The sequence below is a fragment of the Mixophyes fleayi genome, chromosome 3 (assembly GCF_038048845.1).
Source record: "Mixophyes fleayi isolate aMixFle1 chromosome 3, aMixFle1.hap1, whole genome shotgun sequence".
Lineage (NCBI taxonomy): Eukaryota > Metazoa > Chordata > Amphibia > Anura > Limnodynastidae > Mixophyes > Mixophyes fleayi.
Window position 1 is genome coordinate 96,226,708 of NC_134404.1, and position 288,358 is coordinate 96,515,065.

The following is a 288,358-nucleotide window of genomic DNA, read 5'->3' on the forward strand; positions in this document are numbered from 1 at the left end:
TGGGTAGCGTCTCCTCACAATAGGAGGCCAGTGAGAGCTCTGTAGATTAAGGAATGTGTGCGCTGCTGTGAACAGACATGGCCATGAATTTTTATTTTTCAGCAGTCAAACTATACTGTTGTCAAAACTTCTAAATTGCTAAAGCTTTCTGCAAGTGGTCTACCAAAGAAAACTATACATAGATGTATGTATTGGTTTAATAAACAGGATTGACATAAGCAACGTCACAGAAACCTGGTACAAAGGAGAGATGTATGGCTGCAACGCAGTTTGCGTCTGCCACATTATGATTGCTGCTCTGAGATTATGCCCACATGTATGTCATATTACTGAACACTAATAATAACAGCAAAACTAAGATGTGGAAAATAAAAACAAACTATTCATATGTGGTCTTTCCCCAATTTTAAGTTTTTTTTTATGTATTTTAAATTTGGATAAAAGGATATTACCTAAAGTGGAAATGCCTTAAAAGGGACAGAAAAATTGTTTATTGTTAAAGTATATGAAAGGTAGAAAGGGCTAAGCTAAAGATCTGAACAAGTTGTTACGAGCCGTGGCGGTGCCCAGCCACTGCGACCCTCTCACCTGCGTCCCGGCCGTCGCTATGACGACTGGGACGTCACTTCCGGGTATCGTCCCGGCCGTTGCCTAGGTAACGGCCGAGACGCTCTTGTAGTTAACACCGCGTCTCGGAACAAGGGTTAGCCGGGCGCGTGCGCAAATCAGGTTAGGGGTCACTAATTACAGCCTCCTGTGGCTGATTCCCACTGCCTCTTCTCATTGGTCCTATACCCATATATAAGGCAGGGAGGGCTTAGCCTCCCTGCCGGTTATAGTTCAGTGTTCCTGTGCCTTAACCTGCTCTTGTGCCTTTGTTGGTGAAAACCCTTGGATTTGACTACCTGTGTATGACCCTTTGCCTGTTTCCCGATTCTGAACCATTGCCTGTTTCCCGATTCTGAACCATTGCCTGTGATCCTGATCGATTGCCTGTCCCTGGATTCCGAACCATTGCCTGTGACCCTGACCGTGCTGATACCCGACACCCCCTCCGGTGCTCGTCCAGTCTGCAGATCGCTGGTCCGCCGCTGTTCCATGTGTTATCTCCTGTACCTGTACGCAGCTGTGTGAGTATAAACTTATACTACTTTGAGTTTAAGACCTGGGGGCATCTGAGTACCTGGGAGCATAACCAGTCTCTACGGGAAAGGCGGCTGCTAAAGGTGAAGACCTCTTCTACATGTTCTATAAGTTTATGTCGCACTGGTTGTCGTAACACAAGTGAGCTCTTCTCAGTCTCCTGTACTATGCTGTGGGAGCAGGGCACAAATAAAACAGTTGTTCCAATGGAGTTCTGCCAGTGCCCACCCTGAAGAGGGTGGGGTAGAATGAACCAGGCAGCCTGGCAATTGGCTGGTAAAATGAGGGGTGCTCCTAGCCTACCCTAGTACTAGGGAAATATAAAACCCAGAGGTAGGAAGCAATGGAACCTCAGAGATTCTTTCTATCCCCCACACTGTCAGGGGATTGTGTGCATTGGGAAGTATAATGGTAAAACGGTCAGATCAGTTCTGCTACTATATACTTCTTTTTATTGCAGCAATTCCAGTTCCTTGTAATTTACCAAATCCTGGCAGCAGCTTCTAGTGTGATGATCAGCTGGCGAGTCAGAGGTGCTTGATCTGAGCACAAATAAAGAGAACACAAGAGATAGGACACAGAATAAGAATAGTAGCCATTGAAAATGTGTACAATTTTCTGTATAATTTTTCTATATAAATGAGGGACGGAGTAGGGACATAATTTATCTAATTGTTGAGGTTGAGGTGAGCCTGGTAATATTGTCCATAGTTCTGTCTAGGTCAGCCGGAAGCCAACCGGATGAGTGTCAGGGAGAGTATCCACCAAAACACATGGAACCCAACAGAACAGACGAATTTTCCGTTAAAGAGTATCTCAACCCAAAAAGTCTATTTTATAACTTTTTGTGTGGGGCAGCTGTGTAAGGATGAACATGTACCCATTTCCCACGCTCTTGTCCAACCTTCTTTTCACTAAGGTAAGCCTGCCATGTCTAATAGACAATGTACCTACCAACTGGATAAAAAAAAAAAAAAAAAAAAAAAAAAACTCTCCTGCAACCTGTTCCATCTGTGACGGCTTTAGATTGCTATAGCCATAGTGAATTATCCTGCATAGAAACCACAGCATCTGACAGGTTTAGCACGGTGAAGAGATGGGGGGATGCTCTGAGAAACAGCAATATGGTAGGTAAGATTTATTGATTTATTTTTTAAGATACTACTATCCCACTCACTCACTAATAATCAAATATATATTTGGAGGAATTAGAGATGGACGGGCTCGGTTCCCCGAGAACCAAACCCACCCGGACTTAGCCTATCCGAGTACCGAGCGCTCGGTACTCTCCCGCCCGCTCGGAATCCAAATCGAGGCCGAACGTCATTGTGACGTTGTCGGATCTCAGGGCTTGGTTCTCGCGATACTTGAAAATTATAAATACCTGCCTCCACAGCAATCCATCGCCATTTGACAGAGGGAGAGAGCAGGGTGTAGTCACAGGCTGATTAGAGCAGGGACAGAGAATACAATTCTGATTCCAATTCTGATAACATTTGATAGAGAAGAGAGGAGGATAGAAGAGTCTTTTTTTTCAATATTTGGCACTATTTTTTGGGGTGTCCCCCATTCTTTTGCATTAATATTTCTGGCTGTCAAAAGTCATATTTGTCAGCAGTAATTAAAACAATTTGTAGCATTACAAGTGCATTGGGCTCATAATGGATTCTAAGCAGTCCACATATGAGCAGAATCAGCAACCAGGTTCTGTCACCAGTCCTGATGGTAGTGTTCCCAGTACGTCATCTGGGAAAGGCGATGTCAAACTACACAGTCTTTTGAAAGCAGTCAAAAAAACACACACACCCCAAAAATATTTACCATGTTGAAGCGAAAACGAAGTGTAACTGAGGAAAAGTTAAGAGTCGATAAAATTTTTTTTTGCCAACATGCCATTCTATACACGCAGTGGCAAAGAGAGAGCATTCTCTTAGTGTACCCATAAAGAGGGACCCTTTCAGCAGTTCTGCTGATGTGTGCCTGAACAGCCCGAGTGTAGCCGGTGATACACAAATTGAGGATGCCACTTTGGAAATAGAAGAGGATGAGGGAGAGATTTGTGGAGGTGACAAGGGCGCTAATGAGGATGTTGATGAGGATGAGGTGGTTTGTGTCAGTCCTGCACCAGTTCTGGCACGTGACAAGAAAAAGGCCATTGTCATGCCAGGCCATAAAACCAAAAAATCCACTTCTTATGTGTGGAATTATTTCTACCCCAATCCAGACAACAAATGTATAGCCATTTGCAGTGTATGTCAAGCCACAGTCAGTCAAGGAAGGGACCTTAACCATCTTGGAACCTCGTCTATGTTACGCCATTTGACGAGAGTACATGGCAAAGTGTTGGGAAAAGCTGAAAGTTCTTCCAAAAAAATTACAAGCACTCCATCATCAGCTAGGACCCTCCGCTCACAGACATCCCGACGGCTACAAAACACACCCACCAAACCATCCTCATCAATATCCTCAGTAGCGCTCGGAGTTAGCCCTGCATCCCAATTATTAAGGCTGGATGACTCCTGCACTAATTTTGATTCCTCTGAAGAAAGCGTTAGTCCCACTGCTGCTGCTGTTGCTGGGGGTGAATCGTCAGCCCAGAGAAAGGCCAAGAAAAAGAGCAGTCTTACATTTCAATAATTAACTGTGAAACAATCATTTGCTAGGGGAAGCAAATATGACAGCAGTCACCCAGTCGCCAAGCGAATCACAGACGCCATGGCTGCCATGATAGTGTTAGATCTGCGTCCAATATCCACAATAAACACAGCTGGTTTTTCCCAGTTAATTGAGGTTTTGTGTTCGCGTTACAGAATTCCATCGCAACACCATTTTTCCCGTAAAGTTATTCCACAACTATACCAAAAAGTGTGTACAAATGTAGAGAATGCGCTGAAAAATGCCATTCTGCCCACTGTCCACTTAGCCACAGATATGTGGACAAGTGGAAGTGGTCAAACCAAAGACTATATGACTGTGACAGCCCACTGGGTTGGTCATTCATCTTCACCAGCAGGAACAGCAGCAGCATGTACACCACTACGTAACATTTGTCACAGGCAGGCCACTCTTTGTATCACCGGTTTCACTAACAGGCATACAGCTGACAATTTGTTACGCAAACTAAGAGATGTGATTGATACATGGCTTATACCACTTGGACTCTCCCCAGGATATGACATTTCTGATAACGCCAACAATATAGTGGGAGCATTACAGCTGGGTGATTTCCAGCACATTCCCTGTTTTGCTCACACCATCAACTTGGTGGTGCAGAGCTTCCTACGAAATAACCATGAGGTGCAGGAGATGCTTTCGGTGGCCCGTAAGATTTCAGGCCATTTCAGGCATTCGGCCACAGCATGTAGGAGATTGCAGCAGCTCCAAGAGCCCTGTCACCAACTTAAACAGGAGGTGGTAACTAGGTGGAATACCACCCTGTACATGCTTCAGAGGATGGAGGAACAGCGCAAAGCCATCCAAGCGTATTGCACAAGCCATGACATTGGGAAAGGAGGGGGCATGTATTTCACTCTTGCACAGTGGGGAATCCTTTCAGTGTTGTGCAAGGTGCCAAAAACCATTTGAAGTTGTGACGTGTGAAGTGAGTGCAGACTCTGCTAGTTTGAGCCATTTCATTCCTTTAATTAGACTATTGGAAAAGCAGCTTGAGAAACTGAAGGAGGAGATGAGAGCAAGCAATTCAGCAAAGTATGTTGGCCTTGTCGATTAAGTATTTAATTCGCTTCACAATGATCCTCGAGTTATTAAGATCTTGAGCTCGGATCAGTACGTTTTGGCCACTGTGCTTGATCCAAGGTTTAAGACCTACATTGAGTCTTTGCTTCAAAATGAACGAGATGTGAACTTTTGCAAGGAGCTATTGCTCAGCAAGTTGTCTGCTGAACTAAGCCTTGGCTTGACGACATGTCCTCCTTCAGTTTCTCAAGCAGCTGTTGCTCGTAAAAAATTGAATTTTCCCAAAAAAAAGCAGGGAGGCGCAGAGGGCAGACCAGAACAGTTTAACATCTCGGCTGGTTTGAAGGATTTTTCCAAAAAATGTGTGACCTTGCCCATAACTGCATCCAATATGAGTATTAACATGCAAAGGATGGTGGAGGATTACTTTCAAGAGGTAATTGATATGGAAATGTCAGACAGTCCCTTTCCTTACTGGGAAGAAAAGCAGGCCATTTGGAAACCCATGTACAAACTTGCTTTGCAATACTTAAGCTGCCCACCCTCCAGTGTGTACTCTGAACGAGTGTTCAGCACAGCCATGAACTTAGTCAGTGATCGCCGTAGAAGGTTACTTCCCAAAAATGTGGAGAAAATTATGTTTATAAAAATGAACTACATTTTCCACGAGGAAGGCCTTCACCATCCAAGACATCCAAGCACTGACTGTTCTCTAATGGCGGATTCAAGCAACGATCAATTGATAGTCTGTGATGATGACGTATACACTGATGAGGGTGAGGATGAAGCTGAAGATGATGACGATAACATCTTTTTAAAACTTTCTATGTAAGTGTAGGGTGCAATCTACCCCCAAAGAGGAAAGGGACTTGGGGCATTTCCATATCACGTACTGTCTTGAAAGGCTGCTGTTTGGGCAATTTCTCCTTAAGGGTAGGGTGTCATACACAGAGTGACCCCAAACTGTCTTTGTCCATTTCTCTTAATATTGTACAGTCTATAACGGCTGAATTTTTGGGTATTTTATACAAGTGGAGGGGGGCCTATAGAGACAGAATCCAAACTGCCTTTGTCCATTTCTATTAATATTGTACAGTCTATAACGGCTGAATTTTTTTGTATTTACAACAACTGGAGGGGGGCCTAGAGAGACAGAAACCAAACTGCCTTTGTCCATTTCTTTACATATTTAACTAAAAGTGTAGGGTGTAATATACATCCAAAGACGATGGCTGCATTGCCAATATTCATAGATGGAGAGGAAGACAATCTGGTTTGTGTGTAGAATTAATGAAGGCCTACCTACCAGGAATGAAACTGTTTTTTGGATAATTTATTAGCTTTACAATTACCTTACTTATCCAAGAAACAGGTGGAGCACTAAATTTGGTTATTTTAGGCCCAAAAACATAGATTTTACCCTTAAAGGATACAGAATCGATGTCCCCACAAATAATCCATACTGCTTCACCTACAAATGAATGTATATGCACAGCCGCTGTATCGCGGGTCAAAATGCCGTTCCGCGCATGCGCGATGACGTCACCGATGACGCGGGCACAAAATGGCGCCGCGCATCGCATATATTAGATCCAAATTTTCCCATAAGTTATCTTATTACTCCTGATGAAGTTCATTGACTGAACGAAACGCGTTGAGCCCCTATACTATATCTGGAAGACTACTGGCTATACTGCTACACCCTGAGACATATACCATTAGAATATCCTGCACCGAGCTTCTGTGTGGAGCCTGCTGAGAGATTTCTACTAAGGGGATGAGACTGCAGACCAGTCACTTACAGATAAGCCTATTTAAAGCATATATATTGTGAGTTTGCACTCTAAATGCTATACCTGAATAAAATGTTTATATAAAATACTACACCATATGGCTTCTTATATATTTCCTTTTTATGATGAGCGGATAAGTTTGGTGTCGCGGTTGTTTTAGAACATACATTTTATTCATCGTTAAGGAGAATTGGTTGCAGATCATACTCCGGGATATCTAAGGAGCTACTATACAGATAAGCGGTTTGATTTTATATATCTGGTACGCACACCACCTATTATTATTCTGCACGATCAATTACAGATCAACTTTATCCTGCACTTCAGTATTTATGAGTCACTTGCGGTGCATTTATTCAGACACCGTCCTGTTTTAACTCCTCTGGACTATTTTGTGTACATCTGTGCTTATATGTTTATATACATTGTATACACATGAAGGCGCCGCCCTTCACCATATATATCTTATATATTATATTATTATTATTATATATATATATATATATATATATAAAACTAACTGCACTGTAAAATACTAGTTACACAACTTTCTATATCATGCAGATCTGTTGGAAGTGTTAGACAAGGGATATAGAACTCTCTCCTATCATATATGTACTGGACATTGAAATTAGGTTCAATATATTCTGGGCAGTGTGCTGAAAAGGCACAACTACACTGCAATTGGGGGAACACGATGGTCTGTGATAACATAGAATGAACTATTTGGAGAAAGAAGGGTGAAAAGTGGTATTCGTAATTAGTAATTCTATGGATAGATTTAATAGCACATAAGCAATGCTTTTGCCACTGCAATATAAGAGGAATTACTGAACAATTGGCCAACAATAAGCAAGGTGATCCAGTTTTCAGCACCAATTTTGTGCAATGGTAAGTAATTGCACTGTGGACAAGAAAAGACCAAGCCCTAAGGATAAGCACTTGAGGAGCGTATCCTTTCCCACCTGAGATAGCGCGCACCGGTCAAGATTCCATCTTTGGCAAATGACAGTATTCTGGACTAAAAAATCTAAACGCAGAAGAGGGGCTTTTAGTAGACAAGTAGGAAGCACAAGTCAGCCTGTGCCAGGAGAAAATGGGCATGTAACTGGCACAAAATATCAAACTGGTTAAAACATATGTTCTTAAAATCAGTAAATGCACAGGAAAAAAACTATGCTAGAAAAAAGTTATTAAATGTAAAATTCCCCTAGCAATCTAGCAAAGATTTCTATATTTACGAATCATGTAAATTTGAAAGATGAAGTTGTATTCTTATGTACATAGGAATCTCCAATAAAGCTACTGTTAATTACATATTTTCCAAATAATATAAACAAACATCAGATGAGCATTGAAAATGGATGATCTGTAAAAGAGGTTAGCCTGAAATTAGATGTATAAAAATGCATTTAAAAAGTGATAAGTCGAAGCACAAATGACTGTGTCATGAAATATTGATGTTCTATGAATATTAATCAATAATTCTTTTCAATTTAAGTTTGCCTCGAGCTACTAGTCTCTGTATTGGTGTTTTTCCAGTAGATGCAGCATATATGTTCCAGTTCCTGTGTTTTATCTTCTGAACCGTCCTGCTCTGACGTAATACTTGCACTTAGGGAATCAGGTCATGCAAGTAAATCATAGTGCTGAAATTACATGGAGTCTGCTACAAATGAATTAATCTTTTACAGTTAGGCCGAGAATCTTGTTCTTTCGCCGGCAGCTCAGTAGGCTGCAGAATAGATGCAAATGAAATCTTAGTGGTTACAATAAAATAAAACAGTAATAATTTAGAGAGACTGATTAGTAAAATTAATCTGTTTGCAATGAGTCAAATCAGACACTAATCCAGTGGGGTGAAATAAAACGCATGTATTGCATGCTGTACTCAGTGCTGTTAACACCACACTAGTAATTTCACAGACACTGGCTAATTAAAATATAGAAATGTGTACATTGAACACCTATATAGCCATATGTCCTCAAAATGCCCTTCTTGGTGTAGAATGAGAAATATCACACAATTATACATCATAAAAAGAGCTCAGAGATTCTACACCATCATCATTATCATTTTGTATAAGGCACCACAAAATTACTCAGAAGCGGAAAGTCAGTATAACATATACAAAAAAAAAAACAGAATTCATACATAGAGATGACATACACGGGTGATGACAAATATACAACATAAGTCAGAGAAGGCCTATACATTTGTAAGGAGCCGTCACACACATACTACTGTACCTGTTTCTTGTGCAGATGGGCTCATTTACCAACTTTACATGTAGGTGCAAAATTTGCACTCAACTACAGCACCCATTAGCAGTTGTACCATCCACACCTGCCTGCTTTTCAGGAAGTCCTTCCAGAGTGCCAAGAGAGATGGGCAGCCTGCTAGATCCCGCTTCTCTTTCTTGTGAAGTGGATGGGGCCATCCTAGCGGGAACTGCTATAAAGGCAATGCCTCAGCTGTGCAAAGACAATTCATCACAGCCCTGCCAGATGGTGATGCAAATCACGTCACTGTGTCGCAGTGGGTGGGCTCGTGATGATCCGAATAGCGTCATCACACTCATACACTTTCCCTCTGGCACCCCCCTCCAGACCTCCTGGATGGGAGATCCAGACATGTTTTTATCAGACTACAGCAAGGCAAACAATGAAAACAAGTGTACGATTGGTTGCTGTGGTTTAGTGTCAATTTTGTACCTTTAATGATATATATATATATATATATATATATATATATATATATATATATATACACACAAGTTAACCCGTGCATGATACTCATGCATTCTAGTCAAATCAAGCTACTTAAGGTGTTAAAAAGGTTCTTGTCATGCATTTGGGCCATAGCCCAGGCCTCAACCACCAACCACTCCCCACTGTCACCCCCGGCAACCACCAACCACTCCCAACTGTCACTTCTCCTTCAAGAAATATATATATATTTTTTTTAAATCTTTATAAACACTTTTAACAATTAACAAATTAAATTAACAAATTAAAAACATCTTAGTATACCAAATTTCAGCCCTTTCTGAATTTTTTTTCCCACACACACTAAGAATTTAATAGGTCAGTGTATAACTCTGCCCAGCAGGTGGCGCTGCAGCTTGGTTTTATTTTTTCCACACACACACACACACACACAGACAGACAGACTAACACACGCCACTAGACATTTATATATTAGATAATATTAGTAAATGAGCCCTAGAGGCTTGTGGCACACCAACAAGTTCTAGAGGCCTAATTGCACAGGATACACTGCTGTCGATAATGAATTTATTTATAACAGAAATGTGAGGCCCCTCCAATGAGGTGCATTTTATCTGAATTAAAAAGCTGGAAACATACTTTTAAATTACATGAAGTGTTTGAAGCCCAATGAATTATAATTGTTGCATTCATAATTATGAATGCAAAAATGAAAGGTCTGGATTTACCACCAGGCAAGATAGGCCAATGCCTTGTGCCTGGGCTCAGTCAGCAGCAGTCCCTTCCAGGAAATGGCTAATTGAGCATGAAAACCAGTGGGTGCCCTAGCTCACCACCCACCTCTTGTTGCAGGAACAATTAATTAGACGGTTGCTACATCAGTCTATTTCCTTCCACATCCTTTGGCAGATTTACATATTGTTAGAGCATTTTATGAATTTAATACAACCTTCCTGTTTTAGAAGGTTAAAAAACTGTATAGTCTAATGCTGATTGCTCATTAAGTCTGAGAATGAATATGTTGCAGGCTGTGAAGAGAAAGCCACTGACTCTGCACACAGGTCTGGCTGTTTCATCTCTCTCACACTGAACAAAATGAGGCAGTGCTCCTTTACTGTTTAAATCCACTCCCCTGCACCCTATCTCCTACCCCAACTGTGACTATGAAAGCCAGCCCTCCTCCTAGCCCCCTCCCGCCCACCACAATGTACATGAGTCCATGCAGCAAACAATGTTTAAGCCCCTCCCAAATATTCCCTTAGTGTATATGTCATAGTTGCTTACTATTGGCAAGTTGTGTCTAGAGGGCAGGAGGCGGTGAATTGCGTCATTTTGTCCCCGCCCCCGCGACAAATATGCAGTTTTGTCGTGGAGGGCGGGGCCAAAATGACGCAATTAACCGCAAATCGTGTCATTTTAGCACTGCAATTGTGGGATGCGGGAGATTTGCCAGCTCTCCCGGGAGTCCGTGAGACCGACCCAAATTTCAGGAGTCTCCCGGACATTCCGGGAGAGTTGGCAAGTATGGTTATATGTCCCTAACTAGTCCCTTATGTATACCTCCATAACGTCACACACACACACTGACTTTTATTATTATATGAACTTGGTTTAATGGTCACTTAAAAATAATAAATCCTTCAACAAAAAAGAGAGGGCAATCTAAGAACCTTAATGCAGCAAATGCTTCGTTTTTACATATATATTTGCAGTAAATACACACATCACACACACACTATAAACATGAAATGTAATAGACAAAAAAAAAATTCATTTATATTTGATCAATTAAAATAGGAACAAATACAAAAACAAAAAACAAAACAAGCTAAATTCAATAAAATCAAACAGTTTCAAACATCTTTGATCCTGTTTACATACGTGTAAACTGGCTCAAACAAGCTTAAATGTATACCAAATAGTTGAATGGTGAACAGTGTACCTCAAATAAATAAAACACTATTTAAAATGCTTATTTAAAAATAAAAATAATGGGGGAAAAACAAACACCCATTTTAATGTCAATGGCAAACCTCCACACAAGTCACAAATTTTGAAATCACAAATTTGAATCAGGGTCAACAGGTGATTGTATTGTGAATATGTTCGTGGTCATTAAAACAGTAATTTTTAAACTAGTTTGAAATTCTGGAGCATCTCTACTTCTAACTGTTATGAGCCGCAGCGATCCATGGCAACTGTGGGCAGCCGGGTGCGTGCGCATTATTTGTAAATTAATCACATCCTGCGTCTAATTCACTAGAGCAATGGCTCCCAATTTGTCAGTATAACTATTTAAGGCAGGGAGGGCTCAGCCTCCCTGCCGGTTATAGCGTCTGTGTGCTGCACAATTGCTGACCAGCTCTGTCCTGTTCTATACTGTCGATATGCTGCATTTGACCCAACTCCTGTTGTGACCTTTGGCTTTGAACCTGCCTGAACACTGATTGCCCCTGACCTCTGCCTGTTTACTGAATTACCCCTGTTTGCTGCCTGCCCTGAACTCTGGCCTGCTTTCTGGTTATCCAACACTCTACAGACCCACAATCATTGGACTGTCTTTGGTACCTGCACTCCTAGAGTCTAGAGTCAAGTCCTGGGTGCATCCAAGTACCTCCGAACAAGTTCAGTTCTACAGGAAAGGCAGCTGCTATAGGTGAAGACCTCTTTTAGCCTGGTTGTAAAAGCTTATCAAGTAGCTGTTAGCCTAACACTAACCAAGAGTCTGGGGTCTATATGCCATGGTTCAGAGGTAAAATTTGCTTATCCAACCAGGTGTTTCGACTTTTAAATTTGCTAATTGTATCTTATAAATGGTTGGTTTCATTTTTACTTAAGCTAAATATGAACTTCATCTATACTTTTGTTTAAATGAGACCATGATCAACATTTGAAAGATGAAAGCCATTTGATAGAAAAGAAACAACATCAACAATCACAGTGAACAAAGAGGGAACCCCCAAGAAAAGTCACAAGTTGCTGCTCCACATTCTTAATATATTTGGATATAATCTCTGTTTAATTCTGATCACCCATAATTCTGCTGCACTCATACTATCACAATGAGGGTGGAAAGAGATGCAAACATTCATGCATAATCATCCATCAAGCATGGTGTGGGAATGCCAGATCAGTGAGATGACATTACCAGTGTATGCAGACTGACAGCTGGACACCTGAAGAAGGGGTGGGATCAGCACTATGATTGACAGTGGCTTTCAGCCTCCTGACACTCATTCTCACTCAGTGTTCAATGCTCACGTTCATCTGTGGCTCATACTGTGTACTAGAGAATATGAAAAAGGGAAAACTAAATAAAAAATTGAACCTTGGTTTTATTTTATACACAGATATTCAGACATTACATTCAGTATCTTAGGAAATCAGAAAAAAAATTAGATTTGGCCCTGACAGTCTTGTTCAATATAAGCAGCAGAAGCATGGGAATGGGACCTAGGCAAACCCCTTGATTAGAAGGACTGGAATGAAATCTGGGACAATGCCGCTTCCAGCTCAATTTGTGTACAAGTAAAAGAAAATATCTATAAGCTTCTGTTTTGCTGGTACTATGTCCCTACCCATCTACACAAGATATAACCCGACTCCTCGGACAGACAGCGTTCATGCTCTGACGCAGGTACATTCCTACATATATGGTGGTCTTGTCCAAAACTATTCCCTTTCTGGCGCGAGGTCAAGTCCCTGATAGAATCAGTAATTCAAATTTTTCTCCCCTTTGAACCCAAATTTTTCCTCCTGCCCCTTGGAATCCTTTCCGCCACTAAACATCAAAACAAACTGGCACGCCACATCCTCTCTGCTGCCACATGCCAAACTGCCTCCGACTTCTCCCTCCCCAATATCTACAGTGGTCGCTAGAATGTGGCAGGTTTACCGAATGGAATTTATGACCAGTATCTTACGCAACACTTCCATAAGGTTTTGGAACCCTGAATGTCCTATTTTCAATACCAATCCCCCCTTACATAGACTGTGCTTCCCCTCCCCCGCCTCCTTCCTTCTCCCTAAATAGTGGTTTCTGCCATACCACCCCTCTTCCCCCTTTATTTTTTTCCCTTCTTTCTTCATTGTCTTCTTCACTCTCCTCCTTTTTCATTCTCTATCTTCTCTCTATTCCCTGCATTTCACATCTTTCACTCGCTTCCTTTCTCGCCCCTTTCTACCCTCTTCCTCTGGGACTTTTTTAACTATACGAAAATATTACGGTCACTCTATCCTCGCTTTTATATGGACTCAGAGTATGGTTCCTTTCATTGACTGATGCAACCATTCAATTTTTGTTTTCTTTTTTTATTATGCTATATCGTTTGCAAATGCCTGTGATTTCTGTTATTTTGTACTCTTGACCGTTAATAAAAAATTGTTTAAAAAAAAACAACACATCAGACAGTGAAATGTACACAAAAAAATCCAATATATTAAAAGTGTAAATATAAACCAGAACAATTTGCACTATTCCAGAATGTAGAGTTCCTCCTTACAAACTGTAACATACGTGTACATGGATGCACAGACATGCTTAATCTGAGAGTAAACAAATGTATGCATGAACATGTAAACGTATACATCATTGCACATATATGTCTTACTCGTCCCTATGTTCTATATCGCTACTGAAGGCTTATGTACCCATCCACATCCCTGATTGAAACATTATATATATCTAAGCATGTGTGTGTGTGTGTGTGTAAGTAAAGAACTAAAAAGTGTGTATGTAAGTAACAATTTGGGATTTTCAAAAGCAAATGACCAGCATGATATACCAATATATCTGTAAAAGATTAAATGATAAAACTGTTCACTTAACTGCTCTACTTAAAAATAACATAAGCATTAAATAAGCATTTGCATTATTTCAACAGCTCTTTGGAAACACATTTTAAAGCAACTAATTTGTGGTCTTACTTTTCTTAAGAAGTTTAGTCATGTTTACCTGCGGAGGTGTGATGGATGGCTGCCTGGACACCTGTTTTCTTCTACACTAACACAAAAGACATTTAAGGAAAGGATTCCCATTTTTCATACAACAATGTTTGCCTGTCAAAGCAAATCTGGCACATAAATATCTCATGACTACTTGCCAGATTGTCATTACCAGAGGACTGAATTACACTGCTATGAGTCTATCAGATCCTCCATTTGCCCTCCAGGTCTACAGAAGAATAATCTGTGAAATGTGACCTTTTCTCCAGTGTCTAGAGTCATCAATATGCTATTGGTAATTCTCGTAGTGTTCTAATTTATTGTGTGACCATTTTCACAAACAGCTTCTGTCCTCTTCTCTTCTAGACTGTAGTCAGGTACGACTGTGTCCCAGACACTGTTTGACAACTCACTGACCTGAAAAATCTTCAATATTTTTTTTTTATTCTTTATTTATTATGGACAGCACAGATGTAAGAGACATACAGAAATATGATGGGTCCTTGCTTTTACATGATCACAGCACATATAGCAAGGTTCAAGAAATACGTGAACCAGTAACAGTATAGAGTATATTGCTGGGGAGTGGAAGATTGGTTAAGAGGATAAAAGGTAGGAATATGACAAAGGTCACCAAGGGGAGGTAATCTAATTATCCTGGTTCTGTGTGTGAGCGCAATAAAGGCAAAGGGGTTGAGCCTTAATTATTCATAAAGCTGCCTGAGGATGGAGCTCTTCTTGTTATTAGGAAATCTTTTGTTTACATCTTGGAAGTGTGATGGGCATTCTCGTCCTTCTTTCAGAGACCAAAAGTATCCAGATTAACAACCATTTATTATATTTTTCCATGCATGCAACGTGCCATATGAATTTTTAAGAGGGGGGTTCAGACTACTTCCAGTTCTTAGCAACCAGACATTTTGCAGCAGATCTTCCAGATACTTAAAAAAAAACGGAAATATGTGGAGGGACAGAAGACGCCGGAGCCGGTGCCCGTGAAGAGGGCGAAGATGTCCGGCAGCGCTGTGTCCCTGGAGGGGCTGAAGAGGTCCCCGATGGTGCCCAGCAGGAAGAAGGAAGAGAAGAAGTACTTACCCGTCCATCGATCCAGCGGCGGTGAGTATAACTTTCTTTCTGCAGGTCCCGTGCGCGGGGGAAGGATGAGCCAATCAGGGCTCATCTTTCCCCGCTGGCCAATCAGCGGCCGGATGCGCGAGCCAATCGCGGCTCGCGCCCGGCCATTCAAAAGATTGGCGCCGACGCGAGCCAATCAGCGCTCGCGCCGGCTAATGACGTCACGCCGGCGACTATATAAGTCGCCGGGTGGCGCCATTTTGCGAGAAGTCCGTCGGCGGAGAAGAGAGAGGACGTCTCTGCAAGACGTCCAGCAAGAAGACCAGCGGCAGCGGCGGCAGGGGGCCCTTGTAAGGGCCGTGAGCTACCCTGCCGCCAGAAGACTTCAAGCAAGCCGCCGGAGCGGAGATCGCCGGCGGGGAGCCCTTGTCAGGGCTGAGAGCGCCCCCGCCAAGCAGCCCTCAACAGCGCCGAAGAGGAGAAGAGGCGCCGCCGGCTGGAGGGTCTGGAAGACCCGGAGAAAGAAACAGAAGACGGCGTGTCAAGTTGAGTATCCTGCGCAGAGCAGGTAAGTAGACTCAACAATAACGTCGGGCACTAGGCTCGTGGCACAGTCGGGCACAAGGCCCGTGGCACTGTAAAGTAGGGGCACAAGGCCCAGGGACCTGGGCACTAGGCCCCAACGAAGTTTAGTGGGCCAGTAGGCCATTAGTATCTATATAAAGGGGACAAGCCCCTGTTAGTTAGAGAGGGGGACTCAGAGCCCCAGGTGTACAAGGGCACAAGGCCCTTAGGTAGTTAGTGGCCTAGAGGCCATAGGAAGGCCAGAGGGCCTGGTTAGAGGCTGGTAGCCTGTAGGCTATTAAGGGCACAAGGCCCTCAGTTAGTTAGGGAGGCCACAGGCCTCGGTAGGCGGGGGCTAGGACCCCTAGGTAGTAGGGCATAAGGCCCTAGTGAGTGGGCTCAGAGCCCTGAGGTAGAGAGGGGGCTGAGGCCCAGGAAACAGAGCAGAAGGCTCTGTGTGTAGCTGGGCAGAGACCCATGGTGTGTAGGGCATAAGGCCCTGGTGGTGTGAGGTAGAGGCGTGGGAGCCTCGTGAGAGTAGGCGCGGTCCTGTGTGAGGTGAGCACACGTGGTTAGGAGGTACGGTCGAGCGTAGGCTCCTGTGGTGCTGTAGCAACCTGCTGGTTGGCTAGCAGCGGTGTGTTCGGGTAAGTAGCGGGCAAGGTACTGTATACTGTATCTATTTATTCTGTCTGTGTGGCGAGTGTAGTTTACATTACAGTATTTTGGTGTGCTTTCTAACTGTGTCCAGGGGCAAGACGTCAGGCCCCCATTAAAGGTAGGCTCTTGTTTCCTGTGGTTTTCCTGTGCTAACCCGTGCTGTGGGGGACAAGTGTAAGTACCAGCATACACATAGTCAGGGGAGAACACATGTAGTTTCCCTGTCCCTTAGGTCCCCGGGGTCACACTGGTACCCAGAGGGGGGTGGCTGAGTGAGTTGGTGGCAGTACAGCACACCTTGAGGCAGTTCCAGGGGCGGCCGTGGTTCTGATCAAGGGTCCTTAAGGCCGGTTCCGTGCAGGTGGACCTGTGGTTCCGGACGTAGGGACACGTGTGAGATACCCGAGTACAGGCAGTCGGGCGGTTCAGTTCGATCGGCTGTTCCGTGCGGCAGTCGGCCCGCGGGTTAGTGTGCTGTTTTACTGAGCCTCAGCCGGGCTTAAAGAACCCGTACTTAGGGCCTGTGTGTGACTCCATAGCAAGAAGGCAGCTTCTTGGTACGACCTGGGTGAGGGGGTTAGGAACCGCCCTCCGGTTTAGGCTGTGAACACCGGCTGGTGTTCCCCGTAGCGTGTAACTGAGTAGTTCCGTTAGTGCACCACACTTAGTTAGTCCTAGCGTTTTGACGTAGTTGCGTTGCCGACCATTAGAACGTTGTTAGGGTCGGGTCGCCGTTGTAGTCAGTTCAGTTTTGTGGGTGCCATCTTAGTTTCACGGAGAGCGTAGAGGGAGGCTGTGTGTTCTTGTCATCCGCAGGAGTCGGGAAGGTGCAGGAGAACCGGATCGGAAGTGGGAGTGTCCCGGTGAGTATCACGCTCGATTCCTCCTTTCGGTTAGGCCCTCACCGGCAGGTGTGTGAGGCACTTGAGGCGGGATTAGTCCTCGGATTAGTCTTGGCCTTCAGTGCCTGTAGTCCCCCGCGTCTTGGCAAGAACAAAGTGAGGAGGCGGCAAGGAGCTTGGACGGACCGTGTCCTTGTCCTTTGCCGTAGTCTCGGACAGCCCTTACCTGGTAGGCACGGCCGTAATCCCTGTCTCTATCTTAGAGGGACGTGATTGGAGGTGACTGCGGCTGCGGATCTGCTGGGATTAGATCGCAGCTGGGAAATCGGAAGCGGACTGGAGGTGACCATCGTTTACAAGGTGAGTTCTTTTCTGTTGCGTCTGTCCCTGTCTTTCCCCGCAGGGGGCGTTACATTTTGGCGTAGTCGGCAGCATCAACGATGGCTCATCGGGGGATCATTCCGCTGTACGAGGGATACAGCTGTGTCATCTCTCGTGACGAAGTGGCAGCGTTCACGAAGCAAATCCTGGAACGTTGTGAGACAAGGAAGAAGAAGAACAAAGGTACTAAACGGCAACCGGTGGAAGAAATGCTGTGCTGGAAGTGTGGGTTGCCTGGACACTTCGCATACCAGTGCCCAGTTGCCGAGGAGCTCTTTGATGAATGGGAGGACGAAGAAGTCTCCGATGAATGGGAAGACGTAGAAGTCTTCGAGTGGAAGGACGAGGAAGCCTTCCATCCATGGTCTCAAGAGAAGTCGGAATCCGGAGGGAAGGATCGGCAGAGCCTGCTGACTGTTGGATCGCAGGTGATCGTCCCGTCCAAGCAAGATTCGCGACAGGAATACCCGCGTCAGCCGGATGCTGGAGCCGGGGTATTGGAGACGTCGGATACGTCAGACGACTTGTCCGTGGCTGTGGAAGAGTTGGTCCCTGAGGACGAAGGCAGAACTGAGCAGACCCTCCACGGGGCAACGTTGTGTCCGGAGACATGTGAAGATGTCTGCCCGGTGGTACCTGAGAGGATGGAAGCCATCAGTACCCCGGAAGAGAGAGCTGCTGAAGAAGTACTGCCTGACGAAGACTGTACTTTAGAGAGCGCAGCTGGAGAGTGGTGGATGTTGTCACCTTCTGAAGAAGCTTCCCGCACAACCGAGGAGGTATCGGACGGATGGGAGGTTCCGGCATGCGCCGAGGAAGAGACTCCCTGGATACCGACTTCGGGCGAGGAAGTTGCCAGGATGGTGTGGATCCTGCGCGAGAGGGCTTTACCGCGAAGGACCCGGTGGACGCAAGTCAGGGATGCCGGTAAGCGACCCTTGGAGGTGGACGTAGAGGAGAAGACGTTGATTGTGGGGACCACAATGGAAAAAGGCGGCGGAAATGTGGAGGGACAGAAGACGCCGGAGCCGGTGCCCGTGAAGAGGGCGAAGATGTCCGGCAGCGCTGTGCCCCTGGAGGGGCTGAAGAGGTCCCCGATGGTGCCCAGCAGGAAGAAGGAAGAGAAGAAGAAGTACTTACCCGTCCATCGATCCAGCGGCGGTGAGTATAACTTTCTTTCTGCAGGTCCCGTGCGCGGGGGAAGGATGAGCCAATCAGGGCTCATCTTTCCCCGCTGGCCAATCAGCGGCCGGATGCGCGAGCCAATCGCGGCTCGCGCCCGGCCATTCAAAAGATTGGCGCCGACGCGAGCCAATCAGCGCTCGCGCCGGCTAATGACGTCACGCCGGCGACTATATAAGTCGCCGGGTGGCGCCATTTTGCGAGAAGTCCGTCGGCGGAGAAGAGAGAGGACGTCTCTGCAAGACGTCCAGCAAGAAGACCAGCGGCAGCGGCGGCAGGGGGCCCTTGTAAGGGCCGTGAGCTACCCTGCCGCCAGAAGACTTCAAGCAAGCCGCCGGAGCGGAGATCGCCGGCGGGGAGCCCTTGTCAGGGCTGAGAGCGCCCCCGCCAAGCAGCCCTCAACAGCGCCGAAGAGGAGAAGAGGCGCCGCCGGCTGGAGGGTCTGGAAGACCCGGAGAAAGAAACAGAAGACGGCGTGTCAAGTTGAGTATCCTGCGCAGAGCAGGTAAGTAGACTCAACAATAACGTCGGGCACTAGGCTCGTGGCACAGTCGGGCACAAGGCCCGTGGCACTGTAAAGTAGGGGCACAAGGCCCAGGGACCTGGGCACTAGGCCCCAACGAAGTTTAGTGGGCCAGTAGGCCATTAGTATCTATATAAAGGGGACAAGCCCCTGTTAGTTAGAGAGGGGGACTCAGAGCCCCAGGTGTACAAGGGCACAAGGCCCTTAGGTAGTTAGTGGCCTAGAGGCCATAGGAAGGCCAGAGGGCCTGGTTAGAGGCTGGTAGCCTGTAGGCTATTAAGGGCACAAGGCCCTCAGTTAGTTAGGGAGGCCACAGGCCTCGGTAGGCGGGGGCTAGGACCCCTAGGTAGTAGGGCATAAGGCCCTAGTGAGTGGGCTCAGAGCCCTGAGGTAGAGAGGGGGCTGAGGCCCAGGAAACAGAGCAGAAGGCTCTGTGTGTAGCTGGGCAGAGACCCATGGTGTGTAGGGCATAAGGCCCTGGTGGTGTGAGGTAGAGGCGTGGGAGCCTCGTGAGAGTAGGCGCGGTCCTGTGTGAGGTGAGCACACGTGGTTAGGAGGTACGGTCGAGCGTAGGCTCCTGTGGTGCTGTAGCAACCTGCTGGTTGGCTAGCAGCGGTGTGTTCGGGTAAGTAGCGGGCAAGGTACTGTATACTGTATCTATTTATTCTGTCTGTGTGGCGAGTGTAGTTTACATTACAGTATTTTGGTGTGCTTTCTAACTGTGTCCAGGGGCAAGACGTCAGGCCCCCATTAAAGGTAGGCTCTTGTTTCCTGTGGTTTTCCTGTGCTAACCCGTGCTGTGGGGGACAAGTGTAAGTACCAGCATACACATAGTCAGGGGAGAACACATGTAGTTTCCCTGTCCCTTAGGTCCCCGGGGTCACACTGGTACCCAGAGGGGGGTGGCTGAGTGAGTTGGTGGCAGTACAGCACACCTTGAGGCAGTTCCAGGGGCGGCCGTGGTTCTGATCAAGGGTCCTCAAGGCCGGTTCCGTGCAGGTGGACCTGTGGTTCCGGACGTAGGGACACGTGTGAGATACCCGAGTACAGGCAGTCGGGCGGTTCAGTTCGATCGGCTGTTCCGTGCGGCAGTCGGCCCGCGGGTTAGTGTGCTGTTTTACTGAGCCTCAGCCGGGCTTAAAGAACCCGTACTTAGGGCCTGTGTGTGACTCCATAGCAAGAAGGCAGCTTCTTGGTACGACCTGGGTGAGGGGGTTAGGAACCGCCCTCCGGTTTAGGCTGTGAACACCGGCTGGTGTTCCCCGTAGCGTGTAACTGAGTAGTTCCGTTAGTGCACCACACTTAGTTAGTCCTAGCGTTTTGACGTAGTTGCGTTGCCGACCATTAGAACGTTGTTAGGGTCGGGTCGCCGTTGTAGTCAGTTCAGTTTTGTGGGTGCCATCTTAGTTTCACGGAGAGCGTAGAGGGAGGCTGTGTGTTCTTGTCATCCGCAGGAGTCGGGAAGGTGCAGGAGAACCGGATCGGAAGTGGGAGTGTCCCGGTGAGTATCACGCTCGATTCCTCCTTTCGGTTAGGCCCTCACCGGCAGGTGTGTGAGGCACTTGAGGCGGGATTAGTCCTCGGATTAGTCTTGGCCTTCAGTGCCTGTAGTCCCCCGCGTCTTGGCAAGAACAAAGTGAGGAGGCGGCAAGGAGCTTGGACGGACCGTGTCCTTGTCCTTTGCCGTAGTCTCGGACAGCCCTTACCTGGTAGGCACGGCCGTAATCCCTGTCTCTATCTTAGAGGGACGTGATTGGAGGTGACTGCGGCTGCGGATCTGCTGGGATTAGATCGCAGCTGGGAAATCGGAAGCGGACTGGAGGTGACCATCGTTTACAAGGTGAGTTCTTTTCTGTTGCGTCTGTCCCTGTCTTTCCCCGCAGGGGGCGTTACATTTTGGCGTAGTCGGCAGCATCAACGATGGCTCATCGGGGGATCATTCCGCTGTACGAGGGATACAGCTGTGTCATCTCTCGTGACGAAGTGGCAGCGTTCACGAAGCAAATCCTGGAACGTTGTGAGACAAGGAAGAAGAAGAACAAAGGTACTAAACGGCAACCGGTGGAAGAAATGCTGTGCTGGAAGTGTGGGTTGCCTGGACACTTCGCATACCAGTGCCCAGTTGCCGAGGAGCTCTTTGATGAATGGGAGGACGAAGAAGTCTCCGATGAATGGGAAGACGTAGAAGTCTTCGAGTGGAAGGACGAGGAAGCCTTCCATCCATGGTCTCAAGAGAAGTCGGAATCCGGAGGGAAGGATCGGCAGAGCCTGCTGACTGTTGGATCGCAGGTGATCGTCCCGTCCAAGCAAGATTCGCGACAGGAATACCCGCGTCAGCCGGATGCTGGAGCCGGGGTATTGGAGACGTCGGATACGTCAGACGACTTGTCCGTGGCTGTGGAAGAGTTGGTCCCTGAGGACGAAGGCAGAACTGAGCAGACCCTCCACGGGGCAACGTTGTGTCCGGAGACATGTGAAGATGTCTGCCCGGTGGTACCTGAGAGGATGGAAGCCATCAGTACCCCGGAAGAGAGAGCTGCTGAAGAAGTACTGCCTGACGAAGACTGTACTTTAGAGAGCGCAGCTGGAGAGTGGTGGATGTTGTCACCTTCTGAAGAAGCTTCCCGCACAACCGAGGAGGTATCGGACGGATGGGAGGTTCCGGCATGCGCCGAGGAAGAGACTCCCTGGATACCGACTTCGGGCGAGGAAGTTGCCAGGATGGTGTGGATCCTGCGCGAGAGGGCTTTACCGCGAAGGACCCGGTGGACGCAAGTCAGGGATGCCGGTAAGCGACCCTTGGAGGTGGACGTAGAGGAGAAGACGTTGATTGTGGGGACCACAATGGAAAAAGGCGGCGGAAATGTGGAGGGACAGAAGACGCCGGAGCCGGTGCCCGTGAAGAGGGCGAAGATGTCCGGCAGCGCTGTGCCCCTGGAGGGGCTGAAGAGGTCCCCGATGGTGCCCAGCAGGAAGAAGGAAGAGAAGAAGTACTTACCCGTCCATCGATCCAGCGGCGGTGAGTATAACTTTCTTTCTGCAGGTCCCGTGCGCGGGGGAAGGATGAGCCAATCAGGGCTCATCTTTCCCCGCTGGCCAATCAGCGGCCGGATGCGCGAGCCAATCGCGGCTCGCGCCCGGCCATTCAAAAGATTGGCGCCGACGCGAGCCAATCAGCGCTCGCGCCGGCTAATGACGTCACGCCGGCGACTATATAAGTCGCCGGGTGGCGCCATTTTGCGAGAAGTCCGTCGGCGGAGAAGAGAGAGGACGTCTATGCAAGACGTCCAGCAAGAAGACCAGCGGCAGCGGCGGCAGGGGGCCCTTGTAAGGGCCGTGAGCTACCCTGCCGCCAGAAGACTTCAAGCAAGCCGCCGGAGCGGAGATCGCCGGCGGGGAGCCCTTGTCAGGGCTGAGAGCGCCCCCGCCAAGCAGCCCTCAACAGCGCCGAAGAGGAGAAGAGGCGCCGCCGGCTGGAGGGTCTGGAAGACCCGGAGAAAGAAACAGAAGACGGCGTGTCAAGTTGAGTATCCTGCGCAGAGCAGGTAAGTAGACTCAACAATAACGTCGGGCACTAGGCTCGTGGCACAGTCGGGCACAAGGCCCGTGGCACTGTAAAGTAGGGGCACAAGGCCCAGGGACCTGGGCACTAGGCCCCAACGAAGTTTAGTGGGCCAGTAGGCCATTAGTATCTATATAAAGGGGACAAGCCCCTGTTAGTTAGAGAGGGGGACTCAGAGCCCCAGGTGTACAAGGGCACAAGGCCCTTAGGTAGTTAGTGGCCTAGAGGCCATAGGAAGGCCAGAGGGCCTGGTTAGAGGCTGGTAGCCTGTAGGCTATTAAGGGCACAAGGCCCTCAGTTAGTTAGGGAGGCCACAGGCCTCGGTAGGCGGGGGCTAGGACCCCTAGGTAGTAGGGCATAAGGCCCTAGTGAGTGGGCTCAGAGCCCTGAGGTAGAGAGGGGGCTGAGGCCCAGGAAACAGAGCAGAAGGCTCTGTGTGTAGCTGGGCAGAGACCCATGGTGTGTAGGGCATAAGGCCCTGGTGGTGTGAGGTAGAGGCGTGGGAGCCTCGTGAGAGTAGGCGCGGTCCTGTGTGAGGTGAGCACACGTGGTTAGGAGGTACGGTCGAGCGTAGGCTCCTGTGGTGCTGTAGCAACCTGCTGGTTGGCTAGCAGCGGTGTGTTCGGGTAAGTAGCGGGCAAGGTACTGTATACTGTATCTATTTATTCTGTCTGTGTGGCGAGTGTAGTTTACATTACAGTATTTTGGTGTGCTTTCTAACTGTGTCCAGGGGCAAGACGTCAGGCCCCCATTAAAGGTAGGCTCTTGTTTCCTGTGGTTTTCCTGTGCTAACCCGTGCTGTGGGGGACAAGTGTAAGTACCAGCATACACATAGTCAGGGGAGAACACATGTAGTTTCCCTGTCCCTTAGGTCCCCGGGGTCACACTGGTACCCAGAGGGGGGTGGCTGAGTGAGTTGGTGGCAGTACAGCACACCTTGAGGCAGTTCCAGGGGCGGCCGTGGTTCTGATCAAGGGTCCTCAAGGCCGGTTCCGTGCAGGTGGACCTGTGGTTCCGGACGTAGGGACACGTGTGAGATACCCGAGTACAGGCAGTCGGGCGGTTCAGTTCGATCGGCTGTTCCGTGCGGCAGTCGGCCCGCGGGTTAGTGTGCTGTTTTACTGAGCCTCAGCCGGGCTTAAAGAACCCGTACTTAGGGCCTGTGTGTGACTCCATAGCAAGAAGGCAGCTTCTTGGTACGACCTGGGTGAGGGGGTTAGGAACCGCCCTCCGGTTTAGGCTGTGAACACCGGCTGGTGTTCCCCGTAGCGTGTAACTGAGTAGTTCCGTTAGTGCACCACACTTAGTTAGTCCTAGCGTTTTGACGTAGTTGCGTTGCCGACCATTAGAACGTTGTTAGGGTCGGGTCGCCGTTGTAGTCAGTTCAGTTTTGTGGGTGCCATCTTAGTTTCACGGAGAGCGTAGAGGGAGACTGTGTGTTCTTGTCATCCGCAGGAGTCGGGAAGGTGCAGGAGAACCGGATCGGAAGTGGGAGTGTCCCGGTGAGTATCACGCTCGATTCCTCCTTTCGGTTAGGCCCTCACCGGCAGGTGTGTGAGGCACTTGAGGCGGGATTAGTCCTCGGATTAGTCTTGGCCTTCAGTGCCTGTAGTCCCCCGCGTCTTGGCAAGAACAAAGTGAGGAGGCGGCAAGGAGCTTGGACTGACCGTGTCCTTGTCCTTTGCCGTAGTCTCGGACAGCCCTTACCTGGTAGGCACGGCCGTAATCCCTGTCTCTATCTTAGAGGGACGTGATTGGAGGTGACTGCGGCTGCGGATCTGCTGGGATTAGATCGCAGCTGGGAAATCGGAAGCGGACTGGAGGTGACCATCGTTTACAAGGTGAGTTCTTTTCTGTTGCGTCTGTCCCTGTCTTTCCCCGCAGGGGGCGTTACAAATAGAAAATATGCAAAGTAGAAAATATTTTCTATTCTGATGAGACCTACAACTAATGTGCCCATCAAATAATAACTCTTATATCATATGGGCATTGGGATAGTCAGAAAGGTAAAGAAGACTATTATAAACACTTGGCATTTCAAATATTTATCTATAATATAAATGTCTAGTAGCGTGTGTTAGTCTGTGTGTGTAAAATATAAAACCAAGCTGCAGCGCCACCTACTGGGCGGAGTTATACACTGACCTACTAAATTCTTAGTGTGTGTGGGGAAAAAATTCAGAAAGGGCTGAAATTTGGTATACTAAGATGTTTTTAATTTGTTAATTGTTAAAAGTGTTTATAAAGTTTTAAAAAATATATATATATATTTCTTGAAGGAGAAGTGACAGTTGGGAGTGATTGGTGGTTGCCGGGGGTGACAGTGGGGAGTGGTTGAGCCTGGGCTATGGCCCAAATGCATGACAAGAACCTTTTTAACACCTTAAGTAGCTTGATTTGACTAGAATGCATGAGTATCATGCACGGGTTAACTTGTGTATATATATATATATATATATATATATATATATATATATAAATATATATTTATATATATATATATATATATATATATATAAATATATATTATATGTACATATATACATACACACACACACACAACTATATTGACAAAAGTATTCTGACATTTGACCATTACACCAACAGGGACTGGAATGACATTGTATTCAAATACAGTTTCATAAGGAGTTGGTACCACCTTTGCAGCGATAACAGCTTCCACTCTTCTTGGAAAGCTTTTCGCATGATGTTGGAGTGTTTCTGTGGGAATTTGTGCCTATTCATTCTGTAGAGCATTTATGAGGTCAGGCACCGATGATAGACGAGAAAGCCTGGCCTGCAATCTCCGTTCCGGTTCATCCCAAAGGTGTTCGATGGGGTTGAGGTCAGGGGTCCATGCGGGTCAGTCAAGTTCTTCTACACCAAACTCATCAAACTATGTCTGTAGTCCTTGCTTTGTGCAGTGGGGCACAGTCATGTTGGAATAGAAAATGGCCTTCCCCAAACTGTTGCCACAAAGTTGGCATCATAGCATTGTCCAAAATAACTTGGTATGTTGAAGCATTAAGATTGCCCTTTACTGGACATAAGGGGCCTAGCCCAAACCCTGTTATACAGCCCCATACTATTATCCCTCCTTCACCAAACTTCACAGTTGGCATAATGCAGTCAGGATGTATCATTCTCCCAGAATCCGCCAAACCCAGACTCGCCCATCCAACTGCCAAACAGAGAAGCGCAATTCCTTACGCCACACAACACTTTTCCACTGCTCCACAGTCCAGTGTCTGTGTGCTTCACACCACTCCATACAATGCTTGGCATTGGTCATGGTGATGTGAGGCTTGCATGCATCTGCTCAGCCATGGAAACCTATTCCATTAAACTCCCGCCACACATCTTAGCAACATTATGGGCCTCCGGGCAAAGCAGTGCACCGGGGCCCATATTATTTATTTACACACTATATATATATCTTTTTTTTCAGATCCCCCTCAACTTACCTTACAATCACCCTGTTCTTCGAGTCGAATCCTCTTCTGTTCTTCGTCGCTATTCTGCGCTCCTCCACGCTGTGCTCGCAGTGAATATCAGGCGTGATGACATCATCACGCCCGACAATCACTGCGAGCGCATCACAGAAGAGGGGACCATGGAGGGAGCGGGATCGTCACCTGACCTGAACGGTCAGGTGACCACAAAAGGTAAGTTTTTTCTTTTGTTTTTTTTATAGGAGTCCTGTCTCGGGCACCCGGGCACCTATCCATCGTTCCCAGTTGGAAAGACGGCATGTTATGCTTACATTAATGCCTGTGGAAGTTTGGAACTCTTCAGCTATGGAATCAGTAGGGTGTTGGTGACTTTTATGCACCATGCGCCTTACAAGTCGCTGACCCCGCTCTGTGATTTTATGTGGGCTTCCTCTTCGTGGCTGAGTTGCTTTTGTTCATAAATGGTTCCACTTTCTAATAATATCACTTACAGTTGACCATGGAATATCCAGCAGGGATGAAATTTCACGAACCACCTTATCTGCAAAGGTGGCATCCTATCATAGTACCACGCTTGAAGTCACTGAGCTCTTCAGAACGACCCATTTTGTATCACAATGGAGACTGCATGACTAGGTGCTTGATTTTATACACCTCCAGCAATGGGTCTGATTGAAACACCACAATTCAATAACAGGTGTGGCTAAATACATTTGTCCATATAGTAATATATACACACATACATATACATATATACATACATACACACACACACGTAAATATTAGTTTGGAATGAATAATCCACACAAAGTAACAAACAAGCAGACCATGATAACATAGTCAGGTTAGGACTGGCAGTGAGAATATCTGGGGCTCCTTTTCCTCAGTATTTGATGATCACATCCTCTCAATGGTATAATTATTAGGCCCCCAAACCAAGCACTGAGAAAACATATTTGAAACCATTGAGGGATGAAGGTTGTCAATTTTTTCCTGAAAAAGATGGATAGCTCATCTGGGATTCAGCACCATCTGCTGCTGATAAAAGATAGAACCCTCCTTTGTACTGAAAAAACAAAGAATAATAAAAACAAAATGATAGTCTCTAGCCACACAGGTGAGAGATCCAGTACAATAAGGTTAGTAAATACTATGCTTCAAAGTCTCCCAGCCGTATACTTGGGTGAAACAAAGACCAACATACCAAAGAAAAAATATCATGCTGCGATATATGCTAAGCTGATGTGGAGACTTCAAAACATGCCTCCAACTGGATAAAGATGAAAGTGATGCAGCTTTATGGAAGAAACCAGCTGTACAGGTCCAAGATTCACCTGTCAGATCAGAGGATATAAGACAGGAATACGTTTAATGAAATAAAATCTTCCAACTCTTAAGAGGTAACCCCCCGTTAAAGTTATTTTAGTCCCCCCCCCCACACATATATCTTTTGTTCACCTATATATACTGTGCATCATTATATCTCTGCCTGCAGTTACATGCTACCAATATTCAGTGCTGACCACGATGTTAGCCAACATGTGATTATAAGAATGTATCTTGAAAAACAAATAAAGGTAGGAACTTTAATATGCAAATATACTCAAAGTTTGTTTGTTTTTAGATATTAAAGTTTAATTAAATTTAAAAGTAAATACATTTGTTTTAGTGTAAATATTTATGCAGATTGTGTCTGGATGTTGCAAGAAACTTAAATGAAAAGAATTATAAAAGTTCAAATTTCCGCCATCTGCGTGGTTTAAATTTCAGGTGCATTTACTATATGAAATCTTAGCAAACGGTAGAGAATACCTGTGCGCTCACTGACTATTGATATTTGTTATTAGGCAGCGTGTATGTTGATATACAGGAGGCAATACAGCAATAATAAACGTATTGCCTCCTGTATATCAACATACACGCTGCTACACACGAGATTTTTTTATCCATGTTTGTTCTTTTTACAAAATTCATTTTTATAGCATATATTGTAACCCATATACATGGGTCCACTTTATGCCTAATAGGAATTGCTTTTATGTATAGTAATTTGACGTATTTAGTTTTATAGGCCTAATAACAAGCCATCATATTGCATTTTATCCCTTTGTGATTATTTGTTTATTTATGTGCACCAGATATACAATAAATGTTGTCAATTTTGGCATTTAACCTTTAACCTATCCATTGATAGTTTCCCTCAATTGAAACTAGACACACATACTAGTACATATCAATAGTCAGTGAGCGCACAGGTATTCTCTACCGTTTGTCTGTACAACTAGGGAGGGATCCCTAGCCCTGATAGCAGCTCCTGCACTCATCGGGAGGTGAGCGCTTAGTCCCTATTTTTTTGCCGTTACTATATGAAATCTTACAAGTACATAGTCTCCACGTAGAACAGACCAATTTAATATCTTACACCATCAAACAAAATCTTGTTTTTGCAGCTGGCAGGGGGATTGATGGGGGTTTTCTTGCCCCAAAATAAGCTTCTATGAACCTCCTAGTAGGTGTCTGCATATAACATTCTGTCTGCAGTCTAAGGGGTAAATGTATCAACCTGCAAGTTTCCGACAGGTTTGAAAAGTGGAGATGTTGTCTATAGCAACCAGACTCTAGTACAATGTACTAAATAAATGTACAATGTACTAAATAAATATTGACTAGAATCTAATTGGTTGCTATAGGCAACATCTCCAATTTTCAAACCCGCTATAAACTGGTAGTTTGATACATTTACCCCCAAGACAACATTTTTGTAGAGATATGCCTATATTTTCATGTACTTTGCCATTATTGTTGTTGGCTCTAGTGTTTTTGGTGAGAAAAGAAAGCATAAAATAAGTTACTTGTGTTCCTCTGCAGTTTTTGGGCTGCCGAGAGTGATGTGAAGCACTGATTAATTAGAATGCCATTCTGCCGCACATATCCACATACTACTGTTAGAAATAGGCATTTCAATTTAAAGAACGATGGCCTTACACACCAGCCGAGCCCAGAAGACAGACAGATTGCTGGGTGGCCTTTATTGATTGAGCAACTTCCACTTCTTTATTTGTCCGAGAGGCATGTTGGTGTCAGTAGCTGAGGGGGAGTGCTGACATTGGATTGCTATTTGGAGGCTTCTGGGGTACCTCTTTGGTAAGTTAGCTCTCAATTTAAAAACACATATGTAGACCCAAATATATGGGACTCTCATTGTTTAAAGTTAGGACAACCCTATTAGCAAAAGCGCTTTGCCCCTTTTTAAAGCACCTTTCCAACCATGGTGAATTCTTTGCCTTACCATACACTACTAGTAGTGGAATCCTCAAGGAACAGGCGGTTTTATTCTGAAAAAATAACATCCACTACAATTGATGTCAGGTGGTGGTCTATTCGCCTGTTGTGTGATCTGGAAGATCAATGGTTTTACCGGAGCAAGCTTTTAATGGTATGATCACTTATCCAAATCCGGTATTTTAGTAATTAAATTATATTAATTTTGAAGAATTTTTGTATGTAAAGATTTTACCCAGTAATACAAAAAAGATGTATACCTGCTAAATTGCTTTGAAGTGTGACAATAAATTATTAAGCATGTTTGTGAGGCCCCTATTAAAAGTTTTTAATAGGTTTATTGTGCAGCCCAAACCCATGGTCATCCTCAAACTCACCCATGTCTACACTTACTGAAACCTTCAAACCCTGAAACTCTTACTGCAGTATACACGGTCACAAGCCAGCACAGTAGGCTACTGCAAAACATTCACACTATAGGTTAGACACCAACATAAAAATACATGTTTATAGTGCTACCTATATTAGGTAAACGCTAGTTCTATGCAAAACAAAATATTTTAACAGTTTAAAACTATAAAGTAAATGTTAATGTACCATGCCAGTGATCCAACTAACAATTTGACTATTTGTGCATGTCTACATTATTAAGCACACCCTTAGCGCCACCTTGTGGTAAATGAACAACGGTTTCAAAAGATTTATTTACATTTATCAATTACAGAAAAAGAGTCAACATCTACAACAATAATAGACAAAACACCTGTTAACTTTCCATTCCACAATATTCACACCCCATTAAAAGAAACCACACATAATGCTCCTGCACTAATCTAAAACTACAGAATGATGCTGTACTAGTATTTAAAGATAGATGACAGTAAATAGAAGTGTAGTAACAATACTTATGCTGGAAAGTGATCATTTTTCCATGAAAGTAAGAGAGAGAACCCAGAGATTTGCATCTTATAGCCAATTATTTGTGGCATAAGAGTAAAAAGTTTAAACCCGACCTTATGTCAACCTATAGGCCAGATACAACGGGAGTTGAAAACACTTGCAGAACAAAGGCTTGGTGAGTATATTATTAGGCACTTCCAAAACACAAATCTCTAGGTAAATATACAATGACACCAGCAACTTGAAATCACAAGTCCATTTCTGATAACAATTGCTCAGCGTCCTTAAAGAAACTATGGAATAGTATAGTCAAGAGAGCGGTTTACCCAATTCAGGCAACTGTGGTTTTACGTGGACATGGCAGTTCCACTTTAAAGGAATAGCTTTATTTGTATGATGAATTTATTTATATAATGTCCCTGCAGCGTTCTGTGTTTGGAATGACCCTGTCCATGATAAATATAAATGCTGTAAATACTGTCACCTATTGGCTGAACAGTGGAAGTTCAATAACTGCATTTTGCAGTCAGCATGCCTTTCTTGATTAAAGAGTCTGGTATCTAGCACTCATGTAGTAGTTGTGCCCATGACACACAATGTCACTTGGTACAAGGAAGCCTTTAGAACTGGGCAATAGGTATAATAGATATTGTACTGGTACTCCTAGAGATATATGAAACCTATGCAAATTCTTTGTTAATGTATTGGACGGCACAGTAGTACAGTGGTTAGCATTGTAGCCTCACAGTGCAGGGGCCAAGGGCTCTATTCCGACCAGGGCACTATCGCTAAGCTCCACTTGAGCAGGTACTGATGGAAATGATTGAATACAATCATGTAAAGCACTGCACCTCCTAGCAGTTCTACCTACTACCGAGATTTCTATCATCTGTGAAAAGTGACCTTATACAACATATCAAACATTACTATGCTATTTATTTTTTCCCAAGTAGCTCTACGGGTACTTTATAGATAGATTTTTCTTAAAATAGCAAGTTACATACTGTTCAAACATGTATCTGGTCACTTTTACAAGTTGTTTACAGGGCTGCATTCCATAGTAGAAATAAAACAAAAAGATATCCAGAAGAAGGTTGCAAAAGTGCAAATATACAATATCCTATAGCAACCAGTTTGCATTCGGCGTTCCAGTACAAGTTAGGTTAAAAGCATATTTCTGCATGAGCTCCAGGTTAATAAAGCACAACCCCTGTTTACATGAAAATAAACTGTAAATACTGTTATCATCAGAAGCTTTGCCAGCTAATAGTAGCACCAAAAATTCAAGAGCTGGTATACTCATTTATATATTTGTATTCCTGTTTTCCACAATTGAAGCATTGTATGGTAAGTGTTTTGGACACAGAGCTTCAACATTTAAATTGTCTGTTGCTGGCGTTTTTTCACATGCCTATATTACATGCTAATACATACAAATAGTTATCTGGGTGTTCAATATGAACAACAAATATTACCAAGAAAAATCTGAAAACGTAAAAGAAAAGGTCAGCTTTTTTAGCTACAAAATAGATTCCCCTGCCCAGTTTGCTAGATACACTGTCTAGCAGTGTGTATCTAGTGGTAGATAAAAAAAAAATATCCTCTTTTTGACTCCTCTAGTGGAGACAAAAAATCCTCTTGCTTCCCTGGGCAAGCTTCCATGTACTCTGTGTACTTGCATCTCACAGCACAACATCTGGAGCACAGTATAGCAGAGGAAGTAGCAACGGAGGCAGACATGAATGAAGAGCATACTTGCCTACTTCGGGCAAGTTCTTTACGGGAGAGGGGCGTGGCAGGAAGGGCAGGGCGCGGCCAAACGCGTCATTTTGGCCCCGCAACATAAAATGATGTTTTCTCGCGGGGGTGGGGCCTAAATGACACGATTCACCACTAATCGTGCCCGGGAGACTCCCAAAATTCGGGTCAGTCTCACGGATTCCCGGGAGAGTTCGCCAATCTCCCGTTTCCCGCTACTGCCATCCCAAAATGACGCGATTTTGGGGTGAATCGCGTCATTTAGGCTCCCAAGACAAACAGACATTTCCGTCGTGGGGGGTGGGGTCAAAATGACGCGTTTGGCCGCTCCACGCCCCTCTCCCTGAAAGAACTTGCCCAAAGTAGGCAAGTATGCCCACTGGGTCAATACAAGTGCAATGTACATCAGTCTGCCTGGTGATATTTCTTTCTCCATTCAGTTAAGGAGCCTGCTGCAGTATCTTAAACCATCAACAAACTGGCCTTATATTAGTGACATTACCTAGGCAATTATCCAACCAATAAAATGAATTGGATTATTACTAGGCAGGTTGGTAAATACGGTCTGCCAATGGTTACGATTTGCCTGCGTGTGTAGTTATTTGCAAACTACAGTAACACACAATGTGATCCAGACACTTGGCCCAAGCAATGAAGAGTCAGAACCCATCCAGTGTGACCACAAACTGGAAAGTGATCCTTCCTTTCGGTTCCCGAGCCAGGAGGCAAGATTGGCTTCCTGTGGCCTAAAATTCTTAGACTTTGCTGTCAGCTGATTAGAGATAATACAATTCATTGTTGCTTGTAACACAATAAAATATGCCAAAATAAAGGGAGAAAAAGGGACATATATTATAACTGCAGCTATAGAGGACCCGGAAGGGACCAACACTTTTCCACAGACAGCAACATTTTAATAAGAAAAATTGTGCAAAACTGCAACTATAGAATGTAAACCTCGTCCTCCTTAAATCTAAGTTTAAACAAAATGTGCATAGTCTTGATCACTGTCTGTCTAACAGTTTAGTGACTTTATAAAGGGTGCTAGTTTGAGGAAATATTCTGTGTCTCTTAGTATGGTGCTTACATTTTAGTAACTTCTATATTTATCCTAGAAGTTAATGTTTAAACATTACTAGATCATGTGAGCCATCAATAAATCTAGTACAATAATGCCCTGTGGTGTCTACTCACATATTGATTATTGCATCTGGTACAGCCTGTGTTATCTTCCTAGCAATAAATCAGGTTTTAGTGTGACAGAGATTTACGAGTTCAATGTGTCAGCTCCCAGACAATGTTATGACCGTATTTAATCCTGTCGCAAAGGTTTGGTTGTGTGTATAATCAGGTTTTTCCACTCTCAATGATGACATCACACATTTTGCTTAAACACCCCAGAGGTGGTAAACTTCATTATCATATCCACTCCAAATTACATGCACTGACCTTTGCTGATGGTGTAGTAAGATTGTAGTGTTTATGTCAAAATAAATAAAGGGCTGACATCCCTAAAACATTAAAATTAGTCATGACTGTGATCTTCCTCGGGTACTGAGAGACTAAAGAGTAAAGTAAGCCTACAGATCAAGAGGAAGGCTCCAGAACCCAGTGAATGTTGAGTGAGCCGACAGTTGAGGGTAAAGTGAGTCTCCATTCCAAGAGCGACGCTATGGAACCCTGCGAACATCGCAGAGTCTGAGAGATGCTGAGTGCATGAGAGCTCTATATAGCAGGCTGGTGCTAAGTGTAGTAAACCTGACCTATCAGGGAACTGAGTTGTGAGAAACATGACATGGGTGATAGCCCAAATCTACCCTGAAAATCCCCTGGGTGACCGCTAGCAGAGACCTGGTGCTGAGTGAGAGAAAGGGAGTATGTACAAAGGCTGGCAGTGTAGAGGGGAGAGGCATAGAAGCAGTAAGATAATGTCCGCTCTTAAGACCACCTGTGTGAGCCAATAAGCTGTGTATTTATACAAGCTTAGAGATGGTCTGGCATCCAATCTTCTTAACGAATGTTTGTACTGCACTTCTACATCTGTATCAACTGATCACCAGCTCCCTTGTTAATAGGGCCAGCTGTTCACTTTCAGCTCACCAGGATGAACAGAACTGTGTTAGCCTGATCCAGAGGTAGGTGCAAAGGAGGTACACCTACACCACACTGCCAGTGAACAGGGCTCTACATATTTGTATACAGACTATATGAGGAGTTTCTTGCAAGCTCCTTGTTGTTGGCAGGTGATACAATCTAATTAAAATCCATCAGATGCATACAGTTCCTTCGATAATTATTTTTCTAACCCCTGAGGATTTGATAAACATGCTAAATGAAAGATTCGAACTGGTAAAAACTAGAACTGTAAGACACCAATGGGCAGGAGGCCTTAAATAAACAACCATTGTGTTGTCTTACTCCAGTTCTGTAAAACCACAACTAGGCAACAAAGTGTTTGCAGGACGATAAGCTGGATGCACTGTAGACCCTGCAATATAAGGTGCGGTTCCTGAGTACAACGCTTACTACATGGAAGGAGAGGTCCACGTCACAATGTGGAAACAACAAACGCACCATGCACACACTGATTTACTACAAAGGAACAGCAGGGATAGTATTTACTGCTAGTATTTACTGATGGCATTGTCATATAGTGGATTCATCTATATCTTAATATACAATTTTTCTTGAAATAACAATTCCTGTCCATTTTTCCAAACTCGTCGGATTTACGTTGGAGGTCTTGTGGACACAGAGGTACTCTGCTGTACATCTGGCGGTCATGTCCTAAAACAAGAGATTATTGGGAGGAGGTTCATGATCTGACTAAATCAATACTAGATATCCAACTTCCGAACACACCTTTGTACTCCCTTCTCCCAGGCCAAACCCAGATTCCTCTCGCCGTTCCCAAAACTAAATCAGGCATATCCTCAATGCAGCTGTCAAATATCAAACTGCCTCCCAGTGGAAGAACACCAACCCACCCTCTTTACCTGCCACAAGCAACAGTATATGGAGGATATACTGCATGGAACGTATCACCACCACCATTCACAATACTCCTTACATGGTTCCCCTGGACAGAGTTCTATGGAGGCCGTACCACCCCCAAGCATACATAGAGATACAACACCGACATGCTGGTCAGCGCCCAGTCAGGCACAGAACAACAGAAAACAAAGCATTTGATGAATAGTGTTTACCATGAAATGTTCCATTGTCTGCCAAGAAGTGTCTACAGTACTGCAAGGGCCTCCTCTTCTCAAACTTCTGGAAGCTCATTTTTCTTTTCTGTTGTATTTACATGCAGATAGCTCTCCTGAGTAATAAGAAGACAAATATACTTTTAAATCAGATTAGAGTGTATTACAAACGTTCTAGATGACTATCGGCAGACGTATCTTGGTATCTGGTTTACAGCAACACCATTAAATTACACAGAAAGTATTTTACGGATGACTGTATTGCGCCTGACAGAAAATCAGCATTGTTATTTAGGGAAAGTTGTATATACTAGTTATTGTCAGATTTAATTTAATTTAGAATTTTACCAAGCGCTCTCCCTTCAATTTACGCGACCACTGTTATGAGCATACCACCAATCCATTTGCTTTTGCTTGGTTTAACAATTGTCTCTTTTTTACATGGACTAATAGCATCTCTTGAACGTAGCATTTGTTCTAATCCAGTATGCAGGAACAGAGCGCTCCATGTCTTTTACAGGGATAGCAGCTACATAAAGTTATTTTGTTTAAAGCTTCAGTTATGCAGAAATGTATCACTCCCAGTCCCCAAACATTATATTGAATAGAAGACTGGTGAGTGGAGACCTTTAAGTACTAAACTCAGAAACCAATTATTAGGTGTTAGCACAAGTGGTCCAAATAGTAGAAATATAAAACCTTCCACCACAATTACGATCCTGTCTGGGCAGAGGTAGACGGTCATACAGTGCACTTTTGTCAATAGTAAACTAATGTTTCAAGCTGCTCTACATTGTCTGACAGCTTTTTGAATAAGACAGATGACAGGACAACTCTACTGGCATCAATTCCCAACAGATATGGTCTAATCCTGACTTCCTCAAGCAAAGCTTCTCTAATCAGTCTAATACAGCCAATTATACACAGACTGACATGCACAGCTTAATATGTAGGCTTTTAATTAACTAGATAATTAAACATAACATTGTCCTACGCCTTTCTATTGCGGAGCGCACACAAACAGATTCTTACATTTCCAGATGAGCAATTTCATTGCTGGACAATCAGATTGATGAACACATACTGAATGGTAAAATACTTTGTTTGTTTTGTAGAGAATGAAGAATGTAGACCAGTGTAAATTGAATAAAAGAAATACATTGCACACACATTGATCATTCTAGATAAAATATTTCTATGCAAGACAATCACTTTGGTCATCTAGATTTCACCGTATTGTTTATTACGTACACACAATGTTTTTTTTTTCAACAATTCAATAAAAACATCTGCATTGCACAACCGAATGAATGAATGAATGAGACGCTAGTTTAGGTCTCGCTAAAGTATAAGAATGACGAATTATGCAAAAATTTAAATTTTTCGGGATATATGCCAGAAGGGCAAATGTAATAAGTCAGAGTTTAGCTGCTTCTTCGGGCCCATGATAAAGAAAGTTGAAAGCTCACAGATCCCTATGAAGAAAGACACATGCACACTAGGGGTCTGATTCATTAAGGATCTTAACTTAAGAAACTTCTTATTTCAGTCTCCTCGACAAAACCATGTTACAATGCAAGGGGTGCAAATTAGCATTCTGTTTTGCTCATAAGTTAAATGCTGACTGTTTTTTCATGTAGCACACAAATATCAACTTTTAATTTCAGTGTACAAATAAGCTATCAAGTATTTGTCTGCTACATGAAAAAACAGTCAGTATTTAACTTATGTGCAAAACAGAATACTAATTTGCACCTCTTGCATTGTAACTTGGTTTTGTCCAGGAGACTGAAATAAGAAGTTTCTTAAGTTAAGATCCTTAATGAATCAGGCCCCAGGTTATTAACAATACAGATGAGAAAACTAGTCAGGAAAGCTAAAATAAGACCTATAATTTGGGGGGCAGAGGGAGGGGACAGGGCAATTTAAGTATATGATTTTATATACATTGTTTTAATTATTTTATTTGTTAATTTAATGAAATATAACAAGTGCTCTATTGCATGAGATATGGAGGAGGGAACTGATCCAGGCCCTGTATAAATCCAGTCAAGAGGCTGTTCAAAGGCACATTACAATGACAGCACTGGATTTCCACAGCTACCTTAGTGCAAACCTTCAACTTCCACAGTGGGACAAAAACGATTTACAGTTGATAAGGTGCCTGTGAACCAACAGCTGCCATTGACAGACATGTTCAACACAAGTAAATGGTAGATGACATTATTTGTATTAACATGGCTTACATAGTTTATTTTTGGCTTGCATTTGTATTTCTTAACTAAAAAAAAATCAACTCACTTACATTCAACTCTGCATAAGCTCCATATAGACAAGTTTCAGATACACGTTTGTCCTTGTGAATGCGTCTGTAGGTCAGTGTAGTATATAACTCCGCCCAGCAGGTGACGCTGCAGCTTGAGCACTCTGTCACCCGCTAGTTTTTTCCACACACACACACTAACACAGCATGTATGTTCATGAGGTAAAATTACCTCACGAAAATGAGTTTGAGCCCTCAACTCGTAAATTTAGCCTTTACTACCCCTCCCACGGGGGGAAGGGGGGATGATGGAAGTTAACTGTCTTGACTATTCTAATTTTTTTGTCAAATAATGTCAGTATACCAAATTTCAGGTCAATTGGATGAGCCCTTTCTGAGAAAATAGTTTTTTCCACACACACACACTAACACACGCCGCTAGGCTTTTATATTATAGATATATAAAATTGCTTAAAGTGTGTTGGCTCCATGATGTTTGTTGTGCTTAGAATTTGAAAGTGATTGACCTAGTTTACCCCTTTTCCTTTTTGTCTTGTTGGCTTTGCCCAGAATAACATTACCTTTGTAGTATAATGCTGTGAATGTTCTATTGGTGTTTTTTTTCCCTTGGGGGGGTGGGGGGAGGTTAAGTATAGATAGAGCTTTTATTTGGTAGCATATTGGTTTGGGTATCTTTTTTATTTTATGTTCAGAAAAGAAAAAAGGCAAACGGCAAAAAAAAGAAAAAAATGGAATTCTTTCCATAGTTACGATTAGGCAGTAAGTGCAACACCAGAAAATAAGCCCTTTATAACTTTATCACTAAGTTTTCATATATAAGGATACAGGTCAGGAGCAATGGTGTGATTCCCCCACCCCAAAATGTACCAAATAGGTACTTGCCCTTTTAGTTCTGCAGCAGCAATCAATTCATGAATGATGCAGACAAAACAAACTGTAAATGGTAATTTCTACAGATACCATTTTTACTAAATGACCATTTGGTGAGAGTGCTCCAGGATGAATCCTGATGGACTATTTCCCCTCAGTCTAATACTTAAAGCAGTAATGGGTGGTGGCTATAGCAGTGGCCGATTTGGGATTTGTCTGTGGAATTATAACAAAATATTGGAGGGGGGTGGGGGGCAGTGTTCTCCCCAGAAATTTTTGCCAGCCGGGTGGCATTAAGAAGTAGCCGGCTGGGGACAGTTATAATACTTTGCAATAATATTAAAACATTTTGGAGGTTATTGCCCACACTTGCCAGGACTGGTCAGACTGGTGGTCAGTGGTCTAACACACACTGCTGGCTGTAGTGCTCACATAGTGCCTGTTAGAATAGTAGAAACAATAGTTTATTATACTATAATAGGACTCTGTTGGGCTGCAAGACCAGGGTGGCAAGTAACAGTCGGGTGGAGCACCTGGGAAATAGGTGCTGGGGAGAACATTGGAGGGGGGGGGGGGTCAGATGGGGCTTCACATTTCACATGGAACTGAATTCCTCCATTAAGTAAAGATGACAATGTTGCACATTACAATTGTCATCAGGTGCAGTTCAGTTCTATTACAATCACCAAGTACATCATCACCCTCATCAGGATGGAAAACAACACTAGATATATAATTAACATGTTCATTTGTATTATTGGAACGATCATCTGGTTTGTCAGGTCTTGCGTGTTTTCCCCAAAGGTAACTGCTTTTCCATATGTTTGATCTGGTTTGTTTCGAGCTTTGATCCATGGTGACCTTGACTGACCTTGGAGCATATACAACACACTTGAAACTGTGCTTTTATCCATGTCACTGACATTTCCAAACTGATGATCTTAAGCTTGCAAAATCAACTGGCTATTTAGTAATGTATGGCTTTTATTTATTAAATTAGGCATTGTCATGGGGCTTGTTTGTAAGGCTGTATGTGATGAAGAACTGAAAGATTTGTGTTTGGTATTGCATTACTGGTTTAATTTAGCCTATACTGAATTATACTTTCCTTCATATTATGTTTAATATTGGGTGAAGGGAGTCATGCTTCGCATACGCGCTTGGTGAGGTAGTCAATAGCAACTGCATTTAGTTGTGCGGCTGTTTCCTCATCTTCATCACCACGCAACACCATTTGCAAACAGGTTTCTGCAAATAGATTGTCTAATGTCATTTCATCAGTCTATGTCACCAGCATATGCAAATACACATTGCTTTGCATTGCCAACAAGCGGCAAATGTTTGCCACACATATTTTGTAACATTCTATAAAAGTTGGATGAGGATCAGCACTGCTTTTCTTTGCTTCATTACCACTGACACCAGCATTGCCTCTTTTCATTTAAAATGAACTTAGCAATGTGGTGTTGTCGGAGCACATTTGCCCTTCAACTTTCAAAATAAGTGATGCGAACTTATCCCCAGGATATGCAACTTATATCTGCCCTAATTGTAGAGGCATACAGAATTTGCCTTATTCTTCATTTATAACTTCCCATTGTGGCGGCCTTCAAAAAGTTCTGCGGCTCAAAAATACTAGGGATCATATGGGGATGTATTTATCATAATCACATAAGTATGCTCAAACCATATGTTGTAGCCTTTAACCAAATTCAGCAGTCAGATTTTCTTAGACCCTTCTACTGTATAAAACCAATTAAACTCAATAAGCTTGTACATGCAGTAAATCCAGGAATAACGACAGTCAAAGTGTCCAAATCCATCACATATGGTGCTGTCTGGGTATTTAGGTCATGAACTTACATAATGCCAACTACTTTAAATTCGACATATGATGTCCTAAACAGGTGTACATGCAAGAAAATATAGCAAGTATAATATACCATAATTTCATTATTTATTGTATCTTATTTTCTTGGGAGAAAGAAAAACATTGAAAACATTTTAAGTGAAACCATAGAGTGGTAGCGTAAATTTAGAGAAATAGATTTTTACACTGTTATTGCTCAGCTGTACTAAAAAGTGTCTTAAAGTTCTGTAGTTCAACAATAGTTGCCTAAGCTTGATGGTCATGAAAATTAGAGCTAGTAATGTATTTCTTATTTATTTTAGTCCAACTCTTAGGGGTAAATGTATCAAGCTGAGAGTTTTCAGGCGGGTTTGAAAAGTGGAGATGTTGCCTATAGCAACCAATCAGATTCTAGCTATCATTTTGTAGAATGTACTAAATAAATGATAGCTAGAATCTGATTGGTTTTTCAAACCCACCGGAAAACTCTCAGCTTGATACATTTACTCCTTAGTGTTTTGTGCAAAGTGGACAGTGAAATAACATTCTGAAGAATGCATAATGGAGAATGGATGCTGCATAATGAATAGTGTGAGTAGACACATTTCTGAAAACTGCTGTAAGCAAAGTAAATATAGCTACAAAGGAGGAGAAGAAGAAAGAAGAAATAAGAAGAATACAGCTCGCCATAAAAAGCCAAAATCACCAGACAAAACACTGGCTCGTTGGATTTGATGGAGTCGAATTAGCCAGAAACACCAATACCTCTTAAAACCTGTTTGCGGTGAACCGATAAGGATAAAATATGGACATAAGAACTTCTATTACTATTTTTTTTTTGTTTTGTTTTTTTAAACCTCAGTCTAAAAAATGCAACTGGCTGGTTAACAACCACATACAGCTTCTTTGTACAAGTTAATTAGGCAAATGGCCATTTACTAAAAGAGGAGAATATAGTAATTTCCTATAGCCATGCACACATTAAAGAAGTATTTTCTAAGGTCTGGCATTTGACCAACGATCAGATCATATTTCTACTCAATGGTGAGAGTTAACATATAAATCAATAATTGTTGTAACTATAATGGTGTTCTTAGAATATTTCCCTTTAAATAGTTTCAGCTATGGCTAGTTTTACTAACATGAGAAATAATGAATTGATACACAAACGTTTAAAGCCAGCAATAACATTTTAAGATTTATTTATAATTGACTCCTGGAATTTATCCAGACTTCAATTTATTCACGAAGATACACATTAGTCTCATTGTAAAACAGGGCCACCAAGAGAAATTCCAGGTCACAGTACAGGAACTTCTTGTGGACCTTCCATAGCCACCAAAGAAGGTGGGGCCACAACAGCTTGAGGACTCCTTCCATTACACAGGCAGGCCAGGGCCCCCTCCTCTTATTTGCTCTATCTGCAGGTCACAAAGTGAACAACTTGCTATAGTATATATATTTTTAAGAACAAACGACAAGAGAAAAATTTTCTTTATTTCTTTTATATCACATTTAGGGTTCTCAGGTGGCTGGTAAAGTATGTTATTTCTGAATGGCAAACGGTGCAGGACTCATACAGGATTGGATGGATAACTTGACAAGTATTATTTATATGGGAATTGTTGTTTCTACTTATCTATTTTACATTAATTAATATAGGAATAATGTTTAATATTTCTGGCATGCCAAACTTTAGCACCAGACCTAGTAGAGCTACCATATGAGCTATGCTGTGAACAGTATAACCAAACTTTTTGTTTTAGCCATGTTTCTTAAAGCCTCCTAAGCATTGATGTCTATTTTCTCAGAATATCTGGGAGACTCCCGGAATATTGGGAGATTTCCTGCGTTCCTGGGGAGTTAGGCTAATCTGCCTGCTGGATCTCACATACAAGAAAATGGGTGACTCTCTCCATAAACAGGGACAGGTGTTATATAGTTATTATGCCCCACTTTTCCTCTAGTGCCTCCAATGTGATTAAATAATTTGTTAGGAAATAGATCTGTATTACAAGAAAATGGCTGCAGATCTCAAGCACACTATTGCAGTAATTACTTGGTCTTCTCCCCAGCGTTTCCTCAGGATAACTGGACAGTGAGCCTATACACATAATATAAGTGTGATTCGGGTGGGGAGAGGTGTGTGATAGTTGCCTACACTCCCGGATGCAAACTGTGTCTCTGGAACCGCCTGCATGTGCGCATGATGGAGCGAGAGTCCAAGCTAGCACAGGTGCCACTGCGTGCATATGTCACGGAACAGCAAGAGGAATAAGGATCCTCTGACTAAACTGAGTCAGTACAAGGCTTGTATTAGAAGTCATTTGTTGTTCTGTTATATATTTTATTTTTTAGAAGTCAAACACATTTTTTATAGTGTGTTAAAGAGATTTTTTAAAAAAATGTATCAAGCTTTATCAACATGATCAACTGTTCATCACAGCGATAGCTTAATTTTTGCATTGCTCTATTTATTCAGCCATTCATCACAAATGATTGGGCTCCCATGCTTCTACATGGGAGATTGTTATTTACTTGGAAATAGTCGGCGTTCCATAATTTTTACAATGAAACAATAATAATATTTTCATCAGCCCTCCTACACTTGCAGCCTTTGGCGGAGTGCCATCAATACACAAACCCTCTCTAGCAGCATGCTGAGCACAATATTATTGGTTTCACCTGGTGGCGCTGGAATGGCGCTTGGCAGTACTAGATATGCCCGTGTGTGGCGCTAGACACCCCCACTCTGAGCTGGGCATGCCCCTTTCAGCAGCTCTACACACAGCACCCAGATACTACTTACAGAACCTCCCTGAAATTACTTTTCAAAAGTAGGCAAGTATGCTCTTAAGGCCACATTACATTGCAAAAACACAAAGCATGATATAAAACATTTAAAAAGTTATGTTGATCTAGCATATTAAATGGAGCTGTGCAATATACCAAGGCCTACTCCTTATAGTCAGCACTGCCCAGCATAAAAAAAAGCCAACAGCAGTTAACTAATTCTAATCAGAAGTGACATCTTCATGGTCTTGTGCTTGCTGCATTGTCTTGGGAGAACTGGTTTTATCTGTGCAATACAGCTGTCCAGACAGTCACTCTCTTAGTTTTATGTCTGCAGGGGGACCCCCTAGAACCATGGAACAAATTTACAATATGAGATAACAGGAGAATGACAAACAGACCTAAAAAAAAATAAAATGTAAAACAGACATTTAAAATCATGCCTGGTCTGCAGGTTTGTCTCTTAAGAAAGGGCAAATCCAACATCTGCTAAACAGATAATCAACAGTGTTCTCCCCAGAACCTATTTCCCGGGTGCCCAACTTGGCTGTTTTTACTTGCCACCTGGCTCTTGGAGTCCAAAGGAGTCTAACTATAAAAAAAAAAACATTATTTATCCTAATAGGCACTGTATGAGCACTGCAGCCAGCAGAGTGTGGTAGACAACTGACCACAAGACTGACCAGTCCAAACAGAGGTTCAGCTGCCAGCCATGAAAAAATCATTAATTATAAAAAAAAAATAAAAAAATAATATGTGTGCCCAGCCAGCCAGGGGGCAATAACTTTATAGTCTTTATAAATAATAAGTGTTAGCAACAACCTCCAACATCTTCTTATCTGTATTACTGCAAACTATTACACTGCACACACTTGTCTACTTCTTAATGCAACGCAGCAGGCAACATTTTCTGGGGAGAACACTGAGAACACTGACCAAGATGCAGAATCACATGCAACTTATCCATTCATTGCACAGTTTTCAACTTTAAAATCTATATGCATTTACTAGAAAGATCTGACAAAAAAAAACAAACAAAACAACAAAAACAGATGAATTATTCAGAACATTAATAGAAACATAATATTATTATATATTATTATATAATTATTAATTTCTTAGGCACCACAAGGATTACGAAACACTGTACAATGGAAAGGGAAAAACAAAACAAATAATGAAAGAATGACAAAATATAAACATGACATAATAGGATGTGACATATAACTTGAAAAGACCTAATAAAAACGAGTTGGTATAACAAAATATACAAAAAAAACAAACCACATGTACAAAAACAGAAAAAAGAACATACAAGTCAGACCATGAAGGTACAGACATGAGACAAAGGGTTGAGAAGGCCTGAATATTAAGGACATTACATAAACGGTCATATTTTGTGCATTTACTTTGCATTAAGAAGTTTACTCTGTTTTAGATTGACTTTATAAAAATGAATATCTGGGGGTATATTTACTAAACTGCGGGTTTGAAAAAGTGGAGATGTTGCCTATAGCAACCAATCAAATTCTAGCTGTCATTTTGTAGAGTGCACTAAAATAAATGACAGCTAGAATCTGGTTGCTATAGGCAGAATCTCCACTTTTTCAAACCCGCAGTTTAGTAAATATACCCCTGATCTATTTTCAACTGGCAGCATTTCAATCAACAATCGATATATGTTCATTATTAAGTGCATATAATTCGTAGAACAGAGAAAGGCTATAAAGTATAGAGGCAGGTTTAAAATTGCAGGTAGCTAATCTTAGCGTAAAACAGGCTATTCCTAGTGTGAACCCGTTCTGCCCCAATAGACAAAGACAAACATACATTGTTTAATTTAAAACTAAAGCTGTGTTTCCACAAATGAACCTTCTATGTGCTGAAATGTGAGGCAGAGCACAATTCCTCACTTGTTATCAGCAACTGAATGAACTCATTGCACATTATTTTTTCTCAATACTTGTTCTCCCAATCTGTATTTAAACTTTTAATTAATCATTTAGGAAACTCATTTTGCTATACTTGTTAAAAGGAAACATGAAAAATGTAACATATAGCGAAAAAGTCAGAAACTGGAAAATCTACTTTGCCCCTAAACAACATTTTGCCGTGATAGAGAAGTGCATGGTTAACAGGTACACTGAAACTGGCAGCCTCCAATATCTATTACCCGCTTAGGGTTTGTAACATAAGCAGACAAAATACAATGCATCCAAAATAAAATTACAACAGCAGAAGAAGACAAGTCTGTATTCCAAGTGCTTACAATACAGAACTGTAACATCAGACCCGCAATGTAGATCTGGGTGAACATTAAAGCTTCACCTTTAACCCCTGGAGACAATTACAGGTTTTGCAGCTTTAACAACTGGGCTCTTGTGAGGACACAGAAGGTGGGTCTCCGGACAGATACTACAGCATTCTACTACTTGCTGACTCTGACTGCTGTAGATCTGCAATCAATACTATATAAGTCCAGGTCTACTGCTTTTTCAACTTGGTCTTTTCTAGGATATACAACATACAATAATATTTTTATGACCTTGTGTACCTTTCCCAGGGATTTTACAACAATTCCATCCACCAGTACAAACATATTTTTTTTTGCATCATTTATTTAAAAGATTCAGTTATTGCAATCATATATTTCTTTTTTTTGTCTCAATATTTTAAATGCTAAATCAAAAATGTTATTGACTGAGGTTGCACCTTGCTCAAATCCCCTTGAAATCCTTTAGTCTCTTACATATCATCCTGTTAACAGAGTATAGGCAATCAAAATTCCTGCATACTGCAAATATCCTGTAGAACTAGAGATTATAGGGTGTTAATAGGGAAAAGGAAGTGATCAGGCAGAAGATGCACTTAGTAGGTATTAGAAAAGTATGGGGTTTGTTGTGCCACTTCCATTAGCTATTATATAACTTCATTTCCAGGTTCTCAGATGCCTAAAACACATTAACACAAAAAAAAAAAAAAGTTAGGACTTCCCATTGTGGAAGTTATCATTACAAATACAATTTTGAGACCAGCAATGGACAAAACTATATAAAAATAAGAAGTTGAGACATCTAGGAGCTGGTATTCTAGGGTTTAATGCATTAGCTTGTGGAATGCACTACTGCAGCTTGAACTAAATACATTGCTTTGCTTAATGATATGAATTTATTAGAAAAAACACAGTGATAGGAAAAGTAGAGTTGTTTATTTTCTTGGCCCTGGATAAGTCATCAGCATTAATTAGAATTGTATCCCCAGGGCAACTAAAGCTGGGTACACACTACAGAAATTTCGACCAACTTTTTATGCCGAGCGATTTTACATGCGATCGATGGTCCGATCGCTCGGTCCATGGACTGCATACACACTAGCCTTGTTTAGGACGATAAAGGGAAGAGCGGACGTCCCTTTAGTGACTTTTTACAGCCATGTTGTCGTGAGCAATGACTAATTTCATACTCACTGTTGTGTATCGGTCGGAGGTTTATGCACACTACACAACGGAAACGAGATTGGAACGGAAATATTAAACGGTACGACCAAATAAATGAGGCGACAATCGTCCATTTGGGCAGACTTTCGACCATCGTGTCACTGCACACACTGACCCGACTTTTGAACGAGAGGTCGTATGTCGGCTGATTTAGCCGATTATTGGATGAAAACTGTGTAGTGTGTACTCAGCTTAAGACCAACAACTCTGTCAAATGAGAAAGATCGATATCTTTCTCTCTCTACCTCAAGTCATATAAGTTACTTTATCTTTCTATAGATATGACTTAAAAACACAGAAAGAAGCCAGAAAGATGAAGTAATGTGCTTAGTGAGGTTATGTATAGGATCAAGGAAGAGGGGGAGGGTATAAAGTACCAAGTCCTCCCTTGTGGACCCTGCTTTGGAAAATTATGATGAGGGCAGATGAGCATTCAACTCCATCCATGACCCCAGCTGAGCCACATTAAAAGACAGGGCAAAGACTGCTCAGACCAATTGCTTTCTACTGGCCTGTGTGGTCATACACTTAGAGAGCATGCGCACAGAAGTGGCAGCAACAAGATCCGTGGTTACTTTCTGTGGCCCAGCATAATATATTTTATTAGTCATCCAATAGTTGAAAAAGGCCTCTAGAGACCCAGAGATGTACACTCATTAAGATCTATAGAAACTTAACCCAAAATGTAGTCCCCAGCAAAAAAGTTTGGGTTATCATGACTGTCTTCTTCCTGGTGTTGGTGGAGGACTGAGACTTCGATTGTAATTATGTAACAAATGAAATTCTGTCAGTTTACTATTTTATATGTAAAACATTGGGCAATGAAAACTTGTGTCTTAGGTGCCAAGAATTAAGTTTACGATCGACTGACTACCTCTTCAGTGATCAATGTACAGTTCACTACATTGCACTCTTGTTGTGTATACATGCCCAAAATCTCTTGGAGGTAGTTTATTTATCTTTGATCATTTTAAGTTTATAAAGATTTGCAGAATAGCACCGCCTCTAATTTATGTTCAGTCAAGGGGAATGGGCTCTGCTAGGGTTGTAAAATTAATACTGCTTTTATGCGCGATCCATCCTTTCCAACTCATGAAACTGGCTCATTGGATACAGGAAAGTGTTTGCATGATGTACACATTATGTGAAGATTTTGGAGAATCTTTCAAGTGACAGACACTTTAACAAGTGGTGTGGTTGAATGCTTAATCCAATTCCCATAAATCTTTTGTTCCACCCTCAAAACATCACTTGCTGTGAACCTCTCCAGCATCAAATGTTTGCTGTGTCTACCCTCCTCCCAAACCATTTTAACTATTGCATTTTATTATACAGCACCGTGCAGTCATGCCATCAAAGGCACCAGACGCATATGTTGTTAAGATCTAGAAAACCCAAGTAAACATGAACTTTAACAGAGGTCAAAACTTTGCTGTAACATTAAAACCTAAGATTAAGCCCATGGTTAATACTTAACACCATACCACTTTAAATCAAACATAAAGGCATTTTAATTGGAATCCCTGACCCTTGCGAGCCATTGTTTAATAATGCATTATGTTGCAGTACAGTGCACCCTTGTTCCACACAAGGGGAAAGAGCTTCAGTAATTTGATTCTCTTTGTATACACTCTACTGTATGAATTACCTGAAACCAAGAGAAATCTGAAATTATCATATTCATAAAGGGTTACAGAGAAAGGGGACAGCGAGTAACCAAGGAAGGGTATAAAATAGGTGTGCAATATTTAGAGAGTAAACAGGATATGTTGACCCAAAGCAAGTCTGACACATTTAGAAAATAAATTACACTAGACAAATTTAACTTAAAAAAGAATGAATAGAATGAATAAACAACACATCACATAAATAAGCAACATTTTTAATGTAAATGGATATCCAGACAAGCTTGCTATACACCAAGGGTTCTTGTTTTGTAAAGGGTGCCATACAATTCATTAAATAAAAAACAGCCGTGTATCATGTTGACAAGACACCTAGCAGAATAAAAGTGTTCCACAACTTGCACATACAGTACTTTGTATGAGAATTCATTTGACAGTGTACACCACGAAACAGATCTATTAACATGTGTTACACTAGCAATCTCCACTATTTCCAGATGATTTGTTTTACACAATGCACTTTATATTGTGCAGTGGTTACGTATCACACAAGTATAAATGTGTCCACAGTGACACAGTTACTCCCGCACAGCAATGTGTCATCTATGTCCAGGACTGCAGTCCGCAGATATAAAGTAACATTACCTTTCTCCACGTGTAAGCAGCAGTGTCCCGGTAAAGTGTCCAGGGACGGATGAATCACATCCCCCGTGATCTCCACTGACTGCTCCCAGCAAAGTACCGCCACTAGCTGTAAGCTAGTTTAAACATAGAGCCAGTGGAGGTGAGACACAAGACCCGGAGCTGGAGTCCTCAGATAGGAGCAGTTTACCCATGTCAGTCATACAGCACAGGTGACACTACACCTGCTGGCTATCCTACACATAGGGGAATCCAGCCCAGGTTTTCATGTGTGTGTAAATTCAAAACGACCTAAACATTTCTGCTTCTAATACCTATTATTTCTCCCTGTCAGAGTAAAACCATGCTGTCATAGGTCACATAGTGACATGATCCACATATTGTTATAGTCTGCACGGTTACAATTAAATGCACAATTTAAATATAATGTTTGGATCCGTGTTTTTAATTGAATGACTTTTAATGGACAGAAAAAAAATATATTTTAAAAGCAATGCTTCCACTTTCATATTATATTTCAATAAGCTGATCACCAAAAGTTGTGAATTAAAACAGAAGGAACTGAAAAACATGTCCTGCTAATATATTACCTTATGTAAATTCTGGACACCTAGAAGTGGTAAAAGAATAGATACATTAATAACTCAAATTCCTTTGCAAACCAGACAACTGAAATAGTATGTGTTCTTCTGTACTTGAAAAGGAAGCAATCATTTCATTTCCATCTGCATTCCAAATCTATTGCTTCCGTTAAATAACCTCTCAGCATGTTCATGATACCCCTTCATTGTAGAAAACCTGGTCATATAATTTCTTGTTCAAATTCCACTACCATATGGAAATAGTTGCATATATTATATTATATATAAAATGTAAATTTTTTAATATAGTATATACACATACGAAATGGAAGCTTACAAATTTCAGTGTATTGACCCATGTCATACTATATTCAAAATTATACCGTAAATACAGTGCCAATACTTAATCAAACATCTATTTATATAGCGCCACTAATTCTGCAGCGCTATACAGAGAGCTCCCCATCAGTCCGTGCTCCAATGGAGCTTACAGTTTAAATTCCATAACATACACACACACATACATAGAACATAGGTACTTGGACAAACCATACAGAACAATACGTTTACCCCAGATTGTATAGGGCATATTTAGTACAGTCAGTTGGTGACAGCTCACATATTTTATATTACTGGTAAGTATTTATCTATTGTAGGTCTGCCCAACTGTTAAGTTCATGGCTAGACTTCAGCGCTTAAAAGCATTTATAGCCACAGACTCACATAAATCTCCACGTAGTGTCATAGATGACATTTATTCAATAGTGTGTGGCCCATGCATACATAGTTACAACTAAAATGTAGGCCTCCTTGGAGACTCTTGGCTAGCACTGATCTACTTTAATGCATGCAATTATCCTCAGTTAAAAATTCTGGCTAACAAAGTTCCCTTCTGTTTCATTCTATAGGTTTATTGACTGAACATCTGTACTGCATAGCACAAAAAGGTTTCCCCCAAAAAATGGCCACAAATAAACTTGTACATGTGTGTTCGAGAATATTAACATCACTTTTACAAACTAGCAGGTTGTTTTAAAGTGGTCCTTTAAAAGTCCAACTACATTTTTTTGTGTTTTTTTTTTTTTTTTTTAATTAACAGAATGTACAATCAAGTGGTATTGTGATCTGGTACTGTAACTTATTGTGCTAGTGGGCCAGAAAACAATCTGATATTGGTACGGGAAGTTAAACCAAACAAGGCTAATTCTCCTCAATGAACCTCTGAAAGAACTTCAGATTAATACTCCATAATACACCACATAATGCACTATATATACACACACACCGCTTAAATATGTGAAGTGGGTACAGATGAGAGTATGCACAGACCTGGATTTGGTGCTCCCTGCAAAAACATGCCTTTCAAAAAAAAACAAAAACATTTTCTGTGCAATTCTGTAAATAATTTAGCGTTGTTTGCTGTTATTTGTGCATTTTCTTTACACCATTTCAACACAGAGTAGAAGAAAATATATGCAATGTTTGGGTGGTAATTTTTTAATTTGTAAGGAAATGACCATTATTCATTTTCGGTTCCAGGCTATCTTGTAGGCCTTTAATTCAGGACTGCACATGTATTTACTTTAAATTTAAAACTGTGAAATATATCAGTTTACCAATATGCTTGTGCAGAAAAGATTACAAGTTTCAGTAACATGTCAAGATGAGATTCAGCTTGTAATTCCACTACCATATCTTGTATGTCTCCGTCTTCCACTACAATAAGACAGCCCATGTTATTTGTCTGTTCAAAGTCTGAACACTAATCTCAAGATTTACCTCCTACTACAAACCCCTACCACCAATGGGAAGGCTGGTTTTCAACATTAGCACAACAATGGGCTTTGAATGACAACCAACTGTTACTGAAGGAAACGTTCTGATGTTAATTGTTAACTAGAAAAACGGCATGAATAAGGTCTACAGCACTGTTCTACTGGGAAATTCACAATAGTCATACAGCAGAATTTAGCAAACGCTGGCTCCCCAGCTTCAATGCAACTACAAGTCCCACAATGCCCCAACCAACCCTTCATGACTTGTTGTAGTTCCACAATAAGCTAAGAAATCCACAGGTTGCCTAGCTCTGCTACGCAAAAATATGATATGACCATAATTTTACCTGAGCAGCACCCTCTCACTTCCCAGGAACGGCAACACATTATATATACTAGTACAGTGTACTTAACCGCAGTCCTCGTAGATCTCTAAAATTGTATAAAGCGATTTACTTACAAAAATCTTCTATTAATGTGTGCTATGTTCAGCTTCAGATATCCAATAGGTTGTAAAAGATAAAACAAAAAGAAAACAAAAACAGACTAAACAATATGATAAAACAGGATAATAGCTAACTGGTGTAGTTAAGGAAGTGTGGTAGGAAACAGTGAAATATAAGCCTGATGCCGTGTGTGACCAGCTAGCATCTTGTGTTACCACGTTTGATCTGGATCTACCAGCCCTAGCTGATGCCATAGAAACAGACGGCTCCTATCAATGGACTCAGCAGGGTTGTTTCTAGCCCCACAGTCATATAGCAAATTGACTAGAAACTTTATCTGAAAGCAGAAGCTTGTGAGCAGCAGACAGAAACTACAGAACAATAAGAGGGTGATACAAATGGAAAACAAGTTGGAATAAATCTGGAGAGTGATATCTGACCTGCCAATGCATATGACCTCACCTAGTGTAACACCGTTTGTAACTGTATCACGCACAGGCATCCAACAAGTTCCGCACAGTGAGTTCATACCTCACAAATTCATATACATTAGGCCACTGTAGAGCCAGATTAAGACATCAATACCAAAATGCCTTTCCACCATAAGATTCAATTTACAGTACTGAACACTCAACATTATTTCTAATTTTTCTTCCTTGTATTCAATATTTTGAGAAATAACTACTTCTATAAATATTGTCCTCTAGAAAGCAAGCACTCAGCACCCTCATGCCCCCCCCCCTCCTCCCCACATAAACATACACAATGGCACTTACAAATAGAGCAGATTATAATTCCCAGCATCCCCTGGCCCCCACTGTCTCACTTGGCCAGACACCATCATGTTTTCAATGAGAACTCCCCTTCCACCCTGCATGCTTCAGCAGCTATAGAACTACAAGCCACAGCATACCAAACATTGCTCAGACTTGTAGTTGTACAACAACTGGAGGGCAACAGATTTCATAAAACCGATCTGCTTTATCTGACTACAATAATTTGCTCCCCATCAAGTCTTATTAAAAATGCTGTACCTACCTCTACTCACAGTCGACTGTCTATCCAGAAGTGCGGGAAGCGGATTGCAGTCAGATACTGACGTCCACTCCATGAGCTCACTGTGATGTGCAGAGCATGACGCACATGGTCTATATGGTATGTATTGCACTGTAAAGTACAGTCATGTAGGTGCACACTGCTCCCCCTTCATGAGCAGCAGTGTGATGTGGGACAAAAGTCCAGCAAGTTTTTCTTTGCAAACCCAATCATCCTAGGGAATCCAGCCCTGTGCTGATCAGCCTAGGGGCAGGCTTGGCATTATTGCAGGTGGATCCTACACTGCCAGTTTCGCTGCTGCAGTGCCAACAGCCCTGGCTGGTAAAGCCTAGTGCTGATAATAGTAAAGTGGGGGGGGATCCTAATCTTTGTGTCCCCCCCTTCCCGAATAAGCTAGTAACAGCCTGGGCAGAACAGGGTTGGATAGGCTGTTTGGGAGTGGGATCGTCATTTTTATTGTTTATATTTGTGTATTTTGTAATACTCAACTGAATGTATACTCTAATAGGTTTAAACAGAAGGGTTACCCTGAAAATCTTCTAGCAGAAGCTATAGAAAAAACTAAAAAATTAGAACGCTCTGACCTTCTTCAATATACCAAGACTGGGAATAAAGATTTCTCTGTCCCATTCATTACCACCTATAATAGCAATGAGGGACATATTAGATCGGTTCTGAATAAGCATTGGAATGTATTAATGAAGGACCCGGTACTACATGAGATACTTCCTGCTAAGCCAAATATCATTTTCAAAAAAAGTCGTAACCTCAAAGATATTTTAGCTCCTAGTAGACTTAAAGAGGATTCTGTCTCTGTTCCTCGCTCTTCATTTTTGAACATTATAGGCAGTGTTTGTTGTAATCATTGCAATATCTGCAGATATTCCTCTCCCATCAATAAGTTCTTTTTTAATTCGGATAAAACTCAAAAATTCAATATCGATAGACTTCTCAATTGCATGTCTTCTGTTGTGTATTTTCTTGAGTGTGACTGTGGTCTTGGGTACGTAGAAAAGACCAAGAGGGTCCTGAAACTTCGTATACAAGAACACGTCAGGAATATTAAGAATAAAGTACTCAGCCATTCTCTTTCCAGACATTTTGCAGAGAAGCATCAAGCAGATCCCCAATCTCTTAAATTCATGGCCATAGAAAAAGTTGAACTTGGCCCTAGAGGGGGTGATCTATACCAAAAATTATCTCAACGTGAGATTACTGGATCTTTACACTTAATACGCTCACTCCTTTTGGTCTCAATGATAATTATGAGATAGCCCCTTTTCTTTGAAATTGAGTCTGGTGCAAATCTTGTGTGTATTTTTAATCTGCATTATTCACTTTGTTATTTTATATATATATATATATATATATATATATATATATAGCCAATTGGTGACATCGTTGCATGTTCAGTTGTGTTTTACACATCTTATAGAAATTGGTATGGTTGATATAGAATTTATTGAGGTTCATATATATTTATACTGTATTGGTGTTAGACAGTCACAGTGTCATTGACATATTTGATAAGGTCACTTGTCATTGATAGAATTAACCACTTAGTTATTTTTCATGTACAATATTTGCAGCTTTGGGCCTTGGTGTTATATAGATTAGTATTTGTAGTCCTACTTGGTTCGTGTATCATCTCCTGGGAGTGTCATGATCCTTGTAGGGAGGAATTGTTTTTTGACCACCCATTGTGGTTTTTAGTTATACCCTGTCATAATATACTCACTAGCACTGGCTAATTTTTATTAGCGGTTTGCTTTATTTACACTCGCTCTTGATGGTTGCTAAGATGTACTGTCATCTATACATTTTTCAGCCTATATGGTGATTTTGTACACAAGTTAACATATGGAGCATATCTTCTTTGTTAAATCTACCAGCGTGAATCACGCATTGCGCATGTGCCGTTATACGGAACATAGACGCATGCGTCATCACGCAAACGCGTGTTAGACATATCACGTCACATAGTGCCAGTTATCGCAATGGTGACAGCAAGTATAAAATCAAGCTCCGGAGTGACTGTAGTTCTATCTATTTTTCCTCCTGATGAAGTCCATCTATCGAAAGGACGAAACGCGTTGAGGTTATTGAGGTTACTTCAAGCTTATCTGGACATTGTGGCTATATATTTCTTGGACATTGGACAATATTTTGCTTTTTAGTGAATTCGCCATGGAGACACAGTAAGGATTGCGTGTTGCAAGTGCTACTAATACCTATGAATTCCAGATGAATATCGTTGAAAGAAACCTTTATGTGCATAATCCAATTGTTTTTATGTAAGTGTGATACTTACACTTAATAAATTTGTACTATACAGTATTACACTATTTTAGCTTTTTTTTATCATGCTCATGATTTGAGGTTCCTGCTGTACCCGATGATTGTCCTGTATAGGAGAAGTTTCTTGATATTGGAAGCCATAGCAGACTTAAGAGATATCAACAGCTCTGCAGATAAGCCTGTCAAGTCATATATCTGGTACGCAGAATATTTACTAGTGGTGATTGCACTTGGGAATTGAATCACTGTAATCGCATGTGCACTGCATTGACTTCACTATCTGAGAGTCACTTCAATATTCTCCTCTTTGATAACCGATTGTACTTTATTCTCTATATCTAATATATAAAAGAGAAAATTTGTCCTTCTGTCTGTCTATACAAATCCACATTTTTCAAGCGAAGATCATGAAATTTTGCATACGAGTGTATTAAAACATGACGGAGGCAACTAAAAAATTTTTAAATTGAAATTCATTACGGGGTGGGGGTGGCGAGGGGGGTAACACCTAAAAATCATCGAAAACGACCATAACTCTGGAATGTCTGGAACAATTTACACCAAACCTGGTACACATATGACTTACAGTCTGACAACAAATATTGTGGGGGCAACACACCCCTAGCACTCCTAAGGGTGGGGGTGGCGAGGGGGGTAACACCTAAAAATCATCGAAAACTACCATAACTCTGGAATGTTTGGAACAATTTACACCAAACCTGGTACACATATGACTTTTAATCTGACAACAAATATTGTGGGGGCATATTACTTAAATCTCTACAGGTTCATTCTTAAAATCCCAGGCAACGGTGGCCCCAAAAACAAGGTAAGGCCTATATACTGCTGTCCTTCTATCTTTCTATACAAATCCACAGTTTTCAACACTGCGGAGGATCTCGGGTTATTCGGGCCACGGCGGAAAAATAAGAGAAAGCGGCTGTGACAGCGTCACCATGAGAACAGCAGCCCCAACAAAAGCTGAGGCCCCTGCTGCTCATCACTGCACATTACACATATAACTATCTAACCTCATGGCATACAGGAAGTTGATGCCACGTCACCATGGCAACAGTGGCTCTAGCTGAGGCCTGGAGACTGCTGTCCTTCTGTCTTCCTATGTATTTTTCTTTTCTTTTACAAATGTGTTAGCAGTTGTGCACATATTATCTTCCTTAATATTTTATTGTTCTTTCCTGGTACGCATGAACTTGAAATAATAAAATGCCACGAAAGAAAAGAAAATGAAGAAACGAGAAACGAGAAATGAGAAATATAGTTTATCAAGCTGTTTTGAAGTAATTGATTATCGGTTCGTTCCATCATATACAGTTCAAATACAGTTTTACATTTTCACTTTTCACCTTTTACTGGTCCAATTTTAACATGATATTTACATGTATGTTTAATATTTAGATTGATTTTGTAAATAAACATTCTTTAAATCCCGGGCAACGCCGGGTATTCTGCTAGTAAACTAACATTTTTATTTTTGGTAATACACTATGTGGCGCCTTGTTCTCTTTACCTTATTATAGATTTTCCAGACTCACCATCTGATTCGGGACTGGCTGCCTCCTGTTAATGGGACTTTGTGTATATCTTCTCATTTGATTACCAAGCATTATTATCTGTACATATATTTATATTGCAGTATTGCGTTTTGCGCCCCCTCGTGGTATCTGTTGTTTTTTGCATTATTTGTGTATTTATGTCGACATTTTAAATGTCGATTTTACAACCCCATCAACATTTTACATGTCAACATTTTAACTGTCGACATTCTATATCCAACTGATCCCTAATGCATTTAGCATGCTCCGTAAATTCAACCATGTCTTCATTTGAATGCAAAAAAAAAAAAAAATCTGCTTTAGCTTTCATGCTCCTGCAAGAGAAGAAGATAGTTCTCTGAATGAAAGGTTGTGTTAGGGTGGGGGAAACAATGAATCACAATGACAAATCCACAGCAGATGGCAGTTCCCAGTGGTTTTCCAGGAACACATCAAAAAGGGATTTCCCAAGTGACCCCCTGTGTCCATTGAGACCTAACACAAACACATGGTCATCTGACATTCAGGACAGGACTGCAAGTCTACCACCTGTCTGCAAAATAATACATGCAGTTTACTGGTGGAGGGGAACAAGATCATTTAAAACATTGAACATGTTTTTCTTAAATGTGCCACAAGAATTAAAAAATAAAATAAAAATGCAAATAATGATGTAGGGCAGTATTAGCACAGAATGTACAACAGAAAAACAATGTACTGGGCGCTAAGCACCTTAACAGTAATAAACAATAGTAATATCAGCTGCAGCTCCCAATTGTAAAGCGCTACAGAGTATGTTGGCGCTATATAAATAAATGATGATGAGCTCCCACAAACAGGCTCTGCAACCTGTACCAAGCAAACAAAAAGCATGAGCGCTAAGCTTAGAGAAATAAAAATTTAATACATTATATTAATAGTAAAATTTTAAAACATCATAGGCATTACTGATGAAGATCAATGAAAACTTCAGGTGCAGCAATATATATTGTAAATATCTCAGACACTTTATATAACATGGTCCAGATTATGGCATAAGATAGACCCAAACCTTCAAACGCTACTGCTCAGAGAGGTATAATATATGATCACCACTGATTTAGGGTACTGTGTATAAAGTTCTCCCAGGCTGAAGCGACACTTCTCACAGCTGTGTGGGAATAAACTTTCCAATGATTGAAAACATAGCACAGTGCGCATAGGATAGATGTTGCAAGTAATGAAGATAATACTCATCCGTTTCTTCAGCCAACAATATAGAGAGACAACTTGGAAATCAGTCCCACAATAGGTTCAGTGGTGTGAAGCAAAATCTCCTGGCAACAGATAAAGAAATAACCACGGGGTTTTGAAATGCACCAAACCCCACCAAGTATGCCGCCAATCACCCGACGCGTTTCTCAAAATCAGTGATCATATATTATTATATTTCTCTAAGGAGGAGTAGCGTTTGAAGGTTTGGGTCTATCTTATGCAATAATCTGGAGCATGTTGTCGAAAGTGTCTGAGATATTTACAATATATATTGCTGCACCTGAAGTTTTCATTGATCTTACTTCATCAGTAATGCATATGATGTTTTAAGATTTTACCATTATTAATATAAATGTATTACATTTATATCATTTCTCTAAGCTAAGCGCTCTCATGCTTTTTTGTTAGAACAGAATATGTTTAACGGACATTATTGCTTATGTATATATACACATACAATATAAATTGACACTTATATTTGGATATTTACCTATTCATCTACTATAGGTACTGTATGCCTCCATGTCTGTAAGGGAGCTGCTGTAATGGACAAAGCTCTGCCTTAGGAGATTGACATATGAAATACAACAGCAATTATACCATATTACAAGAAAATATCTAGAAAAATGCAAAAAGTTCATAAGTTGTAATACAAACATTTGTAAACGTTTTCAGTGACCATTGAAATTGAATGTACTGTGAAGGAGGCAGCATTTGTGTAATTTGCCCAGAAAGTAAGGACTTTAACTAAAAGGAGCCTTCTTCTATGATCAGAACAGTTGTTTGTTCCTCACGAACAGAAAAATTACGGTCAAGTTTTTTTTTTTAACTTTCACAGACAATTGCCTACTATTTATAACATTGTTACCTACACTTAATTCTATAGACATATCCTAAGCAGTTATAAACAGTTAAAACACTGTGGTGATAATAGGTCTCCAATAAAGATTACATCAGCAAACATGGTGGGCCTGAATCAGTAACACACGCAAAACAAACATATTGTGCATCTTTTTGAAAATACACAAATTGCTCATACGCACGTCCATATGCAGCGAGAAGCGGATGAAAACTTACGCCTGTTGAAGAATATGGCTCTTGGTAAGCTCTGCTGCAACAGACAATACACTGCAGTATACGTCCAACACACATGTCGAATATGAAATCACAAAGGAACGCACAGAAAAATCTGTTCAATTAATGTCACATTAACAGCCGTTAATGAAAAAACATTAAAAAACATTTTTTTTTCCATTTTGTGCTTCCATAAAATACATTAATGACATCCCAATGTCTACTGCAAGTGACAACACAAAAACATACCTTTGAGATACCCAAAGCTTGAATCAGATGCTGCTGCGTGCACTCGAGTTTGTCTCGCCCTGACTACTCCCAGTTCCCTCTGTTCCACCCCTGAAATCGTAGACTGTAGGGTCCTTCGTGCTCAAGATAAATTGGCCGCTGGTTTGTTTCTGGGCATTAAACAAAAATATGCAAAATACAGCACATATCGGCATTTACGTGCCTTAATGAATCAAATACAGTATGCCTGCTTAAAAAAGAAAAAATATTTTATTAAAAAAAGGAGCACCAAGAAATAACGCTTTTAAGCAATTTTTAAGAGGAAAAAAAATTGTATGGAAGAAGCCACATTTTACCACAGAAGTCCACATACTGTAAAGAGGAATAAAAAAAATAAATAAAAAATAAATGGAGGCACATCTTTTGCCACATGTTAATCATAGTTGATTGTTAAGGTTTATAACTATCATTACCCATCCTTAAAACAATGTTACAGGTAGTTTTTCATCCATCCCACTAACAGTCAGTCACAATATACAGTGCAATTATCGATTATTGACATGGTCTCAGATTTTTCTTTGAACATTGGGCTGAAAGCCTCTGACCAATATCACTGAAATATCTATTGACACTAATATGTTTTGTGACCACTGTATTTATCATCATTGGTATAGTGTCACCATATTATGCAATGTTTTCCATTATGTGTTTACCTCAAATCCCTACTTAATAATTAAAAATCCCGGTATGAAAGTGCAGGGCTGTAACAAGGGCGCAACACCCGCCCACTCTATACCCAATCACCAGCCCCCAGGAACACATTAATGTGGTGTGTACCACGGGGCAGCACAACAGGGCAGTGTCAGAGAGCCAGTGAAACAAGTAAGGAGATTGCTCTGTGCTACCTGATCACTGCAGCGTCATTGACTAGCAAGAACGACGAAAGGCTGCTGTCAGAGCAGCCAGGAGGGGCTGGCGTACAAGCAGGAAGGAGCAAGAAGACCCAGGAAGAAGAAAAGAAGTTGATGACCACTAAGGTAATGAAATTACTGCAGCAGCTGGAGAAAACAGGGCAGAGGGGACTGGAGAGAAGGGGTGGAATTTCTTGCGAGTACATAATACATAAATACTATAAAAATTATAAAATAATAATTAAGCAACATATCCATTAGCAATAATAATCGTAAGCTATAATTTGATTTTGTGGCTGGTGAAATAGGCCTTTGTAGTAATATTGATTTCTATTATTTTAATGCTAAGGTTGGTGAGGAGTGATAAGTCAATTAAATGTGGAGATTATTCATTTAATCTCAGGGGAGTTGAAGAGGGGGGATACGTCTTTATTAAATGAGAGTGCTGCTAATCCAATGTCAGGGCTGTTGGGGGGGGGGGTGTTTATTACAAGCTATTGCGGAATTAGTGGCGCTATATAAATAAATGATGATGATGATGTCCGACCGGTTCTGGGCTATATTGTTAACTCACTGCTTGACTTTCCAGGAGGTGAATAGTAGCTCTTTTCCAAACAGGACACCAACATTCAGCAACTGAGTTAAAAACCACCAGCAGCAGCACCAAGAACATGTGGGAGGGTGCACTTGCATTGGAGAACGGCGTGCTGTTGCTGAGAGGTAGCATCTACTCTCACCAAGATGCGCATGAGGGGGGGGGGGGGGTGAGGGGGTACCAGTTTTCCATCTAGTTACTGCTCTGTGAAAGTAACACCAGCAAAGATGTAGAAGTGTACACACTGAGTTCAGCAATTACTCAGATACCAGCCATCTTAACTTGTACTTGCCCTGATACCTGGCAACTAAACTTAATCACTGTTAAACGCCATATAGTATAAAGATAGTGACAAATCCATTAAAAAGCATTTATTTTAGGTTTTTTAACATGCATACAAATTATTCAGTACAAAAAACATGAAAACCATAAAACCTCCTCCACAATTGGCCAAGATCGCACTACCATTCGCATTTCATGACATATAGAATTATATTTTTATTATAGGTGGCAAATGTTATGGATGTAATAAAATCAAGCAGTCTTCTGGGAAGGGCAGGTATGTTGGGGCTGCATAGCACTTCTGAAGCACTAAGTATGTCACTGTGGAAGTAGGCTCCAACTTGGCATAGCCCCCAAAGCAGCATGACGACCCTGCTTTGAGTGCGTGCCGCTACTCTGTTTGTCCCTATTTACAGGAGGCATATGTTAGGAAATATGCATACTTTCCTGCATGTTTGTTTTTACCTTACTAGACTGCAGCATGCATGTGAAATAATTACAGAGCAGCATGTATCATTTACATGTGTCACCATATAAGTTACTGATTTGATCAGACATACATAATCAGTAAATCTGAGTTGACACGCCAAAGATTTACTCTCTTGAATGTAACTGCACCATTATAGCTGGACAAGTCAGATATGTGCTGCTACCACCACAGCTGTCCATAAACTGTACCCATAGCAGACATGCAAGCAAGCACTGATGTATGGTCACAAAACATTAACCTTATACATATATATATGTATACAGCAACCACAAAAAAACAAGTTTTCACGTCTTGAATTTATTCCAGTAATTTACTAGCAAACTGATTAGACGCTTCATGTGCTGGACAATACCATTTTTGAGCATTTTATTTGTTAAGCTGTTAAGCTGACTGTCCTGTTTCCAAAGGCCTTTTCCTGCCTTCTGTGCCCTGACTTCTGCTTGTAATAGTCTTCTGTAAAATGTCCTGTAAGGACCTGGCTCTTGATGTATGCCGGGAATATGAGCGGCTCTTCCAAGCCCTTCTTTTAGTAGCAACACGTTCAGGCATTCATTGAAGAACCTTCCCTGTAAAAGAATCAAGAAACTTAATATTAATATTTGAGATGCCACATTAAACTTACAGGTATTTGCTGTCCTGTTTAATCAATGACACTTGAATAAAAACTCCTTATATAAAATGTCAACTATCTGTATCACAAATACTGCCAGTTATCCCCTTTTTGGGTTTTCTCCCAATTTCACGCAATGACCATGGCAAATTAGTAGGAGACAGTAAAGACTTCTACATTTTACTTGCCAATGGCAATGCATGCATGGAAAGTTGCATAAACAGCAGACATTCTATTTTAAAGGGGAAATATGACCCATATAACAAACTTAGGAGAGAGGAATTTAGTAACAAAAGTACATTTCTGTATTAGCACATAATAAAATAGACAAATCCATACGAGGGTTACTGATGCAAATAATTAATAATTAATGATAGGCAGTATACAAATGACCCCTATTTTCAACAGTAATCTGGTTCAATGGATTATTAAAAAAAAAGGTATTTTATAGTTTCCCTTTGTAACACTATAAGTATTCTAATAAAAAAAAAAAATTGTACAAAATTAAACATTCCAGATAAGATTAAGAGAATTTACTTTGTTAGTATTACATGTTGTCTGATAGAGCCATTTTGTGATGTGGACATTTGAGTTGCAGCTCCCACAATATTTTAGCATCAGTTCTAGAGTAACAAAGACTGTTATTTAACACATCAAACTCATTTATCAATATTGCCTAATTTCATCCATAATGTTGGCTATACACAGGCCGATTCACTGAGCAATCAAATCTGACTAAACAAATATGGAAGGATCTGACTATATGTTTATTTTTTATTTTTATACATTTACATTTTTTTAGAGATGTATAAAATAATCTCTACATTATTCTAGGGTAATTTAACCCTTTTGTATGTACTTTTTGAATCAAATTAAAGTGAGATTATCAGTTATCGTTTAAAGCATTGTTTCACTTCTCTTCAGCCCAAATAAGTTCTTTTAAAAGTCTCTTAAAAAGTTTTTTGATTTTTATTAAGTGTCAAACTAATTTTAGTTCTGTATTATTACTAGTTTATATATTAAAATGTTGGAACAAGTTCGCAAAGAAATCTCAGACATTTTTAATTAATGTGGGCACCTACACCAATCACCACCGAAACAGCGATATAAATGGACACAGACGAGTGGTAATCAATTATCTTTGAAAAAAATCAGCCTAAAGCAAACGAAATGCGTCAGTGGTTTTGGATTGATACAAGTGCATGCCTGGATAAGCAGACTGCTTTAGAGTAATTAACGCTGGACACTATACATCAATGGACAACATTCTTTAAAAGAGTATACCAGCCCATCTCTACCCTTATAAACAGAAGCACACCAGATTGGGGCCACTAATATTCTTTGGCTGTTGGAACTTAATATGGGGAATAATCTTCCCTAACAGCCTGGACGCCCCCCATCCTGCAGCAGCGAGGTCACGAGCATAAGGGATTCAGTGTGTATATACACGTCACCTCATCTATTACACAGAAGAATTGTGTCTGGATGTGCGATTAGCACCGTTAACATCAGGTGCCACAGGTTCAGGTGAGACTGTCCTATTCAACTGTATACTGCCATCTGCTGGTTGATTATTTTCGCTACTGATATTTTTGGTTGTCTGCGCATGTCCAGGGGGTAAATGTATCATAGTGCGGGTTGTAAAAGTCGCCGGAAATCGGCGAGATGACAGCTTAAATTTAAAGTGGCGCTGCCTTGTAAAGGGAAGTTATTCTTGCCTTGGCTAAATTCACTGTGAGATCGGCCTATTCCGCATATGACCACAAGCAGGAGTGGATTTAGTTTTCCTTTCGGGGAAGGGGAAGACAGGTCATCACAAAGACAGAGAAAAGAGTCAAGTAGTAAAACAATTGAGCTGAACTGGTTGCTTAAAATGGTCTGCGTAAGCTCAAAGCATTATAAACTGAGGGACCTACCGCACAATACAGATATTATAAGACAGCATTCAATCTGCAGCCCTGATCATGGGTTTTCTGTCACCTCATATGCTCCATATTCTTATTTGGGTGGGGTACGAAGGTGCGACTACGAAAATTCCAACAAGAATTACAGAGATGTTAAAATGTAGAATTATGTAATCTCGACACATAAAAAAAGGAGACTTACTGAAATAGTTAAAGAGAACATTTCTGGTTGCCATAAACGCAGACAGCAGAACAAGCCGGCACTGTGATGGTCCTCACTTTAAATGGCGACAGTTACATTGCTGGTATTAAGAGGGCGATGCGAGAACCCGACCCCTGAATAATGTGTAAGCCTTAGTAAAAAATCAAAACCATAACAAAAACATTATACAGAGGCCGGGTACTCGCAGTGCCCCATTAATACCAGCAACGGAACGGTCGCCATTTTAAGTGACGACCTTCACAGTGTCGGTTTGTTCTGCTGCCTGCGTTTATAGCAACCTTGTCGGAAAAGTTCTCTGTTTCAGTAAGTCTCCATTTTTATGTATGAGGATTACAAAATTCTACATTTTAATGTCGCCGTAATTCTTGTCGGAACTTTAGTAGTCGCAGTAATGACTACCACTGTCGTTTTAATGTTTATATTGTGCAGTGTTTCTATTTGCACAATATTTCAGTGTTTGGCTGAATGCCCAGAAAATGGTGCTAATGATATATAGTTTTAAAACCCCAGGAAAATGTATCTATTCATATATGAAAGGGAAAGTAATAAAAATGTGTTTTTCTGATTAGAAGTTCTCATGCTAATTTTGAGGGCTCAAAAAATTTGTCCAAAACCTACAAGTCAGCTGTAGGTTGGGAGCTATTCTGTATTGTGACACCATTGAGTGGTCCTTCATGAAGTGCAAAATGCCCGCTGTGCAGTGCTAAACCAGGGTTGGATACGCTGTGCATCTCAATCAGTGTAGTTCACTTAGATTTCTGCCTAAGAACAAAGGTTTGCAGCGGACGATGAAGGTGTTTGCCTAACTTTTCACCTCAGTCTGTGTAAAGTTCTGTTCCTTTGCAGAGTTTCTTGTTAAGCATGTTTTGTGGAGCAGTGCAGCAACGAGATTTCATATTGTGGAGTGAGTATATTGAAATAAGAGAATGGGGTGGCCGGTTGCATTTTATTTAGAGGTGTTCTGCACTGTGTGATCTTCCGATAGGCTCCTATACTTTTACTAGCACCCACTTTGTGCCTTCATATTGCACCATCCCTGCTTACCTGCCTCCTTGCAGGAATGGACACCTTCTCTCCTGATGGTCGCGTCTCATTGCCTAGCAACGAGATGCAAGAGCTGGCCTTTCCTCTGATGGCGGTCAGCATCTGTGTGCATTCACGCCCATTGCTAGGCAATGGGATGCGCATTTGCCCGGCGTGTTGGCAGCAGTGACATTACTGACTGCCCTATCCAACACCTAGAAAAGGAGGAAAAGGAGGACTCTGGCAGCATGTGGCTGGCAGGGCATTCGGTCACGTCCTGCCCCAACACCTGCCTTGCTACTTCCCTGTCTCCTGGTTCTGACTCTACTCAACTATCCCTTTGGTTCCTTTTTTGGCTACTTTATTCTGGTTCTGACCCAGCTTACTAGACTATTTTTGGATTCTGATTTGGACCCAGACTCATACCCGTTACTGACCCGGCTTGTTCTCTACTGTCTTCACCATTCACCTCACTAGCAACTGACATCAAGGGCCGCAACCTGCAGGCTCCTTGCAGCCGAGTCCATACTCCCCTGCGGGGGTTCATGGTAAAAACCAGGGGTGTTAGACTCTGCTCCTCCTTGCTCAGTATTGCCAACTGCTGGTAGGTAACCATCTAAAATCTTTGTGATTTGTGACAATATTCTAGCAGAAAGCTCCACGCAACCGAGAAGGCATCTATTCCATTTGTTTATAGTTGTGATGAGAATAGAACTGCATTACCAATTTGAGGAACTGATGATGTTTGATCTTTGGGCTTAGCCACCACCAGAATGACTCTAGTGGCTATTGAATGCAGTTTTTATTCATTGTAATCTTTTGGTTGTGGACAAAAATATAGAAGTACAACCTCCTTATTAATGTGGAGCACAGACATTCAGAAAAGCCTTTTTTATTGACATTGCATTCTGATCTCCTCAACACAAGAATATCATTCAGAAAAGGCCAAATCTCTGTCTCACTCTCACGAGATCTTCTCAGTAAGGAGTTTACTGATCGCCAAGGAAGGACCTGCAGTGACAGGCTCAGCAGCATTGATCGGGCCAGGGGGCGCCCCCACACCTATCAATAATGCTGCGGAGCACTTTCAAGGGCCCCCTGGATGCCGGAGGCCCCTGGGCTGTAGTCCAGTTAGACCTCGGGTTAATCCGGCCCTGAAGAGAGGTGAGACAGGTGATGCGTTTGAAGTTTGCTGTATTTCTGTAGCATTCAGATATATGTGTGTGTGTGTGGAAGAAGTGAGGGGGACCTGGATTAGACGATATATCACCAGCTAATAGAAGCAGGGAGGAAGAAAGATAGGAAAGAGGATTGTAATGTGTGTGTCCTTTTAGTTTCTGACGACAGGGTGAGGCTGTTATAACTACTGAATTTAAATAGGACAACATTTCGTGAGTGTTAACTAGAGGTGAGTTACGTAATGAAGGGGCAATGTGGAAGAGGTGTGTGTGTGATGATATAGTCTTAAATTCAATGCCATGAAAGGAGAGGAAGAAAAATAATTTGACAAACATTGGGATTTATGAGTAACATAGCTAAAAATTAGGTAATTAATATAATTATGTCCTGTGAATTAGAATTACAATGTCCTGTGTATTCAGAGAAGTAGTGCAGAGTGAGGCTGCAGTAGATATAGTTTATTCCTGGATGTCTGGATAACATGGAGTAATGATGTGGGGAGCCATGTGGGGGAGTGGGTGGAAGTGTTGAATGGAGTGTAATAAGGCACAGGTGATGTAGTAGCTGAGTTCTTGCAGAGTCATGAGAGAGGAGAGTGGTTCAAACGCTGTTTCATTTCTACATACTTGTGTTGGCAGACAAAGCCTTGAGAAGAATTGAAAGTACAGTGATGAGATAGAGGACTGAAACAGCTGTAGCATGGGTAGGGAGTGGCTGAGTAAGTAGTACAGAAGGCCGATTAAACAGAGGGCATGTTTCAGGGAAAATAAACTGACAGATAAAACAAACTTTCATGAGGTGAGAAGAAAATAAGATCAGAGTCCAAAACAGCCTTCATGTTGTGTAAAGATTGTAGCCAGGGAGAGATGAAAACATCAGGGGTAGATTATGTATCCATTTAAGTTTTGGGGACTCTTATACCGCTTTCATACTGCCGCCCCGGCAATATCCCGGGTTTTTCAAGTCGGGTTTTTGCCGGGGCTCGGAGCGTCCCAGCTCAGAAACACCATTCATACTGCACCTCGGACCCGGGACCTGGCAATTTGTGGGAGTCATCACCAGAGCACTTTTCATTGGCTGAAAAATGGTGATGTCATTGAAAGGTTACTGTTTTTTTGACGCATAAAGATGATGCAAAAGTGGGTGGTGATTGTTTACCACATTACTTTTCATCATGGCCGACGACTCACTTTTGTGTAGCCCAGAGTTCATGTTTACTAGTGTGTTTTTGCTGTTTTATGCAGCAAATGAGAGTTTGCTGCAGCTGCTGACACTGTGCACTCTTGCACAGTCCCAGTTCAGGAGGAGGAAGGCGAAGTTTATGGCACAACAGAAGAAAACTCGGTGTCTGTATATGCGCAGGAGGAGAGCTTTTCTCAGGGCCAGCATTGCCTCAATTTTGAGATTCAGTGCTGCCAGTAACCGAACCATGCGTGCCAGAGACCGTAGCCACGGAGAAGCTTTCTGGTCTACTGTGGAAGCGTTTGAGGAACAGCAGTGGATGCAACACTTCAGAATGTCACGTGGGACATTTAACTATGTGCTGGACCTTATTACCCCAGCACTTTCCAGGAAGGCAACTAACTTTGGGAAACCTATTCCACCATGTAGGCGCCTTTCTATTGTGTTGTGGTGGTATGCTACCCCTGGAGAATACCGAACAATCTCCTGCTTGTTTGGAGTGGGGATATCCACGGTGTGCACTCTAGTGCATGAAGTCACCACGGCATTGCTGGAAGCCCTGCATCATCGCTTCATCTCCTTACCGCAAGGTCAGCGCCTGGATGATACAATTGCAGGATTCCTGAAGCGTGGGTTTCCACAGTGTGCTGGAGCCATAGACGGGACACACATCCCCATCATTGCCCCCACAGACAACCATGCGGATTACTACAACCGCAAAGGCTGGCATTCCATCATTCTGCAGGCTGTGGTTGACCACAACTATTGGTAAGCATTTTTTATGTGTTTTTTTATGTGACTGTGCCATGTGTAATGCGTATTGTAAAACATTGCTATATGTATTTTTTTATGTCAGTTTCACAGATGTTTTCATCGGCTGGCCTGGACGTTCCCATGACGCCAGAGTTCTAGCAAATTCAGACCTTTACCAAATTGCTGAGGAAAGACAAGATGGCTGGCTGTTTCCTAGAGAGGTAAATATAGGTGTAATGTTGTATGATGTTTTTGTAATTGAAGCTTATATACTATTGTTTGCTATCAATATTGTATGTATTTACTGCCCCTTTTTATATTTAAGGAATTTAGACTGTAAGCTCCAATGGGGCAGGGACTGATGTGAATGAGTTCTCTGTACAGCGCTGCGGAATTAGTGGCGCTATATAAATAAATGAAGATGATGAGGATATAGATGTACCACTTGCAAAATGCATTTTTTTAACCATATAGTACCAAGTGTACTGCGTTATGTGACCAATATTTTTAACATGGTGACGTGAAACTGCATGTTTTTATTTACAGAAATCTACGTTTGTTGATGGTGTGGAGATACCGGTACACATCATTGGGGATGCTGCTTACCATTTGAGGCGCTGGCTGATGAAGGGGTTCACTCAGCAACATCACCTGTCTCAGGAACAGATCCGGTTTACACATACCCTCAGCTCGGCTCGGATGGTGGTGGAAAATGCCTTTGGGTGCTTGAAAGGACGTTGGCGCTGTCTATTGAAGCGCATTGACATTGACACCAAGCTTGTGCCCCACGTGGTTGCTGCTTGCTGTATTTTACATAACATTTGCGAAATACAAAAAGAGCAATTTCTACCCGAGTGGAATGTGCAGGAATCTGAAATGCCAGTGCTGTCAGAGGACTCCAGTACTTTTGAAGGTGAGCGCACCAATACCTCTGCTGAACTTATTAGGACCACCCTCACTGCCAATTTGACCTCACTTGTTTGAATGTACCACACAAATGTAAAAGTAAAAAAAAAATGTTTATTTCACATATTGTATTTTGTTTTGTACATATTTCCTCATATGTCTCTTCACAAAAATATAAAATGACAATACAAAAGTGCTTACTTGCATGTATAAAAATAAATAAATATATACACAAGTAGTAAACAGAAGACACAAATGTGCCCAAACAGTAAGTGCAAATTTGCTTTTCACGTAATATGTGAAGCTAACGGCGTGTTTCCAGATCACACGTAACATACATGATAACAATTAACTGTTAAACATTTTTCCATAAAACATGATTATTACAATTGCCGATATTGTGACATTTCTGGTTGTGGAGTGGTTTGGTTACCAGGTGGGTATTCTATGTTGGGGTTACCCATAGGTTGAGCATGTTGTGTATTCTGTACCGGGTTTGGAGGGTTATTGTTGCCTAACATGGGTTGCCCCCGCTGGTACATAGGATAATGTCTATCATAATAGTAAGGACTTGGAGGAGGTGCCTGCACCCGTGAGAGGAGTCTGTCCATGAATCCCATCATACAGTCACGATTTTCGCGTAACACGCGTTCCTGAATGTTCATGATTTGCATGAGGAAAGAGTCCTGGAGATCCCGCTCATTGTCCATGAAACGCTGCAGTTGTGTATTCTCGTGTTCCCTCATGGTGCTGTCCATCTCCCGCAGTTGATCCATCATGACAGTTGTCATTGTTTTAGTTGCTTGCTCCATTTTGTTGGGCCTTTTGCGTTTTTTTAGGAACGTTGTAAACTGTACGTAGAAAAAAAACACAGTAAAACATACATTAGAATATATAATGTGGCAGAACAAAAAAGCAGTGTTGTAAGCTGATATGTGCTTGAGGCCTCCTCCCTCTTGCCCAGTAGTTTTGCACTGCAACATATGCGTGTTAATGTTTTAACACTTTGGAGTGTATTATATTTGTCTTTTGGGCGTTTTGTTGATATAGTTCTCTTTTTTAAGTTATGTAGATATATTGGTATTTGGTTTGCATTTATGTTGATATAGTTCTCTGTTTTTGGCAGTTATGTTTATACAGTTATTTTTTTTTTTTGCCAATTATGTAGATATATTGGTATGTATATATAGTTGGTTATTATGTGAGATTAAACATACTTACTGTTGGAGCGTAAACTGGGACCTGGCGTAAACTTTGACACTGGCACTGGTTCTGGCTGCGTTTCTTGCGAAGTATCTGTAACGACTTGCGCTGCAGGGAATGGCTGTGAATCTTTCAGTTCGTCCCAAGAAATGTTGGTGTCATCTGTTGTGGCAGAGCACTCCAGTTTTGGGGTGTCTTCTATAGAATCTTCTATTATTACCGTTGCGACCTCGCTTGTCTGTGTGCTCTCTGGTGGTGTTGGTATAGCCGCATCCACATTGCTAGAAGGTGACAGTGCAATTGAATTTGTCAGAGGAGAGTGTCCAAAGACCATATTGCACTGGTCATAAAAGGGCCAGACCATTCTTGCAGCGCCACTTTTGTGCCTGTTGTGGTCATGGACTTTAGTGTACTGCTTCCTCAGGGACTTTAATTTGTTCAGCACTTGTTGCTGTGTCCTCTTTATGCCACGTTGTGTGAGTATTTTGGCGATGTTGTAGTACACTGTGGCATCCTTCACAGTCCCAGTCACTTGCCTTCGAATTTATTCCTCCCCTCTGACATTCAGCAGCTCACGCACCTCTTCCTCCATCCAGTGTGTCATAATTGCTGTTAATACACACTTTTTCAGTGAAATAAAAGCAATTTTTTCCAACAAACTCCGATTCTGCTTCAGCTTGATCTGCACTCCACCATCCACCATTTCTCCTAAACTCCTTCTCGAATCTTCCACGGGCTCCCACCGATCATCCTCCAGAGACAGGCAGACAGCCAATCAGCTTGTTTTCTGTGCAACCCGGGTTGAAAAACCCGGGTTGCACTATTCATAGTGCAGGCAACCCGGGTCCGACCCGGGAATTACCCCTCGATAAATCCCGGGTTTTTAGACTTGTACCATTCATACTGCACAAAGACCCGGGTCGTTTGAGCTCGCCCCGGCAAAAACCCGGGATTTTGGTGCAGTATGAATGGGGTATTATCCACTTGTGATCTTTCTATAAAAATCATTTCATTTACTATCTGATGTACAGGGAAAACTCTACCTTTTAACTATGGCCTTCAAAAAGGGATTTTTAAGGTCTCTGTGGAAGCCTGTTCCTGATCTAGTCATATAGATCTGTAAGTCTTCTAAACTTTCTGCATGATCCAGATGAAACACCCTAGCAGACTCCAAATTTCCTCAGATTCTCTACTGGAAGAATCTTCCAAATTGACTGTGCAATCACATTCTTATGGCACACAAGTCCTACAAACCTATGCTGGGACCTTGCTCTCCTTAACTCTTATGTTGCATACAAACATTTAGTTACAAAAGCCTCTTTCATCAAAGTTATAAGTTTCTTATACTCTTCTGGTGTCCGATTCCTTCCCTTGGGCTGTGGAACTGGATATCATTCATTACAGGCTTTTCACAGACTCCTCACATTCAATTGCCGTCCTTCTCTACAGGTTGTGCAAAAGTACTGAAGAGACCTAAAGTTCCGGACTTAATAAAATAACACGCAGCTCCCCCATCTTAAGACTGACCTAGTGCGGGGGGACGCTCAGAATAGCTCCGTGCTAATCAGCCTGGTACTCTATCTTTGTGCACTGCGACCTATGACCTTTCTGCACACATGCACATCCTGCCACATACAAAGAAAAAAAAAATACTCACAATACCAGCCCTACTTATTTTATAGTTACGAAAAGAGATGAGGAGGAGCTACTTTATAAACAGGCCAGGGTTTTTTTTATTTTAAAGTTTTATTTAAATATAGTGTTTAGGTTTTCAAATACAATACATAAGGCAGTAACAATTACCAGAGATCACAATTGTAATAGTCATTTAAATAGGTAAACAAACCTGCAGGTAAACATAACTATTTGGTGTAACATAAAAAAAAAAAAAAAACATCATCAGATGCTGGTATCTGGTAGTGGTACTGAACATAATGGGGCAGTGTATTGTGGATGGGAACAGGATGGGGAAGAGAAAACATTAAGGGGGAGAAGTTAAAGAGTATTTGAGGCCAGACCAGTAAAATCGTAGAACGGGGTCAATGACTGCTAAGGTGCATGGTGCTTAACAGTCACCAACGCACTGCTGATTCCATTGCTGAAGAGTTCCAAACTTCCACTGGCATTAATGTAAGCACAAAAACTGTGCAGTGGGAGCTTAATGTAATGGGTTTCCATGGCCAAGCAGCTGCATGCAAGCCTCACATCACCAAGACCAATACCAAGCGTAGGATGGAGTGGTGTAACACACAGACACTGGACTGCAGAGTAGTGGAGAAGTGTTATGTGGAGTGACGAGTCATGCTTCTGTTTGACAGTCAGATGGACGAGTCTGGGTTTGGCGAATGCTGGAAGAACGTTACCTACCTGAATGCATTATGCCAATTGTGAATTTTGGTGAAGGAAGGACAATGGTATAGGGCTGTTTTTCAGGGTTGGGGTTAGGCCCCTTATCTCCAATAAAGGGCAATCTTAATGCTTCAGCATACCAAGTCCTTGCTATGTTTCTAACTTGGTGCCAACAGTTTGGGGAAGGCCCTTTTCTATTCCAACATGACTGTGCCCCAGAGCACAAAGCAAGGACTACAAAAACATGGCTTGACTGGCCCGCACAGAGCCCTGAACTCAACTCCATCAAATGCTTTTTGGATGAACTAGAACGGAGAATGTGAGCCAGGCCTTCTCATCCAACATCAGTGCCTGACCTTATAAATGCTCTACAGAATGAATGAGCACAAATTCCCACAGAAACACTCCAACATCTTGTGGAAAGCCTGTCACTCACCGGACTGTGGGTGCCATTTCTCCTGTGTTCAGGAACCGTGGCCGTCCGCCATCCCGAGGGTCTGCACATGTGCAGCCCTTATGAAACCTTCAGTACCTGTTGCTTTTAATTGATTGGATGATCAGGCAACCCTCCCTATTTAAACCACCTGTGATCATTACCTGGTTGCCTGATCTTGGAGTCTCATTCCCCATGAGCCTCTGAAGGTGTTCCTGTGTTTCCTCGTGTATATAGCTCCAGCTGATTCCTGTCTACTACGTTTGTGGTTTCCAGACCACTTCAACTCTCCTGTGTTCATCGTGCCTGCACTCAGCTGATTCCGATCTGCTACTGATGCCGGATTCCAGTCCGCCTCAACTTTCCTGGGTTCATTGTGTCTGCACTCAGCTGATTCCTATCTGCTACTACTGCCGGATTCCTGTCCGCCTCAACTCTCCTGTGTTCAGCGTGTCTGCTCTCCGCTGCCTCCGTTACTTCTGCCGGATTCCAGACCACCTCTACTCTCCCGTGTTCAGCGTGCCTTCCCTCCGCTGCCTCCACTACTACTCCCGGATACCAGACAGCCTCAACTCTCCCGTGTTCATCATGTTTCCAGTTTTACTTACTACTGCTTCCTGAGTATTGCTCCGTTGATTACCGGTTACCTTCCGTGCGCTGCACCAACCTGATTACCGCTTCCATCCTCCAGTGGTCTCTCCTCCTGCCGTTGTTCAGCCGTTCAGGTATCCCTGCACGTCTCCTTGACAGCCTGCTCTCCTGAACCGCGGTATGCATACGTTCCATTGACTTTGCTATTGTATTGCATATCCGTCTGGACTGTGTTGTGTTCATCTCCGGAGTCTTCCATCTACTGAAGCTATAGTTACTATTGACTTTGTTTCCTATTACCTGGATCTCTATAGTGACTTTGTATACTTCAAAGCAGCGCTTGTCAGTTATTATTGCATTGTGGTTATCATCGTGGGATCAAGTTCCGTGTGCCCCGTGTATCCTCTGCATTCCATTCATCTCCTCGTGTCCCTCCTCACATATATATAGCAGTGGTACAACTTGCTGCACGCAGACCACTGACTCCTGTTTCCCATTGACACCAGTTTCAAGTATCCTCTCACATAAGCAGTGGTACAACTTGCTGTACGCAGACCACTGACTTCCCCGTTACCTACTTGCACCTGGAATCCATTCCTTCACTATAGACAGTGGTACAACTTGCTATATGGAGACCACTGACTTCCACTACCTCCTCTCTACTCCTGGACATTCCTCCTCACTATAGCAGTGGTACAACTTGCTGTACGCAGACCACTGACTCTCCTCACGTTTACTTGTCCATCTGGTTCCTCGTGTACATACATCTCAGTCATTACCAGTTGCTGCTAGTCATAGACTTTCCTTGAGCATTCTCTCACCATCTGCTGATTCTCCTGTTCCGCTATCACCCTGCTACCAGAGGACCATAGTACCAGCTATATTACTCTGGTAAGAACATCATCTGGTGATATCCTGGGCAAAGACTCCTAGTGCCCGTGACAAAGCCTTTCAAGAAAAGTGGAAGCCGTTACCGCTACAAAAGGGAACCAACTCCATATTAAAGTATATATGTATTTGAATACGATATCATTACAGTTCCTGTTGGTGTAATTGTCAAGCGTCCAAATACTTTTGTCCGTATAGTGTATGTCCATACCTAAATGTGATTTGGGTCTCACGACCTTACACATAATAAGTCTTGGTGGCAAATGTATCTTAAATAGATGTCATCAGCCATGAAATGAATTCCCTAATTTGATCAGGAGGCGGTCATGGTTTCCTTGTGCTGAGGTATACATTCCACACAAAGTCCCATCTTAATCCTCATTTAAAAGGTTTATCACATGCATTGTTATGAAATTGTATGTCTTTCCTTCAGCAGGCTCTGAAACTGTGCCGATAAGGAAAGGGTTGCTAAATAATTTAAACTTCATCTCTAAAATTAACTTACTTTTAAAGGGTGCTTCTCAGCTTTTTAGGGGTGGATTCAGAATCCAAAATGTTAGAATTTCTTGAAGAAATGCAGGTTGCAATGAACAATCTCCTGCACATTCCACGATTCCACACTGCTTCACTGCCAGCGAGCACACATAGCAAACAGGATGTGAAAGTCTATAGGCACTGGTATGTTTTTGTTTTTTTTCTGTTCCCCCCCCAATCACATTACTGAATTTTAAGCTTATTTAAACCAGGGTCACACCACCTTTTAGGCCTACAGCAACTGGTTTTCCAGCAGTATAGTCTCTTATAGTTCCCCTTCCTTAATGGCTGTGTAGCATTACAACCAACTGCTTCTGAAAAACCTTTAGAACAGATGGTAAGATGTCTTCGCCTATAGCAGCCGCCTTTCCCGTAGAGCTGGTTGCACTCAAGGTACTCTGATGCATTCAGGTCTTAACTCTAGCGTAGTAAAAGTTTGTATGTGTTTACCATAGAGCAGAGGTAATAGACAGTAACCGGAATACAGCAGACAGATACCAGAAACATGTGAACGTCAAGGGTTGGTAGCAAGCCGGTTAGTCTGGAACTGGAAAAATGGTTAGGGCAGGTAGCAAGCAGGAAGAATCCAAAATACAAAGCCAAAAGTTGAAGGGCAATCGGAATACAAGCAGGGTCAAGAAACAAGCCAGGGGTCACAACAGGAGTCAATCAGAATTCGGGTAGAGTATTCACACGGAACTGGAGCAGGTCAGCAAATGTGTGGCACAAACTCTATAACCAGCAAGGAGGCTAATCTATCCCTGCCTTAAATACTATGAAGAGCCAGTAACAAGACAGGGCATCAGCCTGCCATATCAGCCCCAGTGTCATGCAAATGATGCTGGAACCACCACTGAGTGGTACTGACGCAACTAAACAGGGAGACACAGAGTCTAACACACCCCTGGTATTCATCAGGGACTCCAGCAAGGAAGTATGGCTGCGTGAGGTCCGCAGGTCGTTGTTGTTCACATTAGTCACCAGTGGAATGGAGCAGTGAACAGAAATGGTTGAATAGTCCGGGTCAGAAGCCAAACAATAGCACAGTACACAGGGGCAATCCAGGAGAATGGTTATAGGCAAGACAAAAGGTCTGGATCAGAGCAGGCAATGCAGTACCAAATAATGAGCAAAAGAGTAGTCAAGGAACAAGCCAAGGGTCAGAACCAAACAGCAAACAGGAACAGGTAACTGGTAACAGGAACACTAGAGCTGATGAACCAATACTGTGGCACCACAGCATAGTGTGGAGGAGTCTTAAATAGATGGAAGTGGCCCCTGATAGTTGGCTGGTGATTTTGACGGTCAAGAACAGGTGACCGCCGACAAAATGAATGGAGAGAGTCCCGTTGCCTAGCAACCGGCACTGCTTTACAACGCATGCACGTGCACTGGGAGGCCGAGATCTGGAAGAGCGTCCCTTTGCTAAACAACGGTATGCAGGTGGAAATGGAGATTAGACATCCGTCCCTGGCACCGAAGGGAAGTGTGAGGACAGCGCCCGACACCCAGCAGGCAGATAATGAAGCATCCCCTAATGCATACATGTCCACAAGAAGATCCATGCGAGCCGTCACGGCTAGCGTGGTGGCTCATAACAGTTAGAGCTTAGTTTTTCAAGTGGGAGACTTTTTGTTTATGACATCAAGCAGCCAGGTGCAAGGTACTCCAGAGTCACTGTGAAAGGGGAAGGGAGCAAATCTCCAACCAAAAAACACACAAAAGGGAAGGAGTCAGCTTCCTAGTGTTTTTCTTTTCCCTGTCTCTGCTCAGTGAAGGAGTTAACCCATATGTTACAGCTGCCATGGAGTCTAAAAAAGGGAATACGCCTTTACTATTCTTGGTGTATCTCACTCTCTCATTGCAGATAACAGTGACCAGAAAATAACAATTAAAGTCCAGAAAGAATATTTCGATTCTTAAGCTATCTGCTGTCCCTAGCTCCGGTGTCCAGTTCCAATATGCAAAAGGAATTCCCACCGACTGGTGTTAGCGCTACTAAACTGGGAGGCGTGGAGTTTAACGCTCCCCCGGTGTTCACCAGGGACCCCCGCAAGGATGTATGGGCTTTGCTGCATGAGGTGCGAAGGTCGCGGTTCTCCCAGATCTCCTAGATAGTCACCAGTGCAGTGTAGTCAGACAGGCCGGACCGGAACCAAGGAGGCGTGGTACAACGGAGATAGGCGAGAGAATAGTCAGTAACAGTTCGGGGATCAAAACCAATACGGGCAACAAGGTACAGAGGAGAATCCAGAAGAAGGGTCTAGGCAAGCCAAAATCGGTAACCAGATAATCACATAGAAAACACAGGGACGCTGGAGTAGAGAACCAATACTCTGGCACCCCAATGGTGCCAGAGTGAAGCTTAAATAGCAGGGGAAGGAAGCTGTTGGGCAGCAGATTTCCGACAATCAGAACCAGCTGATTGTCGGAGCTGGCGTCCTGTTGCTAGGCAACGTGGACGCGACATTCGGCGCATGCGCGCTGAGGACAGGGGGCCGGAAGGATGCCCCGTTGCTAGGCAATGGGGTGGGAGAGACTGCCCGAAGGCGACCATCTCCGGCACCTGGGGTGTGGAGGCAGCGCCTGACAGAAGATAGCAGTTTGTTCCAATCCCGTGTTTCTCATTTACCGCATGGAACATTTGGATCAGACCCTGGTACACATTAAACTATTCATGCACAATTATGGATACAACTGGAAGGGACCACGCTACCTCACTGAGTGTATGTTGCAGCCTGCGGGAGAGGTGTAGGGGTATGTCCCAGTCCCCAGTATAGTAATAGAAAACACAAATACTCCCAGGCGCAGTGGTTTGAACATGAGATGGATCTAGATATATAAGTATAATTAGTATACATCAAACATTTATTAAACAGAATACCTCCAGTGCAATGGGTATAAACTGAGTATCAGTACAAATATTAAAATCAAAGGATGCTTAAAAAAGGGAACATTACTTATCCTGTAGCAGATTCACTGCATTGTACAAAGGAGAAAACTCCAATAAGAAGTCAGCTACTATGGATGTCTTATTTAATACCCCAACAATAAGGTTCATTTTGCTAACTGCAAAAGACAATGGTAGTACCATCATTTTTGGGTGGAAGGCGTGGGTTCTGTAAAGAGAAATCTTACTGAAAAACTCAATCGGTTTATTTGCCGTTGCCTGCCACTGATATTGGGACTAACAAAAACTCTATCTGTGGACTTGGATAGCCAGAAAGGAGTCATTTATTCATAAACCATACCAATATCAACAACATTGTCAAACTTTTGATTGTTTGTCTATGGTTATAAGGGGATCCTTTAATCATCTTCTGATTTTAATATTTGTACTGATACTCTGTTTATACCCATTGCACTGGAGGTATTCTGTTTAATAAATGTTTGATGCACACTAATTATACTTATATATCTAGATCCATCTCATGTTCAAACCACTGCGCCTGGGAGTATTTTTGTTTTCTATTCATGCACAATGCAACTTCTATAAATTCAGGGATATTTACAGGGAAAAGTTTGGACACCCTATCATGAGGTTAACTGTACCTTCTAAGTTGTTTATAGCTCATTTTGTAATATGAATTAATTGTGATGGGTGAACTTTTTGATCATTTCAATTTATATCTGCCTATTTTATAATCCGAAGTATGGAAATCAAGCATGAAGTGCTCTCTTGGACACATGGTCAACTTTGAATGTATCGTTATATTATTGTTATAAATAAAAAAAAAAAAGAGATATAAAAAGATACATTTGGAAATGAGCACATGCTTACTTACCCTCTTGACAAAAATGAAACAGTCAAGCATTGAGTGTTCCCTGTTCAGCAGCTGAAACCACAGCATTTGTGAAGGCTGGAGATTGTGTTGTAACCAAATCTTGCCACTGTAAGTTAATTCCACTCCTGCAAGTCTAATCATTAGACTGCCATGACCATGCCCTGGGGAATTGGAAAGACTTCATAAATTAGGAGACTTTAGTTTGAAAATACTGAATGTGCAAAATAAATAAAACCTACAATATGGATCCTCAAATTCACTAAACTGGTATTAGGCAGATAGCCCTGTGACAGTGAGATACATGTGCACGATACAGACTGGGGAGATACATGTGCACGATACAGACTGGGGAGATACATGTGCACGATACAGACTGGGGAGATACATGTGCACGATACAGACTGGGGAGATACATGTGCACGATACAGACTGGGGAGATACATGTGCACGATACAGACTGGGGAGATACATGTGCACGATACAGACTGGGGAGATACATGTGCACGATACAGACTGGGGAGATACAAATTAGTAAAGGTAAATATTATGCTAGATAAACTTTAAACTTTATATATATATATATATATATATATATATATATATATATAACCCAAAACTATTTAAGCTTATACGGCGCTCAAACAATAAAAAGTGATACAAAAATGAATACTTATATTTATAAAAAGGCAGCTCCCACGTCTACGGACACCTGTTTGCGAGTGTCACACCTAAAGAACGGAATACAGAAAGACAGGGGCGCCACACATAGTGTAATATTGTTTCCACAAGTGATAATAAAAATCCAAGTAGTGCTCGTACCAGATATATATTTCAATGAAGCTTATCTGGTGCATATAAAGATGAGATTTCATAAAGGGACTCCAGATGATCTCCAATTCCAGGACCAAATTGCTTCAATAGCTAAAACTCAAAGAATAGCCACAATAGTGTAACACCATTAAGATACTTCTGAATTAGTTCTTATAAAAAATTTTAATAAAATTGCTTAGCGATCAGTACAAAATATGCCCGTACATAAAAGTAAAATAAAAACAGCTTATCTGTCCTCCTCAAGATCAAACATGATCTGCATGTCATGAGCGTAAGCAGCAATCCCGGCCGGTGAAGGCAACAACACTCCGGATAACATCAATCAGGTGAAGAGAGTCCAGGTAAACCCGACGCGTTTCATCTTAATAAAGACTATCAAGGGATGATAATACATGGTATGCAACCTCACTAGTATATATACTCAAAGTAATCAGGCTTAGACCAATCCTAGGTAAATGATTTCCGCCCTCATGCTGCCGATTTGGAGTGCATATCGCGTCATATCCACTTCCGGTCCCAATAAGATGTCACTTCCGGCTCAACGTTACCATAGTAACAACTATACAATGTATACTTCGATCACATCAACAAATAGCTATGCTATATATAACCATTACCCAATAATCTCATCATAAAATAGTCTAAACATATATAGAGAAACAGCATCACTTTCTGTAATAATCTCCATAGTAGCGGGATGAAGATAATGCTGACGGGATGAAACTCATATTGACAATATACGTACCTACATGGTAAGCTAAACGAATACAAAGGACATACTCTCTATATACAAGCCTATTAAATTCTATTTTTTAGTGACACTAGACTAATACATCCGATCTCAATGAGATTGCATCACCATAGTAACAAATATACAATATATACTTCAATCACATCAACAAATGGCTATGCTATATATAACCATTACCCCATAATCTCATCATATCATAGCCTAAACATATATAAAAGAACAGCATCACTTCCAGTAATCATCTCCATATATCGAGATGATTACCGGAAGTGATGCTGTTTTTAGCTATTTGTTGATTTGATCGAAGTATACATTGTATAGTTGTTACTATGGTAACGTTGAGCTGGAAGTTAGATCTCATTGGGACCGGAAGTGAATATGACGCGATATGCGCTCCAAATCGGCCGCATGAGGGCGGAAATCATTTACCTCGGATTGGTCTAAGCCTGATTGCTGCTTACGCTCATGACATGTGGATCACGTTTGATCTTGAAGAGGACAGATAAGCTGTTTTTATTTTACTTTTATGTACGGGCATATTTTGTACTGATCGCTAAGCAATTTTATTAAAAATTTTTATAAGAACTAATTCAGAAGTATCTTAATGGTGTTACACTATTGTGGCTATTCTTTGAGTTTTAGCTATTGAAGCAATTTGGTCCTGGAATTGGAGATCATCTGGAGTCCCTTTATGAAATCTCATCTTTATATGCACCAGATAAGCTTCATTGAAATATATATCTGGTACGAGCACTACTTGGATTTTTATTATCACTTGCGGAAACAATATTACACTATGTGTGGCGCCCTTGTCTTTCTGTATTCCGATATAGATAGATTTATATATATATATATATATATATATATATATATATATATATATATATATATATATATATATATATATATATATATATATAGACACATACACAGAATATATTTATATCATTTTATAGGTCCCAAAGTTGTCACCAAAATATGTAGTTCAGGGCTGAAGTTCAGCATATGACAAAGATCAATAGCAAACACTTTAAAAAAAATATAATAATAATTCTGTGCAGATCAAGAGCATCCAGACGTTTACAGTCAAATGTGAAGAAATATGTTCATGTTTGAGAGAGGAGGTTGCTGATTGAGATGAAATGGGCATAATGGAAAACTGTACATTATCGGGGGCTTTTTTTGGAGATGTAAAGAAGTCCTTTGCTGCAGGGACGTCATAACTGAAATAAAATGTGTATCGTTTAAGACCACTGATAACTTTAAACTTAAAATTTAACTCCATCATAGGACAGAAGAATACGGCTTTAGAAGCAGGCTATATACTACTAGCAGGCTTACCGAAACATGCAGTTATATAGCAAATAAACTTGCTTCTTATGGGCAAAGCTACACAATTCACACAACAATTAATGGTTTACAGGCAGAGTACTCCAATAGTAATGACCGTGCACCCAACACAATATAAAAACAGTAGTCATGCAGCTAATATAACATGAAATAAAAAGCATTACAAATGTCTATAGTATGCATTAAATTTATATACACTTCATGGCAAAAAGAATGTGTAGAGCTGAACATCAGATTCGCATGTGCTTGTTGAACACCTCCTTGTGCGTTATTATGAAGTTGGTACCCCCTGAGCCTCCACTATACTAGGAAGGATTACCGCTAGATTTTGAAACATGGCTGCAGGGCTTCACATCCATTGGGCCACAAGTGCATTAGTGAGGTCGGCACTGAGGTGGCTCGATAAGACCTAGTTCGTAGTCCAATTCATCCCAAAGGTGTCTGATGGGGTTAAGGTCAGGGCTCTGTACAGGTCAGTCAAGTCCTTCCACACCAAACTCAGGAAACCATTTTTTTTGATGGAGCTCACTTTGTGCATAGGGGCATTCCTATAATATACAGGAAAGGCCAAACGGTTGGCAGAAATTTATCCAGGCTCTGCCACACCCAGATTTGTCCAGCAGACTGCCAGATGGTGACACGTGATTCGTCACTCCTTAGACTGCATTTCCACTGTTGCAGAGTCAAATGGTGGTCTGCTTAACACCACACCAGTCAATGATTGCCATGGTGCATGGTGATCTGAGGCTTGTGTGTAGCTCCTTGGCCATGAAAACTCAATCCATGAAGCTCCTGACAAACCCATCTGGTGCCGACGTTGCTTCCAGAGGAGTTTGTAACTAGGTAGTGAGTGTGGCAAGAGGACATACTTGTAGGACCCATTCTGTAAGCTGGAGTGGCTATCACATTTCGGCAGAGCTGCTCCTGGATGCTTCCACTTCACAATAACCACACTTGCAGGTGACTACGGCAGCTAAGGCAGAACAGAAATCTGACAAACCAACGTGTTGGAAATGTGGCATCCTAAGACAGTCACAGAGCTATACAGAACCACCCATTCTACTGCTAATGTTTTGCTGTATGCCTGACTTTATGCACCTGTTAGCAATTAATGTGGCTGAAATGAACGAACACACTAATTAGAGGGGATGTCCACATATTTTTGGCCATGTAGTGATTACCAAATTAACTACAAACATCTATCCTTATCTTCAGAATCACCCATCTGTTTCTTCTATTTAAAACACCAACATGCCTGTCCCACATAATAGACACATCTCACTCTGTATTATGCTTTAATGGGGAATTGACATGGGAGAACCATTTTCTTTTATGTGCTTTAATTATGAGTAAATAAACAGTTTTACATTTGCTGCGAGATGTTTCTGTACCATCATCGGACCTTTAAAAGATAAAAATTACCCATTTCCAAAACATCTCACTACCTTAGTGTCATGGTTGGCTTACAGGAAATTGATCCCTAGGCTCTGCTGAACATGGCTTGGCCCACCCACAGGCGCGGAGTCTAACAGACAGGTGGTTTTCACCAGGAACCCCCGCAAGGAGGTATGGTCTTAGCTGCACCAAATCTGCAGGTCTCGGTCCATTGAGTGAGTGTACAGCAGAATGATGTGGGGGAGCCAGGTGAAGTGGATGGAGATGATGACATCCATAGAGGAGTGGTATAAATACAGGCACAACAATAATATAGGCTGATGGTCAGCAGCCAATGAGTCACTAGGAGAATAGGTGCTCTGTGGTATACAACAAGAGGACAAAGGCTGTCACTATGAAGTACTCTGGAGATGGTAATGGAAGTACTAGAGCAGCAATAGTTCAACACAGCCAGAGGATGAAGGTTGACTGGAGTGGTGGAGGTAACTCGTAGTAACAGCTGATGAGTCCCAGATGAAATAGCTCTGAACGCTAGTGATGAGAGAACTGGAGCTGTCACAATAGAGTACACTGGACAGATGGTAATAGAGGTACTGGAACAGCGATAGTTCAACACGGCCAGAGACTGAGAGCAGACTGAAGTAGCGGAGGTAACCCGTGGTAACAGCTGATGAGTCACAGATGTAGTAGTGGCTCTGAGTGGTAGGGATGAGAGAACGGGAGCTGTCACAATGAAGTACACTGGAGATGGTAATAGAGGTACTGGAACAGCGATGGTTTAGCACAGACCACGAAGCATGAGACCATGAGAGCAGGCTGGAACACAGGCAAACCACAAGGAGAACAGGAACCAGAACCACAGGCTGCAGGAAGTGAGCTTAAAGAACAGGCATCAGACAGGTGAATCCAGGAGGTTTAAATAGTGCTCCAGAAGTGCTTAGCCAATGAAAAAGAGGGAGGAGGTCCTGAAGTGCAATAGGCTTGCACCTGCACAGATCTGATTATAGCTGAATGAATGAACTGGAGAATGTCTGATGCTGGGACATGACAGTTTCCAGATGAATGGACTGCAGGTAACGAGACAGGTACTATCTGCGGGACCAGAGCGTTACACTTAGGAGTATGAAAAAATGCATGAAGTAACCATTTATTTTTTTTACTCACAATAATGACTGGTTTTGGAACAGAATAGCTTTTTATCAAACTTGTGTAAACTCTGCACTGAAAAATATTGCACAATTCAAAAAGACAAATTTCACTTCTAATTATAAAACACAACATGGATGATTCAGACTTCGCTATCCTTCATTGCATTCTGTCAATCTCTCTTGCTTGAGATCTACAGTCCAGAAAAATTCTAATATTCTAAAACCTAGTGATACTTGTAAAGACAATTAAATCTCAGTTTAATAGCACCTTTGACAGAGTATTTGGTGAGCTTGAATGATTGTCAGAATTATGATCAGTATTATAAACACAAAATTATTCCAGCTAAAATGAATTCATTTAACCATACGTTTCTGTTATTTTAGCAAACACTGGACAGAACAAACATATAACAAGAAGTATTCAAGTTCCATCTGGCAATTTGATTAACCATTACATTCAGTAATTTGTAAGTATTTATCAGTGTTCTATTACTTACTATTTTCATAAGTGTTCAACCTGTGGACATGATCCAGTCCTCTCCTTAAAGGGCCATGCATCATATGTGAATAAACAAACACTGAGCACATAATCCAATGAGGAAACCATATAAAGCAAAAAGGATGGATTCATAATTTGGGTACACTGAGCTTACTTTGGACTGGCTCATTTGTGTCTGCCGACCATTCTCAGGGAAATACTGGCATTTTTAAAAACATAAAAATGAATTAAATCAGGTTAATTTAAAATAATATTTAGTTATTGTTGCATCAGGTCAGAATTTTATTTGCTTTTTTCCCCCTTTTACTTATCCAATTTTGGAACCAAAATCTTCAGATAAGTAACAGGTTCAGTACAAAACATTCACAGAGAATCTGAAAGTTTACAAATACAACAGCTATAAGAAAACATAAGTTCATCAAGACAAATAAAGTACAAAAAACCCCATCATATTTCTTTGGTGTTTTTAATGCAATGTTTTACATACCTCTTTGAGAACAGGACATCACATATTACCATGTTAGCACAAAAAACACTCACAACTTACATTGTAGCCTCCCTATCTAGTGACCATGTACACAGTCACTAGTTTGGGAGACTACAGATATGAATGAACAAGCTCAAACAGTCCAGGTGCACAATGAGTGAAAACGCACATCAGAAGGCAAGGTCAGGATAAGCAGCAAGTTTCAGTGGTCAGGCTAGCAGAGGTCAGCAGCGAATACTGAAGAATACAATAAGTTGTCAAGCACCACAGTCTAGCAATAAGTACTATAACTGGATATCAAGCAAGCAGGACAAGCGGAAATTCACATACAAGGCGTAATTGCACACAAGCCATTTCAGGCATATAAAACAGCTGTAAAAAGTTTCTTTAGTATCGTTGTGACGGCTACGCACACATAGTAACAAACTGTCATTTACTTACATCGCCTCTGAAAAGATGACAAAATAGGGAGACTAATAGGAATGTGATCAACTTCTATTGTATGTTCCGTCACACAAACTATTTTCCCACGAAGTTTTACATTCTTCTGTATGAATTTGTCTGGGATGTCTTTAGCATTTGTAAATTTTGTCAACTGTTAGAATGTGGTAAACATTAAAAAAACATATTAGTATTTTGATAACAAAAGATGATTTTTTTTTTAATTATATATTATAAAAATATAGCAAATGTAGTTATTTCCTATATATTGATTCTGCCATAGGGGTAGATTGTTTCAAAGTGGACTTTGCACCTACTCACAACATAGATATATACAGAGACGTAATATTGATTTGCTTTGAAAGCATCGCACTCGGCTAGATACCGGTGAAGAGCATTTACAAGCTGATTCCTCCACGCACATGGAGATATGGGTCAGCACTTTGCTGTAAAATGAAGTTATGCTCAATACAAAAGGTTTGGGTGTGGGGTCACTATTGTTGATGTTTAATAATTGGATGAAGACGGTAATTAATAATTTCTGTACACTACAATCAGTTGCGATGCAATACACAACGTAATTGTTATCGCAACATTTAACGTATTTTCTATCTTTTAATATAAAATATAAAGTGGTGAAGAGGCTAATGTGTCCAACATTTAAATTACATTGCGTTACCATTCTGTTCGCAATTGCATGAGAAAGTTTCCAGTATTATTTATGTAGCGTTTGCACATTGCGATGCCATAAAATGACTCCTGTGTGAGTCTCATGTGAGTTATGCTTTGTTCTGGAGTCACATGGTCTGGACACCATTTTGAATTGTAATGTCCTTTGTCTATCTACCACGTGGGCTGATCAATCCTCCAACTTGCACACCCCCATTTACAATTAACATATATACACACTGTAATCTGATATACACACATATAAACATTTAGTACTACCTTGTTAACTCTGTAACAGATAAGAATGGCATATTTACACATAGATAAAGTAGCTGAAGTAGACAATGCATTGTATTTCATGTGAAATGTATTATGCTTTCTACACTTACATATGTAAATACTTTTAATGAAAATATCTATTGTGAATAAGATATTAACAATGGATATTTTCATTATAACATTATTGTTAATGAGACTTTGTGGATACACTCTTCATAGGATGTGCATTATTCCCTGTATTATACTGTGGTAATTAGAGTAAAGAGGGCAGACATTGAAATAGAATTTATCCAAGAACTAGGTTTAAATTGGAATCTACCCTGTGTGAGTGATAACGCTAATATCATAATAACCATTTATTATTATATTTGCCTCATTAGTGGACTCATGATAGCAGAGAGCTGAAGCAGACTCCAGGAAATAGCTCTTGTTTTAGGGACTGAAACAGACAGCAGTCTACTTTCGATAAAAGCTGCAGCTTCACCGTATAAGATATGGATTCACAATTAGTGTTGGACACATTTGTGAACTAAAAAAATAATTATTTTAAAGAAAAATCCTATAATTTAATAAAAATCTATAATAAAGCTAATATTTGTCAAAGAATTGTGTCTGTTTCTGTTCCATTATTGCGACCACAGAAATACCTTTTGTAAGAGCTTCTGTTTATGCCAGTGGTAGTTATCTAGATGTATTTTTTCAAAATGTAATTCTAGTGGAGAAAGTACATCTTGCAGCAATATCACCATAATGTGGGCAATAATTGTGCAAATACAATTCACCTAGTCCATTGTAAAGATGCATGAAATAGCAGCGCTAAACACACTTCCATGTGACATCACTTTTAGCCCGTTTGGATCAGCTAGTGATTGAATAAAGTGCTGAGCAAACACCTGCAGAGAAGGCAATACAAAATGGGAGTGTGAAGTGGGAGAGGGCAAGCCAGAAAGTCCCAAGTCCCATAGCAGTGTCTGTTATCCAGAGCAACCCAAACTAAGTAATGTTACTCCACCAGAGGTCAGCAATTGCTGGATCTTCTACACTAAGGCTTACAGGCATGTTATATTGGCCAATACGTATGTTTAAGTCCAATGGTTTTAATGGAATCCAGTCATTTGAAAACTGACTTCTCCATTAAAATAGAAACAAGTTAATATGCAAGGGGTATATACAGGCGCGGGCTGGCAGATTTCAGCCCGAGGGTACACAGGGTCATGAGATGCGGCCTCCGGTAAAAATCAGGAGAAATTGCATCTGGCCCTAACAGCGGAGAGTCTGAGCGGCCTGGGGGCAGATGCCCCCCTGCCCTGCCCACCCCTGGGTATATATTCATTTCCAGTTAACTCTACTCAACTGAAAATGAAAAGAAAGGGAGACTATATACCATGGTGTTTAACATTTTTGCATTACAATAGTAACATCATAAATATGTTACAACATGGAAAAGGGACCCTCTGATGTAGTGATATTAATCCAACAATAAATATTAAAAATATAGACTGTGCAACATAATGTACAATTGTTTTCAGTTCCTAACCAACCAGGTTCTGAGATGTTAAATTGGTAATTATTGCAGATTCGAATATTTCAGTCTCTCACAATGTTTGAATATTATAATTTTGCTTTCATTAAAACCAAAATTATCCCCTCAAAGGAAGGGAAGCAAATAACTGCAAATCAGATAGCAAGCTACATAGTATATGTAAAAGAAAGCAAAGAAACAGTAAGTAGCAATTCCCATATTCCAGCACCAATAACCAACACATAAGGTTTTCTTCTTACCAGTTTTATACTCCTTGCACACACAATGACTCCAGCTATTGCCAACCCTGTGCTGATATTCTGTAAAAGCAAAAATAATTAGAAAAGTTTAGATTATGTTGTTCAGCGATATATATTAACAATACAACATAGTAATAATAAATGTTTGTATAGGATTACTCCGTTACAAAATAGGTGACAACTACCACAATGCACTCCTACATTGTTTAAATCACTCTGCTTTTTACTGGGGCAGACAGATGCCGAGATCTATTCCATAGATCCTCAAACTCCTAGGGATGTGAAGACTTTGAAATCTTGTTCAATAAGGGGTAGCAGATGAGCCACATAATCAGAAAATACACCTTCAGCATGGCTTGCCTGCAATCAACTCACATGCCTGTAGCAAAGAAATATGCAAAAAGTATATTTGCTCTCTAAAACCAAAAAGTTCAAAATCAACCATTGTAAAACTTGTCTTCAAAGCTCACCACAAAACCATTGACACATTGCTTGCATAAAATAAAGTAGTAATTTTATACCACATTTTTGGGGGTGCAAAATTGTGACAGAAGGAGATATAAACTGAAATTAATTTTAAAATATAAGATAAAAGTAAAAATATAAGATAAAAGTAAAAAGAAAAATGCACCAACATTTTAATCTTGATGTATTCCCATAGTAAAGGCTGAAGACAGTGAGTGACCCTTGGGTGGGCACTTGAGGATAAGCAAGTAGGAGAGCCAAGGATGCGAAAGGTGCAGACAGCCCCCCTCCCCTTTTACCCTCAGTGGCGCTTGTTCATGCCTCCGTTCTGCTATACAGTTCGGATTTTAATGAAAGCAAAATGAATGACAAAGATTGCTGTGACACTTTTAAAAACTCAACGGGAGCTGAGCGTCGAAGATGCGTGAATGCAAACACTGGTTGGGGTGAAGGAATCAGGATTTTAAAATGAGGACCACTTCGGTTTTATCTACTGCTCATTAGCCTGGCATGGAGTAAGAGTGGGCAATAAAAGCACATTAGCCTAGAGCAGCCTGAACCCTTAAATCAGACCCTGCCAGTGACCACAGCAAATCCAGTGCACAAGCAATGCGATCATGTGACAGAGGGTCTCTGAGATCTCTGTGACCTGTGCCACTGTGCCTAAATTACCTTGTGGAAGGAGAGACACTGTCTTAATGTTACTAAAGGAATATCATTGTAAAGCACATACATTTGTTAGCTAGCTCTCCCTATGTAAAGTCCACATTTAAAAAGATAATTACTCAACCATGGTACCAAGTGAAAGCCCTATAGGTCCTGAAAAAAAAAAAAAATTAAAACTATGCAATTTACTTGGGGGGAAAAAGAAGCTAGACTTGGCAAACGTCTATTCAAGCACAAAATTTCAAACAGGATAATACAATTGGGCCTGGCTATAGCCAGGAAGTATGGTGCAGTGAGAGCAGGGTTTCCATTTTCAAACTCTGGATCTCATGGTTTCAAACTCAAAATCGCTGCAAATTCTGGGAATAGTAATAAATGCTGAATACTGTGCTTACAAGAGTCCAATTCCTGAGGTGCCATCTTCTATGGGGGGTTTCACCCTGGTTTCACTTCCCCCAATGCAAAGTCATAAAAATATGCAACTTTTTTTTTTATTCTGTAACTTTCTCCCTTTTATTTTAAGAAACTTGTATGCATAATTGTATACCTCAGTAGCATTTTGTATGCATCTCACACATACATATACACACACACAGATAGATCAGCCGCAACATTAAAATCACTGACAAATGAATAGCATTGATTATCTTGTTACAATGGATCTTATCAAGGGGTGGGATATGTTAGGCAGCAAGTGAACAGACCGTTCTTGAAGCGGATGTGTTGGAAGCAAGAAAAATGGGCAAGCATAAAGACCTGAGTGGCTTTGCCAAGGGGAGCGAAAGCTAACCCATCTGGTCCAATCCCAAAGAAGAGCTACTAAAGCACAAATTGCAGAAAAATTGTATGCTGGCTATGATAAAAAATAAAAAAAAAAAGTATTGAACACACACTGCAACGCAGTTTGCTGCGCATGGGGCTGTGTAACCGAAGAGGAGTCACAGTGCCCATGCTGATCCCTGTCCACTGCCGAAAGCACCTAAATAGGCACTTGAGCACTAGACCATGAGCAATGGAAGAAGGTGGCCTGGTCAGATGAATCACGTTTTCTCATATCATCTGGACGGTGCGTGTGCATCATTTTTCTGGGGACAAGATGGCACCAGGATTCACTATGGGAAGAAGGCAAGCCGGTAGAGGCAGTGTGATGCTCTGGGCAATGTTCTCCTGGGAAACCTTGGGTCCTTGCATTCATGTTATGGGCAGCACAGTCGCTAAGTGGTTAGCACTTCTGCCTTACAGCACTGGGGTCATGAGTTCAATTCCCAACCATGGCCTTATCTGTGAGGAGTTTGTATGTTCTCCCCGTGTTTGCGTGGGTTTTCATCTGGGTGCTCCGGTTTCCTCCCACAGTGCAAAAAAACATACTAGTAGATTAATTGGCTGCTAACAAATTGACCCTAGTATGTGTGTGTGTGTGTGAGAGGGAATTTAGACTGTAAGAACCAATGGGGCAGGGACTGATATGGGCACAAGTTCTCTGTACAGACTGTGGAATTAGTGGCGCTATATAAATAAATGGTGATGATGTTGATGTTACTTTGAGATGTACCAGATATCTAAACATTGTTAAAGGCCAAGTACGCCCCTTCATGGCAACGATATTCCCTGATGGCAGTGGCCTCTATCAGCAGGAAAATGTGTCCTGCCACACTGCAAACCTTGTCCAGCAATGGTTTGCAGAACATGACAAAGGGTTCAAGGTGTTGATTTGGCATCCAAATTCCAATCCGATTGAGCATCTATGGGATGTGCTGGAAAGACAAGCCTGAGCCATGGAGGCCCCATCTCGCAATTTAAAGGATCTGCTGCTAACTTCTTGGTGCCAGATACCACAAGCTTCCATGCCGTGACAGCCAAAGGGGGAACCTACACAATATTGGTTAATGATCACTCCAATTGATTTAAAGGTTAATTGTAGTGAGTGATAAGTGTAGGGAGAACCTAAAAGCTCATCCAAAGTGCTACCCTTTGAAAATAACTCTTGGTGGTGGCAGTGTGGACAAAAATAGTGAGTGCGATATTTAATTTGGATATTTAAAAAATGAAAGTAATATTGACAGACCAGGTACTCTTAAAGTGATTAACCCCTTGTCACACACATGCAGGGGTGCCAACAGGAATTGCAGGCCCCAGTACAAACGTAACAGGATCCCCCAACCTTACATCTCACCCCACCGCCATTTTTTGGAAGAACTTGACTGGCCCACACAGAGCCCTGACCTCAACCCCATCAAACCCCTTTGGGATAAAGTGAAATGGAGATTGTGAGCCAGGCCTTCTCGTCCATCAGTGCCTGACCTCATAAATGCTGTACAGAATGAATGGGCACAAATTCCCACAGAAACACTACAACATCTTGTGGAAGGCTTTCCGAAAAGAGTGGAAGCTGTTATCACTGCAAAAGGGAAACCAACTTCATATTAAAGTATATGTACTTGAATACAATGTCATTGCAGTCTCTGTTGGTGTAATAGTCAAGCATAAAAGTACTTTTGAGAGTGTATATATAAATATATCTCTATCTCCATATCCCTCTGTTTAAAAATGCTTTTCACTCTAGTTGCATTCCAGCCAATTGATTCCTACAGTAAGACTATAAAAAAAATATCATTAACACGTTTTTTCTTCTCTTAAACACTGGTGAATGTTTATTGAATTATACTCTTAAGTAACTGACTGAATCCTGCAATGTAGTCTAGTGTGGGCTTCACTAAGGGTTGTTCACACATTCTGGGAAAATGGGTAAACACACAGAAACAAACATTAATGCATTTTCGTGACACATTTGCCAATACAATCTATTATACTGGTGCATGTTAACACAAGAAATAGGTTCCTCATTCTAAAAGAATTAAGGCAGAGTTAAAGGTATTACACAATAGTGTAATCAAACCCATAAGAAACCACTTATCCCATTTCCCCGCACTTTTCATGAATTTGTTGTGAGTTTACAGGCATGGAAGAGCCAAAAAAATCAGAGCCTTGTGCACTGTATGTACAGCCATTTAACAATATCAGGGGCATATTCAATTAGGATTCCGGTCCTTGGTAACGCACGTTACCGCAGAAAGTGTGCAATATTTGCGTTATCGTGGTACCGTATTACCGGCGATTTCCGTACGGAACCCTATGGGGTGCGAACGAAAATCCACATTATTGCGGTACCGTGGATTAACTTCACGGACCGGAAACGTAATTGAATATGCCCCTCTGTATTTTTATTTAAACAAATACATTTCACAAAAATAATATTATAACAAATACATTAGTGTTGTGAAAATAAAATGAGATATTTTTGACTATTTTTGATACGTGTATTCACTCTGTCATTCATACTCTTTTGCTAATGTGACTTTGCAAAAATAAAACATATAAAAAAATAAAATAAAATGAAATAAACTATTACTGCAGACAATATTTCAAAGTTTAAATTATTAACAGCATGAAGTGAACTGAAAACATACAAATCAATGGTTTCCAATTTCCAGGTAGTTTTTTTTTAGATCCATTACTCTAAATGTTCAGCCCTGACAATTGTCAGCTGCCCTGTACCAAACAAAGCTCTTCTGTATTATGGCCACATTTCTTTGTTGCCGATTATTGAGTGGGAATAAAATTAAATAGAATATAATTATGTTCACTGGTCACATTCATGCCTCCAACTGCTAGTTTTCAAGGTGAGAAGATAAAATTATGTTTCTGCTTTACCCCCCCTCCCAATTATAACATTAGGAAATTAATGTTAGACATTGCTAGTTAATTCATCTAGCCCATACTAATGCAGATGGAACACAAACAGGAAAACAAAATCGAACATTATACTGGGAGACAGGGATGGGATTGGAATGCTCTTTTGGTGGTTGAACCATGATGTGTAATGTGCATGCATCACCAGCATCAATAGGTGGCTAAAAAGATTAATTCAAATTATGTTAATAATAGGAATATTAACAGTTTACAGGTTACAGAAACTCCTCCAAACACAACTCATGTGATCCCTGGATTAGGAAGAACGATGTCTGTGTCACAGGTTAATACACTTCCTACCCGCACTAAATGCAAATGAGTATCAGCCAGCTGGGAGGCCTTAGAGATCACGTTATCGGCGGGGTCTCTGTCACCAGGCGCCATGTTACCGAAGCAATAATAAGCCTGTAGAGACCAGGGACTTGCTGTACACCCGTTATACCAAAAGGGGGAGCCCTATCATATTGCAGTTCTAATGTACTGCGCCAAGACCAATGAGGATTCGTGAACGTGAAAGCACGAGACGCTTCGCGGCAGCCGGCTCACCACGCATGCGCCGCGATCTTTTAGAAGGTAACCATGGTAATGATTGACAACACGTGTCTCATCAAACACTAGTAGCTGGGAAATAATTGTTATGTTGGATCTGTCACCAGTGGTAATGGGAGAAAGAATATTTATGATCTTAATGGGTCCACCATGGCTTTCAAGTTCTCTGTTTCAGTGGGCTAGTAAGCCTAAAACAGTAGATGCAACTTGAAAAATAAATTAAGTTCACGAATATTTATGTAAAAGCCTGATATCATGGTAGAACTTGAGATATTTTCTTTAAACTATATTAGAAAAAGTAATTTTGGAGATAACAGATAATCCTCTGGCAATTTAGTGATTGTGCAGAGGGGATGGATCATGTAGATTCAATTGTAAGCTTGGGAGCAGGGCCCTCTTAACTCTTGTCTGTAATACCCGATCTTGTTTTATTACTGTGTTGCAGTGTCGGACTGGCCTGCCGGGGAGCCGGGGTATCCCCCGGGAGGCCCTGTTGCCTGATAACCCCGCCCTCTTTGTTGGTGAGGCAGAGCAGAGAATTACCGAGTTGCGGTCAGTCTACATATGAAACGGAGACTGTCAAACTAATCCCTGCCTACAGCCAGCATGTGAGAACACTTCCTGCTCCTGAGACAGAGAGAGGCAGAAATGCTTCACAGTGACACAGATCTCAGATTACTCCTTCTGCTGTAGTTGCAGGCGTCCTGTAGTCATAAAGTTGCCATCCTAACTGCAGTGTGAGTCCGTGTAATCAGTAAGTAATAAATCGTGCAAACTTCTCTAGAGCTCTCCACTGTGTGACCTCGGAGGGAGGGAGATAAATTAGAATGGCTTCATTGCAATATACGTCTTCAGTGCCTCTATAAAAGGATCCTATTGCAGCTGACCAATGAATGGATTCCTAATAAACTAGTAACCAAATTCACTGTTTATATCATGTTCCATGTTTATTTGTTTTCAATCAATTGTGGGACTCTATTCCCTATAGAAGCATATCTTAATCAGAATAAAACACATTCAGACAGTTAGGTCCTTATAGGATTGCATCTGCTATATGCTTTAATATTAATGTTTTGCTTTTGTCCTTTGTAGTGGCATTGGATTATTATTGAGTGTACATTTTGTGGGTAGATCATTTTTTAGAGTCCTGTTTTTATTTGCCAGTGTCTAGAGTGTAATTAGATTTATGTAATATTTTAAATGTGCATATATTTTTATGCTAATAATTTTGTGGTCTCCATAGTGCTTCATGGATATATTAATTTTTAGTCTATACCCTTATATTGTGGTTTTCATATGATGAATGGTTGATCTCTAGTACTGTAGTATAGCATTTGTTTTCTGTGTACACTATGAGGGGAGAGAACACTAACCACAAAGAATGGACAGCACACAAATAGCTGATGATGATTGATTGTATTCAATTCATCCCTCCCCTTTCCCTGTCTCCCCTGTTTCACACAGTGCCCTCCATGCTGCATTTGCTCCCCTTCACTTACTTTCCTATTGACTTCTTTCTTCTCTTCTGTCTTTTCCTTCGCGGCTCCTCACTGCAAATGTCCTCTTTTTCTTTATGGACCATACTAAGGTGCTATACGTTGTCCTCCATGGCCTGACCCCATCCCCTTTAATGACTGACCACAACCCCTCTTACAGTTGGCCACACCCCATTGTAGTGGGCCCCTACCGCTGCATTTCCCCCGGTGGGCCCTTCATGTCCCAGTCCGACACTGCTGTGTTGTTCCCATTTGTAAAGCACTATGGAATATGCTGATACTATATAAATAAATGTTAATAATATGGGTTTTGCCAATGCTGCTAACAGTGCATACAGGCCAGCAGCATTTACTCATTGCTCTCCTCTCCAACTACTCGCACTCTTAGATCTACCTCTGCTCTGCGTCTTGGCTCTGTAATTAACTACCTCTCACTCAGTGGCGGATCCAGGGGGGGAGCGATCGCCCCCCCCTAGCAGAGGCTTGCTGCCGACCACTGCACACTGTGCAGCAGGGGCGGATCTAGAAAAGTATCCAAACCGGGGCGATTAAGGGGGGGCGATTCAGGCCCCGCCCCTTTTTTGACTTCAAGGCTGCCGGCGGCTGCACAATATGTGCAGGTCCGCTCGGCAGTGACAATGTGCTGCCCGGCTGCTCTGATTGTGTTTTAAACACAATTAGAGCAGCGGGACAGCACACTGCCACTGCCGAGCGGACCTGCACATAATGTGCAGCCGCCGGCAGCCTTAGAAATCAAAAAGGGGGCGTGGCCTAAATCGCCCCGGGTATATCAAGAGTCTAGATCCGCCCCTGCTCTCACTCCCACCTGCAAGTCTTTTTGCTTGCCTCTATCCACCATCCTATCATGCTCGATCAGACTCTCCCACAGCCTTCAAAGGCTCTCTGAAAACCAATCTCCTACCTATAATTCACAACTGTTCCAATCTACACTCTGACACTCTTGTTTTCTCTGTTTCCTACATTTTGTTTTCATGTCTGCATTTATTTTATCTACTATGCATGTCCTAGTATTTATGTATGTCTTGGTTTCCCCACTGTCTGGCATGTCTTAATGCCACCTGGCTGGCATATTTTTCTGGGTGGAACACAGATTATATACATAGTGGTCAAAGTGGATATTTAGAAGTGGCAGTATGAAAAATGTAGCCACAATGTAAGTGAATGCAGTTTGATAGTTTTACAATAAAAACAGTAGAAGTAGCGGTTTAGCATACCACCGTATCATACCTCCCAACTGTCCCGATTTAGGCACAACAGTCCCAATTTGAGGGCTCTGTCCTGCTTTTTGGGCGGTATGTGAGCTGCTGTTAGTGTGCTACGTGCACGCGACCACCCCCTCCCCTCCTCCTGGAAGAGAAAGTGATCGCCATTGTTCCAGAGTCCAGCTCACCTTAATACATAGTCGCCAAGTCTTTAGTCCCCTGCTCTAGTGCCAGGCAATTTCCCGGGGAGGGTGGCCACACCCCGGGATTGCACAAACACACCCCCATGATGACACAGGAACACCCCATTTAGTCGACTGACCCGCTTTGAGATCTTTCCGTGTTGGGAGGTATGTTATACACCCCCACTTCAACCACTGTATGTATGTATGTATGTATGTGTGTATATATGTATATATATATATATATATATATATATATATATATATATATATGCACATACATATATATATACACACACACATTATGTTATGTCCTTATTATATATTGTATTCTTTCACCTATAGCTTTTGCAGTGTTTGAAAAAGTTTATGAAAACATGCAAACACTTCCACTTCTCATCCTAAGAAACAACATGATTACTATGATCCTAGTATATGATTGGACCAAAGTTTATTTTATTTTGTAACATACGTCACCGTAGAATAAACAATGGAGTGGCCTTTGCTGCGTGATGCTGCTGTCATCTACCGCTGTATGCGGTGAGAACATATTATATCGTTAAGTATTGGGTCTGATTAGAGAATAAGTCATTGCCCTGTGTCTTTCCCGTTTAAGAAAGGTCAAACATGTATTTTGCCAGGGATTTCATACACGTGCTTTTAGACACTTGTACCTGTATGACAACCTACTAATCTAAGTAAAGACTGTACCTCTTTAATCATTATATTTCTGTGTCTGTTGTTATTACTTATTCGTGTCAATTCCATGATAGTAAAGCCAACCTTTGTTTACGTGAAACTCATTTTGTTTACTTCAGGCAACCTCTAATATGGTTTAAATTTATTTTAGAATTTAAGTCTTTTTTTATTCTGCCTACTGATATTAGCCCAGACTTACCAAAGTAATACCAGTTGCCTGACAGCCTTTTCAGATTCTGTTACTTCCATTTCATGTTTTCCTGGTTCCTTAGCAGCCACCAACAGTCAGAGAGCTTATAGAGCTTACACAGATAGTGCTTATTATTTCCTGCCTGTATAGCACACACAGTGGCAGCAGCTAAACAAACTTAGCCCAGGGGGTAAATGTATCAAGCTGAGAGTTTTCCGGCGGGTTTGAAAAACCAATCAGATTCTAGCTGTCATTTATTTAGTACACTCTACAAAATGATAGCTAGAATCTGATTGGTTGCTATAGGCAACATCTCCACTTTTTAAACCCGCCGGAAAACTCTCAGCTTGATACATTTACCCACAGGTCGTTGCAGAGATCCCTCCTGATGAGCAGTCTTAAGGTTACTTTGTAACTTAGGGATCATACCTGCAAGACATCTATTTATGATAACAGCAGTACTGTTGTAAGAATATGGGATACCAGAGACAAAAATTAGCCACTTGCTTGTCCTTTTTCTGTGCAGTTTTTAATTTTAGTGCAATAAACTGGGCTAAATCCATCGGTAACATTACAAGTATAGCATCTCACTATCTGCCTTAGTTTAGTCACTAGTCCCCTAGCAATTTGGTCAGGGTCTGAAGAGTAGCGACTAGCTAGAGAGTATTTAGTTAGTGTGAATCAGGTCTACTACTAATATAACCACCCTCTTGTCTCAAGGAAACTAACACTGCCCACTACAGTCATTGCCTGCCTGGCTTGGATTGAGTCCTTGTCTGTAAGGGGTTAAAGGGACCAAAAAGTGTCAAGTCAGTCCAGGGAGCAGTGGTGGCAGAGCACTGTCATGGTAGAATTGGTTAGCCTTCCATAAATCCCATAGAGTATATAAACCACATTTGTTTAGTATCTCTTTCATATGCATCTTTTCTGAGCCTCAGTTTGCATGCATTTTTAATTTTCATTTTTTTTTGCATTCTCTTTATTACATTTAAAAAGTACTGTACTAAACAATTTCCACATTGAAATACAATGAGATCAAAAGGTCAAACTATAAGATATTTTGGGTAAGACATTTTTTTTTTTTTTAATTCTTTCAAGATTGTATCTTCCAGCAGCCAGATTCTATCCCGATGTTTGTTCATAGTCATAGATCATTACATCTGTTTAAAATGGGAAACTTGTGCTGCTTCCCATTACAATTACCCATTTTAAACCACTGACAAACTTCCTGGGTAACTTAATTCACGTGGTTCCTATTCCAGCACTTGGGGCTTGTGATGACAGACGAAGAGAAACCTTCCTAGAGTAGCGCTGGTGTATGAAATCTAAAGATGACCCTACCATAGAAGTGGGTCGAAAAAACTTACAAAGCCCTATTATTTTAGTGTGATAGAATATTTAAAATTAAATACCTTAAAACACAAATGCAGACAAGACACCTATGACTGACTGTCTTTGTTTTTCTTTAATATCCATATATTTAATTTCAAATGTAACAACAATGATTCACCCTTTTAGATTTTATGTGTACAGTCAATCAAGCACTTTAGGAAAATAGACCATATAACTAATGATTCCTGTTGATACAAAATGTTCTATTCAATAATTAAAAGATAATTTCAACAAAGAAATGTATATACTGTGTCCTTTATAAGATCATTGTTTTGTCTTACAAATATTTAAAAGATTACAAAAGCACATAAATGATACTAAAATAACCTTTGGCGTACCTGGTCCCAGCCCATAGCAGTATACGGAAACTCAAGTAAAATGTTTATACAACCTGGAATGTCTAAATGATATGTAACATAGAAATATGAAAACGTTTTTGAAACGTATGAAAAGTTCAGATATCATAAGAAGAATCTACCTTCTTGTGCTCAAATACTATAGTTATTTTCAGCTGTTCTCAATGACAGCACTTAATGTTCTGCTCTCCAAGTCACAAATACCAGATCTATATAAAACAGAGCAGGTGGAGCAATTCTAGCATGTGGTATCGTAAGGCTGCAGTGCGACAGGACCCAACATGGCCATTCTTAATAATACATAATGTACTGTAATTAACTAGTGCCGCCCTTTTAGAAATATTTAGAAGTTTGGGTCCTCAGTAATATGTTGTGGGCAGTGTTACAGTTTCAGACAACAGTCATATCAGTCAGGAGTGAGGGAAAAAAATATCATTAATAAAATCTAACTGGGATTATATTAAGAAATATGCTAAAAATATGTGATAGTAAAGAGAAGCAGATATCTGCTATTTCATATCACTAAAGTTTATGGGATTTTCTTCTTTGTTATGGAATAGCTGGAATCTGATTGGTTGCTATAGGCAACATCTCCACTTTTTAAACCCGCCGGATCATAATGACTATTGATAACTAAAAATGATTGTATATTCAGTAAATATTTTAGACTGTGCCATACTTTTCAAGTTAATATAAGGATAGTTACTGCTGTAAAAAAAACAAGATCCCTTGAAACAGAAGCTTGAAATTCAGCCTCCTCTGTCATTAAACACAAAGTTTGTTGGTACCTATGCATTTGCACGCTGTGCTGTTACAGTGGGCAAAACATTTTATAACTGGAGAAAAAGGGAAAGTCACGGATCACTGATCTTAATTGCAAATCCTCCTCCTTGTTCACATTTGAATGACTGTTGAATGTGTTGCATTTTAAACCACCTTTAATTGAACAATGAGTCATATTTACCTATGGAATCAATCCCTGATAGTTTTCTCCTACAGTTTACATGTAGTTTGCCTGTGATAAATGCACTGCATGCAAATGTATAGCTGACTATGGACATATGGACCTATTAAACACCCATAACCAAGCCTTATGGTTGGCCCATTTTCTGAATACAACATAGCAATTACATCTTATTCCATGTTCTGAAGCACTTTGTGATCCACTGTTCTCTGATAGAAAAGGATGCAGACGTCAAACATGTTCTTCAATCCAGTTTTAACAAAAACTCCTCCGTCGACACTTCCATGATGACTGTCCTTCATCCTGCAGTTTCTTAAACGTTGGTCCAAGGAAGAACCACCAGCAGAACCCGATGACCACACATACAATAGACTCCACAAAATAGCCATCTAGTGTAGTCACACATGTGCCACCTAATTTTAAACATAGCTGCAAGAAGAAAGAAAAAAAAGCAAAATATGAATACATTTAATTGAATGATATTAAAGTATCTCTTCTTAGCAGGTAAAGTATAGTAAATTTATAGGAAAATATTCGTTTTCTATGATATTAAATGTACTTCTGTTTAAGAATTTATTATTTAGTTTCTAGTAGCTGTGGAGCCCATGTTTTATCCCTTTTACAACGGACTTTCAAATCAATGCTCTCAAGTTTGTCCATTAGCGTAATGTGGCATGTATTTTATAAATGCAGACACAAACTTGAATCCCCAGCAAAGGGAACGCTAACAGTTTTACCATATATCGTGATGGGGAAGGGGGTTATAGAAAATGTGTATTTGCCTAGAGTGATCCATTAATAGTTTGAAGCTACACTAGCATTACGCTCACACCTCTTGATAATACCTGCAGAACTGTGGTGTGAGTGGAAGGACCAATCAGAAGCCGCAATATCAGACCATGACTGCGACTGCTCCTTGCTCCTCCCAATCACATGCTGTTACACAGCCCTGGTTTTCAGCAGGGCCATTGAGACTAACCACAGAGCACCAGGAAAACGAGTGCACAGATCCAGGGAGGAGGCTATAATACTCCAGGTGCTAATGCAGCTTTAATGACAAAATAAATGTAGCCTTTGATTCCCAGAAGTGCATCCCTATGGCATTTATCCAGAAGAGGAGTTGATAGCATTTATATTTTTATTATACATTTTCATTTTGGTGCAATACTGGGATATTTCTATTTATGTACATATTAATAGTAACAAGGTAGAAATCCATCCAATTACTTTTAACTATGTTATTTTTTCTCCTGTACCTCCACATCAGTTATCTGCAGTGTGGAGGTCTCTAGTTTCTACGCCATGTCATTTTCTCCCTTATGATCTCTATAGTCATTGGTGGTTGTGGGAAAATTCAATACCCCCATTCTCCTGCAGAGGGCAGTAACATTAATCAGCTTTACTACATCTGCATTGTGTAATAAAGCTGATATATGTCCCTCTTGATAACCATCACTAATTATGGTTATAAATTAGAAGATGTCAGTGGTTAAAAGTAAGTTATTTTCATCTTTAGAAATTATGTTATGGCAATATTTAATTTAAAAAAAACCTACACTTAATTGGTAGCTGCCATTCATTAATGCATGTTACCACAGAGTGTATCAGATAAGAAACATGAGCTGTATACGCAATCCTACAAAAATGGGGTGTTTATTAAAAAAAGATCCTAATGCTTATTTTTAACTTTGTAAACCTGTAATATAACCGTTATATATTGTAAAACATATTGCAGTTTTGGCCCTTTAGAACAGGCCTGGCCAACCTGTGGCTCTTCAGGTGTTGTGAAACTACAAGCCCCAGCATGCTGTGCCAGCAGATATGCAGCCAATAGTTGGCAAGGCATGCTGGAACTTGTAGTTTCACAACACCTGGAAAGCCGCAGGTTGGTCAGGCCTGCTTTAGAAGGTCAGTAGAGATGAGAAATATAAATGTCAGGGTTTATATGGCCATTTACCTCAGCTGCTTCATGATCACCACAGCTCTGTCCAGCTGCTCCAATACATTCTTTACTTGTCAGATGATCCACAAACCAAAGGGCCATCGTAGTAGGCCAGTTCCCTCCAAGATTAGACACTGTGTTTAAAAGAGTCATGTAGGTTCCTCCAATAAAGGGATCACTAACTTTGGCATTGAAAGCCATGATTGCCACAAACATACTGTATAATGCAACCTGGAAAACAAGGAGAGAATATTTGCTCTAAACTATGTATTGCAAATAATGCTTGGGCTGTTAGGTAAGGTGGGCCTAAGGTTGTTTGGGGCTGGGGCTAGTTTAGTTTTACCTGACACTAAGTAAAATCTTGACTGTGACCCTAATGACTTGGGATGGGATCAGCAGGAGAATAAAAAGTAACCTAAACCTAGCAAAAATATTACACAAAATATAGCTGTATTTTCATCTGTGGTAAGTGCACAAGGGAATTGAAGATTTTGAGATGTTTAGGAGCTTGAAATATATCGGCTGCTTTTACAGGTTAATTAGAAAATGAATGTTTCTCACTGCATGCCGCTGAGTGTTGGCATATTTTTCCGTCCTGTATACTTAGTCACAGATTGCACACAATGAATATACAGACAGCCCTGTGAGAAACTGCAGCTTGATCATTGCTATTTAATTTGATAAATTTTGTTTACTAAACAGAAATTGACAATTTGGGTAGAACATTTCCATTAGTGTATAAAGGATCCAGAGGGAGCTTATCATTACAGCTCCTAGTCCAGGGGAGGCTGAGAATCTGATTTCATTTATTATAAAACAACATATTTATCTCTCTCACTTGGGTAAGCATATGCTTCATACATGAGCTGTAATATTTGTAGACTTTAGTTACATTTTAATGAATTGACAAACAACAATTATTTGTGTTATTTTGCACGATACTAGATCCTTCTTAAGGATAATCCAAAGGGACTCGATGAGGATCATCTCATTTTTAAGCTTTTCTGAATAGGGACCTTGCATGAAACAAAATATTGAAAATAAGGGTTAAAATGAGAGGATGTAGTTTACAAATAAAAGTACTCGCAGTCAGAGTGAGGTTCCCCCACATTTCTGTCCTGTGCGTACAGCGTACATTTGTATTATAATCTTTTTGTTTATAAAGCACCACCATATTAAGCAGCGCAGCACACCAAGGGAATCAAGATTACAAACCAATGACATGCAATAACAAAAGGTAAAGAAATAACAGTACTAGACATTCAGAATTACTATTTAAAATAAATACATTTCACATTTTATTTACTGAAGCAAAAAATACATAGACTGTATAAAGAGTTTGTGATCGTGGCGATGGACAAATGAAAAGCTAAAGTATAGTCACCTGATGTAAGGCATAGCTCAGCAGCAAAGCAGCATAGTAATAAATAGGGAACCCTCCGTCGTGGCTTACTCTTGGGGTCCACCAAACTAAAAAGGCAAATTCCAGGCCCATAAGCAACCTTTAAAAGAGAACCAGAAAAGTAAAAAGCTCCATTCTGCATAAAAAACAATTGTGTGTATATTACCAGACTGAGCAGGTAGAGAACGTGGGGTTTAAGGGAATTTATACACGGATTCTACTATGTCACATTTCAACTGAAACATTCAAAGTTCAGCACAGGCATTTTTTGTGTGGCCAACACAGCTTTCTCATTGTCTAGAGGACATAAATAAAAGATACTTAAGGAATTATATTAATGGAACGGAGCCCTCTGCTGCTAAGAAAACACTGTGTTTCATTTCAGGTTCCTCTGTTGTGTTAATAAAGTCCCAAATTACAAAATGATTGGACATGTTTTGTGATTGTTAAAAAAACCCAAAAAAAACTACATGGTAATCTCTTGTAGCTTATAATATTAGAACGTAAACGTGGTTTAAACAGTCGGCTCTCAGTGGGCAGTTTGTATATATAGATTAGTGTGTATATCACTGTTTGTAAACAATGCATTTGTACGGCACAGCAGAATATGTCTGATGATGTATAAATAAATGATAGAAAATAACACAGAAACACTTTACATGCAGTCAGCCAAATATGTCATACCAGTCCATTGCTTTGATTTGATTTAAATAACCTCAATAGTTTTTTTTTAACAATGAAAATAAAAAATTTCAATAAAAAATGTACTTTAAAAAATAAATAAAAATAAACCTTCATGCTAGTGAATTAAACTAGCATGAAAGTAAACAAAATCCTTGTCTATTTGGCTTCTAACTAAGACACTGGAACACCCTCTCTAAAGTGAGGGACAGACCTAGTGTCCCATACACATACAAAAAAACAGAACTTGCCGATCACAAATAAGCAGTATCTCTCCACCTGACCTCCTCCCCAGGTATTGAGAGACTGAGGGAACTGCCCAGCAGCCTTTAAACAGCACCTCATCAAGTGCAACTCTTGATTACTAGCAACTTGCTAGCTGGATGGAATACCTGAAGTTGGCCTGATGAATGAAGCCCGTCCTTCTCTCTCCATCCATACCCCAGGGAAACTTAAACCAGCTTTTCATACAGCCAAAGACACTGTTTATGAAGCTTTTTTCCCCACACAAAAACAATCTCCCTGGGTTTTTTAAAACACAAATGACAGTAGTAAATGGCAGGTACCAAGTCCTGAATTTCTTTCCTAGTGCTTCTGTCACTATACACACACACACATACACACATACACATACACACATACACACATTACCTAAATTATTGTAAATAAGACAGTTTAAGTTTGCTATATTATATAAAGTATATTTTATACATTCAAGTTGAATAAAAATATTTAAAATGGAGGCATGGCCTGGCAGCCATATTAGGTGGACGTGTTCCTGCGAAGCTCCATGAGCTTGGGGTGTATAGACACAAATTTCGGGACTCTCCCCACTGACACAGTTGCGGGCCTGTCATGTTCTAGCTCTACAACACCAGCGGCGCCTGTTGAGCCCACCAGGCTGTAACACACCACTCTGAGCTGCAACGGAGCCCTACAACCTATTTGGCGCTACAGGCTGGGACCCTGTTGTGAACTACTCCCACTACCTGACCCCTACAGGCACCCACGGAGGTCCATTCTACCAATGCAAAGGAAGAAGAACTCCACCACCGAGTGCCCCCCCGACTCAAGCGGACTTCTATGGGCGAGACCCGACCTGTGGCCTGTATTAATTCCCCTGGCGTCTTTGCCACACACCCTCGTCTGGTTCACTCACAGATCGTATCATCACCGGCACTGACCCACAGTCTCCATCGCACTGCCCCTCAAAATCCTTTGCTGGCGGGGAGCAGACTGGAAGCACCCAAACTTACCTGGCAGACTCTGTCGCATCTGTCAGCTCCACACTCCTGCACACATCCCCCTCTGATCTGCTGCAGTGACTCCCGGGGGTAAATGTATAAAGCTGAGAGTTTTTCGTCAAGTTTGAAAAGTGGAGATGTTGCCTATAGCAACCAATCAGATTCTAGCTGTCATTTTGTAGAATGTACTAAATAAATGATAGCTAGAATCTGATTGTTTTTTCAAACCTGCCAAAAAACTATCAGCTTGATACATTTACCCCCTGGTCTCCTTTGTAGTCTGCTGCTCTGATAGCTGCCTAATGCACTGCACCTGCTTCACAATCTAGCTTGGTGCAATTCTATTGTACTGAGTCGGTCACAATCCTCATACGTTTTATAAGACTCTGATGCTCTCCAATGGCAGAACATCGGTACTGCCACTTCCACCATCAAAGTGACAGACCTCTACCTGCACACACTGGCTCTGGGCTTGCAGTTGTTAATAGGAGTCTAGCCAGGCTTTTAGTCAGACTGTGGCTTCTCTGGGGACCACGGCTGCCGCCTAGTGGTGGAAATCAATATTTCTCCTCAAGCCTTTATGGCCGGGTTGCCTGTAACACACTGCCCCCCCTCCGCCAATCTCTCCACAGTGACCATCCACAAAAGAGGAACCTGTTACTTCTTCATATCATCACTTAGTACATTGTTGCTGTTCGCTACCTACAGCCTAGCGTCCCCTGAGAAAGTTTGAGTATTCTGCTGACTTTAGACTTATCGTACTGCCTATCATCTTTTCCACAAAAAAATGTGCTTATATCCTGGACTGTGCTCTCCCCCCATCTTTGGCAATGTACTCCATTCTAGCACACAGGAAGCAGCATTCCCTGAACATCTTTTTACACCCTCACGGACGGAGAGGTCTGGACTTTTACCTGGCTGAACATTGTTCTGCTCTAATATGAGCCGCGACATGGACTAAGTTGTGACGCCCCGCATGATCATTGGGCCAGGGTTCTCACTTGGAATGTTGTGAGGCTGTCTTCTCTTCTAACCTAAACACAGAAACCTCCACAACAGCACATCCTGTTTGATCTATTCGTGGTCTCTCCCTAGAGTTTACCCTTCCTAAAGGAGGCAGGAAGACGTGCAGATCGGATCTCCCTCAGAGCCTTAAGAAATTTGCCGATACACAGCCCCAACCTCCCCCGCCCACCCTCCGACACAGGGATTAGGCCCCAGCTATTTGGGATCATCCCAGAAGCTCCCAACTACCAAGTGGACGACTTTGACAACAACCGCTAAGCCACCTCCTTGATATATGCTTAGTGTTCTTTTTCTCAGAAGCCGTCCTGCTTCATTTACCTTCTCTGTACATGACAGACTGCTGGTTTTCGGTCCTTCTCAAGTGGACTTGGAGGAATTGTGTGCCGTAGGCACAGGATGTTAGGTTATTTTGTTTTTTACTAATTTTCTGTGTTTACACTGCTTCGCTTTCTTATTGTTTTAGAATGCTAGTCTGCTACTGCCCCATTTCTTTTTGTTTGACCGGATCTCTGGATCATGGTAGTAGTTGATCCCCACCCCTCACGACATTCCCCCTCCACCTGGCTTCCTCTTCAGCGCCTTTGACTCTGGCTGGGGGGTGACGTGGACATTCACCTTCTACGGTTGGTACTTCCAGACCTTTTTCTGTATCCCTGGCCATGTTCCCGTAATGGGTACACTGCCCTTGCCCAGCCCTTCCCTGCCACCGGCATTGCCCCTTACTTTTCCTGGTCGGTATCACAGACCAGATGTGCTCCCACATGCTGTTCCTGTTCACTCGCAAACTCCCTTTTTTTCCTGCTCTTCTTTCAATCTTTCCTTACCGCAGACACTTTTTTATATCCTTGTCTTAATTGCAACAGTATTGACATTGTATTGTTCTTCTCTTTTCTTACAGCACGTCTGACCCCGCTCAGGGACCTGGGGCGGCCATCTTTCCACCTCCCAATGGCTCTTAGGATCCTCTCCTTGAACATTAAAGGATTGAACAGCCCACAAAAACGTACAACAATTTATCTTACATTTAAACAACATAGGGCTGATATAGTCTTTCTCCAGGAGACACACTTTACTCGTCACTCACATCTGGAACTAAAGACTAGACTGTATTCTTCTACTTTCCATGCTTGTGACGCTAGACAGAAAAAACGGGGTTGCTACACTGCATCCCTTGTGATAATTGAGCTGTCGACATCCCACTCCAACCCAGACGGTCATTTTCTAATTCTAGTGGAAAACTCAATAATACCCTATGTACACTAGTCAACTTGTACGCCCAGAATAAAATCCAATGTTCGTCTGTCGCTGCTCTAGACTCCTTGCTCTCTCCGGTACGCCAGGGAGAAGTGATTATGGCAGGGGACTTTAATGTTGTAGTAGGGGACACTGTAGGTAGGTCGTCCACTCTGGCTCCCCCCACTAGCGGCTCAGAGTCCCGTAAATCCAAGGCATTGGCGTCCCGCCTTTCTCACCATCTTCTCTTTGGCTCTTGGAGACTTAGGGAACCCTTCTCCCAATATTATACAGTTACTACTAGTTCATGACACCTATTCACAAATAAACATGGTCTTCCTCAGACACGATCTGTCCCTAAAACTCAGGGTAGCTCACATACATCCTATGGTTTGGTCTGACCATTCTCCCACATCTGCTGACCTTTCAGACATAGTCTCCCACCCTCGCCGTCCGGCGCCTTAAGGACACCATTCTCCATGACCCGCAACTTACATTAGCACTCCGGACCGTTCTAGAAGAGCATTTTCTTTTCAAGGACCACCCACGACCCTCTAGGAAGCCGATATGGCGGTGGTGTCATCTATTAGTATGGCCTCACGCTGTAAGAAGTTGGCTGTCTCTAAACATACATCATTAACTATCCAACTCCAAACTCTGGAGAGACAACACAAACTCTCCCCAGATGAAGCTACCCTGACCAAACTTCTAAAGGTGAGGTCTGATTTGAACCTCCTTCTCTCCGAGTCCACTGCCACAGCCCTGAAACGGATGAGGCAAACGTTCTACGAAAAGGGAGACAAAGCAGACAGAATCTTAGCCACCTGATGGCTCAGAGATCCCAAAACAATGTTATGGCCTTGAAGTCTCCCTCTGGCTCACCCATCTATAGTCTTGACCAGATAGGTTGCGAATTTCAGAAATTTTACATTGTATAATCTATATGCCCTAAACACCAAGAGTGTCCTCCCTGCGGATACTATAGCAGCCTTTGTGAGACGAACAAATTTCCCCACCCTCGCCTATAGTCTAACTCAACAATTAAATGAGAAAATACTGGCGGTTATCAAGGCACAAAAGACCTCCAAAAGGCCCAATTCCATATGGCTTCACCGCGGCCTACTACAAAATATTTTCCCAGCCCTTGGTCCCCCACCTACACACCTTGTTTAATGCTGTCTTGCATGGAGACCCCTTCCATAAATCAATGTTGGAAGAGCGTATTGTAATTATTCATAAGGAGGGGAAGGACCCCAGCGATTGTGCAAGCTACTGTCCCATCTCTCTCCTTAATGTTGATATTAAGATACATGCAAAGATCCTGGCCACCAGTTTGAATAGAGTCCTTCCGGGTCTGATCCACTATGAACACATGGGGTTCATCCTTGGTTGCCATCCTAGGGATAATACTCATCACGCAATCGACCTAGTTCAAATAATTAACCAGAAAAGTCTCCTGGCCATGTTGCTCTCTCTGGATGCAGAGAAGGCATACAACCAAATTTTATGGAACTTTATGGTTCATGTTCTGAAGGTGTACAGCTTCTCGGCTGAATTCCTGAGGGGGGTATCTGCCCTTTACAATTCCCCCACAGCTAGGGAACTTGTTAAAGTCTCTTTATCCGACCCTCTCTCCCTCCCCAACGGGACAAGGCAGGGCTGCCCCCTATCGCCCTTAATCTTTGAGATAGTTATAGAAACCTTGGCGGCAATGATTAGACAGACGGCATTAAATGCAGAGGTGGTGGTGGGACGCCGGGAATTCAAAGGACCCCGGGAATTCAAGGACCTAGAAATATGGAGGAGTTATTTCATAACGTTGCTGGGGAGGATCATCGCTGTCAAGATGAACCTGATCCCTAAACTTCTATACCTTTTCCAGACTGTTCCGGTGAAGGTATCGGACTCTGTGTTTCGGGATTTGTACTCTTCTTTCCTTACCACCAGCGGCCTCCTCTCTCCAATCTCTCATCAAATTTTGTTTGTCCCTATGGGACTCATGCCAGGTCAAATACAAATTGTCCTATCTTATTTCACCTCCGACTCCCCTCTGGAGCAATCCACACTTTCCGCCTGGTAACTAGCCACAACAATTTAAACACTGGATACATGTGGGAATGGTAGTCAATCGAACTTGGGCTTCCATGTCGGATCTTTATAGCAGGTTGGAATCTTTTCGCCCGCCTTTCTTTGAATACTTCCAGGTCCAACACTTCGCTATGTCCTTGACCTCCCCTGAAGCTCTCCGGACCCTTACCTTCTTTGTGCATATGTGTCTACATTCCCCACTCACCAAAGGGATGATATCCAGGATTTATAATTGGCTTATAGAATCCACCTTAGACACGCCGGGCCGGCATAAACGGGGATGAAAAAATTACCTGGGCCCCCCCGGCTCGATCTCTATATTAATTAAGGAAACGGCCTACAAATTGTACTATGGGTGGTAATATACCCCTGACAAGCTGTCTAGAATGTTTCTCATGGCCACTGTGTGCTGCTGGCAGGAATGTGGCCAGAGGGCTACAATGCGACATATATGGTGGACCGGCCCTCGTATATTTAATTTCTGGGACACGGTCCTTGCACTTATAAACTCTGTGTCAGAACAACAGATAGATAAGGACCCTTGGTCCTTCCCTCTCTCTCGCCCTATACCCGATGAGAGCGCCCCTTCTAACACGCTTATCTCTCATATTTTGGAAGCTGCTAAATCTTTAATAGCCAAGCATTGAAAATACACTAACTCTCCCTCTATGCTTGCGACATTTGGCATGTCACAAGCATGGAAAGTATAACGCACTACCTTCACAATAAATCACAAAATTTCAACAAGGTGTGTATCCTGTCGTACTTACTAGAAAGCCATAGTTGCCTATCCAGTATGGCTCTCCCCCCTGCTGTTGGAACATAGTTCTTGAGCCGCCTCCGGAACCCCCCGGGCTGGGTGCGGTGCACTATTGGTGAGTAATGTCTGTCTGTTTTTTAACTACATGGTTTAATTGTTCCTAGCTATGTTCATGTATTCTCATTAGCAATATCTTTGGTAGTATTTGTGCCTTTTTTTACACTCCCTCTCCCTTTCCTAATTGATATAAATGCATAAAACATAGAGGAGAAATCTTGTATATTATTTATATTATTATTCTTATGTTTAGTATGAGGTTTGTATTCTTCCAGCTCTTTCATCTTTAAAAAAATAAAAATAAATAAAATATAATATATAAGAGTAACTTATGCTGTCACACAACTTGTGATATCGGGCAATTCACCCAGTATTGCCACAAGCCTGATCGCAAAACGAATGTGGTGCCCAATAAAAGGTCTAAATCAATAAGGCATGTAGGCAAAGCCATGTAGCCTATCGGCCGCAGTTTGCCATCATACTCCAACTGCAATAATAGACCCCACTGGCACCGAAAGAGATCTGGCATGCAGTACTTATGCAAGATTATGTTTCTTATGAAGAAAAGCGCATATATGCTGTAGGTCAGTGCTGTCCAACTACTCTAGTATGGGGGGCGGGTTGGTACAGTTTATCAGACCTACATGGTGAAGGCCTGCATAGGAGAGCACTTAGTATTGCAGTCATTTGCACAGCAATGTGAAAATAGATGTAACTGCATGCTACAGGAAAAGGTTATACTTAAATACTGTGCATAAAGGACTTATTCCCACCACATTCAGCCCTTTGCTTAGCATCATGCAACCACAGTACCATGCACAATTTACAAAGACATAAACCCTGCAGGTCCATGAACTAAACATGGAGCTCTGAACCCAGCTTTACAGCTCTCAAGCCCACCACAAACTACCTAGCATGATCGTCCCATGTCTGTCACATTTTATGGTCATCATTTACAGCCCAGTGTCTGCCTAAAACCATGCCCACCACTGTGCTATAGCCACCATGTGTTGCCCTGTATCCTGCAAGACAGTCTATTATCTACCAAATACAGTCCTTTGTCCAGTGTAACTGCCTCATTCCCAACATATGCTGCCCATACCAGCATAAACTCAGGTCCACCACAGTCCTGTGCCCACTATGCACTGCGTGTTCAGCATAACATCCCTCAGGCCCACCAGTGTACCATGCTCAACGTATGACTGTGTCCAGCACACCACGACTCCATGCCCACAATATGCTTCTTCTGCCGAGCATGCCCATGACACCCATGCATCTCTTTGTTGGTGGTCAGTTGACTCTCCACATTAGCAAGGATGAGAATGTCTTCTTTGTATGGAGAACCACTTGAGAGGAAGTGTCCACCCATTGCAAATCACAGGTAGTTTTAGCTAGTGAAGCCACCATGATTTCAATCAACACAATTGCCGCAGTTTAACATTGAAGCCACTCAACTGCTACTATTAAATTGGCAGCAGTGCTTTCAGCTCATGAAACCATGTACTGCTGTTACTGAAGAGTCAAGTCACGTGGTCGGGGAGGCCCCTTAGTTGCACTGCAATATGACAGCAACGTGGCATGCTGTGCCGTGAAGGTCAAGAGGTGGCCTGATGCAGCCTGCTAGTTGAACACCACTGCTGTAAGTCTGAAGGGCATCTGAAAGAACACTGTAGTTCAGTGACCAATATGAAAGCTATTAGCCTGTATTTTTATGGTCATAGACTGATGACTGTTTTATGGGATGTCATCAGGAAAATAAATCACTTTTCACATCAATACAATATTTGCAATGACAGTCTTGTGCACACTGACCTGAAAGGCATGGCCTTGTGGAAGATGTCCAGTGGTTTGGGTCCAGCAGTATATTTGCTGATTAAGAGAGGCAGTAATATTTGTAACGGTACCATTGGAACAGCCAAAAGTGCCAAATGTTCCTTGGGAACTCCCCTTTCTACAAGTTTAAGACCAGTAACTGCATCAGCTGCTGAAAATCCAATCTGTAAGACAGCAGACCAAATAAAACATTTATTGGTGAATTAAGCACATTAGTCTGACACGTAACAAAAACAACATGTTCAAATTGCCAAAAGGACAATTACATGAAAAGTGTATGGTCACACACTAATAACAGTAATATTTACAGTGTACAAGTAACATCTCAGCTGAAAAGCAAAAGGGAGGACTTTTCTGAAAACCCGTACACATAAAAAAAAAGTCCAGTAGCAGTAGTACAAACATTTGTTTTAAATTTTCAAAAGGGAACTAAAAAAAATATTAATACCTGATGGAATTATATGGGTAACATCTAGTTTTCTTTGTGTACCTGTTTTCATAAATTTCACCAATTCATCTAGATACTTGGTTGTGCAATAGATTTGCTTGATGCAATAATAAGTACAGTCATGCCCCTTTTCCAATCTACTTGACAAATAAGATAAACAATGTCCCTATATGTGTAAAAAGTTGCACACATTTTTGTATCACTCCTATATTTAAAACAGGCCGGTGCTCCACATTACTTATTCATTTTAAAGGTCTGTTGCAGGTTATATCACCATTTACCAATCACAATAATTTACAGTTCAATATATAAATATATAAATATCTAATATATAAATGCTTAGTGGCGTCTGTCTGTGTGTGAAAAAAAAAAAAAAAAGTTGCAGCGCCACCTGCTGGGCGGAGTTATACACTGACCTACTAAATTCTTAGGGGCATATTCAATTACGATCCGATCTGCGGTAATGCGCGTTACCGCGGAGAATGCGCAGTACGGCCGTTAATACGGTACCTATGGGCTGCGAACGAAAATCCACGTTAATGCGGTACTGCGGATTAGATTCACGGCCGTTCCGGCGCGATCCCGCGGATTGTGATCGTAATTGAATATGCCCCTTAGTGTGTGTAGGAAAAAAAATTCAAAAAGGGCTGAAATTTGGTAGGGCTCAAACTCATTTTCGTGAGGTAATTTTACCTCATGAACACACATGTGTAGAGGCGTGCGTTAGTGTGTGTGTGGAAAAAACTATTTTCTCAGAAAGGGCTCATCCAATTGACCTGAAATTTGGAATACTGACATTATTTGACAAAAAAAATTAGAATAGTCAAGTCAGTTAACTTCCATCATCCCCCCTTCCCCCCGTGGGAGGGGTAGTAAAGGCTAAATTTACGAGTTGAGGGGTCAAACTCATTTTCGTGAGGTAATTTTACCTCATGAACACACATTAAAAAGGCCGCTTGCGTCGGGAAGTAACGCTCTTCCCCTGAGGAGCCCTGGGCTAGGCCCAAATGCATGACAAGAACCTTTTTAAGACCTTAAGTAGCTTGATTTGACTAGAATGCATGAGTATCATGCACGGGTTAACTTGTCTAATATATAAATGTCTAGTGGCGTGTGTTAGTCTGTCTGTGTCTGTGTGGAAAAAATAAATCCGAGCTGCAGCGCCACCTGCTGGGCAGAGTTATACACTGACCTACTAAATTCTTAGTGTGTGTGGAAAAAAAAATTCAGAAAGGGCTGAAATTTGGTATACTAAGATGTTTTTAATTTGTTAATTTCATTTGTTAATTGTTAAGTGTTTATAAAGATTTAAAAAATATATATATATATTTCTTGAAGAAGAAGTGACAGTGGGGAGTGGTTGGTGGTTGAGGCCTGGGCTATGGCCCAAATGCATGACAAGAACCTTTTTAACACCTTAAGTAGCTTGATTTGACTAGAATGCATGAGTATCATGCACGGGTTAACTTTATATATATATATATATATATATATATATACACACACACACACACACATGGAACTTTGTACAAACTGACTACTGTAAAAAAGGTCAAGAAAAACTGGATCTCTGGCGCTAGTAAGTCCCAAATAATTGTGTATATATTATTAAATTCTAGGCAATAAGTGCAGCAACTCAGAAAGGAGGTAGTGTCAAACCTCCATAAAAATATAACAACAACAAAAGGAGAGTTGCGCAAAAATCGCCTGGTAAGACATTTATTAAATCAGATCACGTGAGAGTAATCTATATAAAACCTTCATAGATCAATAGATATTTGTCTCATAACAATAATAACATAAAATTGATAGAAATATAGATATAAACAATGCTTATGAGGAGTAAGGCATAAAGCATTAACATCACATAGCTTCCAATGAGAAAAACATTTGATCAATTAGCACTTAACCCTTAGTAGGTAGGGCCAAGCATTATGGTATTACAGTTTGTTTGGCACAGAGCGTGTTATCAAGTTACATTAACTAAAATCCCCCAAAACTATATATCCCACTCACTATTAATCACCCAGTTTTGCCTCCAATTTTTTAGTTCAAGAAATGACATTCATTAAGAAGTCTTCATTTACTCCTTGACACATCCAACAATAAAATCTCAACCAAATTTATTTAAAATTATTTTAAATTAAACAATTAACTGCATTAAATGTAGCATTATAACCACCAAGCATGACACATTAACTCTTTAAGAACACAAAGACAGAACAGTATTAAATGGAGTTAAGTAGGACCAAAAAAAGCCACAATACTTAATAAATGAAAATGGTGATAAACGGACATACAGAAATATAATACCAGCACATCTTTCTTTAGAATAAAAACAAAAACGGCCATAGCACACTCACATACTCTTTGGAGCGTATTCAATTGTCAGCGTTAACGCTAACAAACGAGCGCTCAAAAAATCTTACCGTTAATACGGTAATTACTCGCGGAATTTCTGCTCGCAGCCCCCCGAGCGGCGAGCTGAAATTCCGCGAGTAAACTACCGTATTAACGCTTTTCGCGCGCAATATTACCGTATAAACGGTAATATTTTTTTTGAGCGCTCGTTTTTCAGCGTTAACGCTGACAATTGAATACCCCCCTTTGTGTAGTTCATCCACTTGATGGAAATCTAAAAGTTGGGTAGTTCCTCAGTAGCAGACTGAGCTCCATAAACTGACACATTTCAGCATGTATTACATTTTCTTTTTAAAAAGTACCTGACTCACCCCCTTCCCCTTTGCTTTCACCCTCTCTGTGTTTATGACTCTGTATTGCCATTTGTTCAAAACTACTTCAAGTCAGATATCCTATAATCAGGATATCTTTCTTAGAGACCATAATAGAAATATAATATTACATCCAATTCACAGAGGACGAGCTTATGCATATACATAGGAAACATCATTATGAAAAGAACAGATCATACTAACTGACAATTCCATTTCTTTTAAAGACTGCATGGCAGCCATAGAGATAGGTTACAAAAAACACATCCCGTATGGTAATAAGGTAGCCCCTCCTCCTCTCCTATATCTTTGAGTGACTTTCTACATTTTCTTCTAAAAGACATACACAACAACATTACAAGTATTGGGGGTTAGCCTGCCATGGGGTCTTTCAAAGAAAAGGAATCATCATTAAGCATAATCCGTTCTTTTCTACTTCAGACTCCATGGCAGCCATAACTCTGGGATCTACCAAAGCAACACAGTAGGGAGGGCCACACAACAATAACAATTATTTTTATTTTTTTAAGCATTTGAGCGAGGAGTATAAATGGAGGGAACACATACCCAAGGTGAAATATTCATGGAACCGTCAGAGTATTTATTCCCTCTGGAGTCCTGTCTCGAGAGAAGAAATGGTGAGCCTTTGCATTTCTGCTTGTTGTCACGATGTCTCCTGCTCTCAGGTGAGGTAATCTGACAATACACTGTGTTTGCCAGGTACATGCACGTGAAGAGACCACTGCTGTAAAGGCTGCTGATGTGGCCAGATCTGCCACCCATCTGTCTCCCAGCACTGATGAAAGTGGACACACTCACCTGAACCTGGTGTACCGCCCAGAACCCTAGACACGCATTTTCGTCATGTCCATCTCAATGCGAGTTAGACTAGGACATATCACCCCTACATACAAGTAACGACCGTGACCCCATGGACAAAGGAATGATCCGCCTGTCCAGCTGAGGGGTAGGACTAGAACACATCCGGAATAAGCCCCCCCCCCCCCTCCCCCACAGGCGTGATGGAATGAAAATGTGCCAGAGGTACCCCTTGAACACAATGGTTTAACCGACACTATTTTTGTCAGATAAAAACCTGACGAGTAGTGTCCCCCATGCACTGCAATTTGAAGTAAATACTGAAGCCTCTTCACTATGGGAAAACGAGGGGGTAGACATCAACCAGTTCCAGGGAAACAAGGAACTCCCCTGCTCGCCAGGCTTGGGGACACTGACTTTAACAATTGCAGCTATTGAAGCTGTCTAGAAGTAGTATGGCTGCCAGGCATAAAAGAGCTCACGTCCCCTGTAGCTAGAGTAAGAACCGCAAAGGTCTCTGGAAACTGTATAACCCGGGGGTGCGGCTAGACGCAGCATCATCATCATCATCATCATTTATTTATATAGCGCCACTAATTCCGCAGCGCTGTACAGAGAACTCATTCACATCAGTCCCTGCCCCATTGGAGCTTACAGTCTAAATTCCCTAATATATACACACACTCACACAAAGACAGACAGGGCTGCATCCGCTGACCAGGAATTAAACCACACGGAACGCCTGTCCTGTCTTGGGATGCTTAAGCTCAGGCATATTTGGATGCTGTCTCTGTTCCCCCAGGTTTTCTGCATAAAAAAAAATGCAGAAAACCTGGGGAAACAGAGACAGCATCCAAATATGTCTAAGCTTAAGCATCCCAAAAGCATTCAGCTACATAGAACCGCAGGTGACAAAACATGTGGAGAACATTGGCTCAGAATGCCACCCCCGCCTAAAGAGACGCGAATGCCTAGTTCAGAGACCTGAACGAGCTGAAATTCTAAAATGCCTGTTGCTGCATGTGTAGACAGAAGTAGAAAACACATGTACACATACTGATCCAGAGCGAGGCTGTTCCCTGGTCTGGCAGTGGTTGTAGAGAAGCGGGCAATGGGAGGATCTAGCCTTGGAAAAGTGCATTATCAATAGACTCCTCTGAAGGCAAGGGGGACAAAGTAAACTTAACTTGTTTCCTGGCAATTGGAACTTAAAGCTCAGGTTGAGGAGACTGTAAATAAGTATATCTGTTTTCTTTGTCTTGTAAAGAGTTCCATAGATGAAACTGTAACCGAAGGTGCCGCCAAGCCAAAGCCTGACGAACACCAAGTACTAAGCCACCCACAGAGTGTATACTTAAGGCATCTCCTATTCCCCAAGTAGCCTTCTCCTCAGGCTCGTGAACCAAGTCCCCATCCCCTCACAAAAGAAAACAATGTTAGAAACAAAAGCCTGTCAGGTTACGGAATATAGCGTCTACCTGTTTTCCCTCTGGGGGAGCAAAGGACACATCCCATGAGGAAGTTTACCTAGCCAGACCCACTGACTTACATTTGCTGGGAAACTCGCAAGTGGTTAGCACTAGCTGTGAAGCAGGTATGTGTGTTGAGTGTAGAGAAAGAAAACATACATCTACCTCCGTGGTCTTAAATAGTACACAAGTGAGTTTGGCTCTGGATGACATCAGCGACTTAGCCCAAGTCGGGGCCTTTATAGCCCCAGACTGTCTAAAAGAAAATGCTTGGAAATCCCTTTGTTCACCATGCTGTATCTATCTTACACCTAGTGTGAAGACACAAGACGACACCAGAGAAGAAACAGGAATGTAAGACGTCACCATTTAAACAAAGATCAAACATTTCCATGTAATCCCACGGTTTTATAGTAAAAAACAGTCAATCTAGCTACAAGAGCCACTCACACGCAGTACTCAAGGCTGATGAAGGTAGGACAGTGTGGAGCAACCAAAGCGTGTAGCCTTACAGGCTGCCTTGTGAGCAAACGATACCAAATGAGGGAGAATAGCACGAGGGAAAACGACACAACTGCATAGAAAATGGCACCTCCACTAAGAAAGCGCACCTCATAACTGGCTGTGTTGCTATCCGTCTCCAATAAAGGAGATCTGCTGCAGCAGCGCTTGCTTGGCTGTTCAATATTATAGGGCTGCACCAACTCTCTCTAAAATAGACCCCCTGTTTCTTATGTTATACAATAACCGTATAAAATAAGGAGCTACACTTGCATATTTTTTTTTGTTTTGTTTTAAAGAGAACAAACTAGAAATTCAACTATGAGATATGGACACTGGAAGTTCCGCCAAAATGGCACAGTATGGAGAGATATAGGTCCAAACAGAGAACTGCAACATTCACACCTGAGTTGACTTTAGACTTCCCAGTGTACCCACTTAGGCTTGGAAGTCCCCTATACCAAGCATAGAGCCCGACTCGCCACTCTAGTGACTGCGCAAACCACTCTCTTTCGATAATAGAGAGCTGCAATAGCAGAGGATGCCATTCTGTTCACAACATAAATAAAAGCACCTTCGGTACAAGTAAAGAGGTGCACAGACTGTTCCAGGGGACTGGTCAGTATTGGAAGTTTCTTTTTCAGACTTGTAGATGGAATTTAAAGACATAAAGCATGGATACGGCCCACAGAACAATTTAGGCTCGTCACAGGTTCCGCAAGCTTTTCATGCATCCTGTTGTCTACCTGTTGAACAGGTTTTACCAGAGTACTGATGACCTGACATTGCTACAGAACTATCAATAATATGTAGATATAATTCAGCACCTTTAGGGGCTTACCTAGTGCGGGTGCCCTTCGGCTGTTAGGGTTCTGGACTCAGGCTCCATTCCATTGCATGGAGTTGCTGACTCCATGATACAGTGCCATATTCAAAAATGACTAAACAGATCTGCTCCTGGAGCCAAACTAGTCCTTGGATTGCTGCATGAATTTGTGGTTGCTGGGACCTCAGAGAACATAAGCCCCTGCACTACAGAAAATAAACAAACCACTGGTCCAGCATATGCTTGGACCTCCGCTTTAGATAATTAGGAGAGAGTTTGTGGTCTGCCACAAAGGGACATGGCCACATTATGTCAGGACATGGCCACGCTGGGGGAGGCGAGTAAGATGAAAGCTAACACACTGCAGGGGATGGACAGGACATTGAGCAAGGTTACAGATAGAGAACAGCAAGGAAGAGGGTAAGAAGAAGAAAGAGGAAAAAAGAGAGAGAACAAGAGATATTGGGAAACAAAGGTAGCGGACTAAAGGACGAGGCTGTTATTTGACTGTGGTGTGGGGTGTGTTGTTCTCTCCAACCTGTTATTGCAGCTTTCACAAACTGCTTGTCGTTTCCTGTCTGGAATTTTGGGGCCTGTTTGGAGAATGTATTGGTACACAACACAGATCACACAGTACATAAGAAATACATAATAATATAAAACGCACTGGCAACAGGTTCATAGGTTGATAACCTCCATTACACATATTCTAATGCGTGATACATCTCTCTTTTCAATACTCCCTAGACCAATCCCTAATGTACCTCGCCCAACCCAAAAACTAATTAATTAGACATATATTGAACGCGGCCAACTGCCTGATTGCATCGCACTGGAAGAGCTCGATCCCACCCTCGCTTACTGCGACAATAAACTCTATCTTAGATTATACGCCCTTAGATTGTACGCTCCTCTGAGCAGGGCCATCTCTCCTCCTGTTTCCACCACTTCTAACTCTGCTCTTCAGCTACTTAGCCCTCCTCCTCAAAGGTCCTCCACCCCACGTCCACTTTCGCTCCCTCCTCCCCCCTGGGGGTCTCCCTGTCTTCCGCGCCCCCCTTCTTGGGCCCCGTCATTTTCGGATCCTCCCTCCCCCTTCCCCGCCCTCTCTAGCTGTGCATTGAGCGTACTGAGTTGCTGTGTTTACTGTACTGTGCTGTCTCCCATTGTATTGTGATTTTGTTTGTCTCTGTACGGTGCTGCGGATGCCTTGTAGCACCTTATAAATAAATATTAATAATAATTAATAATAATATCTGGTCATCATACCGCTTGGAAAGTGTAACTGCCACTCTTAACGATACTCCAATACAATTCCATGCCGTGTGGACCCCTAGGACTTCTTTTTACGGAGCAGAACCGCCCCTATCTACCGTTTGACATTCTCCTATTTAAACCTCATACGCTACTCTCTATTTGAGATAAGTGACTAAATATATCAGCCCCACGTCTCCGCGAACATGGATGAATCCACCTACCCTTGCGCCTCCCTCTGATACCGCCCCACTCTCTGCCCCCTCAATACCCTGTTTGTCTACCCATACCTCCAAGTTTCTCCTCTGTGAACTGTATACGCCATTGCAACATTTGTGTATCGCTTCCTCATACTTATAACGTAATCATAAATGTTGTAACCACTGCAATCTTCTATATTCTTGTACTACTTCATTTATGCAATTCCTTGCTGATGTTATATATTTGTAAACTTGTTCAAATAAATATAAATTATATATTCCCAAAAAATAATAATATAACACGCATTTATTACACAGTCTGTATAAGCTCACAGGGAAGATAGTTTCTGGATGACTGACAGGGGAGGCCTGACAACTTTTAGTCTGGAGTGTAAACAAAAGAACGGAGCCCAAGCTCTTTTACCAATGCACCAGCAACAGAATTAATAGTATGATGAAAACCGTTGGGATATTATTTGCCTAATGTGGTTACATATAGCCAATAAAATATATGAAAATGTGTTATGTCATAGGGCTATAATCAAATAACATGTACCAGCCCCATCTGAATAGCATTCAGCATTGTGACTGCCACACAATATGGAACTCATGCCTTTCCCAGACACATCATGTATAGTAACACCTGTAGCCAACATTCCAACAAAACATCATGTTAAATAGTTGTAATACAGATATAACTGAAATATAGGTCGTATACCATTCTCAGGATATTAATTGTATTGTCTAAGGCTAAAAGCACTAAGAGTGGTGCTGAACGTGCACACAACAAAGCATGAGGCAATCCTTACACATAGAGAACTCTTGTGTCATACAGGATTTCATCATCATAGAAAACATGAGCCTTACTACACGTCTCCATGTCATGTGTGTTGTTCTTCTCCTACTTACACAGTGACAGCTGTCAGACAACACTCACCTCAGGACCCGCCCCTTACATGCTATTTATTATGGGGATATGCTAACGGAGACGACTTGACTACAACTCCTTGCTAAAATACACACAAAAATGTGGATCGCTCAGGTACACTGCATGCATACAAATTGCACAGACCCCCTATATATTACACTGCATGCCTACACATTGCACAGACCCCCTATATATTACACTGCATGCCTACACATTGCACAGACCCCCTATATATTACACTGCATGCCTACACATTGCACAGACCCCCTATATATTACACTGCATGCCTATACATTGCACAGACCCCCTATATATTACACTGCATGCATACAAATTGCACAGACCCCCTATACATTACACTGCATGCCTACACATTGCAGACCCCCTATATACTACACAGCATGCCTACACATTGCACAGACCCCCTATAGATTACATCATCATTTATTTATATAGCGCCAACATATTCCGTAGCGCTTTACAATTGGGGCAAACACAGTAAACTAATAAACAAACTGGATAAAACAGACAAAGAGGTGAGAAGGTCCTGTTCTCAAGCTTACAATCTATGGGACAATGAGAGTCTGATATATGAGGTTAAGTTTACATTTTGCATTTTGGTCCAGCGAGACTGCAAAGGTAAAAGTGATTCATAAGCTAAATGATCCCGTCACACAACAATGTTGGTCAAGGGGTAGTTGTCTTGTGTGAAATTGTGTAACAGGTTGTAATAGGGTAATCTAGTGAGATTCCGAGGGTGTTTGAGGAATATTATAAGCTTGTCTGAAGAGGTGGGTTTTCAGAGAACGCTTGAAATTTTGTAGACCAGAGAAGAGACTTATTGTGCGTGGGAGTGAATTCCATAGAGTGGGTGCAGCCTGAAAAAAGTCCTGTAACCGGGAATGGGAGGATGTAATGAGGGTGGATGAGAGATGCAGATCTTGTGCAGAACGGAGATGGCGAGTTGGGAGATATTTTGAGACAAGAGAGGAGATGTATGTTGGTGCAGCTTTGTTGATGACCTTGTAGGTTAGTAAAAGTATTTTATATTGGATTCGGTAGAAAACAGTGTAGAGACATACAGAGCGATTCAGCAGAGGAATAACAATTTGCATGGAAAATCAATCTTTCTGCTGCGTGCAAAATAGATTGTAGGGGTTTGACTCTGTTTTGGGGAAGACCAGTAAGGAGGGAATTGCAATAGTCAATGCGGAAGATGATAAATGCATGAATTAAGGTTTTTGCAGTGTCTTGCGTAAGATATGCGCGTATTCTGGAAATGTTTTTTAGATGTACGTAACATGATTTAGATATAGAGTTGATGTGGGAAACAAAGGATAGTTCTGAGTCAAAGATCCCACCTAGGCAACGAGCTTAAGAGGTGGGGTTTACGTTCATGTTATCAACAGAGATAGAAATGTCAGGTATGCACTTGTTGGTGGGTGGGAATATTATTAACTCTGTTTTAGAAAGTTTGAGTTGGCGAGAGGACATCCAAGATGAAATGGCAGAAAGACAGTCAGTTACACGGGACAACACAGATGTCGAGAGATCAGGAGAGGATAGTTAAATTTGTGTCTCATCCGCATAGAGATGATACTGAAATCCAAAGGAACTTATTAGATTTCCAAGAGAAGCGGTATAAATAGAGAACAGCAGAGGACCTAGCACTGAGCCTTGCGGTACTCCAACTGATAAAGGAAGTGGAGCAGAGGTGGACCCAGAGAAATTAACAGTGAAAGAGCGATTAGAAAGGTAGGATGAGAACCAGGATAGAACAGTGTCTTGAAGACCTAGGGATTGCAGCGTTTGTATGAGAAGAGAATGGTCAACAGTGTCAAATGCAGCCGACAGATCCAGGAGAATTAGGAGAGAGTAATGGCGTTTAGTTTTAGCAGTGATCAGATCATTGACAACCTTATTCAACGCAGTCTCTGTGGAGTGTTGAGAACAAAAGCCTGACTGAAGAGGATCCAACAGGTTCTTTGCAGAAAGGAAGCGTGTGAGGCGAGTGTAGACAATTCTCTCTAGAAGCTTGGAGGGGCAAGGGAGCTGAGAGATGGGACGGTAATTTGAGAGAGAGTTTGGGTCGGAATCTTGTTTTTTCAGAATATGAGTAATCACTGCGTGCTTGTATAATGATGGAAAGATGCCAATAGAGAGCGAGAGATTGCAGATTCTAGTTAAAGGTGAAATGAGTAGAGGAGACAGGGATCTACCAATTGGCGAGGGAATAGGATCAAGAGGACAGGAGGTAGAGTAGGAAAATAAGAAGAGTAGAAATGTCCCCTTCATTTGTGGGGTCAAATGAAGAGAGGGTGTCAGAGGGTAGTGGGAAGGAATTGAGCTGATTGCTTGTCGAGGAAAAGGATACTATTTCTAGTCTGATTTTATCAATCTTGTCCTTGAAGTAGGAAGCAAGATCCTGGGCACTGATAGTAGACTGAGGATTTGGGGTGGGAGGATTGAGAAGAGATTTAAATGTGTTAAAAAGGCGTTTGGGGTTAGAAGCCAGAGCATTGCACATACCCCCTGTACATTACACTGCATGACTACATGTTACACACCTCACATTGGCATTGTAACTACAAACTACAACTACCAGTGTCCTTTGCAACTAGCCCTCCTGACCCCCAACATGAACCCTGTGGCATGATCCCGCCTCCTGAGTGCATCGCAGTTAGATTCTAGATTCCCTCTGGGTCCGCCCTTGAGTGCGAGCAGTGTGCAGCCATACCCCCCTAGCCCGCCTGCCGGATGCAGAAAAAACAAAAATGTAAAAGACAAAAAATAAGAAAGAGAAGAAAGCTCTAGATGGGCTCCAGCAGCTTAGGCACAGCCCTGTTACTTACCATTAGTTTCCTGAACCTGGATGGCACAAATGGATGGCACAAAAACTTGTTAACTAAGCAATTATCCAATAGAGTACAAACAAATGTTGTTTTTGTTATTACACAAAAAATACACCCGATTTATTAATCAGGGATTATTTTCACTTTACTTTTCTGCAAATATTCAGTAAATTGAATCTATCTATATCTCTGTAATGTTCTTATAAAAATGGATGCAAACTGACAAACTGCTTCTCCAATGAAAGTGAAACCAGAACGCCAGCCAAAAAATATTTTAATTTACAAGCAGGTCACATGTATTAAAACAATTGCACAGGTAAATTCTGTAACCCATAGCAACCAGATAACTGCTTTCATTTTCGAAATTGTACTAAAAAACCTGACAGAATCTGATTGGCTGTTACATTTCATTAATGAACCACACTGTATTAAAATAACTGCTATTTCTTTTCTGTTGCCGGTAATATTTTTAAAATATATTGTATAAATTTGTTATTGAAAGACGTCCGTTGTTTTTTTTTTAAATTACTCAGTAAAATATTTGAAATACAAAAATGAATAACCCTTTATTAGTATTGTGTGGCATAGCATGGTTCTCATTCTTAGGGGGCGATTCAAGAAGCCCCAAAGTTCTGTACTAACCTCATGGCTATGTATGAGAACACATAAATATAGGTAATGATCTTTGCTCATTTTTGAACACGTCTCATAGCAATGAGAGCAAACATTTGCAAACTTAGCATTTCCATAATTGCCAATAATGTGTGTAGAAACATGACTGTGAGGTTCAAGTAGTAATTGGCCCCTTTGTGTTAGCTTCAAACTTTTAGTTGACATTTCTTTTAAAGGAGAACTCCAATAAGTGTATTCTTAAAACAATGCTAGCCTCTCTGCCTCATCTAGAAAAATCAGGAGGGTCCACCAGCCACCAGAACCCTGCCGCTCTCCTGTGGTGACTCCGGTGCTATGATCTCCAGAGGTTGCACAGTAAGAATGGAGGTCCAGAGCAAAACTGTATCAGAGAAGTTGATCTGATGATCCTGCTTGGTTTGTATGATCAGCCTCCTCAACACAAAGACTGCTGTGACCCCCCTGGATTTAAAATTCCCCAGGTGCCACAAAATCAAAAGCAGGGTCTCAGTGGGGTTGAGTTTCCCCCATGTACAGGATGTTCTAGGGGTGGATCTCCGGTGGTTTTACTAGTTTCATTAAAACACCCTTGCATAAGTCTGTATGACAATTTCCTTATGTATTGGACTGCTGTGTGTGCAATTATGTAAATAAACCTTTTATATTCTTGGTGTTGACAATAGGATATAAAAGCAAATACCTCCACTGAGACAAAACACAGGAAGAGCAGTAAGAGAGAAAGAATAAAAGGGAAGGAGGAAGAGGCATGGTAAAAGTCTCATATTAATTTTGTACTTTTCAGCCACAGTACTCAGAGATTCAGTTGCAGTCGTCAAAAGTTATTTATTTGTTTGTTTTTTAAAATAACAAACCAAATGTAACATCCCCCCCTCTCCAAAGGGAAAAAACAGACACAATATGACAGGTATTATCAATAATTAATATCACTAAAAGAATACAATGTAGAAATACAAGCAGTGCACTTACTTTAGCAGTTAAGATCATAACACAGAATTTTAGGACTGCAGGCATCCTCACTATGCTCACGAGGAGGCTGTACGCCTCTTTCACACTCTCTGTCTCTTCTCTGCTAGCTCTTCCACTCTGGTTTTCTTTTTTCAGCAGTGCCACTAAAGTTGTGGTTATTAGAAATACTGCTCCCCAGAAGAACAAGAACTCTGGAAAAACAAACACCACGATTTAAATATTAGCTATGTATAGCTTCTCACATTTTTGTTTACGAAGTTCCATTAAGAAACTACATACTTTGGGGATTCAGGTTCCTTTGTGAACAATTTGTTATTGGAGGAGGAAACCTAGAGATGAACGAAGAATTGTTATGCTGTGGGCAGACAAACAATTGCTGTACAGTAAACGTTATCAAAAGAAAATTAACAGCCCTCTATTGACACTCTTTGTTGGGGAATTCTCAATATGTAGTATGACCAGGAAACATGTACTTTCTCCAGTAATTAGTCTGCTATCTCCCATTGTGACTTCTAAAATAATATCTTCCAATAACACGGAAGGCCCCGATGTGGTCTGGAAATGATCCAGCAGCAAAGTCTTAGGGGTATATTTACTAAACTGCGGGTTTGATAAAGTGGGGATGTTGCCTATAGCAACCAATCAGATTCTAGCTGTCATTTTGTAGAATGTACTAAATAAATGAAAGCTAGAATCTGATTGGTTTCTATAGGCAACATCTTCACTTTTTCAAACCCGCAGTTTAGTAAATCTAGCCCTTGGTGACAAAAGGTTTTATTTAGTTATTGTTGATTTATAAGGTGCACAGTGCTCCATAACCCTTGGCAGTTGGGAAAACAGTTGTATTTTTCCACCCATGTGTGCAACCAAACTTTACAGTGATCTTGTCACTAGGCAAATGATCGAATGGCAGGTATGTGTGGGCATCCCTCTAATATTACATGGGAGGCAGTGTAGATGCATCAATTATGTACATTATTTATCACCTATTAAGGTATTAATTGTCCCTATAATTACTTTATATTACACAGTTTGTTTGTTTTTTAACTTTAGTTCTCCTTCAAAATCATGAGAAGGATGACTCTTTAACAGGCTGTCCATTTTGGGACAACGCCGCTTCTTTATCTACTGCCCCCATCCCAAATAGCTACTAGTATTGAAATCCCAACTAAAGTGCGTCATGGGAAGAGGGGTGACCCAAAGTGAACATCAGTTTTAAAGAAGTAATCATTCAGAAGAAATGTTCTTATACATACAAACACACACACACACGTAACACAAAGTAATAAACATCTACCTGGAAGTGTGACAAGTCCCTTAGGCTGTGGCGTAGATCTTAAATACTTGTTGCAGAAGTCTGCGGATTCAAGTGCTAGAAACAGAACATTCCCCATGAAGTATCCAGCAGTCTGTCCCACAGAGTTGCACGTTGAAGCATAGCCTACATTTTGTCTAGATAGCATAGTGAGAGCCCAGCCATCCACAGCAACGTCCTGAGTGGCAGCCAAGAATTCAAACAGGAAAAAAGTAGCAGTTAAAGCAAACATTTGAGGTCCATGATCTCCACCCAAGAGATCATCTACTGTAAATGATAGGTAAATCATAAACAATCCTAACAAGTACTGTGTAGGCACCAACCAAGATTTCCTGCGGCCAAACTTCTTAATATATAGAGAGTCTACAAGTGGTGCCCAGAGCAGCTTCAGGCTGAAAGGCCAAAAGACAAAGCTGAAAATGGCTTGGTCCGTATAACTAACATTTTTGCTCTGGAGGATTAACGGAATACTCCCTGCCAGTCCCAAAGGAATTCCCTGCAAAATGTATAAGAAGAGCAACAAAAGAATATTCCCAAGCTCCCCATGGAGACCTGAAAGTCCTCTGTGCGCAGGAACTTCCGAGTCCTGTAATAATGTCTCATTCTCTCCTTCCTCCAGTACATCCTGACAGTTGTGGTCATTACTGTTCAAAGCTGCATATTGATAGTGCTGACGACGTTGCCTGCTGTCCTTCTGAGTGAGTGTCATTTCTGTTTCTTTCTTTTCTTCCTTTGTAATTGTGGAAATATTAACTCTAAGGCAGGGAACAAGGAAGGAGCATATAATGCAGTAAATATATATTAACTATTAATAATGCAATACAAAAAAACCTTGAGCACACTGTACAATGGCAAACACCAACAAAATTTGGGTAATGAATATCAATTTCATGCACTCTACGTGTACATCAGTGTCAAGAAGCTTTTTCAAAATCATATTAACTTTACTTTTGGTAAAGGCATCACCTACCACATAGTCTTTAACGACTAATTAGGTACAATATGATCTTTCCTTTAACATGTTTTAACTATGCACACAATTTAAATGAAGGCGATTAAAGTGCATTTAAAGCAGCTTTAAAGTAACAAGATGTGAACTCAGTATTGCCTCCTTGCGTTAGTATGCGTTTCTTAATTGATGTGTCACGGCACATTTATGTTTAAATTGACAGGCTATGACTGTAATGCTCTATACACTGATTATATTCATTAGTTTAATATACTCACAGGTGATTCAGCCATATGCTTTATTCCTCAGATCCCATGTCTCCCAGTCCCCTCCTATATAACTTCTCATGTGCTGCTACCCACTTATGGAATTCACTACCATGCCTAATCAGACTCTACCAGATTTAAATGATCTCTGAACCCCCATCTCTTTATTAGAGCTTACCTTACTCTCCCCCTAAACTACCCTCACAACTGCCCCAATCTCCATTCTGAGTCATACCCGCCCATCTTGTTTCAGCTGTGCCCTTTTCCAATTAGAATTTAAACTCCCTCATGAGCAGGACTCCCTACCCTTTATTTTCATGTCTGCATTTATATTGTCTATCTTAACTGTCCTTGATTTATGTATCCGATGCTGCAGAGAAATATGGCATCTTACAAATCAACAATAATAAAGATACATATTGGGGCAGGCTACATATATGAAAGTCTCTTATAATTTGCAAATTAACAAGGCACCCAAAGTGACCAAGCTTAATGCGGCCTCCAAATTCAGCTCATACAACTATTTAGTTGACAAATTAAACCAGTTATAGAATACTATTCACATATATCCAACTAACACAGATGCATGAAGAGATTGAATTATAGAAATATAATCAATGTGAGGTAAACTTTAAGTGGAAAAACAGGACACATAGAAGCCATACATATATACATGTTGCTACGTATAACAGTAGCTTAACAAGATCACTGATGTCTCTAAACAAGTAAAATAAAGTAGTGGAATCTTGGAATCTAAAATTAATCAATGTGTTTTTTGTTCATTATAGCAACTACATTTAATAAATGTTAGAATTAAATAAGAATTACATTTTAAACACCAAAAACATGTGTTAATCTTTAAAGGTTATGTAACGAATTGCAAATGACCAATTACGAATGTATGTAACTGAGGTGTATCCTGTTTAGCAATTTGGTGTGACATATGACCGAGGGCTTAACATGCATTATTATTAACATTTATGTATATAGCATCAGCATACTATGTAGATCTTACAATTGGGACCAAACAGTAATAAAACAAGACTAGATATTGACAGAGAGGAAGCTGGAAGACAGTGGTCAGGGAACAGGGGTAAATTATCCCAAATGGGGTAAAAATGAAATTCCTGGGGGTAATGCTGCCGATTCATATGCTGTCAGTTGGATTGCAGGCCCCTTTAAATGTGAAATTGCTGTTGTACCAGAAGAGCCTCAAGGGTTGGCAGAGGCACTTCTTGAACTTCAATGCAATAATGTAGCATGTATTGCATTTGAAAACAAAGCAGATCTGTCATATTTTTGGATGTCAACAGCTGCAAAGGCATTCACAATTGCCCATGAGGAGGCAGTCAAAAAGTTGCTGCCTTTTGCAACAACCTACCTCTGTGAACAAGGATTTTCCACTCTAACGAACATTAAAAACAAAGCAGAGAAACCGATTGGACGCTGAAGACTATATCCAATTTGCTCTGACATCAAAATGCCCCAATATTGATGCTCTTGTATCAAAAATGAAGCAACATCATTTATCCACAACCTGAAGTTTTGAAGTTGAAGCTTTCAAAGAAATTTTAAATGGATTCAATAAAATTTTGAATTCCAGTAATTAATAATATATAATTTGCTTCCTTTCAAATCAAGGGGGTAACGTCGGCGTATCTAAATATATTTTGGGGTAAAAGATAAAAAAAAGTTCCCTGACCCTTGCTGTAAGAGGATCCTGCTGTGAAACAATCTATAGGAACATAGAAGTGCCACATACTCAGTATTTACAGCACAAAGTAATGACAGGTGGAACTAGTTATTGATGCGCTTAATGTAAAATTGAGACTTGTTGCGTAGGTGATGCAGCTTTATGTTAAGTATGATACTATTATTTGTTACGTATGACCCCATGTGTTCCGGGCTATAGTATGGTTGCGTGTATGAAGAGCTACCTGGTGTGTGGCGGTGTATGTAACACATGGCATATAACTTGCAGCCTAATCGCTTTTTATAATGATTAAGACCCCGCGTACAAATCAAACGCTCTGAGGAGAAGAACTCACATCCACACTGTCTTACCTTTATATGACAGCTCAGCACTACCATCTTTTACCGGCCATCTAACAAATTTTGTCCGCCCTAGAACAATTTCCTCATCCTGCAACCTGTCCGGAACTAATTACTATCTGTTTTGTTGTTGGAGGGACACGTTTACCACAGGAACAAGTAACTCCCCAATGCAGCGTTGGTTGTTCTAGAAGCGAGGCCTGACACGCAAAACTTGACAAGACGCCGCGTAAGCCATGTTTGGTAAGGGCAAAATGCCCATTTGTGACCTGCTCCCGATTTGCACAATTAATCGTTATTATGACGTAAACCCAGCCAACAATAACTGAGTGCTGTGTGGATTACAGTGTCAATTATAGTGGTAACCCAGTACCTTGACGTCCTTGTATGTGTGTTACTCTGAATGTAGCCTGAGCTTTAATCAATATCTGATCGAAATTCAATGGTAGGACGCTCCCGAGTTTAAGATGGCGTCTCATGCCTCAGTAGAGGATCCCATTGCAATTGCTCCAGGGTTCCACCTGGTGGACGAAAAGCAGGAGGCGGGGAGACTGAGGATCACACACTCGCCACCACCATTCTGTCCGGCGCCAAAGCCGAGCTCCTACACAGCCATCCCCCCCGACCTGCCGCTCACCCTGCGGCCACCCATGGCTCTGTGTAACGGAGACTCCAAGGTCAGTTACTGTGCAGGGCATGAAAAGCAAAGGAGGGGTGCATAGGATGGTATCAGTGGGCAGGGGCTCAGAAGCCCACCAGCTGAGGCCTTGTCTTATATCTGCTGACAGATGTATAGCCAGAGAGAAGAGGCCGGGGCACTGTGGTAGAGCCATCTTACCCCGGCTTACTGCTGTCTTCTCACCCTGTGGGAGACACCATGGCAGTAGATGACAAGCCTTTTTTATTATTGGAGTTGTACCCGACACCCCATAATACCTAGATAAGGACCCGTAGGTGATAGCATTAATAATAGCGTGTAGAGGTATTGCACACAGATGAAGGTTTTATCAGGATGGTGGGATCTCAGTATTGCTCTCCCTTTAGATACTTTATGCACACTCACAGTGCCACACGTGGGAAACACATTGTCATGCCACAACCACACACTGCAGCTGCAAGACAGGGTATAATGAGGACCAATGCCATGCTAAATATACATACTGCTCACCTTGTGGAAATATGCACTGAATACATGCTACTTTATGTTGGAAAACATTGTCATTTTTATTGATGTTTGTCAGTTAACTAATGTATTTGAATAGAGTGTGTGTGTGTGTGTGTATGTGTATGTATGTATGTGTGTATGTATGTGTGTGTGTGTGTATATATATATATATATATATATATACACACACACACACACTTTGTCTATGTCCTATACAAAAAAAGCCTCATGCGTATTGGTGTGAAAGCGCAGTGCGTTTTACATGCGGTTTAGAGTTAATATGCCTTCACTGGGTCACAAAACAAAGTGTTCCATCGTCCTCCAGCCAAATGCATATGTTACTGTGTTTCAGCTGCAAGTGAGTTTGTTTGAAAAGACCTAACTGGTCTATTTCAAGTTGTTAATGTGTGCCTAGTGCAGGAAAATGACTGAGAAGAGTCCAAATAAAACCTTAAGTTAAAAGCATGCGCATTTTGAATAGAATGGTTCTTATATTTACACCCATTATGTGAATTTGCATACAAGTACATGAACACCTGTGTCTTTTAGTAACAAGTGCAATGATTTTTTTTAAATGCATATTTAATTGTAGCTTCTATATGTGGTGTTCAAACCTTTTTATTCATAAGTGGAAGAAAGAAAATATGGTCTGTACTGCAGAAGTGATTTATGAAGTACAGGACAATGCTCTTTTGTGGCATCACATGCCTATTTTTTTCATAAATGCATCTAGGTTTGCAGAGAAGCACATGCCTAGTATGCACAGACTGTTGTGGTTTATAAGTTGCTTTCATTATATTCATTTTACAGTTCATTTTTGACAAAGTTTAAAGGGGAACATAATCATCTCCATTTATTTATATATCTCCACCAGTTTTGCAGCCCTGTAAGAGAATATATTTGTCAATTACATCAGTCCCTTCCACATAGGAGCTTACAGTCTAAATACCCTACTACACACACTAGTGTTAATTTTGTATGTTTTTTGGAGTGTGGAAGGAAACCCATGCAGACACGGTTACAACATACAAACTCCGCGCAGATTAGACCATGGTCAGGAATTGAACTCATGACTCCAGTGCTGTGAGGCATAATAGCCTACAAAGCAGACTTTTGGTCAGACTGGGCCTGATTCATTAAGGAAAGTACAGCAAACAAAATTAATAATTTTTCACCTTGGAAAAACAATGTTGAATTGGAGGGGAAGTCAAAATTAAAAATTGATGGCCGATTTATAGCTGGGTTAAGGCATGTTCTAGATCAACTTAAAATTTTAGTGTGCAAATAAAGCTATCAAGTATTTGTGTGCTACATGAAAAAAACACAGTATTTAAAATGTGCAAAATAATAAACTAGTTTGCACCCACTGATTGCAACATGGTTTTGTCCAGGAGAAAACTTTGATAATTTATTTGCCTTACTTTCCTTAATGAATCGGGTCCACTGTATTCGTTCTAATGTCTAGAGGCCATCAGCCCTGGAGCAGTGACCATTACCTACTTCGGCAGGGGTTAGTTTCTTCACTACTGAAAAGGTTCGCTATTGTAGTGACGTTTTTATGTGGACATCTTTTAACTTCACCAATACACAATGCAGTCCCATGAAGTGGTAGAATATTTATTTGATCGCTCAAGCATGAGGGAATGCTTTTGTTATACTCTGCAACCTGTAAATGACCTGTCCTAACTTAAGTGACACTGACCAGAAACTTACTTAACTGCAGAGTGAGCATACATGTTATTTTAAATAAAATTTTTTGTTGAAATAGGTTCTTCTGAGGCACAATGTTGCCTTTTCACAGCAACCATTTAAAGCTGAACTACTACCTAGTGCAGGACTGCACAGCCGGTCTCTCTCTAGGTGTTGTGAAACTACAAGCCCCAGCATGCTGTGCCAGCCGATTACTTGTAGTTTCACAATAGCTGGAGAGAGACCGGTTGTGCAGTCCTGTACTAGGCAGTGGCGGATCCAGGAAAGGGGGGGGGGTGATTGGGGGGGGGGGGGGGGGGGGGTGATTGGGGCAGGGGCTTGCTGCCGACAGTTGCACACTGTGCAGGTCCGTTCAGCAGTGACAGTTTGCTGCCCGGCTGCTCTGATTGTGATTTACACACAATCAGAGCAGCGGGGCAGCACACTGTCACTGCCGAGCGGACCTGCACAGTGTGCAGCCCCCGGCAGCCTTAGAAATCAGAAAGGGGGCGGAGTCTAAATCCCCCCCCCCCCCATCATTTATTGATCACATTTTATCACCGTTTACATAACCAAAGACTTGTTTATAACAATCATTATGCATGTGGAAGACTAATGATTTCTAGCTTATGACCCAGAAGAACAGGATGTGGTCAGATAATAAGTTAGAAAATGAATGCCGTGTTCATGCTTTCCCATGGTCGCAGGCATGACTCTCCAAACGTTCTTGCTTCCATTGAGGCTTCTAAACCACTTTTAATTAAATTATTTCACAATTCGAGTTGCAATGCATAATCAGTGATTTAGTTCTGTTTCTTCGCCATTCTATTGATGCCCTCGTGTTTTATGGTCACATGTCAGCATTTATAATTTTCAATTACTCTATCCTGCTTGTTATTACATAGTGTAATAATCACATTTTCTACAGTCATTTTAGTCTAATCTAGAATAACCCCTACAACCCACAGGCAATTTTAAATGTAAATCATATGCGTTGCACTTCCTTTAGAAATCTGCTACAGCTGCTTCAGTATTTTAGAATGCATTTAGTCTTGCTGTCTGTCTTGCAGCTCATGTACAAGCTCAGCTGATGGTATAACTTCTTCATACATTCATCCTCACAATTATGGCTAAGGTAAAGTTAATAAGAGGTTGTGTGTCAGCTCTATGTTTTTTTTTCAGGCTACTTGATGATTTTTTTTCTTTTTTTTTGCTATAGTTTTGTTGGCAGAATTAGAGTGAACCTAACCTGTAGCATCTTTTTAAGATAACATTTTATAATTCATAGACCATCATGGTGTGTTTATCATTTCTGTTATTGCATTTACTTTAGCTGGTCAAAGCAGAGACTGACATAAAGGATGGACAGCATCATTATGAAGGGGCTGTAGTGATTCTCGATGCTGGGGCGCAGTATGGAAAAGTCATAGATCGCCGTGTTCGTGAGTTCTTTGTGCAGTCTGAAATCTATCCACTGGAAACACCAGCGTTTGCCATAAGAGAACAAGGATTCCGGTAAGAGAGCTCTGTGTAACATTTTGTGGCGTGCAATTGTTTTATTTTCCTGTAATCTACGTTTGGAAGGTTGTGTAAACAGCCATTCTGCAATAAGCATGGAAATATTATAAGCCCTTGTTGATTTCTCTATCTGGTTGTATGAGACATCATCCTACATATTTCCTCTGTTTGGAAATGCTTGTTTTATTTTAAGTCTTTGTTAATATGGGTAAAATGTGGCACTTGCAAAGTAACCGAACTGTAAAGAATAATTTGTGTAAGGTATCCTCCCTTTTTCTTTTTTCCTGTCTTTTGTTCTCTCTCCTTTTTCTCCTGTATATTGCAAATAGAACTAAACATTAACTGCAAAAATGTAGCACCTAGCCATGCTGTTAAAGTTATGAGCATTTTTTTTTTTTTTTTTAAAATGAGCACTGAAAACGTAATTGTAAATGCTATGTAGCTGAGGGTATTTATCAAACTTATGTAGGTGGTAAGCCTCTTGTTGCAGAATTTTATTAGCCATTAAGAGCAAAGATGGACATGGTTACACTTTGTATTGCTTTATTAAATACTCATGCTAGTTTTTTTAATCCAACCATGCAGTGGCATATTAAAGATTTATGTTTTTTGTTGGGTTTTTTTTTATATTTGATCAGATTTGTCAAATAGTGTTTGATTTTTGCAGAGCTATCATTATATCGGGAGGACCAAACTCTGTGTATGCTGAAGATGCGCCTTGGTTTGACTCTGCTATATTTACTATTGGCAAGCCAGTTCTTGGTATCTGTTATGGAATGCAGGTATGTATTCCATACAATCTATAATATAAATGTCTAGTGGCGTGTGTTAGTCTGTGTGTGTGTGTAAAATATAAAACCAAGCTGCAGCGCCACCTGCTGGGCGGAGTTATAAACTGACCTACTAATTTCTTAGTGTGTGTGGGGAAAAAAAATTCAGAAAGGGCTGAAATTTGGTATACTAAAATGTTTTTAATTTGTTAATTTAATTTGTTAATTGTTAATAAAGATTTTAAAAAAAATATATATATTTCTTTAAGGAGAAGTGACAGTTGGGAGTGGTTGGTGGTTGCCGGGGGTGACAGTGGGGAGTGGTTGGTGGTTGCCGGGGGTGACAGTGGGGAGTGGTTGGTGGTTGAGGCCTGGGCTATGGCCCAAATGCATGACAAGAACCTTTTTAACACCTTAAGTAGCTTGATTTGACTAGAATGCATGAGTATCATGCACGGGTTAACTTGTATATTAGATAATTGCTGAGAGGAGCCAACTTTATCGTCACTTAAAAAAAAAAATATAAAACTGGTTTGTGTTCTGTAATTTTCCAGTCTTCCAGTTATTCTGTTCTTATGATTAAATATATTTCATGTCATTTCCTACTGAAATGTAAAGATAACACTTACAATGTTTAGGGACCAAACTGGATTATGTGGAAATCCATTTTTATATCTTGGGCAATGATGGTCCATTTAAGAAATTATTTATCCATTAAAGTGAGAAAAGTGACAAAAATAAGAATTATAATTAACAATTAATTTTCAAGCATTTAACATTTTTATTGTATAGAACTGCCATGTTGGATGCAACACTGTATCTTTCGATAGCATTCCAGATAAGCTCCCCTCTCGCCTGCCATCTGCTGTGTTTATCAAAGTCATGGCTCTGTGGCAGTGATTCTCCTTCTACAGAGGGCTATGATTGATCCTCGTGGATGATATTCTGGTGAAGGCCGGATCCAGGGTGCTGACTGTTCACCAGCTACTCAATATATACAGGATGATAGCTAGCTAAGACCATAGACCCCTATGGTGTTTTTAGGCCATCATTTCTTCACTGTACTTCAGAGAGCGTTCCTCCCTCAGGATAAAATTTGCTAACGTGCAGCACCACAAGAGCTCCATTCAAATTACATTGCTGTGTTCCACAGGTCTTTTGGGCATCTCAAGAGTCTTATTTGGTATCGCACAGTTTGTCTCCTGAGATTGTGGATTAATGTCTCCCATTTGACAATGTGGGCACTCTTTTCATTTCTAGTGTGGCAGGTAGTCACAAAGCACCCCGTCCTCCTGGGATGGGGAGCTGTTATTATATGTCACCCTGCCCGGGTTACTTGGTCTCCATAGGAGCCCCAGGGTTCTAGAACTCTGGGTCATGTACCGTTCTCTGAGCACCTGGATGCCGCTTGTAAAGGGCTGAAAAGTCAGCATCAACACAGATGTGGCTTATTTGTACCATCAGGATGGGTTACTTGCAGCCCCTATCATGAGTGAATCATTTTGCATTCTTGCAGTGGGCAAAGCATTATGTTGTGACTATATTGATAATATATTTTGGGAGGTGAACTTTCTGAGCCGTCAACACCTGCACTAGTATTGTTTCCATCCTGAAGTCTTTGGGGACCATGTGTAGAACTGGGTTCCCCTATAAATAGATCTAATAACATTGTGAGTAAATTACACAATGTGCCAGTAGCTGAGGACATCCCCCTTCCATGTTCTGGCGCTTGTGTGAGTGATCCAGTTAGTCCACGTAGCCTCCTGACAGCATCGCTTATTCTTCAACATATGCAACATCTGGCTTTGAGTTCTCTCAAACAAGGTGCAGGTTTAGGATGGTAGTCACTATGCTTATACTGTTATGTCAGACACTGTTTAGTGTGACATAAAAATTCCAAAGTCTGACATGGCAGAAATTCAGACTTGCCATTACACACAAACCATTTTCAAGAGGGCTTAAATAAACTTCGACTACAGAAAAGGAAATTTACGTCACTTCAAGACGCGACTGACCTTTTCTGTTTTTAAAGCGGCAATACACATACCCAGTGCAGTTTAATCAAATCTAAGGGGCATATTGAATTAGCTTCCAGGATCGCGGCTACCCGTGGCCGCCTCCTTCCCGATACCGCTGCAGCGCAGATTTCTCTTTGCATCCCATAGGGTTGCAAAGGGAAATCTGCAATGTGACGGTACAATATTTGCACTTTATGTGTGCGGCCACGATCCTGGAAGCTATTTGAATATACCCCTAAAGGTTAGTTTTACGGATAGTGTTAGGATTAGGGTCAAGCACCGGGTCTGTACATTGCCACTTTAAAACCGGAAATGTTAGTCGTGTTTTGAAGTGACGTAAATTTCATCTGTTGCCCTTTACTGTAGCCACAGTTTATTCGTGCTCTGTCTGAAATGTTTGTGTGTAATGGTAAGTCTTCTGCCATGTCGCCCTGTTAGGCTTCGGAATTTTCATGTCGCACTAAACCGTGTCTGACATATCGGTATCAGAAAAGCCTACCCCACCCGCAAGTTTCTTCATGTGATTTTCAGCGTCTGTTGTTGTTGCTTTCTGATTTTGGTGTTTTTGCAAAAAGATTGAGCCATCTTTGGTCTCCCTTATGTTTTCTTGGTCTCCATGGGACTGCAGTCTAGTTCTGAATGGTTGATCCCTTGTGTTTTCTAAACTGTAAGGTGTGTTTTTGTCATAGCTACAGTTCCTTTTTTTTTACAGCGTAAGACCATTTTATCTTTTCATTTCAAGCAGGAGCTAGTGATACCATCAATGTGCCCCAGCAACTCAAAGGAAGCAGTACTTTACTCACTGGATACGATTCGTGGCCTGCAGATCTGTCTATCCAGTCACTGTGACCCCCTGTTTACGTGGAACAAGTGAAGGGATCAGGGTCAGCAATGATAGGCCTGTTCTGTGGTGTGGGACTTGTTCCCTCTGGCCTGTTGATACTGGTCATTCTTGGGTAGTACACCATGACATGTTTGTTTGAAGCAGTGGCCTGGTCATCCATACAGACCTTTTTCAAATCTTAGAGTGAACCTTGCCACCTTTCTCTCACATTCTAGAAATCGTGATGGTGAATTTAAATCCTTGTGAAGCCCCATGGAAGTCCCTTGGTGTACGGCTGTGCACAATTCCGGGTATTATGTTATCCAAAACATCGCTGGGTTTTTGTTCGCACCTGCCAGTGTCTCAACGGGCATTATGAAATATTAAATCTGCCCCACTGTTTGATTTCTAGGTGTTTACTCTTATGAATGTTAATATGTCATAAAAGAGTACATTTTAATTGTTTTTTTCAGGTTTTTTTTTAAAAAAAATATGCAAGCTAATTCTAATGTTATATATATATATATATCAGTTTGGTAATTAAATATTTTTTTGTTCTTTTCTGCAAGGCTGTAGGGGACACAGACTAACCCACCCAGGAACTTTCTATTCTCTGTTTCTTGCTCCTTGTTGGGAACATTAATGGTATGAGGATAGTGAGGTCTTGTTTCCCAGTGCCCCTTCCTCCTAGGGGTCAAACAAGAATCCCTATATAATTTAGTGGTGTGCTAATAAACAGTTTTTAGAGTTGGCTACGTATTTGTGCATTTTAAGTCTGAAATTTTCTTACCTGTAGATGATGAATAAAGTGTTTGGCGGAACTGTCCATAAGAAAAATGTGAGAGAAGATGGCGTGTTCAGTGTTAGCATTGATAATGCATGTTCTCTGTTCAGGTAAGAGATGCCTTACTGCTATGTTGGACGTCTCCTAATGGGAGCAGTATGATCTACCTGGATGTATCCATATATCTCGCATAAATGTATTGTAAATCTTTTCATATATGTTTGACATCTGATTCCTTTTCTACTGAAATAGAACGTATACAGCTGGATTCTTACTTTATGATCCATGTGACTACCTGTGTTTCCAGCTTATTACTCTTATACCCCACAACCCCTGCTGTGCGTAGCCTCATAAGCATGGACGCCAATGAGGCGTCTGCCGTGTGTTACTCTGAAGGTGCTTTCAACGGCTGTGAATGCTCAGAAAATGAGGGTTCATTAAACCCTTTGCCGATCGCTCCCTTGGTCAATACAGCCACAGTGGTTTGAGATTGTGTTTAAAAGCAAAGCTTGAACAAGCTGAAACAGAAACATGAAGTTGTCTTTTCTCCTCTTCCAGGTAAACTGGTTTTGCTTCTATAACCGTTTGAACTTTGTTCCAGGGGGCTGCAGAAGGAGGAGGTCGTGTTGTTGACACATGGAGACAGTGTAGACAAAGTAGCTGATGGATTTAAGGTTGTTGCACAATCTGGTAACATAGTAGCAGGTATGTATTTGTAGCTCCTCAACTGATCATGACTTAGCCTTAAATTGACCCCACTTGCTTGTTTGTATATCTGCATGTATGTGTATATATAAATAATGACATCTGCTTACACAATTCTTTCTGGCAATCTAAGCATCTTAGTTGGTCATAGCCTTTTTTAAAAGCAAAAACATGCTCCATACTGTACAGGTACTTGGGGGTGGGATGTATAGATCATATAAAGAAGTGAAAACCCAAAACACCCTCATAAGTTTGGGTGTGTAAAAAAACCAAAAAAACCTAAACTTATCTTGTGTAGGGAAGTGATATCCTTGTTCCCTCGTCTGCATCTTCATGTTGAAGTCACCCTCTAAATACCAAATGTATAACATGTTGACATCTGTGCAATGAAGCAAAGTATAAAGTCTAGCAGGGAAATTGAGTGTGTGGAGGGGTGTTTTCCTTTTTTCTTGCTGTTATACTTTTGTTATATAGCATCACCATTTTTTATCATGTTGCACAATTGGTATAAACCAGTAAAGCCATAGATGTCTATGTATGTGCAACGGCTTACCTATCATAATAGCACCGGTATAAGGCTCAGGAAGCCAGGACTCCACCCCCCACACCTCTGTATGGTGCATATTATTTACTATGTATATAGCATTTACCTATTCGGAAGCTCCTGCCATCTTCCTGGACTATAGTTGCCCACTGCCTACAGTAGGCCTCACTGCGTTATCTCTTGAACAAATTAGAGTGAAAAACTCTATTGTGTTCTGCATCGCGTTTGTAATGATGGGGCCTGGCTCTGGAGTCCACATAGAAAATCATTATAGGTAGTATGTGGTCTATTATTAGGAAAAAAAAACACATGAGGAGTCTTTAAAGTAGTAGTTTCAGTATGCTGCTGAAGTAAATTGCGCAGTTTTATTTCCTTTGTTAATTCTGAAATTGCCAATTGAAATTTCCGCACGTTCCTTTGCTGGAAGCTGAAATTTCCACTTTAGCAAGATATAACTCCATTCCACACACCATCTTAAACTTAAGTATTTATCATTATATCTTTATGTGCACATGTGTTTATAAAAGCAATGTATTTGTGTGCTATGGCATACAATTATCGGAGGCCTATGTATCTGTTTCTAATTGATAACTGCTTAAAGTGGTATAATTACTACTAGAAAAGTATATCTATAGATATGGTAGTTTCACAACAAACTGTGAAACGAGAATTCATCCTTTGTTTTAAACTGGTTTTTTTTGTGTTTTTTTGTTTTGGTTTTTTTTATCCGCATCTGCAAAGGAATAGCTAACGAGTCCAAGAAGCTTTATGGGGTACAATTCCACCCAGAAGTTGGCCTGACAGAGAATGGCAAAGTGATGCTGAAAAATTTCTTGTACGATGTTGCGGGCTGTAGCGGTACTTTTACCGTACAGAACAGAGAGAATGAATGTATACGAGAAATTAAGGAGAAAGTTGGCTCATTGAAGGTCTTGGTGAGTGTTGTATGCTCATTTATAAATAAAAATGTGGCCTACCTATTGGTATTTTTACTCTTGTTGACATTTTGTAAATATTAAAATTTTCTCTTTCATCCAGTCTGGGGGACACTGCTTACCATGGGTTGTGGAGGGGAGCACGGGAGTTGGCACCTAGCTAGTTAATCTTTAGCACTGCTGACAGACCCCTCCCCTCTACAAACCACCCTGCCTCTTTCTCCTCAGTTTTTTCTAGGTGCCCAAAGGAGTTGGGCTAATTAGGAACAGCTAGTATTTTATTTCATTTATTTTATATATAACTTTCTTTATTTTTACAGTTTAGTTAGTATTAGGGCAGAGCTGGGAGTGTGTTCTACATATAGAGAACACACTCGCAGAAGCTGCCAGCGGTGACAGGACTCTGTCAGAGAGAGCAGACTGCTCTCAATGGCAGAGCATTAACGGTCACAGGATAGAGTGACAAGCGGTCTCACCGGACCGCTATCACTCTAGGAGGCTCCACGATAACCGGCGCTGCCATTGGGCATAGAGCGCCACCTATCGCATCACCTCGCCGGCGGCCATGATTTTTTTCAACGGACCGCGGAGGTACAGAAAGAAGGAGGAGAGAAAACGGGGCCATACCAAGATCCCCCCTCAGGTGAATAGGAGGGGGCATCGGGGTACTAACGCTGCAGGAGACCTCTAAGAGGCCTCCATAACTCTGCCATATTCATCGATTCATTCATTCATTTAAAAAAAAAAAAAAAAAAGGAGAGACAGAAAAGCTGCAGAGGGGGAACTATCACAAGAGCTCCCCTGCTCTCAGCACAAATGGTACAGTCCGGACTCTGGCGCCAAACAGAAGCCTGGAAAGGAACTTATCTTGGAGGGAGCAGACACCAGGACACTGCTGTTGGACTTCTCCCCTGAGTGGCCCTTTTGGCTAAGTACCAAAACCTTTTTTTTAACCATTTGCTGACTGTTTATGTGGTTACAGGAGGGAGGCTAGTAGGATTGTAAAAATCTTCTTACTTGCACATATATCTTTTCATTGTTACACACATACAAGTACAGCTTTTATTACACAATAGTCTGTTACTTGTTGTATACCCTGTCTCTCTCACAATATCTCTTATCTAAGTGTGTTTGGTGTGCTTTTCCTTTTTAAAATGACAGAAAAGGGAAAAGGCCCTATGGCAAAATATTTTACATGTTCTAGATGTAAAGTTAAATTACCTAATGGACAGAAAGACCCGTTGGCGCTCTGCTCAGCCTGTGAAGGAGAAACCTGCGCAAACCCAGCTCCTTCCAGCCCCACTAACCGAGGAACCTGCCTGGGTAGCTTCCCTGACACAGTCGGTTTCCTCTTTGGCACAGATGGTCTCCCAATCTACTCAATTGTTGTCTAGTGTGGCAGCGTCTGTGACTAATAATGCTATTACCCCTGTGGGGCTCCCTGCTGCCACGGTTTCTACAGAGACAGCTATAGCAGGACCTTTCTCGTTGCTTACGGACCATCCGCCTGTACCTACAGACCCGGCATGGTCCTCAGCATTTATTAAGGGTTTGGATAAACTTAACAAGTTACTTGAATCCCCAAACCTGCCCCCAGCTAAAAGAAAGCGGTTCAGATCCGCTAATCCTCTCATGGTCCTTTTTGATTCAGAGAGACCTTCAGAAGAGGAAACAGAATCAAATTTGGATTCTGACCAGGTTCCATCCTCGGAACAGGAAGAGGTCACTAAATATCAATTTATTGACGATTTGGTTTTAGCGGTGATGCAAGCGTTGGACCTCCCAGAAATGGAGGATCCTAGTCCTAGAGACAGAAGTCTCTTTAAAAAGGCCAAAAGGAAGGTTATTCGTTTTCCCCCTTCTACAGAACTCGGAGATATTGCTGAGGGAGCCTGGAAACAGCCTGATAAAAGGTTCTCTATTCCAAAGAGATTCTCTTCCCTGTATCCGTTACAGGAAGAGGTCGGGGCTCGCTGGGAGGAAATTCGAAAGTAGATACTCCTGTAGCCCGTTTGGCCCGTCACACTCTCCTTCCGGCCCCGGGATCAGCAACTCTGCAAGATACCACTGACCGCAGAGTGGAATCCCAGTTAAAATCTATATTTGTAGCAGCGGGTTCTTCCTTTAGACCCACATTTGCTTCAGCTTGGGTTGCCAAAGCCATGGAAGCATGGGCAGAGCAACTAGCACAGACCTTACAGGACCCAGAATTGATTACCCTAGCGTTACATTTAAAGGTGTCGTCAGGGTATATTTATGAGGCGGCTCAGAGCTCAGCTTCTGTGTCCTCTATTCAGGCTGCGTCTGTTTCAGCTAGAAGAACATTATGGCTGAAATCCTGGGAAGGGGATTCTGAGTCAAAGAAATCTATGGAATCCATTCCTTTTTCGGCAGCAGGTCTGTTTGGCCCAGACTTAGATAACATGATTTCCCAGGCAACGGGGGGCAAGAGCACCTCTTTGCCGGTTTTCTCCGGTAGAAGCCGGACTCCACGGTTTAGTTCCTTTCGTCGGTACTTTAGGGGTACATCCTTGCCCAGAGGGCAGTCGTTTAAGGGTAGACAACCGAATTCCAGAGGCTTGTCTGTCAGAGGCAGGTCCTCGTTTGCAGCTACGCGCCATCCCTCCAAGACTCGGGAGAAGCCTGCGTCCTGACTGCCACTCTATTCCCCAAGAGGTGGCGCTGGTGGGGGGACGTCTGTCTCTTTTTCAGGAACAGTGGGCAGCGTCATCCTAAGACCCTTGGATAAGGGGCATTATTTCAAGAGGGTACATGATAGATCTGATGGGACCAATACCGCAGCGTTTCTTTGTAACCTCGCTACCGCGAGATCCCCAAAGAAGACAGGCAGTGCAGGCCTGTGTCGCCTCTCTTCTTTCGCAAAAAGTCATCTGCAGGGTCCCAGACAACCAGAAAAGTAAAGGTTTTTATTCAAATCTTTTTCTGGTCAAGAAGCCGGACGGGTCATTTCGACTCATTCTAGACCTAAAGAGCCTCAATGTGCACTTACGTGTGAAAATTTTTTGAATGGAGTCCCTAAGGTCGGTGATAAACGGCCTAGAGAAGGATCAGTTTATGGCATCCATAGACCTAAAAGATGCATACCTCCACATTCCTATTTGGAGCAATCATCAGTCCCTCCTGAGGTTCACAATAGGGAACTCCCACTATCAGTTCCGGGCTCTTCCTTTCGGCCTCTCCACAGCTCCAAGGGTCTTCACGAAGATCATGTCGGTGATGGCAGCGTGTCACTTACAGGGAGTTCAGGTCGTCACTTATTTAGACGATCTACTCATCAAATCCTCCTCAGAGATTTGCTTATGTCAACACTTATCACTCACCATAGCAATCCCCGAGAGCCATGGGTGGCTGATAAACTTAAAGAAATCCCAGATGGTCCCGTGTCAACGCATGGTCTTCCTGGGGCTTATCATGGATACCAGTCGGCAGAAGGTGTTCCTGCCTACGGAGAAGATCAGTTCAATCCGGGCTACAACAACTCAGGTCTTGTCCTCTCCCAAGCCCTCAATTCATTTGTGCATGTGGCTGCTTGGGAAGATGGTGGCCTCCTTCGAAATGATCCCCTTCGGTTGGGCTCATTCCCGATTCTTCCAGTGGGATCTGTTACAGAAATGGTCAGGATCCCACATACAATTGGATCTCCAGAGGATCTCGCTGTCTTCGAGGGCGAGAGAATCGCTCCAGTGGTGGCTGAATCAGGATCACATGTCGGTGGGCAGGTCCTTCGCTCCATGGTCATGGATCATAGCCATGACAGATGCCAGCCTGAGAGGTTGGGGGGCGGTAATCCTGCACCTCCGGCTCCAGGGACATTGGTCGGTTCAGGAATCAGCCTTATCAATAAACGTGTTGGAGTTGAAGGCAATTCTTTTAGCCCTTCGGGGGGCCCAGACCCTCCTTCAGGGCCACCCTGTCAGAGTTCAGTCCGACAATGCCACGGCTGTGGCATATGTCAACAGGCAGGGAGGAACCAGGAGTGCAGCCGCAATGAAAATTGCAGCTCAGATTTTTGCTTGGGCAGAACAGTATGTTCCAGCAATCTCGGCAGTATTCATTCCGGGAATAAAGAATTGGGAGGCCGACTACCTAAGTCGAAATCAAATGATGCCGGGGGAGTGGTCACTCCATCCGGAAGTATTTCAGTCTCTAGTTCAGAGGTGGGGTCTTCCAGATATAGATCTCATGGCCTCCAGACACAACAATAAAGTTCCCAGGTTTTGCGCAAGGGCAAGAGACCCCTTAGCGGTAGCGGTGGAGGTAATGACGATGTTATGGAAATTCAGGTTGGGATACCTGTTTCCTCCGATTCCCATGCTTCCTCGCGTGCTCAGACGAGTAAGGCAAGGCGGTCTTCCGGTAATTCTAATAGCTCCCTCATGGCCACGCAGAGTGTGGTACACGGATATAATCTCAATGGCGGTAGGACAAGGATTTCGTCTTCTGTCACGAGACGACCTTCTTCTTCAAGGTCCCTTCTGCCACCAGAATTTACCTCAACTCAATTTAACGGCATGGCTGTTGAAGCCAGCCTCTGGAGGGCTAGGGGTTTTTCCTCCAGTGTAGTGAACACTATGATGCGAGCTCGAAAGCCAGTTTCAGCTCGCATCTACCACCGGATTTGGCGAGCCTATATCAGATGGTGCGAAAATAGGACATATCACACGTCTTCCTTTCGTGTCCCTCGCTTTTTGGCTTTTCTTCAGGATGGGCTGGAAGCAGGGCTTCGTTTAGGTTCCCTAAAAGTTAAGGTATCGGCACTTTCAGTCTTTTTTTTCACCTGAAATTAGCGGATTTGCCAGATATTAGGACTTTCCTCCAGGGAGTCTTACATATTCAACCTCCCTATGTTCCGCCTACATCATCATGGGATCTTAACCTGGTACTGGACATGCTTAAAGGGCCTCCTTTTGAGCCTCTACCTGAGGCAGATTTTAGGTGTTTGTCCTGGAAGGTTGTTTTTCTTTTGGCAATTGCTTCGGCACGTAGGGTGTCGGAATTGGGAGCTCTGTCTTGCTGGGAACCATATTTGGTTTTTCATGAGGACAGAGCGGTTTTGAGAACACTCCCCTCTTTTGTTCCAAAAGTGGTGTCTTCCTTTCATTTGAACCAGGAAATTGTACTTCCAGTTTTTTCATCTACTTCTCAGTCTGATCTGCAGTCTATGGAAAAGTTAGATGTGGTTAGGGCTCTCCGTATTTATGTCAAAAGAACATCTCAAATTAGACGAACAGATTCCCTCTTTGTTCTCTATGATTCTAACAAAAGAGGCTGGCCAGCCTCTAGACAGTCCATTGCAAGATGGATTACGGCAACTATTAAGCAGGCTTACTTAAGAGCTAACCTTCCTGTGCCAGAGAGACTTAAGGCCCATTCCACCAGATCGGTAGGGGCGTCGTGGGCAGCAAGAAATGGGGCTTCTGCTGACCAGCTTTGCAGGGCAGCCACCTGGTCTTCTGTCCACACATTTACCAAATTCTATCAATTTAATGTATTCCGCGGATGCAAATTTCGCTCGTAGTGCTATATGAGCGGGGCTTTCAGAGCAGTCCCACCCTTAGGGGGTTGCTTTAGAACGTCCCCATGGTAAGCAGTGTCCCCCAGACTGGATGAAAGAGAAAAGAGGATTTAAATACTTAAGTTAAATCTGTTTCTCTGATTCCGTCTGGGGGATACTGCGATCCCCTCCTTCTGCCTTTCCTCTGTATGCTCTTGGTTGATTAACCTATCTCCTTGGGGCTTTTTAATTAACTGAGGAGGAAGAGGGTGGGGGGGGGGGATTGTAGAGGGGAGGGGTCTGTCAGCAGTGCTAAAGATTAACTAGCTAGGTGCCAACTCCCGTGCTTCCCTCCACAACCCATGGTAAGCAGTGTCCCCCAGACGGAATCGGAGAAACGGATTTAACGTAAGTATATAAATCCTCTTAACTTCCAATTCCAAGGGTACTGTCATTTTCATATAGGCTACATAAAATTTGTTGTTTTTTTTTTTTGTGGTCTGGCAGTGTATTGCAGTGTTCAGCCCCTACAATCGTATTCTGACATGTCGTTTCCTCTGCAGGTGCTATTGAGTGGTGGAGTGGATTCTACAGTCTGCACAGCTCTTTTGAACAAAGCCTTAAATCAAGACCAAGTCATAGCGGTGCACATAGACAATGGGTTTATGAGGAAAAGAGAGAGTCAGTCTGTGGAGGAAGCCCTGAAAAAACTGGGAATCCAAGTCAAAGGTTTGTTTTTACAGTGATGGTAACAATTCTATTCCTATACAATATATTAGTAAATATCAGGCTCAATTTAAGTTAATAAGGGTCTAAGCGCAAACATTGTTTATACAATGGTCTGAGTATTGCACATTACTGTACCCCTACAGAGGTCTGTCTCACAGCACACTGGGTTGGATCTATAAATAAGTTGCTCTTGGCAGCAGTGTATGACACAGCGGGGTATTTTCCTTACATCCTTTAACTGCATATATAATTTGCTCTTCACAGATCTGAAGATTGAAGCAGATCATTTCCATTGCATTTCTTTATTCTACAGATGTATTGTCTTTCAGTATAATGTAACACTTGTATGCAAAAATGTTTTACATTTAAGGTTTTATTTGTTTGCTTGTCACTTGACAAGAACTTGGCATTTAAAAATCCTGTTGGATGTAAAAAAAAGTTTCATAGTTTTGATCTTCATTATTCTACACTTATTAGTGTTTTACTGGCTGTTATACAAGTGATTTATTTCCTAGGACAGGTGTTCTTAAGTATCGGTCACATTAAACAGAAAAAGGTCCCACTACTTTTAATGGGCTTGTAGTTATAAAACAGCCACAAGCTGCCTACAACGCCTCCTTATATCTCATATCAAGTGTATAATGTTCAATAGCAAAGCAAGTATATGACTTATGAGGGAGCTATCTATAGCTGCCATAATTGCTGGGATTTTCCATGAAGTTATATTCTAAGTATGAAATTAAAGGCTGGCATAGTGTGCTTTTTATAGACACTGAAGAACTGTCCCCCAATCTGTGTCTTCAACAGTTGTGAATGCAGCACATTCATTTTACAATGGAACAACAACGTTGCCAATATCTGATGAGGACAGAACACCGCGTAAAAGGATCAGCAAGACCCTTAACATGACGACAAATCCAGAGGAGAAGAGGAAAATAATTGGGGACACATTTGTTAAGGTTTGTGAGTACAGATTGCTAATAGATTTCGTATGAGGTTTCGGTGTGGTTGTAACCTGATATTTGAATGCTTATTTTGCTTCCAGATTGCTAATGAGGTTATTGGTGAAATGAACCTGAACCCTGAAGAGGTTTTTCTGGCACAAGGAACATTGCGACCAGATTTGATTGAAAGTGCGTCTCTGATTGTCAGTGTTAAAGCTGAAGTCATAAAAACTCATCACAACGACACAGAGCTCATCAGAAAGCTGAGAGAAGAGGTAACTTTATGTGGAATCATTTGTACTAAAAGAGATCATTTTGTTAGGAAGCTGCGAGACTTGTAGTCATGTGATTCCAGGTAAATTCAGATGACACAGAACCACTCTGTAATAGGCTAACTGTGTTTTTCCATTTATACCTCTTGATAACACTTCAGGTGATTGTGTATTTAAGGAAATAACCCCAATTTTTTTTTAAAGGGAAATCCTCAGTCAGAAGTACATTTCTGATCAGCCCCCTCCCACTTCTAGCAGAATAGTTAACCCTGTAGATACAGGAACTCATCCACTTGGCACCTGCAACTAGACTTCCAGTGGGACTGTTCCTGGGTACAGATTGTGAGCTGTGAGGCTGTCATTATTATAGAAGAAGGAAAAGAAAGTTATATTGTAGGTGCACTAATATTTGCAGATGATTGTGTTTAATTTTAAGATATAACTTTTATTCAGTGTTAGTTAAAATTTAGCGAAATATAGGTTAAAAAGAATAAAAATACTCGCTATCTGGTTGAGTATTCTCTATTAATAATAGGACTTATGCTGATAAAGGTAGTGATCGTAGCAGTGTTTATTACAGCAAATGTGCTTATTATTTGTAGCCACTCCTTGCTAACTTTCTCCTGATGTAAAATTAGGCTGTAGTATTGCTAATCAATGACATGTTGTATACTAAATAAAAATAAAAATAGATTAATAAAATCATGGTATTCACTTGAAATAATTGTTACACAAAATAATATCCTTCACATACTAAAGTATATACATTAACTCACATTAAGCAATATTATATACTTAGATCCATCTGAGAGTCACTTTAAATATGATTATTTCCATAATATGACCTTAATCACATAATTATCACTTTTTAATAAATAATATTATCTTTAACACACATAGTTTGTTTACAGTTAGTCACTCATAGAATTAATCTATACCAAAAGGACAGGATCAACCACAAATTTCATCAATTTAATAATAAAATACAGTAACTCAAATGATTTAGAACCAATAAGAAAATCCATCTATAATAAAATGCTGGAACCATATAGATAAAAGATGTCAAATATTCTAAATCTAAGAATCTAATCGATTTAGAAACACTAATTATGTAAATCAGGATCAATAATAATTAAATATACCTTAATAAGTGATATTTATATGAGATAGATATATACCTGTATAATATAATCCAAAGAAAAGATCGAAATAAATAGATAATTTATAACATGAAATAAATATAAAATACTATTCAAAATATATAGTCACACTGTATCTAGCCCTGATTAGTTCATCGGAAAAACATGTCCCCTTAAGTATATAAGAACGCTAAAATAATGATAATTTTGAAACTCTTCCCCTTCTCCTTTATAAATGAGCATTTAAATATACTTAGAGACCGATCCCAAGAAGAAAATACACACAAATAACAAATGTAAACAGCTTGAATATAAGATAGCGTATCTGCAAATCACACACCTCCGAAATAACATAATATGATTGGATAAAGTTCCGCTCACGTGATCACTTAGGAACATCCCTCAGTGTATAAAAGAGACGTCAGATCAGTGCCTCAGCTTGCCTTGGACAAAGCAGACTCTAGCGAAACGCGCGTCGGCGTCCTCGCTGTCTATGAAGCTGATATCTCTTATATTGGCAGCTGAAAGCATACCCCGATATACCCAGAGTTAGTTCGGTGGTATCTGTAGGTAGCTAGCAATTCACTCCCTCTATCATATATCTCCATAAAGACTAGTAGATTTAATTTACTTAGGAATCAATTTGGTATTGACCAAGCAACATTATAACCTCACTGCATACCAGGAGAATGTTAGCAAAAAACGGCTATGAATAATAAATACATTGATTAAAATTATTACCGCTACGCTACTACTATTGCTACTATTGCTTAGTATACAACATGTCATTGATTAGCAATACTACAGCCTAATTTTACATCAGGAGAAAGTTAGCAAGGAGTGGCTACAAATAATAAGCACATTTGCTGTAATAAACACTGCTACGATCACTACCTTTATCAGCATAAGTCCTATTATTAATAGAGAATACTCAACCAGATAGCGAGTATTTTTATTCTTTTTAACCTATATTTCGCTAAATTTTAACTAACACTGAATAAAAGTTATATCTTAAAATTAAACACAATCATCTGCAAATATTAGTGCACCTATAATATAACTTTCTTTTTCTTCTTCTATAATACTAGTATTCAAGTTTAGGTGGCACCCCCAAGTTGATATACAAATAAGATTATACATTTATTGGGGATATTTTTTCAGATGACAACTAGTGCGATAGAATCTTTCTCTTTTCAGTCCTAATAGGCTGTCATTATTGTCTGAACATTAGGGTTTCTACCCCATGTTTTTTAATTATTTGGCCTTAACATAAGTGTGTATATTCTGCTACACTACCAAAAGCGAGGTCTGTCCTAAACAAAACTACAGAAATTCTATACACATAATGGGGTAAAGTAATTTTAGCCATTTCCTGAATGTAATACCATCACATACACCTGTAGACTGTAAAATCCGCTACTAACCACACTAATCTATGTTGTGGAATTACAGGAGGAAATTTTAGGTGTTGAGTAGAATTTGGTTTATTCTGTGGCTAAATCCATTTAGGAAAGCACACTAACATATACAATGAGGGAGTGCTTTTAGCCTGGTCATCAAACACCTAACCGGGACCGACATTCAAAAGCAGAAGTAATAAATCCTTATATGATAGATCTATATTATGAAATAACAAGTTACAGAAACTGAAATAGAACATGTCTGTCACTCTATAAAATATCAAATATTCATTCTGTCTTGATTTGCCACCAAATTAAGATGCCTAAATTATAGGCAGACAAATCTATTCTGCCGATGTAATTACTAATCGACAAATGTCACCAGACTTTTTATATACTTTTTTTTTATTTATTTTTTATTAAAGAGTTGTATAATTTTTGTTGCATTTTATTTTTCCACAACATTCATGTTTCTGTGTTGAACAATGCCGTATTACATCCAGATACTGTTGATATTGCAGCTTTAAAAGAGCTTTAGTTAAAGAAGAGGCATATACGAGGGGGTACCCAAAAGAAACCAGAATCATGTTCTAGAGGGCTGGGAACTTGTAGTATGGACTTCCACCGCTAGTTGAATGATTGCAGAACCGTTCTGAGCCAGTATGCCTGCCGACATTGCGGGAGGAAGGTAGCGTTTGACTCTAGCGATTGATTATTTATTTATATTTTTTTTGGGTCAACGAGTTATTCAATTTCTCACCTATTTTTGTGACGGCTGACTCGCACAAACAACGTGCTGCTGTGAAATTTTGTTTTCTTTTTGGGAAAAATGCAGCAGAAATGGTTGTTATGCTACAAAGAGCATACAAGGAAGCTGTCATGAGTAAAACACAAGTTTACGAATGGTTCTCCAGTTTCAAACGAGGTGAAATGTCAATTGACAATCAAGCTTGTTCCGCATGTCCTTGGACCACCTGAACAGAGGAAAATGTGATGAAAATTCGTCAAGCCATTCTGGAAGATCGCCGTCGGACCATTGATGAACTCGTGGAGCGGACTGGTATTTCATGGAGTTCCTGTCAGCGAGTTTTGAATGAGGACTTGGGCATGGAATGAGTTGCAGCTAAATTTGTGCCCCTTGTGCTCGCCGTTACCCAGAGAGACAGTCGCCTGGCTGCGTGCCGTGGTTTAAAGGAACCCTTGGAAACTTTCCCAGATTTGTTTTAAAAAAGTCATAACAGGAGATGAATCTTGGTGCTACGATTACGATCCAGAAGCAAAACAGCCATCAAGCCAATGGAAAACTTTCACTTCTCATCCCAAAAATGCACAACAAGTGAAGTCACATGTGAAAACAATGTTCATGTGTTTCTTTGATGTGAGAGGGATTGTGCACTCAGAATTTGTACCCCAGGGTCAAACAGCAACCACAGTTTTTATTTGGAAGTTCTGAAAAGGTTGCTTCACGATTTGAGGGAAAAAACGTCCTGATTTGTGACAAACAGGTGACTGGTTCTTCCATCATGATAACGCACCTGCCCACACAGTGATGTGTGTTAAGCAATTTTTAGCCAAATACAACATGATACCTTTGCCTCACCCACCGTATTCACCCGATCTTGCCCCGTGCAACTTTTTTTTTTATTTCTTCGGATGAAAAAAGACCGTAAAGGAAAACGTTTTGCTGATATTGAAGAGGTGAAATAAAAAAGGCAAAAGTACTAAAAGACATCAACAACAATGAGTTTAAAAAAATGTTTTGAGCAATGGAAAAAACGTTTGGACAAATGTATTGATTCAAGTGGAGAGTACTTTGCAGGTGACTGAAATTTTAAAGTGTACAAATAAATACACTATTTTTTATAAATTGATTCTGCTTTCTTTTGGGTACCCCCTCGTAAGTGGTTCCTGACCAGTTTATCATTGGTGCAAATAATGGCCATATGATACATTACATTGTCATGAGATTGCTACTATTCCATAGGCATATAAACAGCACCTTTATTTGTTTTCTCAGGGCAAAGTAATAGAACCATTAAAAGATTTTCACAAGGATGAAGTCCGAGTGTTGGGGAGGGAACTGGGGCTCCCTGAAGAGCTTGTATGCAGGCATCCCTTCCCAGGTGCGTGACCAAGGAGCTCAGTTTAGTTTTGTAAAACATGTTTTCTGTGCACATAACTTTTTACAAATGGGTAAAGTGCTGGTACAGAGAGTTCCATATTGCATGCAGAAGCTAAGTGTCAAACTTGCTGTAGGTTAAAGCAGTGGTTCTCAACTTTTGATGCAACATCAACATACTTTGCTACACAGATGTCACTTAACTCATTGTTAACTCATTGTAACACCAGTGTTACAATGTTGTAAAAAACAAAATCCTAATGATATTTGAAAACCAAAGTGAATTGCAGTTATTTTAATTACTATTAAAATGGCACTTGCATACAATCCCTGTTTCATATTGTCAACCTATATTTAGACAACTTCTTGTGACACATTCAGCCTGGTACTCCTGACACACTGGTTGGAAATCATAGTATAAAATATAAAGTATGATTTTCAAAAAGAAAAAATAAGCTGCTGCTATTTCTTTTTTTTTTTTTTTTACATCTTTTCTTGACTTGAATAAATAATAGCAATGTGAGATCTGTCATGTGATTTGTCACATCAGACTATATGTATACATATACACCTAGCAGTGTGCTTTGTTTCACAAGACTGTATATATTATGTAAAACCCTTTATACTTATCTCTGTGGTAAGGCGTCTCTCACCCTGCTTTATAATTTACTATTGTTGGCCCAATGACAAGTTACATCTTGGAAACTGACGGGTAGTTATTACCATATGCACCATATGCCTGTTATCTTTAGTCTGTCATACACTAGCAGTGTGTATCTATTGCCTGCTCTTTCTAATGATGAAGGGCATGTTTGCTCCGATCACGTTTTGCCTACATTACTGTACTATATATTTGCTCTACCTGGGCATGAATTCCACAGTGGGAGTAGCTTATCATACTCGCTGATGTTCACCGATGCAGCACCAGTGATGAGCTGATTCCATGCATTGTGACATGACCTATACCTTACACTTAATGTTGGTTACGGCCTGATTAAGAATGGATCAAATTCAAGTTGTAAAATTGGCAAAAATGACCATTAACAAAAGCAAGTATAAAAAATGGCAGCTGATCTAGTGAAATAACCTGCAGTAACATAACCCCTTTTCCAAGATATGAAAACTTTTACATATATTTCTGCATGTTTCAAGATGGTTTCATTTTGAATCGATTTGTACTTCTAGGCTTCTTGTCCTCCCCTTGTGTCACATTATGTTCATATGTTTAACTTTCCAAATCCTTTTCGGTAATCTTGTCTTGTTGCTCTTCAGGTCCAGGATTAGCAATTCGAGTTATATGTGCCGAAGAGCCTTACGTCTGCAAAGACTTCCCTGAAACAAACAACATATTGAAAATAGTTTCAGATTATTCAGCAAGTGTTAAAAAAGTAAGTGTTTTGGGGGAAGAGGGTTTATTTTTTTTTATAATCTAGCCTAACGTAACAGATTTTAGAAGTACTGAAATTAGAAATTAACTTGATCATATTTTTACGTTTTCTATTCATTAACTGGATAATTACGTTCTACCAGATAATGTTACTATTGGAACACTGTGCATTCAGTAAGATATATCGCATTATTCTGTGCAGCCTCATACACTCCTACAAAGAGTCAAAGCATGTACATCTGATGAGGACCAGGAGAAACTGATGCAGATCACTAGTCTACATTCACTGAATGCCTTCTTGTTGCCTATTAAAACGGTTGGAGTGCAGGTGAGTATTTATTTGCTCTTGGTTTAATACCAGGACTACTTTTCTCAAGTTTTTGGAAACAAACAAAAAAAACCTCCCAGTCTTCTAAAAGTCTGATCTGACATTGACATATTGCCTATGGAAACTTCAGATACATTGATTTAATTAGTATTGCATGAAAACAAAGAATAATATGTAAAGTAAATAGTATTTTAAAGCAATGGTAAAAAGGAGGGGAGGGGATAGGCACCTAATAGTGCAGTATGTTATAACCAAACCAAAATTGTAAGCTGATATGCGTACCAGAGAATATTAAATATATATGCGTATCAAGTGCTCAATCCCTCAGATGTGTTTGGAGTTCTTGGCGAAATCTTATCTCAGGAAATAAGATACCAATCATAGTGCAGTATCGGTGACTTGAGTCCCAACATCACACCATATGAACCACAAGTGTTTGTGTGTACCAAATAAAAACCAAAGCTGGCTTATCTGTATCTTTCAAGGGCTAGTCACTCATCCTTGTTCTGTCCATTTCTCGTAACTAATAAAAGGAATGGAAACATCAGCGAAGATGACTTTTACACGCTTTCAAGCTTGTCAGTTTCTCAACCTCACTCGAAACAGAATTTTTAAAGCAATCTGCTTATTTTTCCTCAACCACATAGTACATGGTCAGGCATTTGTGTTGCTCTTTCTGTATGAATGAGCTATTGGAAAATTTGGCCCAATTTTTATATATAAGTAATACCAATGGCGTTTCTTGCTATCGGCCATCTGAGAAGGTATTTCCACCTTATTTAAGAGAATCAGCAAAGCAAATATTTTTATTAGTATTAATAAAACTAAATTTTTATGGGTAAAAAAATATATTGAGTTTGTAGGTAAACCGCAAATAAAGGGTGCTGACAGCTGTCAGGGTAACTTTAGACTCTGTTGCAAAATAAAGATGACCACACAAGACAGTTTGAAGACAAACCCAATGGGCTTTGTCTTTAATAAAATTTGCCATTTTAACAAAATGAACCGCCGCTTAGTAACTATACCCCTATGGCTGTAATTTCAACTTTTGCTCTCGTTTCCAGTGAGCTCCAGTTGTGCTTAATGTATGGTTCCCTGCCCTGATTTCTTCCCATGCACTTTGCTGAATATTTCCAGTTATGGGAAATGAATACAGGCTATACGGCATATTTTTTATTTAGAACATTTTATACTTTTCTTTAAGTGAAATGTGATTTGTTTAATCTAGGTGCACAGAAATAGGTGACTGCGTTCATGTTAGTTTTGTGTTCTTACAGGGTGACTGTCGCTCTTACAGCTATGTGTGTGGAATCTCTAGTAAGGATGCCCCACACTGGGAGTCCCTCATGTACTTAGCCAGGCTAATCCCACGAATGTGCCACAATATTAACAGGTATGTTATTTTATGTGTCCGCTAGATTGTAAATTGTGGTGAGCAGGGTCCTCTCTACCCGCTCTCATCTTCTCCATAAACCTTGTATATCCTTGTTCTGTTTATATGTATCCCAATTGTAAAGCGCTACGGAATTTGCTGGCGCTATATAAATAAATGATGATGTATAATTGTGCTTGTTATACTCGCAGCCCAGTGCAGAGTTTTGTTGTGTTATTAATAAACTGAGTTAAAGGTCTGTCTCAAAATGTATTTAAAAAAAAAAAATGCTTGAACAAATATGATCTTATAAATCAACAAATGTATATGCTAAATACACCATATGGGTGTATGTAAGTAGGTGTTCCCCAGATGCCACCCACTGGGGATTTTAGACATCGCGAATGTAAAACAGAAAATTGCCTTATTTGTTCTACACTGGCTTAAAATGCACTTACCAGCTGTAGTAACCAATCGAGTTGCAGTACGGACCACTTTCCCTGCTGGCAGGTCTGTAAATCTCTAGTCTGTTGGACTTTCTTGAAGAAGTTTGGAAATGAAGAGTTTTGCTCTTGCGCTGTAACTACATGGCTTCCCCTCACTAGCCAAACTGATAGATTACCTGGACTTGTTACCTTGAATGAATGTTCATTCCAGCTCTTGTGCCGAGGGAAAATATTATTCCTTTTCTTGCCTTGAACACAGACTATGTGACAATCTACAGCTCATGTGTTATCCTAATGTATCGTTCTTCATTTTAGAGTTGTATATGTGTTTGGACCACCAGTGAAAGAACCCCCTACTGATGTTACACCTACCTTTTTAACAACAGGCGTGCTTAGCACGTTGCGACAAGCTGACTTTGAGGCGCATAATATTCTGAGAGAGTCTGGTAAGTTGCTGTGCTTGAGTATTAGGAGTGTGGTATTGTTGAATTAAGTAAGTTAGCTAATCAGTGCTCTCCCAGTCTGAGGGGTCAGTAAGAATGCTGTTCAATAACTGAAATAACACATTCGTTAAAATCGCCTTACTGTTAGTGCTTCATATACCACTTTGTACAGAGAGGTGTGACTATGGATTCTGTATGTGGACAGAAATCCAGGGGTCTGAACTCTTGGTTGACGCTATGATGTAACACTGATACTGCCATCATAATAGCAGCCAGCAGTAGAGACCAGAGTTGATCATCTGAGAAATATAGCTTCTGTTTTCTACACTGGAATGCACAGGGTTACAGACTACTCTGCGTTCAGAGCTACGAAGGCTCAAAGCAATCAAAACAAGTCATCTAATACAGCAACATATTGATATATTATAGATTTAAATAAATTCTGATTTTTGTACACTTACTGCTGCTTCTTGGTCACACATCAATGATCACGATTTTACCATTCACGTTGTTTGGACAAAGCTCATGTCAAAGCAGTGACTATGTATATTTGGACCCCTTCCTTCATGAAATCTATATATAAAAGTCTAACACTGCTACTCGCCTTTATAATACACCTCTGTACATCTCCACTAGAGGCTAGTGTTGCTATAGGTACAGTGTAGCATCCTGAATGTATCACATATTGTTAGTTTACAATATTTAAGTTATCAGTGTTTGTCAGGCAGCAAATAAATGTCTTTATTTTAGACCTATGATTAAATATGCAATGTAACCTGTTCAGGGAAGCTACATCCTGCCAGCATGGCTAATTTATTCATTCGGAAAGAAGAATGCTTGTAATGTTTTCCCTAAAAAAACGAGTATCATCTCCGGTAAAATCAGTTTACAGCACATCTATACCCCACATACACCTCCACAAATTTGGTAATTTGGTGTTTGCAAATTACTTTTTTTTTATGTGTGTGTGTGTGTGTGTGTGCTTGACTATTCCTACTGACTAGATTTAGGTATTTTGTGTGGCAGTGAGCATTTATAACTAGCTTTGCTATTCCAAATTGACTCTTCTCTGTCCGTTCGTTTTGGTCCAACATGATCTTTTTTTCCCCGTCATTTTGATAGGCTTTTTACCTAGTAGTTGATAACATCGCTTGTATTGCTCATTCAACGAACATTTAAGGAGATATAAATTTGAAAACAAACCGTGCAAGCCTTCTTTTAAACAGATTAAATTTTGTAATGTAATTATCAAAAATATTGCAAAATCATGTTCTAAAATAGTAATAAGCCCTAATAAGCGAGCCTACCTGATAATGGTACAGACAGGCGTGGCTGTCAGTGATTTTGTTTTGTATAGTTACACCCGATCGTTTTAATAACATATAGTGGTGAGCACACGCACCACAATAGCTTAATCACATGACCGTTGTGGTATTCATGAAGTGCACTATTGTACTGCGTGCGCTAGTCAACAAATTTACAAAGCATTTGTGTGTGTCAACAAAAATGGTACACAGCAGAGGTCTGCGGATGTGATTTATAATTATGGGTTGAGTCTATACAAATAAAATATCAGCAACGCCTAGCAGAGATCAGTAATTGGTTATGTGCCTTTATGGGTCATTTTTATTTTATGCAGTGTCCATATTTTTATGTAATGTTTATTTTTTTTATAATCCTTTCACATTTACAAGATTTTATGTTTTAAAGAGGATTTAGATTGCTGCTTCGTTAAATATTTTTTATGATGGTGGATATCAGGTATGCCTATGCATATAGGAACCTATCTAGAATTTGACACGTTTACATGCCAAACGTACATGGAATGGTATATTTGTGTGTATATATATATATATATATATATATGTGCCTAATGCATAGACATGGGTATCTTATGCAAAAAACTCAATGAGCCGTGAATGTGTACATATTACTTATTAGGTTTTGTTTGCTAATTGTAACAACCAGCAGTACTGCTTCCCTGACTTTCTATATAAAATCAATAAACGCTCTGCACCCAGTTGTCTGTAATTGTCATTTTCAAAATAATTGGCACACTGTACAGAAGTACATAGCTGTAGTAGAGTCCTGCATCCACAATGTACCTGAACAGACAGGGACACTAGCTGACTAGTGATTAGAACCTACTTGTGTGTTTTCTTTAGCTTGAATTACTGTTGGGAGTTTCTCCTATGAGTGTAGGGCCAGTTTTTCAGCTTGTATCTCGCCAAGCTTTTCACTCATCTTTCTGTTTTTTATTACTTTTTAATGAAATATTTCCCATTTTATATAGAAATCTTCGCGACTGGAACCTGCACCTAAAGTTACTACAGTTAGTTTGAATACAATGTGACACTCTCATGTAATATTTCTCTTTCATTATGCAGCTTCCGTTCTCTTGCTGCCTCACAGATGTCAAACCTGGCATTCCTTTAGTGTATTTACCTTTATATTTCTCATTTTACATAGGTTATGCCGGCAAAATAAGCCAAATGCCAGTCATATTAACACCACTTCATTTTGATCGTGACCCTTTACAAAAGCAGCCGTCGTGTCAAAGGTCTGTGGTCATCCGCACATTTATCACCAGCGATTTCATGACCGGCATTGCTGCAACACCAGGCAATGAGATTCCAGAAGAGGTATGTTATTTACTACTCTATTTTACATCATTGCATACAAAATAATAAAGTGGCTATATTTCTCTGTTGTTTAATTGGTCCCACCAGCTGTTGTAGATACATCTAGATTGCTGACGTTTGTCTGTTTTAGTTTCTTAAGCTTTGGCACTGAGGATTCACTTATGTTCAAATTTCTTATATCAACCTATAGGTTGTGTTGAAGATGGTGACAGAAATTAAGAAGATCCCAGGAATCTCCCGAGTTATGTATGATTTGACATCAAAGCCACCAGGAACTACTGAATGGGAGTAATTAAAATGTGTTTTGATCTGATGTAAAAGTACTGTGTGCAGCTTGAAATTCTATCAGAAACCATTCCCAGTGTTGACATGCAGTACTGTAGTTCAATTGACTGGAGCTGCTACTGTACTTGATATCTGATTCCGTTTGCAGAGCCTGCACCCAAAATAGTCGTGTTGGTTGATACTATAATGGGGCAGAGGACTTGTACGGGTAACAATAATGGCAGCAATTGCCTGAGTGCAAACAACTCATCCTGCTTTGCCTTTTGTCTTAACGGAATCTGCCTGTTTTTCCATGTCTTTCTGTTGCTGGTTTTTTGTTTTGTTTGGTTTTTTTTTCCTCTCCTTTTTTCCCCCACTTCTTATTTTCTTTTGTAAAATGTACAAACAAGGCAGTTCGTTTATATACATTAATCAAAACCATTGTAATAGCCCAATTCTGTAAAATGAATAACTGATGTGACCAACTGCTTTTGAACAGATTTATTATAAATAAATATTTTGCCAAATGGAGTTGCAGATGTCTGGGAATTGCTGGTCATAGTGGATTTTCATCAGAGCAAAAATGGGGAAAAGAAGGTACAATCTTAACAATTCGCAAAGACTAACTTTTTCAAGCACTGAAGATGGAGAGGGGGGGGGGATCTAAGAGTGGGATAATTTGTTTAGTCCTAGTCTCACATTAGGTTTAATTGGTGACAATTATGCCATGAGTGTTAAGTGTTGCATAAAAAGAACAACAATCTAATACAAACTTGCAGACTAAGGATTCTTCATTCAGGCAAGGAAAAAAGAATATGAAAGTGTTGAAGTGTTTAGCACTTGGCCACAGTAATTAGACAAAGTGCTTTTTACAGGCTAGTTTGAAATGAGTGAGGATTTTTCCTACGTGAAAAGCCATGAATGTATCCTGCATCCACTATGGTATGCAAGAAAACATTTAATTTAAAAGCCTAAGGTTACACTTTATTTGGCTAGTAGGAGATTTGGGTTAAAAAATATTTAATATCTATAAAATAGTATTGTTTAATATAAAAATTGAGTGTGGAAGTTAGAAGGTGCTGGGAATGATTGCTCCTGATTGTTGAAGGAACTTTTATGCATTGGGTACGATAGGCAACATCTTGTAACAGATGGATTGGTGCTCATCATAGTTACATGCACAGACTTGTGCGATTTATAACTTGCCTTCACCAGATCTTAATTGTGCAGGATCCCATTTATGGTTAGGAAGTTCCTCAGATCTGACTGAACAACAGTCTCTAGGTTTGTGTCCAATATTCCCCCATGCACGTTGCTCTCCTCCTTGTGCCTTCTATGCCAGACAAGCATCAACAAGTCGCAGCATTCAAAGATCGGTACAATGAAATTATGTGGATTGGAGACGAGATGTCTTAATGCCACCAGAGATCAATGGAGGTAGGTACGTCATCTACGGGACCGGACACCCTAGGAGATAAGAATATCGCTACCCTCCTCCAGGGGGTGTAATGTGCAATTTATTTAGGGCTCCATTAATTTTGTAGGTGACACACTTGTGATATTTAACAAATGTACCCAATCCTGGAATCACGGGGGTGGTCTGCCATCCATGATCTAGCTATGATCCCCCTCACCCGAGAGGTCAAGTTAAACATGTATTTGGAATGTCTGACCTCCAAACCAAACAGGCACACCCTGAGACTGAAGGAAGGGTCTATTATCCCTGTTCTTCATATTAAGGTCCAGTGACTAAATATTGGGGGAGCACTACCATATAGGCAGAGAGGAGCCATCACTGTTGGCTTTTAAGTATGGTTTATATTTATTGTTGGAGCTGCAGAGGTATTTATGGTGGCTTCTCTTGTTCAGTCTCAATGGTTTGCCACATATCACCACAAACATTAAGTACTTGGTGTTATCACTAATATAGATTTGTCTTTAGCCTGCAGTAGGTAGGTAGACTCCAGGTACTTGAGTGAAAGGATGAAGAACTAACACAGAGTGAGATCTAGCTGTTTTAGAAATACAGTGATCTTACACATGCAAGGTCATTTATGGACGCCGAGGCACTGCACAAAATCTGCATTTCTCTTTCATCCAGTCTGGGGGACACTGCTACCATGGGTTGTGGAGGGGAGCTCGGGAGTTGGCACCTACCTAGTTAACTTTTAGCAACTGCTGACAGACCCCTCCCCTCTACAATCCCCCTGTCACCTCCCAGTTTTTTCTAGGTGCCCAAGGAGTTGGGCTGCTTTTTTCTGTACTGCTAGTTTTATTTCATTTAATTTTAATTTATTTTTCTTATGTAACTTAATTTTTTTTTTTTTTTTTTTTATCGACTTTTATTTTGATTGCAGATCTGGGAGTGTGTTCTACCATAGAGAGCACACTCCCAGAATCGCAGCGTAGACACTGCTCTGTCAGATGAGAGCCAGAGGCTCTCACTGGCAGAGCATAAGGTGTCTAAATACAGAGTGACAAGCGGTCTCTCCGGACCGCTGTCACTCTCTGAGCCTCTCCGATAACCGGCGCTGCTACTGCAGGCATAGAGCGCCGGTTATCGGATACACAAGCCATTTTAAATTCGGTCTGTGGGGGAACAAGCAGGAAAGAGAGAAGATGACGGGGGCAATACCAAGATCCCCCCTCAGAGATAGGAGGGGGCATCGGGGTACAAAACCGCTGCAGGAGACCTCAATTCTTTGAAGTCTCCATTACTCTGCTGATGCGTATAGTTTTTTCTTTAATGAGAGAAAAGAGAGACGGGATTAACGGAAGAGGAGGAGCTAAATTACATAGAGCTCCCCTGCTCTTCAGCACAATTGGAACAGTCCGGTCTTCAGCACAATTGGAACAGTCCGGTCTTCTGGTGCCAAGAGAAGCCCGGGAAAGAAGACATCTCTGTTTGAGCAGGCACCAGGACACTGCGGTTGGACTTCTCCCCTGTTTTGGCCCTTTTGGCTAAGTATCTCAGATTTATTTAAGCATTTACAAAAAAAACTATTTTGTTGATTACAAAGTGGGACTAGTAGTGGTTATATTGTGTTTCTCTTACTTGCCAAAATATCACATTGTTTATTTAACAAAAGTACAACTTTTATTATAGATTAGTTGATTACTTGGTTTTTATTTTTTTCTCTGTCTCTCTCAATCTGGTGTGTTTGGTAATTCTTTCCTTTGTAAAATGACAGATAAAGGAAAAGGTCCTATGGCTACATATTTTACATGTTCTAGATGCAAGGTTAAATTACCATGTGGGCAGAAGGACCTGTTGGCACTCTGCTCTGATTGTGAAGGGGGGGGGGCCCTCTGCGTAAACCCAGCACACTCCAGCTCCGCTGACGGAGGAGCCGGCATGGGTAGGATCTCTGACACAGTCAGTTTCCTCTTTAGCACAGATTATCACTCAATCTACTCAGTTACTGACAAGTGTGGCAGCTCTTCCTGCTGTGTCAAATAATGCTATTACAACTGGGGGGCTTCCTGCTGCGACAGCTTTTACTGAAACGGCTATAGCAGGACCTTCCTCTATATTAACAGATCAGGCCCCTGCCCTGACAGAACCAGCATGGTCCTCAGCATTTATAAAAGGTTTAGACAGGCTAAACCAGTTGCTTGAATCCCCAGATTTGCCCCCCTTCTAAAAGAAAGCTGCTTAGATCCGCTAATCCTCTTCTGTCCCCCTCGGATTCTGAGGGGTTTTCCAAAGAGGAAGGGGAAACAAATTTTGATCCTGTCCAGGTTCAACTGTCTCATCAGGAAGAAATCTCTAGATATCAAGGTATTGATGATTTGGTTTTAGCGGTAAGGCAGGCCTTGGACCTCCCAGAATTGGAGGACCCTAGTTCTATAGACAAGAGTCTTTTTAAGAAAGCCAGAAGAAAGGTTGTTCGTTTTCCTCCTTCTGTAGAACTGAGAAATATTGCTGAGGGAGCATGGAAACAGCCTGATAAAAGGTTCTCTATTCCAAAGAGATTCTCCTCCTTGTATCCATTGCAGGAAGAGGATGTGGCTCGCTGGGAAGGAATCCCTAAAGTAGATACTTCCGTAGCCCTTTTAGCTCGACACACTACCCTGCCGGTCCCGGGCACAGCAACTCTGCTGTCAGTGGAGTCCTGCAGAGTTGAATCTTAACTAAAGTCTATTTTTATAGCAGCAGGTTCTTTCTTTAGACCCACATTTGCTTCAGCTTGGGTTGCTAGAGCCATGGAAGCATGGGCAGAGCAGCTGGCAGAGGCCTTGCAGAACTCAGAATTACTTCCGCTAGCTTTACATTTGAAAGAGTCATTGGTACCTTTATGAGGCAGCGTCTGTGTCTTCCTCTATTCAGGCTGCTGCAATTTCAGCAAAAAGAACATGGCTGAAATCCTGAGAGGCGGATTCGGAATCTAAAAAATCCCTAGAAACCATTCCCTTTTCAGCATCAGGTTTGTTCGGCCCGGAGTTAGACAGTATGATATCTCAGGCAACGGGTGTCAAAAGCACCTTTTTGCCAGTGAACACAGGTAGAGGCCAGACCCCGCGTTTTAGCTCCTTTAGGCAGTCCTTTCGAGGGACCTCCTTTCCTGGGGGCCAGTCAGCTAGGGGCAGACAACCAAATTCTAGAGGCTTCTCAGTCAGAGGTAGGTCCTCTTTCGCAGTTAGGCGTCAGGCCTCCAAGGCTCAGGAGAAGCCTGCGTCCTGACTGCCACTCTACTCTCCAGGAGCGGGCGACAGTGGGGGGGACACCTGTCTCTTTCAGGAACAGTGGACAGCGTCCTCTCGGGATCTTTGGATTCGGAGCATTATATCAAGGGGGTACATGATAGACCTGCTGGGTCCGGTTCCACATCGTTTCTTTGTAACCCCGCTACCCTGAGATCCACAAAGAAGACAGACGATAGAGTTGTGTCGCCTCTCTTCTTTCAGCAAGAGTTATTTGCAGGGTCCCAGAAAACCAGAAGGGAAAGGGGTTTTATTCAAATCTTTTTCTTGTCAGGAAACCGGACGGTTCCTTTCGACCCACCTTAAATCTAAAGAACCTCAATGTGCACTTACGAGTTGACAAATTTCGGATGGAGTCCCTGAGGACAGTAATAAACGGCTTGGAAAGAAATCAGTTTATGGCTTCCATAGACATAAAGGACGCATACCTCCATGTTCCTATTTGGAGCAGTCTCTCCTGAGATTCACAGTGGGAGCCTCCCACTATCAGTCTCGGGCTCTTCCCTTCGGCCTCTCCACAGGTCCAAGGGTTTTCACGAAGATCATGTCTGTGATGGCAGCCTGTCTTCACTTAAAGAGAGTTCAGGTTGTGCCCTACTTAGATGATCTGCTCATCAAATCCACTTCAGAGAATTGCTTACATCAGCACTTATCCCTCACCATAGCTTTCTTTGAGTCATGGGTGGCTAATAAACTTAAAGAAATCCCAGGTGGTTCCGTGCCAACGCATGGTCTTCCTGGGACTCATCATGGACACCAAACAGCAGAAGGTGTTTCTGCCTGTAGAGAAAATCGGATCGATTCAGAGGATAACATCGCAGGTCTTGTCCTCTCCCAGTCCTTCAGTTCACTTGTGCATGCGTCTTCTAGGAAAGATGGTGGCCTCGTTCGAGACGATTCCCTTCGGTCGGGCGCATTCACGGTGCTTCCAGTGGGATCTCTTGACAAAATGGTCAGGATCCCACCTACATTTTGGATCGCCAGAAAATCTCACTGTCCCCGGATGCAAGGGAATCTCTTCAGTGGTGGCTGATTCAGGATCACATGTCGGTGGGCAGGTCTTTTGCTCCATGGTCATGGATCATAGTCACAACAGATGCCAGCCTGAAAGGTTGGGGGGGACTGTAGTCCTGCATCTCTGGCTCCAGGGGCTTTGGTCAGTTCAGGAATCTGCCCTATCCATCAACTTATTAGAGTTGAAAGCAATTCTTTTGGCTCTTCGGGGGGCCCAAACCTTTCTTCAGGGCCATCAAGTCAGGGTTCAGTCCGACAATGCCACGGCTGTGGCATGTGTCAACAGACAAGGAGGAATGAGGAGTGCACCTGCAATGCGAGTATCGGCTCAAATATTTGCTTGGGCGGAACAATATGTTCCAGCAATCTCGGCAGTGTTCATTCCAGGAATAAAAAACTGGGAAGCCGATTATCTCAGTCGCAATGCGATGATGCCAGGGGAGTGGTCTCTCCATCCGGAAGTCTTTCAGTCTCTAGTTCAGAGGTGGGGTCTTTCGGATAAAGATCTCATGGCCTCCAGACACAACTAAAAGGTTCCCAGATTTTGCGCAAGGGCAAGAGACCCCTTAGCGGTAGCAGTGGACGTGATGACCATGTCATGGGATTTCAGGTTGGGATATATGTCCCGTCCCCCCCAATTCCTATGCTTTCTCGAGTACTCAGACGAGTGAGGCAGGGCGGTCTGCCGGTAATTTTAGTAGCACCTGCATGGACGCATCGAGTGTGGTACGCGGACATAATCTCCATGGCGGAAGGGCAAGGACATCGCCTTCCGTCGCGAGACGATCTTCTCCTGCATGGTCCTTTTCGTCACCAGGATTTACCTTGGCTCAATTTAATGGCATGGTTGTTAAAGCCAGGCTCCGGAGGGCTAGGGGTTTCTCGCCAGTGTAGTGAACACTCTGTTGCGAGCTCGGAAACCAGTCTCAGCTCGCATATATCATCGTATTTGGCGAGCCTATATCAGTGTGAAAATAACACGTCGTCTTTTCGTCTCCCTCGATAATTGGCTTTTCTTCAGGATGGTCTGGAAGCGGGTCTCCGTTAAGGTTCCTTAAGGGTTCAGGTATCAGCGCTTTCAGTTTACTTTCACCTGAAGTTAGCAGATTTGCCAGACATCAAGACTTTTTTTCAGGGATTCTTACATATTCAGCCTCCCTACGTTCCGCCTACAGCACCATGGGATCTTAACCTGGTGCTTGACATGCTTACAGGGCCCCCTTTTGAACCATTACTCGCGGCAGATTTTAGGTCTCTGACCTGGAAAGTACTCTTTCTTTTAGCGTTTACATCTGCACGCAGGGTTTCAGAATTGGGAGCTCTGTCTTGTTGAGAACCATATTTGGTTTTTCACGAGGACAGAGCGGTATTAAGAACTCTCCCTTCTTTTGTTCCGAAGGTTGTTTCGGCATTCCATTTGAACAAGGAAATTGTGGTTCCGGTCTTAACACCGGCTTCTAATTGTGATCAACAGTCTATGGAAAAGTTAGATATGGTTAGGGCTCTGCGCGATTCTCTGTTAGTTCTTTTTGATTCTAATTAATAAAAGAGGCTAGCCTTCCTCAAAACAGTCTATTGCAAGATGGATTAAGGCAACCATTTAACAGGCTTACGCCAGGGTTAACCGTCCTGTGCCAGAGAGACTTACGGCCCATTCCACCAGATCGGTAGGGGCATTGTGGTCAGCGAGAAATGGGGCTTCTGCGGACCAGCTTTGCAGGGCAGCCACCTGGTCCTCTGTCCACACCTTTACCAAATTCTATCAGTTTAATGTATTTGCGTCCGCGGATGAAAATTGTGCTCGTAGTGCTCTACGAGCAGGGCTTTCAGAGCGGTCCTACCCTTAGGGGGCAACTTTGGAACGTCCCCATGGTAAGCAGTGTCCCCCAGACTGGATGAAAGAGAAAAGAGGATTTTTGTACTTGCGTTACATCCGTTTCTCTGATTCCGTCTGGGGGACACTGCAATCTCTCCCTTCTGCTTTTCCTCTGTGTGCTCTTGGTTGATTGGCCTTTTCTCCTTTGGGCTTTTTGATTAACTGGGAGGTGACAGGGGGATTGTAGAGGGGAGGGGTCTGTCAGCAGTTGCTAAAAGTTAACTAGCTAGGTGCCAACTCCCGAGCTCTCCTCCACAACCCATGGTAGCAATGTCCCCCAGACGGAATCGGAGAAACGGATTTAACGTAAGTACAAAAATCCCCTTTTTTAGAGGCTTTCCATGTTGTGCAGTAATGTTCAAGTCCATTTCCATTATGCAGAATATTGGTGGAAATTGTGCCTTGCCCTTTACTTTTTAATGGTACAAATCTTGCACCTACCAGTTGTGCTTTGCAGGATAAGCACATTTCTAGGTGCACTTTGCCAATGTAAAACAATGTACCTAACACAAGTGCCAGATGTAATAAAGACAGCCCCACCGTCTCTTCACTCGTGAGCCATAAAGAAGTCTAAACAAATGTAAATGCAACAGTATTCTAGTTCACCTAACAAGTAAGATCTAAACATCTAATTTTCAAAACTTCTCCCAGCACCATATTGTTTATGAATGCACCACAATGATTCTAATGGAAATTAAACAACAATTGTTTTTCTTTATGCTTGATCGGACGTTTCTGGGTTATGTAGCATAAGGGATGTGTAAATACAATTGCACTCTGCTTAAAATCCAGATGATGGATTCTAATTCCTTATCTTGCTGCATTAGAGCTGTTCTGATGATTCTTATAATTGTCATAAAGGGAAACTCAGTTCCTGCTCATTAGAGTACATAATATGTTCAAGCAATGATTTCAGCTAAATTAAATGCAGTCTCTTGAGGACATTTTAGGAATGTTTCCTAATTTGTGGTGTGAAGCATCAAATTCAATTGCTTGAATCCATAGACTAAAGCTCGCAAGTCTATCCATCTAATATATAAATGCTTAGTGGCGTCTGTCTGTCTGTGTGTGGAAAAAAAAAACCAAGTTGCAGCACCACCTGCTGGGCGGAGTTATACACTGACCTACTAAATTCTTAGTGTGTGTGGGAAAAAAAAATTCAAAAAGGGCTGAAATTTGGTAGGGCTCAAACTCATTTTCGTGAGGTAAAATTACCTCATGAACACGTGTGTGTGTGTGTGTGTGTAAAAAACTATTTTCTCAGAAAGGGCTCATCCAATTGACCTGAAATTTGGTATACTGACATTATTTGACAAAAAAATTAGAATAGTCAAGACAGTTAACTTCCATCATCCCCCCTTCCCCCCGTGGGAGGGGTAGTAAAGGCTAAATTTACGAGTTGAGGGGTCAAACTCATTTTTGTGAGGTAATTTTACCTCATGGACACACATTAAAAAGGGTGCTTGCGTCGGGAAGTAACGCTCTTCCCCTGAGGAGGCCTGGGCTAGGCCCAAATGCATGACAAGAACCTTTTTAAGACCTTAAGTAGCTTGATTTGACTAGAATGCATGAGTATCATGCACGGGTTAACTTGTACCATATATGTGTCAAATGTAGGATTCGGTTTGGCAATCATCCACATGCTTCAGGTTTTCGAGAGATTCTGGTTAGGGCCAGGCTAATTTTAATCTTTATTTCCCTAATTTTATCTATGGAACCAATAAGCACTTCTATGAGCAAACATAGATAAGACATTATCATTTAAGCCCCACAGAGTTATTTTAATGCACAAAGTAGAATTCAGATTCGGTTTGTAATTTGTCAGAATATTTTATAAAAGCTTTTGGACATTTCCATGAATATGGATTTGTCATGTTATAATATTATGGATAATGTCTCCCATGCTTATCTGGGCAATTGTAGAGCAGACTGTCTTGCAGATCATGTTTAAATCTAATCCGTTATTAGCATTTTTCAAAAAAGGTTTTATTTCTGCCTTCAAAATAGTCATCATTGTCCGTTCAGGGATGTTTTGGTTTGGTCAGCTCTAAAACCTTATTGCTTAATTATAGAAATCAAAATAATTTAGATCAGCTGGAGGAAATAAAAATGCTTGCAAGGTCCACTGACTGGGTTTCTCTTTCTGATTTATTTGAATGTTTTTCTCTGCTGGCCTTTGGAACACCTTATAACATATTGACTATGTTGTCTCATTTCATTTAGTATTCAAAATGAGTAATGTTTTAGATTTTAACAGGTATAAGGAAAAATAATATGTTTACATTTGCAGAGAATATTCTTTGCAACCAACAAAGACTATTATAAAATATGGTCGAACTAAGAATTATAATTTTTTTGTACAGTATTGTTTAAAAATGTAGAATTTGACACAGTAAGTGTACGCCCCTTTTGGAATAATATCTATTCTTGAGTTAACTTTGCCTAAAACGATACCTGATTCAAGTCCAGGAAGTGGAGATTTAGGGTCAGCATGCATCTCGGCACTGGGGTCAAGAATTCAATTCCCAACCATGGCCTTATCTGTGTGGAGTTTGTATGTTCTCCCTGTGTTTGTGTGGATTTCCTCCAGGTCCTCTGGTTTCCTCCCACTCCAAAAAAATATACTTTTAAGTTAATTGGCTGCTATTAAATTGAGGTGTGTGTGTTAGGGAGTTTAGACTGTACAGTGCTGCGGAATGAGTGGCACTATATAAATGATTTTAAGAAAACACTTTAAGCATTGTACATATTCATATCTTTATTGAAAGCACTGATAAAACATTCTTGCTTGGTGAAAGTATGTGACTCTGATTTAATAAGCTTCCGCAATAACAGTCCAAAAGAACACCTAAGATGCTATTCAAAGTGCAAAAATCGTCTTATTTTTTTCTAGACACCACAAGTGGAATTTTGGGGAGGGACTCAAATGACTTCAGGAGATGGATTGTCTTCACAACCCAACCACTGGAACTGATTTCAGTTTTGTGGGGGGAGCTAGACCCTGGAGCAGATCTCTTGGAAGTAATTTGGGTGATAGATTTGAAGACTAATCGCACCGTGGTGGAGAAGGGGCTGAGTCCCCCTTCACCCTGGCAGTGCATGGTGGAAGAGCATTCCTCTTGCCATACAGCACAATGTAAAAAGTGTGAGATTATTATTATCATTATTTATTTGTTGGGCGCCACAGGGTTTTCGCAGCGCCTTACATAATACGAACAGTAGACCATACAGGGTAAAACATTACAGAACAATAAACACTAAGTACCAATGCTTCGGAAACTCCAGGCAGACATATGGAGTGAGGGCGGAGCAGAAGAGTCGGTATGAAGACAGGAGGGGAGAGGGGGCCCTGCTCATGCGAGCTTACATCCTAAGGGAGGGTGGACAAAACAGGCACGGAGGGAGGCAGTGATGCAAGGGAGAAAAAGGGACCAGGGGAGAGGGGGGAGAACAAGCAGAGTGGATGAGGGGTTAAGTGGATGGTTGGTAGGCTTTCAGGAACAGGTGAGTTTTGAGTGTCCGTTTGAAGGAGCACAGACTGGAAGCGAGACCGATGAAGCGAGGGAGGTCATTCCAGTGCAGGGGGGCAGCGCGAGAGAAGTCTTGGACTCGGGAGTGGGAAGAGGTAATAAGAGTGGAGGAGAGGCGACGGTCGTTTGCCGAGCGCAGGGAGCGAGCAGGAGTATGAATGGTAAGGAGGTTAGAGATGTAGGGAGCAGTAGACTGGGAGAGAGCTTTGTAAGTGGTAGTAAGGAGTTTAAAGAGGATTCTGTAAGGGAAAGGGAGCCAGTGTAAGGCCTGGTAGAGAGGGGAGGCAGAGGAGGAGCGACGTGAGAGAAAGATAAGTCTGGCAGCTGCATTGAGTACAGATCGGAGCGGGGCGAGATGGGAGAGAGGGAGGCCAGTAAGGAGAAGGTTGCAGTAGTCCAGGCGGGAGATGATGAGTGCATGGATGATGGTTTTGGTGGCGTCTAGTGAGATCAAGTAGAAGTGAGCAGTGTCGGACTGGGGCATGAAGGGCCCACCGGGGGACTGCAACACTAGGGGCCCACATGAGGGGGTGTAACCAGCCATCAAAGAGAAGAGACCAGACACTAGAGGAGGAGTGGGCAGCCCAAGGAGGACATCTAGCACCATAGTGTAGTATATAAAGAATACACAGTCTTGACCTGCCCCTTAGATTGTGCAGAACAGTCGCCAAAAATCGGGATTGTCCCACTAGACCAGGCTTGGCTAACCTGTGGCACTCCAGGTGTTGTGAAACTACAAGCCCCAGCATGATTTGCCAATATATAGCAGCTTATTGCTGGAAGGGTATGCAGGGACTTGTAGTTTCATAACACCTGGAGTGCCACAGGTTAACCAAGCCTGCACTAGACTCAGAACATTTGACAGACTGTCCTACCTGTTCTTGTCATTTTTACCACCTGTGGCTGCTGGTTTCTTGCGGATTGTCTGGATCCTGGAATGTTGGGGACCCTATTTGGGAAAAATAATGGGTACATTTAGAAAATTCCAACCAGCCCTGGCATTCAATCAATAGGACCCACAATTAAATACTTAGGCCTTCATCCAGCCCCAACATTAAAGTAATAGTATTCCCCTTTTAATAAACCTATTTCCCTCCCTCCAGACAGCCCCTGCAATAAATTAATTGCATTTATGTAAAATAAATATACCTATATACTGCAACTGTTATAGCCATTAAATAATTAATATTCACATTTCATAAATAGACCTCATGCGCCTCAAACTCAGCCCCGCATTCAATTAATAGTCCCCAAACATCCCCATCTTAAATTAATAGTCCCCACTATAAAATTAAATTGCCCCACCTTCACCCTACAAACAAAATAGCACCCATTATTTAGCCACCACCTACCACACACACATTACATTGTCACAAGCCTGCTGTGCCATCACACACATTACTGTGACCCTTAATCACCATGCTGTGCCTCTTTATGATCACACTGCGCCGTCTATCCTGCAATTGCACCCCACCCTTCATCACCGTGCCATGCTGCTTTGGCCCCCCTTCACTCTGCCATGCTCCCCACTTGCTTCCATTCCTTCACTTACCTTTTCTATCGGCTGCTTTCTTCTCTTCTGTCTTCTTCCCGACTCCTCTCTGCAGTGTTCCTCACTGAACGTCGCCGGACATTCAGTGAGAATGGAGCGGAGAGAAGGGGCCACGGCGCCGCGGGCATGTGAGGTTTTTTTGTTTTGTTTTGTTTTCCGCTCCCCACCAACAAACAGGGGTTCGATCAGTGTCGGGGCCTACCGGGGGATATCCTGGTCCCCCGGCGGGCTAGTCCGACTCTAGAAATGAGTGCTCCTCAGATTAGGCAGTATTTGCAGCTTTAGTTATTTCTTGCACACAGAACTCATGAAATATTACAACGAAGCACAATAATAAAGTGTGGTCACATACAAATAAGTAGGCAGAATCTATAGAAGATATGTGTCTTGGATAACAAAATAATTGTAGCAAAGGTTTGAGATGGTTCAGGATGCAAAATTATTGAAACAGCTTGGCCTGGGGGTCTGGATTACCCCTTGCCAGCCTGTGTCTACAGAACTATATAAAATAAGAAACAAAATTCTGTGCATTGTGAGTATCGTCCCTACACAGTCGGTGTGGTAAGCAATAAACACTACTCTTACTAAAGATCCTGCACAATTCCTATTATCTGATGAATTAATGTGATCTACTGATAAGAGCTAACACTCCGTGTTGAACCCAGCACTCTGAGTCAACACTCTGAATGCTACCATGCACTTCTGATCCAAGCAGTCAGAAGGAACCAGCTGCAGTCACCATACACAATACCGATAAAGTAGCGGCTCCAGATGCCAGTGAAGGAACCTGGTGGTGGCGACTACTGGTTTCACAGTTGTTACGAACGGTGAGTGTTTCTGAGGAGCACTAGTAGGAGTGGTCTGTAATGACCGGTTACTGACCACAATGCCTAAGAGGAACCCCAAAACAAATGAGTAAAACCACCTGCCCCACAGACATGGTGGCAAAGTAAGCCCTTCCTGGGACTGATATAACTGGTGGCATGCGGTGGAATATTCCTTGGTGGCTTCTCAAGGACCAGCTTGACACAGCCAGGTTATTCAGGAGAGGAATTACTGCGTTGCAAAGTAACTTACAGGATGTTTTACAGGTACAGCAGCAGGTCTTATTCCAAGTTAGAAGCAGTACTCTGCAAGTTCCTAACAATGTTCAAGTCACTGCACTAAGGACACAACTTGCGGTCTTAGGAGAGACTGCGTAGGCAAAGGAACAGATGTTTGCTTTTCCAGAAATAAGGTTCTGACACAACTTTTCGTGCCCAGGGCACAGTTGACTTATTGGGATCACTTCACTTCAAGTTTGAAGACAGTGTTGGAGATGTTGATGGATACTTGGGAGTTATATGAGTAAAAGGGATCCTCCTAAAATGCTATGCTATTTCCCAAGATACCTGGCTTAACCAATCATCATCATCATCAACATTTATTTATATAGTGCCAGCAAATTCCGTAGCGCTTTACAATTGGGAACTAACATTAATAAGACAATACTGAGTAATACATACAGACAGAGAGGTAAGAGAACCCTGCTCGAAAGCTTACAATCTAAAGGACAATGGGAGTTAGAAACACAAGGGCATGTGCTACATCATATTGCACAATGGACCATCCAGACTGCAAAGGTAAATGTACTGAGTGAGTTGTGTGTGTTGCAGTGTTGGTCAGAAGGTTGTTGTCTTGCGTTAGCAGTGTAGTGGATAGTAATAGGGTAATCTAGGGAAATTAAGATGATGGTTGAGGAATATCATAACCTTGTCTGAAGAGATGGGTTTTCAGTGAACGCTTGAAGGTTTGAAGACTAGAGGAAAGTTACTGTGCGTGGGAGGGAATTCCACAAAGTAGGTGCAGCCCGGAAAAAATCCTGTAACCGAGAATAGGAGGATGTGATGAGAGTGGAGGAGAGACGTAGATCTTGTGCAGAACGGAGGTGTCGAGTAGGGAGATATTTCGAGACAAGTGAGGAAATGTATGTCGGTGCAATTTTGTTGATGGCCTTGTATGGTAGTAGAAGAATTTTATATTAGATTCGTTGAAATACAGGCAGCCAATGTAGAGACTGACAAAGTGGCTCAGCAGAGGAATAACGGTTTGTAAGGAAAATTAGTCTAGCCGCTGCGTGCAAAATAGATTGTAGGGGTTCAAGTCTGACTTTGGGAAGGCCAGTAAGGAGGGAATTGCAATAGTCGATGCGGGAGATGATGAGTGCATGAATTAATGTTTTTGCGGTGTCTTGTGTGAGATATGTGCGTATTCTGGAAATGTTCTTTAGGTGTATGTAACATGATTTAGATATAGAGTTGATGTGGGGAATAAACGACAGTTGTGAATCAAGGATTACACCTAGGCAACGAGCTTGCGGGGTGGGATTTATGGTCATGTTATTGACAAAAATAGAAATGTCAGGCAGGAAGCTTCTGTTTTTGGGTGGGAATATTATTAATTCAGTTTTTGAAAGATTGAGTTTGAGTTGGCGAGAAGACATCCAAGATGAAATGGCAGAAAGACAGTCAGTAACGCAAGACAACACAGATGGTGAAAGATCAGGAGAGGATAGATAACCAAGGGCAGATATGTCACCCACAAGGAATTCACAAACCAGCTGCAGCAGTTTGTGGTGAAGTGGATGGATGGATCCATGGCATAGACTTGAGACAAAGTAATCAACTTGATTTGCAGAGAAAAAATTCACTTCCAGTATGCTGGAAGGAATGGGTGTTGGACCAGGAACCTTCTACATTGAAAGTAGTGACCCAGTTGGTGGACCAAAATGTGGGGCTTTGGCAACACTGACAGAAGCCCCAGTTTTACAAAAAGACAGTTGTTGTCAGCGCTTATCCTTAGCACTGCATATCTGTGTGTATGTAGCAAAATGAAAACATGAGGTATTAGTTCATATTTTGATCAGCCCTTGCTAGATTTAAGCCCTTATACCTGGAAAGTTAGTGCATCTGATTTAAAATGCATTTTAATAGTGTTTGAAGCATATAGATCACTGTAGAACCTGCATACAATGAGGTGCCCTTGATTCTGGGATGCAGGCTTAAATGTTTTGATCAAAACATGAACCAATACCTTATGTCTTCATTTTGCTAGATGGATGCTGACTATTATGGTACCTTATGCTCTGTACGGTCCAGCTGTGATATCGATAATAAATAATGTATTTATGAAAAAATGTTTAGCTATCATGGAGTGCACCATCAGCAAAATTATAATATGGTAAATTCACAGTGTTATTATGTAACTTAAATCACCTGATATATGATCATGAGTTTGTTATAGGCATGCAGATTTCACACAGCTATAGTGTTTGTGAATCTATAATGCGTATCTCAGTTCCTTCTGTTTAATGTGGCAAGCAAATCTCTCCGGTAAAAGATCGCACATGTCACACATAATCAGGACTGACAGGGAAAAAAATCATGTCATTTTCTGCATCCATATCTGAACATCCCACAGGGTTCTTGAACAATTAAACCTGAACAGACAAGTGTTCTGGAGGGTATAAATGAGGGGTAAGTGCACTACTTCTCAAACAACATGATGATGAATTACATTTTACAGTTGCTATTATTTCATGTATGCATTTGTGAAATATCGTGTGTCTCCTGTAGATTAGACATGAGTGTCATCCCAGGAATATTTAAATCCGGAGATGTGGTGATTGGAGGAGTGTTCCCCGTCCGACGATCTAGCAGCTTGAGAAGTATGTTTAACTCAAATCCAGCTTCGCAAACATGCGATGACAGGTAGGAGCTCAAATATTGTTGGGTAATCTATCTAGCTTTACATATATTGCATGTCTCCATCTAAAGTCTATACATCTTATAGAAATTTAATTTACTATTTCTGACAAATCATATTGTCTATTAATCTATCCAGTCATCATCGTGGGCCTGATTAGTTTTTGGACGCAACCAGCATGCACTTTTGCGTTTAAAAAATTAGCACAAAATTTGAGAATAGTTCCCCCCGTCATCAAATCCAAGCCGATCTCAAGATACGTTTCAGTTTGTATGTGGGTGTAAGCACAGAACACAGTGCAGGTTTACACACATGCATTTGTGCAATATAACGTTTGATCAGAACGCATGCAAAAAATGTTATAAAATAAATTAACAAATAATACTATAATTTATAAAAATGTGTTTGTTTTTTACATTAGACAAATAAGAATGTTCTTAATGCGTACTGTACATACAATGCATTTTTATATTGTCTCTTACTTGCATACAAATGTTCTTTGCTTTTCTATGGCATGCATACATGTAGTTTTTAATATAAAGTCAATGCTGTGACAGTCATCACTATCAGTAGGCACTAACGCCTGCCCTGTAGCTGGTGCAAATATGATAATTGATGTGGCTAAAAAAAACATACTTTAGAGAAACAAAGGAATGAATTGGCCGAGTCTGCGTCGGAACGCCCTAGTCACACTCTTACTGTACATTGCCTACGTTCATCCATCGCTTCCCAGTCCCGTTCTGTCGTTCAAGTCTTAGGTCGTCAAAAGTGTCATTTGTGTTCAAGGGCGTAAGGACTTTTTCCGAGCATGCGCAGAGGTATTTTACGCCAAATGCAGCACCCAAATGGACTCTACATCCAAACATGAATCAGGCCCTGTATGTTATGTCAAAAATTATTTAAAAAAAATCGTAAATATTGGAATCTCTAAATGGATAATAGAAGAGATTTGTGATGATGTACTAATAATTGGGATTTGCTGAACTAAATTATCTTTCATTTCTGGTTCAAATATAAAAAGTCAGAAAGAGATTAAAAAAATGATAATTTAAATAGAACAGCTTTTGAATGTATAAGGGAAAATATTAGTAAGTTAATGAGGGTAGTTCATTCATTAAGCATGGATTCTAACTGTATAACTATTAATGAAATGGAAAAATATAAGATCATTATTCAATCTGGGAGTATCAGCCCACAGATTCCACCTGGGAATGCAATGTATAACGAGACTCCGCTAAAGCCAAATGTTTTAGTAGAATTCCTGTATGACAAGAGAACCATTTGTGACTCTCAAACATGTTAACCAAACTGACCCATTTATAGAAACATGGAGAGTCACATGTCATCCATGAGTTAAAAGTAATACCCTTACCAAGGCTTAATAAGTTAAAAACATACAAAAATTCATATTTAGTAAGAAAAGACGAAACAAGCCTGTTTTTAGATTTAAGTGAGACATTCACCTTCCTAAATAAATTCCTGTAAATTAGAAACCACCTGTACACCTGTATTTTTCGTTATAAATAAAATATAATTGTATTCCTTCCCCCCCCCTCAAATCAATGAGATGTATATCTGTCAATATTACGAATATTTGCCCAAGTATATCTATTAGCGCATGTTGCAATAAATAGACATTTTTGCAAGACTAACATCTTAATTGAGAACACTCTACTTGATAGGTTTATTCCAAGAGTGTCTTTTAACTTTAATTTAGTCAATAATGGGGTCAATATTAAGTGCCACATAGTAAGTCAAATTTAACTCATATATCTAAATAGTTAAATGTTTGATTCATTTTAATGGATGCTTTAGTATTAGTACTTCCATCTGTTAAATTTCTTTTGTAATTGGCAAAATACTTGATTTTTACCAATTGTCTTTAATACCTGATAAATTACCTTTTATGGTTTAAAATAGAGTTTTTAAAGAATTATTGGCAGTGTCTAGAAAATGTACATCTGTGTATAATGCAGTGGCGTCAGTACTAATGCCTGTTGATAGGGCTTTTATGTCATGAGTTAACCTAATATGATAGGCAAGGTTTTCAACCGCAAGGTTAATAAGTATTAGTGAATCATGGTAACCTTGTTGTGTCCCCCTACCTAAATCAAAAGGGTTAGATATATATCGGTTAACGCATATCCAGGCCGCAGGAGAAGAGCACAACAATCTCACCCTTTGTATAACGTTATGACCAAAGGCAAAACAATTTAGTGGTTCCCATAAATAAGGCCATTTAAATGAATCGAAGCCTAGGTCGCATCTAACGACGCATCTGTACTATCAAGCAGTATCTATAAATGTGTGATATGGGGCAATGGAACTTAGGATAAAAAGGGTCTTTGTTTTTGGAATTAAGGTAATAACTTCTGACACTGAGGATGGCAGGATACCCACACATGATAAATAATATTTTTAATAAACTTGAAAAACATACATCCATCAAGTTTAACCTTTTCTAGAGTCTAGTTGTGCTGGTTAAGCTATTAAGTGTTTCATTTCTGTATCGTCGCTCATCTTAGAAGGAACATTACCAATATTTGTGAATTATTGTAAAATTCTATGGTGTAATCCAGTGTTTTGCCCACAAATAAAATATCTAATTTTAGGTTTCAGCTTCTGTTAAAACATCATTTATGTTTCCATAGCACGTGACTTATATATAATTTTAAACAAAGCTTCTCTCAATCTAATATGTATAATAATAACTGACATGTTCTATTAGCTTTGATTTTAGGAGCTACCGTTGGATCAGAGCAATGATTTATGCAATACAAGAAATTAACAACAACATGCAGCTCCTACCTAACATATCGGTAGGCTATGCGATCTATGACACGTGTGACAACATCGCTGAAGCAGTAAAACAAATGTTCACTCTGATTTCTGGAGCAAGTGACATCCCAAACTATCGTTGTCAGACTAATTCTACATTAACCGCTGTTATTGGTGAATCAGCCTCCGTTATATCCATAGCAATGGCAAGAATTTTGGGCACATACCATTATCCACAGGTACGTCTGTAGTTAACATTAAATGTATTCACATTTTACCTTTATATGATTCATAAATATACATACTACTAGATACTCAGTATATCACACTGCACAAAGCATTATAATATTGAGACAACCTGTACTTTGGGTGTTACTTAAGAATAATTAAAAAGTGACCAATCAGAACTAAAGTCTCTCTTCCTGTATTGTGATGTCATATGTCTTTATGTTGGAACTGATTTGAGCACAAATTAGTGTGATTAGATAGAAGTATTAGTGGTACAAATAACTTTTTGCCAGCAAGATGCTGGGATATGAGAAGATCAGTGCCTCATCAATAATGTGCTGGATTATGAGCACAAATCCATATTACCTTTCCCTCAATCGCTACACACATACAGACAAGGATATACACAGGCCTCAGCTTGGACTCCAGGAAATTAATGGATTAAGAAATGAAATGATCAATAAATAACATAAATACTTGATGGTGGTTAGATTCAAAGGAAATGTTAAATTTATGTCTGCATTACTGTGTTTTTATAGATGAGATTCTAACCATTAGTTCCAGGCTTCGTTATATCAATAACTTTGTTTTATCACTCTAAGAGGTTATAAGAACTATAATAATTATTTTAATATATATATATTTTATTTTTTTTAAACTCAAAAGGATTTTATTAAGTTTTTAGTAAAAGAATATGTAACAAACATAGCAGTTACCACAGAGTACAGTGCATAATGTAGATCCAATAAATCAGACAGAACTGCCCATAAACAAACAATCAAAAAAATAACAAAAAACAATAACACTGGAAACATTCAAATACAACGTAAGACAAAGACTTCAAGGGGGAGGAGGAGGAGGGAGACAGACAGGGGGACAAGATATTTTAATATATTTTTTTTCATGTAGGTTTAAATCTATACAAAATATAGATTTTACACCTTCACATTAACCATTAATTTTGGTGAATCAGCCTATGTTATATCCATTGCATTGGCAAGAATTTTGGACACATATCATTATCCACAGGTACTTTCTGTAGTTACCAATAAAATATATTCACATTTTACCTTATATGATTAATAAATATACATACTCCTGGATACTCAGCATAGATAATTTAACCGTTTAATATCACATATCACAGTATTATTAAAGTGGGGAAAAATGAATATCCGACCATATTGTTTTAAAGGGGAATAAGAACATTTATTAATAAAACATTAGTTTAAAATTGAGTTACACAGTGCCGCTAACGTTAGCTTAGAGTTTCATTACTGAACACTGTCACTGATTGACAGAGTGGGGCTTTTATACCCTTTGAGCAATGTCTAGGGGATGGGATAAGTTAACAAATTTACATTAAGTATTACAATGTCATACAGCAAATCCAAAAAGAAGTAATTATAATACGTAGTAGTTCTCTCTTTGGGCGGTGAATGGAGTCTCTGTTTTGGTCCATCAGGCAATGAAGACACCTGAATCTTTTGGTCCGTCAGAGCATATCACAGATATTTCTTAAATGGAAACATTACAATTAGTGAATTTATATTTAGTCTTAAATTCAAAAGGACTTAACAGATATGATGGTGACATTTGCAAGACCCTGGATATTATGTTTATTACTTATGTCTTATAGTAAGATCTTAACTATGAATTTTAGACTCTCTCAGAATGTTATTTTTAAGGTTTCCACATAGAGAACAATCATCATCGTCATCAGTGGCGGACTGGGTCTAAAAATATTGGTTGCCAGGAAAAAAAACGAGGCTCACCCACAACTATAAGGCTATAATATATTTAATTTTCATAAGAAATAAATAAAATTTACAAAAAATTAGTAGAATAAAGGTACAATTAAAATTTTTGCAAAATAAATGTATATTTTTTTTTATTAATTACAATGTACATGTATTGTACATATAACTGCCAGTATAAGTAGATACTAAATGTAAATACAGAGTGTTATAATTGAAATTTTAATTTTAAATAAATGGTGGATATTTTTAATTGTTTGCTTGTACTTAACATTTCACTCATTAACAGGTAGTTCAATAGCATATTTCATGAAATCCACTATATTAAGAGCAATTGTTTGAATTCACTAGATGATTGTGCGAATGTGTTAATAATTGCTTCTGCATCCAATTCATCTATCAATTCCTGTTCAATGGATAGCAACATGTAAGATTCCAAGTTCTCCTCAGACAGTGAATTTCTTAGCCTTGTCTTTATGATCTTTAGCTTTGAAAACGTCCTCTCACATTGGACTTAAGTAACTGATAGTGTGCAGATGACTTTATGAAGGTTATCATTTGCCTTGTCATGAAGTCTATTAGGTGGCAGAATTTTTAGTACACACGCTGGTCAAGTGCTAGACATTTTACACTTGTTGCAACTGAAATCCATATTCTCACTATCATTAAGCAATAGCTTTAATACATCAAAGTTCAAAACAAAAGAAAACAATTCCAATATTACTTGATCTTTGCTGTTTTGTGGAGACTGCTTATTAATACCGTCCAATGACTTATCTTCAAGGCCCTTCTCTGCAATAGTTTTAAACTTTGCTAGGTCCAAGCAGGATAAATCTTTATACAACTTTTTGTGTTGTACAAAGCGTGAATCTAGTGATTGGACAATGTGGTCTATTATTAGGTTAAACACATTTACTCGAAAATCAGCTAGAGAATGTGAGAAACTTCCTTCATCATCTATAAGCTCATCTGCCAATCCTTTATTCTTCCTCTGCCTCTTAACTGGTGCAAAAGGACCTGTGGTTACGCCTCATATGCGCCCGCTATCCTCTTATTCTGTTCTCAGATACACTCGTTATAAACTCACACTTTTATGCACGTTGTCTTACTCAGTCCTTTAACCACACTAAATAACTCAAGCTTTACAGAACTATTTATCCAATAATCACTGTATCTCAGCAGTACTTCACAGTATATATTCGTTATAAATAACCAATACTCATAACATATGTATGTATTTAATCCAAAGTATTTTACTGTTAACAAAGAAAAGCTTGTATTCACAGTTCACCCATATATCATAACGTTGTTCAACATAACATGGTATATCAATATAAAATTAAACCTAGGTTCACCACCTTTTTCCTTACGCTATCATTGCTTTACATATGTATCCTTGATAAGAATCAGTATTTATAATATTGATTTAACTATCATAGATATTAGACAATAGCTACACAGTTATATATATATATATATATATATATATATATATATATTTATATATATATAATAGTTAAATCAACATTACAAACACATATAGCTTTGTAGATAAATATATATATATATATATATATATATATATATATATATATATATATATATATATATATATATCAATGATACTTATCAAGTCCTTGTATCCTGGATCCAATTCTTTATCTGCAGTGTAGGGAACGCTCCTGTAGTATAGAATCCTTTCCTGTAGCTTAGTGTAGGTTTTCTGTAGTATAATGTATTTTCTGTTGTGCAGTGTATTCCTATATAATTTATTTTCTGTAATGTGGTATGATATGTATATTTTCTGTAGTGTAGTGTGTCCCTAGTGTGTATAATGCTCTTTGTCCAGGGGGCAGGCAGGCAGCAAGAGAGAGAGGGGGAGTCCCGGGTCTGGCCTTTTATAGTCCAGACCTGGAAACTCCCAGCCTCCCCAGCAGCAACGTGTGTGTGCTGATTCACCACACACATGTGGAGCTTGTGTGTGTCCAGGGGTGATGATGTCATCACCCCTGGCGGTTCACGCCACTGTGTGTGTGCCGGTTCTGCTATTCAACTGCGCATGCGCGAGTCATGCATGTTCAGTTGTACTCTGTACTTGTGCGTGCGCGCTCACACACTCTGTACGCGCACGGCTGCGCTCCCCCTTCACAACTGAAAATGTTGTTTCCAAAGAGTCAATTTCCAATGTTTGATTTTCATCCATATTCAACTGTGAAATCTTGTCATTACTTTTATTTACAAATTCCAATGCCGTGCTATGAACGTTATCAAATGTTCTTGTCTGTTCCTTCAATTTTGTTGTCGCTAAATCTACTAAACTCCATGTAGTAAACCACTTGTCTGTAAGTAACTTGACAACAGGGCTGTAGTTTCAATTATATACAAGTAACTAAATGCTGTCAATATTGTTTCAAGCTTTAAAAACTTTGAAGAAAAACATTTGCTTCTTCTTTTGTTTTTGCACCAAACTTTTCTGAATCTTGTACCATTGATAAGCATGTCAATAGATTTACAAAGTACTGACAGCGGCATCAAAACTTAAAAATATAGTTGTTGCTGCATTGGATTTTCCTGACTATCTTGTCTCACCAGTTAGCTTTAATCATTTCATTTTTTCTTGTCCTATATGTTTTCCAACAACTTCTATCCATGCAGTACAGTCAATTTTTTGAATGATGTTTTCACAAATTTGCTAAATTCTGGAGCAACTTGAAAAAAGAAACTGCAGGCATGCAGCATTTTGTTGTTTGTTATCACCAAATTCAAAACATGGACATAGCACCATATATGAACATGTTGATCAGCCACATCAGTAATTTTACTGTGTAGACCATTATACTGGCCATGGTAGCTTGCAGCTCCATCTGTACTATCAGATAAACATTTTTTGGGATCAGGTTTAAGATGCTGTAATGTTTGTCAATAGATGAAAATGTCCTTGTCCTGTATCATCATTGCTTGGCACAACAAAAATAGTCGCTCACAGATGCTAAACTGATTGATGGATGAATTATCTTGTGTTGAATCAACTTGAATAGATGAAATGCACTCAAACTGAGGCCGATGCATTGAAAAATAGTTACTGTCTTTGTATTGAACTATTTCATACATTGCAAAGTCATCCTCACAACCTGAATCAGAATTATTTTTTCAGAGTTATTATATCCTTAAATATAAAGTATCCTGTAAAAATGATTTTATTAAAATAGTAATACAACGTAAATTTTAGTTGCATACCGTAATAATATTTGAACTTCTATTATATTTTCAAGCTACTAAAAGGTCATTAAAATTTTTAACATATTGTCTAATGTTTAAGGGGGGCCCACTTGCCATCGGGCAAGCTAACACCCTGGCCAATCAGCCACTAATCATCATCAGCATCATTTATTTATAAAGCGCCAGCAAATTCCGTAGCGCTTTACAATAGGGAACAAACAGTAATAAAACAATACTGGGTAATACAGACAGAGAGGTAAGAGGGCCCTGCTCGCAAGCTTACAATCTATGGGACAATGGGAGTTTGATACACAAGGGTAAGTGCTACATCATATTGAATATTTTTCAGCTAGAATGCAAAGGTTACAAAGTATTGAGGGGGCTGCGTGATCAGTCACACAACTATGTTGGTCAGAGGGTTGTGGTCTTGTGTTCGCTGTGTAGAGAGTGGTAATAGGGTATCCGAAGGAGATTAAGATGGTAGTTGAGGAATATCATAAACTTGTCTGAAGAGATGGATTTTCAGAGAACGCTTGAAGGTTTGAATACTAGAGAAAAGTCTTATTGTGCGAGGGAGGTGATTCCACAAAGTGAGTTCAGCCCGAAAAAGTACAGTAACCGAGAATGAGAGGATGTGATGAGAGTGGAAGAGAGACGGAGATCTTGTGCAGAGTGGAGGTGTTGAGTAGGGAGATATTCTGAGACAAGTGAGGAGATGTATGTCAGTGCAATTTTGTTGATGGCCTTGTATGTTAGTAGAAGAATTGTATATTGGATTCTTTGAAAAACAGGCAACCAATGTGGAGACTGACAGAGTGGCTCAGCAAAGGAAGAACAATTTGCAAGGAAAATCAATCTAGTCGCTGCATGCATAATAGATTGTAGGGGTTTGAATCTATTTTTGGGAAGACCGTCCTATTTACAAGATGCATATCCTGTGTCACCTGATCATCTGTCGGTTCTCCTGCTGAAGGAGGCACATTTGGAGCACTCTACCTCAGTGGTTGGCTGGACAACGGACCTCTGTCTTTTTGCTAGTTGAGTACTACAGTATAAATTTGTTATGAGTGGAATTATTCTTCAAGTGAATATTATACTAATTGTTAACCATAGAATTTAAAATCATCAGTTCTCTCCTTCTTTCTCTTTTAGGTGAGTTACTTTTCCTCTATCAACGTCCTCAGTAATAAGCAGGAGTTCCCTTCCTTCTTCCGGACCATACCAAGTGACACTTATCAAACCACAGCCTTCGCAGCCATAGTGGAACATTTTGGGTGGAAGTGGGTGGGCACCTTAGCTGAGGACAATGACTATGGGCACCTTGGAGTCCAGCTCTTCAGTGAGCAGGTTGTGAAGCTTGGAGTCTGCATTGCATTTTCGGAGACCATTCCACTAGTGTATTCCAAGACAAGATACTTACAGATTGCTTACGCCATTAAACAGTCCTCAGCAAAAGTTGTTGTTGTGTTCTCTGGAGACACCAACTTGTTACCATTGGTTTGGGAAATAGCCAAACAAAATATTACTGGCAGAACGTGGTTGGCCAGTGAAGGCTGGAGCACATCTGCATTTGTAATAAATAAGGATCATGCCAGTTTTTTTAGTGGTACAATCGGACTTGCAATACCAAAGGGTAGCATTTCAGGCCTGAAAGAGTTTTTACTCCAGCTAAATCCACTGCAGGAGCCTGTAGATATCACTGCAAGATCATTTTGGGAGCACTTGTTCGAGTGCTCGTGGCCTGATCATTTTAAACCGCAGAAGAATAATATAACCATTTGCACAGGTAACGAGGATCTGTCAACAGTGAACACTGAATATACAGACGTCTCACAACTGAGAATCACCTGCAATGTGTACAATGCAATATATGCCATTGCTAATGCTCTCCACAACTTGTTGTCTTGTGGAAACAAACAATCCATAGGTGTTGGTGACTTACAGCCCTGGCAGGTATTGTCTGCTTCACTGCAATCCAGCAGTGGTTTGTGTTGTGTAAAATGTTTTATTGATTATAAACCAAGTCAGATGGCAGAAAACACTGATTATATTGACCTATAAACACTATATTTTAATGAATTCAAAAACAGTTCTGAATCTAAAGGAAAATGCCATTATTATGACAGTACATTTATTAGACTCAATATAAAATCTATAAAACGTTTCATAGTTTTCACTTTAGAGGGTAATTTTATCAAGCTGCGGGTTTCAAAAAGTGGAGATGTAGCCTATAGCAACCAATCAGATTCCAGTTATCTATTTAGTACATTCTACAAAATGACAGCTAGAATGTGATTGGTTGCTATAGGCAACATCTCTACTTTTTCAAACCCGCAGCTTGATACATTTACTCCTAGGAATGTTACAGGCCGACACACAATTATTGTTTTTCTGCAACATCTGCCTAATATATCTTCTGTGAGTGTTTGTTCTGTGGTGTGACTGTTTTTCTAGTTATCCAGCCAATGATTGCAGAGTTACAGGATATTTACAAAAAAACGTAGTAAATAATATAAATTAAAAATAACATTAATGGTGGCAAGACATAACAAATAACAGCAGGACCCTGTTTCCTGTTGCCCATCTTATTCCACTGCACATGCTATTCCTTGCAAATATCATTTTTAGTTCTTTTTTTCTGTTTGTGTAATTCATATGCCATGTATTATTAGCAAAAAAAAAAAGGTATTTTATTTAATATATTTATATGATATAGTTTTATTAACTTCTAAACCCAACTAAAACAATGTGGAAAAATATATATATCTATATATATATATATATATATATATATATATATATGTGTATATATATATATATATATATATATATATATATATATATTAAACAAGTATTTCTAATTTTAGGTGGTGAGAGCATTAAAAACTGTAAATTTCACTGATCGTGATGGAAACCAACATTACTTTGACCGAAATGGTGATCCAGTGGCAAAGTATGATTTGCTAAGCTGGCAGATGGGAGCAGATGGCCTTCTTACATACAGGAAGGTGGGGAGCTATGCTGAAAGCACATACGTTGTGCGTCCGCTAGTGATCGATGAGAACGCTAACTTGTGGAATGGAGCTGTGTCACAGGTCAGGCTCCAGAACTCAAGGTTTTCCATTGATTAGATATTTTTGTTATAACATAGCATGTACCCACTTTTTTGTTTACATATCTATAGTTTATAGTAAAGTCAAGTTGTTAGTTGTTTTATTCATTAGTTCATGTGCCAAAAATATAATAATAATCATTATGTAAGAGACTGTGCATTCCTTCAGTAATCACATATAACATCATCTTGTTCCCTACGTCTCAGCCTCCACTCTCAGAGTGCAGTATAAGCTGCAAGCCTGGATACAGGAAAAGTATCTTACAGGGGCAGCCAACCTGCTGTTTTATCTGCATCCCATGCTCAGATGGGAAGATATCTAATGGAACAGGTATTGCTGCTATCTGTTATTTCCATAGCACCATCATAATCCATATCACTGTAAAATAAAGTGTTAAAATGCATGGTACATGCAAATACAGAATGGTAAACAGCCCTTGATGTCACATAAAAGTTAATTCCGGGAAACATAATTATGTCTTGTCGCGGAGGGGGTTACAAAACGACGCCATTCACTGCAAATCACGAGTAAGTGGCAGTATGCGGGATACTTGCCTGCTTTCCCAGGAGTCCGGGAGACCTACCCGAATATTGGGAGTCTCACGGTCATTCCGGGAGAGTTGACAAATATGCAGTAGGTAAGACGATAGTGTTTTATCTGCAGTTCAGTTATCTCTGTCCACTATGTGATGAATATAGATAGAATTATTGTTGTTATAAAGATCTCTATGGTAAATGTGCCCTCTGTGCTCATTTAGTGCAGCTTGTACTATATTTGGTGCATACGTTCTTTAAATACAGAAGAGGTGTTTACCAAATAAATTCATTTTCTCTAGTTGTGTCCACTTGCAATGGACTATAATCAATAGAAACGGAGCACTCCTGAAGCAACTAATGAAGAAACTAGTATAATAGCTAAATTGGCGAAAATCAAAAATACTACAACATTGCTAAACTAGTTTATTGTTTGAACAAAAGGAGATCCTATGTTAATAACTGGATCAAAGTGTATATGCCCACATACACAGTGACCTCTTCATATGGGTTCCTACGCTAACATTTACAGAAACCAATTTCTGAGCTATTGTACATATCTTTATCATTTGCTTCCTTTGGCAGACTGTAAACTATCTAGCTAAGGACCAGCCCAGGGCATACTGTCATCACTAGTCCATCTATTGGCACATTAATTTAAATAATTAACCCACTGCCGAGGGCTGTGAGAATAACCCTAGTGCTTTCAGCACAGGGCTCGTTTATTCTAGATTGTGGGGCCTTCATTTTTTGGCAAGCATCCCCCTGCTGGCTGGCCTAAAACTGGTTGGCACTATTGCGGGGAGATCTCACATTGCAGGTTTCCCTGCTGTAGGCCACCAGCCCTGGCAGGCATAGCATAGTGCTGGTATCAGCATTTCTGGGGGTAAACCACACTTTTTTTTGGTGATCATTTAAAAAATAAATAATATTTATGTATATACAGGCGTGCAAGGTTTACATTGATGATCATTGTCATCAGCACTGATTTTACACCAGGGGAAATGAAGCTGCAATAGACTTTGACATATATTAATGTCCTATAGTGACTTTACTTGTTCTTTAATATTTGTTGTATGTTTCAACCTTTAGATTTCACAGAATGTATAAAGTGCCCAAATGACTACTGGTCCAATAATAATAGAGACGCCTGTGTTCCTAAGGAGGTGGATTTTTTGTCTTATGGAGAGCCACTAGGAATCACATTCTCCATAGCTGCCGGCCTGGGTATTTGTCAAACTATTATGGTCACGTTGGTGTTCATTAAATACAGAAATACCCCAGTAGTGAAAGCCCACAACTTGGAAATGAGCTTCCTTCTCCTGATGTCACTCACTCTGTCTTTTATTGGTTCTTTCATGTTCATTGGTGAACCCTCCACTGGGATGTGTATCCTGAGACAATTAGTGTTTGGTATAAGCTTTGTCTTAAACATATCATGTATCCTAGTAAAGACATTAGTGGTCATTCTAGCATTCACAATGGCAAAACCCAACCAGAGCGTGATGAAATATTTCCGCCCATCTCACCAGAGAACACTAGTGGGACTGGCAACTTCTATTCAAATTGTCATCTGTGTTTGTTTCTTGTCATCTACGTCCTCATTTATAAAGAAGAACAAGGAAGCTGTAATGACTAAGATCATTCTGGAGTGCAATCGTGAATCTGAACTGGCATTTCTGGTTGCTTTTGGATATATTGGTCTCCTGGCTCTAGTTTGCTTCGTCCTTGCCTTCCTGGCTAGGAATTTGCCTGATAATTTTAATGAAGCAAAGTTTATAACATTCAGCTTATTGATATTTGTTATGGTATGGGTGAGCTTCATTCCAGGTTATTTTAGTACAAGTGGTAAGTATGTCACTGCGGTGGAAATCTTTGCCATTCTTTTGTCTGCTGCAGGATTACTTGCTTGTATATTTTTTCCAAAATGCTACATTATATTGTTAAAACCAGCAAAAAACTCAAAGAAAAAGCTTATCGGCCATTCCTAATGAATAAAGTGAAAGTACAATGAAAGCAAACTGTTCATGTGTCTTGGTATGCAGACTTTGTATACATGTCTATTACCACAAATAAATTTACAGAAAAATATGAATTTCATTCATTATCAAATAAGAGAGTTGGAAAGATCATCAAATTCTTATTATATGTAAGTGTGTAAAGTGAGTGTGTGAGCATGTAAAGCAGCTGACATTGTACTGAAGGGGTCATTATTATTGTTTATAAGAAACCACATTATTCCGCAGCATCGTACAGTGGGAATGTATGTATTATACGTGTATGCATTATACACGCACAGTGGGAATGTATGTATTATACGTGTATGCATTATACACGCACAGTGGGAATGTAAGTATTATACGTGTATGCATTATACACGCACAGTGGGAATGTGTGTTATACGTGTATGTATTATACACGCACAGTGGGAATGTGTGTTATACATGTATGTATTATACACACACAGTGGGAATGTGCGTTATACGTGTATGCATTATACGCACAGTGGGAATGTATGCGTTATACGTGTATGCATTATACACGCACAGTGGGAATGTGCGTTATACGTGTATGCATTATACACGCACAGTGGGAATGTATGCGTTATACGTGCATTATACACGCACAGTGGGAATGTATGCGTTATACGTGTATGCATTATACACGCACAGTGGGAATGTATGCGTTATACGTGCATTATACACGCACAGTGGGAATGTATGCGTTATACGTGCATTATACACGCACAGTGGGAATGTGTGTTATACGTGTATGTATTATACACGCACAGTGGGAATGTGTGTTATACGTGTATGTATTATACACGCACAGTGGGAATGTGCGTTAAACGTGTATTTATTATACACACACAGTGGGAATGTGCGTTATACGTGTATGCATTATACACGCACAGTGGGAATGTGCGTTATACGTGTATGCATTATACACGCACAGTGGGAATGTATGCGTTATACGTGTATGCATTATACACGCACAGTGGGAATGTATGTATTTATGCGTGCATTATACACGCACAGTGGGAATGTGTGCGTTATACGTGCATTATACACGCACAGTGGGAATGTGTGCGTTATACGTGCATTATACACGCACAGTGGGAATGTGTGTTATATGTGTATGTATTATACACGCACAGTGGGAATGTATGCGTTATACGTGTGCATTATACACGCACAGTGGGAATGTGTGCGTTATACGTGCATTATACACGCACAGTGGGAATGTGTGTTATACGTGTATGTATTATACACGCACAGTGGGAATGTGTGTTATACGTGTATGTATTATACACGCACAGTGGGAAAGTGCGTTATACGTGTATGCATTATACACGCACAGTGGGAATGTGTGTTATACGTGTATGCATTATACACGCACAGTGGGAATGTGTGCGTTATACGTGTATGCATTATACGCACAGTGGGAATGTGTGCGTTATACGTGTATGCATTATACACGCACAGTGGGAATGTGTGCGTTATACGTGTATGCATTATACGCACAGTGGGAATGTGTGCGTTATACGTGTATGTATTATACACGCACAGTGGGAAAGTGCGTTATACGTGTATGCATTATACACGCACAGTGGGAATGTGTGCGTTATACGTGTATGCATTATACGCACAGTGGGAATGTGTGCGTTATACGTGTATGCATTATACGCACAGTGGGAATGTATGCATTATACGTGTATGCATTATACACGCACAGTGGGAATGTATGCGTTATACGTGTATGCATTATACACGCACAGTGGGAATGTATGCGTTGTTGATCATTAAACAAAGAACTGAAATAAATAAATAAGAGAAATACTGACAAACATAAAGTATAATATAGACCAAGCAAAAAGCAAATACTAGGCCGCACATGAGCTGAGAACGGACAAGGAGACTAAAGGGCACTGCTCCTGTACCTAACAATGGGACAATAGTGACGCATTGCGGAACCTTCTAACGTGATGGGTGCCAGAGCAATGTCTTTAGGTCTAATTGGCTGTTGGTGTAATGACCCCTTGAGGTCAATTAATGAACTTAATTGGCCAGACTTATCATTGAGTTCGATTGGGGGTGATCGCTCCTCCTTGCACACTGCTGCCTCCAGTGTGATGCCTCGCTCCCATCATACAGGAGGCAGCTCTTTTGATTTTTGCCTCTAAAGTCCTGAACAAATGTGACATCAAATAGAAGGGAAAGTTACCCGGAAGTTGCGTCAAACAGGATGTGACATCAATCTGAAACCCCTCTATACAACAGAGGTCAGTTACAAGTTTGAGATGGTTGGCTTCTGCTAAAAAAATTAAAAAAGAAACATAATTAAGAAAAAGATCTATATACTAATTAACAAAAAGAAAAGGAATAAGAGAAAAAGAATAGAAGAGATGAAAAAGATACATATAATGAAAAAAGAATAAAAGATAAAAAGAATAAGAGACAATAAATAAGTGAATACATTTTAGTACTATTTAATTATACAATAATGATTATATTTTACATTACCTTATATTACATTACTTTAACAAACTGGGACACTATATAATTTGCACTAGCTCATATCTTTCAAGATCACTTTTATTCATTTATTTATTCACCATTTATATGTTTATTTCTAATACTTTTTACCTCCTTTTTTTCACTATCCCTTTATATTTTATACTTCTATATACCAAGATCCTGGGTTCAAAATAATTGACACACAAGGGTCACATATACAATGACTTTGAGTCCATCACACACGGGCCATATATTGATTAACTATCAGTCACGTAAAGGAGGATACATTGATTAATTACGGATCACAAATATTATTTTTTTCACGTTGTATAATATAATTTAATCAATTATTTTTTATTTATTTTTATAATTATAACTAATGGAATTCTAAGCAAGTTTAAATATTGTAGAGATGAGCCATATTTTGAGGTACCATATAAATACATAGCAGGATTATTTAATTATTTGAGTTGACACAAGTGATAGTGTATAGATCAAACACACAGTGATCACATTATGATTAGTTTAGTCACTAGAATGATGGACTAATTTTAAGTTATTAATGTTTTACCAATTCTTTCACCCTTCTTTTATTTCCAATTAATTGGTTATTTACAATAGTGATCAATGAGATACAAATCCATCATTAGTATTGTGTACTGTTCTTGGAGGGCACCCTCATAATATAGATTGCGGTACATATACCAGTATCAGTGAAATAATGACAAGAAGACATAACTGGTGCGGATATCTTTATTATTAGACTAACCCTAACGTCCAAGCCTATTTCTTTACCTCCCCAACTGCACACCAGGCATTTAGCAGCAATGCTCCCACAAACAGACGATCTCGTCATTCTCAATGTTGGTTGAATGTAGTTGACATGTGAGATTGCTGTGACAGGGAGGTGCGGGCAGTGATCTAATACTGCTGATCGGTTTATGGACTCTGGGTCACATTTTCAGAGGAACATTTACTGATCAGAGCGCAGAGACTACATCTTCTGTCCCCAGAAGCGCAGTCATCCCAATCTCACATTCCAATGAATACAATGGCTAAGAACATTTTTTTTCACGGGATTGGTGGGGAAGGTTATGAAGATACGTAATGTAATCACGGCCCTACCTTGCCTGTAGGGGATGGCTGGGCTGAGGGGCAGGAGGCATCAATTTCCCGGACCAGTCCCACAGTGGGCTACTTTGGGCTGGCTCGCTGGGCTAGCTGCATTTTTTCCTTTAAAATGTTTGTATTAGGCTGCTGGCCGAGTCTTGCCCCCAAGGCTAAAATTTGCCAGCCAGCTCTTGCTCGCCTATTGGAAAATCTGGCGCTACCTTTAGTCAATATACAACTTTTTCATGTTTGGAGCATCATTTATGTTTTATTTCTCTAGAGGGGACGATCGCTCCCTCTGGATCCACCACTGGTCCCTAGAACCTTGCAGACAGCAATGACTGGGACATGTTTACTTAGTCAGTCCTTCCTATATCCTTATGGATTCTTGTGATAAGGACACATTACACGGTCAGTCCTTTGTAGGGGCTCAGAGATATGATCTTGTGTTAGTTCTCCTAGGACCTTACACATAAGTACGACAAAGACATATTAATGTATAAGTCCAGTGTTTATTACCAGCTGGAACAGTTTTTGGAGTTCTCCCCTTGCAAATATATTGTTCATTTTGGGGGTTGATGGTTGTGGGTGGTGGGTGGGGGGTATAAAGAAAATAAAAATTATTTATTTACATTTGCGTAGTGGACATGTCTAATCGGCGACTTCATGTATTATTCATTAATAAGGACGTGCACTATACACATTCACAGATATAGACACTGGGCATGCATAAACTGGTACCATACACTGGTACAGACACTGGACACTGGGCATGTATACACTGATACAGACACTGGGCATACATACAATGGTACAGACACTGGGCATTCATATAATAATACAGAGACTGGGCATGCATATACTGAGCGCACACATACAGGGACAGATACTCTGGGCACACACATACAGTGTTTTGATGAGACTATGGGAGGTAATGAAGGGGTTAATCAATATGAATGGAATTAATTGATGACCTGGGGCTTTAATGATTATAAAGGGGTGACCGATGGACTCTGCCTACCAATGCATTTGCCTCACCTAAAACCGATGTGGCTAGGGCTAATGGTGTGTTAAACCCGCCTACTTTTGTAGTAGCCCTGCCTACCATTTATTTGGTCCTACCTATAAGAGGTCACTTTCAGAATTTTTTCCAGTGTCACTTTAAGTTCCTGCCCTCAGGTGCTGCACCCCACACTCAGGTGCTGCCTTTCTCCTTAAGACACAATACCACACACCCAGCCTATCACGAACGTGGGGCAGCAGCAGTTAGCAGCATCATACCACATGGTAAGAAGTGCACAGCGCAGGCTCATGTTAGTTTAAATGTAGTTAAAATTAAACACAACCTCTTCTCCCCATACCCAGCTAATGTTAAAGGATGGAGTGTGTTTAATTTAAACCCTCAGGGTGGCTGGTGCTCAAGATGGGGCACTGCAGGGAAAAATAAAAACACACAGTAAAGTACATGACGTTACTCATTCAGTATTTTACACAGCGCCAAAAATTTGGTCTCTCCAGCCCTGGGTAACATATGTCAGTGATTTAAGACATGGGAATGACTTTTTGAGACATATGGTACAATCTAATGAGTAAATAAGAAATCATATCCTGAGTAAACACATCTAATCTGTAAAATAAAGCTGGCAGACATGCAGATTTGGCTGCAAAATTACAATTTTGTTTACTGCATTGCATTGTGTATGGCCCTATCCTGCCAGTCAAATCGGATTGAGCTGTAAGCTTGGTTTAGCTGATGATCTTCTATTGGGTTACATGTAATCTGACTGGCATGAGACAAGTAAGTTTCAGCTAGATGCAAACATTCTGTCACTTGTAGTTCCACAACATTGGGAGAGCCAGAAAGATTAGGCTCCACCAATTTACTAAAATGCATGTAGCTGACTGCAACAGTTGTTTGAGTCTGATAAAATGACTGACTTTATAACTTGGATATGTGTACATAATGAGGTGGCGGATCCAGGGGGGGGGGGGGTGATCGGGGCAATCGCCCCCCCTAGCAGAGACTTGCTGCCGGCGGCTGCACAGTATGTGCAGGTCCGTTCAGCCATGAGAGGCAGGGACAGTGTGCTGCCCGGCTGCTCTGATTGTGTTTTAAACACAATCAGAGATGCCGGACGGCACACTGTCCCTGCCTGTCACTGCTGAGCGGACCTGCACATACTGTGCAGCCGCCGGCAGCCTTAGGTGTCAGAAAGTGGGCGGGGCCTAAATAGCCCCCCCCCCCTAAATCGCCCGGGGTACTGCAGTTTTATAGATCCGCCCCATACATAATGATATATTGTTTGCCAGCTGAGCCAGGTCACTTCTGTGAGCGGAAGAAAACCACAGGACCTACTACAGGTGTGGGCTGGCAAATCTCAGCCCGGGGGGCGCACAGACGGCCGCATCACATGACACGTGGCTGGTAATATTAAGGAAAACGTGGTGGGGGCGGGCAGCCGGCCCGAACAGGGGTCAGTCTGAGCGGCCCGGGGGACCGATGCCCCCCGCCCCAGCCCGCCCCTGACCTACTACAGACACTTCTGTTCATAAAGTTACTATTTCTAATATTATGTAATGTGTTACTTCATATTTAATTCATATGAATAAAACAGAGCTAAGTTCATACAGTTCTTGCTGGATATCACAGGATGTTACTGTGGCTTCTCATAGGGGCACATTTATCAATCATCGGCAAAAGTGAGAAATAGTTATCAATCCTTATCGCATGGATAAGGATTGAACTATTTCTCAAATTTATGAACGACAGATCACAGAAACAGCAGTTCCGAAAAACTGCTGTTTCTGTGATAAAAAAAAAATCATACTTACCCCCCTCTTCGGAAGCGCTGTCTCGGGATCTCCTCTAGGTGTTCTTCATCCTTCAACTACACATGTGCATTTCGAAGAGCTGCACATGAGCACAAAGATCCCTGCTCTGAGAGAGCTGTGAGTGATAGGGAGGGATCATGTGATCCCTCCACACAAGCGCTGTCTAGCTCTGCTCTTCAGAGCAGAGCTGACAGTACTAAGATTTTTCATTTATGATAATGTATGCCAGCTTCAAGACAAGTTTCCGAAAAAAATGTTTTTTTCGGAACTTGTTAGATTTGGGCTGGGAGCAGTCACCATACTGTTGAATGGTGACTGCTCCCGAAAACGAAGAGGAGTGCAAAGCAGCAGATATCCATGATATCTGCTGCGATGCACCTTTCATAAATTTGCGGTGGACACCCAGGGAGTTAATTTGCCGGTAAGAGCACTATCGTGCTTTCTTAAATATGCCCCTATACCATAGCTCCAGATGGAGAGTGTACAATAACTGGTTTAATCCTTTAACAATTGTTCTTTGTGATGGCTGTGCATGTAGGACAAGCCCCATGATTCTGATCAAGATCCACACCCAGCTGTTCATTTATTGATAAGGTACTAACAATAATTAATAATTATATAAGATTTGCGCAGCGGTACGCTATAAGAGTAAGGTTTTTAGTATTCCCCTCCTTAAGTGAAGGTGGAAATGACGGCTTTGATTGACTGAGGTACCTAATCTGTCCACACGTAGCGTGTTTTTATATAAATAAAGGATATTGATGAAAACTGGTGTACAGTAAGAAAGTGCTGTAACCTAGAATATTCAATCAGAATCTAATATTTAGCTAGTGCAGTTTAGAATGTGAAAGCAAACACCAGATTACTTTCTATGGGCTACATCACCTCTTGTATACAGCTGCGTGGACAACAGCTGGCATAATGCACCCTTCTGTGTGATGTAGCTTGAGAGGGGCCAGCTGAATGTTTTTATTTCAAGCACAGCATTGAATAGGAACTGGACATAGAACATATGTTTGTGACATGTTTAACTCTCCTCCCTACATTGTGATCTCAGCCTAAACATGTTGGATTGATCAGCTTTATGGATAAGCAGTCAATGCACTAAAGATGCCAATTTATTAGACATTATATAAAAAAATCTGTTTAGAAATAAGAATGGGAAGTGTCAGCAGTCAAACAGACTCTTTAAATTAAAATGTATATAAAAACAGAAAAATACACAGTTGTGTTTAACAGCATGTAAAAAAAAAAAATATTGGTCCATGTAGTCTCTTTAAAGCACCCGGAGCTCCCTCTACTGGTGTTGATCTGTACTGCACAGCCCTCCTTATTTTTTGTGTGCCAACTCTTTATATATTATTTTACAATATAAAGATCAACATAACCAGAAGAAAAATAAATCCAATAATTAAGGAGAGGAAGGAGAAGATAGAGCCAGTGTATTCATTAATTTGGATGAAGATGGTGAACTGGATGACTTGTAGGCCTTGATGAAGAGAGGGGGTTTTGAGAGCCCGTTTGAAGGTTTGATGCTTGAGATCCTTGAGCTTCTCCTTTCATTATCTACCACACTGTTAAACTGATAAACTTTGTTTATCTTAGCATCCAGTGCATCAGTGTGGCTGCACAGTGAAGCAGTTGCAGATTTAAATTCTGCAGTTATCGCTTTATTTTATGACTGAAGTACTAATTTGAGTTAGTCCACCAGTTAATAAACTTCACTTTCAGTACTTGGGAAACTTCACACTTGGAAGTAGGTTCAGGACTTGGGAGGCTAACTGTGATGGAGGACAGGAGGTGTCTTGCTGCTCTTTTTTCCCCTGGAGAACTAGGAAAGTTTTTTTTATATTGACTTTTGATAATGTGATAATGGGTCGATGTTGTGTGAGAGGATTGTACCTCACTTGAACGCACCTCATACCCCACTAAGAAGGCAGGATGAGCTGGACTGGAACTCCTAGCGGTGACCAGTATTTAGTACTACCAGGGATGGGGCATCTGAGTGTCTCCACTCACCATGGTACCTTGCTACACCATTCAGTTTCACCATTTTACAATATCTTGACCCACAACACAAAATGAAAGATTTCCATTAAGGCACAATACAAGACGGATTTCTGTGTTTCAGGCAAGAAATGCCCAGTTCTCCCCATCAGAATTCTCCAGCTCACAGGTAGATAGGTTAGAAACAACTGAAACAATATAATAATAGGAGGTAAGAATAAAAAAAAAATGTACAGACTTTTTACTTCTCAAGCCTGATACACAAATAAATGTTTTCATCTCTTAATATTTATTTGTTTGTCTGGTGCCAGCATACTGCCCAGCGCTTTACAATTGGGAACAAGCACATTAATAAAATAAGACTGTATACGAACAGACGCGTACAGAGAGGTTGGTGCGACAGACATAATGTCAAATTTCCCATTATTAATTCTATTGCTCATTAAAACCTTATTACATAATTGAGCAAGTTTACTTGATTTGTTTCTTGGTCCTTATCAATTGCCAACACAATATATCTCTCTCCTGCTACAACTATTTATACTGAAATGCCAATATTTATATTATATTTCTATATTAACACCTTTAATAAATTACCATTATCACCTCTATATCTATTTTCTTCCATTGGTCTAAAAAGTTGTTTGCTTATCATTATTACCCAAATCCCAAAGCAATTATCTAAGCACACTCCCTTCAGTGAGTGATATGATTGCCCCTACAGATAATGTGAATGGACTGCGCAGTAATGTGCTTGTATATACAATAATTAGTTACAGGTACACATAGACATACTTGATACATTTCACCTGATACACAATGGTATCTTCCCAAATTTATTCCAATTGCAGTAAACAGATTTAAACTAAATAATGTTAATATAAATACAGTCCTAACATTTTTGAAATAACATAAATTATTTAAAACATTACACCCAAAACTAAGAATTCGTTTTCGTTCTACTTACCTTCGGACCAGCGTTGCCCCAAAACGATGATTGCTACAAAGGTCCCTTTCTTCTACTGACATTTGCCCTATTTAAACTGGCAGATGTTTTGTCGATGCCCTTCCCCCATGTACTTACCCATGAACCATGAATGCTACGTTTATGGTTCATCAAGCATTGAGGAAATCAAGTGTGTATGGAAATCCCACTTTCCAAATGATCTCTATTTTCACAGCCATTCAGACGTTAGTGATTGTACCTTGAACTGAACGTACCATAGAGAGTGGAGATCTCATTTGTATCGGTCCTAGCCCCTAGCCCTTAATGCTTGAATTCAGTGTTCAACTTTCATTGAGAAACAAAAGCTAAGGAAGATGGCACAAACTGTAATTACAGAATGATTGGAAAGACTGAGAAAGGCTATATATCAGATTACCGGTAACATTAGTAAGACTGTTAGGGATTTACTGTAAGTCAGTGGATAATATGTGATAATTTATTGGAGAAGATAATTTGTAACTTGACATTAATTGAACCTGGTATTTTCATCCACAAAACTAAACTAGTTTTGGTCATAGAATTTCCCACCAATCAGTGATTGTGGATTAACTTCCTCTTTACCTGGATGTTATAAGAGACACAATCATGGTTTTGAATGTTTGCTGTTTATCAGTATGAATGGATTACAGTGTTTCTATGGAAACCATTTACAATACATGCAAGAGTTACTGCATCATGTTCAGTATGTACTGTGTTAATCGCAGGAACATATAATTTATCTGCTATTATCTCTGTCCCCTGACAAACGAGACATTAGCATCGCTGAAGGGTGCAGGTGTTTCTGTTGCTGGAAGGGAAAGAAACAAGTAGAAACAAGTACATCTCACAGCATAAAAGAGCATAACATAATAAAATGTCACACGAAGAACATGGTCTTGAAATACCCATATATTTATTAGATATGGTCATCAGAATTATATTAATTAAAATAAGGAAACTGTCCACCCTGAAATTTATTCAAAACCTCTTTACTTTGTATACCAATAAATAGTAATCAGTTTGGGAATGAATCCAGAAATCTGCTGTTTTTTCACCTGTCCCAAACACCACTATAATAGGTATATGTTACATACTTTAGGCTATTTATTCTCCACAGTCCAGGAATAATCTAAAATCTGGATGTATTTGTAATATTTGCGGAAACTATACTGCTCATTCCCCTATACTTGCATCATTAATGTACATCTAGCAGGGAAAGATGGTTTTAGACATCTGATATACTAATGGGAGAGAATGACTAAGCAGTGTTACATTGAAGTTATTGAAGGTTACTTACTAACCTTGCTCTGAGGCATACTTGCCAACTTAGAATAGTTGGCCTACGGGAGATCCTAGAGTGGGGGCGCAGTGGGAGGACGGAAGAGGTGGCGGACGCGGCAAATCAGGTAATTTTGGCCCGCCCCCAGCGACAAAATAACTTTGTTGCACGGGGTGGGGAAATTATGACGCCATTCACCGCAAATCCCGTCATTTTGTGTTCCAACGGGCAGAATGCGGGAGGCTTGTCTGCTCTCACGGAAGTCCGGGAGACCTATCCGTAATTCAGGAGTCTCCTGGACATTCCAGAAGAGTGGGAAAGTATGCTCTAAGGTGCAAATCTACACTAATACCGTAGTAGTCAGTTATCAATTACCTTTCATTGTCTAACTTGTATAAAACATTGCTTTAGTGTCACTTCTCACTGAGGGCCTTGTGCAGAGTTGGACGTAAGCTCAACTTTGAAAATTGCAATTGTGATTTTCCGTACTGCACTTGGTAAAATGGGGTAAGTCTAAGTTTGCATACAGACTTCGACGTATCAGACCATTGCGCCTCTCTATTCTTACAGAGAAGGAATAGTAGAGCCCACGTACAGTAATGGCATGCCACGCACCTTATGTGCTATGTAGGACGCGGACACAGATGCACCTATTAGGAGGCACATATGTTGTAACTGCTTACCCTTGGTGCAAGATACATGCTGATAATGATGATTGGCAAAATGGGTGGGATGAAAAGCAGTGGGTTCACGATACCAGCACTAGGCCATGCCACCCAGGGCTGGGGGCACTATAGCAGAGAAACCCGCAGTGTCGGTTTTTGTAGTGTTCTAAATAAAGAAACCACCCAATGTCCCTCTTTAACCAGGTTATCTCTACACCTAATTCCTCGGGTTCAGATTGGCGGCCTCTGGGTATCCAGATGAGATTCCAAAGGTTACTGAAAACAACAAACCCTTGTCATATGATGGTCACCATGCTGTAAGGTCAGTATGGCTAAATACGCATTCAGCGAATCATACAGAGTATCATACTCATATGTACGTGATTTGGTACTGTGCAGACCTGCAGGTATCTTAAGTGTGGAGGAGACACCATCACCATCATCGATTTGATAATGATAATTGGCATTTTAGCTGGCGTACCACCCCCCAAAAATTTGTTCCCACGACCAGTACTATGGTAGCAGCAGTTGCAGGGTGGTGACCAGTATGGGGCCCCCTACAAAAGCCACTATCAGCGCTAGGCTATGACATGCTGGGCTGGCGACACTAGCAGGGAAACCCATAGCACTGAGAGCCTCTGTCATAGGGGCATATTCAATTCTTTAGATAACGGTATTAGTGCACGCGCCGCAAGATTTTTGGCTATAACGCCAAGAATTGAGTATGCCCCATAATGTCATAAAGCCTTCAACATGCCGCTGAATTCCCTAGGGCAATGGGGCAAGCAAAAATATGTCAGCTCTACCCCTAGAAAAACAGACCCATTCTGAAAGCATAAGATCTCCTCCCAACACCCCAATGTGGCATTGTAATTCAGTGAGATAATGCCCCACACTCTGACCAGACCCACAAGCTGCTCTGTACTGATTAATAGCCATCAGGGTGTCTGATCTATCATTTGTATCGCTGCTCTGCAAGGAGCTAGTCATCGGCATCTATGGTTTTTTGTTTTTTATTCCAATATGATTACAAGCTGGAAGAAATAAGAGAATACAACTGGATGGAGTCGAAACATAAATGGGTAAAAAAGAGAATGTGGGGAGTCTTTTTTCTTTTAATAAAGGATTTCTTAACCATGTCACTGTGTTTATTACACCGTATTTGTTTGCTGGTGCACGTCAAGTCCCATCAGGCCCTAGATGCCAGGGCATGCTGGAACTTATAGTTCTACAACTTCCGGCATGCTCTTGCAGCAAAGGATATTCTGGCACTTTTAGCTTTACAAGTGGCGGCATACCAAAGCAGTTTACAACTGCCAAGGCTTGCTGGTAGTAGTAGTTCACCAGGGAAAAATGATTAAATCTATTCTTAAACTATCCCCCAGCCCCTCACCACACACACACGCACACACACACACAGTTTTGTGGACCTGACTTCCCTGGCTAGGCTGTGTGACATTGTGATAGGCTGTGTGACATTGTGACAGGAGGACCCCACGCTGCGGGTTTCCCTGTTATAGTGTCACCATCACAGCCTGTCGTAGCCTAGTGTTAGGAGCCACGTTTGTTCCCCCCGCTAATAGATTAGGCTATGAGCACAGGTGCTGGGAACATTTGCATTTATTAGAGGGGTGGGGGCACACCATCTTTAAAATTTGTTTTGAACACTTTTATTTAACTGCAAGGGTCCATGCAGATGCTCCGGGGTACAGCACCACTAACAGTTTGGCGAATCTGCGGCTGTCTCTAAGTAGGACACAAGTATTAAAACATCCCTCACCTCCCCGGTTCCACCTCTACAGACGTAAAAAGTTGCCACAGAGGGATAAGCAGATAGTTTGATCTGTAGTCAGACAGACATATTTTCATGCCCCCTTGAAAAATGTGTATTTTATGCTTAGAAATGCATCTTGCCTCCTACTAGCAATGAGCCCCATAAAACACGACTTTGTTTAAAAATTACATTTTGAAACACTACTTTGTTCCAAACTCTGACATTCGAAGTGACCTTGACAAACTGATTATCTGGATGCTAAACACTGAAATTTATATAAGAAAAAAAACATTTTTGCTGATCTCTCTGTGGAGCCAACTAAAAAAACAAAAAGCAAATGTGTGAAATAAAAACCTCAAAAGAGTCGATTGAAATATTTTGTGCGTTGCTTAATATGGGAATATTGTAAAAGCCAGTTCATCCAACCATACAATATCTGCCCCTACTTGTCATTGTATTGGATATTGTAAATAAGTGATTAAGAACAGAAAAGGACATCATACATGTATTTATCAATTGATGTTTCAACACATGTGTCCCTGTGTAATCATCCCTTTCTACTAACTTGTAAATATTTAAATTCTGTTTGTTAAAAATGTACATAACATTTCTCCGGCTCCCATAGTTACATGTAGGTGAGTTAAAAGTCTGGCCAAATTGTAAATATATTGTATTAGTCCTGTAATATATAATAACAATGAACCAAATCCAGTTTCATCTATATTTTCACACTGAAAAACCATTGTAAGCAAAACTGTTCACATAATATGTTTCATCTTAAATAGGAAAGACAAATTATATTACCCAATATCTTATATGTATTGTTATAGGACACATATGGTTTTCGTCTTCCATTCATGGCTTGTGTTTCAAACATCTCCAGAACGCAGTGGGATCCCATAGGAATTCCTGTAGGTCTATTTAATATAATCACACGGCAGGCATCAGATTCACTAGTGGCTGACAGCAGAGCTTTCATTGTCTAACTAACAAATGTACCATGTTCTACATGACAGAGCTTCAGACCATCTCCCCTGGATCACTATATACCATTATAGGTCAATAACTGAGAGGCCCTCATACCAATCTCTCTCACATTGATCTTATTAGTGCCTGTCGTCACCATGATCCGCAATATATTTTTTCTAGCGGACAACAAGATGTTCTATCTACTTGTTGCGTTATTCATATGTCTACAGGACCAGCTTTATGTCCAGGGTCAAGAGTGCAGATTGATAGGGAAGTTTGACCTACATGGGTTTGTAGAGTCCACCAATCATGAACTGATCATCGGAGGAATGTTTCCCTTTCACTTCAGGACCATACTGAATAATGACACCGATATGGAGGAGCCCAAGTCACCAAAATGTGAAGGGTGAGTCTGGATTCTAGTATCTAGGTGTCTGATTGTTTAGGTTGAAGGTACAGGGTGGTCTTCTGTCCTGGCACAATATACAATAGTATATAGTTGCCAAATGTCTTTAATTTCAAGGGTCAGTCTTGGGCTTCTACAGTTTGTCCCTGACAACGTCACTGTTTTTATATACTTACATGGTGCACAGTACACAGTATCACATCTCTCCTTGTATTGTACACTGGATACTGTTTTTATTCCATATAATGTATAAGGTAACATTTCTTGAAGACAGGCATATATTTGAATGCTGCAGAATTGTAATATGACTATGTTCAGAGGCAATGCCATGGTCAGGGATGCAGTACATTCATGCAGTTTCCTGTGTCTGATTTTCTGAGCTGCACCTGTTTAAACTCCTGAATCTCTAACCATCTATAAATATTGGTAGCTATGAAAAATGCTAATAAAAATATAAAAATAATAAAACAAGCCTATGAAATGTACTAGTGTCAAAAGCAATGTTTTTAACTGGATTATTTAGGTGTAATCATATGGGAGCCAGCATACTTTAAGAACTCCACGAGAAACTAGAACAGCTTTTTTTTTAAGCTTATTTTGTATTTTTCTTTTATCTCATCAAACTCAACCCAAAACTAAATTTTATACTTTGTCTAGAGTTATTCTTTAGCCTTTGTTAGTAAAAATATTATTAGAAGCTGTCCCTTGACCAAGGCTGTAACTTGCGTGACGACAAGTTGTGAGAATGCAGGAACAATACGGACCCTTCACCAGCAAAGTGCCACAGTGTAGATGTTTCCTTGACGAAATCTAAAGTGTTGTTTATTATTTTGGCTGAAAGAATATTGGCACTTATATTCTGGTTGTTGCTTTTAAATAGGCAACGGCCTGTCCTTTGTAGAAAGGAAAGGGTTAACTGATAACTTTTGCAATAATATATAGAAAGGACATGGATTTTAATAAAGTCCAGTTTTTACTCATACGTTTCCAAGGTATACAGCTTACATAAACTCTTCTTCAATGGAATATTAGTGGTGAATGAAGTGCTAATACTGGCAATTTGATTTCTCCTATTAGTAGATTATTATACTTTTTTTCTGCTGTGTTCTTAAAAAAAATCGTATAAAAATATCCCTGATGCAGTATGGACCAATTCTTAAAATTAGTTGATAATCGTATTTATCAAAAGATTTTCTTATAATGTACTGCATTAATGCAAACTATTTTCACTATATTTTTTTATAGCAGTAGGTCATATAGCCATATTTACCAACCTTTGGTTAGTTAATTCCGGGAGATCCCAGGCAGGGGGGCGTGGTTGGAGGGCGGGAGGGGTGGGGCGTGACAATTTGCGTTATTTTGGCCCCGACCCTCGAGACAAAACGGCATTTTGTCGCGGGGGTCGGGGCCAAAATGACGTGATTCACGCGAATCGCATCATTTTGAGGAGCAAGATGCCATATGTGGGATATTTGCCTGCTCTCCTGGGAGCCCAAGAGACCTACACGAATTTCGAGATTCTCCCGGGAGAGTTGGCAAGTATGCATATAACAGGACACTAGTCGCAAAGTTTAATTACATCTAGCAACATTGTTATTTCATTTAAATGGATTTTGTTAACATATGTGGTTTATAACGTGTTTTATGTGATTGAACAGTTTGTTGTAATCAGCATTCACAGTAATGCAGGTGGTTTAAATGTTTTGTCTGCTAACACAAGGACACTGCATTGCAAACAGTGTGAGAAAAAGCTTTGTCTTATGGCAGTCACTGCAAGGTTTCAGACACAACAATACAAGAACCTCCACGCTTATAGTCCCAGGCAGCGCCAGACTGGGACTAAAAATCAGCCCTGGCATTTAAAGCACACAGGCCCACGTGTTGTGGGCTCCATGCACTATATTGTTGCACAATGATGCTGGCGCAGTACAACATGATGTATAGTATTAGTGTGTGTGGGGTGGGAGGGGGGGTATTTATTTCTCCTAATGACCCTCAACATTACATTATTAGCACCCAAATTACATCAATAAATACCATGACAATACATTATTAGTACCCAAATTACAGCAATAAATAACCCCCCATACACAATCATACTACATCAATCACCCCCACATTACAGCAACCGGCATCACCCCCCACATTACAGCAACCGGCATCAACCCCAGATTACAGCATCCAGCATCACCCCCCACATTACAGCGTCCAGCATCACCCCCCACATTACAGCGTCCAGCATGACCCCCCACATTACAGCAACCGGCATCACCCCCCACATTACAGCGTCCAGCGTCACCCCCCACATTATAGCATTACCCTCTCCTACTTATTAGCAATACTAAGCCCCAAACACACTACAACATTGCCACCACCATGCCACCCCATACTACAGCAATACCACCAATTATACAGACGCCACTGTAGGAAACAATGTTTTGCTTTTTTCAAATCTCCCACAAAATAGCAACAACGAACAGAGTACTTACACACATATAGGTAACAGGTACCCTTTTCCCTCAATTAAATAGTAATGGCAGAATTTTCATGAATCATTCCACATGAAATAAAACTAACATATATCTAAAAAAAACATAACTATTGAATGATCAGTTGAACCCACACGGCCGCATTAAAAGTATTTCCATCTACAGCAAAATGTCAGAGAAAAATATTTTTGTTTTACTACAGTAATTGGATATGCGTCTTTTCTATTCATTTTAAATAACACAGTATATAAATTAAGGGGGATAGAGGAGGTGGGTGAGAAATAATTGGATGTGATCCATCAGTTTGATTAGATAGGAAACATTTAGATTATTTACCTGGAGACGTCTACCCCCTTGACTCACAGGCAGGGCTGACAAGAGGAATTTTGGGCCCCGTTACAGCAACTTCTTTGGGCTCCCATCATATTCAACAATGAAAGACTTGCCTTTGGCAGAAGTTCATATGATGCCACACCGTAGTGCCCCAAGTTCATATTATGCCACATAGTATTACCCTCAATTCATATTTGGTCATGCAGAAGTGCCCACAAATCATATTATGGCATAGTAGTGCCCCCAAAACATATACCATACAGTAGTGCCCAAAAATCATATTATGTCACAACAGTGCCTCCAAATCATATTATGCCACAATAGTGACCCCAAATAACATTATGCCATAGTAGTGCCCCCAAATCATTAGTAAAGCTCAGACAAAAACTCATTCACAAATAAAAATTGGTACAGCATATCAGATACTGAGTGTGAGTCCCAAGAGCAGCTTAATACATCATTTACAATGCAAACAAAATTAGATATATTGACACAATTACAGATAAAATTTATGACAAGCAATGTTTTTTTCTCTTAATTAAAAATCTCTGTACAGATAAATATGCAAATAACATTATGCAATAATGAGCAATACATAGTGTTAAACATTATTGGATACGCTGTAGTGTCCCCAGTTCAAGAAAGGATGGTTAAAAACATATTGCACACAAGAAAATATATGAACTTACCTGATTATGGCATCCTGTGTTCTGTTCTCCTACTGGGTGCGCTGGGCGAGGAGGGATCAGCAGCTGTCAGCTCACACAGGCAGTCGGGAGCAGGAGTAGAGGGCAGTGGTCGAAGCAGAAATTTAGGAGTCGTTGTATAGAAAATATAAGTGAATGGAGTATGAAGGCTTGATTTTTTATTTTTTTTAACACTTGTCCCCTCTGTGCATTTCCATTCTTCATTACTACTTGTGTTTTATGATAGCTGCATCCCTGACATTCGAATTCTTAAGATGTCTCTACCTTTACACTTTCTTTTACCTATGCCCCTGCACCATCTCCTCCTTTGTCCTTCTCACTTAACCCCCTGTACCACCTTCTCCACTGGCTCTCACACATCTTCCTGTACCACCTACTCCCCTGGCTCTTTTACACGTCTTTCTGCACCCTCTACCCCCCCGGCTCTCTCACTCCTTTTCCTGCACCCCCTACCACCCTGGCTCTCTCACCCCCTCTCCCAGCGCCCCCTTCCCCTTCCTCCTGGCTCTCTCACCCCCTCTCCCAGCGCCCCCTTCCCCTTTGGCTCTCTCACCCCCTCTCCCAGCGCCCCCTTCCCCTTTGGCTCTCTCACCCCCTCTCCCAGCACCCCCTTTGGCTCTCTCACCCCCTTTCCCAGCACCCCATTCGGCTCTCTCACCCCCTCTCCCAGCACCCCCTGGCTCTCACCCCCTCTCCCAGCACCCCCTTCCCCTTCCTCCTGGCTCTCTCACCCCCTCTCCCAGCGCCCCCTTCCCCTTTGGCTCTCTCACCCCCTCTCCCAGCGCCCCCTTCCCCTTTGGCTCTCTCACCCCCTCTCCCAGCACCCCCTTTGGCTCTCTCACCCCCTTTCCCAGCACCCCATTCGGCTCTCTCACCCCCTCTCCCAGCACCCCCTGGCTCTCACCCCTTCTCCCAGCACCCCCTGGCTCTCACCCCCTCTCACAGCACCCCCTGGCTATCTCACCCCCTTTCCCAGCACCCCATGGCTCTTCCACACTCTTGACCCCCCCGGCAGAGAATGAGTGCACCCACGCGACACCCCCCCCCCGAAAATTGCGGCACCCCCGTTGACCCCCCCCCCCCGAAAATCGCGGCACCCCCGCGAAAATCGCAGGAAACTCACCAGTGTAACAGTGCACCAGTGCACAGCATAACGGGGGAGGGAGCTGAGGAGCGCACAGCAGGTGTGGCTGGTTCCTGGGGAGGAACCAGCCACCAAGAAGACGGGAGGAGTCGGACCGGCCCATCCAGCCATCGGTCCTTCTGGCATTTGCCAGAAGTGCCAGATGGCCAGTCCGGCCCTGGGACTCCCAGGGAATTCATGGATCTGTACACACACTTTTTTGACAAGAATTTGCTTCTGTTTTGTGTCACTTTTGATGTCTGCAGCGTTCAGAAACATTAACACTGAGTAAAATACAACTGAGTTCTTAAGAAACCCTTTCTGGGCCTGAGTCATTAAGGAAAGTAAGGGAAAAAAAATGGGACAAACCATGGTACAAAGCAAGGGCTGCAAATTAGTTTATTATTTTGCACACAAGTTAAAGTTAAATACTGTCTGTAGCACAGAAATACTTAAATACTTGATAGCTTTATTATTACACTGAAATATAAAGCATACTTGCCTACTTTCGGCAAGTGTAGTCTGGGAGAGAGGCGTGACTAGAGGGCGGGAGGGGGTGGGGAGCGGTCAAACGAGTCATTTTGGCCCCGCCCCACACGCAAAAATGCTGTTTTGTCGCAGGGGCGGGGCCAAAGTGAGACGATTCACTGCGAATCGCGTCATTTAGGCTAGGCAGTTCCGGAATGCGGGAGACTTGCCTGCACTCCCGGTAGTCCGTGAGACCGACCAGATTTTCGGGAGTCTCCCAGCTGGGAGAGGGGGTGAGAGAGCCAAAGGGGAAGGGGGTGCTGGGAGAGGGGGTGAGAGCCAGGGGGTGCTGGGAGAGGGGGGGAGAGAGCCGAAAGGGGTGCTGGGAAAGGGGGTGTGAGAGCCAAAGTGGAAGGGGGTGCTGGGAGACATTCCAGGAGAGTTGGCAAGTATGATATAAAGTTGATCTAGGACATGACCAACCCCAAATTTACATCTGTCCCCACATTTTAAATCCACCTCCCCCTCCAATGCAACATGGTCTTGCCGCGGTGCAAAGTTACACCTTTTTAATGCTTTGCTCTCCTTAACGACCCATTGTGGGATACAGAATGAAATGCATTAATAAATAACCTTGTAATACTCTGTTAAAGAGAGCAGACAGTACAATGTTTTTCTCTAGGCTTTTAATTAGTTTTCTTTTACAATAATATACACAAAGATCTGTTATTTTCTATATAATCTTTCCAAAAACCAAGTTGTAGTACAAATATCAGTGCTGTCAAGGATGTGATTGCTATCTGCCAAACACCTCTAAGGTGTGCAGATTCCTGTGCACCTTATGAAATTAAGTAAGTACTGCTTAGTATTATAAGCAGAACATTATACACTGGAAGATGTAAGCACAGAGGTCAGACTATAAAGATTATATATTGTAATATTGATATCATTTTTACAATCTCATATATTGTTGACTCATTACCGTCACAAAGATGTCTGTTTATAATGTGCTGTACGTAACAATAAAGATGATTGTCTATTTGTTTTTAAATGAGGTCTACAGACTTAGAAACGACAACAAATATGTTGTAACGTATGCCACGTATGCCACTTCTAACATCAGAGTTTGTTTTCAGAAACTTGTGATGTCGTTGGGATTTATAAATGGTGGAGATTCAATTCAGCGCAGTGTGTCCATGGAGACATGCCGCGCCAATGTTATAGTAGGAATCTCTACTCATATTTCCTCGTAATCCATAGATGTGCACAGAAAAATGAGCGGAGATTCCTACCGTAATAGCCGGCAATTTGCGCAGCCTGACATCGCGGTGTTGTCCGCACGGCACATCACCAGCAACTAATCTCCCCCTAATTGTCATTTATGCACCATAAAGTCTGTAGACGCTTCTTTATGTGTAAATGCACCGACCTGTCCAATTAGCGCACTCCTGCTTAATGGTATTTGGAAACACCCCTTAAAAGCATTATGCCCCTAGTTTTGCAGGTTGGAGGATGCTATGGAGAATGAAAACAGTAAAACCGAGACATCAAAGTCCTGCCTACTACCACAATAGGATCAGCACCCTTATTTCAACTCTACAATATTTATTTTAAACTACAGCTTGGTTTAGCTTCATTCAGTGGCGGAACTACCATTGGTACAGCAGGTGCGGTGCCCTGGGGCCCATGGAGATAATGGGGCCCACTGCATGGGGAACTAGCGACCTGTGGGTCCTGGTTCCCTCCTCCCAGTTTCCCTGCACCGGGGCCCACAGCTCGCTAGTTCCGCTTCTGGCTTCATTTATGCCTTAAACTAATCATGTACATGAGGGAACATCGTAACTGCCTTTATTACATGTGTCACTTTTGTGCGGTTCAATATTTTATTACATTGGTCACGGTAAAAATAAGCCTTCCCACTGAATGCAAATGTAAGATGCCAACTGCGTCCCATTATAAGTGTAGTGATGAGCCCCAATATACGTGTAGTGATGAGCCCATTATAAGTGTAGGTCGAGACCCTTATAAGTGTAGGGATGAGACCCATTATAAGTGTAGGGATAAGCCCCATTATACGTGTAGTGATGAGCCCCATTATAAGTGTAGGGATGAGCTCCATTATACGTGTAGTGATGAACCCATTATAAGTGTAGGGATGAGCCCCATTATACATGTAGTGATGAGCCCATTATAAGTATAGGGATGAGACCCATTATAAGTGTAAGGATGAGACCATTATAAGTGTAGGGATGAGCCCCATTATAAGTGTAGGTATGAGCCCCATTATACGTGTAGTGATTAACCCATTATAAGTGTAGGGATGAGCCCCATTATACATGTAGTGATGAGCCCATTATAAGTGTAGGTATGAGCCCCATTATACGTGTAGTGATGAGCCCATTATAAGTATAAGGATGAGACTCATTATAAGTGTAGAGATGAGACCCATTATATGGGTAGTGATGAGCCCATTATAAGTGTAGGGATGAGACCCATTATACATGTAGTGATGAGCCCATTATAAGTATAGGGATGAGACCCATTATACATGTAGTGATGAACCCATTATAAGTGTAGGGATGAGACCCATTATACGTGTAGTGATGAGCCCATTATAAGTGTAGGGATGAGACCCATTATACGTGTAGTGATGAGCCCATTATAAGTATAGGGATGAGACCCATTATATGGGTAGTGATGAGCCCCATTATAAGTATAATGATGAGACCCATTATACATGTAGTGATGAACCCATTATAAGTGTAGGGATGAGACCCATTATACGTGTAGTGATGAGCCCATTATAAGTGTAGGGATGAGACCCATTATACGTGTAGTGATGAGCCCATTATAAGTGTAGGGATGAGACCCATTATATGGGTAGTGATGAGCCCCATTATAAGTATAATGATGAGACCCATTATAGATGTAGTGATGAGCCCATTATAAGTGTAGGGATGAGACCCATTATACGTGTATGGATGAGACCCATTATATGGGTAGTGATGAGCCCATTATACGTGTAGTGATGAGCCCATTATAAGTGTAGGGATGAGACCCATTATAAGTGTAGGGATGAGACCCATTATACATGTAGTGATGAGCCCATTATAAGTGTAGGGATGAGACCCATTATACGTGTAGTGATGAGCCCATTATACGTGTAGTGATGAGCCCCATTATAAGTGTAAGGATGAGCCCATTATAAGTGTAGGGATGAGACCAAATGTTCGGGACCTCATAGGTTGCAGAGATTCCCATCCTTTTGTGCTGTTGAAAAAGGCTGTACACCGTCCTACACATCAGGGAAGACCCCTGTATTTCATGTGCGTAATCTTGTCCCACAGAATAAAGTTGTGTTTCAGCACTTCACTGTAAAACTAGGTACACTCACACTCCTTCACCTAATCCTCACTTATCTCACATCCTCCTATATCCTCCTATGAGCTGGTGCTAACTTTTATCACCCCCAAAGATTACACAATGTTTGTCTACAAACCATGCTCTTCCTTGCAAAATTAGACACACCTGCAGGAAAGTAGGCACTGTACGTCAAAAAGAGCATATGTGCTGAGGGTTTTGTGATTTATTAATGGCCTTTAATAAAAACAAGTGCCTGACTGGTTGCTATAGTGCAAATTTGGCACATAAATGCAATTTTAATAAACAAGCCGTAATGGTTGAACTTAAAAGGTCCAGAGTTACAAGGACTATATGTCAAAATGTAATTGACTAACAGAGTTAGAACTTTGACAGCTGTATTCCTACTAAATGCAGCCCTATAATTAGGAAGTGTAACCTTCAATTAAAAAGGTGGGGATGAGGCACTTTCCTCATCCTTGTTTATAATAAGCCCTCCACATCTGTTGTGCCTAACTGCTGTGCTGTAATCTAAGTGTGTAGCTTTCATGTAAGCCACATCTTGTCATAACTGTTACTGGCACAGCTTGTAAAACTCACATTTTGAAATTCACTTGAGGCACAATGCACTTTTCAGGCCTGATTTTAAATTGGACATTAGTGAAATTGCAGGCTACAAAAATCGGCACTGTTTTTCTGAACGCAGAGTAAAATAAATTGGAATTTAGAGTTACATGTTACTTGCGCTTGTGTCCTCCTATGTCTGGAGAGGGGAAATGGGGGCATGCAAGTTATGTACAGCAAGTGTGTGCACACGTGAAAGTCATATGTGCCAGCATCCAGGGTACATCATATTGTGCAGGTCCTACACTGATATATATGTCAGTTATACTATATTTCTCTAACCCTGTGTCTCTCATAGTAAAGCGTTCAGCTCCCTGAGGACCAGAAGGAGTTTGCTGCCTATTCTAAACCAGGCCCTTACGGGTAGATTTATCAAACCTTTTAAAAAGGTAAAGTGAAGGTGTTGCCAACAGCAACCAATCAGAATTTAGCCATCAATTTTTAGAATGTACTAGATAAATGATCCCTAGAATCTGATTGGTTGCTATGGGCAACACCTCTACTTTTCCTTTTTAGAAGGTTTGATAAATCTAATAGTGCTTAAATGGTTCCTGATAAGGAAATGTTTGAAACGTTATGAACGGTGTTTGCAGATTTTAGCACTGAAGAAAAAAAGGATTACATTAATACACCTTAGCAGTGGCAAAATTATATATTTAAAACCAATGGTCAAAGTGGAAATTCAGAAGTGGCAGTATGTTAAATATAAGTGAAGGCCATGGGCTGCTTAACCCACAAGCCTAAAGGCAGAGCCCATTCTGCTGACTCCTTTATAATACGGGACCTATTCTGGTGAGCCTAATGATTGCAGAGCCCATTTTAGTGACTCCTCTATAATGCAAGGTCCATTCCAGATTTTCATTGGTTTAAATTTATTTTAGCCATAAATTTAGATGCCTTTAACACTATTTAATAAATACAAAGACATATTAAGTGATAGCACTTAATATGGCTTTATATTTTACTAAATAGTATTAAAGAGCATCTAAAATTATGGCTTTGTGTCCACCACCTCGCGCATGTCACACACATGGGACACACAGACTGAGAATAACATCCAGTATATGCTGAGATAGATGCTGAGAATGGTGTTCATCATCATTTTGCCAGAACATCAGTGAATTAACTTTCATTTTACAGTGTCTCTATTTCTGACTAAAGAATACAAGAGGCAGAATTTTTATTGGATGCCTGAAGGCAGATCTATGTAAATAGCTCAGCCACTGTGGCTTCTGCATTGAGACAAATTTGATTGCGACAATTGATTAAGAGGTGAGATAAACTGAACAGTGTGGAGAACAGAACAGTGTGGAGAACAGAACAGTGTGGAGAACAGAACAGTGTGGAGAACAGAACAGTGTGGAGAACAGAACAGTGTGGAGAACAGAACAGTGTGGAGAAGTGGCGGTATGACAAACTTTGTATAGTGGCCACTACAACGACTGCTCAGTGCCCTCTGCACTACAGATATCCCATGCTCATGACCACAATGCAGAGCCTAGTTTGATGATACATTTAGAAACCAGTCCCCTTTCTGGTGACCCTTTTACAATATGGTGCCCAATCTGGTGACCTCCATCAATGTAGAATCATTCTTGTGACCTTCCTAAAGGCAGAGCCCATTCTGCTGACCCTTTTAAAAATACGGGCCCCATTCTGGTGAGCCTATTAATTGCAGAGCCCATTTTAGTGACTCCTCTATAATGCAGAGTCAATTCCAGTGACCCTAGTTAATTTCAAGTCATTTCTGGTGACCCAAGTAAATGCAGAGCCCTTTCTGACGATTCCAGTGAATATAATGTCGATTTTTGGGACCCCAGTGAATGTAGAGTACATGAATAATTGTTCTGTAGACAATGCAAACCTTGGTATCTGATGGCTAAGGTACTATGCCCTTGAGCTAATACTCGCCTATCTGTGACACACTTGAATTTAAACTTCCATCCTGTTCTTGGTCTGAGATGCTCCTTCTTCTCTACTGCTGATTGACTTCAGGAACTCACAATACCAGAGGAACAGAGCAGAATGATAGACACATTGGGCCTGATTGCACGTAAGTTGCGGTGGACTAACGTTGGCACAGAACTTGTGCATAGTCCTAACTGTATTCAAATCCAAGAGTATCTCAAGATACATTTGATTTTGGGTGTAATTATGCTCTGGCTAAACAGTACTTGCTGTACGTAGACACATACAAATGACTACAGTATATACAAATGCGCATGTACAATAAAAAGTCACAACGGAACACATAAAAAATATATGTAACATAAAATAAAAGAAAAACTTTTAACAGTATTTTCATTTATAAAAAACGTTGTTTAAAAAAATAATAATATATATATATATTTATATATATATATTTATTAATAGTCTATCTTAGTTGCAGATAGATGTTCTGTGCCAGCTAGCGGCAGGCATGTGTGTTCTATTTAAATCAAAGACTATGTCATCACCATCAGTCAGCATTTACACCTGACCTGTACTGGGTGCAAATGAAATGGGTGAAACTGAGCGTACTTGAGAAACACAGGACTTGAACTGGCCGCATTTGTGTGGGAACATCCATTATACATATGCAGCGCCGCCATCAGGGGGGTACGGGTAGTACTGCTGTGAGGGGCCCAGACAGACTAGGGGGCCCAGACAGACCTCTCCGTCTGTCCGGACTCCCTGGCCCCGCAGTCACCGACCGTACTGCCCCTTTTTTTTTATTACCTTCTTCTCCGCGATACTGCAGCTCCGGCTTCCAGACTCTGATAGGCTGGGAGCGCGGTGACATCATCACTGTGCGCCGCGCTTCCAGTGTATCAGTGACTGGGAGCTGCAGCATCGCGGAGGAGAAGGTAAGTTAATTATCTATTCTTTTTTTTGAGGGGGGAGAGGGAGAGCCTGGGGGACCTTAACTATGGAGGAGGGGAGGGAGAGCCTGGGGGACCTTAACTGTGGAGGGAGGGGAAGAGGAAAGCCTGGGGGACCTTAACTGTGGAGGGAGGGGGGAGAGGGAGAGCTAGGGGGACCTGAACTGTGGAGGGGGGAAGAGGGGGACCTTAACTGTGGAGGGCGAGGGAGAAGGGGGACAATAATTGTGCTTGAGAGGGGAGAGGGGAACATTTACTGTGATTGTGGGGAGGGGGGCATTTACTGTGATGAGGGAGTGGGGGGGATGTACTGTGATGAGGGTTAGGGGGTGCATGTATGGCAAAGAGGGAGGGGGGCACATGTGTGGGGAGGGGGGCACACATGGGGAGGGGGGCCCCACCAGATTAATTAGTGCTGGGCCCGGGGAGGGGGTCCCGCCAGATTAATTAGTACTGGGCCCCACAGTTTCTGATGGCAGCCCTGTACATATGGCCTATGTTAGTCTGTTCCTGCCCTCCCCTGTTCCCCCTCTGAAGTCATAGACAGTCGTAAGTGTCATTTGCATTCAGATATGAATTGCATGCTATTGTGTTCAGTATCACAAGGTCCGGTTCTGGACATGCACAGAACTCATGTAAGATAAGATATAAATGTGAAGATCTGAACATGAATCAGGTCCATTCTGTTATGTGGTATCTTGTTTCCCCTGCATATGGAAGAACAGGATATTACAGTTGTTCCCAAATCTTCTCAGTTTGAGGCACCCTTAGGGTCTCCTTTATTTTTTCAAGGCAACCCTAAGTCAAAATATTTACCAGGCAGTCCTGTTTTTTAAGTAGTTAGGTCAAAATAACGTAATAAGTATTTAGGTCAGGACAGAAATACTTATTAAGTTGTTTGCAAAAATAATGCACATAAATCCAAGGGAAATTATAAAAAAAAAAAATTATATTTATTTCAAACAACAATTTACAGCACTCATTAAACGGGAATAAGATCAAACAAAATGAAACAACAATGTGTACAAAAATGTGCTTGGTTATTAAAGAATGTTACAAAAATACCAAATGTATTATTATTTATTAATGGGAGGTGTGCGCCTGTTGTGCACTATACAGCTTTTCACACCTTGGGATCAGCTAGGACACTGTTACCCTTATTTCCTGTTCCTCATTGATTTCTGAATGGTACCTGCTTTTTATTACAGCAACAGCCGAAAACCCAGCTTCACACAGATACGTTGTAACGAATGGAACGAGGATTCGCTGTGCTTTAATGGATATCTAAAACTCTCCAGGTCCCATGCTGCTAAATTTTACTTTTAAAGGCGAGCTCAATGTGTTTTTCTTCTTCTATAGAAGTAAATTCAGATGGGGCCTCAGTACTGAATGGGTCTTGGATCCATACATTTCTCCATATTTTGTGGAAAATATTTTTCAAATCAGTCACTGCGCTTTGTTGGGTGCAGCTCAAACACTGATTTAAGTTAATGTGTCAAGTAAACATCATTGGATGTAACAAACTGATGCAACAGGGGGAAACAGTCATTGTAACCATCTTCATTTAATTTTCTGTTCCATAGAAGCAGTTTTTTGCTAAAAGCTGAAACTTTCTCTGAAAGTTTAAGAGTTTGTGCGTTGTTTCCCTGCAGTGAGATATTCAATGCATTCAGTTTGTCAAAGAGATCACACAGATATGCTAATTTAGACAAAATATCAGTATCCAAGTAGTTATTGGCACACTTGTGTACTCCTTCTATGAGATAGTAGTAGAGTTCCTGGTGTAATTCAAAAACACGGGAAAGTACATTGCCAGGGGAGAGCCATTGCAAGCTACAGTAATATAACAAAGATGTGTGCTCAGAGCCCATATCCTCACACATTTTTTTAAAAAACCTTGCCTTCTGTGGCCGAGTTTTGATGAAGTTCACCACTTTGAACACGCTTTCCATGACTGCATTCAGTGGAGGACTCAGTTGCTTTGATGCAAGGACTTCCCTGTGGATAATGCAGTGGGTCCACAGTGCATCAGGAGCTTTGCTTCTTATGAGTGCCTGCAATCCTCCATAACATCCTGACATAGAGCGACCACCATCAGTGCAGACACCAAAGCACTTTGTCCAGTCTAAGTTGTTTTCACTCATAAGTGTCAATGATCTGAAACAAGTCTTGTGCCTTTGTACCTGCAGTGATACTTTTACAAAAGAGAAGGTTTTCCACAAGATTCTCACCATCTACAAAGCGTGTGTAACAAATCAAATGAGCATCCTTGTTACTGTCTGTTGCCTCATCTAGTTGTAGTGTAAATTCCTTCACTTTCATTTATTCAATCAGCTGGTCATTCAGAATTTCAGCCATATGTTGGATTCTGCGACTCATGGTATTGTTGGATAAAGGTACTTTTGAAAACAGTTTTCCCGCCGATTCCCAACCATAATTATGACCATATCCACTGAAGCCGGTAAAATCAGTTCTTCTGCGATGGTGTGAGGCTTTTTACACTTCGCAACTCTATATATCCACCTTGTAATATGCTAGCAAAGCATTGCATGGTTTGGATGCTTGTTTAAAAAATGTACCTTTTTGTTCTTTCAATTCTTTTAACTTTCTGGTGAAGTAATCACAATTTCACACTGGGCCCCTTCTCAATTTCACACTGTGCCCCTTCTCAATATCCCTGGCCTCAGCACCCCTGTATGATCGCCACGGCACACCAGGGAGCCGCTCTGCACAGTTTGGGATCCGCTGGGATATTATATAATACTGACACCTAGTGGCTGCAGTTATTTTTGACAGCGAGACTGGCAGATGTATGTAGAGGCTCTGAGACAGAGGTGTCCAAGTTCAGTCCTCAAGGGCTAACAACAGTTCATGTTTTCAGGATTTCTTTACCCATGCACAGGTGAGTTAATCTATTTGGCTGGGTCAGTAATTATCCCACCTATTTCTACAGACAGAAATCCTGACTTGAACATGTTGGTAGCCCTTGAGGACTGAACTTGGACACCTCTGCTCTAAGATGTTCAAGTGTCCCTGCATCTGTTGCCAGATTTATTAATTAAAATTTTGGCAGTCAGGCAAGAAGTAAAAATGCCGCCCTCCTAGCCCTCAACTTTAACCAACTTAACCTAAAATATTCATAAACTGCTCCCCCTTTTAGCATTGCGCCCTGGGCAGTCGCCCCTCTCGCACAGCCCTAGTTACGGCCCTGCCTGTTACCTGGTGGTACCTCATTTTTGATGGGACTGCATCTGGTTTCCTGCTTCTCTGGAACTCTGAAGGTGAATAGAGAACCAGACAGGAACTCCCAAACCTGGACTGTCTGGGTGAAAAAAGGACAAGTGATAATGCTAGATGGGTGACTCTCAACCCCATCTCAGTGACTAAGCCTGCAGTGTACACAGTATTGTCCTTTATTTCTTCATCATACATATTGTCACCCCCTCAGGTCTGTAGTGTACACAATATTCCCCCTAACATGTCTGTATTGTACAAACTATTGCTATTTGTGTCTGTAGTACAGACAATGTAGTGTATTACAGTCTCATTTATGACTGCTGTGTTCAAGATTTTGTCCCCCAAAGTACAGCTAGGGCTCCCGTATGTACACATTTTCCCAGGACAATCCCAATTTTTGGCACTGAAAATTTTTATACCTGAATTCTTACAAATCTTATTTTTGATTGAAAAAGTATCTTTATTTTCTATAAAGGTACAAAAAAACATACAATACATTACATTCAAGTATACTGCGTGGCAGCGCAGCTGTAAGAACAATACACCATGACACATAAACAGACATGCTGTTTAGTACAATACAAGACATAAGGTACAAAATGTGACATCCTATCATCATCATCATCATTTATTTATATAGCGCCAGCAAATTCCGTAGCGCTTTACAATTATACACTATACATCAAGTACTGCACTAACCATGCATCACTTAACACAACAGTTTCAAATAAGCAATGGATGTGAGGGGGAGGTGGGTGAGAGGGGTTGGGAGGAGATCACAGACCTGGAGCATTATTGAGGACAGACACATATATAGGGGAGGGTGCGCAAGTCAGACTCTTATTGCACCTGAATTAATACCAAAGTGAAAATACATTTCTAGAGCAACTTTACTGCATCTAACATCCAAAAAGAAGTAGGTGGTGCCTTATACAGCCTGACAGCAGATTTCAAAATTATGGGATCCATAATTGTGCACCATTCATATGTGCAAGATATCATTATTCATCCTCTCATGTCAGCGGTGTACAGAATATAGCCCTCTTTACTGTATAGAACTGAGCTTTATGATCCATTTGTGTGTTATGTAGGTTTAGAATGATTACATAGATCAGACATTTAAATATCTAACAGTATCAATGCTGTTGTTGTTTTATGGATTGATAGGTTGCCAAAAGGAACAATTTGCATGTGGTTTATATTTAATGTCCGACGAGGTTCCACCTTTACACCTTACCGGCCAATACGGTACAGAAATCTCCGCTCATTTTCTCTCGCATCTCTATGGGACGTGATGGAAAATGAGTGGAGATTTTAGTAAAAATAAATATAAGGTTGTCCAGCACAGTAACATCAACACTGAGTTTTTCCCCAGAGCCAGTTATAAATCTTGATGCAGAAAAACATAGTTGGGATTGTGTCCCAAATCAAATAGCTTATTTGTACTACCTTTGAATTGTTTAATATTTCTTCAAGGCACTTCCAATGTGGATTTCTACAGTGCTTAGGCCACAAGTTTTTTTTTAATCTCCCATCTGCATTGTTATTGAAAAGAAAAGAATATTTTAACCAAAATGAAATAGCACAGAATATATCTGTCTGTCTATCTATCTCTCTATCTATCCTGGTCCCCCACAATATACTGAAATATATATGTAAATTGAGTGGCCCCATGTGAGGGATATTTAACTTATAACCCTTTATTTTTTTTATCATGTTAATTTTGCTCCTACAAACTTATATAAACATTAGTAAACTCGAAATATTTGGCACTAAATAAATGTGACAAATAGCTAAGTAGATTCATGGTTTGACCAGCACATAACACAAAATTGAATAGAACCCCAGTCTGTTGGGGGCTAATATCAATAGGAAGCAGCTGCAGCAAATATACTGCGGCTCATTTAGAGTTGGATGTACACATGGCAATGTGTTTTCTATAACATACACCTATCTGTACTACGCATGCGCAGCAAAAAAATGTCCCTATCTAGAATTATGCGACTCATTGACGTGCGTCTCCAGATATGTCTTTTCCATGGTGTATTTTTTGCAGGTACTGGATTGCTATCTAGTCCAGTGATAGACAAACTGATACATATTGATGGTCTAATAGGCAGCTCCCTAACCTTTATACACATTACCCTGCATCTCAGTAATAAGTACAACAATACATTTAATAAAAAAGAGGTACCTCTCTGTAATAACATATCAGCAGGTGTTTTAAACAAATGTTACAAGCTATAGCAAACAAATCGGACAATTACGCAAGAAGGAGCAGGGGCCACAGGTGAGGGCTGGGAGGGCTGCATGTGGCCCTAGGGCCGCTTTTTGGCCATTACTTATCTAGTCACTTCTGATTGGCTGATTGCATATTGACAGCTCCAGTTAATAACACTTAAATTATTCATGTTGCAGCTATTATATTAAACTGTGACTGACTATTCACATTACTTAATTGACAGTTCCATATGGACTACTGCAGGAAAGAAGATTCCCATAGGATTTGTAAAGCAGTAGACAACAGATGTGGAGGTGTTTGTATTTAATTACATTTTATATTGTAGATGTGACTGTCGAGACAATATTCTCTCTTGTGTTTATGGCCCTTGATTACATTCTTATTTAGTGTCCAAATAGGATAATGCGACTATTTATTTTTACTACTAACAGCATCAAATCACATTTTTGCGCTATTATTAGGTGCAAGTAAACAAACTCGTATGCCTGACATAAATCTGGCGCACTTACCAGTGTTTGTGAGCTGCAGACATCTTTAGATACCTCTGACTCAGCATACTTACGTAAGTTCGCTTATTAGCGTATGTGTTTTCTGCATCTGTTCAGAGCGGAAATGCGTCCAACTCTAAATGAGCCCTTTGACAGATACAATGTCCTCTGTGCAGATTAACCTGCTCCTTCTATAACAGAACAACACATATAATATACTATGTGGTTTCTTTGTAAGTCATAAGTAATCCTTTAGGTGAGCTGACTTTGTGATAACTGTACAAATATAGAAGAATGTAATTAGGCGCTTAAAATACTGGATCAGATAACGGAAACACTAATTAGTTGCTGCTCGAGAAGGTGTGCAAAACAACTAAGGTAGTAAGTTGAAAAGAGAGTAGCGCTTATTTGGTTTCCCTTTTATTCCTTTAATTAGAAAAAAAAATATGATATGAAGACCGCAAATGTCTCATAAGTCTCATTTAATAAAAAATATTTATAATTAAAACCATGAATAAGACAATGGGCCTGATTCTTTAAGGATCTTAAATAAAGAGGTATCTTATTTCAGTCTCCTGGACAAAACCATGTTACAATGCAAGGGGTGCAAACTAGTTTTCTGTTTTGCACATAAGTTAAATACTGACTGTTTTTTCATGTAGCACACAAATATCAACTTTAAATTTCAGTGTACAAATAAGCTATCAAGTATTTGTGTGCTACATGAAAAAACAGTCAGGATTTAACTTATGTACAAAACAGAAAACTAGTTTGCACCCCTTGCATTGTAACATGGTTTTGTCCAGGAGACTGAAATAAGATACCTCTTCATTTAAGATCCTTAATGAATCAGGCCCAATGACTTTACATCCAAAGCACGGCTAACCATATACTGGTACTGTGTGTTAGATTCAATAGTCATCTGGATTTGTTATAATATAAATGGCGGTCACAAATATAAAACCCCAGACAGGGAGTACCAAAAGATTCTGGAAGTCCTTGGCTGATGTGATAGAAGCTTGAAATAGAGCCTTGTACAATTTCTCCGATCTTTGTTTGCAAGCGACTTTATACATCCACAGTGACACTCAAAGCCAGCTGAGTGGAGTATTTCTGGGAATAGAGCGTCTCACAGATCCTCCTATGCAGTGCAGTGTGAATGTGAGACAGAGTATGGAAGGCTCTCTGGTCTTTACCAGCTCTCGGCTTTAGATGACAAGTGAAGCCACATTTCCAGGATCGTTGTAGGTTATAAACCTGTATGCTGAACAGATCAGTGTCCAGATATCAAGTATAAAACAATACACAGTCTGTTTGAATTCTTTAACGCGTTTCAGTGCAACGGCACTTTCATCAGAATAGATAAGGTAAGTGTGGTTATTAATATACTAGCACAGTGTGTGTGCCAGGTAACATACTATGGGGACTGGTGTGTGTGTAAAGACCTAACATAATCTAGAAACCGACGTGAGTATGTAAAGGGTTAACATATTGTGGAGACTGGTGTGTGTACTATGTAAAGCAGGGTTGTCCAACCCGCGGCCCCCAGACCGCATGTGGCCCAGCATGCCTGTAAATGTGGCCCAGAAGGAGTTTGGGTTGTGGCAAGGGGGCAGCGCTGTTAATGTGAAAAAAAAATCCTGCAAAAAAAAAAAGAAAAGAAAATACTTACCATGCGATCACGCGGTCACGTCAGCTGGTACTCCGGCTCCCTCCCTTGTCTCCTCCTCCGTGCGGTGCTCACAGTGAATGTCGGGTGTGATGTCATCGCGCCCAACATCCATTGCGGAGCGCAGCACAGAGGAGTCACCCGCGCGAGAAGAACAATCAGCAGCACAGAATTGGAGAAAAGAAGAGAAGAGGACAGGAGAACAAGCCGATTAAAAGGTAAGTAAAGGGGGATTTTTTTTATTATTTCAAGGGACGCTGACCAGTGAATAAAAGTCACCTGGTCCTGGAGCATCATGGACCTTATCTCCCTGCTACATACTTCTACTTGTAATACTAATGGGGCATTATATATTATTCTCTTTGGCCCATTATAAGTTTGTATCCCTTAACTAACATAGTGGTGTAATTAGCAAAACAGGTCACAATTTGGGGTCACAGTGATGTATATGTCAGGCACTGCAGGCCTGGTCAGGGCACCCTGATATACAATGCCTGGCTTAAATGCACTTTATAGATATTGCATCGAAACAATACAAAAAGTGATTATAGTATAATAACTAGAGAGGATTTTTTGAACATGGCGATTGAAAGGTAAGTATAGGGGGATTTGAAAAAAAAAAGTGATATATATACATATATATATATATATATATATATATATATATATATATATATATATATATCACTTTTTTTCTCATATATATATGTTAACTATGTTTTCTATGGTTTTTTGGATGATCAGCTATCGTTATTGTTAGTGTATCTTATGTGCGGCCCAAACCAACTCGTCGTCTTCCAATGTGGCCCAGGGAAGCTAAAAGGTTGGACACCCCTGATGTAAAGTTTTAACATACTGTGGGGACTGTTGTGTGTAGTATGTAAAGAGTTAACATACTATGGGGATTGGTGCGTGTATTTAAAGGGTTAATATGCTACGGGCACTAGAGTGTCCCCTTCCCTTCTTCAGGTACACCATCTGCCACACTTCCCCCTTCCTGATGCAACACTGGTCCTCGCAGTGTGAGCATCACTGTTAAGTGCATGTGACTTCCCCTTCCCTGCATTTAATAAATACCCCCCCCAGCCAGCTCTAACAGGAAATTAATAACATTCACATTTATATTTAGGCTTGTTTCCCCTAGACCAGCCCCAATACTATTCACAGTTTAATAAATAGACCCCCCGCAAATGAGCCCCAAATGAAACGAATAACATTCACATTAAATAATAGGCCTGTTTCTCCCCAACCAGCTCTGATATCAAGTTAATAGCATTTAAATTTCCCTCAATGAGCCCCAACATTAAATTATTAGCCCCCTCATTTAATACAGAGACCAAACATTGCATTTGTAGTCCCTACAATATATTAATGGCCCAAACTAAACCTACATTAGATTAGTAGCCCTCACATTTAACCAAAATCCCCCAGAGTATATTATTACCCCAACAGATTATAACCCCCCAGGCATTCCCACATTAATTCCTCCACAGCGCATTTGCCAGCTCTTGAATTAGCTGTGAGGCAGACACTTCTGTCTGCCTTCAATACAGGCTCTGCATCAACCAATGTGGAAAGGGAAGGGAGAGATATAGAGAATTATGACGTACGGGGGGAAAGAGACAGGAGGTGCAGGGAGTAGAGTAGATTATTGTATCCATTCTTACTCTTAAATTCATACAATATTGTGGATATTCCTGGGGGAGGGGGTAGACACCTTGAATCACACACCAATGATAGCATCAGAACCCCTTAGACCAAGGCTGGTCTCCATAAGCCTGGGCTACCCAGATTAGGGTCGGGTCCCTGACAGCCCACCCTCCCTCCTGGGATTTTTTTTTTTTTTCACTTACCAAATCAGAGAAAATTAAAAATGTTAAAAAGAAATGTCTCATAGTGCCCCATGATGCCAAAAGGGGCCATTGGCTTACCATAAAAACCCCTGATGAGGCCTGTGGCCAATCCACCCCTTACAATATTGTACGTTTTACTCAGCTTTTACCAGTGTTCTCAGTTTTTATCCATTGGTAGAATCTGCACATTATTATATCTCGAGAGCAGGCCTGGCCAACCTGTAGCTCTCTAGGTATCGTGAAACTACAAGTACCAGTATGCCCTGCCAGCTATCGGGTGGTTATCAACTGGAAAAGCATGCTGGGGCTTGCAGTTTCACAACACCTGGAGAACCACAGGTTGGCCAGGCCTGCACTAGAGGATTGGTAAATGCAGATTTATTATAGTATCTGGCAATTTTGACTCACTTTCAGTTTGGCTGTGACCAGTGTCGGACCACGACATAAAGGGCCCACTGGGGGACTGCAACATTAGTGGCTCACCAGAGAGAGTGTGGCCAGCCATCAGAGGCGAGACCAGACACTAGGGGGAGTGGTCAGCCCACGAAGGACAGCTAGCACCATAGTGTAGTATATAAAGAATGCAGTGTGTATATAAAGAGTACACAGTCTTGACCTGTCCCTTAGATTGGACAGAACAGTCACCAAAAATCGGGATTGTCTCACTAGATTCAGAACATTTGACAGACTGTACTGCTCTCTCCTACGTGTTCTTATCACTTTCACCACCTGTTGCTGCTGGTTTCTTTAGTTGTGGCTTGCCTGGATACTGGAATGTTGGGGGTCCTCTTTGGGAAAAAAAAATCGTATATTTAGAAAATTCCAACCAGCCCTGGCGTTTAAGCAATAGGACCCACAATTAATACTTAGGCCTTCCTCCAGCCCCAACTTTAAAGTAATAGTATTCCCATTTAATAAACCTATTTCCCTCCCTCCAGACAGCCCCCGCAATAAATTAATAGCATTTCCGTATAAAAAATATACCTATTTCTCGCAACCATCACTGCCATTAAATAATTCATATTCACATTTAGTAAATAGACCTCATGCTCATCAAACTCAGCCCCGCATTCAATTAATAGCCCCAAAACCACCCCATCTTAAAATAATAGTCCTCATTATAAAATTAAATTGTCCCACCATCACCCCACAAACAAAATAACACCCATTATTTAGCCACCACTTACCACACACACACATTACATTGCCACAAGCCTGCTGTGTCATCACACACACATTACTGTGCCTCTTCATCACCATGCTGTGCCTCCTTATGATCACACTGCTCCCTCCATGCTGCTTTTGCTCCCCCCTTCTCCTGTCCCCCCTTTATTACACTGTGCCATGCTGCATTTGTCCCCCTCTATCACACTGTGCCATGCTGCTTTTGCCGCTCTTCACATTCTGCCATGATGCTTTGCCCCTTCACACTCTCCCATGCTGCCTTTGCCCCCTTCACAATCTGCCATGCTGCCTTTGTCTCCCTTCTTCCTCTGCCATGCTGCCTTTGTCTCCCTTCTTCCTCTGCCATGCTGCCTTTGTCTCCCTTCTTCCTCTACCATGCTGCCTTTGCCCCCTTCACAGTCTGCCATGCTGCCTTTGTCCCCCTTCTTCCTTTGCTGTGCTGCCTTTGCCTCTCTTCACACTCTGCCATGCGGCCTTTGTCCCCCTTCACACTCTGCCATGCTGCCTTTGTCCCCCTTCACACTCTGCCATGCTGCCTTTGTCCCCCTTCTTCCTCTGCCATGGTGCCTTTGCCCCCCTTCACAGTCTGCCATGCTGCCTTTGCCTCTCTTCACACTCTGCCATGCGGCCTTTGCCCCCCTTCACACTCTGCCATGCTGCCTTTGTCCCCCTTCTTTCTCTGTCATGGTGCCTTTGCCTCCCTTCACAGTCTGCCATGCTGCCTTTGTCCCCCTTCTTCCTTTGCTGTGCTGCCTTTGCCTCTCTTCACACTCTGCCATGCGGCCTTTGCCCCCCTTCACAGTCTGCCATGCTGCCTTTGTCCCCCTTCTTTCTCTGTCATGGTGCCTTTGCCTCCCTTCACAGTCTGCCATGCTTCCTTTGCTCCACCTTGCTCCCGTTCCTTCACTTATCTTTTCTATCAGCTTCTTTCCTCTCTTCTCTTCCTGTGTTCTGTCTTCTGGCCCACTCCTCTCTGTGCTGCTCCTCACTGAAAGTCGGGTGTGATTACGGCATGCCCGACATCCAGTGTGAACGGAGCAGAGAGGAGGGAGGAGGGCGCGATCATGTCAGTATTTTTACTTTTTTTTTTTTAAGGTATCCACTCCCCACACCAACAAAGAGGGGAGTCATCAGGTTCGGGGCCTACCGGGGGATAACCCTGCTCCCCAGCGGGCCAGTCCGACCCTGGCTGTGACTGTAACCACAAGTTTTGGTTTAAGAAGATCAAGGAGTTGGTAAAAGGGAAAATAGTCTTGTAGGGCCATAGGTCCACTCACGAATCTTGGCACCAAACTGCTGTTTAGATATCTGTGCCTGCTTGTTTTGTTTTATAACTGAGTGTATAAGATGTTTTCACTGCAGACTGCTTTACCATTACTGTAAGGATATCTAGGAGAGAATGTCTAATTCCCACATCCTACCAAACAGTTTGAACTCATTCGAAGGAAACATTATTATATAAATCAGGGGTGTCCAACCTTTTAGCTTCCCTGGGCCACATTGGAAGACGACGAGTTGGTTTGGGCCGCACATAAGATACACTAACAATAACGATAGCTGATCATCCAAAAAATCATAGAAAACATAGTTAACATATTTATATGAGAAAAAAAGTGATATATATATATATATATATATATATATATATATATATCACTTTTTTTTTTCAAATCCCCCTATACTTACCTTTCAATCGCCATGTTCAAAAAATCCTCTCTAGTTATTATACTATAATCACTTTTTGTATTGTTTCAATGCAATATCTATAAAGTGCATTTAAGCCAGGCATTGTATATCAGGGTGCCCTGACCAGGCCTGCGGTACCTGACATATACATCACTGTGACCCAAATTGTGACCTGTTTTGCTAATTACACCACTATGTTAGTTAAGGGATACAAACTTATAATGGGCCAAAGAGAATAATATATAATGCCCCATTAGTATTACAAGTAGAAGTATGTAGCAGAGAGATAAGGTCCATGATGCTCCAGGACCAGGTGACTTTATTCACTGGTCAGCATCCCTTGAAATAATAAAAAAAATCCCCCTTAACTTACCTTTTAATCGGCTTGTTCTCCTGTCCTCTTCTCTTCTTTTCTCCAATTCTGTGCTGCTGATTGTTCTTCTCACGCGGGTGACTCCTCTGTGCTGCGCTCCGCAATGGATGTTGGGCGCGATGACATTACACCCGACCTTCACTGCGAGCACCGCACGTAGGAGGAGACAAGGGAGGGAGCCGGAGTACCAGCTGACGTGACCGCGTGATCGCAAGGTAAGTATTTTCTTTTCTTTTTTTTTTGCAGGATTTTTTTTTCCATTAACAGCGCTGCCCCCTTGCCACAACCAAAACTCCTTCTGGCCCACATTTACAGGCGTGCTGGGCCGCATACGGCCCGGGGGCCGCGGGTTGGACAACCCTGATATAAATCCTTTATTTATTTTTCAATTTGTATTTATTAGTTTTCACAATAACAAAACTTTTAACATCAATATATCAATATAATTACTATTAATATTATAAATCTAAATAATGTATACATTTTAACATTAAAAATATATTGACATAATATAATAAAATATAAAGACAAACAAAAGGGAAGAACATAAGGAAAGATTGGAGAGGTGGGGATATTCTTATTAAAATTATATACTGAGTATTTATAATAATAGAAATAACTTAGTATCTAATATAAAAAAATCTATATTATATATAATAATTTTTATTTTTAAATGTTATTTTTTATTTATTTATTTTTCTAACATTAAATATTATTATGTGAAAGATTATCTTTGTAAAATGCAGATTCTTTGAATTTTAGCCGTTGAAACGAAGTGTTTTGAAAAGAGTCATAATCCTCATCTAATCCTAATTAATATTTAATCTATAACCAATCCTCCTCTCCTCCAACCATCTCAAAATGGTTTAATACCATTGATTTATTTATGGATATAAATGATATTAATTCTATAAGAAATTAAAATGATGACTCAAATCCTTTATTTATGAAGTGATAACATATTGTGCAGAGCAACTACTGAGGAGTTCATCATACAAAAACAAATGATGTACAAAGACATAAAACAGAGGGTAAAGATGGTCCTGTCCAGATGAATTTACAATTTAAGCTGTTGGGAACAGCTGATAAAACAGGTAACAGAAATAAAATTGTTGGTCGGGGTAAGGGCTACTGTGAGGCAGACGCATTATCACTTCACCTGTATTACAGCAGCCGTTGGCGACTGGTTGACTGGTATATTTGTGTAGCTTCCAGTAGTGTGGTACAATTGTAATGAGGATAGTTGATAGAAGGTTGTGTCATGAAATCAGACTTTGTGGCGGCCTGAGCAGGGCTCTCTGTACCATTTGCGTGCATGTCTGCATTTATTTAGTCTTCCTTATATGTCTCTATTTTAATCATGCCCTATTCTCTCCCCTGTGGTGCTTTACAAATCAACAACAATAATAATATTGCAACCAAGGAGCTCCACTGCCCATTGGTGATCCATTTATCAGAGCGCCCAGAGATGTTGGTACACCGCTAGTCCTGCACGGATTGGGGCATTGGCAATTTAACTCTAGGATATAATTGGGCTTGGAGAAGTTGTTAGGGAGCAGATCAACATTCTTTTGCTGCCCTGTGCTGTAATCTAAGCCTAAGTGTTATGCTCAATCACTGTCTGTTCATAGGGGTTGGGTACCTTATAACGATGCCCCAAACACCGACATGGAAGAGCCCGACATGATTAGACCAAAGGTCATTCTGCATGAAGCTGTACCTCATAATGTTAGTCATTCTGCATGAAGCTGTACCTCATAATGTTAGTCATTCTGTATGAAGCTGTACTTCATGATGTTAGTCATTCTGCATGAAACTGTACATCATGATCTTAGTCATTCTGCATGAAGCTTTACCTCATGATGTTAGTCATTCTGCACAAAGCTGTACCTTATGATGTTAGCCATTCTGCATGAAGCTGTACATCATGATCTTAGTCATTCTGCATGAAGCTGTACCTCATGATGTTAGCCATTCTGCATGAAGCTGTACTTCATGATGTTAGTCAATCTGCATGAAGCTGTACCTCATGATGTTAGTCATTCTGCACGAAGCTGTACCTCATGATGCTAGCCATTCTGCATGAAGCTGTACCTCATGATGTTAGTCATTCTGCATGAAGCTGTACCTCATGATGTTAGTCATTCTGCATGAAGCTGTACCTCATGATGTTAGTCATTCTGTATGAAGCTGTACCTCATAATGTTAGTCATTCTGCATGAAGCTGTACCTCATGATGTTAGTCATTCTGCATGAAGCTGTACCTCATGATGTTAGTCATTCTGCACGAATCTGTACCTCATGATGTTAGTCATTCTGTATGATGCTGTACCTCATGATGTTAGTCATTCTGCATGAAGCTGTATCTCATGATGTTAGTCATTCTGTATGAAGCTGTACCTCATGATGTTAGTCATTCTGCAGGAAGCTGTACCTCATGATGTTAGTCATTCTGCATGAAGCTGTATCTCATGATGTTAGTCATTCTGTATGAAGCTGTACCTCATGATGTTAGTCATTCTGCATGAAGCTGTACCTCATGATGTTAGTCATTCTGTATGAAGCTGTACCTCATGATGTTAGTCATTCTGCATGAAGCTGTACCTCATGATGTTAGTCATTCTGTATGAAGCTGTACCTCATGATGTTAGTCATTCTGTATGAAGCTGTACCTCATGATGTTAGTCATTCTGCATGAAGCTGTACCTCATGATGTTAGTCATTCTGCATGAAGCTGTACCTCATAATGTTAGTCATTCTACATGAAGCTGTACCTCATGATGTTAGTCATTCAGTATGAAGCTGTACCTCATAATTTTAGTCATTCTGCATGAAGCTGTACCTCATGATTTTAGCTATTCTGATGAGTGGAACATTTTTGATCTTCTGTTGGAAGGAGCTATACAGTTTGGGGCACACATAGTTAAATAAAAGCTAGGCACACTCACATGCCTCATATGGGACAACATATGTAAGTGAGGTTGAAGCCATAATTCATCATCATCTATTTATATAGTATCACTAATTCCGCAGCTCTGTACAGAGAACTCGCTCACATCAGTCCCTGCCCCATTGAGGCTTACAGTCTAAATTCCCTAACATACACACACCAAGAAAGACTAAGGTCAATTTAATAGCAGTCAATTAACCTACCAGTATGTTTTTGTAATGTGGGAGGAAACCCACGCAAACACGGGGGGACACAAACTCCACACAGATAAGGCCATGGTCTGGAATCGAACTCATAACCCCAGTGCTGTGAGACAGAAGTACTAACCCCTAAGCCACTGTTCTGTCCAAAGATTATTATAGGGTATGTGTCTACAAACCTGATAAATATACTTATTGCTGTATAACACAATAACCCATCTGTCCAAACACTCATATAATTAGTTGCTTACTTCAGTCAGTCAGACTTACGTTGTGGAAAACTCAAAAACCTAAAACTCAATATGCCTGTAAAAAGTGATGTTACAAAGAATCCATTTGATAATAAAATGATATACAAGATACCATGTTAATCAATGATCATTAGCTAGAACTTTCCTTACTTAGATGACAATTCAACAGCAAAGGAGATACATTTTTCTAGTGTATATACTGTGTTATTTCATACTGTATAGGTTCACCAAAGGCAGACATGATTTTGTGGTGGAAAATCAACCCAATTAGTTTAATTTGTAAAGGACAGTTTTATTATAAAAGGTATAATCTAAAAATATAATAACCAATGTATATTTATATTGGGCCATCAAATGCAGTTATTATGAGCCTGATTCATCTTTGGACCTAAGTCCCATTGCGCGCCTTATCTTGTGTGAAAGTGCTCTGTGCACGCTCAGAAACAGACCTTATGCCAGTGAACGCAAATGCATCCAATTCATATCCGAATGCAAATAACCCTTCCGACTGTCTACGACTGAGTGTAAAGGGGAGGACGCACATAGGTAATGTACAGTAAGGGTGTGCTGAGGTCGGTCACATGCACATTCGTCTGATTCAAGCTCTGGATATCTCTCTAGTACGTGTTTTGTAGCAGTATCACTTCCACCAGCTACAGGGCAGGAGTAAGTAGCGACTCATAGTGATGACTGACGCGTATGTATGCCAGAACATGTGTGTGCAAGTAAGAGAAACTATAAACATGCATTTTATGTACAACACATATTAAGAACATTCTGATTTATATATTTCATTATGTATTTTTATGTATTGTATGTAAAAAAATAATTCATGATAATAGCAGTTTTTTGCATGTGTTCAGATGTGACCTTGTATTGCACAATGTGCTCTGTCTGTCCGCATACGGCAAGTACCTTATAGCCAGAGCAAACTTATACCCGTATTCAAATAGAAATGTTTCTTAAGATCCGCGTGCACTTGAATACGTGCGTACTTGCGTGCACATTATGTCCAATTGTTTTTTAAACGCAAGTTGTGTCCACATTGCATTCGAAGAGGAATCAGGCCCTAGGTCTTTTAAGATGGCTTCTCCTAGATAACAATAAGCACCAGTTTAAATGCCTTGAAATCATTGATTTTCATACTTATTAAACACACATGCTCAGTACATCCTTGACTTTATATGCCAATAACAAAACATTTGTTAGGTATTTGAAAGTACATGAGAACATCTTATACTGTAAATATGTTTCTGGACCATTCAACATCAACTTATATCCAGGTCCTTAAATTGGTTCAAAGTCAGTTCAATTATTTTACACTAAGAGATTTCCTTTCTTTCAATTGTACAATAATGTATGTAAGTGTAAACATGTATGTAACCATGTAATACATGTAAACATGTATGTAATCACCCATTCCTATTTCTATTTTTATTTATCAGGTTCAACTTCCGGGCTTTGCGCTGGACACGAGCCATGATGTTTGCTATTGATGAAATAAATAACCGCAGTGACATACTTCCAAATATAACCCTGGGGTACCAGATTTTTGATACATGCTTCACTATCTCCAAGTCGGTGGAAGCTACTTTGTCATTTCTTACGGGGCAGAATGAAACCCACCCAAACTTCCGATGCAGTGCAGGTGCACCCCTGGCTGCGGTCATTGGAGCCGGAGGATCAGCCTTATCCATTGCCACAGCCAGAATACTGGGGTTGTACTATTTCCCACAGGTACAATGTGGATGTTTAGCTGTATGTTTGTATTTACCCATCTGGCACACTCCTGTTCATCCAGGTGTGGTTGCAGGGACCTGTGTGAGAAAGACATACAGGGCATACTTGCCCCAACTTTACTTTTATACCCTCCCAAGTCAAATATAGGGGATAGGAAGAGGGCATGGTGGGTGTAACCCTCGTGTCACCATGGCCCTGCCTCCTGCTTTGCAAAAGATGCCAAGATTCATGTATCAAGTCACTGATACATGAAGACCATCATTGATTTACACAGTTGCTTCTAGATTCCAATGAAAGCACACAAGGCTCAAAGCAAGTGGTATCTAAACAAAATTGTGAACAGAAATGGCGCTATTAGTAAACAATCCAGATACTATTATAAATGGAATTCAATGTCCATATATTTTCAATTTCTGGTAATTTTCGTATCCTTGGTGTATCCACTCCTCTTTATTCAGTGTGCTCCTCTGTATTCACTCATCAAAGGAATATGTAAAACAAATATAAAACAAACATAGTGCAACCTGTTTTTGCCATATGATTATTAAAGGAATAATACTATCCTTTTAGGCCCGTGTGTAGATATAATAATAAAAACACCTCGTGAAAAAGAAGTATTCCTAAAAATCCCCTTAAGGGTGTACACTTACTAAAACAAATAATTTTTACAGCGGAAAAAGCACAACAGACATCATATTTCCTTGTATGCCCTTGTGATCTAATGATACAATGTAGACACCTCGTGTGAAGAAATGAAAAACAACTCTTCTTTTACCCCTTAAGGGTATACACTCACTAGAACCAAATGATAATCAGGCATGTCACGAAGTATCTAGATCTTCCTTTCTGATCCCGATATAAACCATCCAATTGTACTTGTCCGTTTATAAAAAGAAAAGAGCAATGCTCCATAGTGTAAAATCCTCAGACACTTTATTGTAAACACATAAAAACGAGGCCGTCATAAACAAATGACTCCTCACATGTAATCTTCCTTAAAACAAGCTCCTACAACGAGGATAGGTGGCCTCTTACCCCTTTCCGGAAATTAGTGAGCGTGATGTTATATCACTCAGCATGGAGTGTCCCGGGCGAAACCCCTGCAATAACCGACTTCCAGAGGAGTAGAGTCTTCACACTATCCGAATCCCCGTTGGAGCGTCTGACGTCACTCACTGCCGACGCGTTTCGATTCAGAAATCTTTATCCAGGCATCAGGATAAAAGGATAGTATTATTCCTTTAATAATCATATGGCAAAAACAGGTTGCACTATGTTTGTTTTATATTTGTTTTACATATTCCTTTGATGAGTGAATACAGAGGAGCACACTGAATAAAGAGGAGTGGATACACCAAGGATACGAAAATTACCAGAAATTGAAAATATATGGACATTGAATTCCATTTATAATAGTATCTGGATTGTTTACTAATAGCGCCATTTCTGTTCACAATTTTGTTTAGATTCTATTTTGTATAGGCACGTTGAGGGGATTGTGCACTGTGATTTGAAAGGCTGCAATTGGATAGATTGCGCGGAGTATCTGAATTTTGTATTGTGTTCAAAGCAAGTGGTCCCTGGCTGCTGTGAAGCAGAAGTTTACTCTGGCTAATTGGCCTAGTTAGCCAGAGTGAGGGCGTTATTTGTTAAGCACACAGTTCCTTAGCTTTGCAGAGCAGTGCACAAGTCACAAATAAGACTTAATTTTTCTGAGCGAGACTGAATTGAAGGAGGTATAGAGGGCACATATTTAGGGGCATCCTGTGCCGTACAGAGGAGCATGTGGCCATTTTTACTTTGCAAAAGGAATTGAATTTCGCACCAGCTCTGAGATGGTGGAGATCAGAGGGTATATTCAATAAACTGTGGGTTTGAAAAAGTGCACATGTTGCCTATAGCAACCAATCAGATTCTAGCTGCCTTTTTCTAGAATGTACTAAATAAATGATAACTAGAATCTGATTGGTTGCTATAGGCAACATCTGCACTTTTCAAACCCGCAGTTTAGTAAATATACCCCCAGGACTTGTCCTATACTGTTAATGGGATACTGTCAGCAACTAAATTAAACTAAGGCAAGATTTGACCCCAGTTGCTCTGGCACCAGATAGAGCAATACCAAGTTGACATAGCTTTAAAATAATAAATGTTCAGTCTTTAATTTAAATAGCAAGTCATCTTCAATATTCAATATATACACTATATATACACACACACACACACAGCAGGTTATGCAAAGGACATCAGTATTTAGATTTTGTGTTACCAGTATCACATAAGTAATACAAGCTCATGCCGGTCGCCATATAAGTTGATGCTGACACTCAATCAAACGGAACATACAGATCACAGAATCTAAATGGTAGTGATAAGTCCCAATGCAGATAGAAACTGAAAGGCTCAGCACATTTTCTTGCAGCAAAATGTATTCCCTATTGGATAAATAATTACCAGCAATTAGGTGGACAGGCTTGAAGAAATTATAGGCAACATCTCCACTTTTTCAAACCCGCCGTTTAGTAAATATACCACCTGATGTCCACTTACTCTCATCCTTAATTTAGGTCATAAATGAGACTAAGCCGAGCAGGATTTTAGTAGAAAACCTGAACATATAAATTTAATAAAAGTGATGTTTCTAAAGGTGTAGGAAGATGGATTTGTGATGTTTACACTTTTGCACAGTCTGTCTCTTGAGACTTTTTCAACTCCCTGCAAGTTGAGCGCTGTTTCCCGAGAGAGGAGAGGAGGTGTGCACCTTGTACTGGGCTGAGGAATGCTGAATCTATATGGTCTAGGCTCGCTTATTCGTTTAAGATTGGTTTGTTTAAGGCTGATTAGCTTAGGTCTGGTTTGCAGAATAGATTGGCAGGCAGGTTGTTGGTGTTCAGAAAATGTTTTCTAATTTAATATGAGAACAACCTTGAATTCTGCATGACCTGAGTGTATTTTCAGAGGTGCCACTTCCTATTTTACGAGGATTGCTCCCTGTGATGAAACCAATTTTTTTTATGTGTGATGAGACCAGTTTTGCTATTCTCAGCAAGGTGAACCACAGACCAAATGCTGCTGCTTTTGTAGTATGTTAAGGCGAGCCAGCTCACGCATGACAAGTGGAACAGAAAGCCCAGTAGCTTTCAGTTCCAATTAATGGGAATAAAAAGAGAAACAAATGAATATTATACAGTATATATAATAGAATAAAAAAAAATAGTATTTTAAAATATTTACCTTTCATAAAAAAGCCTTATTAAAATCATTCTGAGATGGCAGCAGCAAAAGCAGGATTGTGGTAGCACATGTACCGTCACTGACTCCATGCCTTTGTCGGAGAAAGCTGGTGGAGGCTACCGCCTGCCACAGCACAGCCGTAGACTTTGATACATAGGGACACCCATTTTCATCCGAGATAGGGCATTTCCATATTTAATAAAAAGGCCTCTTAGTGACAGGGTCCAGGAATGCTGTTCATGGTGTGTGTTGTGTCCCTGATGATGGCGATCTTCCAAGTACATTTACCAATGTGTCCTATAATAATCTGATCGATTTCAATCAAATTATTATTAGGCATTAGAGCCATTTTGAGGCCACAAGCGCTGGACCAATTGCCCAGTAATTTCTGCAGATATTGAGATATTTGCTGGCATAAAGGTTACCTAAGACAGAGATTCTACTACTCACAATAGCTCTAGCACCATCCCTGCACCCTGATCCTTCTGAGTCACTCCCCTAAACTTCAAACAGCCAGAATTCTGTTTTAGAACACAGCTAGGTGGTAGATTACATGTCTCTTTTCTCAGCAGTAGTCCCAGAGTTAGGAAGCATCTTTGACGTTCTTATGGGCTAGAGCTCTTACTTCTTGAAAAGTAAATTTGACTAACATCCATAACTCTGTTCTAAACAACATTTATTTTCCACTTTGATTTCCAGGTGGGTTACGCCTCTTCTTGCTCTGTTCTCAGTGACAAGTTTCAGTTTCCATCCTTTCTACGCACAATACCCAGTGACTTGGCCCAGTCCAAAGGCTTTGCTGATCTAGTCACATATTTTGGCTGGACATGGGTAGGGACCATAGCTGCAGACGATGACTATGGTAAATACGGCATTAAGGTTTTCAAAGAAGAGGTTGAAAAAAATGGTGTTTGTATTGCTTTTTCTGAAACGCTCCCAAGGATCTATAACAAAGAAACGATAGATACTATTGTGAAGACAATACGTGCATCAACAGCCAATGTCATTGTTATCTTTTCCTCAGACATTGATCTTAGTCCATTAATGGAAGCCCTGGCACAAACTAATATCACTGGGAAAACTTATATATCTAGTGAGGCCTGGACAACGTCAGCACTGATAGCTAAGCCTCAGTATTTCTCATTTCTTGGAGGAACCATTGGGTTTGCTATCCGTAGAGCGGTAATACCAGGGTTTGAACAGTTCCTCCTCGACATACACCCAGAACATGGGACTGATGACCTGATCTATGAGTTCTGGGAGGAAGCCTTTAACTGTACCTGGCTCACACAGAAAGCATCTTTTTATACTAATATAAGTATAGAAGCAATAGTCGCAGGGCGGAAAAGAAATATATCTCCTAACCCCTGCACTGGAAGAGAGAACCTTAAAAATATTCAAAATACATATAGGGATGTGTCAGAGCTGCGCATCACATACAGTGTTTATAAGTCTATTTACACCATAGCCACTGCTCTCCATGACTTAGATAAATGTATACCAGGCAGTGGGCCTTTTCCAGGAAACATGTGTGCAAATCTGCTTGATTTTGAACCATGGCAAGTAAGTATTTATTTATCTATTTATATTTCATGTATATTAGGAGTTGGATGGTTTTCAAGGTTTTATAATACAAATGTAGTGTAGAATGATACATTATTATTATACATCTATGGAACCATATGTAAGTTCAACATAATTGTGCAGAAATTTGCCTGTTGCTCACTACCCACCTAAAATGGCATTGTGTGCTCCTTAGTACAGCGTGCATGTGCGGCTACCATGAAGCTGCATTAAAGTCATGTCTATATACTACCTATCTTTGTCCCATTGCACATCAAATTAAAGTCTTGTATTTTAAATAAATAATTCTCTTATTTCAGGATACTGATGCATTTGAATAACAAAATAAAAATGGGAATTGCTTTGCAGTAGTGGACATTGAAAGAGAATCATGTTGTAGTATGTATGGATTGGAAGAAACTTCATTTAAAATGAGTGTATATATAAGCCCTGGGAATAAGTCAGCTCTTGCACACAGTAAATAAGTAATACACCACAGTTGTGTGGGTGCATTTAAAGTAATGCCAAGAAGATAATCCTTCACTCCCTTCATTTTAAGAGCAGAAAATGCTCAGGCCATTAGCATCCTTGTTGGAATCTGAAACAATAAAACAGGCCTTGGGTAATTTCAATGCTCTCATGGGAAGCGGTCTAAAGTCTTTTTAGACCATTTGTAGAAATGGAGCACAGTTTATTGCAGTGAACAGCACTTGGCACAGAACGCAATTTGCAATCGCAAGCTCACAGATAACTTGTCATTGATCTGCCACACTACAGTAGAGATGTATATAAACCCCAAATTCTCCCAAATTTAGAGGTTAGCCATTGTCTATTCCCAAATTTTAGGGCAACAACTGACTGCGCTTTTCAGTTACAATTCCACTGGCAGCACTGAACACAATTTCTGACAACAGATGAGTAACAAAGTGTTCCAATGCCACCAATTACAATACATAAAACTACCGCATTTTGCGACTCTCAGTGAGGTCTAATTATGACCCACCGTAAAATTGGCACATAAATCATCAATCCTTATCGAGGCATTTCGCAGTAATAAGGAATGAAGTTTCAGGTCCATTTATCAAAACTCATGTCAGGACAGCGCATCCAATAAGAGTCTGTCCTGGCGATGACTCGGTTTCACTTACAACTCCAAGTTCTGACCATAGATTGCGCATGCGCTGAGCCAGATTAGTAAGATAATGGAGGGGAGGAGCACAATGCCTGCCGGAGAGAGATCCAAAGATCCCTCTCTTGTGATGTACTCCCTGTAGGATAAAATGGCCAACACCATCTGAAGGTGGCATTAGCTGTCGGCGTCAAGCTCAGAAAAGCTAAGCTTTTTGAATCTTGGTAAATAGGTCCAGACCGCAGTCATATAGAATTATGGGGACTCCGGCATTGTGTGGTAGATTGTCTAATGCAGCAGATATCATCATTTGCACTGTGATTGTTTTGATCCTGCAGTGGGTGTTGTTAATTTTATAAAATGTGCATTTTATTTAGCCAATGGAGAATCTCTCTCAACAGGATAGCATACATTTTACACTTAGGGGTATATTTACTAAACGGCGGGTTTGAAAAAGTGGAGGTGTTGCCTATAGCAACCAATCAGATTCTAGTTATCATTTATTTAGTGCATTCTACAGAGTGACAGCTAGAATCTGATTGGTTGTTATAGGCAACATCTCCATTTTTTCAAACCCGCAGTTTAGTAAATCTAGCCCTTAATCTTCACCTGTGACTTATTTTATGAGTTATGTCAGTAAGAGATACTGTAATATTGTTTCTTTCTCTCCTTTATTAAAACTTGTCGCTTCAGAATAATGATTTCAAATAATCATCTGCACATTATTATCCTTAATTAATATAGCACCAACATACGTGAGTATACCCCATAGCGAATATCCTACAATCCTTTTTATGTGTATAAACACCTGCAAACACCCCATCTTGCTGCATAACCCAGCACAAAAACAGAATCATGGGTCCGTATGGAAATGTGCATGATGGAAAGAGATAAACAACACCTTAACTTGGGACTGTCTTTATTACATGTGCACCTATGGTACATTTTATTATTTTATTACATTGGAACAATTGTTCCTATAAATGCAATTTCTCATGTAAAGCTAGAAGATGCCACTGGCGCCCCATTGAAAGTATAGGCTGAGGATAAACGTGGTATCTGTATGCCTAGACAGCATTCAATAAAGAATGGCCAAAACCTGGTGGAAAAAATTATTTTTGGCATTCAGGCGCAGTGTGCCCAAAGTCTTCCAGCTGCTTTGAAACTAATTGTTAGCATTCTGATATCCCCAGCAGCCATAGATTGTTTATGCACACTGGGGACTTTTGGAGCAAACAACTAGCACACCTATGGCCGCCAGTGTCCTTTGTGGAACCTGTAGTACCACAATAGCTTAAATACAGGAGAAAAAAAAAAAGAAGAAGCACACACAGGGTTAAAATAAATGTTGTTGAAATACACTTGGCAACTCGGGTGTAAGTTTGGGCACATACACAGTGCTTCACAACATGTTTTTACATGGCGCCATTAAGGGCAACTGTAAATCTGGTACTATGTGTCTGTGTGTCCACATCTGCCCACGTAAGTGGTTCTCAAACAGAAAAGCTATTTGCCCTCAAGATTGAAAGCCATCAGCATGTGATATAGCCATAGGTGCCAGGACAGTGCTGACCCTAGGAAGAAGGAAGATTTCTTTTTAACTTACAGGTACCATTAGATACAATCTAAAGATGAACTTAACAAGACTGGAGGTTCTATTTGCAAAAATGAGTCTTCGGGCCTATTAAGTGCAGTTATGTTATAAAAAAATCCAATAACAGCAAAAAATCTAATATAAACTGTGTTCTACATGTCACACTCAGGGGACTATTTATTATTGAGTGATAAGCCTTAACGCAGGATTATTTTTCTCTTTATTTTCTCATTTTTTTCAATTTATTAAAGGGTTATTTCTCCAGTGCTAACCATGTTTTTCGCTGAGTATCTTCGACCCAGCGATAGAAAATCTATGCAGCCCGGTGGCTCAATGGTTAGCATGTCTGTCTCCCAGTGCTGGAGCCATGACTTCCATTCCTGATAGCTCATGCCTTATCTGTGTTCTCCCTGTGTTTGCGTGGGTTTCCTCCGGGTGCTCCAGTTTTCTCCCACACTCCAAAAACATACTAGTGGGTTAATTGGCTGCTGGCAAAATGAACCCTAGTGTGTGCGTGTGTGTCTGTGTGCGTGTGTGTGTGTGTGTTAGAGGATTTAGACTTTAAGCTACAATGGGGCAGGGACTGATGTGAGTGACTACTAGTTTCTGCATAGGGGCGGCATGGCACTATATAAATAAATGATGATGACCTTATAACATGCAATTAATTAGAAAAACTCACCGGGGCAGTTGAGCAATGCTCAGCTCCCTGGTGATACTGGATGACAGCAGTGAGAGGAGTCTTACTGCTTGCCAAGCTATTCCTGGAACCCTGTGCAGATCTTGAACAGAACAACTGGAACTAGAAGTCTGGAATTGGGCTTCCAGTTCCAGATTCTGCAAAAAAAAAAAAAAAAAAAAAAGTTTAAAAATAAAATAAAAATAATTCAATTTTTTTTTTTAATTTCATTTGAGCACCCCCTGCTCAGGTGGCGTTAGCTATCAGAGGATAGCAGCATTACATGCACTCTTGTACAGCTGCCGAACATGTTAAATAGGGTTTTGTTTGCTTATCATGGGGAAGCATCGCAGGGGTCCCCCAACTGTGCCTATCTGCCTCTAGGGCTAATAATTATCTAACTGGCTGACTAGGCTGCAGACTAGGGCGCATATTGACGCATAATAGCCTGACCTGGAAGGCTGAGTTAAATAAGGAAAATCCCTGAGTCCTATGAAAAATCCCCTTTAATAAATAGACCCCATAGAGGAAAATTCAGTTCCACCCGAAGTCCCTCCTCGTTAACCGCATTACCGTTATTACGGTAATAGTAACCCGGCTCTCTGCTCGCAGCTCAGGGAGCAAAAAGCCAGCAAATTACGAGCACTATTACCGTAACGCGGCAATTGAATTCCCCCTTAGTGTTAGAGAACAGAGATAAGAAGAAAAATTTTCCCCAAAGCATCCAACATCTAAAGTAAAAACCGTATTCCATGTTACCAATTACAAAAGAGCTATTCACTACATAACTGTTACAAAGTAACGCATTAAAAACCATCAAATACTGGAGTAATCTGACATAGGGAATAATCAAAAATCATATTCTAAACCTCACTACAACTTCTTAGTGTTATAGATTGCAGCAGTATATAAACAATATCTTCGCTCACATAAAAGCTGGAAGGGCTGCCACAGAGTTGATCATAATTTATAATTTATTTATACAAGATATAAATAAATTACTATTGCAGCGTCAGGCATATTGGAATTACACTTTACAAACATCAAGACTGCAGGCTGCTCCTGGGCTTCTAAGATCTCTGACAAGCCCTGAGAACAGGGGAGGGCTGGCAATTTTTAGCCTGGGGGGCAAGACTCGGCTCAGCAGCCTATTTTAAAAGAAAAAACTACAGGTGGCCCATTGACCAAGCCCAAATACGCCCACTATGGGAACGGCCCGGGGGGCATTTGCCAACCTGCCCCTGCCTGAGAATATGAGCCTGGTAAGTTTCCATTCATAGCAATATAAATAATACATATACATTAAGTCAGCTCCGCACAGCTCCAGGGGCATAATGGCATCTCGGGCATGTAATCGGTGGGCACAGCCATTGCTGGGGCATGTATGTATCCTGCAGCACACAGAGGGGCATATTTATGTTGTGACTATTCATTAAAAATCTTCATTAGGAGCAGCAGTCATGATTCCTACGTAGACCTGTCTCCTATGTCCTCAATGGTGACTATCGCAAAGTGCCCACATTTGCGATAGTGACCGGAGGGGAGAGCAGGTAAGTTGTGGTTAGGGATCCGAAGATCCCTCTACCGCAATGCTCTCCCCATAGGCTTCAATGGCTAACACCAGCTTCAGCTGGAGCCAGCCATCAGCTACAAGTACTGTATATTTACTTCTCTGCACTTTGCTGTCATTTTTGTACAACAGCAATTTTAAGAAATGACAGCAAATTGCAGAGAAGCGGCGGTTTGTCGGAACCACTGCTTAGTAAATATGCCCCTTAATGATGTTTATGAGTGTGTGACATGACCGAATTACCATGATTATTTACTTTGTCCCATTCTGGCTATCTGGTTTCTGCACTAGAGATTCCACACCTGTATATATAAACAAAGACTCACTTGGAACATACTTACATTGGCATACATACTTGCACACAAACTCTCAAGAACAGGCAAAGTGCTTTACTTTAGTTTAATAATGTCACATAAGGCAATGAAGGGTCACTTTTGCTAGTGTAACATAAAAGTAGCACTTCTATATCCTGGAAATAACCAAACATACATAAATGAATAAGACAAATTCTGTTTTGTTGTTTATATGGTCTCTTTGCATTCTTCAACAGCTAATGTACTATTTGAAGAATGCCAAATTCACAGTTTTTACAAATGAATCTATGAAATTTGATGAACAAGGAGATGTAGATGGCTATTATGATATTTTAAACTGGCAGTGGCAGAGTAACAACACCCTATCTTTTGTAAAGATCGGACATTATAAAACAAATGGTGGCGGAGCAAGTTATGAGCTTAAGATAGACAATAGTTCAATATTCTGGAATACCCCAAACTCACTGGTAAGTACTCTATACATGGAATGCAATATTTTCTAGGCCATGGGCCTGTATATTTGGGGTAATACGGAGTGCTGATTCATCTTCTGGTGTAATCTGAAGGCAACTTGCATTTATAAAGCAACTTGTATCTTGTACGCACGTACAACCGTAACCAACTTCAAGATACATTTCCATTTGAATCTAGGTATAAGTCCGCTCTGCTTAAGCGTTACCTGCTGTATGTAGATAGACAGAATAAAGTGCATGCGAATATGCAATATAAAGTCCCTTCAAAAATATTTTATAAAACAAATGAACAACTCTTAAAATTATAATTACAAAAATGTGTAATTTTTTTTTACATTTAATATATAAATCAAACATGTTCTTATACAATCTGTCTTCATATTTTCTCTTACTTGCAAACATATGTTCTGTGCTATCTATCTGGCACACATAAGTGTAGTTCTTAAGACAAAGATAATGCCATGACAGTCATCGCTGTCAGTCGACACTTACACCTATCCTGTAGCTGGTGCACATGATACGGCTAAAAGGCACATACTTAAGAGATACCCAGAACTTGAATCAGGCGTCTACATTGGCACACCCCAGGCACGCCATTACTGCACATTGCCTACGTTCATCCCCCCTTCCTTCCCCCGGTCCGCTTTATAAACCATAGGCAGTTGTAAGTGTCCTTTGCGTGCAGGCATGAATTCAATGCCATTGCGTTCATTGGAGGAAGTCCTGTTCTGGTGCATGTACATAAGCCAATCAAATGTTCTTACCTCCAAAGATGAATCAGGCCCTGTATGTGTAATAATATTGATAACACATAATTATGTACAGCAATACTGATGTCTCATTCTTGGCTTTTACTCTAGCCTCCAAAGTCTGTATGCAGCAATAGCTGTGTTCCAGGTACAAGGAAAGGTATCAGGCAAGGAGAACCGGTGTGCTGCTTTGACTGCATTGCATGTGCGGATGGAGAAATTACTAATGAAACAGGTAAAAAAAAAATGTTCCTGCATCTCAATATTGTAATACTGTATATCAATATTCTTTGTTTATCAATGTACTAAATTTGTAATTATTGGGTATGATTGTCCTGATCACTAATTCTACCATGATCCACAAATATTATGCCTGCATTCCATTTTTTCTGTTTTATAGATGTTTGCAGCACAATACCAATTAGACTATCCATAATGCCACTAATTATTCAGAAAAGACAGATGGGCAGTAATAATGTCCATTCCCTATCACTCTTATGTATCCCAGTGACTCCATCTATCTTTTTTATTCATTCCTTCTGCTTGCGGAAAACCAGATTTCCACTCTAAACGCTATTAAAAAGCTTGTCTAATTGATGTTATGCCAATCTGATATCTGACATTCTCTGAAAAAATTCAAGCCAAGAATGTCCAGGTCCATGGTGCATGATCCATGATCCACCGAGACACACCCAAATCCACTTAGCCATACCCAAATTTTTTATATAACACCCTAATTTGTTAAATTCCTACATTTCCTGGCCATAGAAATTCTGGACTTGCTATCATTCTAATGCTCAATGAGCCGAACGACCTTGGCATGTAATAACACTTATTCATTCCACCTAACAGTATTGGATACAAAATTACAGCAAAATTATTGAAAATTCTGATCCTCTCAGTCGTGCGTCTCATTCTCTGAGACCACATTCCAAATCTGATGGTCCAGATACTTTTATCCATGGGACTGTTGGTTGGGCATGCCTTAGTTAATTAGATAAAAAATGTGTATAACAGTAAACCAAGTCTGTCTTTTGGATATTTAATGTGTTTAGGCTGCACTCTCAAATTTAAATGTTTCATTATCTTATTTTGGAAATGTAGATTAATTAGTTAAAGAATAATATATGTTCAGCCGGCCACATACAGCCCTAACTTGCAGTTCAGTTTTGTTGATGAGGGACAGGATCATTGACCAATTTTTGCTTCACCTGTGGGTGGCTAAATTGGTCACGATCCAGCTATTCTTATACATGCCAGGGAATAATCCACAATATTGGTTGTTTTTCAGATGCAAGAGAATGTATATCGTGCCACTCAGACTTTTGGTCTAATACATACAGGAACGAATGCGTGCTGAAGGAAGTAGAGTTCCTTGCCACAGATGAGGCTTTGGGAATAACACTGATATTCCTGGCTGTCTTTGGGGCTTCCTTGGTTATTGCCTTCACAATTGTCTACATAATGTATAGGGAAACAGCATTAGTCAAGGCAAATAACCGCAGTTTGAGTTTTCTTATTCAGCTATCACTGGTATGTACTTTCATGACATCAATCCTTTTTGTCGGGAAACCAGAGCCATGGTCATGTATGGCCCGACAAACTACCCTAGCCTTGGGATTTTCTCTATGTCTTTCCTGTATACTTGGTAAGACCATTGTTTTGATGTTATCGAAGAGAGCTGCTAAATCAAAGATGGCCGATAAAACCAAACAGATAGTTATGAAACCTTTGTATCAAATCATCGTTGCTGTAGTTGGCTTAACAATCGAAGTTGGGATATGTACAACCTATCTGATTTTGAAGCCTCCTTGGGTTTACAAAAACATGGAGTCCCAAAATATAAAGATAATTCTTGAGTGTAACGAAGGTTCCATTGAACTTTTGTGCTCTATGTTTGGGTTTGACGTCTTCCTTGCCATATTATGCTTTATAACAGCCTTTATAGCCCGGAAACTGCCAGACAATTTCAACGAGGCTAAATTTATCACCTTTGGCATGCTGGTCTTCTTCATTGTTTGGATATCTTTTGTTCCAGCTTACTTGAGCACAAGAGGGAAATTCAAAGTAGCTGTTGAAATATTTGCCATTTTGGCTTCAAGTTTTGGTTTGCTTGGCTGCATTTACGTCCCTAAAGGATATATAATTCTAATAAAGCCAGAAAGAAACACAGAAGAAATCGTTGGTGGAAAAGCTGCCACTAATGATAAAAGTGCCCCAGCAACATCGGCCTCTATTTCTAGCGAGATTAACAGTACAACGGTATCCACAGTTGTGCTTGACGATTAAGTCGGTAGTACATCTATCTGTATAGTTCAAATCAATGCTATGGGGTATATTTTCTAAACTGCGGGTTTGAAAAAAGTGGAGATGTTGCCTATAGCAACCAATCAGATTCTAGGTGTCATTTTGTAGAATGTACTAAATAAATGATAACTAGGGGCCTGATTCATTAAGGATCTTAACTTAAGAAACTTCTTATTTAAGTCTCCTGGACAAAACCATGTTACAATGCAAGGGGTGCAAATTAGTTTTCTGTTTTGCACATAAGTTAAATACTGACTGTTTTTTCATGTAGCAGACAAATACTTGATAGCTTATTTGTACACTGAAATTTAAAGTTGATATGTGTGTGCTACATGAAAAAACAGTCAGTATTTAACCTATGTGCAAAACAGAATACTAATTTGCACCCCTTGCATTGTAACATGGTTTTGTCCAGGAGACTTAAATAAAAAGTTTCTTAAGTTAAGATCCTTAATGAATCAGGTTCTAGAATCTGATTGGTTGCTATAGGCAACATCTCACTTTTTCAAACCCGCAGTTTAGTAAATATAAACCTATGTCTTTTTAATGAAGATGCCTAAATAAAACATTAAGAGAAAAAAAAAGTTTTGTAATTCTAATGGGAAATTGTGCTTTTCAGAAATGCTTTCTTTCATTCAGATCTTTTTGAGATAAAGCTTAAGTATATATTTTAAAGATAAAAGAAATGGAAAACGGATGTAAAAAATGCCAGCTTCTTGTATCACACATACTTTTTAAATAATATTCTGTTAAATATATAGTTACATTCAGCAATCAAGTTATATAAAAGAACTAAGAAGTGTTTGCTACTTATACATCATTTTATTAACTGTAATATGACTGTACTAGAGTGTGCACATGTTCCAAATTTGCTTGCATTAATGATGAGGGGTATGTGGGTAGGATGGGAGATGGTTAGAATATCTTGTCACTGCTGCAAGTAGGGGGGAAGAACAAGTGTTCACTTAAAGAGCAGAGTAATTATTAATCTACTGTACCAACGGCTCAGTATACATTTGAGCCTGATCACATCCACAATCCCCCTTTTCTCTGTCATCATAGTTTTTTTCTACTGTTGTAATCTATTTAGTTTTATTTTTTAACTTTTAGCTGATCCAGGGCCAGGAGCCAATTGGTATCAGGCAGGGTTGCATTGTGTTTTAAATTATAATTATTCATACATTTTTATGGTTGCAAACAACCAATTCCACATGCAAGCTAGGCTGTGTACATTACACGTCTCCTTATTTTATTCCCTTGAATGTAGATCCAATTCATAGTATATAAGTTGTGAGCATATGGGCGGCACAATGGCACAGTAGTTAGCATTGCTGCCTCATAGTACTAGGAACATGGGTCTGCTTCCAACCAGCGTCCTCTCTGTTTGGAATTTGTTTGTTCTCCTGATGTTTGAGTGTATTTCCTCCAGTTTTCTCCCACACTTTGACTAAAGTGTCAGTGTGATATGGAATATAAATGTTAAGCTCCACTGGGGCAGAGCCTGATGTGAGTAATTATATATTCCCTGCAATGTCCTGTGTAATATGTAAGTGCTATATAAATTGCTGTTAATAAATACATGGCTCACAGTTAGAACAAAGAGTTCTTATTATATTCTTTACACAAGAATTAAGTGCCAGTGGTATGGGATGCACCGTGACTGGCTTAATTATAATTCTATTGATCTGTAACTGGAGGGGATACCTTGGAATTTCTGGACCTGAATATATGGATAACTGAAATATGTTGCAAGAAAATATTGACCTATTCCCTTTTGCCGTCAACTAGTAACAAACCTCGTAATGTTATCCATAGTGGGCCTATTAAGGCACACATTCTCAGTGTAACGTGCGTCTGCTTAAAAGCATATGTAAATCAGCTCTGCGCATTGAATTCAACAAGGAATGGACCTGAAGATACTTGCACTGGTGTATTCGGGGGCAGGCTGCTGTGTTCTACTATACAAGACTCTGCAGGATACGTCCAATGCCTATGTGGAATTTATATTCGCAAAAGAATACACAAAGCATTAATGACAAAACAGTTAAAAACAAAAAATATTATTTTTTTATCATTATTTTTAATGTCTACTGAACATAAAATACATCTTTACAGTTGCTCCTGATTGCAAACACGTTATAGCATGCACGGGAGATTGTCATTACTAGTACTCAGGATTTAGACTAGCCCTGTAGCTGGAGCAAGAGACACAGCAGAAAAACAAGTAATTTTGAGATGCCCAGAGCTTAATTTGGATGTGACTGTGTGAGCTTGGGTTTGGCACGTCCTTACTGTACAATTAATACACCCCTTCCTCGCCTTGTACACTCCAAATAAACATAGGCAGTGGTAGGTCCTTTGCAAACGTAGATGCAGTAAATATTGCTGCATTCACTAGAGTATGTCCCGGTTCTGGGCAGATACGTGCTTTGATGAATCAGGCTCAGTATCTCAATATATGGTGAAACTGCTGTACGATAAATCTTTTTTTTTTTTTTTAACTCTTTTTTAAGCTTTTTATTGAACTTTTTAGAAAAGCATATTACAAACATAGCAGTGGTTGCAGAGTACATACAGTAGATCAGTTATATTGAACAATCCACACTGCTTAGATAAACAATCAAACAAGTAAATAAAAATGAGAAAAAATATTGGTACAGCAACAACACATCTTATGACCCAGTGCACATAAGCCGAAGACAGCAAAGAGAACAGACAAGAAAAACAGACGGATAGAGGGGCGGACAAGACAAGATAAGAGACTATCCGGTTATAGAAAGTGTACCAGTGGGTCTAGCCCAAGTACCCAACTTAACTCAAAACCATTCCACAGTACTCACGGATCAAAGATTGAACTATGATTCGTAAAGTACTCATACCATATAAACCACTTAACATACGATAAATCTTTTTAATGAACAAGTAAATTATTTGACACAGACCCACTGAAAAGGACTTATGCTCGCAAGAAATGAAAAGAAATCCTTAGCCGAGCTAAGGTAGGCCCAGTCAAGATTTAAACATAAAGGGGAGAATTCAATTGGCCACATTACTGTAAAAAGTAACGTGGCCTGCGCACTATTACCGTTATTACGGTAATAGTTTGCTTAAATACCGTTATTACGGTAGATTCAACACCGGCTTTTTGCTCGCAGCTCCCTGAGCTGTCAACACCAACCAGGTTAAATTTACCATAATAACGTTAATAGATTTAACGCTGCACTACTTCGGGGGGGAATTGAATTTCCCCCAAAGAGTCTGATCCAGAGGTGGACGCAAAACGGGAGTAACTTACTATTAAAAAAGAGCACAGAATACAAGTGTATTTCCACCCATATGCAGCACCATGTTTAATAAACGCTGACATTTCACATTCCGGATAGAGCAAAATGTTTAATCACCAGAAACTGGAAGCAGATCAAACCCCTTATGTCTCCTCTCTTGAAAACTAATTTGGCACATCATGTACCATCTGTATGACAGAGAGAATATGTTCAGTTTAGGTTGGACCTCTTGGCTTCTAAAAGGAGAGCACGACAGCTAGTCCCCTTACAAGAAGATTGTGAACCAGCCTAGATACCTGACCCCCCATCCAGTTTTAAACCAATCCAGGGCTGTAGCTCATATTACTTTTCTTGCATCATCATCATGACAACCAGACACTAATCTGTGGCTCCCCTTAGCAACCTACTGATAGATTCCACCCTTTCCCTATCCTGTACTTATTGTGGAATTATGAAATGATGACCCCATTGTATGCCTATTATACATGCTATGTCTGTATAAAATGAGGTACGTATCTGGACCCATCTGCTCGATGTCCATTATTGACATCCAAGGCCGATGTCTGTGCCCATCCACCCAAGGTCCATAGAAGGACCCTGCTGCCTTGGCTTCTGGGCCTGAGGAGATTGTGCAAATTGTGCAACTGTTTGAGTAGCCTCCCATTCCACTGATCCTTGTTTCAGCCACTGAGCCTGATCCAGCACTACATGCTGCATGGGATCCAGTGCCTGCTTTTATGGTGGGTCCTGAGGTGCCTACCCCTCCAAAGAGGCCTAAGGTACCTGCCGCTTCACAGGATCCCAAGATGGTCTCCAACCTGTACTGTCTTCTCGTGAGTCTGTTATCCACCACACATAGGGTCCTGCACCTAACCCCCCCCCCCCCATCATTCTTGAACTCTTGTGTCTGAATGGTCCATACTCTCCATATGTTCACCCAAGTACTTGAGTATACCAGCTGCCTGTTACTGACTGGTTCTTTCCACATGCCTTAATCCTCAAAGGCTGGTCCATGCAGACATATTTTATCCTCCCTTAAATATGAGTAAATCATAGGTTCTGCTCTTCTACAGCTGACTGTACTTACCTGCAACCAACAGGGTATTAGAAAATCCTTTCAGTATCCAGCCTTTGTTTAGTTATTGTTACCTGTTCCATATATAACACCAAGCAGTTTTCTGTTCCAATCTGCTACAGCCTCGCACCAAGTTTGTTTCCTGAGCTTCTGTTGGGATCCTGCCTGTGACCTGCCAGTGCTTCAGCCTGTGGTTATCTGCTGACCTTCACTGTGTTTCCAGCTCTCTGTCTTTCAATCTTCTGCTTGTATTTGTCTCAGCTCCGCCTCAGTACATCCAGCTTCTCTGCTACAAACTTGTAATCTGCAACTTCATTCTTCTTCTGTTTGTCTGTGACGTCCACCATTATATATGATGTTAGGACTCTAGAAGCAGGAACAGTTATTGTGTAATGTTATGGAAATTTCTCATGTCCCTTTGGTGAGATTATTTTTTGCAACCTGGAGTAACCCTCTAGTCTAGGATATCTTTTGTAATGTGAGTTTCTAGTATTCATTGAAATCAGTTATTTCTACCATGGATCAAATGTGGTCCCCTTCACCATGTTAATTTCTCCTCTTGGGTACTCTTCCTAGTGTTTCTGCTGTCACAGTTTACTTACCAGGTTAGTTCATGATTGGATGGACTTCTCACCAATTTGACCATACCACAATTGCCTGTACCAAAAGGGGTGGAAGTTTATGAATTAGGCAAAGGTTATCACCAGTGTTCCCTCTAAGCTGAGTAATCTGGAAAGGAAAGAGTTAAAAGGTCACTCTAATGAGGGCTCCACCCGAAAGGTTTGCATTCACAATCTGCAGGATGTTTCCTAGTAAGATACAGGTTTAACTCTATCATTTCCACATTGCTCAGCTTAGAGGGAACACTGGTTATCACTATTTGAAAGTGTGCCTTGGACACATTGGTGTCTGCCCTGGGTGGATTTGGGTTGTGGCATAAAATGTCTTTATTTTTAAATCAGGAATGCTGGAAGATATGATTGCACTAGCTAGCCACAACTTAACCTACTCTTTGGGGCAATGTGAACATTCAATGCTGGTCCTCTAATCTAACGATGCTCCTACAAAAGTAGCAATTTCCAAAATTGAAAATCAGAACAAATTAGGCCAATTCAAGACCACACCAGTCTATCCAGAGACATCATATATTTTTTTTCTACTTTAAATAGTGTAATATTTTTGGAATTTCAGTTACATAGTATCCTGCTTAGAATTTCAGATCTATAGTAAGTTAAAAGTATTCTAGTGAAAGTCTTTTGAAACCATAAATGACAAACACACATTTTTGCTAAATAAAATCTATACAATCTTTGAAAACTGCCTAGTTAAATGCTTATGGCTAGTTCAAAATCAAGGGAGAATGATTTGGTATGAAAATTATATGAAACTAAGTCTTTCATAGTTAGGGAAGTCATGTTAATTATTTGTATTATTTAACTTTTTGCTGTGCTTGTGGTTTGACCTTACCTTAAAAGTGGATGTTAGTTTAAGAAGGGAAAGCTCAGCTGCCTTGTCACTCACAATGTGAGAGTAATGTGATTGGTTTGTTTGGCCACAGCTCAATGGGACATGACCTGTCACATCAGGGTTGGTCCCTCTGCAGATTCAGATGGAGATTCATGATCCATGAGATCAATCACAATATTTCCTTTTAGAATATGAGTGATATAAAATGGACTTTCCTGTTGCGGTTTCAAAGTCTAATCGGTTCCATTGCATCGCTGAAATGACATAGGAAATAATGTACCCTCTATTATAGAAATTACAAGCTACAGCAGAGTTACATGCACACTCATGAGCTTAATTAGTGCCCATACTACATAACGATTACTGGTGAGCAGCGATTTTACAATTCACAGGCTAAACCCCTCCATATCTCTATAAATAATATTGTGGAGTATTCTAACATCTGAATACTGCTACGAAAATATTACTATACTGACTGCTGATGACAATTCTTCAAATTCAATATTGTTTTTTTCTGTGGTACATTTTTCTATTGCTCTGTAGCGAATGAATAATAGAAACAGCCATTTTCTGGACTGAAGCAAAAAATATTATTATTACCAGGGGCGAACGCAGGATTTAGAAGGGGGGGTTTCCGCCCCCCCCCCCGGAAAAAAAAAAATATTGCGAGAGGGAGCTGCTGAGCATGCGCAGCAGCTCCATTTCGGTGAGTCTGAATGCTAAAGCAGCCGCGGCAGTGCTGTATTATACTACAATACAGCACTACCGCGGACGCTTCTTTGACAGCGCCGCGGCTGCTGTACAGTACCGTTGGTTCGCCGGGTTGGAGGGGTTTCGGGAGAACCAGAAACCCCCCCTGCGTGCGCCTTTGATTACAATATATGAAGAGCTAAAGAGTACAGCATTTGTCTAACTTACATCCAACGAAACTTAAAATATTGACAACTATTATCCTGTCACGGATGCTGTTCCAATATGTTACAGAACTGTTTCATAGGTAAACGTAGTTGCCAATTTTGCTGTTGTGTTTTGCTGTTGTCTTTAAAACTGAGAGAAACAACTTTAGGTGCCTAAAATGTGCTCCTGCATAAACTGTCCCTTTAGACTTGTCTAGCAGAGTCACCCTCCATCTGCATGATGTATCTTAGATACAATATGTGACCGTGTGTATAATGGATGCCTATTGTGTCTTCCTCAGGAGGTTGATGCAAGTCATGAAAAAGCTGTATTTTGTCAAAAACACACAATAAAACACTGTTACTAGTACATGATGCACAGTTACCTACATTTTATACAAGAGTGATTCTTGGCAGCATTATTTCCAATGTATTTAGTTAGGTCAAACAAGTAAGCTGTAATTATTTTGCCTCTAGAAAGTAATATTGTATGTTTAATTGTGGTGATTTCCTATCAAATAAGTTTCTTTGGGAAAATCTAATTTTATAACAAGTCAAGAAATAAAGTTATGTTTAAAGATGGATATTGTGAGACAAGTGATATAGTGTTTGGTTGCAATTATGATCAAATGGATGAATAAATTTGAATTTTGGAAAAACTCTGTGTATTTTATTGAATCAGGTGCATGCTGTTTGGACATGCTTTCATATATAGTAAAACATACATAGGACACCTTCACTCCAATCCACTGAATTGTTATTTTAGCTTAGTAAAATAAAAAAATAAACAAATAAAGACATGACACTGCACAGAGTGTGATCAGCCAAACAAGTCTTAACTGCTTTAGTTTTATCATTTTAATCCAGAAATTTATTGTTGTTTATTTCCCTTTTGGAACAATATTTAACTATGTACTAAAATCAAAAGGCGGTATAAATAGATGGTTATAGTAGGGTCAACTTGGAGCTATTGATCAGGGTCAGGATTGGTAAAGAGGCCTAGCTACAACTGATAAATGTAGCGCAAGGTAAAGTTATCTATAATGCACAAGTAAGTGGTAGTTATGGCTGCACAAACAAAATTTTTTTTTTTTTCCTTTTTTTTATTTAGTATTGTTTTACACAGCACTGAAAAAAGCATAGGGATATTTTATCTGATATCAGTGTGATTTCTTGGAATGAGGATTTCCTGCTTCGGACAGTGGGAACCAGCTCTGTGATCTATCTGTATTCAAGACCAGTGGTTCTAATGTTCAGTAGGGACCAGTCACACTTGTCAAAGTGCCTCTTGGTAAATAACATGTTCATATCCTGCTTAGTCTATCTAACCTCCTTGTGCAGGTATCTGGTCATTTAGAGCTACAAGAGGAAATTATCCTTTTTTGGCAGGAAAAAAATGTAGATCCCCAAGTGTGAGAGAAAAAGATTTTTGATATTGTTGTGCGTTGTGTTCACTTATTTAATTAGCGTAAAGACCAGTTATAGGGATATTGATTAAAATTGGCAACAGGAAAGCAATTGAAGTAGCATATGCTGTCATTGTCTAAGATTAACTAGAAACATGATATTCTGATTGGCTGTTAAGTCTAACAGCATCATTTTAAAATGTGTCATATCATGTTTCAGCTGTTATTAGACAAAACAATGTGTTTACTTTATTTAGCACTTGTTGTTAACGATAAATCTCTTTATTTGCATATATGTTCCCACTCACTGCAGTCAGTTTCAGTGACACATCAATGTATTCCAAATAAATTTGATTATCAATTAGCACATTACAAGAGAAATGCTATTAAAAATGTAACCATAAGTAATTACAGTAACTAAAAATCTCTGAAACTGAGACATATAGAACAATGTGAGCCTGGTTCATCAAGGCATGCATACTGAGCATAAAATATATTTTTACAGTTTCTCGTGGTTGCAAACACATGTTATAGCATGCGTATACGAGATTGTCATCACTACTGATCAGGACTTAGACTAGCCCTGTAGATGGAGCAAGAAAAACAAGTAACTTTGAGATGTCCAGAGCTAGATTCGGATGTGACTGCGTGCGCTTGAGTTTGGCAAGTTTTTATTAATAGAGAGACTATGGCAAAACGCCACTTTCACAAAACTGTAGGCTGTAGTAAGTGTCCTTTGCATTAGACATTGGATCAGACAGGGCTGTGTTCACAGCCCAATGTCTTGAATCTGTCAAAATCGACAGATACGTGCCTTGATGAATCAGGACCTGTGTCTTTAAATTTAGAAAAGTAGATGAAGAAGATTTGGGCGAAAGAGGTGAACCAGGAAAGGTCTACTGGATCCCATCTCTAACAAGGTAAAGATAAGGCTGAAATCCCTGAGGTGTAAGTCCTGGAATCGATAACAAAATTGAACATCTTGTGAAGCATTGAAATGATCAACCCCAAACTCTTAAAAAAGATGTTGCAGAGTTGTGAACATTACTATTAAGGTACACCATGGGGTAGGTATTCCATATCCAATTGATGGTAGATGGCTTGTAACAGCACTGAGAATATGCTGGACTAGATTGTTTAGGTGTTTGGTTAATTCCAGGACTGTGTATTATAGCAACAATGACCATATGAATCAGATGAGTATGAGAAAAATTGGTACAGCTCCAATTGTGGTGGAACGAGTATAGCAGGGAATAATTCCTTCAGCAGAGGTTAGTGGAAGTTGGGGTGAAGGCCTGGATCCTAAAAGAACCATATAACACCTCTAGAATAGCTTTAAAACATTATCTATAATCCTGACACATGTGGAGGACCTCACCAGATTCTGTCTAATCTGTCATGACTCTGAGTCCAGGAACACTCCCCATCTCCTGTTTCCATTTTACTACATATGCGGATTTATCAGGGTTAGGTGGGGAATTTAAATACCATATAGCGTAGTGATAAGCTTGTTGGCTGTGGAATGGAACAGGCACATAGGGGTCGGGTGAGTGTTTTTAGGCCTGGGGGAGGGGGCAATACAATGGTAGAAGTGACAGATTTTTAAAAATAAATGATTTATGTGACAGCTGAAATCTAGTCAGAAAGTCAGAGAATCTGGAAGGCACCCATGGGGCAGAGGCTTCTTTAGTCTGGTCTGGATGAATCAGTGGGTTATTCTACAGCGGCCTGATAGAGTCTGTGGCATAAGAAAACAATTGTGGGATATAACTTTACAGAGGATGGTGTAGGGTGTGTGGGAAGCCAAAAAACAGTGGATATTGTTATCATATCCAACACGGTAGACTATGTGTCGGCCCAAGTTTTTACTTCAGCAATGAAATGCATATGAATACTTTGAGCGAGGTGAGTAACAAAGTAATTTTTAAAGTCCGGAACTTTAAGGCTGCCATGATCATCATCACCATTTATTTATATAGCGCCACTGATTCCGCAGCGCTGTACAGAGAACTCACTCACATCAGTCCCTGCCCCATTAGAGCTTACAGTCTAAATTCCCTAACATACATACACACAAACACACACAGACTAGGGTTAATTTGTTAGCAGCCAATTAACCTACTAGTATGTTTTTGTAGTGTGGGAGAAAACCGGAGCACCCGGAAGAAACCCACGCAAAAACGGGGAGAACATACAAATTCCTCACAGATAGGCCATGGTCAGGAATCGAACTCATGACCCCAGTGCTGTAAGGCAGAAGTGCTAACCTGTTAGCCACCGTGCTGCCCAAATATGAAGAGAACTTAGCTTTATATGGGGGTTCTTGTCTACCCACTGTAACCTAGATACTACAAGACAGAGTTTGTTGTAACGTTGAGATTCTCAAAAGGTGGGGTGAAGTTGGATGTTAAGAGTTATCTGTAACATTTAGTTATGAAAATGCCTAGGTATTTGAATGATTGAGATATTCTGACTAGCCTTGATATTTCGTTAGCTACTGGTTCCAAGACAAGGTTAGAAATGAAGTGGGAGAGTGGTTAGATCTCTCTGGTGCCATAAGATATTTTAAAATGAGGATGCCAAGAAGCCATTGACGGATACATACGTTGAAAGATTACTGTATAGAGCTTGGATACTATTTAGGACTCTATTTAGAAAACTGCTTCAAAGCCCATATTTGGGAGGTTGCACATTATGGAGGCCCAGGTAACACTATGAAAAGCTTTTTCTGCACAGAGGGCCCTTATTATAACAGGATTTATTAACTATTAGGCTTATTGTTCGTCTAGTATTATTTTCTGCCTGTCGCCCAGGAATAAAACCAAACTGGTAGATGGATCAGTGAGGATAGCAAAGTATTAAGGCTCATCTCCAGTACTCAGTCTCAGCTAGTTAATCCACTAGATTAAGGTGTAAATTAAGAAGGGAGATTGAGCAGTAACTACCACAGAGAGTAGGATCTATGCCTGTGAATCACCACAACGTGACACATCATTTATTACCAGGTGGAAAGGTGATCATAGCAGATTGTTGTGATTTCTAATGGTCTTAGGGAGAAGGTCTTGCTACATGTTTAGAGTTGGGATGAAGAGCATGTAGCATAAGATAAACGTATTCTAGATTCCTGGAATATGAGTATGGTAGAGCCTAGTGAGTGAAGCTGCTCAGGGAAGCTATATAACAAAGTGTATATGTATGATGAAAATATTGTCTGTGAAATTTTATGGCATTAATATATTTTAGAATTTGGGCTTGTTGAATCAGCCAACAAAATCATGACAGTAAATGTGACCAGATGAATTGTGCAAACATGATTAAGCCACCATGAGGATATCTTCAGGAGTGAGAAAACGAACTGTTATTAACAACCTCAATCAAGACAGGGTTACCAGCAGGAGAACATACATTGTTACGTTTTAGAGCAGTGGTCAAGGAACAGGGGTAAATTACCCCAAATGAGGTAAAAATGAAATTCCTGGGGGTAATGCTGCCGATTCACATGCTGTCAGTTGGACTGTAGACCCCTTTAAATGTGAAATTACTGTTGTACCAGAAGAGCCTCAAGGGTTGGCAGAGGCACTTCTTGAGCTTCGATGCAATAATGAAGCACGTATTGCATTTGAAAACAAAGCAGATCTGTCATATTTTTGGATGTCAACAGCTACAAAGGCATTGAAAATTGCACATGAGGAGGCAGTAAAAAAGTTGCTGCCTTTGCAACAACCTACAACGAGCAAGGATTTTCCACTCTAACGAACATAAAAACAAAGCAGAGAAATGGATGGGACGCTGAAGACTGTATCCAAATTGCTCTGACATCAAAATGCCCCAATATTGATGCTCTCGTATCAAAAATGAAGCAACATCATTTCTCAAATACCTGAAGTTTTCAAGTTGAAGCTTTCGAAGAAATTTTGAATAGATTCAATAAAATTTTGAATTCCAATAATTAATAATATATAGTTTTCTTCCTTTCAAATCAAAGGGCTAACATCGGCGTTTCTAAATATATTTGGGGGTAAAAGGTAAAAAAGTTCCCTGACCCCTGTTTTAGGAGAACTATGCATTACAATCTACATATTCATCGGTGGCCTGTGGGACGCAGAGTATGGATGGCAGCCTTTATTGGAGCGCATTCTAGAAGCAGCAATACTATGTGTTAGTATACAGAGATGGGCAGTTGGTTTTCTGTGCACATACTGTTACTGCTTGTTACATCATGCAGTAATCTGCTTGACTAATTGGTTTGCAGCGCTCCGTGTGAAAGATAAAAACACCAGTGTTTTCCCAGGAGTGCAGTAACCTATCTGTTTAAATGATCATATTTAATAATTCTAGCCCTAGAGAAAAAGTACAGTCATCCTGGGCACATTTCAATAGCTGTTCGTTCCTTCTGTGGTTTGTTTATTTCAGTTATTGCAAATGCTTCCTTGAACATGTCACAAAAGGGCATCATAATGTTTAATGTAAACACTTCCTCCTGATGAGGATTTGTTACATTAAAGCTTTTCAACCTGTGGGATTTAGAGAACCAAACATTGATTTTGATGCTTTTAAATAAAAAAAAATGCTGTGTGTTTTAGTGTAGTTTGGCCAATAGTAAGATCTGCATAGAAAGTTTTTTTCCTGCCATTATTCTGACATCAAAGGATGGCTAAACCATGACAGTCACATTGTTCTGTCTTACCCTGACTTTCCTCTGCAGTGCCGTTACAAAGTAAAGTGGGATTGAACAACCCTAGACCTGCAAACTCTTCTAATTTGTCGTGAGTCTCACATATTTGACTTCCAGTCGCCTTGTCTCAAGATTTTCACCGGCCAATCTCCTTGATTTCTTGAGACCAGGAGACAGCAGTTTACATTTCTCACACCCACTAATAAAAGTCTTATGTCTGATACCTTAACCTCTTTACCTCCTTCATCTTAGCACTTATAACCTGAATTAATGACACGAGACCTGAAATAGGGCACAAATAAATGATTTATTCATAAACATGGTGGAGGTGAAATAAGCAGTCAGTCCGACGTGTGCCAGGCAAAACCCAACTGTCCTAGCATATCCTTAGGACTACAAACTGGGGAACAACCAAACCCCTGGGTTCAAGTGGGGGACCAACCAATCAAACCCCGGGCGCACATATCTACCTGGACGGGGCACCACGTCCTGAATCTACCGAACCCGCCCCTCCTCTGGGCTATACTGGAAGCAACCACAGGGCAGCCCACAAGGGCGGTGCCTGAAACCGAGACTAATAGCCGATTCACTCGAAGGGAGGCGGGTTCACCATGCCCAATACCGTAATGTGGGCCCAAACCACTGGCCGTCGACTGTACTGCTTTTCCGGCCACGCCCGGATCCCTAGGATCCGCGGCCCGCCACCATACTAAAACCTTCTGATGCTAAAAACACATAGATATCCCGAACAAAAATAACCATGCCTTCATCGCTCAAATGAACTCCGTCCCCCCTATATAGCGAGGGGCTCTGATAACGAATACTCGGGTGTACAATCCGCCAACCACCCATGGAACGTAAAAACCGTGAAACCACCGAATTAATTTTCCTCCTTACTCCATCAGCAACACGCCCTTCAGGAAACGCACGCCAAGCCATCCTTGGCACAATATCCGACCAGCAAATGACAAGGGAAGGCCAAGATGCTTGCACCCAAGCCAAGTCCTCCTGGATACGCAAAATCAAATCCACCGACTTGCACCCTCCTATGTCATTACCACCCAGATGAATAACTAGGACCTGAGGTACCCCTTGAACGACAACATAACTACTCAGGAGATGCCGAAAACCAGACCATCTAAGACCTCTACGACCTATCCACTGCACTACCATTGCCCCCTTAAACAGAGAAGTATCCTTAGCTGCCCTGTGCAATCGAGCCCAGTGAATATAAGAGTGTCCCAGCACCCAGATGCGCAGCGGGGTCCGATGGTCTGTAGGGTGGAGAAAACCAAACATTAGTCAACAGCAACCATACGTGCTCATACATCCAGGAAACGGAACTCAGAGAGCCCCTATGATGTTGAAAATTTGAACTTGACAAACCACAGAAAGCACAAGAGCTAACAAATGCTCAGCACACCAGACACAAACACCCAAGAACACGCCCACACCGACAAAAGAAGGAAAAGGGTTTTGGGCGGAGGCACAGACGAAGGTGAAACCATAAAACCCAGTGGGAAAAAAATGGAGAAAGCCCTTCGAGCCCGACCTCCAAAGGCCCGAGCAAGTCTAAGACCTGTGCCACCACCGCAGGAGATAGATAGGTAAAAGATAGGAAGATTTAGGTAAGGAGAGCAGGACGAACATAACGCTTATATACCTTGGTTTTCCACCTGCCAACACCCTGTATGGCCCGTTCTGATGCCCCAGCCAAAGCTGCAGACGTGGCAGCACCAATTCTGAATGAATGAGTGCCGAACTGGGATCCGTCCAAGCCCAGCTTAGACAATGTACGCTTAAACACTGCCGTAAACTGGTACCGGGTGAGGGGGGTACCATCACCATGCACCAGCCACGGAATTGCAGACACAGGACGAATAACAGCAAATTCGTTCATAATAACAACAGGGCAAACTAAGAAACCCACCTTTGGGGCCAATGTAACCCACTGCCCTCTACCTAACTGGTCAGACTTTGATCTCCTGATTTTACAACATACTGAGGAAGGGGAAATAATAACATGCTGCGCCAACATTCCTGACAAAGGACAAGACTTAGAAGAGGCCACTACCTCACTTACTCTAAACGCTCCAAAATAAAGCATGACAAATGCTGCGCGAAATAAGGCTGTCTCAAATGCATCACGTGCTACTTCCTTAATAGCCCCCAGCAATTCCGTCAACAAAGCCTCACCGATGGGCCGTCTTCCATCCGGAAGCGCAGGGCGCTCCCTCGCCCAACCCTTTAATGCTTTGGCTATAATAAAACTTTTCGTGTAATCGACCTCATTCCTAAGCCTGGTAAAAAAGGATATCCCGGCCAAAGCCCCTGACACTGCCGCTTTGGACTTACCGGACTTGAAACCTGCCCAAATATACGCTAGCATTAGCTGATGCCCTGAGGCCACTGACTCGCGCCCCTGGTCCCGGAACGCACACCAGTCATGCCAAGCCGACCGATACTTCTCCCTGGTAGCGGGTGCCAATGATGATTCAGCCAGACCCTCTACTCCGGCTTGACAATCTGCCAGATATAAGTGGGACAAGGTGAACCCGACAGGGATGCCTGAGGTGCCAAGGCTCGAAATTTCTCCCATTCCCCCCTAGATAATGAATCTGCCAGCGCATTATCCACCCCAGGAACATGTTGCGCCCTGAAGCTAATGTCATCGACTAAACACCTCCATACTAATCTCCTCAAAAGTGTGATGACCGGCTGAGAGGTGGCCTTCTGCCGGTTGATTACTTGCACGACACCCAAATTGTCACACCAGAAAACTATCTGTTTCCCTACTAATCTGGGGGCCCACAATTCAAGGGCGACTATGATCGGGAAGATTTCTAACAGCAACAGGTTAGCAGTCCAGCCGGCCTGCACCCATTCTTCTGGCCACCGCTCAGCGCACCAGTCACCTGCGAAATATGCCCCGAAGCCCACACCCCCTGCCGCATCAGTATGTAGCTCCAGCTCCTTACTAGACACAGGGAGAGAAGGCCACAACCTAACCCCGTTAAAATCCCGCAGGAAAAGATCCCAAACTGCCAAATCCGTCCGGATTTCGGCAGATAGCAGTACTCGACAGTGAGGTCCCTTACGCCCTGACGTTGCCCTTTCCAGCTTCCGACAGAACACACGACCCATTGGAATTACCCGACAGGCGAAGTTAAAAAGTCCCAGTATAGACTGAGTCCTTTTCAATGACATCCCTTCAGACCCAAACGCCACCCCTATAAGCTCCCGCAGTTTCACTACCTTCTCTATTGGAAGCCTACAAAGACCCAAGACCGTATCGATCTCGATGCCTAAATACGCTAAACGTGTAGTAGGACCCTCAGTTTTATCATGCGCGACCGGGACACCAAGTGACTGAAAAAGAGCCCTAAGTGAAAACAAAACATCCCCACAGGTGGGTCCCTGGCTTGGGCCCACTACAAGGAAGTCATCCAGATAGTGCGCCACGCCCTGGTGACCGGTTCCGGCACAAACGCACCAGTGTAAAAACGTGCTAAAACACTCGAAGAAGGAGCATGAAACTGCGCACCCCATAGGGAGGCATTTATCCACATAGTAACCATCGCTCAGATGGAAACCCATGAAAGGGAACGAGTCCGGGTGCAATGGAAGAAGCCGAAAGGCCGACTCGATGTCAACCTTCGCCATCAAAGCCCCGGGCCCAAAAGATCTCACCATCTCCAGCGCCTCCTCAAAAGACTGATACACTACCCTGCAGAATTTTTCAGGGATGGCATCATTAACCGATGCACCCTTTGGAAAAGAGAGGTGCTGAATTAGGCGAAACTTCCCCGCAGCCTTTTTAGGAACCACCCCTACCGGTGACACTACCAGGTTCCGATAAGGAGGGTTCGCAAAAGGCACAACCATCCGCCCGAGCGCCACCTCTTTACGCACCTTCTCCGCCAAGATTTCGGGGAACACCGTCGCAGATTTTAGGTTAACCATCGAGGCGATCTCGACAGACCCCTCGATAGGTAACCAAAAACCATGCCTAAAACCCTCCCGTAAAAATTCCGCAGCCCATCTTATTGGGTAGCGGTCCAGCCAGCGGCCGAGATTGACCACGTTAATTGGCGACGCGGCTTTCCGCAGGTCCGGAAGCCATTCGACTTCCGTCGCCACCCCCTCCTCGACTCTGCCTGTCACAAGTCTTAGCTGGGTGACCTCCACCGCAGCGGGTGCAGGTGTGTGAGAACCTACACGCCGCTCCGCGCAGGCAACCGGACTTGTTAAAAGGGAAACAGCGGCCCCTACCCTCAAAGGGCGCGGCACCCCTGCCGCGCCCCGACGGCCGCCGCCAACCTGAACCCTGTGAAGACTCTCCCCCGCCATCTTGGGACACCTGTAACCATACCTCCACATCCTTGAATCCCAACATGAGGCTCGCATGTCCATCATATTTCTCCCGAAAAGCTTCATCATAGGCCAGCCATACCCCGGGGCGTGATGATGCATACATCTCATGGATCATGTGTAAATATTTCAACATGTCCATCCACTCTGTAGGGCGCGTTTCTAAATAACACGCCGCAAAAAGGTAGGCCCCCATAAGCCAGTTCTTGTATGACCTATAACTCGTCTCCCCAGCGCCACCCCGTGTGAGGGCTTGGGCTACCGCTTTTTTCCCCTTATTGGTCATAGCGAACATGTCAATGAGTCGGCCTTTACGAATTCTGTCTCTGACTACCATTCTAACCCCCTGCAGTATCCCGGTACTAGCACAGCGCAGCTCCTCGTCACCTGTAAGACGGGAACCTCTTGCCTGCCTAAAACGCCCGTCAGCCGGCCTAGCTCCAGCGCGCGGTACAAAATGCTTGCGCAATTTCTTAATCAGTTTCTTGGAGGAAGACCCAGACATATCTGAACCCGTACTAGAGCTATAACAATCGGACCACACGGATTGCACATCAGGTACATCAGACAAATCACGCTCACCTGCCAACGCCGAACCAGTCTCAGAACCCTGCGTCCAGCCTTCGTCCCCGGACCATGCCTGGTGACGGCCGACTTGCTCCGCTCCAACGAAACGCTCCTCCTCATACCCACCGGCCACTGCTGAGAAAGAAATGTTACTACCAGAAGCTTGAGACTGGGAACCACGGGACGTTGCTCTATGCTCTCTGCCATGATCTGAACTCACCCCCTGACCCAGCTCCCAGCCCGACACTTCCCTATAATTCTCCGCCCCCAGGGACTCACTCACCGGAACACCCCCATCGTGTGACTCGCGCCGCTCGTCCGAGCCGTGCGTGCCTCTCCTATGCCCAGACCAGGACCGTTGCCCTGGGCTCCTACCCATGACCTGAGACCCCGAAGAACCCCGCACCTGACCCCTATGTTCCCCGGAGACTGAGTGACAGGACCCCCCTCTTCCCACCGGGATGCCCCTAACACCAGAACCCGCAGGGGCCACTGATGCCTCCCCCCGAACCACACTGTTGCCCCTGCTATGAACCCTATGTGCCGCTGAACCTGCTGAGGCACGATCTGCCTCTGCATTCTGCACCCTTACCGGGCCCAAACTACTCCTGCTACCCCTGATGACTGAACTGGCTCCCACTATGCCCGTTGAGGAGCTATCTGCCGCTGGAACCCGGGATAATTGGAGAGGAGGGGGTCGCCCCACCTCAGGACCAGGATGCCCGCCCGCCCTAACATGGCCGCCATGAACCCGCTGCCCGCGGGACTGCTGAACTCTACCAGCAGCGGGTGGAGGGCCCCCCGCCGCTATACTACCCCCCGAGGACCACCTGTCTCTTCTGGATGCCCTCTGCCCGGGAATAACAAGCCCGCCAGCCACCGGAGGAACCGCTGCGTGAGCTGACCTCGACCGGAAGTGACGGCCGTCACTTCCGGTTCTGCGACCCCCGCTAACGCCACCATAACCCTTGGTGGATGCCCGGGCAGGAGGAACCCTCAGCCTGCCACTGAATCTCCGTGCAGGTGAGGGAGGGGAACCGCTGGGCCTAGCGGAGGAAGGAAGGGGACCAACACCCGCCATTACCGCTGGGGGATACACCCGGGGAATTGGAAGGGAAATTGGGCCAAAATGCAACCCCACCAAAAACGGGAGGGGGGGGAGGGGTGGGGGGATTAGCGTGAGAGGGGGGGGTAAGGGGGGGCTAGTAGAGAAGGGAGGAAAAGGAGAGGGTTGAATTTAGTAAAAGAAAAAGAAACAGAGGATTGAGCAAATTAGGTGAGAATGACAAACACGCTAGTGGGAAAAGCAAGAGAAAAAAGGGGAGTACAAGCAGGAAAAAAACAGGAGACAGAGAGGGGGAATCAGATACTTATCAGGATCCACGTCTGCACGCTGCAACTTTCAAACTGCCACGGACTGAGCAAACTCCGCCCATCCAACTTATAGTCCTAAACCCCTCCCCTATGACACCAGATGGGCGTACCCAAAGATTAACTGTTAACACTCCAGAGAATAGCTCAGTTAAAGATACAGCAAAGCTTTTATTATCCTTCGGTCCTATGCAGATCTCAGTTCTTATTCTTTGGTAATCTGTAGATTGGAAATAGAGAGAGAGGCACAGTAATAGATACTGTACCTCTCAGTAAGCTGTCATAGGGACTATGTGAAAGAATGATAACTTTAAAATATTATTCAGAAAGTATCTTTCAAGCCAGATATTTTTGCTACCAGTGACTGCAGCAAAAGTATTCCAAAGGGTATATTTACTAAACTGCAGGTTTGAGAAAGTGGAGATGTTGCCTATAGTGACCAATCAGATTCTAGCTGTCATTTATTTAGTACATTCTACAATATGAAAGCTAGAATCTGATTGGTTTCTGCTCCACGGGAGGTTTCTGTCCTCCCTGAGCTCGCCTTAGGACACCTGCATTCGGTTTGACAAGTGTCAAACTCTTCAGCTGCCACTGTCCATCTCCACTTTTTTAAACCCACAGTTTAGTAAATATATCCCCAGGTATCAGATAAAATAATTGAATACTGCTTAGTTTAAGAGATACCTAAGCTACAATATTAAATTCATTGGTGTTCTTGTACTACTTTTTCTGACCATATTCCATGTTTATCTTTTTGAATTATATATTTAATGCTGTGATTTAGTCATATTAGAATGACACTTAAGTGTTACAATTGCATTTTTTTAAAAAAGGTTTGCCTATTTATGAGAGTGAGAAAAGCCTTAACTATGGTGAAATGGGTGTCTCCCTATCTATCAAAGCGGTGGTAGCCCGCCTCAGACTTGCAGGCTTTCTTCAGTAATATCCTTCCCTATGCAAAGTCACCACTGCCATTGTGTCACTACCATCTCAGGTTGGTGATAGCATGTAATATAAATTGAAAAAATACTTTATTAATTTTAATAAAGGAATTTTTCTAATCATATTATTATTAAGATATTTTGTTAAAAAAAAAATTCAATTTATTTTTAAACATTTTATTTTATTTTTAACAAGTGGATCTGGATGCCCAAGTCAGGACTTCCAGTTCCACTGCACACATGGCTGGCTAAATGCTCCCAGACTGCATCGCCGGCAGCTGCATATCACTCTGTTGCCCCAGGAATATTGTCTTTGTAAATTGCGGCCATTACAGATTTTCTATTACTGCAATAATTGGCAATAGAAAATCATTGTTATCACCACATATTGATCAATAAGGGCCTTTAGATGGGGGAGGTATTGCTGTAATGAAGCAGGGTTGGGGGTATTGTCATAATGTGCAGGGGCTGGAGGGTATTGCTGTAATGTGGAGGGTTTAGGGGGTATTGCCAGGGGCTGGCTGGCAGACTTTAGCCCGGTGGGCAAGCACACAACACTACCCAATAAGTAGCGGCCCACCCTTAAAGGGTGATTTTTGGCATAATATATATTTATCAAGAGGCTATTTTAGTGTTGCTTAACCCAGCGATACTTCATTATTATAAATGATAAATTTTAAATAATAAAAATAAATAATGCAAAAAAAAACAAACCTCACTTTATATTGCTTATTATTTTATATGCTCCTTCTCCCTACAGAACTTTTTTTCTGTACATACCAGTCTGATTATAATGGGATTTATCAAAATGCAAGAAGCCCGTTTGTTTTAAAAATGTTATTGTCTGCAAATGGTTTGTTTTTGCTTCGCCCTATATACTAATAGAGTTATTATTTGTTTCAGAATTAATTTAAAACAAATAATATGAAGAGTGGTACTGGGAAGAGTACTAGGTGTCAATCTGACACCATAGCCCAGAGCTGAATTCAGGCTCTGGGGGACCTGGGCACTTTAGACAAGGGCCCCAATGATGTAACGTGGTTATCATTTTATACAACACACAGGCAATACTGTGTGCACTACTGTTAGGTGCACATAGTTCTGCCTTCAGGAGAAGTACAGTGTGAAGCGAGACATTCCCCCCAACTGTCCAAATCCTGACTACGTGAGACAGTCACCCAAATCCTAACTGTACCTCCAGATTCTAGACAGTTGGCAGACTGCTCTCTCCTATCTGTTCTTGTCACTTTCACCACTTGTGGCTGCTGGTGTCTTTAGATCAGTTGCTGCTTGTCTGGATCCTGGAATGTTGGAAGTCCTATTTGGAAACAAAATGGGTACATGAGATTTAGAAAACTCCAACCAGCCCCAGTGTTAAATCAGTAGCACACAAGTTTTATAATTAGTCCTCCCTCCACCTTCAACATTAAAATAATAACATTCACATTTGCTAAATAGATCTATTTCCCTCCAACCAGCCCTGACATTAACTTAATAGTAAACACATTTAATAAATAGACCCAGAGCCGGATTTAGACCACATGGGGCCCTAGGCAAGATACTGGTTTGGGGCCCCCTCCCTGAAAAAATAAATAGCACTATAGTATTTTAGCAAAACATATACCCCTATTCAGGGGCTGGCTGGAAGACTTTAGCCCGGGGGTGCAAGCATATAGCACTGGCTCATAAGTAGCGGCCCATTTTTAAAAGTTGGTCTCACCACTAGCCCTGGGAGGGCCCTCTGGGAACCACTGGGCCCTAGGCAATTGCCTAGGTTGGCTAATGGTAAATCCGGCCCTGAATAGACCTATTTCCTTCCTACCAGCCCAACTTTAAATTAATAGTATTCCCATTTACTAAATAGACCTTTTTCCTTCCCTCCACACAGCCCCGGCAATTTTAAATAGAATTAACGTTTAATATAATCATTTACCACAACTATCACCAGCAGTAGATAATTCATATTCACAATCGCAATTGATAAATAGTCCTCCTCTCAAAATCAGTCCCATATTCAATTACTAGCCGGAAACCACCTCAGCATTAAATTAAAGGTCCCGTCAACTCACCTTAAATTAATAGGCCACAAATAAAATAGCACTCATTAAATAATTAGCCCCCATCTGCCCTGCACCCCACCATTAAATATTCTACCTCCCACACTATATTAAGACCTCCCATCTCTCACACATGATCTTTATATACTGGCCACACACACGCACTATATTTATATACTGGCCACACACACACGCACTATATTTATATACTGCCCACACACACACGCACTATATTTATATACTGGCCACACACACACACACACACACACACACACACGATCTTTATATACTGGCCACACACACGCACTATAATTATATACTGGCCACACACACACGCACTATATTTAAATAGTGCCCACACACACACGCACTATATTTATATACTGGCCATACACACACACACACACACACACACACAATCTTTATATACTGCCCCCCCACAATCCTTATATACTGACCCCCCACACACACACTATAGTTATGTACTGCACACACACACACACACACACACACAATATTTATACACTGACCCCACAGACACACTATAGTTATTGTTCTCTCTCTCTCTCTCTCTCTCTCTCTCGTTATATATACTGCCATTCACTGGGCTACCTGCATTTTTGTACCTTAAAACTGTTTCTAGGATGCTGAGCTGAGTTTTGCCTCCTTGGACTAAAATTTGCCAGACAGTCCCTGGTCTGTAGCCCTTGTCAAAGGACAAAGGGTGCTAACCTTACCTCTGGTTAATTACACAGTAGGACAAGTAATTCTCCCTGCAGCTGAACAAACCAGAAAATCTGACCAAACACTCAAAGAAAGCAAAAAGCAAACATTGCAATTCATGTTGCAATGTATTAATATAACACAAGTCATATAATCATTCCATCTTTCTGACTAGAAATATATATAATACAAGTTAACCCGTGCATGATACTCATGCATTCTAGTCAAATCAAGCTACTTAAGGTCTTAAAAAGGTTCTTTTCATGCATTTGGACCTAGCCCAGGCCTCCTCAGGGGAAGAGCGTTACTTCCCGACGCAAGCGGCCTTTTTAATGTGTGTTCATGAGGTAAAATTACCTCACGAAAATGAGTTTGACCCCTCAACTCATAAATTTAGCCTTTACTACCCCTCCCACGGGGGGAAGGGGGGATGATGGACGTTAACTGACTTCAATATTCTAATTTTTTTGTCAAATAATGTCAGTATACCAAACTTCAGGTCAATTGGATGAGCCCTTTCTGAGAAAATAGTTTTTTCCACACACACACACACACACACACACACACCAACGCACGTCTTTACACATGTGTTCATGAGGTAAAATTACCTCACGAAAATGAGTTTGAGCCCTACCAAATTTCAGCCCTTTTTGAATTTTTTTTCCCACACACACTAAGAATTTAGTAGGTCAGTGTATAACTCTGCCCAGCAGGTGGCGCTGCAGCTCGGTTTTATTTTTTCCACACACACACAGACAGACGCTACTAGACATTTATATATTAGATACACAGCCTGGGATTGGTGGGGTGCAGCTCTTTATAGAATATGGCTCCCATAATCCTCTGTAGCATCCATACTAATTTGCATATACAGATTTCACTATTTACACTGCAGATTGTGTATTCAAGTGCTTTGGCTTTAGGCAATAGAGGCAAGTTATTTAAAAAACAATAGTTCAAGTTACAAAGACTTCCAAATGTATTTACCTGTAATTTCTCTCCATAACAAATATTTTTATAGTACTTTATATACCAATTAGAGCAGTTCAGAGTTTGTGCTCGCTTCGGCAGCACATATACTAAAATTGGAACGATACAGAGAAGATTAACATGGCCCCTGCGCAAGGATGACACACAAGTTCGTGAAGCGTTCCATATTTTTGCAATTTATTTTATCTGTCATTATCTTGTTTTTAGTTTACCTTTCTTTTCTTGTGTTTTACGAAGTAAAAAGCAAATTACTTTATAGATGTGTTTCATATTTTGCTGGTTTCATGAGATGAGCTAGTGGGACTATCTAGGTTTAGTATGCAAAAATGTTGAGTAGGAATAAAATCTTGTTGATTTATTGTCATGTATAGAATTCAATACATAAAGAACACGAAAAGCAAATCCCGTGTTAATGGAAAAATGGGTCTTCTTGGAAAATTCATTAAAATTGCAGTTCAAATACCATTTAATAAAATTACAATTTTACTGGAAAAAATAACTACTCTAAAATATAAATGTATTCTTTTTTATATAGAAAAAAATTGCCTAAGAAGGACACCAAACCGAATTTGACCTCAAAACAGCTTTTGAGAACCTACAATAATTTTTTTGGTTATTTTTTATTTATATTTCTAACTGATTTTTCCATATACCATCAATAAAAATATTGTTTCATGATGAAGCATTTTTACAATAATTACTTTGTTTCTTTTAATATGGGTAAATATTTTTATTATTTTTTTTTTTAACTTTAAATATCAATTTCACCCATATAGCACTTGGTCTGTGCTTCAAAACTATTCTACGTTTATAGAAGGCAAATGTATAATTATTGAAGGACCCAAAAGTGGATTAAAATAGGGGACATTTTCATATATATTGACATTTTGTCTGTATACTCATTTTTTTGTGATGCAAGTTGCTGTACAGTAAAGTGGAGGTGCAGTCTCTATTAGGAGGTAAGAGAGAGAGCTGGAGGAGGAGGGTATAGAGAACCATATAGAGGCAGAGAGTGCTGGAAGAGGAGGGTATAGAGAACCGAAGGAGGCAGAGAGAGAGAGAGCATAGAAAACCGTATGGGGCAGAGAGAGCTGGAGGAGGGGGGTATAGAAAACGTAGAAGGGCAGACAGAGCTGGAGGAGGAGGGTAGAGATAACTGTAGGGGGTAGAGAGAGCTGGAGGAGGAAGGTATAGAGAACCATACGGGGCAGAGAGAGCAGGAGGAGGAGGGTATAGAGAACCATATGGGTCAGAGAGAGCTGGAGGAGGAGGGTGTAGAGAACCGTATAGGGGCAAAGAGAGCTGGGGAGGAGGGTATAGAGAACCGTATGGGGCAGAGAGAGCTGGAGGAGGAGGGTATAGAGAACCATATGGGGCAGAGAGAGCCGGAGGAGGAGGGTATAGAGAACCATATGGGTCAGAGAGAGCTGGAAGAGTAAGGTATAGAGAACCATAGGGGGCAGAGAGAGGAGGAGGAGGTGGGGGAAGTGCAGGTTCATCTACACACTTCTCCAGCAATCGAAGGGGGGGCTGGGGGAATTTGATTGTGTGAAATTAATTTTAGATAAGTTTTTAACATTCCTGTTACCAACTGAAACAAAATGAAATGTTAGGCAAATTAAAAAAGATAAATAGCTGCCTGCTTTTATTACTCTGTAGCAGGGGCTGGCTGGGGTGTGGGCAGGGGGGCTTGATCCTGGGCCGGACTGGCCATCTGGCATTTCTGGCATTTGCCAGAAGAGCCAATGGCTGTGTGAGCCAGTCCGGCTACCAGTGCTCTCGGGTCCCGGCGCTTTAAGTTTCATGCAGCCCCGCGATGTGACGTCATGACATCATGCGCAGCCACGTAGGAGCCCTCGCAATGTGCGGTTCAGCTGTCGAGGGCGCAGAATGAATGCCAGCAGGCTGCTGAGGTAAGTGTTTTTCATTGTCTCTTTATTTTTAGTATTTGACAGCGGGGGGAGTATGTGAATATGTCTGCGGGGGGGGGGGGGTGAACATGTCTGCAGGGGGAGTGACTGAACATGGCTGCTGGGGGGAGTCAGTGAACATGGCTGCTGGGGGTGGGGAGTGAGTGAACATGGCTGCTGGGGGGGATTGAGTGAAAATGTATGTTAATATAGCGTGTGTGTGCTGTGTTAATATAGCGTGTGTGTGCTGTGTTAATATAGTGCGTGTGTGCTATGTGAATATAGTATGTGTGCGCTATGTTAATATAGTGTGTGTGGCTCCAGTATTTTAATATGGCGTGTGTGTGGGTGGCCGCAGTATGTTAATATGGATTGTGTGTAAATGTAGTGTGTGAGGGAAGGAAGGATCTTAATATAGTGTGGGAGGTAGGCTATTTAATGGTAGAGTGTAGGTGGGGGCTAATTATTTAAGATGAGGTGACGGAACCTTTAATTTAATGCTGGGACTATTTGGAGGGAGGGAAATAGGTATACTTATTAAATGTGAATATTATTATTGTTGGGAATGGAGGGAGGCCTAATTATAAAACGTGAGTGCTATTGATTTAACACCGGGGCTGATTGGAGTTTTCTAAATCTCATGTACCCTTTTTTTTTTCAAAATAGGGCATCCAACATCACAGGATCAAGACAAGAATGAACAAAGCTAAAGAAACCAGCTGAAACCTCATGAAAGTGACAAGAACAGGTAGAAGAGAGCAGGACAGTCTTCCAACTGTCCTGAATCTGATGGGATTTGGTCCGACTGCAAGGACAGTTGGGAGGTATGTCCTGCTTCACAACGTACTGCTTGTGGAGGCAGAGCTATGTGCACCTAACAGTAGTGCACATAGTATTGCATGTGTATTTGTCTAAAATTTGTCTAAAATGATAACCATGTTACGTAATAGGGGCCTTGCTGTCTTAAATACCCTGGGCCCCCCGAGCCTTAATCCAGCTCTGGTTAGGGGAAGGGAACTGATAGCTGCTCCCGGTCCTTGGACAGGACACAGCCTGCAGAGCAAGCCGAGGAGCTCTAAGTATCACAAGATTTGGTAATCTCGTGAGACAAAGAGCTTCCCTGCTCACTGTACAGGAAGTTCCCACCTTGATGGATGTCTCTAGCACCAGAAGCATAGATAAGTGGGCTGGGGGTGTCATAGTGTGGCTGGTAGGGCGTGTTAAATGTAATGTTTTATTACAATATATGTATCAATGCCCCATGTTGACCACACCCCAGCACAATGTGGCCACGCCCTTTTCAACGCGCTCGGCGGCACACAGTTTATTTGCTGCTCATCTATGGAGAGGGGGCACAAAAGTTCCCAAATTTCTCTTGCTGGTCCTGTACATACCATAATCTGATACTGCTAAGCCCTATGCTGCAAATAGAGAGTCAAGCTGCACGTAATACATTTATATCTCATGGGACACTGTATAACAGTGCAAAAAGTACTGTAATACTATTATTATCTGGAATAGAGGTGGGCCTGCGTGCTTTAAATGTCAGGGCTGAATTTTAGTCCCAGTCCGGCCCTGGTTTAGGATCTCGAAACCTTTAGAAATACCCTCCTCCAACAGCATTGCTATTACCCTGTCTGGGTGTCTCATAATTCAGGGGCACATTGCATCTTTTCTCACCATTGCTAAACCTTTCCCTGTAGGTGTCCTGTCTTTTCTCTTGAAACACTTTGCAAATGGATGTCCCTTGCCACAGCCTGAACATCCTGAACTGAACTTCACATACATTGGCCTTCAGTAAACTGCCAACATATGCCTGTTTTGGCCCCTGCTGACACCAAGATCAACCCTCAGACATTGACAAACCCTGGAAAAGACATTTGGCAACCATTTGTAGGGAAACCAAGCCCCATTTATAATCTAATATCCAGACCATCCCAACATCAACCTGAGTGGGGGGCTATTACCTTATCTTGAAATTCTTGGCATAACAGAGCTAACACAGCTTGTCCATCAAATGCTCTAAAGTCCTCATTGTCAAAGAACCTGAGATTAAAAAATAAAATTTCAGCCTCTATTCCTGAATTGGGCTAGCCAAATTCTCATCTCAAAATCTCATCTCAAAATCTCAATCTCAATTTCCGGCATCTCTTCCCGAATTGGGCTAGCCAAAATCTCATGCCTGGGATCAATTCCTATCTTCACTATATTTTCTAAACTCCTAACACCCTAGTTAAAATAATGAACCCCAACCTTAAAAGCATATATATTTTCTCTGACGAATCCTCAGGAGTCTTTACCCGCCCTATATAAACTTATGGATGAATATGGCCTCCTATCTGGCTATAAAATTAATTTTGTTAAATCTGAGGCCATGCTCCTCCACGCTTCCCCTTCCCTTAGGTCCAGTTTACATACTAGTTTTGCACTGTGCTGGCAGGTAAATAAGATCAAATATCTTGGAGTTTATATCACCTCGTCCTATGAGAGATTGTATCTGGAAAATTTCCCCCCCTTCTGGCAAAAATCAAATAGGACTTGGAGACTTGGAAGAGCTATGTCATATCGTGGCTGGGGAGGATTATTGCTATTAAGATGAACTTGGTCCCTAAACTTCTGTATCTTTTCCAGACTCTTCCAGTGTGGGTTCCTGACTCTGTGTTTAGGGATTTGCATTCCTCCTTTCTAAAGTTTATATGGCGTGCCAAGCCCCCTAGAATTTCGATAGCAGTGCTTAAGAAGCCCAGGGCTCGGGGAGGCAGGGGATTTCCAGACATTAAATTTTATTATTTGGCATCCCACTTGACCCAGGTGGCGGTAACTTATGCGCCTTATCAGTCCATAGCTTGGGTGGACCTGGAGATCCACTATGTTGGGGTTCCCTCCATGACATCACTCTGGGGTTTGGCTAATATAGATAGACCACCAGCGGCCTCCTCTCTTCAATCTCTTAAATTCTGCTTATCTCTCTGGGACTCATGCCGGGTCAAATATAAAGTCCTTCCCTATTTCACCTCTGACTCCCCTTTGGGGCAACCCACACTCCCCTCCTGGCAATTCAACCCAGCAATTTAAACACTGGATAAAGGCGGAATTACAGGTGGTCTCGGACTTGGTGGTTAATCAAACTTGGGCTTCTATGTCAGAACTTTATCATAATTTTGAACCGTTTCGTCCGCTCTTTTTTGAGTACTTCCAGGTTCGACACTTCGCCATGTCTTTGCCCCCCCAGGAGGCTCTTCGGGCCCGACCTCCTTTGAGTACATGTGTTTACATTCACCTCCCACTAAAGGGATGATCTCCCAGATCTATAATTGGCTCATAGATTATACTTTCGATACTCCAGGCCGACATGAGTGGGAATGGGAAAATGACTTGGGTCCCCCTCCAGACGACTTATGCTGGGAGGAGGTCAGGGAGGGGATTGCCAAGAGCTCGATCTCTACATTAATTAAGGAAACTACCTATAAAGTGTACTATAGGTGGTACTATACTCCTGATAAGTTGTCTCGAATGTTTCCTACGGCCACTCCGAGCTGCTGGCGGGAATGTGGCCAGAGAGGTACGATGTTACACATATGGTGGACCTGCCCTCGCATAGTTCCTTTCTGGAACATGGTTCTTACACTCATAAACTCTGTGTCAGAACAACAGATAAGTAAGGATCCCTGGACATTCCCCTATACCTGATGAGAGCGCGCCTTCTAACAAGCTTATCTCCCATATTCTGGCAGCCGCTAAAGCCCTAATAGCAAAGCACTGGAAAGACCCTGGGGCTCCCTCTATGCAGGAGTTACGGTCTTACATAGGACACGTCGCAAGCATGGAGAGTATAACGTGCTACCTTCATGATAAATCATATAACTTCGATAAGGTGTGGGCCCCGTGGTACTTACTAGAAAGCCGTAGCTGCCTATCCAATATGGCTCCTCCTCCTGCAGATGGAACATAGCTCTTGGGCGGCCTCCGGACCCTCCCAGGCTGGATATGGTGCGCGGCTGAGTAATGTCTGTATGCTACTTCTCTTTTGGGCAGTCATTGTAACTGTGTGTCCCAGCTTTTCCTAGCAATGTTCCAAGTTTACGTGCCTATTTGTTTATTAGCTATATTGATGACAATATTTGTGCCTTTCTACCCCCCACCCTCCCTTCCCTTCTCTACCCCCCACTGATATAAAAGTATAAAACTCAAAGGGAAACACTCTGATTATTAAGACTTTTCTTGTCAAAAGTGTTATCTGTACTGTTCCTGTATTTTCCTCTTCAAATATAGAGGTGTTTTTTTTTTAAAAAAAAAGCATATATATATATATATATAACCTACCCTGGGCCATGCCCAGATTCTCTAAAAACCCTCTCACTGAGTGGGTTTCAAGGCTCATATCCAGGACATTCTTCCCCACCACTTCTGTTGCACCAGCCAACCCCCAATATGTTACTCATTCCCCTCGATAACACCATGAACCATTTGCAACTAAATTCTTACTAAGAATAGAATATTTGGCACCACTAGGAAGGGCAGGGTAATTATAAGAGAATTGCCTAATTCTGAAAACATTGCTTCTTAGCGGCTACACATTCCTTATAGCTGCTCAGCAAGAGCAAAAACATTCCATACCCACACCCAATATTGTAGATCCATCTACTGCACCTGCACATCCATTCCATGACCCTTTGATTGTGTTTAAGGAGGAAAATGCTGCACCTGGGAGCTGCATTGCCTGTTGTACCTCCTGATCTCTCCATGCACAATCCCTGGGCTTAAACCCTGCTCTCTGCTGGTATTCCGTCCCTCTAGACAACTGTAGCAGTTTTTCCTCCACTTTGCCACTCCTGACACCTGCCCCTGAAGCACACTCCCCTGCAGAGCTAAGGAAACTTCTGTAGCTATCCTGTCCCCAGATTAGATGCCTCCGCCTCTGACTATCATTGCACAACTGAATTGTTCAATAACACGGTTATGAGTCGCTCCTCTCCTTGATTTAATCCCTTCAGGGGTGCCTCCCCACTAGAACTCGAATTGCACATTGCTGGTACATTGCTGGTGTTCCAGAAGGGTTACTAGAAGGGGGTTTGGATTCGCAATGAATCCAGGTGGGGGTGATGGACTGAGGCTCTTTGAGAGCTTTGACTACCTAGCACATGGGACCCAGCTCTCACCCCTCTCTCCATGTTCAGACCCCATAGTACAGTCTGAAGCCATTCTCACCCTCTTTCATGAGGTTGGTCCAAAGCATCCTCATTATTTACCATGCTGTTACAATGCTCACACCATTTATAAAATACATATTGATTTTTCCCACAGAGAACAATTTGTCTTTGAAATTTACTGTGGAAAAAAAGAAGATACATGTCTCAGGAGGATTTTGCTTTACACAAGAGCATTGTTGTTCATTTAACTACTAGACAGGTCATTTTCTGTTGATTATACTACACTTTTTTTTTCTCTCTCGATAACTTTATATGATTTAAGATGTATAACAGTTTTTATAACTATTTATAAATATTTTGGTTTTGTATGTTTATGAAAATGTACCAGCCATACATTTACATTCAATTATATCCTTTTTTTAGAATTATTATTCTACTTTATGTTATTTTGCTTCTGAACATCTAAGACTACTTTACACTTTTAAAAGTTTTTCTAAGTTTATGTCTATATTTCATAAGTGTTTGCACTATCAATCTTAGCCCTCCCCCAAGTTACCGCAACCAATCCCTACTCCTTGAACCTTAAATATATATTTACTCATTAAACCCTTTACATGCTTAATCAAAGTTTATTTATGTTCCCCTTGGACATATCTTTGTTTGTTTCAGAGTCTTCTCTATCATATCCTTCACTGTCCTTCACCTTTGATTAAAGCCCTTACTGTATTGGAAAGCAATGATAGCAAGAATATTGTATTACCAGTCAGTCACTTTATAGAGATTAATCACTTGCAAGAAAAAAAGAAGTACCCCCAAAAGGTCAAAGTACTGAAGTCCCGCTATCAAAGGAACCCTGAATTTTCTTGCTATGTTACCCTCTCAAAGATCTCAACACATTTTCTGGAAAACTAACTGCACACACATTAGCAGCAGCCACATGTCTACTAGATAGAAATTGGAAAATCTCACTCCCATTACCCTTTTCGGCACTTAAGAAACAAATCTGACATATAGCGACCATGGAGAAAATAACTTACTACCTGCACGCTACAGATGATGAGCCTGATTCAACAAAGCATGCATACTGAGCGCTACATGTGTTTGTTTAAAACACATGTAAATCGGCTCTGAGCACTTAATTCATCAAGGCACAGATCTCAAGATCCGTGCGCTGTTGAGTTTGGCTGTAGATCTCCTGTGCTTTACTACATAAGATACTGCACGATACATCCAAAGCCTACGTGGATTATAAATTTGCAAAAGAGTATACAAGAAATAATAAAAAAAATAGAACTAATGCCACTAGCATCAATGATAAATCAGTAAGTTTTGTTACTAATGTCTACTGAACATAAAATACATTTTTACAGTTGCTCCTGATTTCAAACACATGTTAGAGCATGCACAGGAGACTGTCATCACTACTGATCAGGACTTAGACTAGTCCTGTAGCTGGAGCAAGAGATATACCAGAAAAACAAGTAACTTTGCGATGCCCAGAACTTCATTCGGAAGTTGCAGCTTGTGCTCGACTTTGGCTCGCCCTTACTGTACATTGACTATGGCAAAACGCCCCTTCCCCGCCCCGTTCACTCCCTGAAATAGGGGAGATGATGAGATGAGTTCATAAACATAGTTCTTTGCTATTGGGACAGATGAAAGTGTGTGGAATATGGTATGAAAATATATCAAGTTTAATGGTGTTTATTTATGTGGCATAGGCTATAAGGGAGGAGGGCGCAAGGTGCAACAGATGCTGTTTGCAGAAAAACTAGGTTAGAAGACTTGGTGAATATTAGAAGTGAAGTATGTTTGCTTGGCAAGTGAAACAGAAGAGTTTCTAAGAGATATAAGGATGATTTTTTAATGTAGGACGACTTTGGAGTGAGATTTCCTCCAGTGGCCCTCAGCAGTGTGGGAGTAGGCAGCTGATCTATAGATATGTCATGTTTGAGGTTTGAATTGCTGGAGATAGTGACTGAAGCTGCTGTGTTTAAGGTTTGAGTGGGGTGTTGTAGAAAGATGCAGCCACATCAGAGCAAGGCCGAGTACTTATAGAAGAAAGCAGGAAGGCAGGAAGACCACATTGGAGAAACTAGAGATGAAGCAGAAGCAGGAGGAGACTTAAATCACAGAGTATGAGACTTGTAAGGTCATGGGGAATATGTGAGCCAGGCAGCAAAGTTGTCAATAAGATGACATCATACTTGAAATTTAACATTACATTATAACATTAAACATTTTGGACTTCATTTAGAGTCGGACGCAAAGTCCGTTTTAGGCGCATCCAACAAAATAACACTATAATGCATGTGCAGAATGCACCAAATCCGCCTGCATCTTGGACACTTGCGCCTAAAACAGACTCTGCGTCCGACTCTAAATGAGGTCCTTTAACATTAAATTACTAAAAGGAGAAAGGGTATAGCTCCTGATCTGTATATCAGTGCTAGTGTCACAGGCACCAAAGATAGATTGTATGTTTCATTTGGCAGAAAAATTGTGTCTGGACAAGTCTATCTATAGTGCAGTAAAATAATTCTATGTGCTATGTAAACAAAAAGAGCATGTGAATAAAATGGCCAAAGAGGGACACTTAGGGCTAGATTTACTAAGCTGCGGGTTTGAAAAAGTGGGGATGTTGCCTATAGCAACCAATCAGATTCTAGCTTTCATTTATTTAGTACCTTCTACAAAATGACAGCTAGAATCTGATTGGTTGCTATAGGTAACATCCCCACATTTTCAAACCCGCAGCTTAGTATATCTAGCCCTTAGCATTTGTACAAACAGGTCTTAGACACATAAACACAATATTTTTGATACAAGAAAGAAAGACACTGAAACTAACCACTCTCACTGTATTAGAAAGCAGATTCTCATTGAATACGTGAAGCCGTCAATGCTAAATGTGCAAGCGTTTGTGTTTAATTTTCTATGACAAATCCAACCTTTGCATTCATTAGTAATTCTGTCCAGACACTATAATTGCAACATATTGTGTAAGAATAGGATGATGCGTTTTTTTTGCATTTATAACACTTTGAAGTCGCATTCCCATGCTAAAGTTGGGAGTAAGTATATACATTTGTATGTCTAAAATACAGCTGCCATAGAAATACTAATGTGTGTTGAAAGACCTGCAACTCGAGATACAAACGTAAGTCTGCAATTATGCATCAGAAAAATGGGGCTCATGCAGACAGAATAGGGTTAAAGCCAAGTACACAACTGTACAAATGACTGAATATCTTTTAGCTATGTATATTAAATAAATGTATTTCCTAGATGTGTGGCATTGTGGTGCCGGCTAGTGGCTGGTGGGCAGCGCTAGGGATTCCACCGCTATGTCCTTAGTACAGAAAGGATAAAGTATAAATGGAAATTGTGTAAATGTACTTAAATGAGAAGAACTATGATTCTACTTGTCCCTGATGGTCCAGGGGGGATCTGGGGCTCCTCTGGTGGTGTTACACTGCCACTCCAGTTCCCATTCAGGGCAGGGTCATGGAGTCCTTGCTTATCCATGGCAGTCAATTGGGGGACTGCAGAAGCAACCGCTGAGTCTAGAGGTGGCTTCTAGCTGCCACATAGTTGCTCCCGTCGGCAATCTCAGTGAAGTAGCTGCTGGAGGGGCTTACAATAGCGCCTCTTAGATTCAACTAAATCCAAGAGATGCAGGGAATGCTGGGAGACCCAGTATGCAAAGAATTACAATGGAGCTCAGAGAGTTCCAGGAGTGGCAGCAAGGGGACTGCTGCCCCAGGGTATGGCTGCCCTTCCTCTGGAGCTAGTCCCCTGGAAATATTTTAGGTGGGAGATTTAAATATTATATCTCTCACCCTAGACTCAATGGTGCCAGTGGTGGAGAGGAGGCCGAGCCTCCCTCCCCTGGCATGGGGTAAGTACTCTCCCACCCTGTCATTGGCAGCAGTGTTAAAGGTGTAAACCCCTTCAAACTGATAAATTGAAGTAAAAATCTCACAAGGAGCATGGTAGGCAGAGTAAGTCCATCCATTCACAGTTCATAACTGGTGGCGGCGGTGGGAGTAAAAGGACATTGTGGCATCCCATTCTGTCACATTTCCCTATAAGACATTAATTTACACTGCATCTGCAAAAGTTGCCTCTATATAATACTTTTTAACAAAATCCCCAAAATAAGTTATTTTTCTGTATTGTTTTTGGTTCGGGATTATTAACCCAGGAGAAATACCTAAAAATAATCTAAATCATTCAACTTGAGGAAAACTATCAGTGAGTACTAATATAGTCATTAGATTATTCAAATCTAGGCTGGACGACTCGTTTTTATAAGGCAATTTTAAATAGAACTAAGCACGAAAAATGAAAGCCCATATTTTCCAATTAATGCAGTAATATAAGCTGACAGTTTCTATGCTCTACAATTGAAGCTTTTGCTAATTGGTAGCCAAAAATAAAATTTCTTCACAAGTGGGCTGTGCAATATATGCTATGAACAAATAAGAGTTTGTGAAATGAGAAATGCTTATTGAGGTGATAAAAAAGTAACTTGGTGCATAGAAATTACTTTTTACAAAAATATAACTCCTGAATGATTCTCTGAGTATATAGAGCTGTTCTGACACAAGGAAAGGCATGATAGAGCAATATATTATATATATTTTAGGTTTAGTTCCTCTTTAATAACAAATAATCAATATTGTTGATGGTAGATTGTTGCAATTCATATGCAGGATCATATCCCCAAAGCTGAATATTATTGGGATAGCCAGAATTGGAGCTCTTGGGAACATTGGGATTTTTCAACCAGGAAACCTCGGCATTCTAAAACCACGATGCGCTCAGTTCTAATTACTCCATATACGATTATTTTGGTTAATATAAAAAATTAGGTAAATACATTTTTCAATTATTTTTGTGTGCCAGTATGTATTTTATAACACAGGCTAATTCATTTAGGAGAGCAAAGCAAAAAAATGAGTAAATTTGTACCTTGGCAAAACCATGTTGCATTGGGGGGTGGGGGGGGGGGAGGGGGTGGGGAGGGTAAATTTAAAATGTTCGGACAAATTTATAGTTGGGTTAGGACATACCATAGATAAACTTTACATTTTAGTGTAAAAGAAAGCTATCAAGCATTTGTGTTCTACAGGAAAAAACAGCCAGTATTTTCCTTACATGCAAAATAGTAAACTAATTTGCACCCCTTGCATTGCAACATACTTTGTCCAGGAGCAGATTTACTCCTTATTTTCGCTTTGCTTTCCTTGATGAATCAGGTCCAAAGGGTGTATTCTACAAAGTGACTGATTAAAAAAGAAACAAATTAAATACGTCAAAACCTTTTTTGAACACAGGTACTAAAGTACAGTCACAGGTACACTAATGTGCTAGGGTTTTGAGGGAGAGTATGTGTGTGCACTACAAACAAAGGGCCAAACACCTAGTGAACCTAGTCAAAACAAAGTGATACTTGTTGGTATTAAATCTTAATGGACAGTGTAGTATTGTACATGAGTCCAGGTCCGTAGATGGCGATTGAGGCAGCAGAGTAGATGTGCAATCACTTAAAAATACATAAATACATAGCTGCTAAGCAGGGCTGGCTGTGCTGTGGGCCCACAGGACCAGTCCTATAATGGGCTGCCATATGCCAGGTCAGTGGGCACCTACATGCTTTCACTTTAAAATATTCCTAAGAAGCTGCTGGGCTGAATCTCATTTTGCCCCTGGGCTAATATTGGCCAGCCAGCTTCTGCCGCTGGTAGCTGTTAACTGAGCTAATGTAGTGGAAGGCCAGAACATTTTACAATGAGCTTACCAGCATGCTCAACTTCTTAATAGTGGCATAGGCATGCTTAGACCTGTAGTGCGCCACAGACAATATTATTATTTATTCTTAGTTTTTACTTATTACCCCACACCCACTGCACTAGGGGTGTAGCAGAGCATTAGTGCTATTCAGCATGAGGCAGATTAATACTGGGGGCAGCAACTCCCTCTGGGAATCGGCCTAGGGCTGTTGTCCCCGTGGCAGGGGGATCCCACGCTCTGGGTTTCCCTGGTATAGTGCTACCAACTCTGCCAATTTTCGAGGCCCACGCTTTCCATCCCCCTGATTTTGCCAATACCAGCATAGGCCTAGTTTGGCTTTTTATTAGAGGGGTGAGGGGTCTTCTAGGTTCTATAAAGGTTGTCAGTATAATGGACCTCTCCTCTGCCAAGTCCGCTCTGTGGTTCCCCTTACTACTTATGCGACAGATAGTGGGCCCTATACCACCCAAGATTGTGAATGGAAAGTCAGGCCTTTCTATGCATTCTTCAATTAAGCAATTTGTGTGCAGTTTTTTCATATGCATTAACTTTTGCAGTTGTTTAGTGAAAACTGCAACAGAATAAATGGTGACAATTAGATCCTTTCTTTTTTACAAGGTAAGTAAATCTGAAAACCTCAGTTTTCAACTCAGTTTACATTTACAGGTTTCAAGATGTTCTCGGAAAGGTTAAAGATATGAACATGCGGCAATGCTCCTCTGAGCCTGTTTGTCACTGGCAGGATCAGATGTGAACTCATAATAACTGTCCCTGTAGAGGTTCATTCATGAAAAACAGCCCCTGGGAATGGTCACCCAAGAGGACAGAAAGTGAATCTCTGGCTGTGGATGGTTGAATATGCTTCTCTTTCCATTAAACAACAAGTACTGTGTGACATGGGAGCATTGGGAATGTTAATTCTACATGGCAGCTCTTTATTGGCTGTTAGGCTGTTATTCATGTACAGCCCCACTTCCTCAGAAAGAGGAATAGCATCGGTCTATAAATATCTCTAGGTACCGCTGCTGGCAAATAATCATATGAGTATTCCTGGTACTAATACTAATCAATATATAGGGAGCTGCTGGTGTGTGGATGCTGTGGAGATTGAAAGATGGGATCTATTGCCCCATTTGCTCTTCATCTGGATCTTCTAATTTCTAATGTCTTATTTAAGTACACTTAAAAAATATATTTAGAATGTTTTCTATTTTTTGTATTGCTCTCAAAACTATGTTTGCTCAGAAAGTTGCTCTTGGCATGCTGCCACATTCTTATGAGAGACCATCTCAGTCACTGAGTTAGATGAAAAATTCCCTGTCAGTATCATTATATTTTATAGCAGAATTCTAAATTGCAATAAATACATAGTGAGGAATTGCACTGTAATAACAATTTATTTGCTCTCCATTTATGCGTCATGGTTATTGCCAACTTAATGAAACATCTTCCAGTTAGCAAAAGCTTGAACTTTGTGACTCATAATCTGTCACATCTTTCCCATTCTGCCTTCACATGATAAAATTCATATCTCTTTCACTGAGGTTAAAATAAGTATTATAATTGTCTGGCTTTGTTAGGACTGTATTTATCATTTGTAGCGTTTTTATCTAACATTAGTAAGAAAATAGCCTGATATCGCTCCTGGGACACAAGACACCTGTCTGCTCACAACTAAAATACCTAAAAAGGAATAAACTACATATGAAACTGAATAGTCAATAAGGCTCTATGGGCTCATATGCAAAGGTCCTAATATTGGTTGATAATAAAAGCACAGGTGACCTACAGTACTAACTATTCTGGGTTAATCCTGCCCATTCTTTTCAGGTCACATGTCTATGCTCCTATTTGATATTTGATGGGATGCATTAACCTCCACTGACAAGTATGGAAAAATACTTGAAAATATTAGAATATAATAATATGTAGCCTTTTGGGGAGGGGGCAGGGAGTGTAACTCCTGCTGAATCTCACACACAAACACCCAGTTGTTTCCAAAATTATTTCAGTTGTCACTGTCCCGCACAAGATTACTTTCACTAGAAACAATTTAAATTTTATAGGAAATAAATCTATTTATTTTTTGTATTCTGCTGCTAATAGTCAGACAGCAAAGGGACACTGTTTTTCTCCAGGAAATAAAAATATACTACTTAGTTCAGAATGATATCTATCTAACTCAGTCTGTATATACTGTCTAGTATTATTATATATATATATATATATATATATATATATATATATATATATATATATATATA

At 41.1% G+C, this 288,358-nt stretch overlaps 6 protein-coding genes and 1 non-coding gene across 11 annotated transcripts; 4 read left to right on the forward strand and 3 right to left on the reverse strand.

The window, feature by feature from the left end:
• Positions 1-61,378: 61,378 nt before the first annotated feature.
• On the reverse strand, positions 61,379-94,300 carry C3H3orf33 (chromosome 3 C3orf33 homolog). The gene is made up of 5 exons (XM_075202028.1): positions 94,171-94,300; positions 88,990-89,049; positions 86,260-86,413; positions 79,358-79,518; positions 61,379-62,360 (listed from the first exon to the last, which is right to left on the reverse strand). Exons 1-5 carry the CDS (start codon positions 94,252-94,254, stop codon positions 62,079-62,081), a joined length of 741 nt encoding a protein of 246 aa, XP_075058129.1. The 5' UTR covers positions 94,255-94,300; the 3' UTR covers positions 61,379-62,078.
• A 5,355-nt stretch (positions 94,301-99,655) lies between these two features.
• Positions 99,656-131,534, reverse strand: SLC33A1 (solute carrier family 33 member 1). The gene is made up of 7 exons (XM_075202029.1): positions 131,428-131,534; positions 128,131-128,903; positions 126,834-127,024; positions 113,167-113,351; positions 104,248-104,365; positions 102,879-103,094; positions 99,656-101,350 (listed from the first exon to the last, which is right to left on the reverse strand). The coding sequence occupies exons 2-7, from the start codon at positions 128,855-128,857 to the stop codon at positions 101,177-101,179; spliced, it is 1,611 nt and encodes a 536-aa protein (XP_075058130.1). The 5' UTR covers positions 128,858-128,903; positions 131,428-131,534; the 3' UTR covers positions 99,656-101,176.
• Positions 131,535-131,946: 412 nt separating this feature from the next.
• On the forward strand, positions 131,947-161,897 carry GMPS (guanine monophosphate synthase). 3 transcript variants are annotated; one of them, XM_075202032.1, is made up of 17 exons: positions 131,993-132,092; positions 135,340-135,404; positions 135,603-135,784; positions 136,455-136,569; positions 140,195-140,292; positions 140,784-140,887; positions 142,173-142,366; positions 148,445-148,610; positions 149,418-149,569; positions 149,656-149,829; positions 154,383-154,488; positions 155,757-155,872; positions 156,074-156,199; positions 157,477-157,592; positions 158,333-158,463; positions 160,930-161,102; positions 161,293-161,897. In XM_075202032.1, exons 2-17 carry the CDS (start codon positions 135,396-135,398, stop codon positions 161,392-161,394), a joined length of 2,064 nt encoding a protein of 687 aa, XP_075058133.1. In that variant the 5' UTR covers positions 131,993-132,092; positions 135,340-135,395; the 3' UTR covers positions 161,395-161,897. The 3 variants fall into 3 exon arrangements, with proteins under 3 accessions (XP_075058131.1, XP_075058133.1, XP_075058134.1); XM_075202033.1 differs by lacking the exon at positions 131,993-132,092 and adding an exon at positions 134,099-134,114; XM_075202030.1 differs by lacking the exon at positions 135,340-135,404 and having other exon boundaries at positions 131,947-132,092.
• A 12,916-nt stretch (positions 161,898-174,813) lies between these two features.
• LOC142142505 (extracellular calcium-sensing receptor-like) lies at positions 174,814-191,405 on the forward strand. Its single transcript, XM_075200390.1, has 7 exons — positions 174,814-174,869; positions 177,657-177,791; positions 180,515-180,803; positions 186,921-187,721; positions 188,636-188,863; positions 189,088-189,211; positions 190,507-191,405. Exons 1-7 carry the CDS (start codon positions 174,814-174,816, stop codon positions 191,403-191,405), a joined length of 2,532 nt encoding a protein of 843 aa, XP_075056491.1.
• A 14,302-nt stretch (positions 191,406-205,707) lies between these two features.
• LOC142142506 (vomeronasal type-2 receptor 1-like) lies at positions 205,708-249,511 on the forward strand. Its single transcript, XM_075200391.1, has 6 exons — positions 205,708-205,958; positions 235,503-235,794; positions 239,731-240,594; positions 246,117-246,347; positions 247,214-247,337; positions 248,394-249,511. The coding sequence occupies exons 1-6, from the start codon at positions 205,708-205,710 to the stop codon at positions 249,389-249,391; spliced, it is 2,760 nt and encodes a 919-aa protein (XP_075056492.1). The 3' UTR covers positions 249,392-249,511.
• A 12,989-nt stretch (positions 249,512-262,500) lies between these two features.
• Positions 262,501-267,625, reverse strand: LOC142143833 (uncharacterized). Of its 3 annotated transcripts, XM_075202035.1 has the most exons (3): positions 267,166-267,625; positions 264,568-264,738; positions 262,501-263,486 (listed from the first exon to the last, which is right to left on the reverse strand). In XM_075202035.1, the coding sequence occupies exons 1-3, from the start codon at positions 267,527-267,529 to the stop codon at positions 262,897-262,899; spliced, it is 1,125 nt and encodes a 374-aa protein (XP_075058136.1). In that variant the 5' UTR covers positions 267,530-267,625; the 3' UTR covers positions 262,501-262,896. The 3 variants fall into 3 exon arrangements, with proteins under 3 accessions (XP_075058136.1, XP_075058137.1, XP_075058135.1); XM_075202036.1 differs by lacking the exon at positions 264,568-264,738; XM_075202034.1 differs by having other exon boundaries at positions 262,501-264,738.
• Positions 267,626-273,300: 5,675 nt separating this feature from the next.
• LOC142147607 (U6 spliceosomal RNA) lies at positions 273,301-273,407 on the forward strand. Its single transcript, XR_012690746.1, has one exon. It is a non-coding gene; the product is annotated as a U6 spliceosomal RNA (small nuclear RNA).
• Positions 273,408-288,358: the final 14,951 nt, after the last annotated feature.

Excerpts from the sequence above, each read along its gene's own strand:
- C3H3orf33 (XM_075202028.1), bottom strand. The coding sequence starts at position 94,254 with ATGGCGCCTGGTGACAGAGACCCCGCCGATAACGTGATCTCTAAGGCC. Across the intron at positions 86,414-88,989 it reads GTGCAAGGAGTATAAAACTG|TTGACAAAATTTACAAATGC; the intron begins GTAAGAAGAAAA and ends ACATTCTAACAG. Across the intron at positions 62,361-79,357 it reads GTTTCATTTTTGTCAAGAGG|GGAAGGTTCTTCAATGAATG; the intron begins GTAAGTAAGCAT and ends ATTCTTTTACAG.
- LOC142142506 (XM_075200391.1), top strand. The coding sequence starts at position 205,708 with ATGATCCGCAATATATTTTTTCTAGCGGACAACAAGATGTTCTATCTA. Across the intron at positions 240,595-246,116 it reads TTGATTTTGAACCATGGCAA|CTAATGTACTATTTGAAGAA; the intron begins GTAAGTATTTAT and ends ATTCTTCAACAG. Across the intron at positions 247,338-248,393 it reads AGAAATTACTAATGAAACAG|ATGCAAGAGAATGTATATCG; the intron begins GTAAAAAAAAAA and ends GTTGTTTTTCAG.
- LOC142142505 (XM_075200390.1), top strand. The coding sequence starts at position 174,814 with ATGCCAGTGAAGGAACCTGGTGGTGGCGACTACTGGTTTCACAGTTGT. Across the intron at positions 177,792-180,514 it reads TCGCAAACATGCGATGACAG|CTTTGATTTTAGGAGCTACC; the intron begins GTAGGAGCTCAA and ends ATGTTCTATTAG. Across the intron at positions 189,212-190,506 it reads GAAGATATCTAATGGAACAG|ATTTCACAGAATGTATAAAG; the intron begins GTATTGCTGCTA and ends TTCAACCTTTAG.
- LOC142143833 (XM_075202034.1), bottom strand. The coding sequence starts at position 267,529 with ATGGGTAGGAGCCCAGGGCAACGGTCCTGGTCTGGGCATAGGAGAGGC. Across the intron at positions 264,739-267,165 it reads GACTGGTTCGGCGTTGGCAG|ATTGTCAAGCCGGAGTAGAG; the intron begins GTGAGCGTGATT and ends TATATCTGGCAG.
- SLC33A1 (XM_075202029.1), bottom strand. The coding sequence starts at position 128,857 with ATGACACTCACTCAGAAGGACAGCAGGCAACGTCGTCAGCACTATCAA. Across the intron at positions 104,366-113,166 it reads CACAAGGCCATGCCTTTCAG|GTTGCTTATGGGCCTGGAAT; the intron begins GTCAGTGTGCAC and ends TCTCTTTTAAAG. Across the intron at positions 103,095-104,247 it reads TGAGCTATGCCTTACATCAG|GTTGCATTATACAGTATGTT; the intron begins GTGACTATACTT and ends CTTGTTTTCCAG.
- GMPS (XM_075202030.1), top strand. The coding sequence starts at position 132,066 with ATGGCTCTGTGTAACGGAGACTCCAAG. Across the intron at positions 149,830-154,382 it reads TCAGAAAGCTGAGAGAAGAG|GGCAAAGTAATAGAACCATT; the intron begins GTAACTTTATGT and ends TTGTTTTCTCAG. Across the intron at positions 161,103-161,292 it reads GCAATGAGATTCCAGAAGAG|GTTGTGTTGAAGATGGTGAC; the intron begins GTATGTTATTTA and ends ATCAACCTATAG.